The sequence below is a fragment of the Bos indicus x Bos taurus genome, chromosome 12 (genome assembly GCF_003369695.1).
Source record: "Bos indicus x Bos taurus breed Angus x Brahman F1 hybrid chromosome 12, Bos_hybrid_MaternalHap_v2.0, whole genome shotgun sequence".
Classification (NCBI taxonomy): domain Eukaryota; kingdom Metazoa; phylum Chordata; class Mammalia; order Artiodactyla; family Bovidae; genus Bos; species Bos indicus x Bos taurus.
In genome coordinates, this window is record NC_040087.1 from 56775315 (window position 1) to 57063672 (window position 288358).

The window sequence follows — 288358 nt, forward strand, 5'->3', positions numbered from 1 at the left end:
CCCAGCATCAGAGTCTTTTCCAATGAGTCAGCTTTTCCCATGAGGTGGTCAAAGTACTGTAGTTTCAGCTTCAGCATCATTCCTTCCAAAGAAATCCCAGGGCTGATCTCCTTCAGAATGGATTGGTTGGATCTCCTTGCAGTCCAAGGGACTCTCAAGAGTCTTCTCCAACACCACAGTTCAAAAGCATCAATTCTTGGGTGCTCAGCCTTCTTCACAGTCCAACTCTCACATCCATACATGACCACAGGAAAAACCATAGCCTTGACTAGACGGACCTTTGTTGGCAAAGTAATGTCTCTGCTTTTGAATATACTATCTAGGTTGGTCAGAACTTTCCTTCCAAGGAGTAAGTGTCTTTTAATTTCATGGCTGCAGTCACCATCTACAGTGATTTTGGAGCCCCAAAAAATAAAGTCTGACACTGTTTCCACTGTTTCCCCATCTATTTCCCATGAAGTGATGTGACCGGATGCCATGATCTTCGTTTTCTGAATGTTTAGCTTTAAGCCAACTTTTTCACTCTCCACTTTCACTTTCATCAAGAGGCTTTTTAGTTCCTCTTCACTCTCTGCCATAAGGGTGGTGTCATCTGTATATCTGAGGTTATTGATATTTCTCCCGGCAATTTGATTCCAGCTTGTGTTTCTTCCAGCCCAGCGTTTCTCATGATGTACTCTGCATATAAGTTAAATAAGCAGGGTGACAATATACAGCCTTGACGTACTCCTTTTTCAATTTGGAACCAGTCTGTTGTTCCATTTCCAGTTCTATTTGTTGCTTCCTGACCTGCATACAAATTTCTCAAGAGGCAGATCAGGTGGTCTGGTATTCCCATCTCTTTCAGAATTGTCCACAGTTTATTGTGATCCACACAGTCAAAGGCTTTGGCATAGTCAATAAAGCAGAAATAGATGTTTTTCTGGAACTCTCTTGCTTTTTCGATGATCCAGCGGATGTTGGCAATTTGATCTCTGTTTCCTCTGCCTTTTCTAAAACCAGCTTGAACATCAGGAAGTTCATGGTTCACATTTTGCTGAAGCCTGGCTTGGAGAATTTGAGCATTACTTTACTAGCATGTGAGATGACTGCAATTGTGCGGTAGTTTGAGCATTCTTTGGCATTGCCTTTCTTTGGGACTGGAAGGAAAACTGACCTTTTCCAGTCCTGTGGCCACTGCTGAGTTTTCCAAATTTGCTGGCATATTGAGTGCAGTACTTTCACAGCATCATCTTTCAGGATTTGAAATAGCTCAACTGGAATTCTATCACCTCCACTAGCTTTGTTTGTAGTGATGCTTTCTAAGGCCCCCTTTACTTCACATTCCAGGATGTCTGGCTCTAGGTCAGTGATAATACCATTGTGATTATCTGGGTCATGAAGATCTTTTTTGTACTGTTGTTCTGTGTATTCTTGCCACCTCTTCTTAATATCTTCTGCTTCTGTTAGGCCCATACCATTTCTGTCCTTTATTGAGCCCATCTTTGAATGTAGTGTTCCCTTGGTATCTCTAATTTTCTTGAAGGGATCTCTAGTCTTTCCCATTCTGTTGTTTTCCTCTATTTCTTTCCATTGATCGCTGAGGAAGGCTTTCTCATCTCTTCTTGCTATTCTTTGGAACTCTGCATTCAGATGCTTATATTTTTCTTTTTCTCCTTTGCTTTTCACTTCTCTTCTTTTCACAGCTATTTGTAAGACCTCTCCAGACAGCCATTTTGCTTTTTTGCATTTCTTTTCCATGGGGATGGTCTTGATCCCTGTCTCCTGTACAATGTGACAAATCTCATTCCATAGTTCATCAGGCACTCTATCTATCAGATCTAGGCCCTTAAATCTATTTCTCACTTCCAATGTATAATCATAAAGGATTTGATTTAGGTCATGCTTGAATGGTCTAGTGGTTGTCCCTACTTTCTTCAATTTAAATCTGAATTTGGCAATAAGGAGTTCATGATCTGAGCCACAGTCAGCTCCAGGTCTTGTTTTTGTTGACTGTATAGAACTTCTCCATCTTTGGCTGCAAAGAACATAATCATTCTGATTTTGGTGTTGACCATCTGGTGATGTCCACATGTAGAGTCTTCTCTTGTGTTGTTGAAAGAGGGTGTTTGGTATCACTAGTGCATTTTCTTGGCAAAACTCTATTAGTCTTTGCCCTCCTTCATTCCGTATTCCAAGGCCAAATTTGCCTGTTACTCCAGGTGTTTCTTGACTTCCTACTTTTTCATTCCAGTCCCCTATACTGAAGAGGACATCTTTTTTGGGTGTTAGTTCTAAAAGGTCTTGGAGGTCCTCATAGAACCGTTCAACTTCAACTTCTTCAGCATTACTGGTTGAGGCATAGACTTGGATTACTGTGATATTGAATGGTTTGCCTTGGAAACAAACAGATCATTCTGTCGTTTTTGCGATTGCATCCAAGTATTGCATTTCAGACTCTTTTGTTGACCATGGTGGCTACTCAATTTCTTCTGAGGGATTCCTGCCCACAGTAGTAGATACAATGGTCATCTGAGTTAAATTCACCCATTCCAGTCCATTTGAGTTCGCTGATTCCTAGAATGTCGACATTCACTCTTGTCGTCTCTTGTTTGACCACTTCCAATTTGCCTTGATTCATGGACCTGACATTCCAGGTTCCTATGCAATATTGCTCTTTACAGCATCGGATTTTGCTTCTATCACCAGTCACATCCACAGTTGGGTATTGTTTTTGCTTTGGCTCCATCCCTTCATTCTTTCTGAAGTTATTTCTCCACTGATCTCCAGTAGCATATTGGGCACCTACTGACCTGGAGAGTTCCTCTTTCAGTATCCTATCATTTTGCCTTTTCATACTGTTCATGGGGTTCTCAAGGCAATGATACTGAAGTGGTTTGCCATTCCCTTCTCCAGTGAACCACATTCTGTCAGATCTCTTCACCATGTCCTGCCCATCTTGGGTTGCTCCACGGGCATGGCTTAGTTTCATTGAGTTAGACAAGGCTGTGGTCCTAGTGTGATTAGATTGACCTGTTTTCTGTGAGTATGGTTTCAGTGTGTCTGCCCTCTGATGCCCTCTTGCAACACCTACCATCTTACTTGGGTTTCTCTTACCTTGGACGTGTGGTATTTCTTCACAGCTACTCCAGCAAAGTGCAGCCACTACTCCTTACCTCGGACGAGGGGTATCTCATCCAAGATAATGGTTACATGAACGTAACTGTTGACATATTTAAAATATTGACGTAAGAATATATTTTTATGCTAGAAGTTTTAATACTCTTTGCTGCTAAGTCGCTTCAGTCGTGTCCGACTCTGTGCGACCCCATAGTCGGCAGCCCAACAGGCTCCGCCGTCCCTTGGATTCTCCAGGCAAGAACACTGGAGTGGGTTTCCATTTCCTTCTCCAATGCATGAAAGTGAAAAGTGAAAGTGAAGTCAGTCAGTCATGTCTGACCCTTAGCGACCCCAGGAACTGCAGCCTACCTAGCTCCTCCATGCATGGAATTTTCCAGGCTAGAGTACTTCAGTGGGGTACCACTGCCTTCTCCATTTATTTTACACAGGTGGAGGGTAATTTCAAAAGAAAAATTGAAACAGATCTAGCGTGATGCCTCAATCTTAAGTGAATTTTAAGTACTTCATTTTTAAGAAAACTAGGGGATTCAGAATATATATTCCATCATATTATTCATGGGACCCCACTCCAGTACTCTTGCCTAAAAAATCCCATGGACGGAGGAGCCTGGTAGGCTGCAGTACATGGGGTCGCTAAGAGTCGGACATGACTGAGCGACTTCATTTTCACTTTTCACTTCATGCATTGGAGAAGGAAATGACAACCCATTCCAGTGTTCTTGCCTGGAGAATCCCAGGGATGGCAGAGCCAGGTGGGCTGCCGTCTATGGGGTCGCACAGAGTCGGACACGACTGAAGTGACTTAGCAGCAGCAGCAGCAGCATATAATTCATGCTGCACACGCTAGGTAAAATCTTGGTGTATATAGAGAGATAACCATATCCCAGTTTGAAGAAACACTTTTAGAATATGGAAAACTCCTAGAGTTTTATGGATGAATGATTTCTTGACTCAGACTATTCAGTAGGAGACAATACAAGGAGCAGAATGAAAGTAAAAGATAGTTTGAATCTTTGTCTTTGGGAAAATTTACCTGAGGTTGATTTAAGCAATTTTGGAGAAATGTCTATTCATTTCCTTAGCCCATTGTTTGAGTTTTTTTTTTTTTTTTTTTTTGCTATTGAATGAACTGTAAAAGGTCCCTATATAGTTTGTGTATTAATCCTTTACCACACTGAAATTCTTCACAAAACGTCAAAGGAGCTTTCTAATAAAACTTGTGCAAGAGATACCATGAAATGAATAGGAATAAATAGCATTGAGATGTTCAATAGCTAATAAAATATAGAAAACAGTAGTGATGCATCCGAATTCAGACAGAATTTTCAATGATAATCTGTTATAAAAAATCCAAACTATCATAATAGAAAATTAATTGGTAATTTCTAAAACTAATGAATCAAAAGAGAGGAGATTATGCATAGTGTTTGAAGGTGTGTGCTGACATCCAGGGTGTTTCTTCTTTTTATATTCTGTATTGAATCCACTGATCCGTAGATCCTAGATCTGTTTGCCTGAGTTTTACCTATGTTTTATCCTCAGATTTTTTCCAGAGATAACATGCATCAGAAATATTTAGTTTTCTGTGACTTTGCTTGTTTAAATATTTTTCCCCACACCATTTGAAAATTGTGATAACGTCGTGATAGGGCAAGTGACTTCTTTTTTTAAATATTTTTTTTAGCTCCATTTGACTAATTTAATTCTGGTTATATAACTGTTCAATAAAATTATAAATAGTTTAAAGTGTTTTCCAGTACTAGAAAAATAGATATACTAAGAGAAATAATTGGTAGATTTGACTGATATTAAGCTATGAGTGCACATAAATAGTTATAAAATATTGAGATAAGATGCATTGTTTTAAATATAATTGCATAACAAAAGTTTTCCTCTTATGTTTATTCAAGGATGGACTTAATAGTAAAAAAGGTGAGGGTAGATAAAATAACTGCTTTGAAAGAATTTTATAAAGGGAAATTGACCATAACAATGCAGGTTTTTATTGCAACAGTATCACAAGTAAGATATAATTGTAAGACTCAAATGTAAAGTCAGGACTACCAGCTTTATTTTTTCAGTAAATTCTTTGTAACTATCTAACATAAAGTTCACATGACACAATATCAGAAATTACATGAATCCATATACTGCTACAAGTATTCTGCATCATAGACAATTTAATTCTAGTTAAAAAACTATTCTGAACAGATTATCTGAAAATTTTTCTGGTAGCTTGTTTACCAAGTCTGTGTGTGTGTATTAGTGATTCCACTGCTTAAAATGGCCCTCAATAATACTGCCTGGTGTTCCTAAGTGTAACAAGACTGTAATGTGCCATATGAGAAAATAAATCTGATTAGTTCTGGTTATACCAGTTTCATTCAGGCATAAGTTATAGAGGTATTAGATGTGAATTTAGTGTTAATTAATCAACAATATATAGTGAGTAAATTATCTTTTAAAAGAAACACATGCAGAGCAAGGTTGTATACTGATTACTTGATGAAAATATTGAGACCAGAGGCTCCTAGGAAGATAAACCTGTATCTATTGTAAAGCAGTGTTTTGATATTCTTTAATTCAATGTTCTTGACAACTTTATAGAAAATAACTGCCATGAATAATGAGAACTGACTGTACATAAATATTCATGTAATGCACCCATATATTTGTACCTATAGGTATGTATACATATATGTGTAGTGTGTGCATGTGTGATTTTTTTAAGTCAAGGAGAGAAGCATGATTATAATATATATAAATTATAAAACATAGTGTTCAAAGATTTTCTCCAGAGATGACTCCAAGAATCTTTCATATTTTGTAAACTGGTTTCCTATGTGACTTTGTCACTTTTTCCATCAGCAAATGAAGTCTACCCCTCTTCATCTTGAATATTATTTTAAGACCTGTTTTTACCAAAATAATGTACCAGAAATAGCCTTGTCCACTTGGAAAACAACCGTTTAAGAGGCCTTATATTATAACTTCCATTTTTGCCCTCCTAAAATCTTAAGCCACTGTATAAATGTTTATACACACTACTGAAGAGACTCTGGAGTCTGAAATATCATGAAGGAAAAAGCACCCTTTAGTATTGAAAAAAAAAACAACAAAACGGTAATGAGAGCTCGGAGTTCCATCCATGTCTACTGTATCAATAGGTCACAGTAGATCTCAGAACCCCAGTTGAACTGCCCAAGCCAATTCTTTATAGAGCACACACAAGTTTTCTCTGCTGAGCCCCGCCCCAATTTTTTGCCCAAGGAATCATTATCTTTAAAGGAAAAAACATTTTTTTTTTTTGTTAAGGCATTTCATTTTTGGATGGTTTGTTACACATAATGAGTAACACACAGGAAGAGATTATCTGTTAAAATAGAATTCTACAAAAGGAATATATTCTTACCTAATAATCTATTATTTACACATATATATTCCAAAACACAATACTAAATTCCAAGTTAATAAAAAAACTCAGTTGCCTACTTACTATATTTTGATAAAGAAAATCTTGGGTTCAATTTTGTACTGTAGAACAATAATGGGAAAACAGTGCAGACATTTCATTATGAACATGGTGCTAACAGAAAGGTTTTATTAGTTACTCATTCTTTTAGAAAATTTGCTCAAGTATTAATTCAAACCACTATCTTCACTATAGATTATACAGAGTTAAATCTTTCAACTTCCTTGAATTTTTTGGAGTTACAGAAAACACATTCACTGCTAGGCTATATCATACTGAATACTAGCATAAGGAATACTTGCATGTTTCCTAATGAGTGCAGTGAACAAAGTGATTAGTCAAAATTGGACATTACATGTAGTTATAAAACCACTCTGTATTTACTGTTTAGGAAAGGATAGGACAGCAACCGCATACATGTGCTATGCTGTGTTTGGTCTCTCAGCCGTGTCCAACTCTTTTTGATCCCATGGACTGTAGCCTGCCAAGCTCTTCTGTCCATGTGATTCTCCAGGCAACAATACTGGAATGGGTTGCCATATCCCTCTCCAAAGGATCATCCCAACCCAGAGATCAAACCGAAGTCTCCCACATTGCAAGCAATAGCATGGAGTCCCAAACCCATCCTTTTATTTTTTTTTAATAAAGAGAGAAAAATTATGGCAAATCCCAAAAGCATAAAGTCATACATACATGTAAATGAGATTTATAATCTGAGTTACAGAAAAAAATAACACAGACACAACATTTAAATAAATAGTTGCTAATAATTTTCCAGTCTGAATGTTCATTGGAAAGACTGATGCTGAAGCTGAAACTCCAATACTTTGGCTACCTGATGCAAAGAATTGACTCAATGGAAAAGACCCTGATGCTGGGAAAGACTGAAGGCGGGAGAAGGGGAAGCCAGAGGATGAGATGGTTGGATGGCATCACTGACTCAATGGACATGAGTTGGAGTAAGCTCCAGGAGTTGGTAATGGACAGGGAAGCTTGGCTTGCTGCAGTCCATGGAGTCACAGAGTCGAACACAACTAAGTGACTGAACTGAACTGATTGAATAACTTTCCAAAATAGAAAATACCACGCCACAGATTCAAGAGGCACTATAAATCTAGGAAAAGTAAATAGAAAAGCAAAAAATACCAAGATATATCAGGGTAAAACTGTTAAACACCAAAAACAAATTATAGAGAGAAAAAGAGTTTTTTCAAATGAAGAAAAATAAGATTGGTTGCTTAATTCTCAAGAAAAATAGTGGAAGCCAGAAGATAAAGAAATTACATTATTAAAGAGCTGAAATAAAATGAGCTTTAAGATGAAATTGTTTACTCCTTTATATATCCTTCAAAGAAACGAAGTAAATCACACAGAGAAAGAGAAATATCATGTCACTCATATGTGGGATCAAATTTAAAATGATATAAATAAACTTATTTGGGCTTCTAAACTAGCTCAATGGTAAAGAATCCACCTGCCAATGCAGGAGACTCAGGAGACCTGGGTCTGACCCCTGGGCTGGGAAGATCCCCTGGAGGAGGAAATGGCAACACACTCCAGTATTCTTGCTGGGCTAAAGCCATGGACAGACGAGCCTGGCAGGCTATAGTCCATGGGGTTGCAAAGAGGTGGACAGGATCGAGCAACTGAGCATGCAAATGAACTTATTTACAAAATCGAAACAGATTCACAAATTTAGAAAACAAGCTTACAGTTACCAAAGGGTAAACGTGGAGTGGGAGGGATAAATTAGGAGTCTGGTATCAACATATACACACTGCTACTACTGCTGCTGCTAAGTCACTTCAGTCGTGTCTGACTCTGTGCGACCCCAGAGACGGCAGCCCAACAGGCTCCCCCATCCTTGGGATTCTCCAGGCAAGAACACTGGAGCGAGTTGCCATTTCCTTCTCCAATACACGAAAGTGAAAAGTGAAAGTGAAGTCGCTCAGTCGTGTCCGACTCTTCGCCACCGCATGGACTGCAGCCTACCAGGCTCCTCTGTCCATGGGATTTTCCAGGCGAGAGTACTGGAGTGGGGTGCCATCGTCTTCTCCAATATACACAGTACTATATATATAACAGGTAACCAACAAAGACCTACCATATAATATAGGGAACTCTACTCAATATTGTTTAATTACCTATATGTGGCATGAATCTGAAAAGGAATAAATATACATATAACTGAATCAATACTGTGCATATATACTGTGCACCTGAAACTAACACAGCATTGCAAATCAACTATATTCCAACAAAAATTAAAAAAAAAACAGACATTTCAAAGTAAAAATCACAAACATATTGTTTGAAGGCATACATTAAAAGTAATATTAGAAAACATTCTTTGCACAGAATAACTGACCCAGATGAAAACACAGAAACACAAGGTGAAAGAAATATTATGGGATAAAGTACATGTTTATGTACCATGAAAGAATATTAAAAACTATGAAAGAAGAACAGAAGTTAACATATTTTAATGTTGTTGTATTTTTCTGAAAAGCATAAGTGTATTACTTTTAATAAACCTTTAATAAAGCTATGATAAATTTTATAATCCATAGAATTTTTATTTAATGAATTGTAAAAAAAATGCATAATTAACAAAAAGGGAAATGGGGTAATAAAAATACCTTAGTAGAGGAAAATAATAATTAAGAGAACAAAAACAAAATACAGAGAAACAGATCAAAAGAAGTAAAAAAGGAAAACACTCTAGAAAGTACCATGGTAGATGTGAACCTCGTTTTTAATCACACTTGAAAAAGAATGGATCATACGCTGTCATTTTAAAAAATTGCCAAATTAGATGAAAACAAAATGCTACATGAAATAGATATTTTCAATGGAAACCCTGAAATAAGAAAAACAGAAAAATTATGTTATAGAAACACAGAGGCAAAGAGAGTTACTTCAAAATGATAAAATGGTCATTTAATAAAAGACATAACAATTTTAGAATTATATGACCTGGTAATATAATATCAACATATATAGAATATATAAAAAAATATAATAATATATAATGAAATACAGGTTTCCCCCACTATCCTAAAGTAGAGCAATCCTCTAAACACTTTCATAAACCAAAATGGTATAAAACAAAGAAGCAATTAATTTTTAATAAAAGCAAAAAAATCCTCTTCTTTTTTTTTTTTTTGCCACACCACAGATCATATAGATATACAGATTCTTAGTTCCCCAGCCAGGGATGGAACCCTCATCCTCCGTTTGGAAGCCTGAAGTCTTAACCACTAGACTGCCGGAGAAGTCCCCAGATTTCTTTTGGCTAGTGCAAAATTTTATTTTGGCTAGTGAAAACAGGGCTTCCCTGGTAGCTCAGATGGTAAAGCATCTGTCTACAATGTAGGAGACCTGGGTTTGATCCCTGGGTTGGGAAGATCTCCTGGAGAACAAAATGGCAACCCACTCTAGTATTATTGTCTAGAGAATCCCCTGAACAGTCCAACTCAAAGAGTTGGACACGACTAAGCAACTAAGCATGCAGTGAAAACAGGTACTAGTCAAGTTCTTGAAAAAGAGCTTCTGGTTGACAGGGAGAAGGATGGTGGTAATGAATAGATAGGGAGTTTCAGATGGATATGTACACATTGCTGTTTTTAAAATTGATAGTCAACAAAGTTCTACTGTATAGCATGTGGAACTCTGCTCAATGATATGTGGCAGCCAGGAGTGGAGGGGAGTTTGGGTGAGAATGGGTACTTGTATATGTATGACTGAGTCTCCTCTGTTCACCTGAAGCTATCAAAATGTTGTTTGCTAAATGGCTATAACTCGATACAAAATAAAAGGCTAAAAAAAAGTGAAAATATGCAAACCAAACTTTTTAAAAGTAGAGGATACCTGTAAATTGAGAACTAGACAAATTCAAATTGAGATAGGAAACTTTTATCAATATATCTTTTAATAAATCCAATAACAATTTGGCAAAGAGATTAAGCAATGAGAAACATCACTAATCCAAGTGGTAAAATTTTGCAAGTCTTAAAAACCAACCTGAAAAACTCCTTGCAAATCTGAAAAAAAAATTATGAAAGAAACCACAGATTACCATTATGAAGATAACAAAGGGAACATCACTATAAATATGTCACTAAAATGAACAAGAAAATTAAATGCATGATCCTACTTAGGAAATAACTCAAAAGTCTTCACTTTTGAATGAACACAAAATGTAAAGTTTATAAATTATTTCATGGAATATATAAAATAAAAATTGCAAATGTGTTTTAAGAGGCCATCATTCACTTTTTGCCAAAAACAAAAACTAGTGTGTGTGTGTATGTATGTACATATATCATGGCAACCAGTCCCATCACTTTATGGCAAATAGATGGGGAAACAATGGATACAGTAACAGACTATTTTCTTGGGCTCCAAAATCACTGCAGATGGTAACTGCAGCCATGAAATGAAAAGACACTTGCTCCTTGGAAGAAAAGCTATGACCAACCTGGAAAGCATATTAAAAAGCAGAGACATTATTTTACCAACAAAGGTCTTTCTAGTCAAAGCTATGGTTTTTTCAGTAGTCATGTATGGATGTGAGAGTTGGACTATAAAGAAAGCTGAGTGCCAAAGGATTGATGCTTTTGAACTGTGGTGTTGGAAAAGACTCTTGAGAGTCCTTTGGATTGCAAGGAGATCCAACCAGTCCATCCTAAAGGAAAGCAGTTTTGAATATTCATTGGAAGGACTGATGCTAAAGCTGAAACTCCAATACTTTGGCAACCTGATGCAAAGAACCGACTCATTTGAAAAGAGCCAGATGCTGTGAAAGATTGAAGGCGGGAGAAGGGGATGACAAGATGAGATGTTTGGACGGTATCACCGATGAGATGCATATGAGTTTGAGTAGGCTCCAGGAGTTGGTGATGGACAGGGAAGCCTGGCATGCTGCAGTCCATGGTATTGCAAAGAGGCGGATACAACTGAGCAACTGAACTGAGCTAACTGAAAAGTTAAAGTAAAACTGAAGTCGCTCAGTTGTGTCCGACTCTTTGCAACCCTATGAACTGTAGCCTACCAGGCTCCTCCCTCCATGGGATTCTCCAGGCAAGAGTACTGGAGTTGGTTGCCATTTCCTTCTCCAGAACTAATTGAACTGATTTTATATATACATATATATATACACACACATATATATATACATATATATAAGCCTTTATACATATATAGGCTTCCCAGGTGGCGCTAGTGGTAAAGAACCCACCTGCAAATCCAGGAGATGTAAGAGACCTGGGTTTGATCCCTGGGTCAGGAAGATCCCCTGGAGGAGGGCATGGCAGCTGTCTCTAGTATTCTTGCCTAGAGAATCCCATGGACAGAGGAGCCTGGTGGGCTACAGTCCACGGGGTTGCAAAAAGTCAGACGTGACTGAAGTGACTTAGCATGCACACATATCTCTATCTCTTTCTATATATACATATTTATATATATGGAGAAGCAAGGCTTCCCAGGGAGCTCAGCTGGTAACGAATCCTCCTGCAATGCAGGACACCCTAGTTTGATTCCTGGGTGGGGAAGATGCCCTGAAGAAAGGAACGGCTACCCACTCCAGTATTCTTGCCTGGAGAATCCCATGGAGGGAGGAGCCTGGCAGGCTACAGTCCATGGGGTTGCAAAAAGTCAGACACAACAGAAACAACTTAGCATATATGCATATATATATTTAAGTGACAGTGCATTGTGCTCAATTTTATGGTTGATTTTAGGAATGCAAGTTGGTTTATCATCCAAAAATAAAAAATATTATTTTAATTCTCTGCATTAATATGATGGGAAAGTGAAGTCACTCAGTCGTGTCCGACTCTTTGTAACCCATGGACTGTAGCCCACCACGCTCCTCCATCCATGGGATTTTCCAAGCAAGGATACTGGAATGGGTTGCTGTTTCCTTCTCCAGGGGATCTTCCTGACCCAGGGATCGAACCCAGGTCTTCTTCATTGCAGGCAGATACTTTAGCCTCTGAGGCATGGTATTTGATGCTGAAAGCATTTTACAAAACACTCTATTGTTGCACATTAAAGTTTTCACTTCCCAAAAAGAATGTAAAAACACACCTTTAATCTGGTTAAGGATGTCTACAAAAATTAAAACAAATATCATACTTTTTAGTGAAACAAAAAGAAATTCCCTTTTAGTTCAGAAACTTGGCATGATGCCCACTTCTATTTAACACTTTATTACAGATCCAAGGCAATGTGAGAAAATGAGCAAAAGTAATGGGACACATAAATATTGGAAAGGAAATAATAAAGCTGTAAGTCTGCATATATCTTGACTTTATATACAGACTATCTGAAAAGATTGCAGATGAACTATAGGACTGATATATTAATTTAGCACAATGATTAAATTATAGATTGGTATTCAAACATAATTTGCATTATTATGTAATGATCACAGTGATAGCATTAAAAGGTATATCAAAAACATGAAATGTTCAAAGATAAAGCAACTAACAAATCATATTACTCCAAATTGTCAGTTCTCCCTGAAGCAATTTATAGATTTCATCTTATCCTAATAAAAATCCCATTTTTTTGTGAAAGTGAAAGCCTGATTTTAACATATGTACAGAAATACAAAGAACCAATAATATCCAAACAACTTAAAAAAAAAGAACTAATATAAAATATTTGTACTCCTATTTATTGCACCAGGGAGACCCGAAGTGCTGTAGTTCATGTGGTCACAAAGAGTTTGATGCAAATTAGTGACTGAACAACAACAATGTATTGTTCCATGTATCGAATGCAACAATAAATGAAACAGGGTGGTATTGTAAACAGGAAACAGGTAATTCACCACTGGAACAAAGCAACCTCATTCACTTGGACTATTACTTACATGTATGATGATATGGTACATAGGAAAATGTATGATAGTTTTAATGAAGGGTGATGATGCAGTAACATATAGGAAGATTTTTTATAGGAAGATTTTTATGAGGTTGACCATCTTTTTATACACTTTAAAATTTTTGGCCTCTTGTATGTTTTCTTTGGAGAGATATATATTCAAGTCCTTTACTTGTTGTATAATTGTAGTTTGGGGTTGCTTTTTTTTTACTGATGAACTATAGGAGAGTTTTTATATATTTCAGATATTAGTTCCTTATCAGATATATGTTTTGTAAATATGTCTTCCTATTCCTTGGATTGCTTTTCACTTTTAAGATGTGGTAACATCTTATGGTTAATGCAAATTAACCATCTTTAAGATGTAACAATTAGATGTAGTTAGCTAGACTACACAAAAAGCCCCTATCAAAATGAAATTTGCATGAAGGCCTAGAACTTGTTATTGGCTTAAATGCATAAGATCCAATTATTTCCAGTTCAAAACACATCCAATCCTTAGGTACTATTAAAAAGATACAGATTTACAGGATTTGAATAGCTTCCAATTATTGTTCAATAAACAGTAGAAATAGACAGTGGACAATAAATCATAAATCTCCCTGACTCTCTTGTGAAATTTTCTCAACATGTTAACTAACCTAATGAATACTTTTGAATTATGGCTTAAGCTCTGTGACAATGTGGCCCGAAGTTGAGTAGTATTTCTGCTTCAAGAATATTCATGGTGATGAAAAAGTAATAGAAAATAGCTATGCTTGGGATATGGGGATTTTAGGAATCCAGATCACAATCGCAGAAACAATTTTTTAAAAATTAATTTTTAAGTCCTCTTTGATCCCACAAGGAGAGATATAACTTCAAAACTCATCTTATAGGTTAATTTTTATGTGGCCAAATTCTGAATTGTTTTAGATAAATAGTAATTAATAGGTAAAGAATTTTTAACAGAAATCACATTTGTAAGATAAAATGATTCATATAACAAACTGATATATACTGGCCTGCTTATCCTTTTGAATTTTCTAAACAACTACAGAGAATTGAAAGTCCTCGTTCAATCCTATTCGTTGCATGAGTCCTTCATTTTATAGTATACAAAATCTGTGAGATGGCCCTTCTTATGGATATTAAGTCTCACTTTGTCTTCATTTCTATTTCCCCACTGAATTCCAGGCATTTAGTTAAGGAGAAATTCTAATATTACTAAAATGGATAAGAATGAATGAATTATACTCTGTTTTAGCAGGTAAAGATAAAGCTATGTTTTGAAATATATGTGGCTTAAATTATAATTAAAGAACAATATTTTTAAAGAACACTTTTAATATAATTAAAGAACACTTTTCAAGAAAAACAAGTGAAAAGAAGAAAGAAAAACTTTAGAAGGGTGCCTAATGACAAGAATTTTCATGTTTTCACTTAAAGACAAGAGCAGATCGGAGTTAATGACCCCAAACCAAGATCAAACAAGCCTGGGATAAGACTGAATCTGATAGTAAAATAAATCGTTGAAAGAAGGTAATTAAGTAAGCGGAAAAAATTCTTAGACTTAGTCTGGAATAAATTGAGCTTAAAAATTTTTTTTGAACTTATTACTTTCAAATAATTAACTAAGCTAAAGCAGAACACTTCTGTAAGAATATAAATTGATCATTCTGAAAGATTGATAGTAATGGCATCTTTGATATGCATGTATTGATATAGTTAGTACATAAATATTTATTAAACTTATTATTAATGATGCCTTTAATATTTCCTAAACTGGTTATAAGTTAAAGAATTTAATAAAATATTGTAGCATGTTGAAGTGCAAAGAATAAAATTGATCAGTAGCACTCTACTTTTCAAATAAATAGCTTTTGAATCATATTTCTTTTTCTGATTACAAAGCAGAAAGAAACTTTTGTTTCTTTTTTTGTTTCATTTAATTTTTGTTTGTTTTTGGTGTTAGTATATCTAATGTCCTAGGGAAAATAAGAATTAGTCATTTGAAAAAATAAAAATAACATGGCTTTTACTCACAGAAGGTCCCCAAGTAATCATTCCTGCACAATACTATTTCTTCAAGGTAGCAAGAGTACTGTAATTGATGATTTGAATATGGAATTATTATGTACTAATAACAGTGTATGGCCTATTACCATGTGATATCTCCTGCTGCTTTATAATTAGCTCTGTGCGTTGTTTGGACAAGTGGCTGTGTACTTCATGGACTGTTCACCAGACAGAACATAACAGCTCCTTGGGAGCCAATTAGCTGGGCCTGTCAAAGCCAATTTCAGCACTTTTAGTTTGTGGATTATAAGCCAAAAAGCCGTAATTGTGACACACATATAGAGTAGTCAATGTGCTAAAAAGTAATATCCGCTTTGACAATACAGACTCTTTCCTGTTTATGTCTATTCTTTATTATAACAAAGAATCAGTGCTTAGAATTGTCTATGATTCTTAAATTGCTGGTGTGTTCAGCCAATAATGAGTAATAACTAACAATTTTTATTTTCAAGGTAGATTCTTAACTTTTAATGAAAACAAGAGTAAAAGGAAGTGAGGCTTGATAGGTCCTTTTATAAAGGTAATAATAGTTGTTAGAATAAATTAGAAGAGTCTCTATAAAGATTGAGTTGATCATAAAGCAACAAAAACAAGTCATGTTTCATAATGTATTTCTATTGTTTTGCTGTTTTTATTTCAGGAATAGGGTGTTACACAAGTTCAGGGGCATTTTATTTGAATGGCAAACCTACATTTTGCACAAGGTTGCATTAGTTAATTCTACTGCAATATTTTATATGAAACATGTATTTTACCAACACTTTTCTGATAGCAGAGAACTGATCTATGAAGGGTCCCTGTGTCCTTATATCACAAATGGAAAGACTATAAACCAGACTTCACTCTATTCTTAATCAGAATTTCTTAATGTGAATTGAGAGGTATGCAGGAAAGTAGCCAGCATCAAAATTCCTTTATTACAAAAATTACTTCATTGAAAATTTCTGTACTAGACAATTTTATGAAATAAAATATTGTCTTAGAATGTTGTAGATGAATGCATATATGCCAGCAAAGATAGTACAAAAGAAAGTTCTTAAAGATACATGTTATATATTTAAAAGAAAATGGGTTAGTCTAAACTGCTGACTAATATGTGAAGGCCAGTTTTATCCGTGAGGTTAGAGATGAAAGCTCTCTTTCCTTGTCAGAAATAAGCCAGGTGCAGACATGACCTGATGTGATGCATATTTACATATAGAATAGTAAAAATGTGGAGTTTGTTGCATCACTTAGTTGGCAAATTATTGAAATTGTGCAAATTAGTAACTTTAATATGTATAACCTTATCTTATAGTGGCATAGATGCAACTTCCTTTTAAGGCTTCCCAGGTAGCGCTAGTGGTATAGGACCCACTTGCCAATGCAGGTTTGATCCCTGGGTTGGAAGATCCCCTGCAGGAAATGGCAACCCGCTCCAGAATTCTTGCCTGGAATAGTCTATGGACGGAGGAGTCTGACAGATCCCAGTCCATGGGACTTCAAAGAGTCGGACACAACTGAGCACACACATAACTTTCTTTTGGATGGGAAAAATTGAAGGAAAAATTCCAATGAATTCATTCTTGCATTTCCTAAACAATATTTTTTTTTAACTCAGAATATAGTAGTATTATATATAGAATACATTTCTAATGCACTAAGTTTAGCTATAAAAAAAAAAGAAAAAAATACAAGTATGTGTCAGTCCTACAAATTTTATTATGTTGGTAAAATTGTTTGGAATTCAGTTCAGTTCAGTTGCTCAGTCGCATCGGACAATTTGCGACCCCATGAATCGCAGCACACCAGGCCTCCCTGTCCATCACCAACTCCTGGAGTTCACTCAGACTCGCATCCATCGAGTCGGTGATGCCATCCAGCCATCTCATCCTCTGTCGTCCCCTTCTCCTCCTGCCCCCAATCCCTCCCAGCATCAGAGTCTTTTCCAATGAGTCAACACTTCACATGAGGTGGCCAAAGTACTGGAGTTTCAGCTTTAACATCATTCCTTCCAGAGAAATCCCAGGACTGATCTCCTTCAGAATGGACTGGTTGGATCTTCTTGTAGTCCAAGGGACTCTCAAGAGTCTTCTCCAACACCGCAGTTTAAAAGCATCAGTTCTTTGGTGCTCAGCCTTCTTCACAGTCCAACTCTCACATCCATACATGACCACTGGAAAAACCTTAGCCTTGACTAGATGGACCTTTGTTGGCAAAGTAATGTCTCTGCTTTTGAATATGCTATCTAGGTTGGTCATAACTTTTCATCCAAGGAGTAAGCGTCTTTTAATTTCATTGCTGCAGTCACCATCTGTAGTGATTTTGGAGCCCCCAAAAATAAAGTCTGACACTGTTTCCCCATCTATTTCCCATGAAGTGATAGGAACAGATGACATGATCTTTGTTTTCCAAATGTTGAGCTCTAAGCCAACTTTTTCACTCTCTACTTTCACTTTCATCAAGAGGCTTTTTAGTTCCTCTTCACTTTTTGCCATAAGGTGGTGTCATCTGCAAATCTGAGGTTATTGATATTTCTTCCGGCAATCTTGATTCCAGCTTGTGCTTCTTGTGTGTGTGTGTGTGTGTGTGTGTGTACATGAGTCACATTATTTTAATCCATTCATCTGTGGATGGATGTTTAGTCTAATTTCATGTCTTGGATTTTGTGAATAAATGCTGCAATGAATATGGGAGTGCCCATACCTCTTTGTGATCTTGTTTTCAGTTCCTTTAGATATATAAAGGGAAATGGGATTGCTGGACAGTTTTATTTTTAAGTTTTTGATAAACCTCTATACTGTTTTCCATTGCATATTCAATACTTCACATTTCCACCAACAGGGTATATATTTGGTTCCAGTTTCTCCACATGCTTACAAATACTTATTATCATTTTATTTCCTAAGCATGTGGAGAAACTGGAACCAAGTATATACCCTGTTTATGGAAATGTGAAATTTTGAATATGCAATGGAAAACAGTATGGAGATTCATCAAAACCTTAAAAATATAACTTTCCAGCAATCCCATTTCCTTATATATATCCAAAGAAACTGAAAACAAGATCACAAAGAGGTATGTGCACTCCCATGTTCATTGCAGCATTTATTCACAAAATCTAAGACATGAAATTAGACTAAACATCCATCCACAGATGAATGGATTAAAATAATGTGACACATGTACACACACACACAAGAAACACAAGCTGGAATCAAGATTGCTGGAAAAAATATCAATAACTTCAGATTTGCAGATGACACCACCCTATGGTAAAAAATGAAGAGGAACTAAAAAGCCTCTTGATGAAAGTGAAAGTAGAGAGTGAAAAAGTTAGCTTAAAGCTCAACATTCAGATAACAAAGATCATGGCATCTGGCCCCATCACTTCATGGGAAATAGATGTGGAAACAGTGTCAGACTTTATTTTTTGGGGCTCCAAAATCACTGCAGATGGTGATTGCAGCCATGACATTAAAAGACGTTACTCCTTGGAAGGAAAGTTATAACCAACCTAGACAGCATATTAAAAAGCAGAGGCATTACTTTGCCAACAAAGGTCCATCTAGTCAAGGCTAAGGTTTTTCCAGTGGTCATGTATGGATGTGAAAGTTGGACTGTGAAGAAAGCTGAGTGCCAAAGAATCAATGGTTTTGAACTGTGGTGTTGGAGAAGACTCTTGAGAGTTCCTTGGACTGCAAGGAGATCCAACCAGTCCATTCTAAAGGAGTTCGGTCCTCAGTGTTCATTGGAAGGACTGATGCTGAAACTGAAACTCCAATACTTTGGCCACCTCATGCAGAGTTGACTCACTGGAAAAGACCCTGATGCTGGGAGGGATTGAGGGCAGGAGGAGAAGGAGACGACATAGGATGAGATGGCTGGATGGCACCACCGACTTGATGGACATGAGTTTGAGTGAACTCCGGGAGTTGGTGATGGACAGGGAGGCCTGGTGTGCTGCGATTCATGGGGTCTCAAAGAGTCAGACACAACTGAGCGGCTAAACTGAACTGAACTGATTTTTCATTGTGTGTCTTCTTTGGAGAAATGACAAAGTCTTTTGCCTATTTTTCATTGGGTTTATTATTATTAATATTATTATTATTGTTGTTGAGTTGTAAGAGTTTACGTATTTTTATATCTACTGTATATCTTTCCTATTGTTTATCTGTTATAAGATATACAATTTTATTGTATACCTGTAATGGATTCATTTTGATATTTGGCAAAACTAATACAATTATATAAAGTTGAAAAACAAAATAAAATTTAAAATTTGAAATTAAAATAAAAAAGATATATAATTTTAAAATATTTTCTTCCATTTCATAAATTACCTTTCAATCTATTGACTGTTTCTTTAATGCTAAGGGTTTGTAAGCTTGATGTTTTTCACTTGTCTGTTTTTGCTTCTGTTGCCTGTGTTTTTGATAAAATTATGGGAGACAACGGATACAAGATTCCATTTTTGTAAGGCTTTTCCATTTTGTGCAAAGAAGTATAATATTTCTTGAAGGTGTGTTGTAGAAAACTAAAACACACATTGAAAATTTAGTGTAATCTAGTGTAACCACAAGAAAAATAAGAATCAAACAATGAAGAAGAGCTGAAAAATCAATTGTAGACATATAGTAAAGTACAAAACTAGTGTTTTTAAAGTTAATAGAAAAGGAGACAGGAAAATAAAATATTTTTAAGAGAACATAGTAAAATAATGACACTGAGCTTATGTGCTCAGTTGCTCAGTCATGTCTGACTCTTTGCAACCACATGGACTACAAGGAGCTCACCAGTCTCCTATGTCCATATAATTTTCCAGGCAAGAATACTGGAGCATGTTGCCATTTCCTACTCTGGGGGATCTTCCCAACCCAGGGATCTAACCTGCTTCTCTCGCATCTCCTGCATTGGCAGGCAGATTGTTTACCACTGGGTCACCTGGGAAGCCATGCTTGAATGTAAATGCATCCAAAATTAAAGTTAATATAAATGATACAAATAGCCCAAATTAAAAAAAAAAAAAGCAGGCTGTCACACTGGATTCAAAGAGAAGGTAATCTACTATATGGTATCTATACCATTTAAATATACTGAAAATATATCCTGTGCAACACTAATAAAAAGGTTTTAAAATTAGATTAATATCAGACAAAGTAGAACTCAAAGAATACTACCAAAGATAAAGAAGAACAGTGCATTGTAATAAAAGATCAGTTTATCAAGAAGACACTGTGCTAAAATTATTAAGTACCCAATTTCATTCTCAAAACATAGAATAGAATCTGGTATATAAAATTCTATTCAACAGCATAGGAATGCCCAGCCCATTCAAATACACATAAGACATACCAAGACAAAACATATTCTAATCAATGAAACAAGTTTTCATGGATTTAAAATAATTTACCACCTAGAGAATATCTATCCCAACCACAGTAAAGTTAGAGACTAGATAAAAGTAAAATAGCTGAGTACATTTCAAGTGTGTGGAAATTTAATAATACAACTGTGTATAAAAAAACATAGATTAAAGGTTAAATGACAGTTGGCAGAGAGAATATTTATTATGCAGAACCTGTGGTAAAATTTCAACAGTTTTAATGTAAAGTTGTTATAATATCAGCTTTGATAACAAAATTCTGAAAGAAAAATTAGGGATGCTTTTTATTTATTTTTTTAAATTTTATTTTATTTTTAAACTTTACAAAATTGTATTAGTTTTGCCAAATATCAAAATGGATCCGCCACAGGTATACATAGGGATGCTTTTTAAAATTATATGCAATGATAGAATAAAGAATGCTAGACTGAAAAGTCAAGAAAGTTTGAAACATGAACAGAGACACCTCTTGGCTTAGAAATTTTAAGTCATGGAAGCAACCTAGATATCCATCAGCAGATGAATGGATAAGAAAGCTGTGGTACATATACACAATGGAGTATTACTCAGCCATTAAAAAGAATACATTTGAATCAGTTCTAATGAGGTGGATGAAACTGGAGCCTATTATACAGAGTGAAGTAAGCCAGAAAGAAAAACACCAATACAGTATATTAACACATATATATGGAATTTAGAAAGATGGTAACAATAACCCTGTGTACGAGACAGCAAAAGAGACACTGATGTATAGAACAATCTTATGGACTCTGTGGGAGAGGGAGAGGGTGGGAAGATTTGGGAGAATGGCACTGAAACATGTAAAATATCATGTATGAAACAAGTTGCCAGTCCAGGTTCATTGCACGATACTGGATGCTTGGGGCTAGTGCACTGGGACGACCCAGAGGGATGGTATGGGGAGGGAGGAGGGAGGAGGGTTCAGGATGGGGAACACATGTATACCTGTGGTGGATTCATTTTGATATTTGGCAAAACTAATAAATTTTGTAAAGTTTAAAAATAACATAAAATTGTAGTTGGAAAAAAAATTAAAAAATAAACTTTAAAAATAAAAAAAAAATAAACTCTTCTTTCACATTAAAAAAAAAAGAAATTCTAAGTCAGTTAGTATTTTTAAAGTATTTTTATTTTGAGTGACAAGTGAAGTGTTTTAATATTGTAAAAGCTAATGCAAAGTACCAGTGAATTATACAATTTTATTGCTTGTGGTCTTTAAAAGTTTGATTATATTGAGCTGTTGTTATACAGCCTTGCAATTTGCTAGTTACTTTATCTATTTAGAAGAATTGCAATATGTCAATTGGACTCTATATGAGCAAATATATTAGACCTTGAATCAGTGATATAGTCATTAGAATTTGATATTTATTCAGTTCTATTAAATATATCTTACTTATTTTACTGATCAGGCTTAATTAATTTCACTATTTTCTCTCTCTTTTTTTGTTTGTGAGTGCTTATGAAAAAATTTGGTGTTAGGGTCTGTTATATAACCAGGAAGATGTATCAGGAAAACACTAGGAGATTTATGTTTGCGGTACCAGGTCTTCTCTATTTAGGTTTACTTATTAAGTGCTATATTCCATTAGAGGGTAAAGTCACTAAGAACTATCACTGACAAAGACATCTGAGTAAAACAATAAAAATGAGATAATTAAAGGTTATTTGATATACAACTCATTGTAGAAAAATTTGGGTTTTTTTCCAGGTTTCCTTGAACACTTTTATAATATTTTTAAAATATCAGTGACTTGGTTGTCAGATATCTTAGATCTGTGGCTAATGGAAAATCTCAAAATATTGGGAAAGAGTGCACATAAAATGTTTCATCCAATGGAGACAAATGTTTTGATTATTCTCAATACAGAGATGTAATTAACTTTAAATTTTAAATAATTCTTGAGTTATTTATACTCCCCCTCCAATTTTGTTGTTTTGAAAATAGAGCTGGGCATATTTTTGATGGTCTTTCTTAAAGGAAATGAAATTATTTTATTGTCTTTACTAGGTTTGAAAGATATCTATCACAGTGACTCTATAACTGTCTCTGTCATACTCATAACTGCTACAAAAGTGTTCTGATAGAAATCTGAACAGTCAATCAACTAGTATGTGCACCTGACCCAAGTCACTTCTAGCAACGTGGCACCTGACCCATGATTCTTACAATTATGACAGAATGACTTCTCTTGGTGCCAGCCTCTTATAGAGCCCTAAAGCTTCCTCAGTGATCAATACAAAGAAAAAAAAAAAAAAAAGAAAACAATAGAATGGGAAGACTAGAGATCTCTTCCAAGAAAATTAGGGATACCAACGGAAATTTTCATGCAAAGATGGGCACAATAAAGGACAGAAATAGTATGGACCTAACAGAAGCAGAAGATATTAAGAAGAGGTGGCAAAAATACACAGAAGAAATATACCAAAAAAAATCGTCACAACCCAAATAATCATGATGATATGATCACTCACCTAGAGCCAGACATCCTGGAATGTGAAGTCAAGTGGACCTTAGCAACCATCACTACGAAAAAAGCTAGAAGAGGTGATGGAATTCAAGTTGAGCTATTTCAAATTCTAAAAGATGATGCTGTGAAACTGTTACACTCAATATGCCAGCAAATTTGGAAAAGTCAGCAGTGGCCACAGGACTGGAAAAGGTCAGTTTTCATTCCAATCCCAAATAAAGACAATGCCAAAGAATGTTCAAACTACCACACAACTGCACTCATTGCACACACTAGCAAAGTAATGCTCAGAATTCTCCAAGCCAGGCTTCAACAGTACGTGAACTGTGACCTTCCAGATGCTCAAGCTGGATTTAGAAAAAGCAGAAGAACCAGAGATCAAATTGCCAATGTCCGTTGGGTCACTGAAAAAGCAAGAGTGTTCCAGAAAAACATCAACTTCTGTTATATTGATTATGCCAAAGCGTTTGACTGTGTGGATCACAACAAACTGCTGAAAATTCTTCAAGAGATGGGAATACAAAACCACTTGACCTCCCTCCTGAGAAATATGTATGCAGGTCAAGAAATAGCAGTTAGAACTGGACATGTAACAACAGACTGGTTCCAAATTGGACAAGGAGTACGTCAAGGCTATGTATTGTCACCCTGCTTATTTAGCTTATAGGCAGAATGCATCATGAGAAGTGCTTGGCTGTATGATGCACGAGCTAGAATCAAGATTGCTAGGAGAAATATCAATAGCCTCAGATATGCAGATGACATCACATTTATGGTAGAAAGTGAAGAAGAACTAAACAGTCTCTTGAAGAAAGTGAAAGAGAAGAGTGAAAAAGTTGGCTTAAAACTCAACATTCTGAAAGTAAGATCATGACATCTGGTCCCATCACTTCATGGGAAACAGTGCGAACAGTGACTGACTATTTTGGGGGGCTCCAAAATCACTGCATATGGTGACTACAGCCATGAAATTAAAAGACTCTTCCTCCTTGGAAGAAAAGTTATGACTAACCTAGACAGAGTATTAAAAAGCAGAGACATTGCTTTGCCAACCAAGGTTCATCTAATCAAAGTTATGATTTTTCCAGTAGTCATGTATGCATGTGAGAGTTGGACTATAAAGAAAGCTGAGCACCAAAGAATAAATGCGTTTGAACTGTGGTATTGAAGAAGACACTTGGACTGCAAGGAGATCCAACTAGACCATCACAAAGGAAATCAGTCCTAAATATTCATTGGAACGACTGATATTGAAGCTGAAACTCCAATACTTTGGCCACCTGATGGGGAGAACTGACTCATTTGAAAAGACTCTGATGCTGGGAAAGATTGAATGCAAGATTGGAAGGGGATAACAGAGGATGAGATGGTTGAATGGCATCACTGACTCAATGGACATGAGTTTGAGTAAATTCCTGGAGTTGGTGATGGATAGGGAGGCTTGGCGTGCTGTCCATGGTGCCCATGGGTTCTCAAAGAGTTGGGACACAACTGAGTGACTGAACTGAACAAACCATGAGCTTTTCATCTATAACTTATTACCAACTGCTCACAGGAGAGAGCTACAAGAATGCAAGTTCATTGTTTCTCTCTTTAGGCTGCTTGGCATCAGCAGGCTTCCTAATATACCAGTAATCACTCAGACAGACACAGCTCAAGTTTAAAACCTTTCCAGTGGCCTCAGGTGACTAAAACAGGCATGAAAATATGAGGAATACACAAGCACATGCATACACACAGACATATACACCACAAGCCCATTAGAGATGGTACTAAAGAGATGGTATACAGAGAATGAGCTGAGATATTCAGATATAGACATTATTTCAAAGAGAAAGTGAAAGTTGCTCAGTCGTGTCCGACATGGACTATCTAGTCCATGGAATTCTCCAGGCCTGAATACTGGAGTGGGTAGCCTTTCCCTTCTCCAGGGAATCTTCCCAACCCAGGGATCGAACCCAGGTTTCTCACCTTGTAGTCGGATTCTTTACAAGCTGAGGCACCAAGGAGGCACAAGAGTACTGGAGTGAATACTCTATCCCTTCTCCAGCAGATCTTCCCAACCCAGGAATTGAACCGGGGTCTCCTGCATTGCAGGCAGATTCTTTACCAGCTGAGCTACCAGGGAAGCCCTTAAAGAGAAAACTAATAAAATAAAAATTATTTCCTATAAAATTTTGAACCGTATTCTAGGGATATCAGAGAAGAGATGGTCACCTCTTTAGTAGGCTGAGTGGATTTTCATGACAGAATCATGGCAATATTAACCTTGGAAGAGGAAGTAACCAATCTGAGATTGTAATTAGTCTGTTGGGGGAAGTCTTGTACTTGCCAAAAATGAAGTGGATTCACATTGTGAAGCTCATATGTTTTGTTTTATCATACATTACACAATTTTCTTGAATTGTATAAACATGTGCAACTTATAATTCTGTCTCCAACTAAAAATAAATTAAAAGATTCTCTAACCCTAAATTCTTGTCCTGAAGAACTTCTCCATATTTAGCTTATTTTCAAGTAATGTTATAAGGAAATCAAGAAAAACAATACACATGCACACAAAAGTATTTTAATCAATTTATAAAATGTCAGTATGCTGAACTCCTTCTGCAAAAATCCAGTGCTTTTCTGCTCTTTTTACAAAAGCACACCTCAATGAGTATCATATTTTCAAAGTTTTAAAAATAATCTTCAATTTTTTGTTTTAATATTCTAACATATTTTTCCTTAGTAGGAAAGTATGTCTGTGTATGTCTGGGTATGCACTTACACATGATATGCTTTCCCCAAGAGATGAGATAAATGAAAGTAAGAATGGTTAAGACTATATAAGATGAATCTTCTAAAGGTAAATTTTAAAATTATTTATTCATTAAATGTCATGTCATAAACCAAGCCTCACAAAAAGTTCTTGAGTTCATAAAGTGAACATGTTTCAGTATAAAATGTATAGTTTTATTATATTAGTCAGAAATACCATTGAGACATGTACCAAAATAAAATTGAGACATATACCAAAATGTTGACGCTCAATATTGAATGAAAATGTATCCCTGCCCCTATTCTGATGAAAAATAGGAACTTGCAAAGAGTTAAGATATTTGGAATTAAGACTGACTTCACCCATACATCCAGAAATAACACATGCAGTTTTAGCCTTTCATGATCCTAAATGCCTTTTCAAGCAATTCTTAGGTCTCCTGCATTGGCAGGCTGTCTCTTTACCACTAGCACCACCCGGGAAGCCATCTTTTAAAGGATACATGGAGATCACCATACTCTGGTATCTTGTCACAAAATAATAAGCCTAGAATATCATTAGGATAACTTTTTCAATAAGAACTTTGTATTTTTTGTAACCAGAGGTCACTTTACTAAAATTTCAAAATACCTGTTTTGTTTACTGGAATATTACTGCCATATTTTCCAGTGAAACTATGAATTCCTTGAGAGTAAGCTCAGTGCTACTTGCTGCTTATATCTTTCATCTTGCCAAGTGCTCATTAAATGAGTTAGAATAAAAAAAGACTCACTTCTAAGAAGTGATACATTAAAAAGTGTGAAAAAATGTCATATCTAGAAAAGTTGTTATTTACATCTCCCAGAACATATCATGCACTTGTACAATGTTTTGTTTGTATCCATGCTATTTCTCTTCTTGCAATGTCCTTTAATATCACCTTTTATTCCCCTCTTCAGAACATATCACCTCTAGGGACTAGCCAAACATGACCTTTCCTTTGAGGTTGTTTCAGACTTGTCCAGGAAAAATGAACTTTTTCTACCTCTTCAAGTACTTTGTACATATTCTGCCTATAATATTACCACTATAGAAAGTGAAAGTATTAGTTGCTCAGCCATGTCCTACTCTTTGCAACCCCATGGACTGTAGCCCACAAGGCTCTTCTGTCCATGGAATTCTCCAGTCAAGATACTGGAGTGGGTTGCTATTCCCTTCTCCAGGGTCTTCTCAACCCAGTGATCCTTAAATGTGACTGTGATTGCATGTGTGTGTCTGTGTGTGTGTGTGTCTGTGTGTGAGAGAAAGAGACATCCATTGAAGTAAAATAAAATATACCTGCTTTGACATAAATTATTTTGCATAACACTGATAAAACACAAATAAAAATGTAAAAGCTGACTTTGTGAATTGACTATTCCAAAGTCCTTCATAGTCTTTCTCTCTTGACTTCATCTAACATGGATATTGAACAAATGGACTTACTTCTCAGAATACCTTGTAGCTATGGCTTGTCTTTTAGCCTAACTCTAGCTAATAAACTTAAAAGTGAAGTCACTCTTAATTTCCAGGAAAGTTTATTAAACGGAGAAGCTTACTGTAAGGACTCCTTCAATCCTTCAATGTTACTGGTGCACCCCTTGCACTTCTACTTTTCAAATGTGGATATAAAACTGAATTGACAGCCATCGTGTCCTAGCCATGAGAACAGAAACATGTGTCAGGAGAGTTAACAAGGAAAACAGGAAGATGAGATATTAATAAAATCTTTGAGCAGTCAACAGCCCTAAAAAACTTATTTCTGGACTTAGAACTAACAAAAGCCTCTATGAGTTAGAAGAATTTGAATAAGGTATATTTTACTTGCAGCTGAAGGTACAACTTCCTGCTTAATAATATAGACTATGTCTCAGCAATCTCAACACTGACAAAGAAAGAAATAAGAAAGAAATAGTAACAGGATTTTGTGTGATTTTTTTTCACATTCTCCTAATTTTTTTGAAGATTTATGATCAATGTATACAGGGAAAAACTACAGCAGAGGGATGGTATGGGGAGGGAGGAGGGAGGAGGGTTCAGGATGGGGAACACATGTATACCTGTGGCAGATTCATTTCAATATTTGGCAAAAACAATACAATATTGTAAAGTTTAAAAATAAAATAAAATTTAAAAAAATTAAATAAAAAAAAACTACAGCAGCAACAACAACAACAATAAAAGAAACATTTAAAGTGGAGATTTTAAATGGGTTTAGAATTTGAGGATATCTAATATAGATTTTGAAGAGTCATTTGTCAAAAAATGGAAGATTGATTATATGGGAGGGCTTCCCTGGTGGCTCAGATGGTAAAGAATCCACCTGCAATGCGGGATACCAGGGTTTGATCCATGGGTTGGGAAAATCCCAAGAGAAGGGAATGGCAACCCACTCCAGTATTCTTGCTGGGCTAAACCCATGGACAGAAGAGCCTGGCAGGCTACAGTCCATGGGGTAGCAAAGAGTTGGACATGACTGAGTGACTTTCAATTCTCTTCACTTCACTTCAATTATATGGGAAATGTATGTAGATTAAGTTATTCATAAATCAGTTATCTAGTTATTATGCATTTATGACAAAATTTTAAAAAATTGCACCAGACAGTTTAAACAAGAAGAGAGGCTTTATTTAAGACTATTGCAGTAAGAAAGAGGGATAGAACTCAACTCCAATGAAACAAACATAAATATAATTTTTAAGTACTGGAGTCAACTAGTGTAAATATACCAGAGGATGTTAGGGGTGAGGTTAATCAGTGCAATTAGGTCTTGTGTGTTTGCTAATTATCATAGAAACCAAGAGATTAGAACACTATTTTTTCCCAGTTATTACATTGTAAAGGAATGGCTCCCAAGTCCTTAAAAAAGATATTCTAGGGTTGTAAAACACTGGCAGGAGTTTGAGAGAAGATTTACATGTCAAAGGGACAGAGAAAGAAATTACAATTGCCAGTTTTTTAGGGTAAATAAGAAAAGGTGGTCAGGCGTCTAGAGTACATAAAAAACTGTAGTGTAAATGTTCATGCTCAGAGGATTATTGAATTTCTTGACCAAATTTCATTTATAATTTGTAGACAACTCACAGTTTTGCCATCTGCAAATATGTTCCAGATGAAATGGGGAAGAATAAGGACTCTTCCTCATTGAATTATGGCCAGTGTATGCTTCATATCAGAAATACAGTATACAGGTTACTAAAATGAATTTAGGTCTTCCCACCTGCAGGAGAGCAAAACTGACCCACTGACACCAGTTTGTGATGAAGGAAAGTATAGCTTTTATTTTCAGTGTGTCAAGCAAGGAGAATGAACAGCTCAAGATCAAAAGACTCAAACTCCCTGATGGCTTTCAGGGAAGGGTTTTTAAAGGTAGCAATAGGGGTGGAGAGTTTGAGGCTGCACAACTTTCTTCTGATTGGTAGGTGGTAAGTTAACAGGGTGGTGTTTTAGTAATTTTAATCATTAACCTTATGGTTTCAGCCAGTCTAGGATCTTTGTGCTTGTGGTTAGCATGTAGTCAGCATCCTCCACCTGAGAAGGGATCTTAGTTTCTACATGCAGCTCAATATAGATATATATTGTTCTGTCTATCTCCTAAGGAGGAATTCAGTTCAGTTCAGTTCAGTTCAGTCACTCAGTCCTGTCTGACTCTTTGAGACGCCATGGACTGTCTGTCCATCATGAACTCCTGAAGCTTGCCCAAACTCTTGTCCATCAAGTCTGTGATGCCATCCAACCATGTCATACTTTATTCTCCCCTTCTCCTCCTGCCTTCAATTTTTTCCAGCATTAGGGTCTTTTCTAATGAGTCAGTTCCTTGCATCAGGTGGCCAAATTGTTGGAGCTTCAGCTTCAGCATCAGTCTTTCTCATGAATGTTCAGGACTGATTTCATTTAGGATTGACTGGTTTCACATCCTTGCAGTCCAAGGGACTCTCAAGAGTCTTCTCCAACACCACAGCTCAAAAGCATCAATTCTTTGGTGCTCAGTTTTCTTTATAGTCCAACTCTCACATCCATACATGACTACTGGAAAAACCACAGCATTGACTATACATAACTTTGCGAAGTAATGTCTCTTTTAATATCATTACCTTCCCTAGGTTGGTCATAGACAAATTCCCTTGAGCAAGCATCTTTTAATTTCATGGCTGCAGTCACCATCTGCAGTGATTTTTCAACCCAAGAAAATAAAGTTTACCCTATTTCCATTGTTTCCCCTTCTACTTGCCAAGAAGTGATGAGACCTGATGCCAGGATCTTTGTTCTTTTAAATATTAAGTTTTAAGCCATCTTTTTCACTCTTCTCTTTCACTTTCATCAAGATGATCTTTAGGTTCTCCTTGCTTTCTGCCAATAAGAGGTTAACCTCCGCATATCCGAGGTGATTGATATTTCTCTAGCCGTCTTGATTCTGCTTGTGCTTCATCCAGTCCAGCATTTCGCATGATGTACTCTGCATGTAAGCTAAATAAGCAGGGTGAGAATATGCATTCTTGACGTACTCCTTGCCCAATTTACAAACAGTCTGTTGTTTCATGTCCAGTTCTAACTGTTGCTTCTTGACCTGCATACCAGTTTCTCAGGAGGCAGGCAGGGTGGTTTGGTACTCCATCTCTTTAAGAATTTTCCACAGTTTGTTGGGATCCACACAGTCAAAGGCTTTAGCGTAGTCAATGAACCAGTAGTAGTGTAGTAGTGTTAGCTGCTCAGTCATGTCTGACTCTGTGTGACACCATGTAGTGCAACGAGAGCCTACCAGGCTCTTCTGTCCATGGAATTCTCCAGGCAAGTATACTGGAGTGGGTTGCCATTTCCTCCTCCAGGGGATCTTCATAACCCAGGGATTGAACCTGGGTCTCCTGCATTGCAGGGAGATTCTTTACAATCTGTGCCACCAGAGAAGCCCCCAGTGAAGCAGAAGTAGATGCTTTTTCTGGAATTTTATTGCCTTTTCTATGATCCAACAGATGCTGGCAATTTGATCTCTGGTTCCTCTGCCTTTTTAAAATCCAGCTTGAACATCTTGAAGTTCTCAGTTCATGTACTTTTGAAGCCTAGCTTGGAGAATTTTGAGCATTAATTTGCTAGTGTGTGAGATGAGTGCAATTGTGTGGTAGTTTGAACATTCTTTGGCATTGCCCTTCTTTGGGATTGGAATGAGACTCTTATCACTGAACTTTTTTATTTTTCAAGCTGTCTTACTTTATTGCTTTTCCTTTGTTTCTCCATTCCACCACTACTCTAATAACTGCTTGAGTCTGCTCTTTGAAACTCAGGGAAGGCCTAGGAGACTAAATCCTTTTCTCCTGCAAACAAGAAATGGGGGACAAACAAGGATCTTGTCCCCAGGAATGCTTCACAGGGCTCAGTTTCATATGCATTTCAGCCTCACCATTTGTTATTTTGAGCAGATCTGGGGAATAAATGTGTGTTTTTACAAAACGACATCTGAGTATCTTTCCTCTCACAATAGTTGGTACTTAAAGTTTCATTTTTAGGCTTTTGTTTTATATCATATACTTGATGCAAATACTCATATTGTTTAGGAAAATGTAGACCATGTAAGTATTGTATCTCTGAAAAAGGGAAAGAAGTACAAGTTTGTACAAGATGGAGGACCAAAGAAGAGAATTCAAACACTAAATGATGTTGATGCTGATTACAGTAAAATTAAACTTTATGTGCTTCCCCTCCTATCATAACTTTTTAAATTATTTCACCCTTGCATAGCCAAGCTTTGAAATAGTTCCATTCCATCTCAAGTCCTACAACATTAGGCTGAAATCATCTGAATTTCTGTCAGACTTGGCAGTTAGGCCTCTGGAACCAAATGACACAGAGATTCTCCAGATGTCGCATCTTCTGTGTGTTGAAGGTGTCTTGAAGGTGATAACAATTTTACACTAAATTGACCTCGCTGCGTTAATGCTTTTGACCCTGGTAGCCATGGTTTATTATTTTGCTCAATTTGTTTGAAGTCCGAGAGATAGTAGAAATCTTTCAGTTGCCAGGAATACAATCCAACTACTCATAGTAAAATATTTAGAATTTATTTAATGTTGGTGATAAATTATAAAGTTTATAAGCATGTACTCTTAAGTCAGGCTAACAGGATTTTAATATGTGCCCAGGCACTTCATAGTTGATTAAATGTGGATAATTACTTTAAACTGTCTGTGCATCTGTTTTCTCTTTTGCAAATAGAAAAAAATAAATAACACATGCCTTATTAAGATATCAAGATGTCATGAATATTCAGTGAACTCGAGACATAATATGTGCTCATATTGTCAGTATGATTTTTACAAATCCAGTATCCACTGACTGAATAACAACACCCAATGGACTAAGAATCCATCCTAGTGAGTAGGCAAGGGTATAATTCCCAAGGACAGTCTGTCCTATTTTTCTTTTTTCTCTTTCCCCAAGCAAAGGATGTATAACCCATTGAAGGCTGCTTCACAAGTTTCTTATCATAAAGGGTGGAATCATGCTGAAACAGCAGCTATTGGAGTCTGACCTGAAATAGAAGGCTCAGCAAAAAACATACAAGATATTCCCCTCTCCAGGAATCTCATTATTTTGAAGACTACATGAGTAGAGAAATGTTTTGTTTATATATATATATATATGATATACTGGAATGATGGGATAAAAACTAGTGTAAATAAAAAGTACATAACCTTTATCTACATCTGTCTTCTGAATTTTACAAGACACTCCCTCAGGGTCAAGAGGTATGATACGTTATTTGAATACCTTACAGAATCCCTAATATAGTTAATTTTAAAGGTTACTCCTTTTCTAAAAATTATCATGCAAAATGATTGGCTCATATCCTCTTCTCTGCATTTCCTCAGTGTCCAGCTCCTTATCCTCCTCTTCATAACAGCAATCTAGCTGTTATTCTCACTAATTTGTGTATACATTTTTACAGGTTATAGCACTGAAATTTTGCAAACAATGACAGCCTGTACCTTAAGAATTCACTTGAGAAACTTTCCCCTAGAAGGTTTTAAGTAAATAGTAAGGCAACTGCAGTGAAGAGGGAAAATCTTCTCCTCCATGGAACGCTACATCAGCAGCCTCTGTGTTCTAGATTTGCTTTATGTTAGTATTTATTTGGGCTTCCCTGGTGGCTCAGAGGGTAAAGAATCCACCCGTAATGCAGAAAACCTGGGTTCAATCCCTGGGTTGGGAAGATCCCCCTGGAGAAGAGCATAGAAACCCACTCCATATTCGTGCCTGGAAAATCCCCATGGATAGAGGAGCATGGAAGGCTATACAGTCCATGGGGTCACAAAGAGGTCTCAGACATGACTTAGAGACTAAGCACAGCACAGTATTTATTTACCATTAAATAAACTAAATTAATTTATTTAAATAAATAAATTCAGTTTAGTTCAGTTCAGTTCAGTTGCTCAGTGGTGTCCGAGTCTTTGCGACCCCATGAATCGCAACACGCCAGGCCTCCCTGTCCATCACCAACTCCCAGAGTTCACTCAAACTCAGATCCATCAAGTTGGTGATGCCATCCAGCCATCTCATTCTCTGTCATCCCCTTTTCCTCCTTCCCCCAATCCCTCCTAGCATCAGAGTCTTTTCCAATGAGTCAACTCTTCGCATGAGGTGGCCAAAGTACTGGAGTTTCAGCTTTAGCATCATTCCTTCCAGAGAACACCCAGGGCCGATCTCCTTTAGAATAGACTGGTTGGATCTCCTTGCAGTCCAAGGGACTCTCAAAAGTCTTCTCCAACACCACAGTTCGAAAGCATCAATTCTTCAGCGCTCAGCTTTCTTCACACTCCAACTCTCACATCCATACATGACCACTGGAAAAACCTTAGCCTTGACTAGACGAACCTTTGTTGGCAAAGTAATGTCTCTCCTTTTGAATATGCTATCTAGGTTGGTCATAACTTACCTTCCAAGGAGTAAGCATTTTTTAATTTCATGGCTGAGGTCACCATTTGCAGTGATTTTGGAGCCCAGAAAAATAAAGTCTGACACTGTTTCCACTGTTTCCCCATCTATTTCCCATGAAGTGATGGAACCAGATGCCATGATCTTAGTTTTCTGAATGTTGAGCTTTAAGCCAACTTTTTCACCCTCCTCTTTCACTTTCATCAAGAGGCTTTTTAGTTCCTGTTCACTTTCTGCCGTAAGGGTGGTGTCATCTGCATATCTGAGGTTATTGATATTTCTCCTGGCAATCTTGATTCCAGCTTGTGCTTCTTCCAGCCCAGGATTTCTCATGATGTACTCTGCATATAAGTTAAATAAACAGTGTGACAATATACAGCCTTGACATGCTCCTTTTCCTATTTGGAACTAGTCTGTTGTTCCATGTCCAGTTCTAACTGTTGCTTCCTGACCTGCATATAGGTTTCTCAAGAGGCAGGTCAGGTGGTCTCATAATCCCATCTCTTTCAGAATTTTCCACAGTAAATAAATTAAAAAGCATTAAACACCAAGTTTCCTCAAATGGTATATCTATTACAGATGACCTATAATTGGCAAAACAGTGAATGTATCATTACCTTCTAAACTTAATACTAGGACATAATTGAAAATATCAGTTTATTGATTTGTCCTGATTATGTGATCTCTTTCCTATTATTATGGTATTTCCACATGCAAAATTCAGGCAAACTTTTATGAGATACATAACAACACACATAAATCAAACCTGCTTCATTTTGTGTTTTAATTTTATTAATTTGATTTTTGATTGATTACAAGGTAGTATTTTAAAAACTGTGTAAACTGACCTTTTCAGAATGGTAAACCTGAAATTCCTGTAAGTCCTAACTATGTGCCTTCATTCAAATCCATGGTTATTTTTGTTTTTTCATATGTAATAAAGTTTTATTTTAAATTTGTTTTAGATTTATAAGCAAATTGAAAGAATATTATAGAGAGTTCTTAAATATATCCATGGTCAGATGTCCCTGTTGTTATTATGGTGCACTTATCACATTCAAGTAACACAATGAACCAATATTGACATGTTACTGTTATCTAACTTCAGACCTTATTTGGATTTCCTTTGCTGCTAAGTCGCTTCAGTCGTGTCCGACTCTGTGCAACCCCATAGACAGCAGCCCACCAGGCTCCCCCGTCCCTGGGATTCTCCAGGCAAGAACACTGGAGTGGGTTGCCATTTCCTTCTCCAATGCATGAAAGTGAAAAGTAAAAGTCAAGTCGCTCAGTCGTGTCCCACTCTTAGCAATCCCGTGGACTGCAGCCTACCAGGCTCCTCCATCCATGGGATTTTCCAGGCAAGAGTACTGGAGTGGGGTGCCATTGCTTTTAGGGTTTCCTTTATAGCTCAGTTGGTAAAGAATCTGCCTGCAATGCAGGAGACCCCAGCTTGATTCCTGGGTGAGGACAGATCTGCTAGTCCATGGGGTCACCAAGAGTTGAACTCGGCTGAGCGACTTTCACTTTCACTTCACTTTCACTTTTGTTTCTACCTATTGCTGCTGTTCCAAAACATTATTCAGGGTCCCACATTGCATTTAGTTTCCATGCTTCCTTAGGATTCTTTGAAGTGTAAGTTTTTGAGATTTCCCTTTCTTTTGATGACCTTGACTGTTTACAGAAGTAATTGTCAGGTATGAGTAGTTAGTTTGGATTGATGTGCTTTTTTTTTTTTTTTTTATCATTATACAGTGGCTGTGGGTTTGGCTATGAAGACCACAGAGGTTAAGTGTCATTCTCATCAGTTCATATCAAAGGTATATCCTATGCTATCAACATGATATCACTCCTGGTATTGACCTTTATTACCCAGCTGGTATGCTGTTTGTCAAGTTCAGTTCAGTCATTCAGTCATGTTGAAATTTTTGTGACCCCATGAACTGCAGCACTCCAGATTTCACTGTTCATCACCAACTCCCAGAGCTTGCCCAAACTCATGTCCATTGAGTCAGTGATGCCATCCAACCATTTCATCTTCTGTCATCCCCTTCTCTTCTTGCCTTCATTCTTTCCCAGCATCAGGGTATTTTCCAGTGAGTCAGTTCTTCGCATCAGGTGGACAAAGTTTTGTAGCTTCAGCTTCAACATCAGTCCTTCCAATCAGTATTCAGGACTGATTTCCTTTAGGATTGACTGGTTGGATCTCCTTGTAGTCCAAGGGACTCTCAAGAGTCTTCTCCAATACCACAGTTCAAAAGTATCTATTCTTTGGCACTCAGCTTTCTTTATAGTCCAGCTCTCACATCCATACATGACTGCTGGAAAAACCATAGCTTTGACTAGACAGACTTTTGTCAGCAAAGTAACATCTCTGCTTTTTAATACTCTGTCTAGGTTGGTCATAGCTTTTCTTCCAAGGAGCAAGCATCTTTTAATTTTATGGCTTCCGTCACCATATGCAGTGACTTTGGAGCCCAAGAAAATAAAGTCAGTCATTGTTTCAATTGTTTAGCCATCTATTTACCATGAAGTAATGGGACCAGATGCTATAATCTTAGTTTTTTGAAGGTTGAGTTTTAAGCCAACTTTTTCACTCTCCTCTTTCACTTTCATCAAGAGGCTCTTTAGTTCTTCTTCACTTTCTGCCATAAGGATGGTGTCATTTGCATATCTGAGGTTATTGATATTTCTCTCAGCAATCTTGATTCCAGCTTGTGCTTCATTCAGCCTGATATTTTGCATGATGTACTCTGTATATAAGTTAAATAAACAGGGTAACAATATACAGTCTTGATGTACCCCTTTTCAATTATAGAATGATTAATCTTTTAATAGAAAGTTACTTTGCTCATCTGACACTTAAGGGCTAGAGAGTTATACTCCACATCATGGAGGGATAGTAACTTCAAAAATTTTTTTGGAATTCTTTGCTGGAAATTTGTCATTTATTTATGTATGTATTCAGTTAGTCATTTATATAAGTACGGGCTAAAGGATACCTAAAATTTGGGGTTATAATTTAATATCATATAATTTTCTTGTTGCTCAACTTGTTCCAGAATTGTTCTAATTTTTTCCTAATTTAGACCTTCCATATCTTGAGTTTGTTGGACCCCAATATTGTGATATATTTTGCTTTTAATTGTTTTGTTACCATTTCTTTACTGCAAGATGCTCTGGCCCATTTTTTTTTTTTCATTCCTTACCTTAACCCTATTATCATCTATTTCTTTAAAGAATCTCCATATATATTCCTTTTATTGAAGAATGTCATTAGAAGCCAAGATCTGGGAAATGATGTGCTGTTATAAACTGAGTGTCTTTTATGCCCTTTAGTGGACAGAAGTAGGAAATATATTTGTATATACTAATCTATCTCTCCATATATTTGTACCTATACTGAGTTGAATATGAGATCAGTTGCTGAGGTTTCTGAAATTTATAAAGTAGGACATGCTTCCTCCTAACCATTGCCCCCTTGCATATCTATAACCACACTTTCAAATAGTGAGAAATTTGGATTCTACCATCTGTCATCCATTCACTTATTTGTTCAGTTTCAATGTTTAATGGTTTTAGAATTATTTACCCATATTCACATAGGAAAAAGCTTACCATCTAGAGTCCCGTGTTTACATATATTCCATCTTGTATTTAGAATCTACAGTTAGTGCGGCATCTTTATTGCCCATTAGTTTCAATGTTTATGAGAGAAATTTGTACAGATTAATTTGTTATAGTCTTTATTCTGTATCCAGGTCCCCTTCAGTTCAGTTCAGTTCAGTCGCTCAGTCATATCCGACTCTTTGCGACCCCATGAATCACAGCATGCCAGGCCTCCCTGTCCATCACCGACTCCCGTTCACCCAGACTCATGTCCATCGAGTCAGTGATGCCATCCAGCCATCTCATCCTCTGGCGTCCCCTTCTCCTCTTGCCCCCAATCCCTCCCAGCATCAGAATCTTTACCAATGAGTCAACTCTTCGCATGAGGTGGCCAAAGTACTGGAGTTTCAGCTTTAGCATCATTCCTTCCAAAGAAATCCAGGGCTGATCTTCTTCAGAATGGACTGGTTGGATCTCCTTGCAGTCCAAGGGACTCTCAAAAGTCTTCTCCAACACCACAGTTCAAAAGCATCAATTCTTCAGCACTCAGCCTTCTTCACACTCCAACTCTCACATCCATACATGACCACAGGAAAAACCATAGCCTTGACTAGACGGACCTTTGTTGGCAAAGTAATGTCTCTGCTTTTTAATATGCTATTTAGGTTGGTCATAACTTTTCTTCCAAGGAGTAAGCGTCTTTTAATTTCATGGCTGCAGTCACCATCTGCAGTGATTTTGGAGCCCAGAAAAATAAAGTCTGACACTGTTTCCCCATCTATTTCCCATGAAGTGGTGGAACCAGATGCCATGATCTTCATTTTCTGAATGTTGAGCTTTAAGCCAACTTTTTCACTCTCCACTTTCACTTTCATCAAGAGGGTTTTTAGTTCCTGTTCACTTTCTGCCATAAGGGTGGGTGTCATCTGCATATCTGAGGTTATTGATATTTCTCCTGGCAATCTTGATTCCAGCTTGTGTTTCTTCCAGTCCAGCGTTTCTCATGATGTACTCTGCATATAAGTTAAATAAACAGGGTGACAATATACAGCCTTGACATGCTCCTTTTCCTATTTGGAACCAGTCTCTTGTTCCATGTCCAGTTCTAACTGTTGCTTCCTGACATGTATACAAATTTCTCAAGAGGCAGATCAGGTGTCTGGTATTCCCATCTCTTTCAGAATTTTCCAGTTTATTGTGATCCACACAGTCAAAGGCTTTGGCCAAGATTTCATTAGATACATGAACTGCTTTCCAAGAAATTGCAAAAGAGTTTATTTAGTGTTTTTCTATCACCTAACTAGTTAACCATTCTTCTAACCTCCTGTATTTGTTTCTTCAATATCCATCAGTCAGAAGTAATATCTTACATAATGTAGTTTTTAAAAAATCCTAGGAAACAGTTCTAATGAGGTGGATTAAACTGGAGCCTATTATACAGAGTGAAGTAAGCCAGAAGGAAAAACACCAATACAGTATACTAACGCATATATATGGAATTTAGAAAGATGGTAACAATAACCTTGTGTACGAGACAGCAAAAGAGACACTGATGTATAGAACAGTCTTATGGACTCTGTGGGAGAGGGAGAGTGTGCGAAGATTTGGGAGAATGATATTGAAACATGTAAAATATCATGTATGAAATGAGATGCCAGTCCAGGTTCGATGCATGATACTGGATGCTTGGGGCTAGAGCACTGGGACGACCCAGAGGGATGGTATGGGGAGGGAGGAGGGAGGTGGGTTCAGGATGGGGAGCACAGGTATACCTGTGGCGGATTCATTTTGATATTTGGCAAAACTAATACAATTATGTAAAGTTTAAAAATAAAATAAAATTTAAAAAAAAAAAAGAAAAAAAATCCTAGGAAAGATTCCTATGACATAATATATTTTGTAATTTCATATCTCAGTTGTTATTTCTGTGATCTCTCACCAACTGCTATCATCTTAACAGTTGGATGATAGAAGTGGGAAATGAAAAAGTTAACTAACCTTCTTCCATGTAAGGCACCTGATTCACAGCAGAAAAATAAGAGGTTCATTTGGAGAATGCATCAGGAGGAATCAAATTCTCAGGAAGAATTAGGTTCTCCTCACAGCAAAAATTGGAAAGGAACACTAAGAGAAGAGGTTTTTTTTGTTGTTGTTGTTAAGAGTGGATGTTCCTATATAAAGTTCCTGTTCCTAAGGGAAAAGTGAGAATCTGTGAAAAGAGGGGAGTGTTGGGATATGGATTCTGGTAAGAGTCTATACAGAGAAGCAAGAAAATAAGTAAGCCCATAGTGCATAGTGATAAATAATCTGCCAGGCTTTGTTTCTATCAGTAACTCAGGTAAATGACTACATGATATATTTTGATCTAAACATCAAAGCAACACAACTTTTTGTAATATCTGCGCTGCCGGTGTGACCACCAAAGAAGGAAATGACTCTTCAGGACCCTCAGAACCTAAATAATCTAGAACACTTTTTTGCCCCTAAATAGAAATTTTGTGGCTTTCAGTGTTTGACACATGATTTTCTTAAAAAAAAAAAAATGTTACGTGAATAAATCTAGGACACAATTTAGGTAAGAACATCAATGACAATAACATTACATCAGATCAGATCAGATCAGATCAGTCACTCAGTCGTGTCTGACTCTTTGTGACCCCATGAATCGCAGCACGCCAGGCCTCCCTGTCCATCACCAACTCCCGGAGTTCACCCAGACTCATGTCCATCGAGTCAGTGATGCCATCCAGCCATCTCATCCTCTGTCATCCCCTTCTCCTCCTGCCCCCAATCCCTCCCAGCATCAGGGTCTTTTCCAATGAGTCAACTCTTCTCATCAGGTGGCCAAAGTATTGGAGTTTCAGCTTCAACATAAGTCCTTCCAGTGAACACCCAGTACTGATCTCCTTTAGAATGGACTGGTTGGATCTCCCTGCAGCCCAAGGGACTCTCAAGAGTCTTGTCCAACACCACAGTTCAGAAGCATCAATTCTTTGGCACTCAGCTTTCTTCACAGTCCAACTCTCACATCCATACATGACCACTGGAAAAACCATAGCCTTGACTAGATGGACCTTTGTTGGCAAAGTAATGTCTCTGCTTTTGAACATGCTATCTAGGTTGGTCATAACTTTCCTTCCAAGGAGTAAGCGTCTTTTAATTTCATTGCTGCAGTCACCATCTGCAGTGATTTTGGAGCTCAGAAAAATAAAGCCTGACACTATTTCCACTGTTTCCCCAACTATTTCCCATGAAGTGGTGGGACTGGATGCCATGATCTTCGTTTTCCGAATGTTGAGCTTTAAGCCAACTTTTTCACTCTCCACTTTCACTTTCGTCAAGAGGCTTTTGAGTTCCTCTTCACTCTCTGCCATAAGGATGGTATCATCTGTATATCTGAGGTTATTGATATTTCTCCCGGCAATCTTGATTCCAGCTTGTGTTTCTTCCAGTCCAGTGTTTTTCATGATGTACTCTGCACAAAGAAATATTGACCATGCTGTCAGCAAAGTTGGCTTCTGATCTCAGAGCTGTAGCTTTCATATTTTCTGATCTGCAATGTGATGTTATTTCCTACTGGAACTTTTCACATCTGAAAATGAGTGTAAAGAATTAGATTGTTTCTGAGATTCTTTTTATTAATAAAATTATGCAATTTTGATAATCCCCCCATTAGTTATTCACAACTGAGTGGTTTATCTTCCATTTTGATATATGTTACATTAGGAAATAAAAGTAAGGATGTCATGCAAAATTTGGCATCTTTTCCTACATTCAGTTTGCTGCTGTGCATTCTACAGTCTATCACAGTGTTTTATACCACCAGCAGCAATTACCTTTGCACTAGCAAACCCTACTGTTAGTCTAGCTGGGTCAACCCACCTAAAGTGTTTCTAATTATTGATGCATTTTTCCTTTTTCAAAATGCTAGACAGTGTTTATGTGTAATCATCTGGTTTACCACCTGTGGCTACTCTATCACTTAGTACAGATATGGACAGCCACAAATCTCCCTCATTGTTTTCTTTGAGCCTCTGAGTCCAATAAATTCTTGGAGTAAAAATACTGGATTTCTACAATATTTAAATTGTGTTTCCTAACTATCTCAATGAATCATGCATATGGCTGTGATTACTAAGCTTAGAAGGATGCTGCCTGATTGGTGATTATATAGCAATTTTATTTGTTTTCATTGATAATGTTAATTCCTTTTACATTATATTTGATTACTGTCCTGAGTGAAAAACTTGCTGGCAATTGCTTCTCATATCATGAAGGATACTTGGAAAATATTATTGACCCTAAATAGCTTATTTTGATTATAAGTTTTATATAAAACAAATAGTTTTAAACAATGCATTTTTTCCTGAACAAAATGGCTTTGGCATTGTCCATTGGCATTTTTCTTTTGTGTAATTTGGTGTATGTATAATTGTAGGTAATGATGCTGAGAGAAGAAGAAAATAATTTGGGTAGGGTAAATAAGCAGTTTAGAGCTATGTCACTATTTTAACTAAAAACAACTGTTACACTACTGTTTCCCTCTTTCTAAGTTACAAATTAATATCTTCCTTTTCTTCTGGCATCTTTTCATTGATAAGTAAAAATTATAACATTATTTAAAAATTAAATAGTACTTCTATTCATATTAAACAAGCTTTCATCATATTCATTTGTCTATTTTCTTTTTAAAAACCAATTTTCATGAAACTTTTTAAGCTTAATTCACTCCCTTTTAAAAAAATTGTTTTTATAACAGAAAAAAAACATACTTTCAAAATGGACTGCCCAGATAGAAATTCAGGTATTAATACTTAATAAGTATGTGACCTAGACCAAGGTGCTGAAACTCCTCTGCCTCTCTTTCCTCTGTCCAGTAAAGGTAGTAGTAATAGTAACCATCTAGTGGGATTAACACGAGAATTAAAGTATATGAGGTTAGCAGTTTTTAAAAGTCTCTGGCATATAACAGTCTCATGAATCACTTACCAAGAGCTGACTTTCTCCAACTCAATTCTGTGGAATAGTTGATAGGTAAATAGATATATAGAATTTTCCATTTTGTCTGCCATTCCTGATGCTAAGTTGAAGTTCCCCTTTTTGGAGCTGGATTCATAAAACAAATTCCCTTTCAAAAGTGACTATAAATATATAAATATATCAGTGGAAGGGTTGATCAGTATACCACCCATTATGCATGTTTTCTCTAAAAATTAAGGTATTAATTGTTTTTCAAGAGTATTATCAGAAGTACACTGAAATATGATAATCTCTTTAAAATATTCAGTGACAAAAATATAAAAGCTCAACTCTATGAGACTAACTGTTGTCATGTGTGTGTTTGTATCTTTCAGCAATACCAGGAACTGAGAATATTTGTAGGCAGTATTCCTTTCCTTTTTTGATTCCCTGTGGTTTCTATCACTGTCTTTTTTCCTTTTTAAGCCCAATTCTTCTGCTCAGCTTTGAGACTAAATAATTTATGGCTTAAGCATGCCTTAGCTTCTAAATAGGGAGAGGGTGATGGCACCCCACTCCAGTACTCTTGCTTCGAAAATCCCATGGATGGAGGAGCCTGGTAGGCTGCAGTCCATGGGGCCGCGAAGAGTCGGACACAACTGAGTGACTTCACTTTCACTTTTCACTTTCATGCATTGGAGAAGGAAATGGCAACCCACTCCAGTGTTCTTGCCTGGAGAATCCCAGGGACGGGGGAGCCTGGTGGGCTGCTGTCTATGGGGTCATACAGAGTCGAACACGACTGAAGCGACTTAGCAGCAGCAGCAGCAGCAGCTTCTAAATAATGGTTTGCAAAGGAAACTTCAGGGACAGCCTGCATGGAAAACCATTTAATGTTAATCTAGAATAAATTTCTGAGTCTACTCCAGACCTACTGAATTAGAATTTCTGTAGATGATGCCCAGAAATCTGCATCTTTATGAAGCATCACACATTCTTATTAGGCACAGTGAATTTTGAGAACCACTGTTCTGTGGTTAAAGAATTTATGAAGAGAAACTAAAGTTCTGAAGCCCATGTTTTTTAATTTTGCATCACTATCCTTGCTGCTCATCTCACCTTGATCTTATGATTGGTTTCTGATAAATACTCCTTAACTGTCTTAGATATAGTTTCTAAATTATATCCCATATCTGATAAGTGACTTCCCTGGTGGCTCAGACGGTAAAGCACCTGCCTACAATGTGGGAGACCTGGGTTTGATCCTTGGGTCTGGAAGATCTCTTGGAGAAGGAAATGGCACCCCACTCCAGTACTCTTGCCTGGAAAATCCCATGGACAGAGAAGCCTGATAGGTTACAGTCCATGTGGTTGCAAAGAGTCAGACGTGACTGAGCGACTTCACTTTCTTTCACTTTCTGATAAGTAGAATTTTTTGTGAAAGTTAATGTTTGAATCTGACCCTCTTTTTGGCTGTCTTTTTTTTTTTTTTCCCTACTTATCTGATTGGGAAGGCAGTTTGCTATGTCATTCTCTATCACTAGTGATGTTTTTGCTCCTATGCTCTTGATTTTATGCAAGATTTCTCTGACAGTATTTGTGTTGACTCCATATCATCCACCATATTCCTTTGTTGGGGCATATAATGACCTAATTTTTAAAATCTACATTTTTTTAAATTTATTTTAGGCTGTGCTGGGTCTTTGTTGCTGCACAAGGGCCTTCTGTAATTGCGGCAAGCGGAGGTTACTCTCCAGTTGCAGTGCACAGGTTTCTCATTGCAGTAGCTTCTCTCATTGCAACCACGAGGGCTCTAGGGCACAGGCTCAGTAGTTGTAGTGTGTGGGCTTAGTTTCCCTGTGGCATGCGGAATCTTCTCGGACCAGGAATTGAGCCAGTGTCCCCTGCGTTGTCAGGCAGTTTGTTAACCACCAGATGACCAGGGAAGTTCCTAGTTGTTTTCCTAACAACATTTCTATTTGTCACTATATTGCCTACTCCCCAACATATCCTATTTGGTTAGGGGAGCTGGATTCTCAGGCTTAGCATCTGGTTCTCTCTGTTGGACAAACACTAGATTGTCACATCCCAAAGTGTCATGTATATACAACACCTTGATAAGCATATATTCAAGTGACAAATAAATGTTTTTTTTTTCCATATGGAAACTTTATATCTCCAATTTGAAAACAATGATTTGCTCATGATTAATAGGGATATTGAGCAGCAAAAGAGGAACATCTGTAAGAATCATTTATGTCTGAACAGTGATCCTCTCTTTTGGTCAGGAGACAGGACAAAGAGGGGGCCTTAGCTTTTTATCTGCAAAAATGGACTGATATTATAAAGAGCCATAGCTACAGTTTTGAATGTAAGTCAAGCTATTACATGAATAAGATGTCATATATTAGAACTATATGAGATTCTGTATTGACAAGGTAATGGGAGAGCTATCACAATACCCTGTAGCCAATAACCAATCCTCCCTCTGTTCCCTTCTGCACACATGCACACGTACTCTAGTTCTGCAGCAGCTGTGCTCATTTATTTGCAATTTGTCAGAATCAGTGTGACCCTGAGATTTGTTTACTAACCATGAATACTTTCCACCTCTAGCCTTTAATTGTATACTTCTGTTTGTTTGGTTCTGCCTAAATTGATTGTATAAATTTGCTAAAGCAAGGATAAATTCACTGTTGGGGAAAATATAAATGGTTGAAGAAAATACTATTTCACATATGGAAATATGAATAATTATCTTAAATATCATTTATTAAGATTCTCTTCATCACCAGATAAAGTGGTTGGTGGTTTTCTTAGGCTATTCTTAATGGTCTCCATAACAACCTCATGAAAGAAATATTTTTCTGGTGTACCACAACTACTGAGCCTCTGCTCTTGAGCCCATGAGCCTCAACTACTAAAGCCCACACACCTGGAGCTCGTGCTCCACGGCAAGAGAAGCCACTGCAATGAGAAGCCCACACGCTGCAAAGATGAGAAACCCTGGTTGCCTTGAGTAGAGAAAACCTATGCACAACAAAGACCCAGCACAGCCATAAATAATGTATAAGTAAGTAAATCTTTTTAAAAGAAGAGAGTTGTTGTTATCCTTATGTTATACATATATTTTACTATGAGAATTGAGGTTCTAAAATTTCTTCCCATCTCCATGGGCTTTATTTCCAACATTCTCCCTACCCTCCTACATCAGCCTTGAGTGAATGACACTTCAGTTTATGACGCCTTAAATTTCTAAAATTATTTTTGCCTCTGGACCTTTGAATTTTTTGTTCCATGTACCTAGAATCTTCTTCTCAAGAAAATTCTATACATTGGGTCCCTTTTCCTCATTCAAGGGTCTTTTAAATATTTACTTATTTTTGCTGCACTGGATCTTCATTGCTCTGCATGGGCCATCTCTAGTTACAAAGTGCAGGGGTCACTCTCTAATTGTCATGTACTGGCTTCTCATTGCAGTGGTTTCTCTTGAGTAGCACAGGCTCTAAGATTTGTGGGCTTTAGTAATTGCTGCACATGGGCTCAGTAGTTGCAGTTCGCAGGCTCCAGGGGCCAGGCTCAGTAGTCGTGGTGCACAGCCCAGTTGCCTCTCCTTATGTGAGAGCCCGTGTTGCCCGTGTTGCCTCTCCTGCACTGAGATGGAACCAGTGTACCCACATTGCAAAGTGGACTTGTAAACCCTGGACCACCAGGGAAGCCCAAACATCTTTTTATATGACAGCATTCTTCTGGAATGCTTCCTTGACCCATTCTAGGCAAAATTAGTACCGTGTCTCTCAGATTCATCTGCATTTACCTTGGTATATTTTTTAAGTCCCTGATGCTGGGAAAGATTGAAGGCAAAAGGAGAAGGTGGAAGCAGAGGATGAGATGGTTAGCATCACTGATTCAATGGACATAAACTTGGGCACCCTCTGGGAGATGGTGAGGGAAAGGGAAGCCTGGAGTACTGCAGTCCATGGTGTCACAAAGAGCTGGACACTGTGTGGCGACTGAACAAAACCAAAAAATTTTAGATGAAACATCAATATCTGTAATTGCATTATACATTTATTACTTGTTTGGTATTTCTTTTCCCAATAAAAACTTGGCATCTTGGGGTCAAAAAATTAGAAATTTCAGAGCTTTAACAGAAGTACGTATAAACATGCATGCTACATAGGGAATAATTATGTGACAAGTGAGTAATGCAATATTTTTAATAATGTTAAAGTGTATTTATAATTAAAATATATTTTGTTTCTGTATTCATTCTTTTTGGGTTTATTTATATAGTAAATAAGTTATTCTAAGAAGGAAAAAGTTGCAGTACCTGAAGTGTATATGTATTTTATACTTGTTATTTTATGTTTAATATAAAGGGGATGACAGAGGAAGAGATGGTTGGATGGCATCACCAATTCGATGGACATGAGTTTGAGCAAGCTCCAGGAGTTGGTGATGGACAGGAAAGCTTGCTGTGCTGCAGTCCATGGGGTCTCAAAGAGTCAGACATGACTGAGCAACTGAACTGAACTGATTTTATATTTTATGTTCATTATTTAAAAATATAGTCTTAAGTAATGAAAGTTTACAACTCAAAGATATATTACATTTTAGTAATTATTTTTTGCCTTTTCCATTATAGTTTATTACAAGATATTGAATATAGTTCCATGTGATATATAGTAGGATCTTGTTGTTGAAGCTTTAAATACAAATCTATTTTAATATTTATACAATCTCTGATGGATTCTCTTTTTTCTTATGTATTAATCATATTTCAATTTATTAAAATCGATAGCAAGATAATTTGTATCACAGGAATCATTTGATAAATGTGCATAGCTAGTAGAAAGCTTTTTGACTATTGCCAAGATACAGTGAATTGAAAGATGCTGTATTATGGAATAAAGAAGAAAGATTCGTGGTATCTCAGTATATAGAATAAGATAAAAAAACATTTATTTGGTGCTGAAATTGTAATTTACTTTTACAGTTAAAAATTTAAGTTTAGAGAGCATCAACCTATGTGAGGCAAACACTAATAGAACTGCAAGGAGAAATAGTCAGATTCTTTACCATAGTTGAAGACTTCAAGATTTATTTATCAAAAATAAGAAGTTCCATCAGGTAGAAAATCAGTAAGGACATACAGTCGGTTCTCAATATCCATGTATTCATCTAAGGATTTCAAGCATGGATGAGAAATTCCAAAAAGTTCCAAAAAGCAGCAATAAATAAGTGGAATTAGCAATTAAAAACACAATACCATTTATATTAGCACCCATAAAAATAAAATGCTTATGTGCATATCTAATAAAACATATTCAAGCTTTATATAAGCCACACAATTCTGATGATTGAAATTAGAGAACACCTAAATATTGACATTCTAGAAAATGTCCCTACTAATTGAGAAGTACATTAGAAATTTGTTGATAAAAATAGACACATTGTAAACTTATGTGCAGTATAATACCAGGTTTTATCATTCAACAACAAGTTTCAACTCATATTAACTACCTGTTGTATGCCAGGAATCATGCTAAATAGTGAGAATAGAGCAGTAAATAAAATACAGAATTCCTCCTCTTTGTCCATAAATATTCCAGTGTTCATGCGAGAGACCAACTTAAGAAAATAATTGTATAAAGTCAAAATGTCTGCTAGTGTTGTTTTACAAAAAACAATACAAGTGATAAATTATGAAAAAATGTGAAAGAACAGTGCTGTTTTATATGGAGTGATGAAGTGCCAGAGATACTGGAAACTTGAATAGAGATCCATCCAAAAGGAGTGAGGAATGCCTTGTGAATATCTGGGGAGCATGAGTCGATGTGAATAAGAAACATCTAGACTCTGAGGCAGGAGTGTGCTAGGCTTGTCTAATAATGGGGTGGCAACTGAATTAGAACAGAATAAAGAAGATGGAGAGTGAAAAATGATGTAAAGACAGCTAGGAACTATATCGTAAGTGACAGTATACATCATGGTGTTTTCTTTGGGTTCTGCTGCATGAAATGGGGAGGAATGTTAAAATCTCCTTACTGGGAGTTGCAGTTTTGAAAACAAGTCTCTATTTATTATGTGAAGAAAGGAGTATAGGGAAGCAAGTATAATGCAGAGAGACCATGTATGAGATTTTTTATATTGTCTATGAAAGAAATCATAGGGTCAGAATATAGGTACAGGAAGTAAAAAGAATTTGCTTTCTTGATATATTCAAAAGAAAAATTGACAGATTTGTTAGTGGATTAGAATTAGTGTCTGACAGATGAATGTTAATTTCAATCTTTGTGAGTAGCTGAAACAACATTTGTTTTTAATTAGGTGAGGGAATAGGGAAATAAGCAAAAGGCATAAAAGTTGTCAGTGAGAAACAAGAGTTAGTACTTAGAAATATTAATTTTGTGATGCTTATTAGATATCCTGGTGGGAATGTTGAGTCAGCAGTATAAATATTCACATTTTTAACTTACAGATTTCTAAATTTATATTATACCACTGCTTTGGATAAAATTAATATTTTCACTCGATGTAAAATAGAAATGTCTTATTTAAACATGGTCTTGACTATCCAGAATGCTTATTTTCTTATCTTGAACATAGATCACAGTTTATTTTATGGTTACTTTCCAGGTTACCAGGATGATGCTTATGTCCTACTCGAGATTCACAATAAGAAAATACACTGAAGAAATGGACAATATGATGCTTTTATCTAATCAAGGTAAAAGAAAAAAATCTCATAATATTGTTGTTTCAGACACTCTGGTCAATATTAGCTGAAAAATGTATTTTATCTCAAAACTAAATACATATATATGTATGAGAGACAGAGAGAGAGAGAGAGAGAGAAAGGCAGAGAGGGAAGATTTCTGCTAAATAGAAAAACTTGAAAATAATTAAGAAGTTTCTTAGAAATATATCAGTGACTAGAATTGAGTTGGTTTTAGAAGTAGAAGGATGATTTCAATGTTCACCTTTTCACATATTCCCTTTCCTACTTGACTAGGAATTAGAGTAAATTATATCCTTACCATGATTATAGAAATTCTTCTACCTAGTTCTTAGTGGAAGTTTTTAGTAAGTTGTGGGCATGCAAGGTGAAATTTGTCATTTCAGAAAAAAAGGACTGTGCCGGGAAATAAGAAATGGTTGTTGATTATTTATGTAACATTACAGGGAGCATCTTAAGATAGTGATGATATATGCTCTGTAAATGAACCAAGTCCTGCTTTTATTACTTCTGGCCATAGCAACCTGAAATATAGATTAGCACTGACTTGAATGATCTCTCTGGAAAAAAAAAAAAAAAAGGTACTGATCAGAATTCTGTTTTTAAGAGCCCCTAAGTAAAAGATTGGAGAAGGCAATGGCACCCCACTCCAGTACTCTTGCCTGGAAAATCCCATGGATGGAGGTGCCTAGTAGGCTGCAGTCCATGGGGTCGCTAAGAGTCAGACACGACTGAGTGACTTCACTTTTCACTTTCATGCATTGGAGAAGGAAATGGCAACCCACTCCAGTGTTCTTGCCTGGAGAATCCCAGGGACAGAGGAGCCTGGTGGGCTGCCGTCTATGGGGTCGCACAGAGTCGGACACAACTGAAGTGACTTAGCAGCAGCAGCAAGAAAAAGATCTTAGAATGCTCCCAAGTCAAATGTATTAATAATTCCTTTATTTGGTTCTAATACACATATAAGGACAGGGATGTGGAGGAGCAGGCAGTGGCATAAACACTAAGTAGCCTTTGTGAAAAGTTATATTTTGGAGGTGGGTCCAGACAGTTATCATAGGAAAGGTCTTATAATTAATGCCATATGCTGCTTGAGAGTGCTTCCAAGTCCCTATCTATTAACTTTGTCTTTGTGGTTTAAGGTTGGTTGATGAATCACAAAGCAAGTTTTTAGAATGTTTCCATCTTACCATTTTCTCTTATAATTATCGGTATCATCATGACAGTATCTAATTTAATGGTTTAAATTGCAAATGTTCAGCATTTTAGAAAGGTGTATTAGTAGGTTTTCTGTATGCTCAACTGGGAAAATAGCCAAACTTTATTATACTGTTTTCAACTCTAAAGAGCATACTGATACACAGACAAACTTTTATATATCTATTTCTTCTTTGATTACTGGAGATAATGTTCCTTACCATTGTTTTTGGCATTAAAATAAGATGTGGAGAAAGAAAGCTTGCAAATACTTGATTTTTGTTTTGTTCAAATGATGAGATTTTATTTTTACAGTTAAAAGAGTAATAATTTGAATAGACTGTATATTACACATAATAAGCACCTACAAATGACCTTCTAGATTACTAACATATTAATATGATTTGAAACCTTAAATTATGAGGGCTGCTGCTTGCATGTGATACTAAGAAAGACTCTAGAGCATATCTAAATGTTGAGCTTCAGTTAGAACTATGTCATCACCCAGAGAACATCCCCTCTACTAAATGTCTTTTAAGCAGACCATTAACATAGGCAGTGATTAATATGACACTGTAAATGATTAAGCAGGTGGCAACTATTAGGTAGCTTAGCAGGATTTAACTCAAGTGTAGAAATTCAAAACCCCAAATAGAGTTCCTTAATGACTTCTTAGTAATTGTGCTGAATTACTAATATAGTATTAAGTGTCTTTCAATTGAACTCAGGTGTAAAAACATGTGAACATTTACTAGCTTTAAAAATCTTGTTCAGATTTAGTGTTTGTTCCATTCATTTTTTTATGCAAAGTGAATAATCACTATACCTCCTTGCATTTTCTTGCTTTCAAAATTATAGAAGCAAAACGTAACATATCAAACTGCAATGCTTCCTTCCCTCTTTACTTCCTTCTTATATTCATCCCTCTTTTCCTTCCTGCCATCTTTCTATTTCTCTCTTGTTCTTCCTTTAGTAAATTATAGCATTCTGATGAATATGAAAATGTATCCCACTGCCTTTTAATTTTTATTCCTTAGTCTGTAGAGAGTTAAACTGTCTTTTAACATTTTTTGTCCATTTTCCTTCCTTTGTAAATTGCTTGTTTATATATTTTGCCACTTATCATTTTGAGATGTTTTTAATATTTTAATTGGAAGATAATTGCTTTACAATATTGTGTTAGTTTCTGCTGTACAACAACATAAATCACCTATAAATATACACGTATATCCCAAACCTCTTGAGCCTCCTTCCCACCCCTATCTTACCTCTCTAGATCATCACAGAGCACTGAGCTGAGCTCCCTGTTCTACACAGCAGTTCCCACTGTTTTACAATGGTAGTGTATATATGCACATTGAGATTTTGCTTGATTTCATATGGATTTGGTAAAACGTCTTTCTCTATTTTGTATATTATTTTTGTGCATAAGCACTGAAAGTTGACTTATCATATTTTTTTTATAATGCCTTCTTCATAGAAAAGTTTTCAGTTTAATCAAGTAAGATTTATTATTTCTTTGTGTATATCTACCTGTCATCTTGTTTCAGATGATTAGTCTATCCTTGAGGCCTATAGGAAGTCCCTGTATTAGTAACAAGGGTTTAATGAATTTTGTACTTCTAGGGATTTTTAGTAGATTTCAGGGCTTCTAAGTTCATAGTATTTTTTGTAATAAAATGTCTTAGAATCTAAGAATCTAATAAAAAACTTCATTATAAATTACTCTTGACTATAAAGGAAAGTGTTGAGGCTTTTATTTTACGGAAAAGCCATAGAGATTTATAATCTGACACTATTATGTGTAATTTTCCTTTACATGTATAATTCATACTGTAGAAGAAATATGTGCAGTTAAGCATATTTTTCCCAGCAAAGCATAAGAACTTGGCTGAAACACTGCCTTTTATTAGCAAACTCTCATATTTAAAATAGAGGTTTTGTCTTACATTCTGGTTAACTATTATAGAGTTTCAAGTCAGCATTAGTCTCAAGACTTAAAGCAATTGCCAATTAATTAATTCCTACTTTTGAGTGTTTTTTTCTTTCTAGTTTAAACTAAGAACATGTAAAGTCAATTTAAAAATTCCCATGATCCTTTTCATTTGGAAAATACTAAAACAAATTGAATATTCTCTGAAAATAATTTAATGTATTTAAACAAAAAAATGCAGAAATACTCATCTGTGAAATATTAACTATATGTGAAATATAAAAAATCTACATACTTTAATATATCACACTTATTTGCAGATAATTTCTGAAACAGTATGTATGTTTATTTCTATAAACTAGAATTCTAAGACAGAAAATAAATAGCAAATTTAAAAATTCTCAATAAAATGTTCATAGAAATGTAAGCATAGAAATATATCTTCCTGTAAAATCAATTCATATATTTTTTAGACATGTGCCTAATGCACATTGACTCTGAAGCCCCATAATGATATTTATATGTGAATGTATGAATTTTCATTGAGTTACTTAGAATAAAAGTCTAAGAGCATTAGAAATGATTGCAAACTGAAAGGCTATTTTAGTAACTTAATACAAAAGTAATCTTTTTTTAGTGGTTCAATAATTTTCCCCCCTGGTTAAAAATTTAGTCCTGAAAATAGCCAATATGCAAAGGCCAGCAAAGGAAATATAAATGTTTAAAGCCTGAGTGAAATCATGATGTAATACAAAATGCATATGCTTAAAAAATTGTTTATTTTTAAGTATCCATAGTAAATTTAGTTGAAATTTAAGATATGAAATTAAATACTGATTATTCTTAATTTTTGTAATTAATGGTGTTACTATGTGTACACAGTAGCTTTTCATTTGCTTATAGTTTATACTTTAAATATTCATACACTTGTTTTCAAAATAATGGACATCTGCTAATTTCCTATTCAATACCAGCATACCTCATTTTACTGTGCTCTACTTTATTGAGCTTCACAGATACAGGGTTTTAATAAATTGCAGATTTGTAGCAACTCTTAGTTTAGTAACTCAATGGATGCCATTTTTCCGACAGCATTTGTTCAGTTCATGACTCCATGTCACATTTTAGTAATTTTCCCAAAATTTCAAACTTTGTAAATATTATTATATTTGTAATGGCAATAGGTAATCAGAGATTTTTGATGTTACTATTGTAATTGCTTAGGGGTGCCATGGCGTCACTCAGGTAGGATGATGCCCTTAATTGATAATTTTTGCATGTGTTTTGACTGACCCTTACTCACCTTTCTTCCTCTTCTCGACCTCCCTTTCCTCAGATACAACAGTATTGAAATTAGGCCAATAAATAATCCTACAGTTCCCTGTAAGTTGTTAAAGTGAAAAGTTGCAGATCTCTCTCTTTAAATCAAAAGCTAGAAATAAATAAGCTCAGGAGGGAAGTTCTGCCAAAAGCCTAAATAGGCTGGTATCTAGAAATCTTGTGCCAGTTAGTCAAGTTGGGAATGCACGGGAAAAGTACTTGAAGGAGATTAAGAATCAAAGTCAACCCACAAATAGGAAAGCAAGGCAGCATTATTGCAAATATGGGGAAAGTTTTAGTGATTTGGATAAAAAGTCAAACTAGCCATATCATTCCTTTAAGCAATGGTTTAACCCAGAGCAAGCCTCTAACTCTTAAATTTTTTGAAGACCAATAGAGGTGAGGAAGGTGCAGGAGAAAAGTGTGACACTAGCAGAGTATGGCTCCCAAGGTTTAAGGAAAGAAGCCCTCTCCATAACATAAATGTACAAGGTGAAGCAGGTGCTGATGTAGAAGCTTCAGCAAGTTACTCAGAAAATCTGACTCAGTTAACTAAAGAAGGTGGCCTCACTAAAACAGACTTTCAGTGTAAATAGAGCAGCTTTGAAAGTGAAAGTGAAAGTCACTCAGTCATATCCAACTCTTTGCAACCCCATGGACTATATGAGTTCAGTTCAGTTCAGTCCCTCAGTGTGTCCAACTCTTTGTGACTCCATGGACTGCAGCATGCCAGGCCTCCCTGTCACTCACCAACTCCCAGAGTTTACCCAAACTCATGTCCATTGAATCAGTCCAACCATCTCATTCTCTGACATCCCCTTCTCCTCCTACCTACAGTCTTTCCCAGCATCAGGGTCTTTTCCAATGAGTCATTTCTTCCCATCAGGTAGCCAAAGTATTGGAGTTTCAGCTTCAACATGAGTCCTTCCAATGAACACCCAGGGCTGATCTCCTTTAGGATGGACTGGTTGGATCTCCTTGAGAGTCCAAGGGACTCTCAAGAGTCTTCCCCAACACCACAGTTCAAAAGCATCGATTCTTCAGCGCTCAGCTTTCTTCACAGTCCATACATGACTACTGGTAAAACCGTAGCCTTGACTAGGTGTACCTTTGTTGGCAAAGTAATGTCTCTGCTGTTGAATATGATATCTAGGTTGGTCATAACTTTCCTTCCAAGGAGCAAATTATTTTAATTTCATAGCTGCAATCACCATCTGCAGTAATTTTGGAGCCCCCCCCAAAATAAAGTCAGCCACTGTTTCCATTGTTTCCCCATTTATTTGCCAAGAAGTGATGGGACCAGATGTCATGATCTTAGTTTTCTGAATGTTGAGCTTTAAGCCAATTTTTTGACCCTCCTCTTTTACTTTCATAAAGAGGCCCTTTAGTTCTTCTTCACTTTCTGCCATAAGGGTGGTGTCATCTGCATATCTGATGTTATGGATATTTATATCAGCAATCTGATTCCAGCTTGTGCTTCTTCCAGCCCAGCGTTTCTCATGATGTACTCTGCATATAAGTTAAATAAGCAGGGTGACAGTATGCAGCCTTGACATACTCCTTTTCCTATTTGGAACCAGTCTGCTGTTCCATGTCCAGTTCTAACTGTTGCTTCCTGATCTGCATACAGATTTTTCAAGAGGCAGGTCAGATGGTCTGGTATTCCCATCTCTTTCAGAATTTTCCACAGTTTATTGTGATTCACACAGTCAAAGGCTTTGGCATAGTCAATAAAGCAGAAAGAGATATTTTTCTGGAACTCTCTTGCTTTTTTAACGATCCAGCGGATGTTGACAATTTGATCTCTGGTCCTCTGCCTTTTCTAAAACCAGCTTGAACATCTGGAAGTTCATGGTTCATGTATTGCTGAAGCCTGGCTTGGAGAATTTTGAGCATTACTTTACTAGCTTGACAGATGAGTTCAATTGTGCAGTAGTTTGAGCATTCTTTGGCATTGCCTTACTTTGGGATTGGAATGAAAACTGACCTTTTCCAGTCCTGTGGCCACTGCTGAGCTTTCCAAATTTGCTGGCATATTGAGTGCAGCACTTTCACAGCATCATCTTTCAGAATTTGAAAGAGCTCAACTGGAGTTCCATCACCTCCACTAGCTTTGTTCGTGGTGATGCTTTCTAAGGCCCACTTGACTTCAGGTTCCAGGATGTCTGGCTCTATGTAAGTGATCACAGCATCGTGATTATCTGGGTCATGAAGATCTTTTTTTCTATAGTTCTTCTGTGTATTCTTGCCACCTCATCTTAATATCTTCTTCTTCTGTTAGGTCCATACCGTTTCTGTCCTTTATTGAGCCCAGCTTTGCATGAAATATTCCCTTGGTACCTCTAATTTTCTTAAGGAGATGTCTAGTCTTTCCCATTCTGTTATTTTCCTCTATTTCTTTGCATTGATCACTGAGGAAGGCTTTCTTTTCTCTCCTTGCTATTCTTTGGAACTCTGCATTCAGATGCTTATATCTTTCCTTTTCTCCTTTGCTTTTTGCTTCTCTTCTTTTCACAGCTATTTTAAGACCTCCCCAGACAGCCATTTTGCTTTTTTGCATTTTTTTTTCCATGAGGGTGGTCTTGATCCCTGTCTCCTGTACAGTGTCACGAACCTCAGTCCATAGTTCATCAGGCACTCCATCTATCAGATCTAGTCCCTTAAATCTATTTCTCACTTCCAATGTATAATCATAAGAGATTTGACTTAAGTCATACCTGAATGGTCTAGTGGTTTTCCCTACTTTCTTCAATTTAAGTCTGAATTTGGCAATAAAGAGTTCATGATCTGAGCCACAGTCAGCTCCTGGTCTTGTTTTTGCTGACTGTATAGAGCTTTTCCATCTTTGGCTGCAAAGAATATACTCAGTCTTATTTGGGTGTTGACCATCTGGTGATATCCAGGTGTAGAGTCTTCTATTGTGTTGTTGGAAGAGGGTGTTTGCTATGACCAGTGTGTCCTCTTGGCAAAACTCTATTAGCCTTTGCCCTACTTCTTTCCATACTCCAAGGCCAAATTTACCTGTTATTCCAGGTGTTTCTTAACTACCTACTTTTGCATTCCAGTCCCCTATAATAAAAAGGACATCTTTTTTGGGTGTTAGTTCTAAAAGGTCTTGTAGGTCTTCATAGTACAGTTCAACTTCAGCTTCTTCAGCATTACTGGTTGGGGCATAGACTTGGATTACTGTGATATTGAATGGTTTGCTTTGGAAACAAACAGAGATCATTCTGTCATTTTTGAAATTGCATCCAAATACTGTATTTCAAACTGTTTTTTTGACCATGATGGCTACTCTATTTCTCCTAAAGGAATCCTGCCCACAGTAGTAGATATAAAAAGCATCTAAGTTAAATTCACCCACTCCAGTCCATTTTAGTTCGCTGATTTCTAGAATGTCGACATTCATTCTTGCCATGTCCTGTTTGACCACTTCCAATTTGCCTTGATTCATGAACCTAACATTCAAGGTTCCTGTGCAATATTGCTCTTTATAGCATTGGACCTTGCTTCTATCATCAGTCACATCCACAACTAGGTATTGTTTTGCTTTGGCCTCATCCCTTCATTCTTTCTGGAGTTATTTCTCCACTGATCTCCAGTAGCATATTGGGCACTTACTGATCTGGGGAATTTCTCTTTTGTATCCTGTCATTTTGCCTTTTCATACTGTTCATGGGGTTCTCAAGGCAAGAATACTGAAGTGGTTTGCCATTCCCTTTTCCAGTGGACCACATGCTGTTAGACCTCTCCACCATGACCTATCCATCTTGGGTGGCCCCACACAGCATGGCTTAGTTTCATTGAGTTAGACAAGGCTGTGGTCCGTGTCATCAGATTGGCTAGTTTTCTGTGATTACGGTTTCAGTGTCTGCCTCTGATGCCCTCTCGCAGCACCTACCATCGTACTTGTGTTTCTCTTACCTTGGACATGGGGTATCTCTTCACGGCTGCTCCCGCAAAACACAACCAGTGCTCCTTACCTTGGACAAGGGGTATCTCCTCACAGCTGCCCCTCCTGACCTTGGACGTGGAGTAGCTCCTCTCAGCCCTCCCGCGCCCACTCAGCCACCACTCCTTGGACGCAGCTTTATATTGGAAGAATATGCCATCTAGGACTTTAATAGAACTTCCCTGTTGCTCAGATGGTAAAGAATCTGCCTGCAATGCAGGAGACCCAGGTTCAATCCCTGGGTTGGAAGAAACTCTGGAGATGGGAATGGCTACCCACTCCAGTATTCTTGCCTGGAGAACCTCATGGACAGAGGAGCCTTGTAGACTACAGTCCATGGGGTCACAAAGAGTCAGATACAACTAAGCGATAATACTACTACTACTAAGTCCAGAATGGGCTCCAGCTAAAATGTGAAAGAGTGGCAAAGGAGAAAACACATCTACCACTGAAGGAAATATCTACCTATGTCTACCTAAGGACTTTAATATCTAGAGAGAAGTCAATGCCTGACTTCAAAGCTTCAAAGCACAGGCTGACTCTCTTGTGAGGAGCTAACACAGCTGCTGTCTTTAAGTTGAAGACAATTTTTTTTACTGATTTGAAAGTTCTAGGGCACTTAAGAATTATGCTAAATCTCCTATTTGTATGTTCTGTAAATGAAATAACAAAGCCTGGATGACAGCAGATTTGTTTACAATATGGTTAACTGAATATTTTAAACCCACTGTTGAGACCTGCACTCAGAAAAAGAAAAAAGACTACTTTCAAATTATTACAGCTGATTGACAATGTACCTGTCACCCAAGAGCTTTGATGGAGATATACAATAAAATTAATTTTGTTATCATGTCTGCTAATACAACATCCACTCTGTAGCCCATGGATCAATGAGTAATTTCAAGTCTTATTATGTAAGCCTATTTCATAAGGATATAGCTGCCATATATAGTGATTCTTCTGGTGAATCTGGACACAGTAAATTGAAAACCTTTTGAAAAGGATTCACCACTCTAGATGCCATTAAGGACATTCATGATTCATAAGAAAAGGTCAAAATATCAACATTAATAGGAGTTTGTAAAGAGTTAGTTCCAACCCTCAAGGATGACTTTTAGGGGTTCAAGATTTCAGTGGAGGATATGTGATGGAATGTAGCAATAAAAATAGAATTGAAAGTGGAGCCTGAAAATGTGACTGAATTGATGCAATCTCATGATACAGTTTTCATGGATGAGAAGTTGTTTCTTATGGATAAGCAAATAAAGCAGTTTTTGAGATGGTGAAGATGCTGTGATGTTTGTAGAAATAACAACAAAGAATTGAGCATATTACCTAAATTTAGTTCATAAAACAGTGGCAGGTTTAAGAGGACTAACTCCAATTTTTAAAGAAGTTCTGTTGTGACTAAAATGCTATCAAACAACATTATGTGCTACAGATAAATTGTAAAAGTCAATCAAAACAGTAGTTTTTGTCATTTTATTTTAAGAAATTGCTACAGCCACCCCAGTCACCCCACCCTTTTCAATCTCAGCCATCAGCACTGAGGTAAGACCCACCACCAGCAATGAGACTTTGGTCCCCAGAAGGTTCACATGATGGTTAACATATTTTAGCAATAAAGTATTTTTATTAATATATGCACATTGTTATTTGGAAGGAAGGATGCTAAAGCTGAAACTCCAATACTTTGGCCACCTCATGCGAAGAGTTGACTCATTGGAAAAGACTCTGATGCTGGGAGGGATAGGGGGCAGGAGGAGAAGGGGACGACAGAGGATGAGATGGCTGGATGGCATCACTGACTAGATGGATATGAGTTTGAGTGAAGTCCTGGAGATGGTGATGGACAGGGAAGCCTGGCGTGCTGCAATTCATGGGGTTGCAAAGAGTCGGAATGACTGAGCGACTGAACTGAACAGAACTGAACATTGTTATTCTAGATAATGCTATTGCATACTTAATAGACTACAATATAGTGTAAACATAACATTTACCTGCACTGGGAAATGAAAAAAATTTTGTGATTTGCTTCTTTACAATTTTCTTCATTACTGAACTTGCAGTATTGCTGAGATATGCCTTGAAATAATTAGAATATTTGAAAAGGAGTATATGAATATTTAAATAACATAAATTGTAAACAAATGAAAAGCTCTTATGTGTACATGCATCAGCATTATTAATAACAAAAATTAATATTAATCAGTATTTTTGTTGCATATCTTAATTTTCAGTTAAATTTCCTATGGATACTTTAAAGTAGACAGTTATTTAAACAAATTCATTTAGTAGTACAATGAGATTTCCCTCAGGTTTTAAACATTGTGATGTTATGAAATTTCTCTCAATAGCTCTTTTTGTGATAAAGTCTACTTGCTTATTTGTTTCATTATTTTAAAACATTTTAAGATAATTATAGATTCACACACTATTATAAGAAATAATGAAGAGAGGTTCTGTGTACCCTTCACTTTGTTACTATTGTTTTATAGTCAATATTTGTTTAATTTTAGGTTTATATCAATGATAGTAGTCAATTTGAATTAAGAAATATAACTTCACTGCTGCTGCTAAGTAGCTTCAGTTGTGTCCCACTCTGTGCTACCACATAGACGGCAGCCCACCAGGCTCCTCTGTAACTGGGATTCTCCAGGCAAGAATACTGGAGTGGGTTGCCATTTCCTTTTACAATGCATGACAGTGAAAAGTGAAAGTGAAGTCGCTCAGTTGTGTCCTACTCTTAGCGACCCCATGGACTGCAGCCTACCAGGCTTCTCTGTCCCTGGAATTTTCCAGGCAAGAGTACTGGAGCGGGGTGCCATTGCCTTCTCCAGATAACTTCACTATAAGACAGTAAGAGAAAATCTTGAGGTAGGGAAATATTTTTTAAATTTAATACAAAAGCACTTTTCCAAAAATGGAAATCTCGATAAATAAGATTTCATTAAAATTAAGATCTATTTTTTAAAAAGTATTTAGATAAGCTTAAAAAAATGAACTATTGAGAAAATATTTGTGATACATGTATCCCACATAGGTTTTCTGTATAGAACATATAAATATCAATTAATTACATCAATTAAGTGAAAAAATGCATAAAAATTTTAAATGATAAAGTTACTTGGAAAAATAGCATGCATAAACTTGTCCAGATTACAAGTAATCACTCCAATCTGAATCTAACTCATAATGAAATACCACCAGTGCCCACCAGGATGGCTAAATTATTATTCTTTTACTACCAGGCATTTTCAAGAATGCAGAGCAATTTTAACTATATATTCTATTAGTTGACTACAAAAGGGGATATTCACTTCAGAAGTTTGAGCTGTGGATCAACATACAGGTGTCTTAGCAGAAAATCCTATTTTAATTATATATGTAAGAGTCACATGTAGAAATGTGCAAAATATGACGTGCCCCCAAAATACACAGGACATTATTTGTAATAGCTACTACAATCTAAATGTATATCAGTAGAAAATATGTATAAAATAAATATATTCATGCAATTATTTATTATACATTAATAAAAATAAATTAGAATTACTCCCCCAAATGGAGTGACTCTTAAAAACATAATGTGGAATGCAATAAAGCAAACATAAAAGTATTTGTGCTGTGATATCATTCTTGTAAAGATCAAAAAGAATCAAAATTAAAGGACTGTTAGTAATCAGGATAGGGTTGCCTTTGTGGAGGAAAGAATGAACAGTGATAGGAGAGGGTATGAAGGGTATTCTGGTTTGCTATTAGTTTTCTGTTTCTTGATAGTTGTAGTTACAAAGATGAGATTATGTTGTGATAATCCACTGAGGTGTACAGTTCTGAATCACACACTTTTCTCTTTATTTGTGATGCCTCAAAGGCACAAGTATTGGTAGCAATATTTTAGAAATTTCCTCATCACACATGCAAGACTTTTCTATAATTTATAATTTTAAATTTATAAATCTAGATCTGATAGATAGAGTGCCTGATGAACTATGGACTGAGGTTCGTGACACTGTACAGGAGACAGGGATCAAGACCATCCCCATGGAAAAGAAATGCAAAAAAGCAAAATGGCTGTCTGAGGAGGCCTTACAAATTGCTGTGAAAAAAAGAGACGCGAAAAGCAAAGGAGAAAAGGAAAGATATAAGCATCTGAATGCAGAGTTCCAAAGAATAGCAAGAAGAGATAAGAAAGCCTTCCTCAGGGATCAATGCAAAGAAATAGAGAAAAATAACAGAATGGGAAAGACTAGACATCTCCTCAAGAAAATTAGAGATACCAAGGGAATTTTTCATGCAAAGATGGGCTCAATAAAGGACAGAAACGGTATGGACCTAAGAGAAGCAGAAGATATTAAGTAGAGGTGGAAAGAATACACAGAAGAACTATGCCAAAAAGTTCTTCATGACCCAGATAATCACAATGGTGTGATCACTCACCTAGAGCCAGACATCCTGGAACCTGAAGTCAAGTGGGCCTTAGAAAGCATCACCACGAACAAAGCTAGTGGAGGTGATGGAATTCCAGTTGAGCTCTTTCAAATCCTGAAAGGTGATGCTGTGAAAGTGCTGCACTCAATATGCCAGCAAATTTGGAAAACTGAGCAGTGGCCACAGGACTGGAAAAGGTCAGTTTTCATTCCAATCCCAAAGAAAGGCAATGCCAAAGAATGCTCAAACTACCGCACAGTTGAATTCATCTGTCAAGCTAGTAAAGTAATGCTCAAAATTCTCCAAGGCAGGCTTCAGCAATATGTGAACTGTGAACTTCCAGATGTTCAAGCTGGTTTTAGAAAAGGCAGAGGAACCAGAGACCAAATTGCCAACATCCGCTGGATCATCAAAAAAGCAAGAGAGTTCCAGAAAAACATCTCTTTCTGCTTTATTGACTATGCCAAAGCCTTTGACTGTGTGAATCACAATAAACTGTGGAAAATTCTGAAAGCGATGGGAATACCAGACCACTTGACCTGCCTCTTGAGAAATTTGTATGCAGGTCAGGAAACAACAGTTAGAACTGGACATGGAACAGCAGACTGGTTCCAAATAGGAAAAGGAGTATGTCAAGGCTGTATATTGTCACCCTGCTTATTTATCTTATATGCAGAGTACATCATGAGAAACGCTGGGCTGGAAAAAGCACAAGCTGGAATCAAGATAGCTGGGAGAAATATCAGTAACCTCAGATATGCAGATGACACCACCCTTATGGCAGAAAGTGAACAGGAACTAAAAAGCCTCTTGATGAAAGTGATAGAGGAGAGTGAAAAAGTTGGCTTAAACCTCAACATTCAGAAAATGAAAATCATGGCATCTGGTCCCATCACTTCATGGGAAATAGATGGGGAAACAGTGGAAATAGTGTCACACTTTATTTTTGGGGGCTCCAAAATCACTGCAGATGGTGATTGCAGCCATGAAATTAAAAGACGCTTACTCCTTGGAAGAAAAGTTATGACCAACCTAGATAGCGTATTGAAAAGCAGAGTCATTACTTTGCCAACAAAGGTCCATCTAGTCAAGGCTAGGGTATTTCAGAATTTTCCACAGTTTATTGTGATTCACACAAGGCTAGGGTCATGTATGGATGTGAGAGTTGGACTGTGAAGAAAGCTGAGTGCTGGAGAATTGATGCTTTTGAACTGTGGTGTTGGAGAACTCTTGAGAGTCCCTTGGACTGCAAGGAGATTCAACCAGTCCATTCTGAAGGAGGTCAGCCCTGTGATTTCTTTGGAAGGAATGATGCTGAAGCTGAAACTCCAGTACTTTGGCCACCTCATGCGAAGAGTTGACTCTTGGAAAAGACTCTGATGCTGGGAGGGATTGGGGGCAGGAGGAGAAGGGGACGCCAGATGGCGCCAGATACCAGATGGCATCACTGACTCGATGGACGTGAGTCGCAGTGAACTCTGGGAGTTGGTGATGGACAGGGAGGCCTGGCGTGCTGCGATTCGTGGGGTCGCAAAGAGTCCGACACGACTGAGCGACTGAATTGAACTGAACTAAAATAAATAAGTTATAATACCTATTACCCTGATTTTTAACACGATATTATCAGGACATCAATTTTAAAAAATTGGTTTTATATTTTTATTTATTTATTTAATTTTATTGGAGTAAAATTGCTTTAAAATTTTGTGTTAGTTTCTGCTGTACAATGAAGTGAATTTACTATATATACATACAGATATCTCCTACCTCTTGAACCTCCCTCCTACTCTCCCCACTCTACCTCTTTAGGTGTACCTTATTTTAAACTTCTTTAAATTTATTTTTTCTATTATATGTGTCTATCTACCTATCTATTACTCTACCCATCTGTGTATTTATTCATCTATATCTGTAATGTGAAGTGAAGTCTGTAAAAGATAACTCATTTTATTTCATTTAATTTAACCTTTTAATTTTTTTGACTCTGTCATGTGGCATGCAGGATCCTAGTTCTCTGACAAGGGAGGGGACCCAGGCCCTTGTCAGTGGGAGTGCAGAGTCCTAAACATTGGACCACCAGGGAATTCCTTAGGATACCTTCTTTTATAATCTTAATGTGTGAATATTGACATTTTTTCTATGCTTCAAACAAGTATTACTACCAGAAATGCTACTTTACTGGGGTTTTCACATGATCATCTCAGGGTTATATACAAATTGTAATAAATATGTTCAGAAGATATTAGAAGATTCTAACATGGAGTAATAAAAAAGCTTTATGACTTAACCAAGTTTCATAAAATGAAGTATATGTCACTTACATAATAAATTATATAACATTGGGAGAAGTCAATCAAAATACTACTGTGTAATTGCAAACTAACTTCTGTTGCAGGACATGCTGAAAACACTTCAGAAGTTTACAAATATAGAGTTTGTGAAAGATAGCTATTTTAATAAAGAGAGAAATGGAAGATTTTCTTAGAAATCAACCCTTGGTGCCCGATAAAAAGGTTACTAAAATATTAGGTAAAAAGCCAAATATTTTGAGAAGACATGTCATCAAATCAGGAAAAAAGTTTGAAAAAAAGGGACCAAAGAAAACAGTAAGAGAACCATAAGGACTATAGATAATTACAAGGTGATGTTAATTATGGCATTAAAAATTAAGCAACATGGGGCCATTCAGCATCTGTCTAATGCAGCCATTAATGATTTATTTCTAGCAGCTTTGCTTCTTATGTTTTTAGAGAAGCAACATAAATATTATTTGAAGAAAACTGAGAAAAAGAATGTGTAAGTCCAGGACATATATTGGACAGATTTACAAAATCTGAGAACTTTCTGCCAAGATGCAGGACAGAATCTCAATGAATTTTGAGTTTATTATAATTAATTTAATTGGAGGATAATTATTTTACAATATTGTGATGGTGGTTTTTGCCATACATCAGTATGAGTTGGCCATAGGTGTAACCTGTTTCCCCCCCATCCTGAAGCCCACTTCCACTTGCCTCCCCACCCTATCCCTCTTAGTTGTCCCAGAGCACTGGCTTTGGGTCCCCTGCCTCATGCATTGAACTTGCACTGATCACCTATTTTACATATGGTTATGTACATGTTTCAATGCCTCTCTCAAATCATCCCATCCTAACCTTCTCCTGCTAAGTCCAAAAGTCTGTTCTTTACATCTGTGTTTCCTTTGCTGCCCTGTATGTAAGATTATTGGTACCATCTTTCTAAATTCCATATATATGCATTAATATACAGTATTTATCTTTCACTTTCTGACTTACTTCACTCAGTATAATAGACCCCAGGTTCATTCACATCATTAGAACTGACTCAAAAGAGTTCCTTTTAATAGCTGAGTAATGTTCCATTGTATATATGTACCACAACTTCCTTATCCATTAATCTGCCAATGAACATCTATGTTGCTTCCATGTCCTAGCTATTTTAAATAGTGCTATGATGAACACTGGGGTACATGTGTCTCTTTCACTGCTGGTTACCTTGGGGTCTATGTGTAGCGGTGGGATTGCTGGGTCGTATAGCAGTTCTATTCCAAGTTTTTTAAGGAATCTCCAGTTTTCCATGGTGGCTGTACCAGTTTTCATACCCACCAACAGTGTAAGGGGGTTCCCTTTTCTCCACACCTTCTGAAGCATTTATTCATTGTAGAGGTTTTGATGATGGTCATTCTGACAGGTGTGAGATGATACTTCATTGTGCTTTTGATTTGCATTTCTGTAATAATGAGTGATGCTGAGCAACTTTTCATGTGTTTATTAGCCATCTATATGTCTTCTTTGAAGAAATGTCTGTTTAGGTCTTTTGTCCATTTTTTTATTGGGTTGTTCATTTTCTGGTATTGAGCTGCATTGTGAAGTGAAAGTTGCTCAGTTGTGTCCAACTCTTTGCGACCCCATGGATTCTACAGTCCATTGAATTCTCCATGCCAGAATACTGGTGTGGGTACCTTTCCCTTCTCCAGCATTTCTTGCCAACACAGGTATTGAAACCAGGTCTCCCACACTGCAGACGGATTCTTTACCAGCTAAGACACAAGGGAAGCCCAAGATTAATGGAGTGGGTAGCCTGTCCCTTCTCCAGCACATCTTCCCGACCCAGGAATTGAACCAGGGTCTCCTGCATTGCAGGTGGATTTTTTCCCAACTAAGCTATCAGAGAAGCTCCATTGAGCTGCATTAGCTGCTTGTACAGTTTGGAGATTAATTCTTTGTCAATTGTTTCATTTTCTGTATTTTATCCTATTCTGAGGGCTGTCTTGTCACCTTGATTATAGTTTCCTTCATTGTGCAAAAGAATTTAAGCTTAACTAGGTCCCATTTGTGTATTTTAGTTTTTATTTCCATTACTCTAGGAATTTGAAAGATAAATAAAAAAGAATAAGGGTATATTTTTTTAAATGACACTAAGATCACTCTGTGTTTTAGCTTCATTTCAGTGTTTTCCAAAGTTGACCAGTAAAAATGTTAGAAATTTATATTCTAGGCACCTTTCTAATCCAAATATATTTTCAAACCATGAGATCATTTGGTAATAATTTCCCAGTGACAGTTAGTCCAATTTTTCATAACATAGTCTGAGAAATAGTCTTCTTTATTGATCATAGAAAACTTCTACTTCTGTTTCTGAGAGGATTTTTTTTTTAATAGTCAGTGACCAAAAGCAAATTATGAAATGGGTGTCAAAGCCTTTATCCACTTAGCAGGAGTCATTTCAGCTCTGCATTGCTAAAGTTTGAATAAACATCATTGCATGTTATGATTTGGTTGCAAATAAATTTCTAATGAATAAGAGCAGAAGGACTATCCCTAATATTTGAATTTTGTGAAAAACAAAATCTAAATGTGGAATGCATAGGTTTCTATATAATACTACTGTTTTACTTGTGTTGGCACTGAACTAGAAAATTAAGATATAATGGCTGATGTTAAAATATTTCTAATATGAACAATCTTTCTAAGGTATCATTCATTATGGAGTTATTAAACTCCAGATGCAAATAGGAAAACTGAAAATGTTTTTTAAAAAGGGGAAAAATGGAAAGACAGAAAGAAAAACAATGAGTAGCAGGGATATTCCACTTAATATCACTTCATAATAAAGCACATAAAAATTAGTGGCTTATTACAGTTGTCATTTTATTATCTTTCATGGTCTTGCCTGTCTGTATTTGAACAAGGATTTCTCTAGACTTCTGGCTAACATGGTAGATGGAGCTGAAGTAGGACGGGTTGTGTGAAATAGATGGGTATAGGTTGGGCATTTCACTGTCTTAATTTTGTTTTAGTCATTTTCCATGAATTCTCTCTTTTTTGCTGTTTTCTACTTCCTCAGAGCATAACCACTTCTTGTGATTAAGATCACTTAACATCAAAAGTCAGCAAACTATAGCACAAATAGAATTGCCAGGTAAGATAGGACAGTGAGTTAAATTTCAGATAAACATGAACAACTTTTTGTGTATAAATATGTTCTGGAAAAACAGACTGGTTCCAAATAGGAAAAGGAGTACGTCAATGCTGCCTATTGTCACCCTGCTTATTTATCTTATATGCAGAGTACATCATGAGAAATGCTGGGCTGGAAGAAGCACAAGCTGGAATCAAGATTGCCAGAAGAAATATCAGTAACCTCAGATATGCAGATGACACCACCCTTATGGCAGAAAGTGAACAGGAACTAAAGAGCCTCTTGATGAGAGTGAAAGAGGAGAGTGAAAAAGTTGGCTTAAAGCTCAACATTAAGAAAACGAAGATCATAGCATCTGGTCCCATCACTTCATGGGAAATAGATGGGAAAACAGTGGAAACAGTGTCAGACTACTTTGGGGGGATCCAAAATCACTGCAGATGGTGATTGCAACCATGAAATTAAAAGACGCTTACTCCTTGGAAGGAAAGTTATGACCAGCCTAGGTAGCATATTGAAAAGCAGAGACATTACTTTGCCAACAAAGGTCCATCTAGTCAAGGCTATGGTTTTTCCTGTAGTCATGTATGGATGTGAGAGTTGGACTGTGAAGAAAGGTGAGCGCTGAAGAATTGATGCTTTTGAACAGTGGTGTTGGAGAAGACTCCTGAGAGTCCCTTGGACTGCAAGGAGATCCAACCAGTCCATCCTAGAGATCAGTCCTGAGTGTTCATTAGAATGAGTGATACGGAAGTTGAAACTCCAGTACTTTGGCCACCTGATGCGAAGAGTTGACTCATTGGAAAAGACTCTGATGCTAGGGGGGATTGTGGGCAGGAGGAGAAGGGGACAACAGAAGATGAGATGGCTGGATGGCATCACTGACTCAATGGACATGAGTTTGAATGAACTCCGGGAGTTGGTGATGGACAGGGAGGCCTGGCGTGCTGCGATTCATGGGGTCACAAAGAGTCGGACACGACTGAGCGACTGAACTGAACTGAAGTGATGTTCTGGAAAATATTTGGAATATAATTACACTTTAAGGAAAAAGGTGTTTGTTTTTTATCTGAAATTCAAATTTAACTGGGCGTCCTGTTTAGTTAGGGAATGTGGCAACCATGACTCAAATTTGGGTGGCCTTCTGTTCATATACACTAAGTTTTAGTGTCTGGGACACAGCCAAACTGATGGTTCAACAGGGAAAGAAATTGCCTGCAGTGCAGAAGACACAGGAGACACAGGTTCAGTCTCTGAATGAAGAAGATCTCCTGGAGAAGGAAATGTCAACCCACTCCAGTATTCTTTCCTGGGAAATCCCATGGACAGAGGGATCTCTGTCCCTGGTGGGCTGCAGTTCATGGGGTCACAAAGAGTAGGACACGATGAAGCACAATGGCATGCATGGAAGCTTTGGCACTGCAATGAGAGAACTGGGTAGTTGTAGCAGAAGCCATGTCTGGCAGAGTCTGAAATATTTACTATCTGACCCTTTACAGAACAAGTTTGTGAGCCTCTGTCTTGTAAGGCAGTTTTCCAGTAAGAAAGGTCAAAGCTACATCCACTTTCATAAACAGACCTGGAAAGTTTCCCAGCTCATTTCTGGCACAGTCGTAGCTTCCAAGATTCTAAGAGCAAAGAATTAAACTCCTTTTTTAAAAAAACAAAGGTATCTTTTGCAGCCATCTCAGGAAATATAAACCTGTTAACTCAGTTCTGACTTGTTATCTAAAGACAGCACTCTGAAAGCAAATGAGGTAATTTAAAAACAAGAAAAGATTTTTTATTTTAAAGTTTTACACTATATAGATTTTAAGATGCATAGATTAGAGATGTTTTCCCCTAACAATATAATTCATTGAAAGGAGAAGGACACACAGTATTGCTTTTTAAAATAAAGCCTCAAGTTAAATTCACTTTTAAATTATTTCCACTGTATTAAAATTATTCTTAAAGTAAGCTTCTAAAACAGAAAATGTCAGAATGTATGTGGTAGAAAAAGGGAAGCAAGTGTAGTGAACTAGTAGTTATATGGACAGCAGGGCTTTGTGTGTCAATTTTGCATTCCCAGGCAGCGTTGCTTGAAGAGCAGAGATGGGATAGACATATAAACAATTTTAATAAAATGTCAACTTTTTGTTCATACATATTTTCTGATACTTTTAATTTGACTGATTAAGGAACATTGCAATGCACTCCAGTGTTCTTGCCTGAAAAATCCCATGGGCAGAGGAGCCTGGCGGGCTACAGTGCTAACAGTCAGACAAGACTTAATGACTCAACAATGACAAAAAATAACAGATGATTCATATTATAAGGTACCAAATAACTTAGTCTGGACTTAATTCAGAAAGTGTAAAATAAATTTTAAAAGATACTGTTTTTCTTCCCCTTTTATATTTTTCTATAATTATATGTTTATAAACTTACCTTCCTTAAATCAGGTTTAGGTCTTGCCTTGAGAACCATATGAACAATATGAAAAGGCAAAAAGATAGGACAATGAAAGATGAACTTACCAGGTTGATAAGTACCCAATACGCTACTGGAGATCAGTGGAGAATTAACTCCAGAAAGAATCAAGGGACAGAGCCAAAGCAAAAACAACACCCAGCTGTGGATGTGACTGTTGATGGAAGTAAATTCTGATGCTATAAAGAGCAATATTGCATAGGAGCCTGGAATGTTAGGTCCATGAATCTAGGCAAATTGGAAGTGGTCAAACAGGAGATGACAAGAGTGAACATAGACATTTCAGGAATCAGCAAACTAAAATGGACTGGAATGGGTGAATTTAATTGATATGACCATTATATCTACTATTTTGGGCAAGAATCCCTTAGAAGAAATGAGGTAGCCATCATGGTCAACAAAAGAGTCCGAAATGCAGTACTTGGATGCAATCTCAAAAATGACAAAATGATCTCTGTTTGTTTCCAAGGTAAACCATTCAATATCACAGTATTCCAAGTCTATGCCCCAACCAACAATAATTAAGAAGCTGAAGTTTAACAGTTCTAGGAAGACCTACAAGACCTTCTAGAACTATACCCAAAAAAGATGTCCTTTTCATTATAGAGGACTGGAATGCAAAAGTAGGAAGTCAAGAAACACCTGGAGTAACAGGGAAATTTGGCCTTGGAATACAGAATGAAGCAGGGCAAAGGCTAATAGAGTTCTGCCAAGAGAATGCACTGGTCATAGCAAACACCCTCTTCCAACAACACAAGAGAAGACTTTACACATGAACATCAGATGGTCAATACCAAAATCAGATTGATTAGATTATTTGCAGCCAAAGATGGAAAAGCTCTATACAGTCAGCAAAAACAAGACTGGAAGCTGACTATGGCTCAGATCATGAGCTCCTTATTGCCAAATTCAGACTTAAATTGAAGAAGGTAGGGAAACTACTAGACCATTAAGGTATGACCTAAATCAAATCCCTTACAATTATACAGTGGAAGTAACAAGTAGATTTAAGGGATTAGATCTGATACACAGAGCAAAGAACTATGGATGAAGGTTCATGACATTGTATAGGAGGCAGTGATCAAGACTATCCCCAAGAAAAGGAAAGGCAAAATGGTTGTCTGGGGAGGCTTTACAAACAGCTATGAAAATAAGAGAAGTGAAAGGAAAAGGAGAAAAGGAAAGATATACCCATTTAAATGCAGAGTTCCAAAGAATAGCAAGGAGAGATAAGAAAGCCTTCCTCATCAATCAATGCAAAGAAATAGAGGAAAACAATAGAATGGGAAAGACTAGAAATCTCTTCAAGAAAATTAGAGATACTAAGGGATATTTTCATGCAAAGATGGGCACACTAAAGGACAGAAATGGTATCGACCTAACAGAAGCAGAAGATATTAAGAAGAGGTGGCAAAAATACACAGAAAAACTAAACAAAAAAATCTTCATGACCCAGATAATCACATTGGTGTGATCACTCACCTAGAGCCAGACATTCTGGAATGCAAAGTCAAATGGGCCTTAGGAAGCTCCACTAGCTATGAACAAAGCTAGTGGAGGTGATGGAATCCCAGTTGAGCTATTTCAAATCTAAAAGATGATGTTGTGAAAGTGTTGCATTCAATATGCCAGCAAATTTGGAAAACTCAGCAGTGGCCGCTGGACTGACTGGAAAAGGTCAGTTTTCATTCCAATACTAAAGAAGGACAGTGCCAAAGAATGCTCAAACTACCATACAATTGCACTCATCTCACATGCTAGTAAAGTAATGCTCAAAATTCTCCAAGCCAGGCTTCACAGTACATGAGTGATGAACTTACAGATGTTCAACTGGATTTAGAAAAGGCAGAGGAACCAGAGATCAAATTGCCACATCCGATGTATCATTAAAAAAGCAAGAAGGTTCCAGACAACATTTACTTCTGCTTTATTGACTATGCCAAAGTCTTTGACTGTGTGGATCACAAAATGCTGTGGAAAATTCTTCAAGAGATGGGAATACCAGACCACCTGACCTACCTCCTGAGAAATCTGTATGCAGGTCAGGAAGCAACAGTTAGAAATGGACATGGAACAACAGACTGGTTCCAAATCAGGAAAGGAGTATGTCAAGGATTTATATTGTCACCCTGCTTATTTAGCTTATATGCAGAGTATATTATGAGAAATGCTGGACTGGATGAAGCACAAGCTGGAATCAAGACTGCTGGGAAAAGGAGAAACTGTCTTATCCAATGTGACACAGTTAACAAGCCCCAAATTTAGTATTTGAATTCTTGCTGTTTGGCTCCAAATCCTTGGCTCCTCATTACTGCAAAGCATTTATCAAATATTGATTTAGTATTAAGGACACAAACAGGAAGAACTAAGTCTTTGAACTCACAAACTTCATTCATAGTTTAATGTTAGAGGTAACATTAGTGCATACATGATATGATAAATAGAATAATGAACAAAATCTTCTGCAATTGCAAAGAGGAAAGGCATCATATATGTGACATCTGCACTAAGCTTTAATAATAGTATCATTCCAATAAGTAGTAACAAATGTTATGATAGAAGGAATGACATGTACATAGTCATGCTGCTGCTGCTGCTGCTAAGTCGCTTCAGTCATGTCCGACTCTGTGCAGCTCCATAGACGGCAGCCCACCAGGCTCCCTCAACCCTGGGATTCTCCAGGCAAGAACACTGGAGTGGGTTGCCATTTCCTTCTCCAATGCATGAAAGTGAAAAGTGAAAGTGAAGTCACTCAGTCGTGTCTGATTCTTAGCTACCCCATGGACTGCAGCCTACCAGGCTCCTCCATCCATGGGATTTTCCAGGCAAGAGTACTGGAGTGGGGTGCCATTGCCTTCTCTGGTACATTGTCATAGAAGTATTCAATTTTGATGGACCTTCTGCCTTCCCCCCATTTGCATCATAATTAGCTGAGTACGTATTCTCACATTGAGGTCATGCTTATTGTAGCATGTGTAAAGAGATGTTTTAATTATGTATTTGCCTGTAATTTTCAACTATTAAATTGTTAAATCCAATAAATGGGGTTTTATGTTTTAGTTTTCATTTAATCTCTAACTTATAATTCAGTACTTAGCTGTAGTAGAATTGCTCAAGGAATGCTTGTATTGTAAGTAGAAGAATTAACGACAGAGACTGACACATTTAAGATGCTCAGACAGTAAAGAGTCTGCCTGCAATGCAGGAGACCAAGTTCAATCCCTGGGTTGGGAAAGTCCCCTTGAGAAGAGAATGACAACCCACTCCAATATTATTGCCTGAAGAATTTCATGGACAGAGGAGCCTGGTGGGTGACAATCCATGGGGTCACAAAGAGTCAAATACAACTGAGTGACTAACACCATATTAAAATTCAATGCTGAATATCCAATTATTAAGGTAAAATATATTAGGAGAAAGAAATCTTTGCATAATCAACATTCAGTCATTTTAGTTAGATCCAAAGTACCTTGATAGCCCACAATATTATGAAGTACTTTCCAAAATTGACAAGAAGGAAATGAAGATAAATTGCCTTTCTATTGCATTCAATCTATATAGGATAGAGTTTCTTAACTTTCCTTGCTCCACAAATCCACTTTTCAAGCTGTTGGTTCATTCTCAGAATAATGTTTTAAAATGTATAAGATTATAAAGGAAACAGATTCTGTTGCAATGTAGCTAAAAATTTGTCAAACAAACTTGCTATATTTTATTATAAATTTATCTTTACTAATGTATTAAATAACAAGATTTTGAAGGTGGCTTAATAATTATTGTACTTTTAAAGTACTGATGAGTATAAATGATATTTTGAGATATCTACATATACTTTCCCCTTGATCATGGAAAAATAAAACACAAAAGAAACAAAAGAAACAACAAAAAGAAAAGAAAAACTGTTGCTTATATCATCTAGAAAACTTTTACTGAAAATCCATGACCTTGTCTATGCTGCTTATCAGCTAGCAGCCATGATTAAGTAATGTGGGACAAATGTGTTACAGAAGATTGCAAAAGTGACCCCAATTCTTCATCTGGCCCCTTGACATATGGCTTTGAAGTCCCCTCCCACTCTAATAATTGCTTTGAGCATGTGACTTGCTTTGCCAAAGGTTTTTTTAGCTCATGTACAATTGAAGGTGCTCTTTGCAGCTCTGCCTTTGTCACAGGAGCATTCCCAGGTTAGCCTGTTAGCAGGTGAGATATGTGGGCTAGTGGTAACTTGCTTCAATAGTTCCAGCTAAAACAATCCTAAGTCAGCCGACAGCTGGCCAAATCCCTTTGTGTTAACTTAACCAGCCAAGGTCAGCAAAGTTGTTTTGCTGACTTCTAGATGACCCTAGAAATGTGAGTTATAAACACCATTCCATATTCCAGCATCACTGTGGCAAGGAGAAACTAATTCCACTCTGCACACTTTCATTTAATGTTGTCTCTCAAACTGAAAGATAAAATAATTTCATTAAAATATATGCATGTGTGTGTGTGTGTGTGTATATATATATATATATGTATGTATACATATATATATATGTATGTATGTGTATATGTATGTATATATATATATGTATGTATACATATATATATATGTATGTATGTATATATGTTATGTGTACACAAGGGCTTCCCTGGTAGCTCAGCTGGTAAAAAATCCACCCACAATGCAGGAGACCTGGGTTTGATCCCTGGGTTCAGAAGATCCCCTGGAGATGGGAATAGCTACCCACTCCAGTATTCTGGGCTGGAGAATTTCATGGACTATTCCATGGGGTAAAAACAGTCAGACACGGTCAGTTCTGCACTACATAAGAATTTTTTAAAATACACATTTTCTAATAAATTATAAAATCACTTTCACAGTGAAATATTGTAGGTTTCAAATGAAATTAAGGATGAACAAGGACAATTTATTCATATGCAATAAAATTTATTAATTTCTATTTTGCCTTAAAAAAACACAACATTAAACCTGTAGGTGAAGTTTTGTCTGGGGCAACATGAGGATTATAGACTGGGAGACAGATCTCAGATAACACCGAGATAGATACTAAAGCAAGCCAGCTCTTTGGAAAATACCCTGATGCTGGGAAAAAGATAAAGGGCAGATGGAGAAGTGGATGTTCGAGGATGAGATGGTTGGATGGCATCATCAATACAATGGACATGAGTTTGAGCAAACTGGGAAAGAGTAAAGGACAAGGAAGCCTGAGATGCTGAAGTCCATGGGTTTACAAAGAGTTGGACATGACTTAGCAACTGAAAAACAACTGACTCTGCAGAGGTAGGGGGAAAGGTTAGTACAATATATGATTTTAGTGAAGAAGGGGATGTGTAGTCAATATTAGCAGAAACTTTCTGTGAGTCATGAGAAGCAGATGTTACCATGAATAATTTTAGTGCTTGTCTACAGTGGTCCCCAAGCTTTAGGGCAACAGGGACCAGTTTCATGGAAGACCATTTTTCCACAGTGGGGAGAGGATGGTTCAGGTGGTAATGTGAGTGATGGAGAGTTAAGGGAGTGACAGATGAAGTTTCTCTTGCTTGCCTGCCACTCACTTCCTGTTGTGTGGCATGTGGTTGGAAACCCCCATTTTTCTAGATATAAAAAGATACAAGAATTTTGCTCATAAAATCTTTTTTAAAAATATCTAACTAACTGAAAGCCTGTACTTCCAGTTTTCCTCAGAGCACAGAGTGCCTTATTCCTGATCTCTACCCTGAACATTTTTAGGGAGTGTTGAAGGTTAGCAGTTAAAGTGTCCTAGTGACTTCATCGTTGTACAGGTAAATCACTTCAGTTCAGTTCAGTCGCTGAGTTATGTCCAACTCTTTGTGACCATGGACTGCAGCATGCCAGGCTTTCCTGTCCATCACCAACTCCTAGAGCTTACTCAAATTCATGTCCATTAAGTTAGTGATGCCATCCAACCATCTCATCCTGTTATCCCCTTTTCCTCCTGACTTCATCTTTCCTAGCACCAGGGTCTTTTCCAATGAGTCAGTTTTTCACATCAGGTGGACAAAGTATTGGAGCATCAGCTTCATCATCAGTCCTTCCAATGAATATTCAGGACTGATTTGATCTCCTTGCAGTCCAAGGGACTCTCAAGAGTCTTCTCCAACACCACAGTGCAAAAGCATCAATTCTTCGGTGCTCAGGTTTCTTTGTGGTCCAACTCTCACATCCATACATGACTGCTGGAAAAACCATAGCTTTGACTAGACAAACCTTTGTTGGCAAAGTACTGTTTCTGCTTTTTAATATGTTGTCTAGGCTGATCATAGCTTTTCTTCCAAGGAGGAAGCATCTTTTAATTTCATGGCTGCAGTCACCATCTGCAGTGATTTTGGAGCCCCCCAAAATAAAGTTTTTCACTGTTTCCATTGTGTCTCCATCTATTTGCCATGAAGTGATGGGATTGGATGTCATGACCTTAGTTTTCTGAAAGTTGAATTTTAAGTCAGCGTTTTCACTCGCCTCTTTCCCTTCCATCAAGAGTCTCTTTTGTTCTTCTTTGCTTTCTCCATAAGGGTGGTATCATCTGTGCGTCTGAGGTTATTGATATTTCTCCTGAAAATCTTGATTCCAGCTTGTGCTTCATGTAGCCTGGCATTTTGCATGATGTACTCTGCATATAAGTTAAATAAGCAGGGTGACAATATAGAGCCTTGACGTACTCCTTTCCCGATTTGGAAACAGTCTGTTGTTCCTTTTCCATTTCTAACTGTTGCTTCTTGACCTGCACACAGATTTCTCAAGAGGCAGGTAAGTTGGTCTGATATTCCCAATTTTTTAAGGATTTTCCACAGTTTGTTGTGATCCACACAGTCAAATGCTTTTGCATAGTCAATAAAGCAGAAGTAGATGTTTTTCTGGAATTCTCTTGTTTTTTTTGATGGTCCAGCGGATGTTGTCCTGGTTCCTCTGGCTTTTGTAAATCCAGCTTGGACATCTGGAAGTTCACGATTCACGTACTGTTAAGCCTGGCTTGGAGAATTTTGAGCATTACTTTGCTAGCATGTGAGATGAATACAATTGTACGGTAGTTTAGCATTCTTTGGCATTGCCTTTCTTTGGGATAGGAATGAAAACTGACCTTTTCCAGTCCTGTGGCCACTGCTGAGTTTTCCAAATTTGCTGGCATATTGAGTGCAGCACTTTCACAGCATCATCTTTTAGGATTTGAAATAGCTCAATTGGAATTTTATTATCTCCATTAGCTTTGTTCATAGTGATGCTTCCTATGGTATAGAGGTAGATAGCAAGTGCTTATTTTTAGTTGGTATCTACTCTGAGGAAAGGCTTCCCTTGTGGGTCAGACTGTGAAGAATCTGTCTGCAATACAGGAGACCCAGGTTCAATCCCTCAAAAAGGGTATGGCTGTCCACACCAGTATTCTTGCATGGAAAACTCCATGGATTGAGTAGCCTGGTGGGCTACAGTCCACAGGGTGGCCTACAGTCCACAGGATGGCCAAGAGTTGGACACAACTGAGCAGCTAACATTTACTTACACTTACACACTTTACACTGAGTAAAGTGTTGGTATAAGAGTGCCCACTGAAAAATAATGTATAGCAAAAAAGAAAAAGTGAGTAGTAAAAAGTCTCTCATTTTCAGAAAAATATTTACAAAAGTTTCAAATAACATAAAAACCACGTGAGTCTAGCTTACATTAGCTCACCTATTACACTAATCACTAAGAAATAATTTCCATTAATGTCCAAAATTTACAATTATGCCTAATTGACATATCACTTAAATGTACTGCAAATGTCCTACTTGATATTTAATTACAACATCAAAAGCAGATTTCTGAAATACAAATAAAAATTCAAAAGAACAAATTGAAGAAAGGATAAAAAACAATGTTGGTATTATGTAAAACAAACCCATGAAAATAACAAATAGTTGGAATACTAAACTATTTCATCTACAAAAGAACTCTGGAGGAAAACAATGACTACATATTTTTCCTAGTCAGAAAGACCAAATAAATAGTATTAATATTATTCAACATAGTTAAATTACTGATATAGCATATTTTTCATCCCTTTAAGAAATGTACTCATCAAAACCTCAATACATATATCTGCTTTGAAGATAAATTGAAACAACAATGAGGCATTTGAATAAATCTACCTGGCTTTCTGCAATGATTAAAGATAAGACCCACAAAGAATAGCCTTTTCTCAAAAAGGGGTGATAAATTAAGTGATGTGATGAAAATTGGAATTTAGTAGAAATTGACTTGATAGTATAAACAGTAGAAATTGATAAGGACATGAAAGATCTTTGGGGATGATGAAATTTTTTAATATCTTGATTTAGGTGTTTATTTCATGGACAGAGAAGCCATGGGGTTGCAGAGAGTTAGATATGACTGAGTGACCTACACTTTACATGGAAAGTGCCTATCTGCTTGTACACTCAAAGTTTGTATACTTTCAGAAATTATGTAAATTAAAAATAATTTAAAAATAACTATAAAACCATTTCTATTTTGTAATCCTCCTCTGGCTTTCTGTTTCTGTTTGCAAATAGTGGGCCTCCAGTATTCTGAATTATTCATAAATAGGTTTAAGTCTTGATTAGCAGATGGTAGCTTCGTGTGAAGAAAGTGGCATTGCCTTTTCTTCTTCAACCCCAGATCAGGGTTACAAAGCTTGGAGAACAGAACATGAATTGGTTTCTGCTCCTGCTACCCACTAGGGAAAGACACAAAATGTCAGGGGATACAGCTGCCCTGATCAATTATCTAAAGATTGAAAGGAGGATAGTAATTTAAAAAATCTAGTATTGCGAATAATAGACAAAAAGCTGATACATACCACACCCAGTCTTCAGAACTCTTCTTTTTCAAATACATCAGTAATGTTAAGTAATGTTATATTATTTGGTATAAATAATTATTCATATGATAAAAGGAATTCTGAAGTCATATTGGAGACTGAAAAGGAAAAAATACTGATTGTATCCATGGTAAGTGGAGATGTCTCCTTTTGCCACATTGTTGCCACTATATACTATACTGTAGTAGCAGCAATATACTATACTATGTAAATTTCACTATATTTTTCTCTGTATTTAAAACTAGCACCTGTGTCCTAGACAGCTTCCTGTGTTTTCATTTAAAATTACATTTGAAAAGGAATATATTCATATAACTAAAAAATAACCTATGAATTTGAATGTCCTTTTCATTGATAATAAATTCTTTTGTATGTTTGCATTGTTACTCTTTGCTAAGGCAAATATACAAGTAAATTCTTATCTTCACTTGTTTTTAATATAAAAGTTAAGACACTTGCCTGTTTCACACATAGTTTTTTGACTAACAATTTACCTTGGAGAAAATTCAGATTGTTCCATGGTATTTTCTCATTCTTTTTCTTTTTTGGTGCACTTTATTACATTTGTGGATATATCCTGATTTATTTCACCAGTTCTCCATAGCTAGTTATTTGGGTTGCTGACAATATTTTGCTGTTTCAAACAAAGCTTAAGTTGATAAACTAGTACATATATCATTTCACATGTGTAAGAATACCCATAAGATAAATCCCCAGGCATATAATCACTGGGAAAAACTACATATACAAGTGTAATTTTGATATATATTGCCAATTTCCCCTCCAGGAAGTTTGTGCCAATGTACACACTCAGCAATAATATTTCAGACTTATTGGTTCTTTAGTCACACAAAAAGAATGTATTTTCTGCATTGCCTTTTGCAGGTGGATGGATGGGTGGAATATTATATGACAGAGTAGGTTGCTTTATTTTTTACTGAGGTAGAATTTATGTATTGTAAAATACATACATCTTAAGTGCACAACTTGTTGACTTTTTGCATATTTGTGTGTTAATTTTTACATCTGTATACCATGTGAATGACACCCTTGTCAAGATATAAAGTATTCTCAGCATCCTAGAAGGCTTCCTGATCCTACCATCCAAGCAGTATATCCCTAAGGATAACCACTATTCTGACTTCTACCATTGAAGATTAATTTTTCCCATTTTGTATTTATTATTCATATAAATAGAATATAATAGTATTAGTGTTATGGTATAACTGGATTTTCCCATCAATTTTATGTCTATGACATTTATTCATTATTTTGTGCATACACATCTTTCATTCATTTTTATTGCTGAGGTATCCCATGTATGACTGAAACAATTTACATAACTACTTTGTGAATAAAAATGGTTGAATTGGTTCCCAGTCTTTGCTGCTAAAAAAGAATCTCTAATCATGTTTTATCTATACATCACAATGTTTAATATGTTCATTTTCATAGCCATTCCACTGAAAATATATTCTCACTTCTGTAGGATTTCATCTTTGATCCATGGATTGTATGGAATTGTGTAGCTCAATTTCCTGACATTTAGGGATTTTCCACTTAGCTTTCTAAAGTTGCATTGTCTTTAGTTTGATTCCACTTATTAATAGAACATATATACATGATTTCAATCTTTTTATATCAGTTGCTACATAATTTATAATGGAATGTGTTAATTTGAACATGCACTTGGAAAGATTATGTTTTACAGATGTTGGATATGATGTTCTGCATATCTCAAATATACCAACACTTACCCATGTTACTTACGTTACTATGGTTTTAGTGATTTGTTTTGTTTGCTTGTATTATCAATTTTTGAGAGAGGTCTATTAAATTCTGATTGTGGATTTTTCTGTCTCAGGATTTAGTTCTGTCAAAACTTCAGCTTTTTTTGGAGGGAGATTCTTTTATTAAGTATATACAATTTAAGCTTGTTGCATCTTCTTGTAATAGTAATGTTTTAAATCACAGTCATATATCTCTTTACCATGTACTCATTTGTGTGGTAATTTGGAAGAGGGGAGGCTACAAGAGAAAGGTCAAAAGGAATTGTACCTATCAATTATACTTGATAAAGTTGTCTCCTACAAGAATTTGAATTAATTCTGGAACAACTATATGTGAAGTACTGAATTTAACAACTAAATAGATGAATAGTGCATAGTTTAGCCAAGGTTCTCACTACTGGATTGGGATGAGTTAAAGATAAGCAATGGGAGGAGGTTAAAATTATCTGTATGATAATGGATTAGCATTGGTGACATCACTATGAACTCATGTTTTGCTTAATATAGATACAGATTGCTACATATGAAAATATTTATGGATGTATATGCATATACAGGGCAGTATACACACAAATATTTATTTATCTCCAGTAAAAGAAATCAGAGGTTTTTGGAGAAATGGCTGATTCTTGGACTGGGGCAAGAAATGATAAGATGAGCCTGGCACATCTTATAGTGCCCCCCAAAATAAAAAAGCAATGCTCAAATAAACTTACAAGGATGAAGTCACAGGGACACAGGAGTCAAATGAAAGAAATTCCAATGGCCAAAGATGGAATAATTTAAGCAACAAAATAAATATTAGTACTACCTCAGCCAGGTGATTAAGAGTTAGCACCAACAATGATGGAATGTTGATAATGTGTTCCCTTGAAATGATGTAATGACAATGACACTTAACCTATATGCTGCTGCTAAGTCATTTCAGTTGTGTCCGACTCTGTGCGACCCCATGGACAGCAGCCCACCAGCTACCCATCCCTGGGATTCTCCAGGCAAGAACACTGGTGTGGGTTGCCATTTCCTTCTCCAATGCATGAAAGTGAAGAGTGAAAGTGAAGTTGCTCAGTCATATCTGACTCTTAGTGACCCCATGGACTGCAGCCTAGCAGGGTCCTCCATCCATGGGATTTTCCAGGCAAGAGTACTAGAGTAGGGTGCCATTGCCTTCTCTGTAACCTATATGAGTATTAGCTAAACCATCACTTCATGGGAAATAGATGGGGAAACAGCGGAAACTGTATCAGATTTTATTTTTTGGGCCTCCAAAATCACTGCAGATTGTGACTGCAGCCATGAAATTAAAAGACGCTTACTCCTTGGAAGGAAAGTTATGACCAACCTAGATAGCATATTCAAAAGCAGAGACATTACTTTGCCAACAAAGGTCCGTCTAGTCAAGGCTATGGTTTTTCCTGTGGTCATGTATGGATGTGAGAGTTGGACTGTGAAGAAAACTGAGCGCCAAAGAATTTATGCTTTTGAACAGTGGTGTTGGAGAAGACTCTTGAGAGTCCCCTGGACTGCAAGGAGATCCAACCAGTCCATTCTGAAGGAGATCAGCCCTGGGATTTCTTTGGAAAGAATGATGCTAAAGCCAAAACTCCAGTACTTTGGCCACCTCATGCGAAGAGTTGTCTCATTGGAAAAGACTCTGATGCTGGGAGGGATTGGGGGCAGGAGGAGAAGGGGACGGCAGAGCATGAGATGGCTGGATGGCATCACTGACTGGATGGACATGAGTCTGAGTGAACTCCAGGATTTGGTGATGGACAGGGAGGCCTGGTATGCTGCAATTCATGGGGTCGCAAAGAGTTGGACATGACTGAGCGACTGAACTGAACTGAACTGAATTAAGTAGCATGTCATAAAGTACTTTATCAGTACATTCCAAACTGACAAACTCATAGAAAACTCTGAGATACTGTTGTTAGGGGAAGCACACTGATTGAAACCATCCACCCTGGCCAGGCATCATAGTAACTATTTGCATAAGTCGTTTTACGACAGGAAGTCCCAGTAAAGAACAGGGAACTAATAAGCCTCCACCAACTGGAAGAGTTCAGGAAAGATCAAAAGGAGACACCACATGTCCGGCCACCTCTCAGAATCCTTCTCTCTGGGATCCATCTTGGCTGAACAAGGTGTGCACCACCAGGAAGGACTCTGAGTCAAAATGATTGGCTAAATGCAACCCAGAAACTAATCCCATCACCATAAAACCCTAGACTGGAAGCCACATGGCAGAGTTGTTCTCCTGGGTTCCCTTACCGGGTGCTACTGCTCTCCACCCAGGTGCCCTTTCTCAATAAAATCTCTTGCTTTGTCAGCACATGTGTCTCCTCGGACAATTCATTTCTGAGTGTTAGACAAGAGCCCAGTTTTGGGCCCTGGAAGGTGTCCCCCTTCCTGCAGCACTGTCACCACCAAGAAGAGCCTGAGGAGGCAAACATGCATGTGAAGTCGCTCAGTCGTGTCCGACTCTCTGCGACCTCGTGGACTGTAGCCTACCAGGCTCCTCTGTCCATGGGATTTTCCAGGCAATAGTACTGGGGTGGATTGCCATTTCCTTCTTCAAGGGATCTTGCCAACCCAGGGATCAAACCCGGGTCTCCCGCATCATAGACAGACGCTTTACCATCTGAGCCACCAGGGAAGTCAGGAGGCAAGACAAGCACTAAATACAGTGTGATGCAATGGTCGAGATCCTGGAGTTGAAAAAGGAAAATGAAAAACTTCAGATATTTGTATAAGTATGGAATTCATTAATACTACTCTTTCAATCTCAGTTCATAAAAGTTGGGAAATGTAACACAGCAATGTAGATTTTGGCAATAGGAGAAACAGTGCTGGAACACAGTAGGGACTCTGTATCATCTGCAACATTTCTGTTAACATAAAGCTAGTTTAAAGTGAAAGTTAATTTAAAAGGAAACAGAAAATATATCTTTTCTGTTGATTGCAAAAGTGTCAAATAATTTGTAGACATTTTAACCTATCATCACATAGTTTAAACCTAATGCTGTGTTTTGATCCTAGACTCTATGAAGTCAAATGGGGGGAAAAAAATTAACTGAAGTAAAGAGTAGACACTACATTCACAGGACATTTAGACTGTATTGATCATCCTGAAGCAGAATACCACTACACAACCCACCATCACTTTTTTTTTCATAAGTCACACACATTCCTCTTATTAGCAAATGAAAAAAACAATAATATCAACAATAAAAGCAAATCAATAAATTCTGATGAATAAAGCTCAAAGGTGTTTGATGAAAACACCAAAGTTTTTACTCAAGATTTAATCAATGTATTATCACTCACAATTTTCCACAAATACCTAAAAAGGATTCACCTTGTTTTCTTAACCGGCCTGATCTTCTCATATGGGCAAATGTGTAAATAAAGTTAATTGTGAATTTTTATTTCTTAATGTATTTCAGGCTTTTCAAACATTTTGATGTAAAATAGGTAGTCTCACTGAACAAGCACAGTGCCCATAGAGAAGTATGTCAGTTAATTCTGTAGCTGAAACTCCATTTTGCATATGCAAAGAGAGCACTGAAAGAATACTGGAATACAACAATAGTGAAATGTTTTGGCACAAGTGGAAAGTGCATTTGTTTGGGAATGTTATCCTTTCAAATTCTACCTTCCAGAATTGATGTATTGGAGAAAGAAATGGCAACCCACTCCAGTGTTCTTGCCTGGAGAATCCCAGGGATGAAGGAGCCTGGCAGGCTACAGTCCATGGGGTCGCTAAGAGTTAGACACGACTGAGTGACTTCACTTTCACTTTTCACTTTCATGCACTGGAGAAGGAAATAGCAACCCACTCCAGTGTTCTTGCCTGGAGAATCCCAGGGACGGGAGCCTCATGGGCTGCCATCTATGGGGTCGTACAGAGTCGGACAGGACTGAAGTGACTAAGCAGCAGCAGCAGAAGATACTACTAATAAACTTACTACACTGCTCTTAAATATGCAATGCCAGCAAAATCATACCAGAAAGGAGGACCTATTACAACTACCCACTTTTGTTTACAATAACCTGAAGAAGCAGGAGTTGTACTAGTGTTTAGCAATAGGTTCTTTAAAGTATCTTTAGAATTGGAAAAAAAAAATTTGATTAGTAAATAAATCCAGCAGGAGTCTTTAGATAATAAATACAATCATACCAGGTGGCTTTTATATTTTTGAAGAAGTTTATTACAGAATATAAAAAATATCAGACGCAGACAGTGAAAATTCTGGTTTTGAAGTCCATGAGAATTCTGATATCAATCTTAAAGATAAATTGGAGAAAGCACTTCAATTTACTTCAAAGACTATATAATAATTGCTTGTATTCCACTTCAGACACTTTGAGGTCCTTTTAAAGAAATAGAAAGCCAAATAGAAAATATCCACTAAAAATCAGATAGCCCTTTACTATCTTGCAGCACTCAAGAAGACTGTGTGTTTTAACCCACCAAATACCTTCTACCTGTAAGTCCGGATAAGTTTATTAAACCAGTATATTAAAGATTCAGGCTGCATAAAGCCATACCAATAAGCTCTTTAGAGTGAGTCCTCAACCTTTAATTCATAGACCTACCATGGACTCTAGGGGGAGGGGGGGAGGAGAAAAAAAAAAAGCAACAACTTTATATGTTATTGAATAACTACTAATATGTATCTTAAATCTTTTTCCTTCCTTCCCTTTTATTTCATCTATTAAGCACAGCATTTATGCATATGCAGACTAGCAGAACATAACCTCTTCAAACAGACAGTTTTTAAACAGTCTGAATAAACTGAGCAGGGTAAATTTCAGAGAATACATATCCATTGATAAATGGGCAATTCCCTTTTAATTGATGATCATTCTTTTTGAAAAAACATTCGGACCAAGGTACTTGTCGAGGGTCAGTCAGTCAGTTCAGTCGCTCAGTGGTGTCTGACTTTTTGCAACCCCATAGACTGCAGCACTCCAGGATTCCCTGTCCATCACCAACTCCCAGAGCTGGCTCAAAATCATGTTCACTGAGTTGGTGATGCCATCCAACCATCTCATCCTCTTTTGTCCCCTTCTCCTCCTGCCTTTATCTTTCCCAGCATCAGGATCTTTTCGAATGAGTCAGTTCTTTGATCAGGTGGCCCTAGTATTGGAGCTTCAGCTTCAGCATCATTCCTTCCAAGGACTATTCAGGACTGATTCCTTTAGGATTGATTGGTTTTATCTCTTTGAAGTGGAATAGACTCTTAAGGGTCCTCTCCAACACCACAATTGAAAAGCATCAATTCTTCAGTGTTCAACTTTCTTTATGGTCCAACTCTTGCATCCATACATGACTACTTACAGAAGCCATAGCTTTGACTGGATGGACCTTTGTCAGCAAAGTAATGTCTCTGCTTTTTAATATACTGTCTAGCTTTGCCTTACCTTTGCTTTCAAGGAGCAAGCAGGGATTAATACCACAATATTTCCAAGAAAATAATTCCTCCTGAAAATAGTTCAGCTTAATCTGAAAATTGTGTCTCAGGAAGTACGCCAACACTCATCTCACATGCTAGCAAAGTAATGCTTAAAATTCTCCAAGCCAGGTTTCAACAGTATGTGAATCATGAACTTCCAGATATTCAAGCTGGATTTAGAAAAGGCAGAGGAAACAGAGATCAAGTTGGCAACATCTGTTGGATCATCGAAAATGCAAGATAATTCCAGAAAAATGTCTACATCTGCTTGATTGACTACGTGAAATCATTTGACTGTGTGGATAACAACAAACTGTGGAAAATTCTTAAAGAAATGGGCCTATCAGACCAACTTAACTGCCCTCTGAGAAATCTGTATGAAGGTCAAGTAGCAACAGTTAGAACTGTACATGGAACAACAGACTGGTTCCAAACTGGGAAAGGAGTAGTCAAGGTTCTATATTGTCAACTTGGTTATTTAACTTATATGCAGAGTACATCATGCTGAATGCCAGGCTAGATGAAGCACAAGCTGGAATCAAGATTGCTGGGAGAAATATCAATAACCTCAGATACACAGATGATGCCACCCTTATGGCAGAGAAAGAGCCTCTTGAAAGTGAAAGAAGAGAATGACAAATTTTGGCTTAAAACTCAACATTCAAAAAACTAAGATCATGCCATTTGGTCTCATCATATCATGGCAAATAAATGGGGACACAATGGAAACAGTGACAGACTTTATTTTTGTGGGCTCCAAAATCATGCAGATGGTGACTACAATCATGAAATTGCTCCATGGAAGAAAAGTTATGACCAACCTAGACAGCATATTAAAAAGCAGAGACATTAATTTGTCACAAAGTTCTATCTAGTGAAAGCTATGGTTTTTCCAGTAATCATGTGAGAGATGGACCATGTATGGATGTGAGAGATGGACCATAAAGAAAGCTGAGTGCCAAAGAATTGATGCTTTTGCACTGTGGTGTTCAAGGAGACTCTTGAGAGTCCCTTGGACTGCAAGAGATCTAACCAGTCAATCCTAAAGGAAATCAGTCCTGGAAATTCATTGGAAGGACTGATGCTGAATCTGAAACTCCATTTTGTTGGTCACCTGATGTGAAGAACTGACTCTTTGGAAAAGACCCTGATGCTGGGAAAGATTGAAGGCAGGAGGAGAAGGGTACCACAGAGGATGAGATGGTTGAATGGCATCACCGACTAGATAGACATGAGTTTGAGCAAGCTCTGGGAGGTGGTGATGGACAGGGAATCCTGGCATGCTGCAGTCTATGGGTCACAAGGATTCAGACACTACTGAGAAATACTGAGAAGTGGACTGAGAAGTGGACTGAGAAGTGGAGAGTGTAGGTCTCTGTCATATGACTAATACTTTGGATTTTACTCTGCTGCAATGGTTTCTTTGGAGCTTTTTGAGCTGAAGAATTAATGATTGTTCAGTTGCTCAGTTGAGTCCAGATCTTTGCAATCTTTGCTCAAACTCATGTCCGTTGAGTCAGTGATGCCATCCAACCATCTCATCCTCTCTTGTCCCCTTCTCCTCCTGCCTTCAATCTTCCCTAGCATCAGGGTCTTTTCTAATGAGTCACCTCTTCGCATCATATGGCTAAAATACTGGGGCTCTAGCTTCAGCATCAGTACTTCCAGTATATATTCAGGATTGATTTCTTTTAGGATTAACTGGTTTGATCTCCTTGCTGTTCAAGTCACTCTTAAGAGTCTTCTACAATTTGCTATATATATATATATATATATAACTTATAAATGCACTGTGAGAAAATTTTCTCCTCTCTATTTCTGTCTCTGTCTTTCTCCTCTCTCTAACTCTTTAATTTGTCTCTCTCCACATATATATAGTTACATAGTATGCTAGTCACTCTGTCATGTCCAACTCTTTGCAACCCCACAGACTGTAGCCTGCTAAGCTCCTCTGTTCTTGGGATTCTCCAGGCAACAATATTGGAGTAGCCATTTCCTTTTCCAGGGGATCTTCCCAAGCCAGGAATTGGACCTGGGTCCCCTGCATTGCAGACAGATTCTTGACCATCTAAGCCACTTGGGAAGTTATATATATATAGGACATATAGTACTATGTAGTATGTATATATAGAGAGACATGTATAAAACCTATGTATGCATCATATATAAAACATATATAAAATGAAAAGTATATGATTTGGTTGCATATACATTTAACATAACATACTGAATGCTATGGCAATACAAGTGTTTAGGATAATCACTAGTTACATTAACTAATGAATTAATGAGTAAATAAATGAATGAATGAATTCACAAATGAATGAACAGATAAATTGAATGATTTGGAGAATACGCTTATATATCATAATATAAATATTTTGTGGTACAGATGAATACATGATGCATTATGGCATGGCTTAGTTAAGTATTGCTGGACAATTGGTTTGAAACAAAAATTTGTCTAGTTTACATGCATTTGCACTTCAAGTTTAGGAGAGTCTAAGCACTAACACAAAATAATCAGCATGCTGAATTTGCTTTTAGAGTCAATATTTACTGCAGAACACAAATTAAGTCACGTTTCAAACCAATAAATTCTATCATGCCCTTAAAAAGAAGTTATACCAAAAGGTATTGTTTATGAGTTTCTACTTTAATGCATCTAGATAAACTGATATACTATTTGAAAAACTTTATTAGGTCATGAGTATAAATTGTCCTCAGCTCACCTACTACTAAAATTGAGCAATATGGGCAAGTAAATATTTCTACTTATTTCTTTGAGAATTATTTATATGGAAATATCTGATACAGCTACTCAAATTTCACCTTCTAATTTTCTTCCCTGTACACCTAGGAAAAAAGGAAGATTAAATTCAGTTCAGTTTAGTTCAGTTGAGTCACTCAGTCGTGTATGACTCTTTGCAACCCCATGAATCACAGCACACCAGTCCTCCCTGTCCATCACCAACTCCCAGAGTTCACCCAAACTCATGTCCGTCGAGTCGGTGATGCCATCTAGCCATCTCATCCTCTGTCATCCTCTTCTTTTCCTGTCCCCAATCCCTCCCAGGATCAGGGTCTTTTCCAATGAGTCAGCTCTTGACAGCAGGTGGCCAAAGTATTGGAGTTTCAGCTTTAGCATCAGTCCTTCCAATGAAAACCCAGGACTGATCTTTAGGATGGACTAGTTGGATCTCCTTGCAGTCCAAGGGACTCTCAAGAGTCTTCTCCAACACCACAGTTCAAAAGTATAAATTCTTTGGTGCTCAGCTTTCTTCACAGTCCAACTCTCACATCCATACATGACCATTGGAAAAATCATAGCCTTGACTAGACAGACCTTTGTTGGCAAAGTAATGTCTCTGCTTTTGAATATGCTATCTAGGTTGGTCATAACTTTCCTTCCAAGGAGTAAGCATCTTTTAATTTCATGGCTGCAGTCACCATCTGCAGTGATTTTAGAGCCCCCCAAAACAAAGTCTGACACTGTTTCCACATCTATTTCCCATGAAGTGATGGGACTGGATGCCATAATCTTAGTTTTCTGAATGTTGAGCTTTAAGCCAACTTTTTCACTCTCCTCTTCCACCCTCATCAAGAAGCTTTTTAGTTCCTGTTCACTTTCTGCCATAAGGGTGGTGTTATTTACATATCTGAGGGTTAAATTAAATACATGCAATTAAAATATAAAAAATGCAAACATAATTCATACAAAATTTTCATCAAATACAAAACCAAACACCTTTTACTTTTTTACAAATTTGGTTCAATTCAGTTGCTCAATAGTGTCCAAATCTTTGCAACCCCATGGCAGCATGTCAGGCTTCCTTTTCCATCACCAACTCCCAAAGTTTGCTCAAATTCATGTCCATTGAGTCGATGATGCAATCCACCCATCTCATCCACTGTCATCCCCGTCTCCCTCTTCCTTCAATCTTTCCAGCATCAGGGTCTTTTCCAAGAGGTCGAGTCTTCATTTCAGGTGGCCAACATGTTGGAGTTTCTGTTTCAGCATCAGTACTTCCAATGAATATTCAGGACTGATTACCTTTAGGATGGACTGGTTGGATCTCTTTGCAGTCCAAGGGAATCTCAAGAGTCTTCTCCAACACCTCAGTTCAAAAGTATCAATACTTCAGTTCTCAGCCTTCTTTATGGTCCATCTCTCACATCCATACATGACTACTGGTAAAACCATAGTTTTGACTAGATGGAGATTTCAGTAATGTCTCTGCTTTTAATATGCTGTCTAGGTCTGTCATAACTATTCTTGCAAGGAGCCAGTGCCATTTAATTTCATGGCTGCAGTCATCATCTGCAGTGAATTTGGAGACCAAAGAAATAAAGTCTCTTGATGTTTCCATTGGGTCTCCATACCACGAAGTGATGGGACCAAATGTCATGAACTTAGTTTTCTGAATGTTCAGGATCTTTGTTTTTCTCCTTTTATTTATTTATTTTTTTGACAAATAATTGCTTTACAAATTTTTGTTGTTTTCTGTCAAACCTCAACATGAATCAACCATCATTCAGTCAGTCAGTTCAGTTGTTCAGTTATGTCCGACTCTTTGCGACCCCATGAATCACAGCACTCCAGGGCTCCCTGTCCATCACCAAATCCTGGTGTTCACTCAAACTCATGTCCATCGAGTCGGTGATGATATTCAGCCATCTCAGCCTCTGTCATCCCCTTCTCCTCCTGTCCCCAATCCCTCCCAGAATCAGGGTCTTTTCCAAAGAGTCAACTCTTCTCATGAGGTGGCCAAAGTATTGGAGTTTCAGCTTTAGCATCAGTCCTTCCAATGAACTCCCAGGACTGATCTCCTTTAGGATGGACTGGTTGGATCTCCTTGCAGTCCAAGGGACTCTCAAGAGTTTTCTCCAACACCACAGTTCAAAAGCACTAATTCTTCAGTGCTCAGCTTTCTTCATGGTCCAACTCTCACATCCATACATGACCACTGGAAAAACCGTAGCCTTGACTAGACGGACCTTTGTCGGCAAAGTAATATCTCTGCTTTTGAATACCCTATCTAGGTTGGTCATAAATTTCCTTCCCAGGAGTAAGCATCTTTTAATTTCATGGCTGCAATCACCATCCGCAGTGATTTTGGAGCCCAAAAAAATAAAGTCTGACACTGTTTCCAATGTTTCCTCATCTATTTCCCATTAAGTGATGGGACCAGATGCCATGATCTCGTTTTCTGAATGTTGAGCTCTAAGCCAACTTTTTCACTCTCCTCTTTCACTTTCATCATGAGGATTTTCAGTTCCTCTTCACTTTCTGCCATAAGGGTAGTGTCATCTGCATATCTGAGGTTATTGATATTTCTCCCAGCAATCTTGATTCCAGCTTGTGCTTCTTCCAGTCCAGCATTTCTCATGATGTACTCTGCATATAAGTTAAATAAGCAGGGTTACAATATACAGTCTTGATGAACTCCTTTTCCTATTTGAAACCAGTCTGTTGTTCTATGTCCAGTCCTAACTGTTGCTTCCTGACCTGAATATAGGTTTCTCAAGAGGCAAGTCAGGTGGTCTGGTATTCCCATCTCTTTCAGAATTTTCCACAGTTTATTGTGATCCACACAGTCAAAGGCTTTGGCATAGAAAATGAAGCAGAAATAGATGTTTTTCTGGAACTCTCTTGTTTTTTCCATGATCCAGCAGATGTTGGCAGTTTGATCTCTGGTTCCTCTGCCTTTTCTAAAACCAGCTTGAACATCTGGAAGTTCACAGTTCATGTATTACTGAAGCCTGGCTTGAAGAATTTTGAGCATTACTTTACTAGCATGTGTGATGAGTGCAATTGTGCAGTAGTTTGAGCATTCTTTGGCATTGCCTTACTTTGCGATTGGAATGAAAACTGACCTTTTCCAGTCCTGCGGCCACTACTGAGTTTTCCAAATTTGCCTGCATACTGAGTGCAGCCCTTTCACAGCATCATATTTCAGGATTTGAAATAGCTCAACTGGGATTCCATCACCTCCACTAGCTTTGTTCGTAGTGATGCTTTCTAAGGCCCACTTGACTTCACATTCCAGGATGTCTGGCTCTAGGTGAGTGATCACACCATCGTGATTATCTGGGTCGTGAAGCTCTTTTTTTGTACAGTACTTCTGTGTATTCTTGCCACCTCTTCTTAATGTCTTCTGTTTCTGTTAGGCCCATACCATTTCTGTCCTTTATTGAGCCCATCTTTGCATGAAATATTCCCTTGGTATCTCTAATTTTCTTGAAGAGATATCTAGTCTTTCCCATTCCATTGTTTTCCTCTATTTCTTTGCATTGATCACTGAGGAAGGCTTTCTTCTCTCTCCTTGCTATTCTTTGGAACTCTGCATTCAGATGCTTATATCTTTCCTTTTCTCCTTTGCTTTTCACAGCTATTTGTAAGGCCTCCCAAGACAGCTGTTTTGCTTTTTTGCATTTCTTTTCCATGGGGATGGTCTTGATCCCTGTCTCCTGTACAGTGTCTCAAACCTCCATCCACAATTCATCAGGCACTCTATCTATCAGGTCTAGTCCCTTAAAGCTATTTCTCACTTCCACTGCATATCATAAGGGATTTGATTTAGGTCATACCTGAATGGTCCAGTGGTTTTCCCCACTTTCTTCAATTTAAGTCTGAATTTGGCAATAAGGAGTTCATGATCTGAGCCACATAGGTATACATATATCCTCTCCCTTTTGAAATTTCCTCCCATCTCCCTCCCCACCCTACCCCTCTAGGTTGATACAGAGCCCCTGTTTCAGTTTCCTGAGCCATACACCTAATTCTTATTGACCATCTATTTTACATTTGGTAATGTAAGTTCCATGTTACCTTTTCATACATATCCCCCTCTCTTCATGTCCATAAATCTGTTCTCTATATCTGTTTCTGCTTTGCTGTCCTGTAAATAAACTCTTCAGTATCATTTTTCTAGATTTCATATATGTGTGTTAGAATATGATATTTATCTTTCTCTTTCAGACTCACTTCACTCTGTATAATAGGTTCTAGGTTCATCCACCTCATCAGAACTGATTCAAATACATTCCCCTTTATGGCTATGGCTGAGTAGTAATATTCCATTGTGTATATATACCACAGTTTCTTTATCAAGTCTTCTGTTGATGGACATCTAAATTGCTTCCATGTTCTAGCAACTGTAAATAGTGCTTCAATGAACCATGGGATGCATATGTATTTTTCAATTTTGGTTTCCTCAGGGAATATACCTATGAGTGGGAATGCTGTGTCTTATGGTGGCTTTATTCCTAGTTTTTAAAGGAATCTCCATTCCATCTTCCATAGTGGCTGTATCAATTTACATACCTACTAACAGGCAAGAACATTCCCTTTTCTCCACACCCTCTCTAGCATTTATTGTTTGTAGGCTTTTTGATGATGGCTGTTCTGACTGATGTGAGATGATATCTCACTGTGGTTTTGATTTGCATTTCTCTAATAATGAGCAATGTTGAACATCTTTTTGTGTGTTTGCTAGTCATCTGTATGTCTTCTTTGGAGAAATGTCTGTTTAGGTCTTTTCCCCACGTTTTGCTTGGGTTGTTTGCTTTTCTGGAATTGAGTTGTATGAGCTGCTTGTATATTTTGGAAATCAATCCTTTGTCAGTTTTTTCATTTGCTATTATTTTCTCTTATTCTGAGGGTTGTATTTTCACCTTGCTTATAGTTTCCTTTGCTGTGCAAAACTTTTTAAGTTTAGTCAGGTCCCACTTGTTTAATTTTGCTTTATTTCCATTACTCTGAGAGGTGGGCCATAGAGGATCTTGGTTTGATTCATGTCATTGAGTGTTCTGCCTATGTTTTCCTCTATGAGTTTTACAGTTTCTGGTCTTACATTTAGGTCTATAATCTATTTTGAGTTTATCTTTGTGTATGGTGTTGGGAAGTGTTCTAAGTTCATTATTTTATATGTAGCTGTCAAGTTTTCCCAGCACCATTTATTGAAGAGGCTGTATTTGCCCCATTGTATATTTTTGCATGCTTTGTCTAAAATAAGGTACCCATAGGTGCATGGATTTATTTTTGGGCTTTCTATCTTATTAGATTCATCTATATTTTTGTTTTTGTGCTAGTACCATACTGTCTTGATGACTTCAGCTTTGTAGTATAATCTGAAGTCAGGAAGGTTAATTCTTATAGCTCCATTCTTCTTTCTCAAGATTGCTTTGGCTATTTGGGGTCTTTTGTATTTCCATATGAATTTTGAAATTTTTGGTTCTAGTTCTGTGAAAAATGCCATTGGTTATTTGGTAGGGATCACACTGAATCTGTAGATTGCATTTGGTACTATAGTCATTTTCACAGTATTGATTCTTCTTACCCAGGAACATGGAATATCTCTCCATCTGTTTATGTCATCTTCGATTTCTTTCATCAGTGTTTTATACTTTTCTGTGTACAATTCTTTTGTCTCCTTACTTAAGGTTATTCCTATATATTTAATTATTTTTGTTGCAATCATGAATGGGATTGATTCCTTAATTTCTCCTCCTCGTATTTCATTGTTAGTATATAGAAATACAAGTGATTTCTGTGTATTGACTTTTAACCCTGCAACTTTGCTAAATTCATTGATTAACTCTAGTAATTTTCTGATACTATCTTTAGGGTTTTCTGTGTAAAATATCATGTCATCTGCAAACAGCGAGAGCTTTATTCTTCTTTTCCAATCTAGATTCTTTTTATTTCTTTTTCTTCTCTGATTGCTGTAGCTAGGACTTCCAGAACTATGTTGAATAATAGTGGTGAAAGTGGACATCCTTGCCTTGTTCCTGATCTTAGGGGGGATGCTTTAAGTTTTACACCATTGAGAATAATGTTTGCTGTAGGCTTATCATATATGGCCTTTACTATGTTGAGGTACGTTCCTTCTATGCCCATTTTTTGAAGAGTTTTAATCATAAATGTGTGCTGAATTTTGTCAAAGTCTTTTCCTGCCTCTATTGAGATGATCATATGGCTTTTATCTTTCAATTTGTTAATATGGTGTATCACATAGATTAATTTGGATATATTAAAAAATCCTTGCATTTCTGGAATAAACCCAAGTTGATCATGGTGTATGTGCTTTTTGATGTGTTGCTGAATTCTGTTTGCTAGAATTTTGTTGAGGATTTTTGCATCCATGTTCAACAGTGATATTGGCATGTAGTTTTCTTTTTTTTTTTTTTAGTTGTCTTTGTGTTGTTTTGGTATCAGGATGATGGTGGCCTCATAGAATGAGTTTAGAAGTGTTCCTTCCTCTGCAATTTTTTGAAAGAGTTTTAGAAGGATAGGCATTAACTCTTCTCTAAATGTTTAATAGAATTCTCCTGTGAAGCCATCTGGTCCTGGGATTTTGTTTTTTGGGAGATTTTTGATCACAGCTTCAATTTCAGTGCTTGTAACTGGGTTGTTCATAATTTCCATTTCTTTCTGGTTCAGTCTTGCAATATTGAACTTTTCTAAGAATCTGTTTATTTCTTCCATTTTATTGCCAGAGTTGTTTATAATAGTCTCTTATAATCCTTGGTATTTCTGCATTGTCTGTTGTAACCTCTCCTTTTTCATTTCTAATTTTGTTGATTTTATTCTTCTCTCTTTTCTTCTTGGTGAGTCTGGCTAAAGGTTTGTCAATTTTGTTTATTTTCTCAAAGAAAAAGCTTTTAGTTTTATTAATCTTTACTATTGTTTCCTTCATTTCTTTTTCGTTTATTTCTGCTCAGATATTTATGATTTCTTTCCTTCTACTAATTTTGGAGCTTTAATGTTCTTCTTTTTCCAGTTGTATTAGGTGTAAAGTTAGGTTGTCTATTCGATATTTTTCTTCTTTCTTGAGGTAGGATTGTATTGCTATAAACTTCCCTCTCAGAACTGCTTTTGCTGCATCCCAGAGGTTTTGAGTTGTAATGTTTTCACTGTCATTTGTTTATAGAAAATTTTTTATTTACCTTTTAATTTCCTCAATAACCTCTTGGTTATTTATAAATGTGTTGTTTAATCTCCTTGTGTTTGTATTTCTTACATTTTTTTTTCCTTGTAATTGATATCTAGTCTCATAGCATTGTGGTCGGAGAAGATGCTTGATACAACTTCAATTTTCTTAAGTTTATTGAGGCTTGATTTGTGACCCAAGGTCTATTCTGGAAAACGTTCCATGTGTACTTGAGAAGAAGGTGTATTCTTCTGCATTTAGATGGAATGTACTGAAGGTATCAATGAGATCCATCTCATCTAATGTATCACTTAAGAATTGTATTTACGTATTAATCTTGTTTTGATGATCTGTCCGTTGGTGTGAGTGGGGTGTTAAAGTCTCCTGCTATTATTGTGTTATTGTCAAATTTTTGTTTTATGTCTGTTAGTGTCTGTCTTATATATTGAGGTGCTCCTATGTTGGGTGCACAGATATTTACAATTGTTATGTCTTCCTCTTGTATTGATCCCTTAATCATTATGTAGTGTCATTCCTTATCTCTTATAATTTTCTTTATTTTAAGGTCTATTTTTGTCTAATGTGAGGATTGCTCCTGCAGCTTTCTTTTGCTTCCCATTTGCATGGAATATATTTTTCCATTCTCTCACTTTCAATCTATATGTGTCTTGAGGTCTGAAGTGGGTTTCTTGTAGATAGCATATATATATGGGTCTTGTTTTTGTATCCATTCAGCCAGTCTGTGTCTTTTGGTTGGATGACTTAATCCATTTACATTTAAAGTGGTTATTGATATATATGTTCCTGTTGCCATTTTCTTAATTGCTTGGGGTTGATTTTGTAGATCTTTTATCTTCTCTTGTATTTCTTGACTATATAAGCCCCTTTAAAATTTGTTGTAAAGCTGGTTTGGTGGTACAGAATTCTCTTAACTTTTGTTTGTCTGAAAAGCTTTTTATTTCTGCACTAATTTTGAATGAGATCCTTGCTGGGTAGAGTAATCTTGGTTGTAGATTTTTCCCTTTCATTACTTTAAATATATCCTGACATTTCCTTCTGACCCACAAAGTTTCTTCTGAGAGATCAGCTGTTAAGCTTATGGGGTTTCCCTTGTATGTTACTTGTTGTTTTTCCCTTGCTGTTTTAATATTCTTTCTTTGTGTTCAGTCTTTGTTAGTTTCTTTAATATGTGTCTTGGTGTATTTCTCCTTGGGTTTATCCTGTATAGGACTCTTTGTGCCTCTTAGACATGATTGACTATTTCCTTTACCATGTTGGGAAATTTTTCAACTGAATCTCTTCAAAATTTTTCTCATACCCTTTCCTCTTCTTCTTCTGGAACCCCTATAATTCGAATATTGGTGCATTTGATATTGTCCCAAAGGTCTCCAAGACTATCCTCAGTTCTTTTCATTCTCTTTACTTTCTTCTGATCTTCAGAAGTTATTTCCACCATTTTACATTCCAACTCATTGAATCATTCTGCTTCAGATATTCTGCTATTTATTCCTTCCAGAGTATTTCTAATTTCAGTAATTGTATTGTCTCTGCATATTTATTATTTAATTCTTCTAGGTCTTTGTTAATTGATTCTTGCATTTTCTCCATTTGGTTTTCAAGGGTTTTTTTTTTAATCATCATTACTATCATTATTCTGAATTCTTTTCCAGGTAATTTGCCTATTTCCTATTCATTTATTTGGACTTCTGTGTTTCTAGTTTGTTCCTTCATTTGTGTTGGTTTTCTCTGCTTTTCAATATTATTATTTTTTTTAAACTTATTTTGTTTGAAGTCTCCTTTTCCTAGGTTTCAATACTGAACTTCTTCCTTTTGGTTTCTGCCCTCCTAAGGTTGGTCCAGTGGTTTGTGTAAGCTTCCTATAAGGTGAAATTTGTGCTGAGTTTTTGTTTGTTTCTTTCTTTCTTTGCTTTTCCTCTGATGGGCAAGGTTGAGTGAGGTGGTTATCCTGTCTGCTGATGATTGGCTTTGTGCTTTTGTTTTGTTTGTTGTTTAGATAAGGCTTTCTGCACATCTACTACTGGTGCTAATGGTGGTTGGGTGATGCCACATCTTGTATTCAAGTGGTTTCCTTTGTGTGAGTTCTCACTATTTGGTACTCCCTAGGGTTAGTTCTCTGATAGTCTTGGAATCAGTGCTCCCACTCCAAAGGCCCAAGGCTTGATCTCTTCATCCAGACTATTCTCCTGTGGGCACAGGATGTTTTCTGTTTAGCCAACTGAGTGATCTGAACAAAAATCTTTCACCAGGAAAGCACATCAAACATGTTTCCCTTCTTTTGTAGCAAGCTCCATGGGAACTGTATTCATTTGAATCTTTTGGTTGCAACTAACAGAAACCAACTTGAATTGGTGATATGGTATGGCATTTAGAGGGCCGACTGTGTAGACCAAGTTATTATTTCCTAAACATGAAAATGTTACACTTATCAATTGGGTGGAAAGGTAACAGTCACAAGCAAAAATCTGGTATTTACTGTTAATACTACAGAAAGTGGAAGGAAGTGGCCAGGGTACAACTGAAGCCAGAGGACGCTGCTTCAAATGTTGAGTTTTAAGCCAGCTTTTTCATTCTCCTCTTTCAATTTCATCAAGAGCACTTTTAGTTCTTCTTTACTTTCTGCCATAATGGTGGTATCATCTGAATACCTGAGATTATTGATATTTCTCCTGGAAATCTTGATTCCAGATTGTGCTCAATCCAGTCCAGCATTTTGCATGATGTACTCTGCATATAAGTTAAATAAGCAAGGTGACAATGTACATCCTTGATGTATTCACTTCCCAGTTTGGAATCAGTCAGTTTTTCCATGTATGGTTCTAACTATTACTTCTTGACCTGCATACAGATTTCTCAGGAGGCAGGTAAAGTGGTCTGGTATTCCCATCTCTTTACGAATTTTGTTGTTTTACAAACTAATTGATTATAAATTTGCTTATTATCACAACCGAATATAGAACAATGGACTGGTTCCAAATTGGGAAAGAGTATGTCAAGACACTATGTTGTCACCCTGCTTATTTAACTTATCAGTATATGCAGAGAGTACTCCATGTACTCAGTCTCTATCATGTCCAACTCTTTTCAACCCTGTAAACTTCAGCCCACCAGGCTCCTATGCCCATGGAGTTTTGCAGACAAGAATACTTTAGTGGTATGCCATTTCCTACCCCATGAGATCTTCCCAACCCAGGAACTAATCTGCATATCTTGTATCTCCTGCATTAATAGGCAGATTCTTTATCACTAGTGCCACCTGGGAAGCCCCTATATGCAGAATACATCATGCAAAATGCCAGACTGAATAAAGCTAGAGCTAGAATCAAGATTGCCAAGAGAAATATCAACGACCTCAGATATACAGATGATACCACTCTAATGGCAGAAAATGTAGACTAACAATAGCTTCTTGAAGAGGGTATAAGGCAAGAGTGAAAACAGATATCTTAAAATTCAACATTCAGAAAACTAAGATCATGGCACCTGGTCCCATCATTTCATGGAAAATAGAAGTGGAAAAAGTGACAGATATTATTTTCTTGGCTTTCAAAATCACTGCAGATGGTGACTGCAACCATGAAATTAAAAGACACTTGCTCCTTGGGAAAAAAGCTATGACAAACATAGACAGTATATTAAAAAAGCAGAGACATCAGTTTGCCAACAAAAGTCTGTATAGTCAAAGCTAGGCTTTACCAAGAGTCATGCATGGATGTGAGAACTGGACCATAAAAAGGCTAAGCACCAACGAATTGATGCTTTCAAATTATGGTGCTGAGAAGACTCTTGAAATTCCCTTTACTGCAAGGGGATCAAACCAGTCTGTCCTAAAGGATATCAGGCCTAAATATTCATTGGAAGGACTGATACTGAAGCTCCAATATGTTGGCCATCTCATGTGAAGAGCTGACTCATTAGAAAAGACCTTGATTCTGGGAAAGATTGAGAGCAGAAGGAGAAGGGGACAACAGAGGATGAAATGGTTGGATGGCATCACTGACTCAATGGACATGAGTTTGAGCAAACAAAGGGAGATAGTGAAGGACAGGGAAGGCTGGCATGCTGCTATTTATGGGGTCCCAAAGAGTTGTTACATGTTACACAATTTAGTAACTGTAAAACAACAACAAAACCATGCTTAATGTATCACCTTTTCATACTGTTCATGGACCTGATGCTGGGACAGATTGAGAGCAGAAGGTTAAGGGGACAACAGAGGATGAGATGGTTGGACGGCATCACCAACTCAATGGACATGAGTTAGAGTAAGTTCCAGGAGTTTGTGATGGACAGGGAAGCCTGGAGGGATACAGTCCATGGGGTCACAAAGAGTTGGACACGACTGAGTGACTGAACTGAACTGAATTGAATGTATCACCTCAGCATTTAAATGTATTGTGTTGTGTATGTCTACCACTATACACTATATTTTAAACCCACAGAATAAATGTGAATATTTTTCTCGCCTTTGTATATTCTGTATCTACAAATTGGCTGATGTAAAGTTGTTTTTATTGTTGTTTAGTTACTAAGTTGTATCTGATTCCATGTGACCCTGTGGAATGTAGCCCACCAGGCTCCTTTGTCCATGGAATTTCCCATGCAAGAATATTGGAATAGGTTGCTGGGATCTTCCCAACCCTGGAATTGAACCCACATATCCTACCTTCACAGGTGGATTCTTTACCCCTGAAACCAGGGAAGAAACCAGGGAAGTCCAATGCAAAATAGCAACTCAGTCAGTTTTTAACATGTTTATATAGACATCATTCAAGTACCATGTCAAGAACATGGGAAGGATATCTTCTCTCACTATGTGACATTTTACTGGAGAGTCTATAGGGTAGTATACGGGATGGTGGGGGGGCGGTGAAGGAATCAAAGTATTCAAAACATAAAGAAAGAAATTATTCAGATGAGGTTTGTGTGTGTGTATGTGTGTGTGTTAAAAATCCTATAGAACATTCAAAAAAAGTAAGGTAACCAAAAAGTGAATCCAGCAACTTTACAGCACTTATAAATTCAATATACAAAAATCAATTTAATTTCTATAAACTGTCAGTGAAAAATCAGAATTGGAATTTTTTAAAGCATAATAAAACCACAAGTATGAAATATTCAAGGATAAATATGACAAAAGTTATGCAGAAATTTTACTGTAAAAATTATAAAACTTTGGTCTGAAAAATTAAAAGATACAAAGAAATGTACCATGCTCATGATCAAAAGAGTAAATATATTAACATATCAATTCTACCCAAATTAATCTATACTTTTAAGGACAATCCAGTAAAAATTCCAGTATTTTTTTTGTTAGGGGTTAACAAGCTTATTTTAAAATTCATATAAAATTGATAGACTATGGAGCAGCCAAAACAAATTTATAAAAGATCCCTGTTAGAGGACAGACTATGACATCAACACCAATTTTAAAGCTACAATAATCAAGATGATACAGTATTGGCATATAGAAAAAGTGGTCAATGGAGTAGCAAGGAGCACCTACTGATTGATGTATGCATATATGTTAAGTTGATATTTGAGACAGTGCAAAAGTAATTCAATGAAGAAAAAATAATCTTTTTCCAAATGTTACAATTTTTACAAAGATGAAAATGTGTAATAAAAAAAAAAAATGTCCATTCACTGCAACATACATAAACAATTCAAATATAGGAGAAGACTCACTACAAAAATATTAAACTATAAAACATATAATGGAAAGCATAAGAGACAACCTTTGTGACAGTGAGTTAAACAAGGATTGTTTAAGTTTTATTATGTATAAAACCAAAAAAGGATGAACCGTAAAAGGAAAACTGATACATTAGACTTTACCAAATTAAGAACTGCTGGTCTTTGAAAGTCATTTTTAAGACAGTATAAAATCACTGCAGATGGTGACTGCAGCCATGAAATTAAAAGACACTTACTCCTTGGAAGGAAGGTTATGACCAACCTAGATAGTATTTTCAAAAGCAGAGACATCATTTTGCCAACAAAGGTCCATCTAGTCAAGGCTATGGTTTTTCCAGTAGTCATGTATGGATGTGAGAGTTGGACTGTGAAGAAAGCTGAGTGCCGAAGAATTGATGCTTTTGAACTGTGGTGTTGGAGAAGACTCTTGAGAGTCCCTTGGACTGCAGAGAGATCCAACCAGTCCGTTCTGAAGGAGATAAGCCCTGGGATTTCTTTGGAAGGAATGATGCTAAAGCTGAAACTCCAATACTTTGGCCACCTCATGCGAAGAGTTGACTCAGTTGGAAAAGACTCATGCTGGGAGGGACTGGGGCAGGAGGAAAAGGGGATGACAGAGGATGAGATGGCTGGATGGCATCACTGACTCGATGGACGTGAGTTTGAGTGAACTCCGGGAATTGGTGATGGACAGGGAGGCCTGGCATACTGCAATTCATGGGGTCACAAAGAGTCGGACATGACTGAGCGACTGAACTGAATAGCAGTTCACTGCAGTGGGAGAAAATATTTTCAAATTACACATCTGATAAAGTATTTTTTACACAAGATATGAAAAAAAAATAGTCTCAAAAATCAGTAGTAAAATAGTTTTTAAAATCCAATTGAAAATTTACATGAAAATAGAACAAAAAATTAACAAATTTTACTAATGAAAAAAATGTGAATGGCAAATAAGCACAAGGAGTGTTAGGCCACATATAACATTGGAATTTTGTTTTAACAACCTGAAGGAAAGAAGATATATTCTTTTAAAATTGATTTAACTTGTAGATGTTTTAAAAATAATTTTGATCAGCTTTTATATTAACATTATTCTTAAGCATTATTATATTACTCTTATGCATTATTTCCTTCTTTATATGAATTTTGATCATTTATATTTTCTGAAATTCCATGATTTACACTTTTTTGTAAGTTTATGAGAACAGAGTTATATTAAATATTCTCCTTACTGTAAAACTGAAAAATCACCTAACAGCCCTCATTCATTTCAGGTATTTCAAGTCTTTTTACTTTCTGTTCTTTTTTCCTACAGTCACATATTAAAATAATTTTATCTGTTCACACTTTAGTAACTCTTCAAAACCAACATCATAAGATATATTTTAAGGTTATTGTTTGAAAATTTGAAAATGAAAGTTTATGAATTGTCGCATTCTAATACGTGATCTACATGTGATGGAAATACATATTTTCTCCTAAAGCACCTCAATACTTTTCTTATCTGAAAGTTAACAAAAATAAAACTTACCTTTTCTTCTAGCAAAACATTACCAGTGTTGTATCTTCCTAGAAGCAAAAGCAATGGTACTGATTCAGAGATGTCTAAATTCTCAATCTATCTATTTTTATTCTAAGTCAACAAGCTTTATTTATTTTTTGATAAATAGATTTTCAAGTGTGTAACTAATGAAAAATTTAGGTTGATGTTATCACATTAATCAAGACATTGTCACACTCACCAAAGTCTTGTATTAATATATTCCAGGTTTTGCGAACAAAAACACACTCTGAAATGAGTCTCAACAATTTTGTAAGGAAATCAACAGTAAAATCAAAGCCTTAGGAACTACTTTTGGATAATGTGCTATTTCAGACTTAATGAAACACTTTCTAGGCAGATCAAAATATAGCAATTACAACAATGGGAAAACACAGTTTGAGAATTACATTCATAATATCATTATTTACTATTGTTTTTTTGTCACTAGGCTAAACACTAAAAGAATATTCTCATTAACATGCATTGTCATATACTGTACTCATTGAAAGTCTGTAACATTTATTATATCCAGAATTTATCTTGAATGATATTTATTTTGCCTCTTTGCATTAGCAACTCAATCAATTGGTCATGAGGAGAAAATACTGTCTTAATATGCTTACATTTTTTTCTTAATATCAATTCATACTTTAATTTTAACCTCTATTTAAAAATACACTATTAGAAAACAAAAGGGTGTTTCAGACAGAAGAGCCTGGCAATCACAACTATATAAAATTGCATTGATGTTAAATTAACTTCTTCTGTCCATATTTCATTAGGAAACTAACATTAACTTTTGTGAGAATCTTGGTGATTTTTGTAAAATGTTCCTGTTTCAAGTTAATCAGCAAAAGATAAATCAGCCAACTATACTTACAGTTTATGAAGTAATGTTAACTGGAGATTTTGTTAAAAAATTGGATCAAATTGAGTTGGCTTTTTAACTCCTTTTTGCTTAATTGCTTTGCCAAGTAGGTCAGAGGAATACAAACTACTCAGGTTGTAGTTGACATTAGTATCAATATGTAATATGAATAAAGCCCAAACTTCCAACTGCTTTGTGAAAATGTGAAGCTGCATCTTTTTAACTAAATTAAATCGTCATATGTCATCTCATGAATATGTATCAAAATTACCCCACATTTTGCTATCAGGCTTAAGACCTACATTAAATGCAGCACACTTAGATACAGATACGCTTTTGTGATTTAAGGGTAGAAATTGACTCTGCTAACCTTATCCTATTTTAAAATCAAAGCATGTATTGCAACTTAAACCATCAACAACTAACATTTAAAGGCTTTAAAAACATTGTTTGAAGAGAGAATGAACTGCAATGAAAAAAAACTGAGTAACTGAATCTGAATTGACTGGTTCCATTGGTTAGGGGGAAAAAGTTTATTATGAAAATTCAATTTAAAATTGTCTAGTTAAATGTAATGTAAGAATCTCTATTAAAGACCCTATTTTCAGAGCTTATTGCAGATTTGAAAGAAATTCTTTAGGGTAAAACTTGATGGATTTTGATGAATTTGTAATTTAACATTTTTTATTTTTTATTTTTTTTTGAGACCCTTATGCTTCATTTTACAGCTCATCAGTGAATGAAGTTAGAAGAGCCTTGTCCGCATTCTCTTGGTACTAAAATGCTGCTGTAGTAGCTGAGCTGTAGTATCTTATTGAAAACGTGCCACCACCTTGTCCCACTGTCCTCAGATGAGCTCTTTAACAGACTTGGAGGTTTCTAGCAGGGGCCTCCTCGTGAGCCCTCAAACCCATTCAGCTGGGAGCTGGTGGAGCCGCAAGTTGGCCTTCAACACCTGGCTTCAAGAGATGTCTAAATTCTCTTGTCTAAAAAATAAAAAAAACATTTTTTAAATTTAACAAAACATTATATTAATATTAGTAATTTCAGTTTAAAAAATCAAATTTTAAATAACCGGTTTAAATAATTTCCATATGCCCTTTCTGTCCTTTGTTCTAATTTTTCTCCAACAAATGAAAGTCACTCAGTCCCGTATAACTCTTTTCAACCTCATGGACTGTACAGTGCATGGAATTCTCCAGACCAGAATACTGGAGTGGATAGCCTTTCCCTTATTTGGGGGATCTTCCCAGCCCAGGGATCAAACGCAGGTCTCCCATATTGCAGGCGGATTCTTTACCAGCTGAACCACAAGGGATGGTTCAGCTGGTTCTAGAATACTGGAATGGGTCACCTATCCCTTCTCCAGTGGATCTTCCCTACCCGACCCAGAAATCGAATCGGGGTCTCCCACATTGCAGGCAGATTCTTTACCAACTGAGCTATCAGGGAAGATAACAAATAACAAAGCCAAGCAATATTACAAGACTGAATTGCCAAGCAGTGTTGTGATAAAGAAAGAAACCTTTGGAATTGAAAGTAAAATATATTCAGTTTCTCCTGAAACAGGCGATACTTATGAGATATCATATATGAAAAGAAAAAGGCAATGAATTATGATGTAAAATTAACCTAATTCCATGTGAAATTTAAGATTATTTTTTCACTTTTCTGAGAAAATATTTTCTAAGAGTCAGTACTTTGAGGTTAATAATTTTAAAATTCCCAAGAATACCACAGAAATTGATTTTATTTTCCTCCTAAAATTCTCTTCTGAAAGAAAATGACTCATGTATAATGATACTTATACGCTGGACAGGCCCAGTTTAACTTTAAAAAACTGATTATTCAGTGGATATAGTAGGCTCTATGTAATATAGCAATTCTTCAATTATAAAAGGAAACTTAAGCTATGTCTTGTATCTTTTCTTCTCAACTGACTGGAGTTTGGAAATTTTTACTCATGGATATGTGATTCTTTTCTTACAGTCTCTATTATTTCCATTTATCAATAACTGGATTGAGTGGTGGTTTTGCTTCTAAAGTGTCGTGAAAATAAAATTTAGTTAACTGGAGAATATCAGGAGATACATTATATACAAAATCCACTGCATGTAATCATAATCATAATTGGTCCTTCATTTATTATTACATTCAGACCATAATAGAATGGCATGCTGTGGTCACTCAATATAGCACAGCTTTCACTATAATCAGCATGATGTTTTATTTCAAACTTCATTAAGGCACATAAAGAATACTTTAAGCTTCTAAAAGGTATAATTTATTTTATCATATGTTACCATCATTTTCCAGAACAAATTAGTGATAAACTAGTATCAAGAATAATAACTTGCAAACATATTTACTTATTCCATTAGATTTATTTAAGAATTTTGCAGTTAAGAAAAAGTTATGTATGGCTTCAAATTTTTACAGCAACAATGTAAACATATTTAAAATTCTGTGATGATAGCTAGCAGAATCCTTTATTTCTGCATTTAATGCCTTTCAGTTCAGTTCAGTTCAGTTACTCAGTTGTGTCCGACTCTTTGTGACCCCATGAATCGAAGAACGCCAGGCCTCTATGTCCATCACCAATTCCCGGAGTTCACTCAAACTCACATCTATGGAGTCGGTGATGCCATCCAGCCATCTCATCCTCTGTCATCCCCTTCTCCTCCTGCCCCAATCCCTCCCAGAATCAGAGTCTTTTCCAATGACTCAACTCTTCGCACGAGGTGGCCAAAGTACTGCAGTTTCAGTTTTAGCATCATTCCTTCCAAAGAACACCCAGGGCTGATCTCCTTTAGAATGGACTGGTTGGATCTCCTTGCAGTCCAAGGGACTCTCAAGAGTCTTCTCCAACACCACAATTCAAAAGCATCAATTCTTCGGCGCTCAGCTTTCTTCAAAGTCCAACTCTCACATCCATACATGACCACTGGAAAAACCATACCCTTGGCTAGACGGACCTTTGTTGGCAAAGTAATATCTCTGCTTTTCAATATGCAATGTAGGTTGGTAATAACTTTTCTTCCAAGGAGTAAGCGTCTTTTAATTTCATGGCTGCAGTCACCATCTGCAGTGATTTTGGAGCCCAGAAAAATAAAGTCTGACACTGTTTCCACTGTTTCCTCATCTATTTCCCATGAAGTGATGGGACCAGATGCCTTGATTTTCATTTTCTGAATGTTGAGGATTTTTTGTTTTTTGATGTTTGCAAAGCTTTTAATTTTATTTTATTTTTAAACTTTACATAATTGTATTAGTTTTGCCAAATATCAAAATGAATCCACCACAGGTATACATGTGTTCCCCATCCTGAACCGTCCTCCCTCCTCCCTCCCCATACCATCCCTCTGGGTCGTCCCAGTGCACTAGCCCCAAGCATCCAGTATCGTGCATTGACACTGGACTGAATGTTGAGTTTTAAGCCAACTTTTTCACTCTCCTCTTTGACCTTCATCAAGAGACTTTTTAGTTCCTCTTCACTTTCTGCCATAAGGGTGGTGTCATCTGCATACCTGAGGTTATTGATATTTCTCCCAGCAATCTTGATTCCAGCTTGTGCTTCTTCCAGCCCAGCATTTCTCATGATGTACTCTGCATATAAGTTCAATAAGCAGGGTGACAATATACAGCCTTGACGTACTCCTTTTCCTATTTGGAACATGTCTATTGTTCCAGGTCCAGTTCTAACTGTTGCTTCCTGACCTGAATATAAATTTCTCAAGAGGCAGGTCAGGTGGTCTGGTATTCCCATCTCTTTCAGAATTTGCTGCAGTTTATTGTGATCCACACAGTCAAAGGCTTTGGCCTAGTCAATAAAGCAGAAATAGATGTTTTTTCGGAACTCTCTTGCTTTTTCGATGATCCAGTGGATGTTGGCAATTTGGTCTCTGGTTCCTCTGCCTTATCTAAAACCAGCTTGAACAACTGGAGTTCAGGGTTCACGTATTGTTGAATCCTGGCTTGGAGAATTTCGAGCATTACTTTACTAGCATGTGACATGAGTGCAATTGTGCGGTAGTTTGAGCATTCTTTGCCATTGCCTTTCTTTGGGATTGGAATGAAAACTGGCCTTTTCCAGTCCTGTGGCCACTGCTGAGTTTTCCAAATTTGCTGGAATATTGACTGCAGCACTTTCCCAGCATCATCTTTCAGGATTTGGAATAGCTCAACTGGAATTCCATCACCTCCACTAGCTTTGTTCGTAGTGATGCTTTCTAAGGCCCACTTGACTTCACATTCTAGGATGTCTGGCTCTAGGTCAGTGATCATACCATCGTGATTATCTGGGTCATGAAGATCTTTTTTGTACAGTTCTTCTGTGTATTCTTGCCACCTCTTCTTAATATCTTCTGCTTCTGTTAGGTCCATACCATTTCTGTCCTTTATCAAGCCCATCTTTGCATGAAATGTTCCCTTGGTATCTCTAATTTTCTTGAAGAGATCTCTAGTCTTTCCCATTCTGGTGTTTTCCTCTATTTCTTTGCATTGATCGCTGAGGAAGGCTTTCTTATTTCTTCTTTGTATTCTTTGGAACTCTGCATTCAGATGCTTATATCTGTCCTTTTCTCCTTTGCTTTTTACCTCTCTTCTTTTCACAGCTCTTTGTAAGGCTTCCCCAGACAGCCATTTTGCTTTTTTGCATTTCTTTTCTATGGGAATGGTCTTGATCCCTGTCTCCTGTACAGTGTCATGAACCTCCGTCCATAGTTCATCAGGCACTCTATGTATCAGATCTAGTCCCTTAAATCTATTTCTATTATAAACTTTCACTGTATAATCATAAGGGATTTGACTTAGGTAATACCTCAATGGTGTAGTGATTTTCCCTACTTTCTTCAATTTCAGTCTGAATTTGGCAATCAGGAGTTCATGATTTGAGCCACAGTCAGCTCCGGGTCTTGTTTTTGTTGACTGTATAGAGCTTCTCCATCTTTGGCTGCAAAGAATGTACTCAGTCTTATTTTGGTGTTGACCATCTGGTTATGTCCATGTGTAGAGTCTTCTCTTGTGTTTTTGGAAGAAGGTATTTGCTATGACCAGTGCATTTTCTTGGCAAAATTCTATTAGTGTTCGCCCTGCTTCATTCCCTATTCCAAGACCAAATTTGCCTGTTACTCCAGGTGTTTCTTGGCTACCTACTTTTGCATTCCAGTCCCCTATAATGAAAAGGACATCTTTTTTGGGTGTTAGTCCTAAAAGGTCTTGTAGGTCTTCATAAACCATTCAACTTCAGCTTCTTCAGCATTACTGGTTGGCACATAGACTTGGATTACTGTGATATTGAATGGTTTGCCTTGGAAATGAACAGAAATCATTCTGTCATTTTTGAGATTGCATCCAAGTACTGCATTTCGAACTCTTTTGTTGATCATGATGGCTACTCCATTTCTTCTGAGGGATTCCTGCCCGCAGTAGTAGATATAATAGTCATCTGAGTTAAATTCACCCATTCCAGTCCATTTTAGTTCGCTGATTCCTAGAATTGTCGACATTCACTCTTACCATCTCTTGTTTGACCACTTCCAATTTGCCTTGATTCATGGACCTGACATTCCAGGTTCCTATGCAATATTGCTCTTTACAGCATCTGACCTTGCTTCTATCACCAGTCACATCCACAGCTGGGTATTGTTTTTGCTTTGGCCTTATCCATTCTTTCTGGAGTTATTTCTCCACTGATCTCCAGTAGCATATTGGGCACCTACTGATCTGGGGAGTTCCTCTTTCAGTATCCTATCTTTTTGCCTTTTCATGGGGTTCTCAAAGCAAGAATACTGAAGTGGTTTGCCATGCCCTTCTCCAGTGGACCACATTCTGTCAGACTTCTCCACCATGACCCGCCCGTCTTGGGTGGCCCCACACAGCATGGCTTAGTTTCATTGAGTTAGACAAGGCTGTGGTCTATTAATCAGATTGGCTAGTTTTCTGTGATTATGGTTTCAGTGTGTCTGTCCTCTCATGCCCTCTTGGAACACTTACTGTCTTACTTGAGTTTCTCTTACCTTGGATGTGGGTTATCTCTTCACAGCTGCTCCAGCAAAGCGAAGCCGCTGCTCCTTACCTTGGACAAGAGGTATCTCTTCGCCGCCACCCCTTCTGATCTTGAACATGGAATAGCTCCTCTAGGCCCTCCTGTGCCCACACAGCCACTGCTCCTTGGAGGTGGGGGTTGCTCCTCCTGGCCGCCGCCCCTAACCTCGGATGCGGGGTAGGTCCTCTAGGCTGCCGCCCCGACCTCGGATGTGCGGTAGCTCTTCTCAGCCGTTCCTGGGCCATTGCAGCCTGGCACTCTTGGCTGCTGCCCCTGACCTCAGACGTGGGGTAACTCGTCTTGGCCGCCTCCTCTCGGGCATGGGGTCCTCCCGTCTTCTGCCCCTGACCTCGGATGCGGGGTAGCCACCTGCACTAAAAAAAAAAAAAAAAAGACTAGACTTTAGAATTATCTAAAATTTAGCTTGATACATTTATTCAAATTTTACAGAGCTGACTCAATGACACCATTTTACTTTATTATCCTAGTTAACCTTCCTTTTAGAATCTAATGCTTCATTGTTGAAGGATGAATATTTGGGTACAATATTCACCACATTTTCCCAAATATGGGTGGTGTTTATCATATCTAACTATCTCTGCCTATCATCTCTTTATCATTCTAGCCATCTATGTTTCTTTCAATAAAAATCAGATTTCTTGTTGCTGTTTAGTCACTAAGTCATGTTCTACTCTTTTGCAACTCCATGGACTGTAGCCTGCCAGGCTCTTCTGTCCATGGGATTTCCCAGGCAAGAATACTGGAGTGGGTTGATATTTCCCTCTCTGGAGGATCTTCCTGACCCAGGGATCAAACCCACAACTCCTGCCTTGGCAGGTGGATTCTTTACCACTGAGTCACCAGGAAAGCCGATTAGGTCACAATAAATTGCTAATGAGGTATATGGTTATATTCAATAAAATATTCCATTTAATAAATCAGTTTGCTCCATATCATCTGTCATTTTCTAAAAATTTACAAAGATTTTGAAATGAACAAATAAATTCTGCTGAAAATTGGAAATATTAAAGAATCGTCATTATTACTATATCTTAGTATTGAGAATGTTCATGCCTATTTTTGTGTCCTACGCTTTGCTACACCATGGACTGTAGCCTGCCAGGTTCCTCTCTCCATGGGATTTCCCAGGCAACAATACTGGAGTGAGTTGCCATTTCCTCCTCCAGAGGGTCTTCCCAACCCAGGGACTGAAGTCACATCTCTTGTGGCTTCAGCATTGGCAAGCAGATTCTTTGGCACTGAGCTACCTGGGAAGTCCACTAGTGGGTAGAAATAAATATTTTTAGTGAATTCCACTTGACAGACTTAATTTTATAGGTTATTGCATTGATAGGGATTCCCTCATGGCTCAACTATTAAAGAATCCTCCTGCAATGTGGAAGACCTGGGTTTGATCCTGGGTTGGGAAGATCCCCTGTAGAAAGGAAAGGCTACCCAATCCAGTATTCTGGCCTGGAGCATTTCATGGACTGTATAGTCCATGGGGTCATAAAGAGTCCAACATAACTGGGCAACTTTCATTTTCACATTGATAAGATAAACACTTCTATAAAGATTGATGTATAGTACAATTAACAGTGCCTATAGAATATAACAGAGAAGGCAATGGCAACCCACTCTTGCCTGGAAAATCCCATGGATGGAGGAGCCTGGTAGGCTGCAGTCCATGGGGTCACAAAGAGTCAGACATGACTGAGTGACTTCACTTTCACTTTTCACTTTCATGCATTAGAGAAGGAAATGGCAACCCACTCCAGTGTTCTTGCCTGGAGAATCCCAGGGGTGGCGGAGCCTGGTGGGCTGCCGTCTATGGGATCACACAGAGTCGGACAGGACTGAAGCGACTTAGCAGCAGCAGCCTATAATGTAAAACTATGTTTCTTTAATAGAGCTAGCAAGACTAACAAATAAATGACATAATTTAACACTCCATTATGGACTAAATTTTATGTCCTCCAGAAATCAAATGATGAAGCCCTAATCCTTCCTAAAAGATAAACTGAGGCTTATTAATATTGAGTATATTTGAACAAAAATCAATTCATATTTTGTAGTATCCAATTTGGCTGATGGAAGGAGTTCCCAGGAGCTGACCAAAATGGAATATTTTTATAGCCAGAAAGGAACAGGAACAAGGAAGTTACACTAGGCCAAAAAATTGGGTTGGTTATTGCAAGGTTAATTTCCTTTAGGGAATGGCAGAGGTCATCAGGCAGCTTACCTAAGTAGTGCTGATTAGGTAATTCCTGATTGGCTGGTTTAACATTCAATTTCTGGGAGAAGCAATACTGTAATTAAGTCTCAATTTGGTGTTGTGGAGCTTAGCATTAGTGACTCCATTTGGGGCCTTTGGGAGATAATTAAGTCTAGATGAGATCATGAACATGGAGCCCCCAGAATGAAATTAGTGTCCTTATAAGAAAAGGAGGAGAAACCAGAGTTTTCTCTCTCTGTCTGCTGTCTGAGGACACAGAGAAACGGCAGCCATCTGCAAGCCAGGAGGAAAGCTGTCACCAGAACATGACCTTGCTAGTGCTCTGATCTCAGACTTCTATTTTCTGGAAGCATGAAATAGGTTTCTGTGGTTTAAAGTCACTCAGTCTGTCATTTCATTATAACTGCTCAAGCAGACAAAGGCAATCTCCAAGAATAAGTTTGTTTTTCCTTGAAGTTGATATAATATCTGCATCCCTGTCTGACTTCCAGGATTGTGTTGCAAATATCAAATTAATAAATGTTTGAAATTAAGCAGTTATATATACTTTCAAGTTGAGAACCTTAATGTCATTCAAACATTGATGAATGCACTGAGATAGAAAAGACATCTAAATAAAGTGAAAGTTGCTCAGTCGTGTCCAGCTCTTTGCAACCCCATGGACTATACAGTCCATGGAATTCTCCAGGCCAGAATACTGGAGTGAGCAGCCGTTCCCTTCTCCAGGGGATCTTCCCAACCCAGGGATCGAACCCAGGTCTCCTGCATTGCAGGCGGAGTCTTTACCAGTTGAGACACAAGGAAAGCCCATTTAAATAAAAGTTAAATATAAAGAGTTGACATATCTTTTTATAAACTAAATTTTGGTCATGGTATTTTGTCATTTATGTAATTTTGTATTGTTCTCTATCCTCGGCTTTACCAGTTATTTTTAACCTCTGCCACCTCCAAAGTATGCCAGTAACTTATTTCATTATTTTTTCTCTGGTAACTGTTGCCCTTATCATTTCAATTTCAACCAGACCAAACTAGTTATTTTTTTGTTAAATGTTTCTCAAAGGAATGGTATTGCTGGCTGTTTCACATAAACATTCGTGGTTTGAGACCCATGGAGGTGTATTAGATGAATGCTAATTGATCTAATTTTCATCATTGCTTCATTTACTGGAAGGGAAGTATGAGTAATTGATCATTAAAAATAAAATGTAGTATATTTTAAAAGCATTTAAAGGTAATTAGTATTCAAATATGAATGAAAATTAGAATAAATTACTGTGCAAGAAATGGGAAATGACCAACTAAAATTGACTAATGAAGAATGACCCAGGAAATAAATAGAATAAGAAAATGACCAAAAAACATAGCATATACAAATTAAAAATAAAGTCACACAAGTATTTGAATATCTTCAGTTTGCTCCTCTATATCCATTCTCTAATTTTCCTGGTCTTTACCATGTCTCTGAGGAAAAGAAACCTGACCTGTATCCCAAGCTCACTTGCAATCTGACTTCCAAAATGTGTAGGCTAGTGGGGACCACTGGAGGAGACACTTTTGTAGGAAGGAGGAGACACCTTTGTAGGAAGGAGGAGAAGGAGGACTGGGGTTGTTATAATTATTACCCTGGCTAAATCCTTGCAGTAGTGCCATCAGGAGCTTCTTTCTTCTCAGGTTCCCTCACCCTCTCAAATATTTCATTCAGCTGAGCATTCCACTACTATTGGTTCCAGGAAAATACAGTGTTACTTGCCTTTCCCTCATATCCTACCCGTGTTTTTGAAATTGGCATTATTACAGTTATCCAGCTTTCCTCAAGTATTCAATCTGTGGTTGCTGTCTCATTCATGGGGGAAATCCATTTAATACAGCAGATGAATAATCAGAGCCCTATTAAGGAAGCAAAGTCACAAGTCAAATGCAACCTTATTTGATAAGTGAAGAAATACAATGTATTAATTCTGTATCACTGGAAATAAAATAATAATGAAAAGTTGAATATAAATAGGTGAATAATATATGTCAGGAAAAAATTACCAGAAAATAAAATATTTTTAAAAAATTAAAATAATCAAAATGAATATCAGGGTCAAAAATTTTCTATATACCTGAGAAAATATAATAGATAACATTAGATAATTGGGTGTCATAATTAACTGCTTTATGATAAAATCTGTGTAGGGTTGCTAGATTTAACAAATACAAATGCATTCACTCAATTAAATTTGAATCACAGGTAAACAACTAATACATTTTAATAAAATATGTCCCATATAATTTTTGCTGTTTAAAATTTATACTTAGTTTATTCAGACTGCTATAGCAAAATACCATAGACTGAGTGAGGGTCCATGGTCAGACAGAGTAAAACAGGAAACTCCAGAAGGACCACACATTTTAGTTGATACCTGTCCTGAAAGCAGACAAAGAAAGATGAGGAATGGTGGGAACCTCCTACATCTGAAGGTAATGTGTTGCTCATTATACTCTCATTACAATAAAATTAGCCTTGCAGATAAGAAGTACCCATCATGCACCAATGCCATGACACTTCTGATCTAAGATAAATAAGAACAAAAATCCCTCCTCCCTTCCAGGAGATGGAGCTGGGAAGAGAATCAGGGAATATGACCTCAAAACTTCTCCTTGCCCTGTAAATATTCCACCCATTCATTTGTGTGCCCCTCACAACCAGTTTGCCAAAGAAGCCCAGGGCAGCAACTCCTCACCTGCTTGCCTGTTAAGTGGTTTATTCTCAGTTCTTATTATATATTTGCCTTTCCTAGAGGGATTTCTCCTTTCTTATAGAGTCTTCTTTTCCACTTAGAGAAGGTCCTTTAATATTTCTTTTTTGGGTAGGTTTAGTATTGATGGAAAACTTTTAGGTTTTTGCTTGTCTGACAATTTCTTTGTCTCTCTATTCTAAGTGATAATCATGCTGGGTAGAGTATCCTAGGTTGCAGGGTCTTCCCTTTTAGCACCTTGAATGTATCACACTACTCCCTTCTAGCCTGCGAAGTGCATTCAGCAAAATCGCCTGATAGCCTCTGGGGAAACCATTGTCCATGACTCTGTTTTTTTCTTGCTGCCTGTATAGTTCTCTCTTTACCTTTTCCAGTTTTACTTACATATGCCTTGGTTTAGGTCTGTTTGTGTTGAGGAGCTTATTGTAAGGCACCAGACAAGGAGCACAGACCATCTAATTCTCAAAAAAGCCTGAACTTCCTGATGGCATTCACAAACAAATTTTGAAAGGCATAGTGGGAGCAGAGGGAGGTGCAATCCCAGGATGTGTGATCAACTCATACACAGTCCTCTGATTGGATGATGGTGAAGTAACATGCCCATCCCTGGATCCAGAGGATCCCCTGGAGAAGGGCATGGTGACCCACTCCTGTATTCTTGCCTGGAGAATCCCCATGGACAGAGGAGCCTGGAGGGCTACAATCCATAGAATTACACAAAGTTGGACATGACTGAAGTAACTTAGCACAGATGCAGGACATGTCAAAAGAACCTTGTCAATTCTCAGGCTGCATTAGGTCTGGTGGTTAAGTAGTCATGGCCATCAATTAGTTAACCTTTTACATTTGGTGGGAGTTTTAGTGTCTGTAAAACAACTCAAGAAATGTTCATTGGATGCTGTTATCTAAGCTTAGTTCAGTTCAGTTCAGTCTCTCAGTCTTGTCTCTTTGCGACCCTGCAGACTGCACGCCAGGCTTCCCTGTCCATCACAAACTCCTGAAACTTGCTCAAGCTCAAGTCCATTGAGTCAGTGATGCCATGCAACTGTCAGGGGAGTTTGTAAGTTCCCTGGTTCTGTCTCGCTGCATCAAAACTTTGAAGGGACGGATGGACCAGTGTTACAGCTCAGTTTTATTTGGCAAGCAAAGGAAAATATATCCCTGAAGCATGAGGTCGGGCCAACCTAAAAAACACGAAGAGAAGAGAGGAACATGGCTCAGTTTGGCTCCTCTTTTTATTTTATTTATTTATTTTTTTCTTCTCCCCCTGAGCCCACCCTATGTAATTTGGGCTAGCCAGGAGGGCTGTTTGTTTTACCTGAGGTTCTCACTCCAGTCCTTGGACCTTCCTTTGTTTTATTTTTGTGGGCTTTTCCCTTCTTTGTCAAAAGAGAAAGCCACTGCCATTCTGGACTTCTTTTTCCTATTCTAACTACCTAACATTCCCCCCTAAAGAGATAGGAGGTCCAATTCTTTGGGAATAGGGGTGTTGAGGTCTCTGGCTACTTCCTTCTGTACTGGGATGGCAAGGGGCATTGGGCCTCTCCCTCGTACTAGTCTCAAGCCTGAGAATCCTTTTAGTGGTGTCCATCCAAAGGTGAGTGATGTTTTCTATGGTTGAGTGTAGTTTTACATACCCTTGTTGAACTAGCACTGTATGTTGTAGCTTGTTGACCTGAGCAGAGATGAAATGGGTTAGACAATTGAAAATACATGAAGCAATCATAAGCAACATCAATATGATGATAACAAGGACTAGTAGGGACATTATTCAACTCCAAATTCCCCATCACCAAGAGAAGGATTCCCCCAAAGAAAGACTGTAGTCACCCCTGAGAACTCTCCAGCTCTTTCTTTGAGATCCTCTAGGATCTGAATTGGAGAAGGCAATGGCACCCCACTCCAGTACTCTTGCCTGGAAAATCCCATGGACGGAGGAGCCTGGTAGGCTGCAGTCCATGGGGTCGCTAAGAGTTGGACACAACTGAGCAACTTCACTTTTACTTTTCACTTTCATGTATTGGCGAAGGAAATGGCAACCCACTCCAGTATTCTTGCCTAGAGAATCCCAGGGATGGGGGAGCCTGGTGGGCTGCCGTCTATGGGGTCGCACAGAGTTGGACATGACTGAAGAGACTTAGCAGCAGCGCCAGCAGCAGCAGGATCTGAATGTTTTTCTTGAAGACTGTGAGACTTTTTTTAACTCAGCTGGAAGTATTTACCCAGAAACAACATGTCTCATTCAAGATGGCTCAAGTCCCTCCTTGTTCAGGGATCAGGAGACCTATCTCCTATATATTTTGGAGTACAACCCCTGCCAAACTGTGTTGGCTCTTTTACAGCTATCCTGAGAAATCTTGTGGCCCTAAGGGGCCCACAGGTGTATCGAGTATCCTCTTCTGTTTTCTTCCATGGCTTGATTTGTGAGTAGTGAATCCAGGAGTCTTGTCCTGGTACCTTGACTGCTGTGGAAGTAGCAAGTATTACAGGGTAGGGGCCCTTCCATGTGGGCTGGAGTTGAGCCTTTGGGGACCCATTTTTCTGGACCTTAATTAAGACATTAGTCTCTGGAGCATATAGTGTTAGCTCCTTAGAATCTTTTGGGTCCTGGTTGACACCCCACAAGTATATATCCTGATGGAATTGCCCAATGGCCATGGTATAAGATAGGAGGGTCTGAGCCTCTGGGTCTAGGAAGAGGTCATTGACATAAACAAAAGATCTCCCATATAGCATCTTATAAGGACTAAGACCAACCTGTTCCTTAGGGGCAATACGGGTGTGGAGGAGAGCTATTGGTAAAGCCTCCTTCCATCCCAGAGAGGTTTCCTGGGTTATTTTTTTTTTTTTATCAGTGATTTTAAGAATTGGTTGGCTCTTCCTACTTTTCCTGAAGACTGAGGCCACCAGGCAAAATGGAGGTAATAAGTAATGCCCAATGCTTTAGAGACCCCCTTTGCCAACAAAGGTCTGTCTAGTCAAGGCTATGGTTTTTCTAGTAGTCATGTATGGATGTGAGAGTTGGACTGTAAAGAAAGCTGAGTTCTAAAGAATTGATACTTTTGAACTGTGGTGTTGAAGAAGACTCTTGAGAGTCTCTTGGACTGCAAGGAGATCCAACCAGTCCATCCTAAAGGAAATCAGTCCTAAATGTTCATTGGAAGGAATGATGTTGAAGCTGAAACTCAAATACTTTGAGCACCTGATGCGAAGAGCCGGCTCATTTGAAAAGACCCTGATGCTGGGAAAGATTGAAGGTGAGAGGAGAAGGGGATGGCAGAGGATGAGATGGTTGGATGGCATCACCGACTCAGTGGACATAAGTTTGAATAAACTCCAGGAGTTTGGTGATGGACAGGGAGGCCTGGCTTGCTGCTGTCCATGGGGTCTCAAAGAGTCGGACACAACTGACCAACTGAACTGAACTGAACTGGGTGACATGAGAAGTAAATGGTATCCCATTGTCACTTTTTAATGACCTGAGCAGACCAAAACTTGGAATAATTTCATGGAGCAATTTTTTTTACCACCTCCTCAGCCTTCTCAATCCCGGTGAGAAAGCTTTCAATCCATCCTGTAAATGTATCTATCATGACTAATAGTGGTATAAATACCACTATTTATACCTTTTATTTATAATATTATAAAGGGTATAAACAATATTTATACCCTTTAGAACTAGCATCTGGGTGAAGTCCATCTGCCACTCCTCTCCTGGAACAGTGCCATTAGATGGGATGGTCAGCTGGGATCTTTGAGCTCCTTGGGGATTGTTTAATTCGCAAGTGGGACAAGAGGAGACCACTTACCTTATAGTCATTTGGAGACCTGTTCCTCTGAAGGACCTTTCTAGTAATCTTTGGAGGGCCTTTTCCCCTAAATGAGTGGTGGCATGTAAGGAGTTAACCAACTTCCATTGGAGGTTCCCAGGCAGAAAAAGAATTTCCCTTTTTTTGGAACCACCCCATATGATCTTCTTGAAGTCCTTACTCTTAGCTTTAAGAGTCTCACCTTCAGTATATGAAGGAGTTTCTGGCAAATTAGTCTGTGTAACTAAGGTGGCAACCCCTATTAGGTCATTGTTCTGTAATGCTGCTCTCTTAGCTTCCTGATCAGCTGCTTTGTTATCTTGTGTCACTTCTGTGCTCCCTTTTTGGTGTCCTATACAAAGGAAGACTGAAACCTCGGTGGGCAGATGGACTGCCTCCAAGAGCCCAAGGATTTGATCATCATCTTTGATTGAGGACCCTCATGTGGTCAAATGGCCTTTTTCTTTCCAAATAGCAGCATATGCATGTAGCACCAGAAAGGTATACTTGAAGTCAGTGTAAATGTCTACTCTTTTTCCTTTTCTCAGCTATAAAGCTCGAGTCAGGGCTATGAGCTCAGCTAACGGACTGAAGTACCTGATGGCAAAGGTTTAGCCTCTATGGTCTCAAAATCAGAGAGCATATCCAGCTCTTTTTCCAAGAGCTGCTTTCCAAGACAAAGCTGCTTTCTTCAGTGTACCAGATTTCCTCAGGATTGGTCAGCGGATCTTCTGACAATCCCTCTCATAGTTTTGTCCAGTGGTCCAAAATTTCTAGGCAAGAGTAAAAGGGGAGAGATCCCTTGGGGGTAGGCAGGAGGAAAGATGGGTTAGGAATGTCACAAGGGAATATAGTCAGGCCTGGATTTACCATGAGCACTACTTGATATCTGAGTATGCTTTGATCATACATCCATAAATGGGCTCTCCCATTCAGGAGTTGTTTCACTTGGTGGCTGGCAAAAATAGTTAGTTTGCCCTCAAGAGAGTTTTAAAGCATCGTCTATCAGAACTCCAATAGCTGCAAGATATCAAAGGCAGGAAAGATCTCTTTCCAGAAAAGGGTGTAGAACCCTCAGGGACCACCAGAAACTGGTGGGAGAACATTTTTCTTTCCCATCGACAAAGAAGTGCTTGGGTGAATCTTTTAGTAATTGTTTTCCCTGTAGCACCCAAAAGGGTACAGGTTTGGGAGGAGAAGGCTCCAGAGTAGGAGGTCAGGACAGATAAGGTAGTCCCTGTGTCAACCAAGAAATTCTCAGACCTACCTGCCACATACTGTTGCACCCTTGGCCCCAGCCCCGTGATGGTTATCTGTGACAGGCGGGCTGGCTGGAGTGGGCCATTTAAGTACTGTTGAACCATCATAAGGGAAGACTTGGCATTTGATCTTGAGGCTCTTGGGTCCCCAGGGCACAGTGCTGGCCAGTGTCCCAGTTGGTGCCATTTGTAGAAAGCTATTTTAGGTGACTTGTCACGGTTTGGACACTCTTTGGGCCAATACCATGCCTTTCTACAGATTAAGCATTTGCCTGGTGCCTTGTCCTTCAAGTACTTGGGGTTTGCCACAGTGCTTCCCTGGAGGGCCGTCAGCATCTGGGCATGCCTTGTCTCTTTCCTTTTCTCCCTTCCCTGGACCTTGGCCTCCCTTTCCTGTTCTCTGTTATAAAAGGTTGTTAGTGGCTGGCTGGACCATCTCATCTAAAGAGGCAGCAGAGTCCTGCTGCTATAGCTGTTGTAACATTCTCCTGATGCCTGATGCACATTGGGACAGGAATTTGTCCTTTAAAATCATCTGTCCCTTGTAAGAGTCTAAATCCAGATTGGTAAACTTTTGGAGGGCCTCTTTGAGCCTTTCCAGACAGGCAATGGGATTCTTTTGGGCTCCTGAGTTATTGCTGAGACCCAGGCATAGCTGATTACTTTTTGCTGGGCTGCTTTTACTCCTGCCTTTACACAGATCAGAAAATGATCCCTTTCCCAGATGTGTTCAGGGTCCTTATAATTCCAATTAGGATCTGAGGAGGGGACTGTAGTTTTACCTACTGGATATTTATTGCTTGACATGTGAAGCCCTGTAGCATACCTTTGGGCTTCCTTTAAGACTCTAGCATGCTCAGCGTCAGATAAAGTTTGACTAAATATGACCATGATGTCCTTCCATGTCAAGTCAAAGGCCAAGGTAATGTGTTAGAATATATCTATATATTTGCCTGGGTCATCTGTATAGCTTCCCAGGTCATGTTTGATCTGACTAGTTCTAAGAGGGAGAAGAGCTTATGGACCCGGGTTGGTTTGAATTCTCCTCCAGTTTCAACTAAGGGACATACTTGAGTTGGTTTTTGTGGAGGGGTGCTCCCGAATATGGGGGCATGTTTGGATGCAAGGAAGGAGCACAAGGCAACTCGGGAGCTGTGGCAGGTGAGCCTTCATGGGGACCTTCCTTCTCTTGGTTGCCTGTGCCCTACACCATTTGCCTAGGAGGCTCACTTTTAGGGCATACCACAGAGTTCCTTCATACCTCTTAGAAGAAAATTTGGACATAGGGGATCTCTGTCCATTTCCCTTGTCTTCTGGAGAATAAGTCTATCCACAGGATGGTATGGTAATTTAAACTCCCATTCTCAGGCCAGTGTTCCTTATCCCCCCAGAGGATACCATGGCCATGCAGTGGCACAAAATAATTTTTGGCAACTTCTCCTTAGAGTTAGAGAGTCAAACAGCTTCCAGTTATCAAGATGCATCTCAAGGGTGTCTGTTGGGAAGTGAATTCGTTATTTCCCATCTGAAAGACAGTGATGTCAGGGAGGAAAAGAAAAAAGAAAAAAACTAATAAGCTTCCTTCAATTTCCATGGGTGGACTTTCTTAGGGGTGAGTCTTTCTGAAGATTATCCTACCCAGTACTGTTGCAACCTGAGAGCCAGGCTTCCCAGGGTCAAGGTGCAGATCCTTGTGCAGGCTGAGGCATAACAGCCTCCTGGAGATGGAATTCCTGGGCATATCGAGGCAGGTCGGCCTCCCAAGAATTGCGTCCCTGGACAATCAAGGCATGTTGAACTCCTGGGACCCCTGGATTGGCTGATCCCTGAGCAGATTGCAGCATGACAACCTCCAAGAAACCAGATCCCTAGGCAGGTCGAGGCAGGTTGAACTCCTGGAACCCCAGGCTGGAGTTGGGTGTCCCAAGGGTTTCCTGCATGACCAGTGATGGGTAGGATTAAGGGGTTGTGTGGATCACAATAAACTGTGGAAAATTCTGAAAGAGATGGGAATACCAAACCACCTGACCTGCCTCTTGAGAAATCTGTATGCAGGTCAGGAAGCAACAGTTAGAACTGGACATGGAACAACAGACTGGTTCCAAATAGGAAAAGGAGTACGTCAAGGCTGTATATTATCACCCTGCTTATTTAACTTCTATGCAGAGTACATCATGAGAAACGCTGGGCTGGAAGAAACACAAGTTGGAATCAAGATTGCCAGGAGAAATATCAATAACCTCAGATATGCAGATGATACCACCCTTATGGCAGAAAGTGAAAAGAAACTAAAAAGCCTCTTGATGAAAGTGAAAGAGGAGAGTGAAAAAGTTGGCTTAAAGCTCAACATTCAGAAAATGAATATCATGGAATCTGGTCCCATCACTTCATGGGAAATAGATGGAGAAACAGTGGAAACAGTGTCAGACTTCATTTTTGGGGGCTCCAAAATCACTGCAGATGGTGACTGCAGCCATGAAATTAAAAGACGCTTACTCCTTGGAAGGAAAGTTATGACCAACCTAGATAGCATATTCAAAAGCAGAGACATTACTTTGCCAACAAAGGTCCGTCTAGTCAAGGCTATGGTTTTTCCTGTGGTCAGGTATGGACGTGAGAGTTGGACTGTGAAGAAGACTGAGTGCCGAAGAATTGATGCTTTTGAACTGTGGTGTTGGAGAAGACTCTTGAGAGTCCCTTGGACTGCAAGGAGATCCAACTAGTCCATTCTGAAGGAGATCAGCCCTTTGATTTCTTTGGAAGGAATGATGCTAAAGCTGAAACTCCAGTACTTTGGCCACCTCATGCGAAGAGTTGACTCATTGGAAAAGACTCTGATGCTGGGAGGGATTGGGGGCAGGAGGAGAAGGGGACGACAGAGGATGAGATGGCTGGATGGCATCACTGACTCAATGGACTTGAGTCTGAGTGAACTCCAGAAGTTGGTGATGGACAGGGAGGCCTGGCATGCTGCGATTCATGGGGTCTCAAAGAGTCAGACAGGACTGAGCGACTGAACTGAGCTGAATCTTGTCTCATTGCTGATTTGTCCACCATAGCTGGGAATAGATACCATGATATAAAGCAATCCATGTTTGTGTCCTGAGATTGGGAACTTGGGAAAACACCCATATGCCTTATCCTCTTATTGCTCTGAATGAATGTAAGTCACTGATTTCCTCCCCTAGTCCTCCATAAGAGCAGTTTAGGGTGTTTCCAATAGTAAACATTTCATTGTCATAAACTCACTTTAGGTAATAGGAGAAGTAATGACAAAGGAGCGGGTCATCTGGTCCTCTTGGGGGCATTAAGAGTATTTTAATAATAGGTGGGTTGGAGCAATGTTGCCTACAAGGGGGCAGGGTCCTGGTTGTAGGAGTTAATAAATTGCTTAAGGACAAATTGATGAGGCAACAGACCAGATATTCCATAAAAATGGAATGGAGATTTGAATCAGGGGATATGTTTGTAACTTTAGGAGAAGGGTTGTAAGGGTTTCTGCCCAAACAGCCTGCAGGGCTACTCCCAAAGTGGCAAATATCTCTGGAACCTCAGTTGCCCTTGAAGGGATGCCACCAACAGATGGACTTCTAGCAGGCATTGTGTGCCTGTCACCTGCCCTAGTGGGTTCACTGAGATATGCTGTTGTTGCACATGTTGTAGGAAACATGGGAGATGAAGACCTGAACATCTAGAGGGATTGGATATTATGTAGTATTTCCCTCCCAAGGTCCAGCTATTTTCTGGTTGTCCCTCCAGAAGACTGTGAAGGCAAAACTGTGGGCCTGGAAGGGGCTCAGGAAAAGAGCATGAAACAGCAAGGAAGGGGGCAGAGCACAACTTTTGAAAGAATGACATAGCCCAAAGGCATAAAATAAACCAATTAAAATCAAATGGATCCAAGATTAAAATTCAACCAAACAAGTACAATTCAAGTAAACCTTGATCCTCAATCTGCAAGGTAAATGACACACCCAGAGGTGCCAGGATAGTTCCAAGTGAAAGTGAAAGTCACTCAGTCGTGTCTGATTCTTGCAATCCCATGGACAGTATAGTCCATGGGATTCTCCAGGCCAGAATATTGGAGTGGGTAGTCTTTCCCTTCTCCAGGGTATCTTCCCAGTCCAGGGATCAAACCCAGGTTTCCCACATTGCAGGCAGTTTTTTTACTAGCTGAACCAGAGGAGAAGCCCAAGGCACTGTCAAAAGATGAAGGAGCGGGTGGTTCCCCAATTGCTGGAATGGTCCTCCCACTCATTAGCATATTAAATTACCCATCTTAGAAAAACTAACCATAGCACATTCGATGGCTGAAGCACTTGCCCTCTGTGGTGGCCCACACCCTGTGGAGTGTGCTTCTCTCTAAATCTGAACAAATCCACCTCTTACCTATGGCTGTGTCTCTCACTCAATTTTTTTCAATGAGACATCAAGAGCCTAAGCTTCATTAGGTCCTGAAATCAGGCACTGTGAGTTTTGATCAGGCTCAAGTCCTGAAAGAGAGGCACTGAAGGATGGGAGGAAAAAGCAGTGGGGAAAATGTGCTGAGGAAACTGAGACTGAAATGTGTGAGCTTTCTGCCGAGTTGTTTTTACTGTCCTAGTTCCCAGCATGCTGGGCTTCTTGTCACTTCCCCAGTGCTGGGTTTTCTTCTCATTCAACATCCACTGTGGACCTTTCACCTAGTTGGGCTTCTACTGTGCTTGGCCTCTACCTCATGGGGGCCAAGCCAAGGTTGTTTCAGCCAGGTTAAATCCAAATCACAGCACCATAGATGTCAGGGGAGTGTGTAATTTCCCTGATTCTGTCTCACCACAGCAAAAATTTGAAGCAAAAAAAGACCAGTGTTACAGCTCAGTTTTATTTGGCAAGCAAAGGAAAATACACCCTTAAGGCGTGAGGGTGGGCCGACCCAAAATACATGAAGAGAGTCCTCCAGCTCGATTTTAGCTCCTCTTTTTTTTTTTTTTCTCCTTCCCCGGAGCCTGCCCTATGTAAATTGGGCTAGCCAGTAGGGCTGTTTGTTTTACCCGAGGTTCTCACTCTGGTCCTCAGACATCCTTTTGTTCTATTTTCATCGACTTTTCCCTTCTTTGTCTTTTAGCCACCGCCATTCAGGACTCCTTTTTCCTATCCTAACTACCTAACATGACCATTACACCCTCTGTCGTCCCCTTCTCCTCCTGCCATCTATCTTTTCCAGCATCAGGGTATTTTCCAGTGAGTCAGTCCTTTGCATCAGGTGGACAAATTATTGGAGTTTCAGCTTCAGCATCAGTCCTTCCAATGAATATTTAGGACTGATTTCTTTTAGGATTGACTGGTTGGATCTCCTTGCTGTCCAAGAGACTTTCAAGAGTCTCCTCCATTACCACAGTCCAAAAACATCAATTCTTCAGTGTTCAGTTTTCTTTATAGTCCAACTTTCATCAGTTCAGTTCAATCTCTCAGTCGTGTCTGACTCTTTGTGACCCCATGAATTGCAGCACACCAGGCCTCCCTGTCCATCACCAACTCCCGGAGTTCACTCAGACTCACGTCCATCGAGTCAGTGATGCCATCCAGCCATCTCATCCTCTGTCATCCCCTTCTCCTCCTGTCCCCAATCCCTCTCAGCATCAGAGTCTTTTCCAATGAGTCAACTCTTCGCATGAGGTGGCCAAAGTACTGGAGTTTCAGCTTTAACATCATTCCTTCCAAAGAAATCCCAGGGCTGATCTCCTTCAGAATGGACTGGTTGGATCTCCTTACAATCCAAGGGACTCTCAAGAGTCTTCTCCAACACCACAGTTCAAAAGCATCAATTCTTTTGCACTCAGCCTTCTTCATAGTCCAACTCTCACATCCATACCTGACCACAGGAAAAACCATAGCCTTGACTAGACGGACCTTTGTTGGCAAAGTAATATCTCTGCTTTTCAATATGCTATCTAGGTTGGACATAACTTTCCTTCCAAGGAGTAGGAGCTATCTCACGTTGAAGGTCAGGAAGGGTGGTGGTGAGGAGATACCCCTTGTCCAACTCTCTTATCTACACATAACTACTGGAAAAATCATAGCTTGATTAGACAGACCTTTGTTGGCAAAATAATGTCTCTGCTTTTTAATATGCTGTCTAGGTTTGTCATAGTTTTCTTCTAAGGAACAAGTGCTCTGAAGCAAGTACTTCAGAGAGGAGCTAAAGATTCTGTGAATAACATATGGTTGATTTACTGTTTGAGTTGTTACTAGTTGTCTTGTCCTAACCACTATTTTTGTCACTACATGTTCACATCCTTTCAGTCATTAATTCTTGAGCCAGGCTTTTGTGATTCAAGAGAGGCCTGGGAGACTACAATTTTCTACAAATAAAAACCAGGCAGAGGACATGGGTAAGGATGTTTTCCCAAAAAGGCCCCATAGGACCTTGCTAGGTTATAGTATGGCAATAAGCCTATTATTATTATTATTATTATTTTTGTATAAGTAAGTAAGTATGCTATATACTTTATATCATTGATTATTAGCAATTTAATAACAATATTTTTACTTAGAATATATATTTGAAGACTGAAATTATTATGTGCAGGAAAAATTCAATTAAATAAATATGTATAAATTCATTCATTTACTCTAAATATGCTTCAAATTCAAAGTAGATATTAATAAGGGAAGTTTCTCCATCTAAGTTTAGTTTTATTCTCATGAAAAAAACAAACAAATAAAACCTTCATTTAAATTGAAATGGCCCCAAATGCCATTATACTATTAATATTATGAAATATTAAATATTTCATCCTTCATATATTTTGGTTATTATCATAAAAAGGCATGTTTTCAAACACTTGAAATCCACTTTGTATTATTTAGATGTTTCTTTAGATTCTTTATACTTGCCATGAAAAATGAGCATCATAAAACATCTGTGTTCATAATAGAGTATGCTTTTTAAATAGCCACTTTAGATAAACTTCACTATCAGAATCATTTTCTGTGAATAATTTTAAAATGTGTGATAATCAACTGTACATGCTAAAAACAAAGGCTATGCTTAGACACAAAAATATTCAAGTGTCTAGATTTAAAGCAAAACCTAAACCTTTGACAGAAGACAATAAAATAATTAAACGCATGCCTCCCTCCTGCTTTTGCAATATTTTTTCATGCATCAATAAAAACTTTTCAGCAAAGTAATAGAATAAAACATAATTAGAAAATGGCAGTCAATTACTCTTGAAAGTATTTCTGTTTATCACCATTAAAATGCTGCTAAGCCTAGAGACAAATGGTATGTGAGTATGCATTTGTCAGATAAGAATTCTGAATAATTAGTGCTCTTAAGATTAGCATAAGTAGCCTAAGGGAGTATTCATACATAAAATAAAGTCAAGAAAGAGGTTAAAAAGAGAAAGGAAGTAAAATAACACCTACATAGTAGCTCAGAATACTTTTTATATTTTTATATTTATTTAGAATGAAAATGTAAAACTGATTCCCCCTTTCTATTTTTTTTTCCTGACACAATTTGTCCATATTCCACATAATAAACACATTTTAATGAGGTTTCATTCACTTATACCATACTTTCTGAACCAATAACTCTTGGTTATTTTTCAATGAAAAATAGTGTTGAGGAGCAAATTTCCAGACCCTAAAATATATCTCATTGACATATTAATGTCATTCATCTTGTCTTTTTTTTTTTTTCCCTGAGAAACAGTTCACATGGAAGGGCTAGGAAAACCAAATAGGAGTTGCCCTTTAGTAAGAACATTTATATTTATAAGGGAAATCGCCATTTGTAAGGGTGTCTTTCTGTAACTGGAAGAGGTGAATGACCAAATCTCTTGAAGATATGTATCCATGGAGAAAATAGAGACTTCAAGTGGCATCAGCATCACCCTTGTTTACTGTTCTTTTCCTGATAACCTCCCATAACTGATTCTTACCACGACTCAACATCCTCTTTTTGTCTCTAGCTGAGGAATGTATTTAAGGTGAGGACTTTGGCTGGTTTGGTGAGTTAGTATTTCTGAGTATCACCCATGCATACATGTTATTAAATTTTTGTTTTATTTTCTTTTGTTAATCTGGCTCATGACAATTTAATTTTTAGACCAACCAGAACCTAGAAGGGTAAAGGAAAATTTCTTCCTTTGTGCTAATGTTCACACCAATTTTAAACTTTTTTTTATTTATCTACATCATACTGATCTCAAGTTGGCTCAGTATGCAGCAGCTTAAAACAGAGCTTCGACTCCTGGCCAGAGATTAAGGTTGGGTTTTGGTGGTAAGAGCGCTGAATCTTAGGCACTACAACCAGTGGTCAGTAATGGGGCCTGGCTCTTCAGCTTTACAGAAAAAAATTCCTACAAAGACAGAAAATAGTGAACAGGTAAAGTGTCTAATAGAAAGGGGGAAATATATATATATATATATATATATATATATATATATACATATACACACATATATATACACACACACATACACATATATATACATATAGTACATGTGGATAGACATATGGGTAGACTCAGGGAGAGAGAAAGAGAGAGTTGAGCATTTGTGGTAGTTTGAATTACTTTTATTGTGCATTTCTTCCAGATTTCCTTTGACCAATCATCTTGCTTTGCCTGAGTCTGTATTTGGTATGTCTCAGGTTCCTCCCATGTGTGTGTGCACATCTCTTAGTGACATGGATTCTAGCAAATAGGCCTCTGGATAGTTGACATAACTTACTGTGAGGTGACAAAACTTACTGTTGCAATTCAGGGTTCCTAGCTGAAATTATCAGAATACACTTTTTCTTGGTTTTAACAGAAAATAAATGTATTAAAAGATATTAATTCACAAAATTTCTTGGAAAAATATCTCCAGACTTATATGCTCAGAATACTGAGTGACCAAAACAAAGGAAGGAATTTCTCCATCAAAAGTGTATCTGTTACCATTTACCCAGAGCAAGTACTGTGACATGAAGAATCTGTGAGCTCTGGTGACTCCTAGGACTCTATACCACTCAAAAATCCAAAGAGAAACAAAACTTCCTAAGAAAGAGCAACTACTTCTTAGTATCCTTTCCTTATGATATAGTTATCTTTTCTACTGATATGCTTGTGGGAGACTTTTCATATGCTTGTACCTTAGCACTAAGAGGTAAAATGAGGTCTAGGTTTTAATTTGTAGTGGGGCACATAATGGGGAAATTTTACAGTGGCAGAGTATTTTTAAATTGCCAAAAATATGATAGTTACTAAAAATCATTTCAGGTAAACTATAAATAACAATTTATACAGCATGTCAATTTTATTTCAATAAAGGCTATGTTTCAGTAAAATGATTATGAGAAGAGGGTGAATTTTTTTCAAACCCTTCTTATAGTGGTACTATCCCTTATTAATTATCTATACTAAAAAACAAAAGCAGTCTACAAATTGTGTCAAATAAAAACAAATCAGCCACCACTATTGCATCCTTTGTTTCTATGAGTTTGACTATTTTAGATATAGCATAGAAGCAGAATTATTATCTAGTCTAAGGCCACTCTGCTCGCTGCAGGAGAGGCCAGTGAATCTGAGGGGTTAGGTTTAATGAAAAGAATACAACTTTATTTGGAAAGGTGGCTGACCAAGATTATGGCAGACTGATGTCTCAAAATAACCATAATGTCTGGGTCTGGATGCCAGGTTCTTTTATGGATCAGAGATGGGGGAGGTAAAGGAAACAAAGTAAAATGGCCATTTAATCTTGCAATTATCTCCTAGAAAGGCAAGCCTAAAGAAGGGAGATGTGTCAATTTCTTCCTTCCTGCCATCTATATATGTAGACAGGATTCTGAACAAAGGCAATTTAGCTTAACAGTCTGGCAGAGGGGCAGGATTATCTGAGGTAGGCCATTATGTCTGATTATAATAACAAAAGCAGCCAAAGAAACAGATCTATCATGGAAGAGTCAAATATGACTCTTACTAGTTACAGAATCACATGTTTGTTCTTCTGTGTTGGGTTTGTTTCATTTATCATAATGACCTTCAAGTTCACACATGTTGTTGCATATGGCAACAATAATTTCTAGAGATCAGCTGTATGACATAGTGCCTACAGCTAACAATATGGTATTATACATTTCAAAATTTATCAAGAAGATAGATTTTTTTGTGTTCTTATCATGAAAAAAGAAGGATACAAAGGGACACAAAATTTGAGTGGTGTTGAATATATCTATTAGTAATTCATTAATGGCAGTAATGGCATCATGGGCATTTTATATGTCCAGATTCATCAAATTGTACATATTAAATGTATGTAATTCTTTGTGCAACAATTGTACCTCAGTAGAGCTGATAAACAGTTAAAAATACATTGGAATTTACATAATGAGAGATTTTAATTACAAAAATAACTGCAATAAGGAGAATGGTTCTATCTCAGAAATCTGCAAGAACCTCCACAAAGGGATAAAGCTTTTCTTTTATTAGATAGGGAGAAGTGAGCAAAAGTTTTAGCATAAACCATTAAGGGGAAGTTGGGGAGGCAAGGAGAAATGATCTCTAGGGTCTGACAGGAAAGATCCACCAGTTCTCCAGAGTAGCTGATGAGGGATATGTCCCAATTTTTAGTTCTTATTTGGACCTGGAGGCAATTAGAGTTATAGAAAGTAAAGAAGTTTGACTAAAGTTTGGTCAAAATAAAGCAGAGAAATAGGCAACTGTGAGCACTTGGTTAGTCCCCCTGTTTGTTTAAGATAGATAAAATTTTCCCTAAATATTATTAGAGATGGAAGAAGTCATTGCAAGATTGAGGTTGGTAAAGTATTTTTCAGGGATGGCACATTCACATGCTCAATGGCTCTGAAAGACTCCTGTATTATCTATTGAGCAAACAGACTGAGATCTGTTGGGAGGTTTTAGAGATCAGGATTTAAGAAGAGTAGTATCCAGGAATATAATAAAGAGAATATTCATTATTAAAGGTTGACTAAGGGAGATTTGGGAGCCAGTTCTCTGAAATTTAGCCATCAAGATAGAGAAATACCTCATCTCCTCATCTCTGTGGAAGGGTTGTTGTTCAGTCACTAAGTCATGCCCAACTCTGCAACACCATGAACTGCAACACACCAGGCTTCCCTGTCCTTTATTATCTCCCAGAGTTTGCTCAGACTCATGTCCATTGAACCAGTGATGCCATCCAACCATCTTATCCTGTCACCCTTTTCTCCTCTTGCCTTCAATCTTTCCCAGCATCAGCATTTTTTCCAGTGCGTCTGCTCTTCTCATTAGGTGGCCCAAAGTATTGGAATTCAGCCTCAGCATCAGTCCTTGCAATAAATATTCAGGGTTGATTTTAAGATTGACTGGTTTGATTTTCTTGATATTCAAAGGATTCTCAAGAGCCTTCTTCAGAACCACAGAGTCTAATTTAGGTAGAGACCTTGCTTCAAGTTGTAAAACTACCTCCTGTGATGAAGATACAAGGGTGTTTACATTTTCTTTGGTAAGGCCAATTAATATTTGGAGAAAGCAAAATGTCAGAAATTGTCAGGAGATTTGAACATTTAGATAAATAGGATTATGGATGGTTGAGAAATATCCATTTCACCAAAATGACTATATCTTTAAAAATAAATATTAGGAAGTAATATGAATATTAAAAAAAACATAACTCTTTTAAAAGTGAAACTCACTTCTCTTAATCAAGAATATTATAAATTCAATATAAAGTACACAGATTTATTCTAGGACACAGAATTTTTGCCTTCTGGGAGGATCACTCATAAGGTAAAGTAAAGCCTTTTACAACCTCATATTGCATGCTGCATGCTAAGTCACTTCAGTCGTGTCTGATTCTTTGCAACCCTACGGACTGTAGCCCGTCAGGCTCCTCTGTCTGTGGGATTCTCCAGGCAAGAACACTTTAGTGGGTTGCCATGCCTTCCTCCAGGGGATCTCCAAGACCCAGGGATTGAACCCATGTCTCTTGCATCTCCTGCATTGGGAGACAAGTTCTTTACCACTAGTACCATCTGGGAAGCCCACAATATCTTATTAAGAATAAACAATTCAAGAAATATTTGTCATTTTAAGAGAAATAAAGCCGTGTTATAGTTTTGTATAGGTATGCTACTGTTTCTAAAATAACTTTAGAACAGATTTTTTTAATCTTATAAATAAGATTAAATATCTATATTTAATCTTAATACCAGTTTTTATCAAAAGAAATAAAATCGTTTTCCATGAACATCTACAAACTTACCATATTCATTTAGACACTCTCCTCTGTTTTCTTTTTCCTCATTCTAGATAAGCTAGTCATTTCATTTTAAGACACAATTACTCTTCTACCTTAACAAAAACATTCTGAGAAAACCTTGTATATAAAGTTGCTTCCCTTTGCCATTGTACAATTCCTATGAAATGCATCTACTAGGTCTATGTATTGCTATCTTCAATTGCAGTTAACATGAAATGTCCAAAGTAGTGAATCTCTTAAACTAATTATATTTCATGTTATACAGCTGGTGAACTTGTGGGAAAATTTTGTACCAAATGCCTTTGGCAAATCAGTTTCATTATGAATCTTCATGTGTGGTGTTTTCACTTTTTTGTACCACATTGATAACTAATTTTTTAAAATTATGTCTTATTTTTTATTTAAGAAAAACAAAATTTTACTAAGTGTATTTAGTATGAGTGTGTAACTCAAAGGGACTTAAAATTAAATATCTTTCACTTATTTAAATTAAATCATTTATTGCAGTATATTTACCAATTTTTTTTTTTCTTTTACCCTGTTTCTTCTACCATCATTTTTGGCAGCACAGTCCCCTTCAGACATTGCTTAATTATTGATATCAAACTCCTCATGAAAGTTTGTAGAAAATTTCATCAAATTTTTGGTTGAAAGAGTATTTAGTAAGAATTTTTAAATCATTAATCAGTTCTGAAAAGATAATAGATTTGGTGTTACACATGGATTTAATGAAAATGGAAGGGCATTTCAGCCTATTAGATATGATAAGATATTTACTATGTGCATATAAACTATATAGTCTAACAAATAATAATGTCCCAAAACATATTTGATATTTAAACTATTCAATCCCTGGATTGGGAAGATCCCCTGGAGGAGGGCATGGAAACCTGCTCCGGTATTTTTGCCTGGAGAATACCATGGACAGAGAAGCCTGGCAGACTAGAGTCCACAGGGTCACAAAGAATCAGACACAACTAAAGCGACTTAGCAAGCATGCACTCTCTTAGGATAAAATAATTTCCTCTCTCTTTAACCATAGTTTCTCATCTCGGAGAAGGCATACAAATGTGTATATCTTTTATGGCATTCATTCTACTCTTATAACTCTTTTACCATTACCAGCTTCTTAAGGCAGAGAGAATATTTTCCCAAGTATGACAAAATATGATTTTTCTTTGGTTGATATATATAAATTTTTAGGTTATATGTTTCAAATTTTATAAATTAGAAGAGGGTTAAATAAACTACTGGATTAACAGTCATTTATTTTAACATGTTATTGTTGCTCTTGTTTAATCACTAAGTCTTGTTGGACTCTTTGCCACCTGAAGGACTGCAGCATGGTAGACTTCCATGTCCTATACCATCTACAGGAGCTTGCTCAAACTCATATCCATTGAGTCAGTGATGCTGTCTAACCATCTCATCCTCTACTGCCCCTTCTCCTCATGCCCTCAGTCTTTCCCAGCATCAGGGTCTTTTCAAATGAGTCAGCTCATCGCATCACATGGCTAAAGTAGTGGAGCTTCAGCTTCAGCATCAGTCCTTCCAATGAATAGTCAGAGTTGATTTCCTTTAGGATTGACTGGTTTGATCTCCTTGCAGTCAAAGGGACTCTCAAGAGTCTTCTTCAGCACCACAAATTGAAAGCATCAATTCTCTGGCACTCAGTTTTCTTTATGGTCCTACTCTCATATCCATACATGACTACTGAGAAAACCATAGCTTTAACTGTATGGAACTTTGTCAGCAAAGTGATGTCTCTGGTTTTTAATACATTAAGTTTGTCATAGCTTTCCTTCCAAGGAGCAAGCATCCTTTAACTTTACGGCTATGGGCACTGTCTGCAGTGATTTTGGAACCCAAGGAAATAAAATCTGTCACTCTTAACATAGGGTATGCTTATACTAGTCAGCATCATTTTGGTTAAATAAAAATGAGTATTCCATATATATTCTTTGTATTTCGATGTAGCAATCTGGAAATTATTTTCTCTATGTTAAGCTCTTTTATTATGATAAACTGTATTAAATTTTAAGCTTTCATTCTCTGTGAGTTGATTAAACCACATGCATATTCTGATAACCTCAGATTTGTTTGTTTATCTCTGTGAGTCAAGTGGTGCTTTGCTTGTTTTGGCTTATATCCTCATCCCAGACTAAATCCATTTGAAAGCCACAGATGAATGATTAAAAAATAAACACTGCACATATTTAGCAGATCGTTTCTGTACTACAAACTGAGGTAGATGAAAAAAAGAAATTTGAAAATTATTTAAATCATAAATAATATGTCAGAATGTAGTCCTTTATTTATTTCCTTGTTTTTAACTCTGCTATCTCTTTCACAAAATTTATTATGGTTAAACTATGCTTAAATATTAAAATTTGTTCAGCATTCATAGCTGTTATTGCTCTGCAAAAAAAAAAAAAAAAACAACCCACAAAATTCTTTCATTCATTATCTGGGGCTTTGTAGATGCCTTCTAGTAGAATTCTTCATAGAAACACTGGATAAAAACTGACATTATCCCCTTTAGCTCCCAGTTTTCAGAGTAAGAAGTCAGTGTAAAGACAATTTCAATATTGGACAATGACATTTTCAACTTTGCTTTTTCTTCTTCAGGTATTATTGCTGGATTATGGGTTTTTGGTATATTTAATGTATTTCAAATGCTTCTACCTCTTTTAAAATATAAAATTTCTCCTAATTAAACTGTGGGAGACATTTAAACTGGCTCCTTTTATTATGTTGACAAGCGTTCATTAGTTTTTCTTCTTGACACAAGATGTCCCAGGCTCACATGATACATTTTCTGTCCCAAATCAAGATTCAATCATTGCTCCAAAGAGCTTGATCACTTCTAATGTGTCCCAATTTTGGCATGAAGTAAAAAATTTGGTGTTATAAAACCATTCGAAATTATTTTTATGGAACCAAGTAATGTAGAGATAGTGCCATCTGTTTAAATTTATTTCAAATGTCATTGATCACTTATGTTTATTTACTATTTTTGATTATGAAAACAATTTAATAGCCAAGATTCAAATTCACATAAGAAGCTATAAGAAGACTTTTCCACTAGTCTTGAATCATAGCTCCTATTTCTTAAGTCTTCCCCAAAGGGATCCAATTTTGTTGGCTTCTCATTTATTCTTTATTTCTATTTACTCTTCAAGTGATTTTTTATACAATTTGTGTTTTTTTCAGATAGAGATAGTTTTGCCTCATTTTCTAATGCTTATACCTCCAACAATTGGTTTAATCTAATTGCATTGATTAATACTTCCAATGGGCTTCCCCAGTGGCTCAGCAGGTAAAGAATCCACCTGAAATTCAGGAGACACAGGAGATGGGGGTTCGATCCCTGGGTCAGGAAGATCCCCTGAAGAAGGAAATGGAAACCCACTCCAGTATTCTTGCCTGGAGAAACCCATGGACAGAGGAGTCTGGCAGCCTGAGGTCTATAGTGTTGCAGAGTCAGATACAAATGAAGCAACTTAGCACACATACTGGAGAAGGAAATGGCAACCCACCCCAGTATTCTTGCCTGGAGAATCCAAGGGACAGGGGAGCCTGGTGGGCTGCCATCTATGGGGTTGCACAGAGTTGGACATGACCGAAGCGACTTAGTAGTAGTAGTAGCATACATACACACATTCCAGTTCTCTACAATCTTTTTCAAGAGAATGGAAATTGAGGAAATACTTCACAATTCATATTCCTAAGGAAGCCAGTGTTATCTTAATGTCAATAAAAATGAAAAAAATATTAAAACAAAACTACAAACCAATATCATTCATGAAAATAGGTAGGGAAATTCTCATTAAATATCAAATTCAACAATATATAAAAAGAATATATAACTTGAGAAGTTGTATTAATTACAGATATGCAAGGCTGACTTAACATTTGAAAATCCATTAATGTACTACCTCACATCAACAGAGTAACCAAGAAAAATTGCATGATCATATGAATAGATGCACTAAAAGCATTTGTCAAAATCCAGCACCTATCAGTTATAAAATTCTCAGAAAACTAGGAATAAAGGGGAATTTCCTCAACTTTATAAAGAACATATACCAAAAATTACAGTTAACATCATATGTAATGGTGAAAACTCAACACTATCTGGCTAAGATCAGGAAAAAACAAGGAAGTCCTTTCTCACCACTATATTTCAACATCGTACTGGAAGTTCTTGGTAGTGCAGTAAGATTTAAAAAAAAAAAAAGGATTAAAAACTTATACAGATTTGGAAGAAAGGAATAAGACTGTCTTTGTTTGGGAAGGGCAATCGTTTATTAAATCATTTAAATTAAATTAATAAATTCAGTCATTTATTTGGATATATGAAAATACAAAAGATTCAACGATAATCTCCTCATATAACTAATAAATGGTTATAACAATGTTGCAAGGTACAAGGTTTATATGAAAAAAATGAATTATTTTTGTATATATTAGCAATGTTTTATCTTTGTTCAGTTGTTGAGTCATGTCTATTTGTGATCCCATGCACGTAAGCACACCAGGCTTCTCTGTCCTTCACTATATCCCAAAGTTTGCTCAAGCTCATGTCCATTGAATCAGTGATACCATTCAACCATCTCATCCTCTGTCACTCCCTTCTCCTCTTGCTCTCCATCTTTCCCAGCATCAGGATCTTGCCCAATAAGTCGGCATTTTCCATGATATACTCTGCATATAAGTTAAATAAGCAGGATACCAATATACAGCCTTGACATACTCCTTTCCCAATTTTGAACTAGCAATGAGCAAGTGGAATTTGAAACTAAAAACATATTATTATTTAGACCCTTAAATTAAATACTTAGGCATAGATATAATAAAATATGCACAGTTATAAGAAGAGCTACAAAACTGATTAAAGATATCAGAGAAAAACTAAGTAAATGAAGAGACATTCCATGTACATGGGAAAGAAAACTCATTACTGTCAAGACATTGGTTCTTCAGATCTTGATCCACAGATTCAACACAGTCCAAATCAAAAATCCAGTAAGTTATGCTGTGGAAAATCAACAAACTGAACCTTAAATTTAAGGCACAAGATACAGAATAGTCCACTCATTATAGAAGAAGAAAAACAAACATGAAGACTGACACTATCTGACTTCAGTACTTACCATATAGTTACAACAATCAAGACAGTTGTTCTGGCAATAAAAGGAAATTAAAACAGTTGAACTGAATAGAGAGTCCATAGTTAAGAGTCACATAAATATCGAAAACTGATAAGGAAAGCAATGTAGTGATAGTCTTTTGAACAATTTCATGCTGTTTATGGATACACAGTAAATTCCAATAGCTTTCAGTACTATGTATAACACTTTATACATACTGTGTCTAACATTATATATAAAAATATATATATATGTGTGTGTGTGTGTGTATATATATATATATATATATATATATATATATATATAAAACAGGGAAATTGTCAGTCACTCAGTCATTCCTGACTCTTTATGACACTATGGACTGTAGCCAACCAGGCTCCTTTGTCCATGGAATTATCTAGGCAAGAATTTTTGCCTGGATAATTCCCTTCTCCAGGGGATCTTCCTGACCCAGGAATCAAACCTGGGTCTCCTACATTGCAAGGCAGATTCTTTATCATCTCAGCAACTATATATATATATATATATATCTTTGTTACATATCAGCATTCTTAGAATCCTTCATATAATTAAATTTTTCAACAGTTTCAACAGCTTTAGTTTGGACTTGAATTTAATTCAAGGTCTATCAGTAAAAACTGAAAGATTTTTTTTTCTTCCTTCCACATGAATCTGTGCTTTTTAAATTATGAATAGGTAGTTTCACAAATTCAAATTTCTACCTTTCTTGATACTCAGTAGGTGATTTATTTTAACTTGTGTCACTTTAGAATTAAAAAGTGCATCTTCTCCTGGAATCTCCAGGCTGTGCTACAGTTTTCAGCTGTATCTAGGCTTCTTTGTGCTTTATAAAACTTTAAATACATATGGGTACCCACCAAAAGAATAATCCTATTGCTATATTTCTTACCATTATCATCTTTCTTTTCTTAGCCATTACTTTTTCATTTAGGAGTCTCATTTAGTCAGTCCTCAAAAATTCTTTTCACTATAGTTGGTCCTGATAAAAATAACTGCAATAAATATAAAATGAGACAAATGATATTGCACCTGTGTTAAACAGAGTATGTATAAAGTACTAAAAATAGCATGGAAAGTCACTTGCCATCACTGTGGACCCATTCACATGATAGCAGAAAATGTGGGGGTTTTTTTAGGATTTTTGCTCTTTTATGCATCTCATTTGAAGAAAGTTAAATTTTTTGAGTATATATGTATATGTGTGTTCATGTATATATTATTACATATTTTCATTGCATTATTAAATTACATATTTAACAATACATTATTATATTAATGTATATGCTGCTGCTCCTGCTAAGTTGCTTCAGTCGTGTCCGACTCTGTGCGACCCCATAGACGGCAGCCCACCAGGCTACCCCGTCCCTGGGATTCTCCAGGCAAGAACACTGGAGTGGGTTGCCATTTCCTTCTCCAATGCATGAAAGGGAAAAGTGAAAGTGAAGTCGCTCAGTCCTGTCTGACTCTTTGTGACCCCATGGTCTGCAGCCTACCAGGCTCCTCTGTCCATGGGATTTTCCAGGCAAGAGTACTGGAGTGGGGTGCCATTGCCTTCTCCAATTAATGTATATATGATTATATACACATATATAAAATATTTTGCCAGTATCATAATTTCTCTTTGATGCAGATAATTATATTATTACATTATGACAAAATAAAATGGGGCTATGAGAGATTAAATAACTTAAATAATATCCCACAGATACTCAATGATAAATCTACTGTAGTGATATGTTTGATTTAACATTATATGTAAAGTACATACAAATATGGTGTTGTATTAAATTAATAGTTGTAACTCTTTGGTATAAACTCATATCTTACAAAATAAAAATGCACAAATACTCTGATATAGCCCTTCAATTGATTGGTGGCATCCTAAAAATATGTGTAAATGTTCATTTTTGTAGGTTAAAGACAACAAACACTCTAGTTTTTAAGGAGGTCTGGGATAAATACATTGTGAGTCATATGTTAAGTGATGTTGAAAAAGATATGGGTAGATTTACATGTAGAATATGAGAATATGAAAAATCTCTGGTCTCAATTACTAAGCTACAACAACTTAGGTACAGATAGAGGTAGGAGTAACGTTTTCTAGAACATTGTAGTAGAAACTTTAAAAAAAATACTGTCTTTGAGGAGTAGGACAGGAGTGGTGAGGAAGGGACAATTACATCTTATTAATAACTTTGGCAGTATTGAGATTTTAATAACACGCAATAACTTCTTAAATACCTACATATATAAAAAACACTTTACCACCATCAACGTAGAAATAGTGCTTTCAAAAAGTCTAAAGAATAGTTTTTTCCTAAAATGCATATCTATCTAACCTATCATCAACCCATCTATCAGTCTATTTCTTCTCCCTACCTACTTACCCATTTGAATATAGAGATGCTAATTTTAAAAGTGGGAAATTTCAATTTGCATACTAAAAATATATATTACATTCTATTATTTATGGAAAATTTTAAGTTTCCATTTGTGTGAGATAGTTATTTAAAATTATATTTCAAAATACGTAATTATACAATAAGAAAAAGTAAAATATTTTTTTCTAAAATAGCTTGGGAAGAAATCATTAGGCTTATATGATTAGATTTCAACTTTAAGCATTTATTAATAATTTAGATATTTTTAGTCCTTAAATTTTCTTGGACGTGTTGTATCTTCTGGTTGGGCCAATTTAATAGAAGTGTTTGCACTCATCATGTGTCATTTTATTTATAACCAAGCTCTTAAAACTGTGGCAGCATACTAGGGAACATTAATAAAGCATATCTTGGAGCAATGTACTTGTTTTCACAGGCTGAAATCAATTCACCTTGAAAGCACTGCTCATATAGAATGAATAACTCTGGAGATAAGAAGATCTATCCTATTAGCAATGAAAAAATAGCCTCAGAGAGTTATAAATTCAAAAGCAAGTATGTCTGTGGGTATTCAGTGCCTCTATACATCTTAAACTGGTTTGGCTATTAGTATATTAGATGGAGAGTAAGATTCTTTAAGAGTGAAACAGGCAACCTAACACTGCTGGACACTGGTGCAAGAGAAAGAAATATAAATCACCCGGCCCATCGGTGCACTGAAAGAAGGAATATATGAAGTTACATTCATAGAATAAACTGCAAAAAAGCAGTTTGACATTCAGAAATAACTTAAATAATTCCCAAATCAGATTCAATAAAAAGACTTTTCCTTACAAGAAAGCCAGCCAGCAGGTTGTTATCAGGAATGTTTAAGAATATTTTTCACTTCTTTTAATGGTCTAAATAGAGCTATGAAGAAAATGCCAAGATATTAGGAAGCACTATTGTGATTATTTCACCTTGAATATTACCTTGTAGTGGGAGGAGCTTCCCTGGTGGCTCAGGTGATAAAGAATCTGCCCGCAATACAGGAGACATCGGTTCGATTCCTGGATCAGGAAGATTCCCCGGAGAAGGGTTAGACCATCCAATCCAGTATTCTCGAGCTTCCCTGGTAGCTCAGATGGTCAACAATCTGCCTGCAATACAGGAGACCTGGGTTTGATCCCTAGGCAGGGAAGATCTCCTGGAGGAGAGCATGGCAACCCACTCCAATATTCCTGCCTGGAGAATCCCCATGGACAGGGGAGCCTGGTAGGCTACAGTCCATGGGGCTGTGGACACTACTGAGCAACTAAGCACAGCACATTACTATGTAGTCACATCTAGATGGTCTTTCCTCCAAACTAATGTAATCATTTAATTCCTTTTTCACTCTTGATTATCTCCCAAAAGACAATATGATATTTTATTAAAATAAATTAAATATAAATTGAATAAAATTAATACTCAGAGTGGAGTTCCACACTCAGTTTCAATATTAATTAAATCAGTTTAGTAATAAAATCTTAGGGATAAATCAAATTTGAGATGAGTTTTCAACCTCACAGAAAATAAGTTCCATTGTGTGCCACAATGATCATTGATAGAGCCATCTCAACTATTATGCTTTTAACAAACTCAGAAGTACTTCCTATTCCTTGTTCCCTCACCCAAGGCAAGCATTACAACTTTAATCAGAATTATTGCTATGTTCTTATGAACTATTAAGAAGTAAAGTACAAATTAGAATAAATTCTATTTCATGTTAATACAAATGTATTTTAAATTATTTACCATGCTAAATATTCCAAGATTCGGAAGAAATTATCCAAAACCTATCTAAGTTTTACATACCTCAATTGCAGGAGTTGTGTGTGTGCTCAGTCATGTTGCACTCTTTGCAACTCCATGGACTTTAGCCTGCCAGGATCCTCTGTCCGTGGAATTTCCCAGGCAGGAATACTGGAGTGGGTTGCCATTTTCTCCTCCAGAAGATCTTCCCAACCCAGGTCTCCTCCATTGCAAGCAGATTCTTTATCGTGTGAACCACCAGGGAAGCCCTGTACCTCTGATAAACTTCACTGAATTTCTGTCCTAAAGTTTTATACAATTTTAGCAATGTATTAGAATAGACAATTCTCAGTTCTTCAATTTATTGTGAAAATTTTCAAATAGAGACCAACATGGAAAGAATTTTAAAGTGAATACCATTTTGTAATGACCTAGTTTCTATAATTATAATACTATACTTGTTTTGTGTTTCCCAGGGGGCTCAGATGTAAAAATCCTCCTGCCAGTGCAGAACACACAGGTTCAATCCCTGGGTCAGAAAGTTCCCCTGGAGGAGGAAAGAGCAACCCCTTCCAGCATTCTTGCCTAGGAAATCCCATGAACAGAGGAGCATGTGTACAGTCCATGGGGTCACAAAGAGTTGGACATGACTGAGTGGATACACACATAACTAAAACTTATCTTTGCATTCTTCCCTCCATCTCTCTTATCAGTAAATTACTCTTTGATACATTTAAATTAACTTGTATACATGAGCATATTTTCACTTAATACTTCATACTGCATGTAATTCTGACAAACTCAATTTTAATATTTGCATATTATTAAATGTATTGCATTTTGGCTAACGTATGCTCCTGTACGTCAAGAACAATCATGGGCCTCAGATTTATGGATACTAGTAGAAAATGTGAAACTCATTGTTCAGAGAGACAGAATGGTTTATCACTCACAGTTACAAAAGCCCAAGTACCACTATTTGTGCTGAGACCCTGATCCTAGTTTCTCAAAAAGGAGGACATTGAGAGCCAGGTGTCTCTTGCACACAAAATGAGTTGTGTTACAGGAAAGGAGCTCAGAGCTTAGGAAACCTCAGACTTAAAGGGTTTAGTAGCAAACTTTTGCTAACCTTTGCCACAGATGAAGATATTAACTTATGCTGGCCAACAAACAACTTCTTCCCTGGAGCAAGATAATATCTCAATTGTTCAAGGCTGTTTGCTATACAAACATCTTTTAAAGATATTAATGTTATAGAACAAAAACATTATCAATGCATTTTTGCTTAGAAGGTATGCTGAAATGGATGAGACCTAAGGAGAATTCTCTCTCATAATACATAGTAATTAACATATCTGTACTATCTTGACTTTTGTTATTTATATGTGTGTGTGTGTGAGGGAATGTTTAACAGTAGGATTCCTGTGTGCTGTTTCCTGTCTCTTTTGAGCCCTCTGTTCCTTATCAGTTCCTGTCAGGAACTAGCTGAGCGGCAAGCCGCTCCCAGGACTGAGATCAAAGAGATGGGATGCTTGCATAGGATTTCCTTCATTAGCTTTTCTATATGGTGAAAGGGATTACTTATGACCCTCTTTTGATGTGGATTGTCTTTTGGCTTTATGGCCTCTGTTACTTCTTGTTTCCTTGGTAACTTGTAAAGTCTGGTCTTTTGATCTTTATCTGAAGAAGCTACCTTGTAACATGGTATATATACTTACACAGAGTTCAGTAAAGCATCCTTGTTCCACTAGAGACTTGGGTCTTCCTGTCCTTTCTCTCTCTCTCTGTCTCTCTTTCTGGCTGATTTCCTGGAGCATGGAGGCTTGCCGAGCTCATTTTCCTGCTCTGGCTTTCAAGACCTCTCAAGACTTCTTGAGAGGGCACCCTGTGCCTACGTGAGCGGTACAAGCTCTGTCCAAGTGCTTTGTTGGTTTTCTGCGTAACCCAGGGAATATTTTTGCATAACCCGGGGGATATTAGCCTTCCCTTCTTTCACTTTCTTACCCTCAATTCTTGACCACCAGGTTCTAGTCCATTAAAGGACTGCAATATATATATATATATATATATATATATATATATACACACACACACACATGCTTAGTTTTTCAGTTGTGTCCGGCTATTTATAGCCCCATGGACTATAGCCCAGGTTTCTCTGTCAATGGAAATTTCCAGGCAAGAATACTGGAGCAGGTTGCCATTTCCTACTCCAGGGGACCTTCCTGACTCAGGGATCCAACTCATGTCTCTTGTGTCTCCTCTGTTGACAGGTGGATATTTTATCACTAGCGCCATCTGATAGGTATATATATATATATATATACCTATAGCTTTCTTTGGGCTTTCCTGGTGGCTCAGATGGTAAAACGTCTGCCTGCAATGTGGGAGACTCAGGTTCGATTCCTGGGTCGGGAAGGTCCCCTGGAGAAGGAAATGGCAGTCCACTCCAGCACTCTTGCCTGGAAAATCCCATGGACGGCAGAGCCTGGTAGGCTGCAGTCCATGGGGTTGCTAAGAGTCAGACACGACTGAGTGACTTCCCTTTCACATTTCACTTTCACGCATTGGAGAAGGAAATGGCAACCCACTCCAGTGCTCTTGCTTGGAGAATCCCAGGGACGGGGGATCCTGGTGGGCTTCCATCTATGGTGTCGCACAGAGTAGGACACGACTGAAGTGACTTAGCAGCAGCAGCAGCATCTATTGAGTTGAGGCTGACTTATATGTCTTCCAGGATGAGGTGGTTGTCAGTTTTCTTATGATCATACCAGAAGTAAAAATCACCTTAATTTGGGGACAGAATTAAGTTATATAATGTATTTCACCAAAGAAAGTGTGGCCCTAAAACTGTACATAATACCCTTAGGAGATGTTTGCAATTTTGGAGTCCTGTGTAGGATCAACATCAATCATGGGGTAAGGTTGACAGTGCTCTCAGCTGACAATACCAGCTCACTGGTAAGCCCTATGGTTCCAGTTCTCTTCAGATTCTTGAAGAAATTGATTGAGAGCAGTCAGCTCAACTTGTCTTGTTTGTCAACTAAGTCACATTCCTCTGGTCCAACTAAAGACTGAGAATAGGATTGGGAAAGACATCTAGAGGTGTTGACGGGTGTTTCACATGAAAGGTACAGTTGCTGGCAACCTCCTCTGCTCTTTCAGTTAGCCTTTTTGGTAATTTCATGAATACATCATAGAAATGAAAAACAAGTTTCTCCACAGTTGAATTTTCCCAATGTGCTCAGCTTATTCCTCAAGCTATCTGGGCTTAGAATATAGGAGAACATAAAGGCAATATATCAGGAAAGAAGGACCTGTGCTTTTCTTTTTTAATAATGCTGTTTTAACATTATAAATGATTTGTAAAAGAAACTACCTGTAAGTCATTTGTCATTTATGAGGTTCACACATATTTTATGCAGCTGTCTGGGGCTTAAACTTCTACAGATGTTTTTACAATGCATTTCAAAAAGCATATGGCTTTAACTTACTTGAAGCAAATTTTATCAATTCTTTAATAATTCATTCATTTTGAGTCCTAGTTAAGAAACATTTGGGCTTCCCAAGTGGCTAGGTGCAGGAGATGTTGATTTGATCCCTGGGTCAGGAAGATCCCCTGGAGAAGGAAACAACAACCCATTCCACTAGTCTTGACTGGGAAATCCCATGGACAGAGGAGCCTGGTAGGCTACAGTACATGAGGTTGCAAAAAAATCAGACACAACTTAACAACTAAACAGCAACATGGAATGTTTGCTGGGTCCAATGTTAGAAATATTTTTCCATACATCTCATTGTAAAAGTTAGAGATTTTAACTTGGTCCGTATTTAACTGAATGAGAAATTGCCTTTGTTTTTTTGTTTGTTTTTTACCAAAGGGACTTTATTATTTTTCAGTTTCAATGGCAATAAATGAAATTCCCTGTCATTCTGCAACTTCCCCAGCATTTGGCACTGTCAGTTTTTGAGTTGTAAGCCTCTAGTAGATGTACCAGAGAAGGCACTGGCAACCCACTCCAGTACTCTTGCCTGGAAAATCCCATGGACGGAGGAGCCTGGTAGGCTGCAGTCCATGGGGTCTCGAAGAATCAGACACGACTGAGCGACTTCACTTTCACTTTTCCCTTTCATGCATTGGAGAAGGAAATGGCAACCCACTCCAGTGTTCTTGCCTGGAGAATCCCAGGGATGGGAGCCTCGTGGGCTGCCATCTATGGGGTCGCACAGAGTCGGACACGACTGAAGCAACTTAGCAGCAACAGCAGTAGATGTACAATGTATCACATTTGATTTTACAATGATGAATAGTAATATTGGAATTACTTCATATGTTTATTTGCAATCCATATAATATACTTTTTTGTTGGGGAGTATATTCAGTTCCTTTATTTGTTTCTTAATTGGGTTGTGGGTTAAATGATTGTTGAGTATAAAATGCTATTTATACATTTGGAAACGAGTCTTTTATCAACTCTATAATTTGTAAGTTTTCTGTTCCAGTGTTGTTTATCTTTTCATTCTCTTAACAGTATCTTTCAAAAACAAAATGTTAACTTTGATGAAGTTAAATTCATATTTTTTTCTTTCTCAACTCATGTTTTTGATTTGCATCTAAAAGATTTTGCATCATTTTGCCATATGAAAGTCCACATTATTCTGTCATATATTTTATTTTAGAAAACTTATATTTTTGCATTTCAAATTCCAGTTTATGGTCTATCTTTAAAATTATCTTTTATAGAATTTTATATAAAATTATCTTGCATAATTTTAATTTTTATAGTATGTCAGGTATTTTTGGAGATTCGATTATTTTTATGCATGTGAATGTCCAAATTTTTCCAACACCACTTTTTGAAAAGACAATCCTTTCTGCATCAAATTGCCTTTGCACCTTTATCAAACATTGTTTGTCTATATATGTATGGATCTATATATTGGGGTCCTTTACTTTCTTAATTTACTGTGTATACTGATAGTTTCACAAATACCACACTGTCTAGGTTACTTTTGTTGTTGTTTAGTCACTAAGAGGCTCTTTAGCACTATGGTAATTCAGTTCAGTTCACTGAGTCCTCACTCAGTCGTGTCCGACTGTTTGCGACTCCATGGACTGTAGCATGCCAGGCCTCCCTGTCCATCACCAACTCTCAGAGTCTACTCAAACTCATGTCCAATGAGTCGGTGATGCCATCCAACTATCTCATTCTCCATCGTCCCCTTCTCCTCCTGCCTTCAATCTTTCCCAGGATCAGGGTCTTTTCAAATGAGTCAGGTCTTCCCATCAGGTATTGGGGTTTCAGTTTCAGCATCAGTCCTTCCAATGAATATTCAGGACTGATTTCCTTTAGGATGCACTGGTTGGATCTCCTTGCAGTCCAAAGGACTCTCAAGAGTCTTTTCCAACACCACAGTTCAAAAGCATCAGTCCTTTGGCACTCAGCTTCCTTCACAGTCCAATTCCAATGGCAACCCACTCCAATATTCTTGCCTAGAGAACTCCGTGGACAGAGGAGCCTGGTGGGCTGCCATCTATGGGATCATACAGAGTCAGACACTACTGAAGTGACTCAGCAGCAGCAACAGCTCACATCTATACATGACTACTGGACAAACCACAACTTTGATTAGGTGGACCTTTGTTGGCAAAGTAATATCTCTGCTTTTTAATATGCTGTCTAGTTTGGTAATAACTTTTCTTCCAAGGAGTTAGCGTCTTTTAATTTTGTGGCTGCAATCACCATCTGCAGTGATTTTGGAGCCCCCCCCCGCCCCCGCAAAAAAAAAAAAAATAAATAAAGTCTGTCACTGTTTCCACTGTTTCCCCATCTATTTGCCATGAAGTGATGGGACCAGATGCCATGATCTTCGTTTTCTGAATGTTGAGTTTTAAGCCAACCTTCTCACTCTCCTCTTTCACTTTCATCAAGAAGCTCTACGGTTCCTCTTCACTTTCTCCCATAAGGGTGGTGTCATCTGCATATCTGAGGTTATGAATATTTCTCCTGGCAATCTTGATTCCAGCTTGTGCTTCATCCAGCTCAGCCTTTCTCATGATATACTCTGCATATAAGTTAAATAAGCAGGGTGACAATATAGAGCCTTGAGGTACTCTTTCCCCGATTCAGAACCAGTCTGTTGTTCCATGTCCAGTTCTAACTGTTGCTTCCTGAGCTGTGAACAGATTTCTCAAGGAGAAGGTCTTGGGCGATTTTAAATTTTAATTCAATATAAAATTTTAACTTGAGTCCTCTAACTTTGTTGTTTTTCAAAACATTTTTAAAATTTTATTTTTTTCCTATTCATATAAATTTTATAATCAGGTAGTAGATATCTAAAAGAAAGCTTATGACAATTTTGATCAGTAAATCTATGAATGTAATTTATATCAACTGACAGCTTGTAATATCAGTCTTCTAATATAGATGAACATGATTTATATGCCCATAAATTTATATCTCCTTCTAGTTTCCACATCTATTTTATTAGAATTGTATATAAGAGTTTAAATATTCCAGGGATGGATTATAAATTTAATATTAATATTTAATTAAATATTATCTTTATATAGAAATACAATTGCCATTTAAAAATTGACCTTGTACACTGCAACACAGTAAGCTCTTATATTACTCTAGGTATTTTGTTTGTTTGTTCTTGATTTCGTAGATTGTCTATACTTTTCTCCATAGACAATGTTCCTCCCAATAAAAACAGTTTTATTTCTTTGTTTCCTCTGTATAGGCTTGTCTTTTTCTTGCCTTATGATATTGCCTCGTACTTCCAGTGTGATGTTAGTTAGATATGATATGATATGACATCCTTGTCTTATTCCTAGTCTTTGTCACTTCCATTTAAGTTTATTAGGTGCAGATTTTTCATAAATAAATGTTATTTTTAGAACTAATGAAGTTACCTTTTATAACTGGCTTCCTGAGGATTTTATAATCAATGGATAAAAGTTAATATTTGTCTATTTTCCCTCATACATTAATACAATCATATATTTTCTTCTTACTAATATGTTAAATGGTGAATTGTATTGACCAATTTTTGGAATGCTGAATTTGTCTAACATGCCTGAAATAATGTCTGCATGTTCAGGATGTATTATCTTTTTAAAATACTACTAATTTAGATATGATAATAAAGATCTGTATGTCCACACTTAAGAGGGATATTGGCCTTTCAGTTCAGTTCAGTCGCTCAGTCATGTCCGACTCTTTGCGACCCCATGAACCGCAGCACGCCAGGCCTCCCTGTCCATCACCAACTCCCAGAGTTCACCCAAACCCATATCCATTGAGTCAGTGATGCCATCCAACCATCTCATCCTCTGTCGTCCCCTTCTCCTCCTGGCCTCAATCTTTCCCAGCATCAGGGTCTTTTCCAATGAGTCAGTTCTTCACATCAAGTGGCCAAAGTATTGGAGTTTCAGCTTCAGCATCAGTCCTTCCAATGAATATTCAGGACTGATTTCCTTTAGGCTGGGCTGGTTGGATCTCCTTGCAGTCCAAGGGACTCTGAAGAGTCTTCTCCAACACCACAGTTCAAAGGCATCAATTCTCTGGTGCTCAGCTTTCTTTATAGAACAACTCTCACATCCATACATGACCACTGGAAAAACCATAGCCTTCACTAGACAGACCTTTTTCTGCTTTTCAATATGCTATCTAGGTTGGTCATAACTTTCCTTCCAAGTAGTAAGTGTCTTTTAATTTCATGGCTGAAATCACCATCCTCAGTGATTTTGGAGCCCATAAAAATAAAGTCAGCCACTGTTTCCATTGTTTCCCCATCTATTTTCCATGAAGTGATGGGACCAGATGCCATGATCTTAGTTTTCTGAATGTTGACCTTCTGAATGTTGAGCTTTAAGCCATCTTTTTCACTCTTCTCTTTCACCTTCATTAATAGGCTCTTTAATTTTTCTTCACTTTCTGCCATAATATTGGCCTTTAGTTTTTTATTATTATTTATGGTTTTATTAGGTAACCTCATAAAAACTTTTAGTAAGTGTTCCTTTCTATATTTGTGTTTGGAAGAAATTGTATAGAATTGGTATTACTTATTCCTTCAGTATTTGGTGAAATTATTAGTGAACATATAGGTTTTGAATTTGTTTAGTGGAAAAATTTGATCTGCAAATTCAATTTATATAATAGGTATAGAGCTATTCAGGTTACCTATTTCTCCCTAAATCAGTTCTTTTAGTTTGTGTCATTAAAAGAATTAGTTAATTTCTTCTAAGTTATCAAAATTATGGACATAGACCTTAGCTATATTTATTTATTATGCTTTTAACTTTATGAGATAGGTAATGATGTCTATTCTATTATTTTTTTGTAGTGGTACTTTTTTTCTTTTATTTATTCAGTTTTGTTGTTTAGACCAGGGACAGATTTATATATTAATTGAATTTTTCAAAGAACCAGCTTTTGATTTTTTTGTTTCCATCAATTGTGTGTTTGTATATATAGATATACACATTCACACACACAATATCTCTCTCAATATAGAGAGAGATACTTCCCAGGTGACATTACTGGTAAAAAATCCACCTGCATTGCAGGAGACTTGTGTTCAATCCCTGGGTCAGGAAGATCTCATGGAGAAGGACATGGCAACCCATTCCAGTATTCTTGCCTAGAGAACCCCATGGACAGAAGAGATGGGCTATAGTCTATAGGGTCACAAAGATTCAGACATGACTAAGTGACTTAGCACACATGCACACACACATTTTATATATATATATATATACACATACATATATATATACATACATATATACATATACATATGAACATGTGAAATATACATATTGAATATATGTGTAGATCTATATCTACATATATATGGAAATAGAGTTTTGAGTAGGCATATATGCATATGTGAATATAAATATATATTTAAACTCTTTTTCCTATTTTCAACTTAATTCATTTCTGTTCTAAATTATTCTTAGTTTTCATTTCAATCCCCAAAAAAAGGCAATGCCAAAGAATGTTCAAACTACTGTACAATTGCACTCATTTCACATGCTAGCAAAGTAACACTCAAGATTCTCCAAGCTAGGCTTCAACAGTACACAAACAGAGAACTTCCAGATGTTCAAGCTGGATTTAGAAAAGGCAGAGGAACCAGAAATCAAATTGCCAATATCCACTGGATCATAGAAAAGGCAAAAGAATTCCAAAAAAACATTTACTTCTGCTTCATTGATTATGCTAAAGCCTTTGACTGTGTGGATCACAGCAAACTGTGGGAGATTCTTCAAGAGATGGGAACACAAGGCCACCTTACCTCTCTCCTCAGAAACCTGTATGTAGTCAAGAAGCAACAGTTAGAACCAGACATGAAACAATGGACTGGTTCCAAACTGGGAAAGGAGTACATCAAGGGTGTATATTGTCACCCTGCTTATTTAACTTATATGCAGCATACATCATGTGAAATGCTGGGCTGGATGAAGCACAAGATGGAATCAAGATTATAGGAGAAATATCAATAATTTCAGATATGCAGAAGGCACCACCCTTATGGCAGAGAGTGAAGAGGAATTAAAGAGCCTCTTGATGAAAGAGGAGAGTGAAAATTTTGGCTTAAAACTCAACATTCAAAAAACAAAGATTATGGCATCTGGTCCCATCACTTCATGGCAAATAGATGGGGAAACAATGAAAATAGTGACAGACTTTATTTTCTTCAGCTCTAAAATCACTGCAGATGGTGACTGCATCCATCAAATTAAAAGATGATTGTTCCTTGGAAGAAAACCTATGCAAAACTAGACAGCATATTAAAAAGCAGAGACATTACTTTACCAACAAAGATCCGTCTATTGAAAGCTACGGTTTTTCCAGTAGTCATGTATGGATATGAGAGCTGGTCCCTAAAGAAGGCTGAGTGCTGAAGGATTGATGCTTTTGAACTGTGGTGCTGGAGAAGACTCTTAAGAGTCCTTGGGACTACAAAGAGATCAAACCAGTCAATTCTAAAGGAAAAAGTCCTGAATATTCATTGGAAAGACTGATTCTGAAGTTGAAGCTACAATATTTTGGTCACCTGATGCAAAGAGCTGACTCATTGGAAGGGACTTTGATGCTGGGAATGTTGAAGGCAGAAGGAGAAGGGAATGACAGAGGATGAGACAGTTGGAATGGTTCACCCACTCCAAGGACATGAGTTTGGCCAAGCTGTGGGAGATGATGAAGGACAGGGAAGTGTGGCATGCTGTAGTCCATCGGGTAGCAAGCATAGGACATGACTGAGTGACTGAACAACAGCAACAAATTCTTTGCTTTATTCTTTTTACTTCTTGTCTGTTTTTTCCTAATTATTCTAATTTGAAGATTGTGAAGCTTAAGCTATTAACTGTAAATCTTTCTTTTAATATATGTGCTTAATGCTTTATAGCATTTTTCAAATTTTGATGTTTTATTTTCTTCTTTTAATATAACATATTTTTCAAATATTCTTACAACTTGCTGTTTAGCACATGATTTAGTAGTTAAATGTTTAATCTCGAAATATTTGGGTATTTTCCAGATATCATATAGTAATTGATACCAAGTTTAATTCCATTATGGTCTGAGACATACTTTATATGATTTATATTCCCTTAAATTTATTTAGATGTTAAGGTTGGGCTTTTGGCCAGGAATTTGGTCTATCTTCATGAATACAGTATGTATACTTGGAAGGAATGTTTTCTACCCTCATTAGATAGAGTGTTTCATAGATGTTGATTAGATCAGGTTGGTTGATAGTGCTGTTTTGCATCAATGATTTTCTTCCAAAGAAATTATTGAGAGAGAGTACTAAAATTTCCAAATGTAATTGTGTTTTTTTTTTTTCCCTTAATTTTCCCTTTCAGGTATCAGTTTGCTTCCTGCATTTTGAGGTTCTATTACTAAATTTATATTCCTTTGGGATTACTGTGTTTCTTGGAGACTGCTTTCTCATAATGTAACACCCCTCTATAGTCCTGATGATCTTTCTTGTTCTGAGGCCCATCTTGTCTCTTATTATTAATTATAGCCAGACCAGCTTTCTTTTGGTTAGAGTTTGTATGGCATATATTTTTATTCATATCTTTACTGTAAACTCATCTTAGGTCTTACTGTTTAAGTGGGCTCTTTTAGGCAGGTTTTGCATTTTTATCCATTGGGACAATTATTGTCTTTTATATGGTATGTTTACGTTGCTCACTCTAAAAGTAACTATAGGTACAGTTGGATTATAATTTGCCATATTGAGCACTGTTTCCTATTTCTTTCGTTTCTTTCTTGTTATTGTTGTTGTTAATATTTTTCTTCTTATTCTAATTTTTCTCTTTTTTAATTTGAAACTTTTACAATTCCTCAGTTTTTTTTTCTATTTAATTATAATAACAACCTTTTAAAACTTTATAACTATATATATTTTACAATACTGAATATGAAATGAACAAGTATAAATTCAAATTGTCTTTTTGCTTTACATCCAAGGTCCTTATAATAGTATATTCTCCATTTCTCTCTAATCTCTAATTCATTTTTGCCTTCACATACACTGAAAACAGCCAATACACATTTGTTATTGTTGCTTTAAATATATGATTTACTTCTAGAGTAAAAAAGGTAATAAAAATTCACTTTTTTTCACTTTATTTCTTTAGATTATAGTTTCTGACCTCTTAACTTACTCCTTTGGCCTGAAAAACTTTTCAACAATTTTAGAGCAGGTATTCCAGCATTTTGTTCCCCAAATGTTTGTTCATCAGAGAAAGTCTTTATTTTTCCTTTACTTTGAAAGATGTTTTCACTGGAAATTGAATGCTAGGTTATTATAGTTTATTCCTTTAATACTTTAAAGATGTCACTTATGTTCTGATTTTTGTATAATTTTTGATGAAGAGTTGATGTGATTCCAAACTTTGTTTATCCATTGTTAAGGTTTTTATTTTTTCCCCCCTGTTGTTGTCAAGATTTTTCTCTTTACCTGTGATTTCAACAGTTTAGATATTATATGCCTGTGTGTGTGTGTGTAACTTTATACTTCCATGCATTTGTGAGCTTTCTTAGATTTCTAACTTGCTCTCTACCATGAATACTGGAAGTTATCAACTCATTTCTTCACACATATGTCCTCTGCACCCTTCTCCCCATTTTCCTTTTTTTGAATTCCAATTACACATATACTACAATGTTTTATATTTCCCCACAGTACTTGAATGTGTTGAATGTGATTTTATGCTTTGTGTTTTATTTTTTCACTCTTTTTTCTCTGTATGTTTTAGTATGGATAGCTTCTTTTGATGTGTCAACAAGTTCACTGATTTTTCCTTGGCTATATTCTACTTACGAACTCATAAAACATTTTTCATTTATGTTACTTTGGTTTGGATTTGCACCATGCTATTTGATTCTTTCTTAAAGTTTCACATAGTTGATGATATGTATCTGATCTTATATGTCATATTAGTTTTATGTTAGAGCCTTAGTACATTATTCATTACTATTTTAAATTTTTTCAATATTTCTAACATGAGTCATTTTTTATTATGGTTCTGATTATTATGTTTTGCCTTTAGGCTCAATTTTTTATTTTTTTCATAATGTGCCTTATATTTTACTTCATTACTATTTTATGAAATCTGGGAATATTTTATAAGACAGAAGATATGGAGGTCAATATATGCAATGCAAAGAGCAAAAACATGATTTTTCTCCTTCTTGACTTTTATTGTTGAGATTTTTATTAATCTATTCAGGAAGTTGTTGTTTAGTTGCTAGGTCATGTCCAATTCTCGTGACCCCATGGACTGTAGCCCTCCAGGTCCTCTGTCCCTGGGATTTCCCAAGCAAGAATACTGGAGTGGATTGCCACTTCCTTCTCCAGGCAATCTTCCCGACCCAGGGATTAATGTGGCATCTCCTCCAATGGCAGGCAGATTCTTTACTGGTGAGCCACCAGAGAACCCTGAATGTGTTTAAATTGTATTATTGTTATGTTTGCCAGAAGTGAAGTTTATTGTTGGAATGGATACCAAACAATTTAAATTCTTAGAGTGAAAACTGTTATCTCCCCCTTGGCTGTGTGTCTTCGCTTTGTGTTCCTTCCCAGTGGAAATTAGTCTCTTGAGCACTTCCTACTGTAGCCCCTGCTATTTTCACTCAAGTCTTAGTGAAAGTTAGTTTCATGAAAAAGGAGAAGTAGAAAGGAATGTTCTCGGATTTTATTCTTCAGTTTCTCATCAAGGAATGTATTGCAACCTTCATTTCAGCACTGTGAATTTCACAAGAATTCCTCTGCTCAAGTGATGGATTAAATTAGTAGTATTTGTTAAGATGGTAAGTCTTGAGATTTACCAGTCAATCCTAAAGGAACTCAACCTTGACTATACATTGAAAGGACTGTTGCTGAAGCTGAAGCTCTAATACTTTGACAACTTGATGCAAAGAACTGACTTGTTGGAAAAGACCCTTACACTGTGAAAGACTGAGGCAAAAGGAGAAGTGGGCAGCAGGGGATGAGATGGTTAGACAGCATCACCAACTCACTGGACATGATTTGAACAAGTTCCAGGAGACACTGGAAGACAGAGGAGCCTGGTGTGCTACAGTCCATGGGATCACAAAGTTGGACACAACTTAGCAATTAAACAACTATAGCAACAAAATCTAGAGAATTGCTTTAGGAATGCAGGACAAAATTAGTTATTTCACTAAATTTTGTGGGTCATTTGCTCCCACATGGAAGATAAAATTGTGTTTTTATAATTCTCTTATGGTTGATTGAAGCCAGCAGAGTCGTTACTTTCAGAACAGGTATTTAGTTGCTGACTAAAAATACTCTGGGGCTCTCTTTTATCACTGGAATAGGTATTAGTCAAGTTTAAGATTGTGGCTACTCTGTGAACTGAAGTTCTGAAGTGACTATGATTTACAGTACGTCTGCTGACCCTCAACATACAGGTAGCATGAGAAAAAATCAAAGTTTGTCATTTTAAGCTACTGAGATTTCATGACGTTTCCCTCTATAATAACATAACCTGTCTACACTAACTTGTCAAGGGAAAAAAGTCAATTGTTTAAGTTAGGATATTTTAAGTTTGAGATATGGATAGATTTCTTGTAGTTGGATGACTGAGTCCAAGTGTCAGAGTGAAGGTAAGATTTGGAAATAAATTAGAAAATCAACACTTAGAAGATATTTTAATACCATGAGAATAGAAGATATTGTATAATAAAACTTTAGAGAGAAAAGAAGAGGCAATAATTTTGAATATTTAAGAATCTGTACAGAGATAGTTATCCAGTCAGTTAACCAAAAAAATTGTTTGTATTTTAATGGCCTAGAAGTTGAGAACAGAGTGTTTTAAGGAATGCTGGAGTAGTCACCAAATACAAGTTTCGCTTAAAATGTCAAAAGGCATGAATTAAATATGCTACTTAGTTTAACAGCATGGAGGATAATAGTTATATTATGAAAAGTTGTTTCAAAAATAAAAGCATAAGGAAAATTAAAGCAAGGAAAAGATAGTGAGAAATTCAAATTATTTTCATAATTTTCTGACATCAGTTGTATAAGACACTAGTAATACACTATATATTTATATGTACTTCTGCATTTATATAACATATGTCTGTAAATTTTCATATGTATTTACATAGATGTATATAAACATACATGTACACATACAATTATGTATATATATGTGTGTATAATGCAGATAGTAGCACCACTGAACTTTATATTACTGTATAATAAACATTCCTCACAATCTCATTAACAATAAGATTTTCCTCACTTTTATGTAGGCTCTCAACTTTACTGTCCTAAAGTCCACAATTTCATTGACAAGTCTTCACAAGAGAGTATAGACTTTACTACTGCTTTCCCTCTTCAGTTTTTTTCTAACCCTTAATGCCTTGCGCCAGAGGCACTCCCATGTTTTAGGCAGCAACCTGTTTCAAGGTAATAAAATCGATATTTGCTACTTGTTGATGCTCAGTTCAGTTCAGTTCAGTCACTCAGTCGTATCCGAGTCTTTGCGACCCCATGAATTGCAGCACATCAGACCTCCCTGTCCATCACCAACGCCCAGAGTTTACTCAAACTCATGTCCATCGAGTCAGTGATGCCACCCAGCCATCTCATCCTCTGTCATCCCCTTCTCCTCCTGCCTGAATCCCTCCCAGCATCAGAGTCTTTTCCAAGAGTCAACTCTTCACATGAGGTGATCAAAGTATTGGAGTTTCAGCTTTAGCATCAGTCCTTCCAGTGAACACCCAGGACTGATCTCCTTTGTTTTATTTTTTTAATATAAATTGATTTATTTTAATTGGAGGCTAATTACTTTACAATATTGTATTGGTTTTGCCATACATCCACCATGGGTGTACACGTGTTCCCCATCCTGAACCCCGCTCCCACCTCCCTCCCCCATACCATCCCTCTGGGTCATCCCAGTGCACCAGCCTCGAGCATCTTGTTTCATGTATTGAACCTGGACTGGCGATTTGTTTCACATATGATATTATACAAGTTTCAATGTCATTCTCCCAAGTCATCCTACCCTTGTCCTCTCCCACAGAGTCCAAAAGACTGTTCTATACATCTGTGTCTCTTTTCCTGTCTCGCTTACGGGGTTATCATTGCCATCTTTCTAAATTCCATATATATGCGTTAGTATACTGAATTGGTGTTTTTCTTTCTGGCTTACTTCACTCTGTATAATAGGCTGCAGTTTCATCCACCCCATTACAACTGATTCAAATGTATTCTTTTTAATGACTAAGTAATACTCCATTGTGTATATGTACCACGGCTTTCTTATCCATTCGTCTGCTGACAGACATCTAGGTTGCTTCCATGTCCTGGCTATTATAAACAGTGCTGTGATGAACATCGGGGTACACGTGTCTCTTTCAATTATGGTTTCCTCGGTGTGTATGCCCAGTAGTGGGATTGCTGGGTCATGTGGCAGTTCTGTTTCCAGTTCTTTAAGGAATCTCCACACTGTTCTCCAAAGTGGCTGAACTAGTTTGCATTCCCACCAACAATGTAAGAGGGTTCCCTTTTGTCCACATCCTCTCCAGCATTTATTGCTTGTAGACTTTTGGATAGCAGCCATTTTGACTGGTGTGAAATGGTACCTCACTGTGGTTTTGATTTGCATTTCTCATCCACTAGATCATGGAAAAAGGAAGAGAGTTCCAGAAAAACATCTACTTCTGCTTTATTGACTATGCCAAAGCCTTTGACTGTGTGGATCACAATAAACTGTGGAAAATTCTTCAAGAGATTGGAATACCAGACCACCTGGCCTGCCTTTTGAGAAACCTATATGCAGGTCAAGAAGCAACAGTTAGAACTGGACATGGAACAATACACTGGTTCTAAATAGGACAAGGAGTATGTCAAAGCTGTATATTGTCACCCTGCTTATTTAACTTATATGCAGAGTACACCATGAGAAACCCTGGGCTATAAGAAGCACAAGCTGGAATCAAGATTGCCGGGAGAGATATCAATAACCACCTTATGGCAGAAAGTGAAGAGGAACTAAAAAGCCTCTTGATGAAAGTGAAAGAAGAGAGTGAAAAAGTTGGCTTAAAGCTCAACATTCAGAAAACAAAGATCATGGCATCTGGTCCCATCACTTCATGGGAAACAGATGGGGAAAGTGTCAGACTTTATCTTTTGGGGCTCCAAAATCACTGCATGGTGATTGCAGCCATGAAATTAAAAGACACTCCTTGGAAGAAAAGTTATGACCAACCTAGATAGCATATTAAAAAGCAGAGACATTACTTTGCCAACAAAGGTCCGTCTAGTCAAGGCTATGGCTTTTCCAGTGATCATGTACGGATGTGAGAGTTGGACTGTGAAGAAAGCTGAGCACTGAAGAATAGATGCTTTTGAACTGTGGTGCTGGAGAAGACTCTTGAGAGTCCCTTAGACTGCAAGGAGATCCAACCAGTCCATCCTAAAGGATAATCAATCTGATTTTGGGGTTGACTATCTGGTGATGTCCATATGTAGAGTATTCTCTTGTGTTGTTGGAAGAGGGTGTTTGCTGTGACCAGTGCATTCTCTTGGCAAAACTCTATTAGCCTTTGCCCTGCTTCATTCTGTATTCCAAGGCCAAATTTTCCTGTTACTCCAGGTGTTTCTTGACTTCCTACTTTTGCATTCCAGTCCCCTATAATGAAAAGGACATCTTTTTTGAGTGTTAGTGCTAAAAGGTCTTGTAGGTCTTCATAGAACCGTTCAACTTCAGCTTCTTCAGCATTACTGTTTGGGGCATAGGCTTGGATTACTGTGATATTGAATGGTTTGCCTCAGAAACGAACAGAGATCATTCTGCCGTTTTTTAGATTGCATCTAAGTACTGCATTTCGAACTCTTTTGTTGACCATGATGGCTACTCCACTAATCCAAAGGGATTCCTGCCCACAGTAGTAGATATAATTATCACCTGAGTTAAATTCACCCATTCTAATCCATTTTAGTTCGCTGATTCCTAGAATGTCGACGTTCACGCTTGCCATCTCCTGTTTGTCCACTTCCAATTTGCCTTGATTCATGGACCTGACATTCCAGGTTCCTATGCAGTATTGCTCTTTACAGCATCAGACCTTGCTTCTATCACCACTCACATCCACAGCTGGGTATTGTTTTGCTTTGGCTCCATCCCTTCATTCTTTCTGGAGTTATTTCTCCACTGATCTCCAGTAGCATATTGGGCACCTACCGACCTGGGGAGTTCCTCTTTCATTATCCAACTTTTTGTTATTTCAGAGTTTCTATGGGTGAGGGATACATAAATTACTTAATTGGGTATCTCTGATTCAAGGATTACCATGTAGCAGAAGTCAAGCTGTCAGCTGCAGCTGAAGGTTTTTCTGAAGGCTTGACTGGAGAGGGAGAAACATCCAAACTCATTCACAGTCTTTGGCAAGCCTGGGTCCTTTACCATGTGGTCCTCTCCATAGTGCTGCTTAACAACATAGCAGCTGGTACCTAACCATCAGAGTGAGTGATCCAAGAGACACTAAGAAAGAGGACACAAGACAAAACTGCAATCTGATATAATTTAATCTTGGTGTAACATCCATTACTTCATAGGTTATATCACATTTGTTGGAAGCAAGTCATTAAATCTAGCTTCTACTCAAGGGGACAGGATTAGATAGAGTTGTGAGTACCAGTAGATAGAAATAACTGGAGTTTATTTTAGAAGCTGTGTATATCTGCTCAGTTGCTCAGTGGTGTCCAACTCTGAAACCCTATGAGCTGTAGCCCTCCAGGCTCCTCTCTCCATGGGATTGTTCCAGGAACAATACAGTAGTGGATTGCCATTTTGTACTTCAGGGGATCTTCCTGACCTAAGGATTGAACCCAAATCTTCTGGATCTCTTGCACTGCAGGCAGAAACATTGCATGGCATAACAAAAATGGCCAATAACAAAAAGGAATTATACATATACTCTTTCTTTATATCAGGAGTCCAGCAAAAGAGAAACAATATTCTTATGGCTGTTGTTTATGTAAAACAAATTTATTATTTCTCAGTTTCCAATTAAAAGTAAACTACTAATTATTTCTCCACACCAATATATAGAAAACTTTGTTTTTCAATCACTAAGTCATGTCCAACTCTTTTTGACCTCGTGGATTGCAGCATACCAGATTTCACTGTCCTTCACTATCTCCCAGAGTTTGCTCAAACTTATGGCCTGAACTCGTGGTGCTATCCAACCATCTCATTCTCTTTCACCCCTTTTTCCTAGCGCCTTCAGTGTTTCCCAACATCAGGGTCTTTTCCAGTGAGTCAGCTCTTCGCATCAGGTGGCCAAATTATTGGAGCTTCAGCTTCAGCATCAGTCCTTCCAATGAATATTCAGGACTGATTTCCTTTAGGATGGACTGGTTGGATCTCCTTGCAGTCCAAGGGACTCTCAAGAGTCTTTTCCAGCACCACAATTCTAAAGCTTCAGTTCTTTGATGTGCAGCCTTCTTTATGGCCCAACTGTCACATCCGTACATGACTACAGGACAAACTATAACTTTGACTATACAGAACATAGGATATATGAAAACACAGTATATAGAAATTCATCAGAGATTTTCACACTGTCAAGTTTCAAGATTGCACATTTATTTAATTTCACACTGTTTATGTGCATCATTAGTATTTTGTAGGGAAATAAGCAGAGTTATTATCAGTGATGGCCAACAAATTCTGTTTTAGATAGGCCTATTATATGCTGGAAAAGAAAGTAAAGGGATATATAAATTAGTGGTGGTTTAGTTGCTAAGTCATGTCTGACTCTTGCGACCTCATGGACCATGGCCTGCCAGGCTCCTCTGTCCATGGGATTCTCCAGGCAAGAATACTGGAATGGATTGCCATTTCCTTCTCCAGGGGAGCTTCCCAACCCAGTAATTGAACCCAGGTCTCCTGCATTGCAGGCAGATTCTTTACCAACTGAGCTACGAGGGAAGCCTCATATAAATTGCCAGTTGTTTTTTTATTTGTTTGAAGTAATTAAACCAGATAACTTGTATTATGATTGGTTAATTTGATTGTACCATTTACTAAGTAGTAAAACATACATTCATAAGAGTATCATGGAATTTATTTAATTCATCTAATCATCAAAAATATGTTGTTGTTTTCTTATAATAGCAATTCCATTTAGCTTGACTTTATCTGCTACTTTACTGAACAGGCTGACTATTAACTTTTTGCCATGATACTTCTGGCAAGATATATAAATAACATCTCTCAGTCCAACTATTTTGATTATTTTAAATATACTGCTTGATGTTGACAGGGTCACTGATTACTGCTATTTGGATGTGAACCACCCCTATACACTTGCAACAATTTATCAAGCATGTTGATGAGAATACCATGTGAAATGGTGCCAAAAGGCCTCAGTAAAATACAGATTTGTTAGGTTTTTTTTCTCTCCCCTTATCTAAGATGCCTGTCATCCTGCCATCCTGCATGAGCAATGCTTTCAAGTTGAACAAATTTGAGATAGGAAGAGCAAATATGCTGCCACCAGCCACACTTTATAAAAGTTTGACTAATGCTTAATGCTGAATGTAGTGGACAGATTGCTGACATGAATGGTTTTCATCATGTGGAATTTAATTCTTCTGTTTTTTGTTTTTGTTTTTTTGTCCATAGTAGAAATAGAGAATGAAATCTTCACCCACAGTATACCCAATTTACAGCTCTCTGGACTGCAAGGAGATCCAACCAGTCCATCCTAAAGGAGATCATCCCTGGGTGTTCTTTGGAGGGAATGATGCTAAAGCTGAAGCTCCAGTACTTTGGCCACCTCATGCGAAGAGTTGACTCACAGGAAAAGACTCTGATGCTGGGAGGGATTGGAGGCAGGAGGAAAAGGGGACGACAGAAGATGAGATGGCTGGATGGCATCACCGACTCAATGGACATGAGTTTGAGTGAACTCCGGGAGTTGGTGATGGATAGGGAGGCCTGGCATGCTGCAATTCATGGGGTCGCAAAGAGTTGGACACAACTGAGTGACTGAACTGAACTAAACTGAAGCAAAAGATATTCACTATAATTTTTTTTTCCTCATTATATTTTCTGTTCCAATATCCTGGTCACTTACATCTATGAATGCATTATGCTTTTAGTATGATGCATGTGGGTGTTCTTATTTGACAATTATTGCTGACAGATGAGGGCATTCTGGAGACCATTCAAGGTCTGATGCCCTTGGGTAAGGCTGAGAGGTAGATGGTTTGCAGTGTGTGTGAATGGGTTTATATTTCCATTGGAGACCCAGAAATAAATCACTGACTTAACTTTGTAAATATCCCATTTTCAATCACTGTAATGAATAACCTATAGACTGATTCTCAAGCTGGAAATCTTACATACACACATACATACATACATATATACATATTTACTAAAAGTGTTCCAACTTTGTGTTTTTTCCATCTTGCACCCGAGTTAGATAACTTGCTAAATAAGACAAGGAAGAGCAATCTGCATTGCTAAATATTTGGCCAGAAAATTTATCTGAACCAACCGTCAACAGCACAGAGCCATAGTCTGAAATGCCACTGAAACAAATTTAGATAAATTCCTTTATTAAAATACTTTTTTCAAGATAATGTTCAGTTTTTAAAATAATGAATCATTTTTATCTCAGAAAAACATAAGTCTATTCATGGATGGCTTATTTTGTTAGTTTTTTTATAATAATTTTATCATATCTCAGTAATCCTTTTTTCTTTAAAACATATCAACTTAATACTTCTGTAGTATCAGTGCATGTATTTATATTTTTTCCTTGGCTTACAACACTGTTATATCTACTTTGAATACCCTTTTCTCCTTATGTTACCATTTTCCTCATTCACTTTGAGTTTATAATGTGATTTATGAAGGAATGACTTTCATAACTAAGAGGAACCACTGAATGACAGATAGATACTTTGCTTCAAAAACACAGATATTTTAACTAATTGTATTTTCAATGTGACAAGCGTGCATGCTCAGTCACATCTGTGTCTGACTCTGCAACCCCATGAACTGCACCCAGCCAAGCTCCTCTGTCCATGGAATTTTCCAAGTAAGAATACTGGAGTGGGATCTTCCTAACCCAGGGATCGATCTTGTGTCTCTTGCATCTCCTGGACTGGCAGGCAGATTCTTTGCCACTGTTCCACCTAGGAAGCCCATCAATGCAAAAAAGGGGGCTTTAAAAAAGAATAAAAGTTTAGTGATTTTCAACTGTGCTTGATCCAGTTAGTGGAACTGCTTGATAATTATGAAGAACTGATGAGTCACATACATCCCTAAAGAAAGTATTCTCACTAAGGAAAGTCAAATGGGATAGTGTTAACTGAAATGAGAACCAAAAATACTTACAGAACAGAGTTACAAAAAAGTCAATAAAATTAAATAAGATCAAAATTATATCTTAAAAAATAGATCATGGATGATTGCTTAAAAGATCTTTGTAGTATTCAAAATTAATCTATACTCAGTTTTCAATAATTAGACAATTTCTGATATTATACATTTTGTAATTGATAACATAAAACAGGCTAAAATAGCCATAACAAACACCCTTTTAGAACAAAACATCAAAGTATATATAATTGCATGTATTCTTACAGTTATTTATAAATAAATACTTAAAACAGATTGGAAAGTGAGACTATAAATAGAAGCTTGAGAAATGCACTTGTGCATATGTTATCATCAACATATTCTCTATAACTTATACAAAGTTTATAATAGTCATTAAAGAAAAAACTCTAGTGAAAAATGAACACCTTGCAGATACAAATTGCCAATATATGTGAAAAGCTGTTCTCATTAGTAGTCAAGCAACAAATTTTATATTAAAATATCATTCTATGCCATTAGATTAGCAAAATTATTATAAATATGTATCATCTATTTATCTACTTATGTATTCTACTTATGTATTTAGCTATCATCTATCTATCTACCCATCATATAGCTATCTATCTATTCTCATCTACTCATCCATTTTTCTGGCAGTTTCCAATGCTAAGGAATATGAAAATGAAGAGGGAAATGAATTCTCATAGACTCCTACTGGAAATAAGAATAGTAACAAGTTGTTTGGAAAGCCATCTGGCAATGACTATTAAAACATGATTTAGCATCCCAGCCACAGGTTTTATTTCATAGTTAGAAAAACATTTGTACACAAGGATACTTGGTATATAGTATAGATTATTATAGCCATTTAGCATAATCTCTTTCAGTTCAGTTCAGTTGAGTTAAATTACTCATTCATGTCTGACTCTTTGTGACCCCATGAATCACAGCACACCAGGCTTCCCTATCCATCACCAACTCCTGGAGTTTAACCCAACTCACGTCCATCGAGTCAGTGATCCCATCCAGCCATCTCATCCTCTGTCATCCCCTTCTCCTCCTGCCTCCAATCCCTCCCAGCATCAGGGTTTTTTCCAGTGAGTCAACCCTTCACATGAGGTAGCCAGAGTATTGGAGTTTCAGCTTCAGCATCAGTCCTTCCAATGAATATTCAGAACTGATTTCCTTTAGGCTGGACTGGTTGGATCTCCTTGCAGTCCAAGGGACTCTCAAGAGTCTTCTCCAACACCACAGTTCAAAAGCATCAATTCTTCTCTGCTTAGATTTCTTCTTTTTTTTAATTTAAATTTATTTATTTTAATTGGAAGCTAATTACTTTACAATATTGTATTGGTTTTGCCGTACATCATAGTCCAAGTCTCACATGCATACATGACTACTGGAAAAACCATAGTCTTGACTAGATGTACCTTTTTTGGCAAAGTAATGTCTCTGCTTTTAAATATGCTATCTAGGTTGGTCATAACTTTTCTTCCAAGGAGTAAGCGTCTTCTAATTTCATGGCTGCAGTCACCATCTGCAGTGATTTTGAAGCCCCAATAAATAAAGTCTGACACTGTTTCCACTGTTTCCCCATCTATTTCCCATGAAGTGATGGGACCAGATGCCATGATCTTAGTTTTCTGAATGTTGAGCTTTAAGCCAGCTTTTTCACTCTCCACTTTCACTTTCATCAAGAGGCTTTTTAGTTCCTCTTCACTTTCTGCCATAAGGGTGGTGTCATCTGCATATCTGAGGTTATTGATATTTCTCCCGGCAATCTTGATTCCAGCTTGTGCTTCTTCCAGCCCAGCGTTTCTCATGATGTACTCTGCATATAAGTTAAATAAGCAGGGTGACAATATACAGCCTTGACGTACTCCTTTTCTATTTGGAACCAGTCTGTTGTTAGGTATTAGTTATTGACTAGATGTAGCAGGAAATGACAACTCACTCCAGTACTTTTGCCTGGGAAATCCCATGGACAGAGGAGCCTGGTAGGCTACAGTCCATGGGGTCGGGCATGTTGAGAGACTTCACTTTCACTTTTCACTTTCATGCATTGGAGAAAGAACTGGCAACCCACTCCAGTGTTCTTGCCTGGAGAATCCCAGGGACGGAGGAGCCTGGTGGGCTGCCGTTTATGGGGTCACACAGAGTCAGACACGACTGAAGTGACTTAGCAGCAGCAGCAGCAGACATAGTACATGTGTGTTTAAAGAAGATAGAATATATTCAAATCCTTTATATTTTCTTGGGATGATTTAGAATGAATATGTTAAATTGTATATAAGATTTTCATGAAGAGAAAAATTTAAACAATATGTAACAACATATATGGTAAGGCAAATTTAACTTAGACATAATAATTTTAGAGCATGAAGAATCAAGAAAATAGTGGTGGGAAGTTAGTAATACAAAATACATGTTGTCCTTAAAAATAAAATCTAAAACCCAAACCAAAATAAAGAATTATTTAAGAAGATAGACCATTATATATTTTATTATGAATTTAAATACTTTGACTACTATAAACTGCCAAAATTTTAATAAGCTACAAAAGAAATATTTTATATAATTTGTCCAAGTAAAGGATACTGGGAATAAAAGACCTTTGTGGAAAACAATATTCTTCAAAATTTATGTGTATTATAGTGTATTGATTAGTGAGATTAATAAATTGCTACCTGTAAATAAAGTAATTCAGATATTCAGAAATCCAGAACATATAAGTTTTATATCACAGCAAAGAAAATGATATACTAAAGCATGATGCTTTACTCGTTATTGAATAATTTCAATCTCTCATACAGTGTAATGAATTTAACCAAATAAGTATCAATAGAATGTAAAAATTGATAAATAATAAACCATGCCATTTTATTTGACAATCTCATGGATGTGTGATTTAGGAATCCTAACATAGTATCTTACAATTACTCAAAAGGTTATAATGGTAGAACATCTAAATATTTAGAAAAATAAATAAATATTGAACATTTACTTTACCATGTATGGCAAATTATTTGATCAATAATCAAACTAAGCTTCTTGGTCACCTGAACAATTGAAAAAGTCTATTTCTCTGTTTATGTCCAAACTGTTCAAAATGAGAATAAGGGGAAAAAACTGAGAAAAATAAATAAATAAACTCACAAGAACAAAGAAGGAAATGATAACTAATCAATATGTCAAAAAATCATGGTTAATAGATACTTTGGGGACAAGGAAAAGTTGCCCTACAAACCAAACTTACTGAGTGCCTGCTTAGCCTGGAACCGACATAAAATAAACCAACTCATGTTGCAGAATGCTGGAAATTATCAGAAATTTAAGACAAAATGTAGGGTGCAATCAGGGGTTGAATATTAGTGGATAGTTGAAAGTTTCTGAAAATCTTAAACTGATATCACCAAATGAATCCCCTCATTTCTAGTTACTCGGATCACCATTTACTATTACCTTGTTTAGTGAGGTTCTTTCATACATTTCTCTTACACAGAGATAGTCTGTTACACTCTGCATTTCAACCCGGCATCCCCCTTTCCTAAATGACTCTTTAAAACTGTTCAAGCATTCAGTTTATTTCTATGTGTTGTAAAACTCTCTGGATTTTGATCGCCTAGCACTTTCACTAACCTAGGGATAAAAAAAGAAAGAAAGAAGCGTTTCCCCTATTCAACCTTTCTCCCCTTCCCAGGAATCCATGACTTTTACTGATCTTTTACCATTGTTACAGCTTTGCTTTCGAGAGCAACTGGTTGGAATGATAGCATGTATCTACTTCAGACTACCCTCTTCCACATAGCAATAGGAATTTAAGTTTCACTTTTGTCGTTTTACTGGTTCATAACTTATTTCCTTTTGTCACCAAATAATTTTTTATTGTATGGGTATGTCAAACTTGCTTATTTGTTTATTTTTAAATCCACTTATGTAAAGACATTTTGTTACTTCCAATTGGGGGCTATCATGTAGTAAGTTACTATAGAAATTCATATGCAGGCTGTTGTGTGGATGTAAGCTTTAAATTCACGTGAGGAAACACCTAAAGGTGTGATTGTTAGAGCGCATGACAAGACTAAGTTTAGCTTTTGTAAGAAACTACCAAACTGTATTCCAAAGTGTTTGAAACTCTTTGTAGTCCCCCCAGCAATAAAGAGAGTTCCTGTTGCTTCACAGTTTCTTGTAATTATATTTTCAGAGTGTATTTGTGCTTTGTTTTAAAATGACTTTATCCATTCTAATATGTGTATATGTGTGTACCTTCTTTTAACTGGCAATTTCCTAATCACAAATTATGCTGAGCACTTTTTCATATGCTTGTTCACCCAGTTTTATCTTTTTAGGTAATACGTTGTTTACAATGCTTGCACATTTTAAAGTTTAACTGTTTGTTATTTCATTGTTTCACAGAATTCCTGATATTTTAAGAATCCATTATCACATATGAGTCAAAATTCTTCCAAAAATAGTGAATGTCACCATCTATATAGGTATATAAATAGGGGGATATAATGCTTTCAGGGGCTTTCCAGGTGGCTCTACTGGTAAAGAACCTGCTTGCCAATGCAGGATATGTAAGAGACACAGGTTCAACCCCTGGTTTAGGAAGATCCCCTGGAGGAGGGCATGGCAACCCACTGCAGTATTCTTGCCTGGAGAATTCCATGGATAGAGAGCCTGCCGGGCTACAGTCCATGGGTTTGCAGAGTCGGACACGATTCAAGTGACTGAGGATGCACACGTGCAATGTTTTCAGAGAGGCATAGACAGCATTACATAGTAAGTAAATTTTGAGCTGACAAATGAGGAATAAAAAATGAAAATGAGGCTGAGATCTGGAGCTTACAGCATGGACAGAATCGTTCAGGTATCAGGGAGCAGTAGAAGTACTGAATAAAAGCTGATATGTCTAAAACACATAGAAAGATGACAGACAAGGTTTCAGTGTTTTGCAAGGGTCAGGTTTTGCTGTGGATTTTGTTTATCTGGGAGGGACAAATGAATGTGGGATCAACACGATCAAAGTTTTTCTGTAAAATGAGTGCACTGTCTTCAATTTTAACACTTTTTAGATTAAATAAAACATGGATGCAGGAAAAGTAGTTAGGAAATTATTACAGTTGCCCAGGTATGACATGCTGGTGGCTTGGAATAGGTTGTTGTAAGAGTTAAAATCAGCATGGCAGATTTATATGTTGTCTGTCTGAAAATGAAAAACTTTATCCATTTAGAGCTGTAGAAATTTGATGACTGATCTTAAACTCCACTGTTAAGTGGAAACACTGGAGAAGCACCAGAAAGTGTTGGTATGGACCAGTTAAATTATAGATCAGAAAGTTGGAGGCAGGGATAACTAAAATGTGGTGTGATGAACTCTAAGAAAAGAGTGGTTCAAGGAGAGCACAAGCAATCATGCCATGTGCTGCTTAGAGGGCATATGGAATAATTTTTATAAAGGCTAGATTCAGAAATGCTTTATATGTTGTCAATCTTGACAAGAGGAGACTGAGTGTTGAGAGTATTAAGCTGCAGTTGTGCAATAACCACACTGAAAACTTTATCTTGCTGGGAAGTAAACATTATAGTGTGTGTGTGTGTGTGTGTGTGTGTGTGTGTAGTTATTTCTTTACAATTTTATTTTGCATTATTGAGAAATTTTCCAAATATTGAATCCTGAATTTCTTGAGAAGCTGCAGATAAAAGAAGTTATAAACAGCAGAAAGCCTTGCCAACTAAGAAATGGTTGATTGGCATCACAAAACTTCATCCCAAAACTTTTCTCCAGGGTGCATGTGTGCTAAGTCGCTTCAGTCATGCCCCACTCTTCTCACCCCCCTGGACTGTAGCCTGTCAGGTTCCTCTGTCCATGGGATTCTCCAGGAAAGAATACTGTAATGGATTGCCATGCCCTCCTCCAGGGGACTGAATTTGTGTCTCTTACATTTCCTGCATTGGCAGGTGGGTTCTTTACCACCAGGGACACCTGGGAAGCCTCTTCTCCAGGATGCTTAGTCCTAATAGATATGCTCAGCTACAGATGAGGCTCAAGGTTTCCTTTAGCATCTCTGTTCTATTTTTTATAAGACAAGCTAGCTAGGCGACTTCTTTGGACTTTTTTTCTTCTGCAAACAAAATCTCTCCTCTGTAATTTAACATCAGAAAGAGAAAAGAACGAAAGATAGATTAAATGAATGAGACCTCAAAGAAAAGAGATTAGTTGTCCTCAGTACACCATCAGTGAGAAAACTTGGCTCCATTACTGTCTTCATCTTGGTCTCTGCTCTTTCTCATCAAAGAAGGATACAGGAAGTGAGAAAGAAAACCTTGCTCTCCTCCACAGAAAGTAACAATCATCTCAAAATATAATTATGCTACTTTAACCCTAAAAGAGTACTTGCTCTATCAATTAATATTTTCTGTGACTTTATAGCTGTCCAAGAGTTGATAATGAAAAAGCTTAAGAAAAATGCTTATTATTGAATATTGAGGAAAATAAAATTTTCTGCCTGGATCAGGAACATACAATAGAACCTAGAATATTTTAGTTTTCTAGATTCTTCACTTCCTGTGTAGCCTGTATTGCATTTTTACCTAATGGTAAAATTTCTGGAGTTTTTCATGACTTTTCTTATGGTTATTATTAGTTTTTTAAAAAGGGTTAAAAATGCTCAGCGAGGATCTACAAGGCAATTAGCAGTAATGGAAGCTTGTTAATACATTAAAGGTCTTATGAATGTGGCCATAAAATGTCATCACTTTATGTTACCATGCCTCATCTAAACTTAGGAGCCATTTATGTTACAAGTTCCAGAAGCAATTGGCTTAACACTGGTGACATATTGATATGACTCTGGACAAATCAGGCTTGAAATATACTAATACAAATTACATTCCCCACAGTGATGTCTTGCTTTTTTTGTCACTATTATTTCTCAAGCCTCTGCAGTACATGGAACACCATTATGATATATTGACTAATGAATGTCAGGATCAGTCAACATCCATGCAGCATTCAAAAGAAAACACTGCAAGAGAAAGACAACATGTGAATATCACAAATAAACCAAGTAGGATAGATGCTGTATCACCTTAAAATTTTTTGTTAAGCATTTTTCTTTTAGTATATGATTTTCTCTGTGTAAATTAGCAAAAGCAACACCTTCTAAATCTATGAAATAAAAAAAAAACAGCATATTCTTTGAGCATATTAATTAGAAGAAGAAAAAAAAAGCCTCCTACTTGGCATTTGAGCTTGGGTTAGCAAGCCTTGGTAGTGTTTAGTGGTTTTCAAAACTGCCCCTAAGTATTACAAACTTGGTAGAACTGTGGACTTCCCAAGTGGCACTAATACTAAAGAATCTGCATGCCAATGCAGAAGTCAAAAGAGACACAGGTTCGATCTCTGGGTGGGAAAGATGCCCTGGAGGAGGAGATGGCAACCCACTGTAGAATCCTTGCCTCGTAAATCCCATGGACAGAGGAACCTGGTGGGTTATAGCCCCTGGGATTACAAACATCAGACATGGCTGAACAACTGAGCACCTGCACATACAGAACTGTGGGAGAGTAAATGTGGCAAAAGTTTTGTACTTTTATCTCTGAATTTTTTTTGTTACTCATCCAGTGTTGAATCACCAAGAACAAAAGTTACAAATGGAAAGACAAGAGTTTTTATATTTACTATAATTCATGTTTATGAAATGTCAACTACTTAGCAAAATTCAACTGAATTAATAACCATGCTTGCCTTGTACTATGAGAACCTCAATTTATTTTCAAAATACAGAATGTGTTTTAATGAAATGAGGGGTTGTTTGAATTCAGGATTTCTACTGATAATTTTCTCATAAGAGACTATAAGCTGTCTATTTTATTACACAAACTTTTAAAACTAATTTTCAGTGAATACAGTTCTTACTCTTGTTGAACTAAAAGATTATCAGAGAAAATCCATCTTTCTTTTGTTGTACTTTACAAAATAATTTATCTAACACCTCCCTTTCAAGGATTATATTCAATATATTCTCTGATCACATAGATTACACTCAGGAGTTGCTAGTGGCTTGTGTTTTTCTGCTTCCTAAGGGAGAAGGACTGAATCCTTCCCTTACTGATGGCAACTTGGTTGAGAGCTATTTGTGTCATGGACTGAGTTGTTATTTTCAGGGTATGGGAAATCCTGGGCTTCTAGTCAGCAGAGAAGGATGAGAAAAGTAGATTAGGTGCTCAAAAATATATTTAGAAAGTGTGGTTAAGAAGCTATTCCATGAAGACATCATGCGAGCCAACTAAAGAATGTCACTCACCATCTGATATTACAAGAATGAAGTCACTAGTCACTGCAGACACTACTTTTCACTGCACTCCGAAAAGAATTCAGGGTGGAGAGCAGGAATGAGGTACTCTTTGCTCTGGGCTGGGGGGCGGGGGGCGGTGCTGCGGGGCGGGGCGAAGCGGGGGGTGGGGTGGCGGCGGGGGAAGAAAGCTGGCAAAACAGGTGTTCAGTTAGTTAAATATTTTCAGGACAAATTTTTATGAACCAAATTTCTTGTATCTTCTCTTACCTAGAAGAGCACTAAAATCATGAATGGAGATATCTGATCATTGTGACTCACAGCAACCTTCAGCCAAAACGTGTGCTGGATTGCATGAATCCTCCTTCACCAAAATCATGTGTATACTGACCTCCCACCCACCTTCTTGGAGCAATTCCTCAGAGATACCTGAGATGCTGCTTCTGGGCTAGAGTCTTCATTTAGTCCCAAGCAAAACTTAACTCACAGCCCTCATGCTGTGCAGTATTTTCAGTCGATGTGAGCAAAATGTCTGAATATTTTTGCTACAGTAATTTTACCATTTATTGTATGATTTTAAGTAATACCTTATATGACAGAAAGAGAGAGATTAATTTTCCCCATATCATATAATCCTGACTTACAAAGAGCTTAGATGATTCAGCTAAAAAATAAAACCTAGTAACATTTTAGGCTCTATAGTTTGAATTATAATTCCAAGAACAGAGAAGCTAGTCTCACAGTTCCCTGTATTATTCAATCTATACACATATTTTCTTTACTTTCCAGTGTAAAAATTTTAGGAAATACAGTGACACACTAAAGTATGTCTAAAAAATTTCAACAATAATTTTAATATATCCATAGACTACCAATCATGAAGGCTCTAGAGTAATTACATATTTCTCACTAAGATAATTTTAAATATAGCAAAAGACAGAATAGAAATTCCACTCATATAAGAAAAATTAGTCATGTAGATATAGAGGATAGACAAGTACAAATGAGAATGTGTAACAGAAAATATACTTGGTGAAGAGTTGTTGTTATTCAGTCACAAAGTCGTGTCTGACTCTGCAACCCCATGGACTGAAGCATGCAAGTCTTCCCTGTCCTTCACTGTCTCCTGCGGTTTGCTCAAAATCATGTACTTTGAGTCAGTGATGCTATTTAACCTGCCACCCCCTTCTCCTTTTGCCTTAAATCTTTCCCAGCATCAGGGTCTTTTCCAGTGAGTTGACTCTTCATATCAGGTGGCCAAACTATTGGAGCTTCAGCTTTAGCATCAGTCATTCCAATGACTATTCAGGGTTGATTTCCTTTAGGATAGACTGCTTTGATCTCCTAGCAGTGCAAGAAACTCTACTTATAATTAAATAAACTTGGTGAAGTATATTTATAATTTCTTGGCTGTAGTCCCAACAGGACTCCTGCCTTCAGAAGGTCAGTTTTGGTGTTGTGCTGACCCTTCATTTCAGTTGCAACCTCTTTGATTCAGATACAAGGCTGTGCAGAAAACCAGCCTTCTTGTATCAGACAAGCACATCCTGAGTCTGTCAAGTGCAGATGCCTGTGATTACACTCTCATAGCCAATATCATGTCCCATTGTTACTGTCAGCCTCTTTAGTAAAGAAACCATTAAGACTACAATTATACTTGAGTGGCACTTGATTTAAATAAGGAAGGAATCAGTGCTTTCTGACCCTTCCTTGAATATGTCAAGATCATTTTGTTTCAAGCCTTTCATTACTCTTCTCTCTGCCTGGAAACCTTGACATTTTCTAATTCACAAGTTTGGCTCTTTTCTCTGAAACCTCCCTAACCTCTACCCCTGCCCTTTGTATCATATTACTTTCCTATATTTTTTTCACAGATAGCCTCCTGAAATATTTTTTTATTTGTATATTATACATCTTCAAGACTGTGTGCAAGCTCTGTGAGAACTAGGACCTCATCTTTGCTTAGTCACTGCATCTAAGCTCAGAACAATACACTGCAAATGGAAAGTGTACAAAACCAGTGGTTAAATGAAGAAAACTCAAAATATATAAGAATCAGCATGTAACAAATTGTAAGAAGGTTAAAGAAAACAATTGAGATGTTGCATATAAACTTTATTCAACACTTAATGTTGTGGACAGTATTCTTTTGGAGCACTGCAAAAACAGGATAGAAGGCAAGAAGCCTTTACAGTATAAAGAGTAACGAACTTATATTTGGTTGACTGAGGCCACATGGTTAATCTTTAAGGAGATAAGACCCAGAGTTGACTTGGTCTTAGGGGATTGCCTGACTGGATACACTATATTTCTGGTCAGGCAAAACGTTTGCAGGGACATGAAACTTGTCTGTCTTTCAGTTTGCTGATGTGGCACCCTGGGCAGGAGCAGCTCCATATTGAGCCTGGAAAATTATTATTTCAACAGATGTATAATCTGTGTAGTAAAATTGCTTTGAAGAATAATTTTTATTATTGATACTCTCAGGTATCAGATATACTTCACAATAGGCTTTTGGTTTCCTCTTGGCACATCTGCTTCCCAAGTGGCACTAGTGGTAAAGAACCTGCCTGCCAATGCCGGAGACTTAAGAGACATGGGTTTGATCCTTGGGTTGGGAAGATCCCTGGAGTAGGAAATGGAAAGCTGCTCCGGTATAGGATTCCATGGAAATGGGAATCTGGTGAGCTACAGTCCATGGGGTTGCAAAGAGTCTGGTACAACTGAGCTCAGACACAACACATGGGGCATCTGCTAGGAACTTGACATAGAAAGCTTGCTGCTGTGTAGCTTCAGTCGTGTCCGACTCTGTGCGACCCCAGAGACGGCAGCCCAACAGGCTCCCCCGTCCCTGGGATTCTCCAGGCAAGAACACTGGAGTGGGTTGCCATTTCCTTCTCCAATGCATGAAAGTGAAAAGTGAAAGTGAAGTCTCTCAGTCGTGTCCAACTCTTCGTGACCCCATGAACTGCAACCTACCAGGCTCCTCCATCCATGGGATTTTCCAGGCAAGAGTACTGGAGTGGGGTGCCATTGCCTTCTCCACATAGAAAGCTTAATAATGAGTAAATAGGTAAGTACGTACCTACACAACTGATTAAATAAATATCTTAGGCCTACAAATATATTTTTACCTATAAAAGTTTACTCCATGTGAAAAACATTGTAACTTTTCTAATGTTCCAACTGGGACTTGCTACACAAAATACCCACCAAGGGGAACATATTTCAGTGAATGAGAGGTTTTGTTATACAGTCTTTCAAGAATGAGAATAAAGCAAGCTATTCATGTTAAATCAATATCAAATTATCAATTCCATGTCTCTTTGGCTAATATTTCTGTGTATCACTGAAAGAAATTATTCAAGATCTTTTCATAAAATTTCCTTTATCTGAAAATAGATGTGCATTTTAAAAGAGAAAGCTATTTCAAAGTCAACCAGAAAATTAACTAATTCATTTCTCATCTTCTTTATGTATTGAGAGCTTACTGAGATCAAGAAATTATGCAAATTGGATGATAGCAATCCTTTCCCTTAAAAATATTTCTGTAAGTTTTCATTTTCCTAGGGGTAAAGTTCAAACATATTAGCAAAGTGTAGATGAATGTTAATATCACCCTTGCTTACCGCTTACTGTTTCTTTTTATCGTTTGACATACTCACCCCCACCAAACCCTTCCCACTGTATTCCACTCATGCTAAAATATGTCAAGTTATATGCACATGGCAATAATTATTTTCACCCCACTTGGATTTCATTTTGGCTAGAATCACTTTTCTTCCTCAGCTATTCATCCTTCAAGCCTTAGATCACACTAACCCCATTTACAAAGGGCTCCCTGATCTCCTTAAGATTTTGCTTGTGGGATAAAGCTTTATGAAAACTTATGTGAGCTTAATTGTGATTGAGCTTAATTTATGATCCTTTAAAGGATAAACAATTTACTCTGATATTAATCGAATGCTGAGAAGTTAGTAATGTAAAATGAAAGTTCTTAAAAGATGAATTCCAATAGATGACTTGACACTAGATTTACAAAGATATGGGCTTCCTGGGTGGCTCAGTTGTGAAGAATCTGCCTGTGATGCAGAAAACACAGGAGATGCCATGGGTTTGATCCCTGGGTTGGGAAGATCCCATGGAGGAGGCCATGGCAACCCACTCCAGTATTATTAAGAGCCTTGGAGAATCCTATGGACAGAGGAGCCTGGCAGGCTACAGTCATAGGCTTGTGCAGAGTCAGGCATGACTGAAGTGACTGAGCATAAATGCTACAAAAATATTGATAGTCTTTCTACTCCTTAAGGATTTATAAGCCTTATATAAGAAGGGAGAGAGAAAGAGATGAAACTGTACAATACAAACTAAAAAATTTATTAGCTACTACAAATTATGGCATGTTTAGTAACACAAAAATTCAAAGGACTGTCAGAGAAGAAGCAGAAATTTATTTGTAGAAGAATTGTGAATTAAATGTAGTACAGAAAAAAAATTTTCTTTTCTTCTGTCTAGATTCTTAGCTGAGATACCCTTGTAATATAAGACAGATTAATGGGATAAAAATTAATTATGCCTATACATTGGTTTGTACACAAGATTAACATAGATATGAAATTCTAAAGGCTGCCAGATGGTTGAGGCTTAGGAAAGTAATAGGGGTCTGGGCCTTCAATGTAGGGGAAGACAACTTACAGGAAAGTGAAAAGACAAGATATTTAGTAAACAAAGTTGTCCTGCCCTACAGATAAGTCTCGTTGGTGAAAAAGTGATCTCTGGTACTAGCTCCAGAACACCAATTATTTGCCGTTTAATAAGAACTACATTTCCCCCAGTGTCCAAAATTATGTTCTTCTTTCCATCTGAAGCCTCACCAGATGTGCCTTGAACATCCATATTTCCATCAAGAGTCTCTTTAAGGAAATCTAGTTTGTTTGTTTTTCCCTAACATTCACCTCAAAATTCTTCTAGCCTCTATCCATTCCTCATTTCCAAAGCCACTTGCACTTCATACATTTATTGAGAAGGAGATCTGTTTTAAGGAATTGGCTCATGCAATGTGGTGACTTGCCAAGTCAAAAACCTACAGGGTTGGCCAGTAGACTGGAGAACCCAGGTAAGAACTTCAGTTTGAGTCCACAGGTGGTCCTTTGGTAGAATTTCCTCTTTGTCCAGAGAGGTATATATATATATATATATATATATTTTTTTTTTAAGCCTTCAACAGATTGGATGAGGTCCACCCACATTATGGAGGGCAATCTGCTTTACTCAGTCTACTGATTTAAGTTAACATCAATTAAAACTTCTTTCATAGAAATAACTAGAATAGGATTTGATCTAATATCTGGATATCATGGCCTAGCCAAGCTGACACATACAATTAACCATCACAATCACTGGTTTTTTTCTCTATGGACCTTGTTAATCAGACTACAGTTATTCAGATAATGATAGCGAGCATCAAAATCATAGTCACAAAGTGGACATAAATTATTGAATGTAAATTGTATGTATTTTCTAATTATAAAGGAAAACTATTGCAAAATCATACTTTTATGGAGAGACATTTTTGAGATAAATTTAGAACTTAAATGGAGAAGGCAGTGGCACCCCACTCCAGTACTCTTGCCTGGAAAATCCCATGGACGGAGGAGCCTGGTAGGCTGCAGTCCATGAGGCTGCTAAGAGTCGGACACGACTGAGCGACTTCACTTTCACTTTTCACTTGCATGCATTGGAGAAGGAAATGGCAATCCACTCCAGTGTTCTTGCCTGGAGAATCCCAGGGACAGAGGAGAGGAGCCTGGTAGGAGGCCGTCTATGGGGTCCCACAGAGTCAGATACGACTGAAGTGACTTAGCAGTAGCAGTAGAACTTAAATATTAGAAAAGACCCAACCTTAGTAACTTGATTTATTAATGTAATTATATTAAAGAGTGTTTTCAATGAAACCTAATATAGTTTTGGCAAAAAAAATAATAAGAATAATAAAATCTTTTTTTAAAACTCACCTAAAATCCATACTAATAAAAGAGATGGGAAGGGATTGATTTAAATATTATAAAACAATAATTAGAAACATATTTTTACTGAATTGGCTGAATAAACCAACTATCTGTGCTACATGTGAATTTTATTTTTATTTTCATATGTGTTTATCTACTGCTTGACTACCCTTATTTCTTTTCATTATGCTATCATTTTAAAACTCATTATTTTAGCTTTTAAAATAATTTTCTTTGACTTTTGTTATGTATTATAGAGTTAGGAATAGTTTTATTCTTTACCATTGATAAGGTGATGATAGTCGTCAGTGATGTTTAATGCACTTTTCAAATATGTCCCTCTTTATTCGTACAGTGTGTTCTGACACCTGATAAATTCAAAACAACTTCAAAAGCACTTAGCCATATGAATAACAGGCTAAAAGCACTATTAAAATTTTTGAAATCCAGAGCTGCATTTTGTCACAATTATAGACTAAAGTTATCAACCCTATCATCAATACTCAGCTGCTTGTAAATGATGACCTACCAAAGACTCATTTGACTCTGGAAGAGAATTTGCATGCAAAAGCAAGTTGTGTGTGTGTGTGTGTGTGTGTGTGTGTGTGTGTGTGTCTGTGTGTGTAGAGGAATAATCAAGATAAAGAATGACTGACATACAGAAACTAGTGTCAGTTTGGGGGTAAATTTCTATTAGAAACAGCTCCAATATCCACCAACAGTGCCTATGGGAAGCAGTAACTAAAGCAGTAACTAAAGTAACTACCCATATAGCATGATCCTAAGGAAGTATGATAAAAAGTACAATTATGTCCAACTAGGATTGGAATCTGGCATTAACTGAAAGTTTTTCTCCTTTCAATTTTAAACATAATCCATGACAGCATTTGCTAGATGAAAGGAAGTTCTTTTTTTAGAAGTGCTGTTAATATTATAAATTCCAATGACTTAAAAAAATAATATAAATGTATGCAGAATATAAATTCAATTTGGTATAATACTGGTATAATTGATAATATTAACTTGATTTTAGCAATGCCTTTGATAATACAGATACTGATGATAAAATGGTTTGAGAATTTTAATTAAAACAAACATGAAATTTTCATCCATAAAAACAAATTGCCCAAAGTTATTTAAACTAGAGTTACTTAACAATAAATAAATTATTATATTGGCTCAATCTGGTGAAACTTTGAATAAAGTTCAAATTTCAGTTTTGGAAGGTAGGAACCTGGAATGTTAGGTCCATGAATCAAGGCAAAGGAGAAGTAGCCAAACAGGAGATGGCAAGAGTGAACATCAACATTCTAGGAATCAGCGAAATAAAATGGACTGGAAGGGGTGAATTTAACTCAGATGCCCATTATATCTACTGCTGTGGGAAGGAATCCCTTAGAAGAAATGGAGTAGCCATCATGGTCAACAAAAGAGTCCAAAATGCAGTATTTGGATGCAATCTCAAAAACGACAGAATGATCTCTGTTCGTTTCCAAGGCAAACCATTCAATATCACAGTAATCCAAGTCTATACCCAAAAGAGTAAAGCTGAGAAGCTGAAGTTGAACGGTTCTATGAAGACCTACAAGATATTTTAGAACTAACACTCAAAAAAGATGTCCTTTTCATTATAGGGGACTGGAAGGCAAAAGTAGGAAGTCAAGAAACACCTGGGGTAACAGGCAAATTTGGCCTTGGAATACAGAATAAAGCAGGGCAAAGGCTAATAGAGTTTTGCCAAGAGAACGCACTGGTCATAGCAAACACCCTCTTCTTTTCACAGCTATCTGTAAGGCCGCCTCAGACAATCATTTAGTCTTTTTCCATTTATTTTTCTTGGGGATGGTCTTGATCACTGCCTACTGTACAATGTCACAAACCTCTGTCTATAGCTCTTCAGGCATTATGTCTATCAGATCTAATCTCTTGAATCTATTTGTCACATCCAATGTATAATCATAAGCGATCTGATTTAGGTCATATCTAAATGGTCTTCTGTGTATTCTTGCCACCTCTTCTTAATATCTTCTGCTTCTGTTAGGTCCATACCATTTCTGTCCTTTATCGAGCCCATCTTTGCATGAAATATTCCCTTGGTATCTCAGTTTTATTGAAGAGATCTCTAGTCTTTCCCATTCTGTTGTTTTCCTCCATTTCTTTGCATTGATCTCTGAGGAAGGTTTTCTTATCTCTCCTTGCTCTTTTTTGGAGTTTTGCATTCAGATGGTTATATCTTTCCTTTTCTCCTTTGCTTTTCACTTCTCTTCTTTTCACAGCTATTTGTAAGGCCTCCTCAGACAGCCATTTTCGTTTTTTGCATTTCTTTTCCATGGGGATGGTCTTGATCCCTGTCTCCTGTACAATGTCACAAACATCTGTACATAGTTCATCAGGCACTCTCTCTATCAGATCTAGTCCCTTAAATCTATTTCTCACTTCCACTGTATAATCATAAGGGATTTGATTAGGTCATACCTGAATGGTCTAGTGGTTTTCCCCACTTTCTTCAATTTCAGTCTGAATTTGGCAATAAGGCATTCATGATCTGAGCCACAGTCAGCTCCCAGTCTTGTTTTTGCTGACTGTATAGAGCTTCTCCATTTTCAGCTGCAAAGAATCTAATCAATCTAATTTCGGGGTTGACCATCTGGTGATGTCCATGTGTAGAGTCTTCTCTTGTGTTGTTGGAAGAGGGTGTTTGCTATGACCAGTGTGTTCTCTTGGCAAAACTCTATTAGCCTTTGCCCTGCTTCATTCCATACTCCAAGGCCAAATTTGCCTGTTACTCCAGGTGTTTCTTAACTTCCTGATTTTGCATTCCAGTCCCCTATAATGAAAAGGACATCTTTTTTGGGTGTTAGTTCTAGAACCATTCAACTTCAGCTTCTTCAGCGTTACTGGTTGGGGCATAGGTGTGGATTACCGTGATATTGAATGATTTGCTTCGGAAACAAACATAGATCATTCTGTCGTTTTTGAGATTGCATCCAAGTACTGCATTTCAGACTCTTTTGTTGACCATGATGGTACTCCATTTCTTCGAAGGGATTCTTGCCCACAGTTGTAGTTATAATGGTCATCTGAGTTAAATTCACCCTTTCCAGTCCATTTTAGTTTGCTGATTCCTAGAATGTCAACGTTCACTCCTGCCATCTCCTATTTGACCACTTCCAGTTTGCCTTGATTCATGGACGTAATATTCCAGGTTCCTATGCCATATTGCTCTTTACAGCATCAGACTTTACTTCCATCACCAGTCACATCCACAACCGGGTGTTGTTTTTTCTTTTTCTCCCTCTCTTTAGTCTTTCTGGAGTTATTTCTCCACTGGAGTTATGATCTCCAGTAGCATATTGGGCACCTACCGACCTGGGGAGATCATGTTTTAGTATCCTATATTTTTGGCTTTTCATACTGTTCATGGGGTTCTCAAGGCAAGAATACTGAAATGGATTGCCACTCCCTTTCCCAGTGGACCACGTTTTGTCATATGTCTCCACCATGACCTGTCCTTCTTAGAGTTTATTAATATTTTGGCTGTTATCTTTTTGCTTTTTCTGTTCTATAAATAGTGCAAAAAAAGGATTACAGATAATTTAGAATTTTAAAAAATGAGCCAAGATAGAGAATAAGCTATGCAGAATAAAATGGATTCACATCTTAGAATCTATTCTTTGAAATTTTGGCACTAGCGGTAAAGAATCCCCCTGCCAATTCAGGAGCCCTAGGAAACATGCGTTCAGTCCCTGGTTTGGGAAGATCCCCTGGAGAGAGAAATGGCAACCCACTCCAGAATTCTTGCTTGGAGAATCCCATGCACAGAGGAGACTGGAGAGTTACAGGCCTTAGGGTCAAAGAGTCAGAGACAGCTGAAGCAACTTAGCATAGCATTCACGCATGCATTGTCAAATAAGGCTATCTTTAAGCAAGTAAGGCATAACCAAGTTTATGACCCATTCCAAATGTGGGGAAAAAAATCAGTGTTTTCAGATGAAATCTTCAAGATTAAAAAAAAAATACAGTATAATTCTCTTTACATAGGAGAAACTCATGTAACAACAGATGATACACACACAGCTTTTATTGGGAACATTATGAATTATGTATTGTTATTTGGACATTATTCTTCATACCCAAATTTAAATAATACAGTAAAACATTTTGGGTTCTACAGATGTACTTATTCTGTTTGTATCTGTAGTTATTTATCTTTATATGGCCATTAGTTAGAGTGAAAATCACTCAGTCATGTCCAACTCTTTGTGACCCATGACTGTAGGCCTCCAGGATTCTCTGTGCATGGAAGTCCCAGGCAAGAATACTGGAGAAGGTTGCCATTTCCTTCTCCAGGGGATCTTGCTGACCCAGAGACTGGACCCAGGCTTCCCTCATTGCAGGCAGATTCTTTACCATCTGAACCACCAAGGATATTGTAAATAATCAGATCTGCGCTGTCCAAGACTGTACCCATTAGCTATACATGGCTGTGTAATTTTATAGTAATTTAAATATATAGTAAATAATATTTAATTCTACACTTCCAAAAGCCATGTGTCAAGTATTCAATAACCACATGTAACTAGCTGTTATGTGTAGTAGATAGAGTGATTTACAGATAGACTGAAAAAACTCTGTATTTTTCTCTGGGGATAGTTAGATGTCAGTTGACTCTTGGCCAAGATAAGGTCAGTAGGATTTATTATGTGTTGTTTAAAAACTTAAACTCCTCTGGCAACTCCCAGACAGAGCTTTTTAAACTAAGAGTTTTCAATGTGCCTAACCTATTTTGTCAACCTAGCTTGATTAAATGCCATAAAATCCTGCTTGGAGTATGAAATCCTGCTTAGAGCTTATGATTTGAACACACAGGAAACCACGTTTTCTTACACTGACCACACTGGTTGAATCCAGTGCAAGAGCATAGTCCGTGTACAAGAAAAAACCCAGGGAAACTGGAACATGAAATTCTTTCGGAATTCTGAGGCTTGCTTGCATTGTTTCTTTTACCATATGGACCATATACTGTTTGTCAAACATGAACTATACACAAAGAAATTTACAAAATTTCAAATGTTATGAATATACTTTCAAAAGGAACATGTGTAGTTCATTTTTGTCTCTGGCACATATGGTATAATTTTAAATCACTGAGTAAACATCTATATAAAAGTCAATGCTTAGATAATTAAAATGTGGTCTTTTGAAGTATACACACACATATGCAGACATACTTATAAGCTTATTTTATATTAGGCATATATACCACTTATTCCATTTTGGTATTAGTTTGCATTTCCCAGATAGAAAGATTTTTCTCATGTATTTACTTGCCATTTATAAATTGCCTTAGGAAAAAAGGCTACTCAGATACTTTGCTTTTTTTTTGAAATGGGCTGTTTCTTTTTCTTTCTTTTTTTGACTTCTAAGAGCCTTTTATACATTCTGGATATCAGTCTTTATCAGATACATGATTTGCAAATCGTTTCTCCCATTTGCTATGTTGTCTTCACATTTTTGATAATGTTCTTCAGAGTAAATTTTTGAATTTTGATTAAGTCTGCTTTATATAATTTTTCTTTTGTTGCCTGTGGTTTGGCACTATATCCGAGAAACCATTGTCTACTTCAGAGTCAGAGATTTACATCTTTTTTTTCCAGAGAAACTTTTCATTTAGGTAAAATTTTAATTTAGTTCTTACTCTCAGGCTTCTGTTTGTTTTTTGTTCATTTTTATATACAGTATGAAAGAGAAGGTCGAGTTTACCCATTAACATGTGGATGTTTATGTTAACATTTGATGAAAATACTATTTTTTACACTTTGAAATGTCTATACACTTGTTCAGTTCAATTTACCATAAATGTAAGGTGTATTTTGTGAGAATGGATTCTAGTCCCCTGACCCATAAGTTTATCTTTCTGGTGGCACCATACTCTCTTGAATGTGGTAGCTTTGCAAAAGTTTTTAAATAAAGAAATTTGAGTTCTTCAACCTTATTCTTTTTTTCTCAACAATGTTATGGCCTTCATCAATTTCTATAAAGAAATCAGATGGGATTTTAGAGGGATTGTGTTTAATCTGTAGATCAGTTTGGAAGTATTGCCATTCTAAAGTGGCATGTCTTCTTATGGAAACATGGGGTGAGTTTTCATTTGTATTGTGTGCATTCAGTCGTGTCTGACTCTTTGCGACCGCATTGACTATAACCCACCAGGCACCTCTATCCTTGGGGATTCTCCAGACAAAAATACTGGAGTGGGTTGCCATTCTCTTCTCCAGGGGATCTTCCCAACCCAGGGATGGAACCCAGGTTTCCCACATTGCAGGTGGATTCTGGACCATCAGAACCACCAGGAAAGTCCAGGAATACTGGAGTGGGTAGCCTATCCCTTCTCCAGAAGATCCTCCTGATGCAGGAATCTCTCCTACATTAAGACTTCTTAAATTGCTCAACAATTTTAGTTCATTGATTATAAATTTTATGTTTTTTCTTTAAAAATGTATCCCTAATTTAGTTATTTATTTTATACTATTAGGAGGCCTCTGACTTCAGAACTGTACTAACTCTATACCATTAAAAATATGACTGAGAATTCAATTGCCACAATAAAAACTGTTGTTACTCATGGCTTATAAAACAAAAACAAAGTATATCTGCTTGGTCCTCCATGAACAAAATAGATGTTTAACACCCTATTTGAACGTGAAAGTGAAGGTGTTAGTTGCTCCGTCGTGTGCTGACTCTTTGCGACCCCATGGACTGTAGCCTGCCAGGCTCCTCATTCCATGAGATTCTCTAGGCAAATACACTGCAGTGGGTAGCCCTGCCCTTTTCCAGGTGATCTTCCCGAACCAGGGATTGAACCCAGGTCTCCTGCATTGCAGGCAGATTCTTTACCGTCTGAGTCATCAGGGAAGCCCTAGTTGTTTCTAACTGCAAGCAGAAAAAGAAGCAGCAGCAGCACGTGTTAATGCATAGTCCCATGTATCTTCTAAATGTGATTCACCTGTGTAGATTATGCATATACAACCGCAACTGAAAAGGAATCAAAGGAAGGAGTATGTGCATGAGAATCTATATACAAATATCTTTTTCCTTTTTACTTTTCAGTTTCAACAATAGAATAAAGCACCCTAGAATTGTGTTAAATGGTAGCATTTAAATATACTGATCACAACGCACTCTCAAAATTAAACATGGAGAGCCAAATAGCATGGTATAGAATGAAAAAACATTTTTAATGTGTATTACATAGAGTAAGTGGGAGTTTCCTAACACATTGGTTTTCTCAGTCTGTGTATTTTTATTATTATTATTAAAGTATAGATTTCCAATGTTGTGTTAGTTTTAGATGTACAGCAAAGTGATTCAGTTATATATTTTATGTGTGTATTCTTTCACTGATTCTTTTCCATTATGGGGTATAAGATATTGAACATAGTTCCTTGTGCTATAATCCTGAGCTTCTAATGTATCCTTCTCCCTTCTTCCCATTTGGTAACTATAAGTTTGTTTCATATGTCTGTAAGTCTATTTCTGTTTTGTAGGTTAAGTTCATTTGTATACTCTTTTTTTAGATTCCACAGATAAATGATATCATATGCTATTTGTATGTGTGTCTTGAGTTGATATATAAAATATATCATCACTATGTGTCGTAATAGAAAGTTTTGAAGATAAATCCATAGCCAGTAGAAGAACAGAATAAACATTATACATTAATCATGTTCAATACAGGAAAAGTATTAAATAGCTTTATATTTAATAACCCCATAAGTGCTTTTATTATCAAAGTAAATGTTGCCATTTAATTTTTAAATTTAAAACTAAATAAATAGTCTAAAACATCGGGTAGGGCCAAACAGATAGATATAGATACATATATAGATATATGACTTATAGAGTTTCTGAGAGAGCATTTGCAAATAATAACAAACTGAAATAAATACTATAATGAAAGTGCTGACTTGGAGAAACTCATGTGATAATACTGGAAGCTTTTTAAAAGTTGCAGCAATTTGAATATATATCTATAGTTTGTGTAAGCTACTTTATATTTAGGGTTATATTTTAAAACAGATTTCCAAAATGGAATATTGTAAAAAATAGTAAAGTACTCTATTTCTGTTTCTTAGCTAAAATTATCACAATTTTAAATGAATTTGTTTTTAATCTCTGTTGTTGCCCAACACTGTTTTAATTGGATTAAAATACAAAGTTGTATTACACAATTCAATAATTGAGTTATTTTTAGGAATTGTTATAGACAAAACCCTCAGTGAAAGCGCATATAAACTTTAGAGGAAGTACTCTCAGTACAATAAATATTAATATATTTGTGTCAAGCCGACAAATGTTCAAAGAGATTATACAGCAAAATCACTAAGTAAGATAAAGGACCAAAAGCAAGTGGGCCTTTTAATGGGAGCATTATAGTTTCTTTCTTTTAAAGCAATTCATCTTGGTTAAATTTTACAAAATTTAAGTCAAGTGTAATGCACACACATACATACATTTTTGCTTCCCAACACAGCTTCTTTATATCATGCTTCCACTTATTATTAGAGCTCACAGAGCACAGTAGTCACCAGCTTAGAACAGGAAACAGTAACTTCTGCTTTCAAAACCAACTCAACCTCTCTTTACTTTTCAGGCTCACATAGGTGACATAACTTGCCTCTATCTCTTTTTTTTTTAATTAAAAATTTTGTAAAGTAGTTTTATTTATCTGACAAAGCTTAAAAAAAGTGAGTCCTGTTAGAATTTGTGAGGGTAGAACTGAGGATTTGATAGAAACCATAACTTGCAAAACAAACTATACCATTTTTCACAAAACAGAAAGCTTTTACTCAGCCAAATTAAGATTAGAGACTTAGTCCAAATTCCATTAATATCAGTTTTTATTGACCCATTTGTTCTAAAGTAAGACATGTACAGGGCTTGTAAAATCCCTGCATTCTGAAATAAGGTTACTGACTATTCTAGCAACTCAGTTGGTTCACATTTTTGAAAATGCTTGCCAGTATATTCGTCTGACTAAATCTAGCTCTTGAAATGACATGAGTACTTTTCTCTAATCCTCTCCTTTTGAGATTCTTCATAGTTCCTATGGTGTTTATTCTCTAATTGCTAATGTATAAATGTTAACTTTGTGTGACTACACATGTGTTCATACTGATCTTTAGATGGTTAACTCTCTTTTCCATACTTTCTTCATCTCTAAGTGGAGGGTTAAGTTTTTCCCATATAAATGGTTGCTATGAGAACTGGTTGAAATGATACATATATTCATAACTGATACATACATTCATAGGTAAAAACTTGTAAGTGTTTGCTTTTATTCTCTATTTTTTTCATTGTTTATGTTCTTCTCCATTTATATTTTCCCAAAGCATGCTCTGAATAATTTGATGACAAAAATACCCTAATAACTTAGACATGAGTAAGCTAAACCAATAAGAAAATATGCAAAAGTTCTTCCTTCATCTTAAATATCTTTTTAAAGTTTTAATTATTTTTTAATTGAAGGATAACTGCTTTATAGAATTTTGTTATTTTATGTCAAACATCAACAAGAATCAGCCATAGATATACATATGTCCTCTCCCTCCAGAACCCCTTCCTGTCTCCCTTCCCATTCCACTCTTCTAGATTGTTAGAGTCCCTGTTTGAGTTCCCTGACTCATAAATAAGTCCTTCATCTTAAATATCTTTTAAAAGACTTTCATTCCTTTAAAATTAAAATAAACTAAAAATATAAAAATATAGCTGAAAAATAATCTGACAAATTTCAGTTATGCCTCTGTTACATTTCTATTATTTGTACTGTAGAGAGAATATTGTTGTGTAATTATGGAAAATTAAACATTTTGTTAATTCTTGTTTTTCTCCCTATCTCTTGATCAAGATGTAGAATTTCCTAGCTGTTTCAACAAATTTATTTATTTTTTTATCATTTCCATGGACTTTCCCAAAATGTACTACTTTTCCTTTTCTCTATTGATGCTATTGTTTTTTGAGAAATTACTTAAGTGTCATATACAAAGCTAAGTAATTTCTGTACATTACCTTATAAAATTCTCACAACTATTTTATAAATTTGGAATTATTGTAGCTAGGAAAAATTAGTTATTTTCCAAATACCCATATCAAATCATGGAGCTAAGATGATTCAGTCATGATTCTCTATGGCTTGTTTTGTTGTCTGGGATAATGTGAATCAAATCCCAGCTTAACAACAACTCTGTGCCCACGAACAGCATAAGTGATGTTTTAATTTGGAGGCTTTTGTGTAAGTAGGGCTTGGGATTATTTATCTTCCTTCATGGAAGTGAAAGCTTTCTCATCATTTATCTCACTAGTGTAATGCACACATAGTATCAGAAAATTTGTAAATATAAAAAATTATGGAAAGTCATTGTAAAAATACATCATAAAATCCTTAAAAATTATCCCTTTATGTGTCAAAATTTCAAGTTTTGAGGCTTGAGTGTGACAGATGTTATCATGTCCCTATTTTTTAAAAAAATATTTTTAATTACAGATATTATTTCTCCTCTATACAAAAAATGCAGAACTAATATAGACTTATAACTGCAAAAATTACTTTAGAATAGAAACACATACACAAACAAACATGAAGAGAGATTTATTTATAAGACAAAGAAGCACATATAATAATCTTAAGTATTGTAAACCAATGCCTGTTACATGGACATAGAATTTGTTGAAGGTGTATATCTGTATATCTGTACAGATACCTGTATATCAGATACAGAAGTGTATATCTGTACATAGGCACAGATACACCGCAAGATCATGATTTTATAGCATCAGGCAGTGAGTTCACAAGAGAACATTTAAGTAGTCAATCAGAGTTTCAGAAATGTTCCTAAGTATGTCACACTTCTTTTGATACTCAGAGATGCATTCCTATATATGCTAATTACTCTAAATTTTTAGCTACTAAAGGTGAGTGAAGGATTTGAAGAGCTTTCTGAAGAGTTGACAACCCCCAAGTAAACTGGAAACAGACTACAGTCATAAAAAATCTTCTCTCACTAACAGACTTTATTTTTGTCAGAGAAACATGAGAAAACAGTAGAAGATGGAGACAGTCCCTCTACTACCATTGAAATTTAGCTGCTTTAAAAACCCACCTTCCCCCATTTCTATCTCCCTAAAAAGAGAGAATTTGTAGGCTTATACATACAAGAAAATATTAAAGGTTTATTCTGATGGAAATCATTAGATGACTCCTACAAGATAACTAAGAAGAAACCTAGATGACCTTGGGTTTGGCTACGGCTTTTTGGATAAAACGCCAAAGGCAGGATTCTTGAAAGAAAGAACTGATAAGTTAGATGTCCTAAAAATATAATTTCTCTTCTGTGAAAAACATTGTCAAGAGAATGAGAAGACAAGCTATAGACTTATCAGCTTGGAACAGCTTGGGAGAAAATATCTGCAAAAGATCCATCTGATAAGGAACAATTATTCAAAATAAATGAAGAACTCTCAAAACTCAAGAAAGGACACAGCTTGATTAAAACAAACAAACAAAAAAACAGATACCTTAACAGATACCTCACCAAAGAAGATACAGAGAGAGCAAATAAGCATGTAAAAAGATGTTCCATCTATGTCATCAAGGAGATCTAAATTAAAAGGAGACACCACTTCCCACTGTCACCAAAATCCACAACACTGACAACAGCAAATGCTGGCAAATACATGGAGCAGCAGGAACTTTCATTCAGTGCTTGTGGGAACACATAATGTTGCAGACATTTTGGAAGGTCGTTTGGTGTTTTACAAATCTAAAGGTACTCTTACCACGTGCATTCTTGCTAAGTTGCTTCATTCATATCCAACTTTTTGCGATCATAGGCTCCTCTGTGCATGTGTTCCTCCAGGCAAGAACACTGAACTGGGTTGCTATTACTTTTTTCAGGGGATCTTCCCGACCCAGGGATAGAATCTATGTCTTCTTTGTCCCCCACATCACAAGCAGATTCTTTAACACTGAGCCACTAGGGAAGCAGTATGATCCAGCAATCACTCTACTTGGCATTTACTCCAAAGAGTTGAAAATTTATGTCCATATAAAACCCTGCACATGGATTATCTTTTAGAAGCTTTCTTCTAAATTTCTGTAACTTGGAAGCAATAAGATGTATATAATTAAACTGTGGCACATTCCAATGCAATAGTGTTGTTGTTCAGTCACCCAGTCATTTCCAACTCTTTGAGACCCCATGGACTGCAGCATGCCGGGCTTCCCTGTCCATCACCAACTCTTGGAGCTTGCTCAAACTCATGTCCATTGAGTCCAACCATCTTGTTCTCTGTCATCCCCTTCTTCTCCTGCCTTCAATCTTCCCCAGCATTAGGGTTTTTTTCTAATGAATTTGCTCTATGCATCAGGTGGCCAAAGTATCAGAGCTTCACCTTCAGCATCAGTCCTTCTGATGACTATTCAGGATTGATTTCCTGTAGGATTGACTGGTTGTGTCTCCTCGCTGTCCAAGAGACTCTCAAGAGTCTTCCTCAACACCATAGTTCAAAAGCATCAACTTTTTGGTGCTCAGTCTTCTTTATGGGCCAAGCCTCACATACATACATGACTACTGGAAAAACCTTAGCTTTGATTAGATGGACCTTTGTCAGTGAAGTAATGTCTCTGCTTTTTAATTTGCTGTCTACGTTAGTCAGAACTTTTCTTCCAAGGAGCAAGTGTCTGTTAATTTCATGGCTACAGTCACCATCTGCAGTGATTTTGGAGCCCAAGGAAAGAAAGTCTGTCACTGTTTCCATTGTTTCCCTATTTTCTATGAAGTGATGGGACCGGATGCCATGATCTTCACTTTTTGAAGGTTGAGTTTTAAGCCAGCTTTTTCACTCTCCTCTTTCACCTTCATCAGGCTCTTTAGTTTTTCTTAGCTTTCTGCCAATGCAATAGTACTTAGTACTAAAATGAAATGAGATATCAAACCATCAAAAAACATGGAGGATCTTTAAACGCATATTGCTAAGTGAAAGAAGGCAATCTGAAGAGGCAACATATGGTATGATTCCAACTATAAGACATTCTGGAAAGGCAAAACTATGGAGACAGTTAAAAAGGTAGGAATGAAAAAGTGGAACATAGGGGATTCTTAGAATAGTGAAAACACTCCGTATGGCACTCTGATGTATGATACAGATCATTACACGTTTCTTCAAAGCCATAGAATGTGGAAAACCGAGAGTGCACTGTACCGTAAACTGTGGACTTTAGGCAATGTGATGATGTGTCAATGTAGGTTCATCAGTTGTAACAAAGGTATCACTCTGTGGGGGATGTTGATAATGGGGGACACTCTGCATGTTTCAGGAGCAGACTCTACATGGGAACACGGGAAGTCTGTACCTCCCTCTTAATTTTTCAGGGCACTTCACACTGCTCTTAAAATAGAAAGTCTTTTTATGAAAAAATCAATAGGTCAGTAGGTAAAGATCTTTACTTTTATACTGAAATGAAACTTTACTAACAGGAAAAAATCTTTGCTGTTTTGATTAGTCTCAGAGTCTAGATAACTGACATTAGTTTTAACTTCAGGTTTGTTCACTCTACTATTTTAAATATTTTTAGTTAGCTGAAAGAAAACCCAGAGCTAACACAACATAGAAAATCCCCAAACAATACCATCTCTTGGAAGTCTGCTGTTACAAAGCCTCAAAGGATTTACTAAATTGAAGTGAAAGTAGAAAGGGACAAAGACGCAAAGCTTGTCAAATTCCCAGTTGGGGTAAGGGATCAATGTTTGTACAAATTGCTAAGTTGTTCACAGGGGAGAAGCCAATACTTTGAACAAGTCCTCCCTTGCTAAGACAGGGAAAGAGTTACATTTAATTCTCCGGAGATTTTTCCGCCATGGTAAAGAAATGGAATGAATCTTAATTGATCTCTTCATCTGAAGTGTTAACTTTGGTCTCTATATTCATGAAGCCAGACAGCTTTTTCAAGCAGATTGTGGAGACAGTAGATCCGTCTTCACCAAATCACAAACTGCTGCCTTATATCTAGCTAAAGAAAGAAAGAAAGGGCTTCCTTCATGAATCAGATGGTAAAGAATCTGCCTCACAATGCAGGAGACCCAGGTTTGATCCATGGGTCAGGAAGATCTCCTGGAGAAGGGAGTGGTACCCACTTCAGTATTCTTGCCTGGATAATTCTTTGGACAGAGGAGCCTGGTGGGCCAGTGCCCATATGGTCGCAAAGAGTTGGACATGACTTAGCAACTACTACTACTACTACAATGAAGACAGTACTAACCTGAGAAATTATAAAAAGTTAATCTTAATAAAACAACAGCAACAAGAGTAATTGTCACTGTTATATAATTTTAAAGGAAAACGCCTAAATAAAATAATTATGTCCAAACTACATTTAAAAAAAAAAAAAAGTCCAATTTTTCTCATTGTTGTTATTTAGTCACGAAGTCTTGTGCGACTCTCTGTGACCCCAAAGACTGAAGCATGCCAGGCTTCCCTGCCCTTCACTATCACCTGGAGTTTGTTCAAATTCATGTTCCTTGAGATGCTTATAATGAGGGAGGCATCTTGCTTCAGTTTACAAAGGGATACTGTGACAGTGATCCTTAAACTGTTTGGTCTCATAGTACCTTTATAATTTTAAAAATTATTCAGAATACCAAAGGTTATTTCTTTCTTGGTAATATTATCAACATTTACCATAAAATAAAATGCTAAGAAATTTGTAAATATATTTATCTATTTAGACATTTAAAAATAATCATAATTGAGTCCAGGATGCTGTAGTCAGAGGTTGCACAAGGAAGATGAGAACTAGATAATGAATTTTCTGTCTTCTGACAACATCTGCTTCAAGAAAAATGATTATGGACAAGAAGCATATTTGAGCTTTTATTCCTTTTCAGTGGAGACACTTCTATCAGCAGACAGCTATACAGTAAAGTTTTTACCAAAGTGCAGCATACTCTATGGAGTGGCTTGCTTCATAGTTCATGTATACAGATCAATACTTCTAGGCAAAGAAATGGAGACCAGTTGGCCAGCCAAGCACAATACAGAACAAAAGAGGAAACTCTATATAAACATATAACTCCATATAAACCTCAGTTCAGTTCAGTTCAGTTCAGTCACTCACTCAAGTCCGACTCTTTGAGACCCCATGAATTGCAGCACACCAGGCTTCCCTGTCCATCACCAACTCTCGGAGTGTATTCAAACTCATGTCCATCGAGTCAGTGATGCCATCCAGCCATCTCATCCTCTGTTGTCCCCTTCTCCTCCTGCCCTCAATCCCTCCGAGCCTCAGGGTCTTTCTCAATGAGTCAGCTCTTCGCAGGAGGTGGCCAAAGTACTGGAGCTTCAGCCTCAGCATCAGTCCTTCCAATGAACACCCAGGACTGGTCCCCTTTAGAATGGACTGGTTGGATCTCCTTGCAGACCAAGGGACTCTCAAGAGTCTTCTCCAACACCACAGTTCAAAAGCATCAATATTTCGGCACTCAGCTTTCTTCACAGTCCAACTCTCCCGTCTATGTGACTAATGGAAAAACCATAGCCTTGAATAGACGGAACTTTGTTGGCAAGGTAATGTCTCTGCTTAACAACACACTATCTAGGTTGGTCATAACTTTCCTTCCAAGGAGTAAGCGTCTTTTAATTTCATGGCTGCAGTCACTATCTGCAGTGATTTTGGAGTCCCCCAAAATAAAGTCTGATACTGTTTCCACTGTTTTCCCGTCTATTTCCCATGAAGTGATGGGACCAGATGCCATAATCTTCTTTTTCTGAATGTTGAGCTTTAAGCCAACTTTTTCACTCTCCACTTTCCCTTTCATCAAGAGGCTTTTTAGTTCCTCTTCATTTTCTGCCATAAGGGTGGTGTCATCTGCATATCTGAGGTTATTGATATTTCTCCCGGCAATCTTGATTCCAGCTTGTGCTTCTTCCAGCCCAGCGTTTCTCATGATGTACTCTGCAAAGAAGTTAAATAAGCAGGGTGACAATATACAGCGTTGACGTACTCCTTTTGCTATTTGGAACCAGTCTGTTGTTCCATGTCCAGTTCTAACTGTTGCTTCCTGACCTGCATATAGGTTTCTAAGAGGCAGGTCAGGTGGTCTGGTATTCCCATCTCTTTCAGAATTTTCCACAGTTTATTATGATCCACACGGTCAAAGGCTTTGGCAGTCAATAATGCAGATGCAGATGTTTTTCTGGAACTCTCTTGCTTTTTCGATGATCCAGCAGATGTTGGAAATTTGATCTCTGGTTCCTCTGCTTTTTCTAAAACCAGCTTGAACATTTGGAAGTTCATGGTTCATGTATTGCTGAAGCCTGGCTTGGAGAATTTTGAGCATTACTTTACTAGCATGTGAGATGAGTGCAATTGTGCGGTAGTTTGAGCATTCTTTGGCATTGCCTTTCTTTGGGGTTGCAATGAATACTGAACTTTTCCAGTCGTGTGGCCACTGCTGCATTTTCCAAATTTGCTGACGTATTGAGTGCAGTACTTTCACAGCATCATGTTTCAAGATTTGAAAGAGCTCAACTGGAATTTCATCACCTCCACTAGCTTTGTTCATAGTGATGCTTTCTAAGGCCCACTTGACTTCACATTCCAGGATATCTGGCTCTAGGTGAGTGATCACACCATCATGATTATCTTGGTCATGAAGATCTTTTTTGTACAGTTCTTCTGTGTTCTTGCCATCTCTTCTTAACATCTTCTGCTTCTGATAGGTCCATACCATTTCTGTCCTTTATCAAGCACATCTTTGCATGAAATGTTCCCTTGGTATCTCTAATTTTCTTGAAGAGATCTCTAGTCTTTTCTATTCTGTTGTTTTCCTCTATTTCTTTGCAATGATTGCAGAGGAAAGCTTTCTTATCTCTCCTTGCTGTTCTTTGGAACTCTGTATTCAGATGCTTATATCTCTTCTTTTCTCCTTTGCTTTTCATTTATCTTCTTTTCACAGCTATTGTAAGGCCTCCTCAGACAGCCATTTTGCTTTTTTGCATTTCTTTTCCATGGGAATGGTCTTGATCCCTGTCTCCTGTACAGTGTCACGAACCTCTGTCCATAGTTTATCAGGTACTCTGTCTATCAGATCTAGTCCCTCAAATCTATTTCTCACTTCCAGTATATAAGCATAAGGGTTTTGATTTAGGTCATCCCTGAATAGTCTAGCAGATTTCCCTACTTTCATCAATTTAAGTCTGAATTTGGCAATAAGGAGTTCATGATCTGAGCCACAGTCAGCTCCCAGCCTTGTTTTTGCTGACTGTATAGAGTTTCTCCATCTTTGGCTGCAAAGAATCTAATTAGTCTGATTTCAGTGTTGACCATCTGGTGATGTCCATGTGTAGAGTTTTCTCTTGTGTTGCGGAAGAGGGTGTTTGCTATGACCAGTGTGCTCTCTTGGCAAACTCTATTAGCCTTTGCCCTGTTTCAAAGTATGGAGCCTTTGCCCTCCATACTCCAAGGCCAAATTTGCCTGTTACTCCAGGTGTTTGTTGACTTCCTACTTTTGCATTCCAGTCCCCTATAATGAAAAGGACATCTTTTTGTAAATCTAGTTAATACTAAAAAAAAAAAAAATGCTCATGTTTGCTGGTAAATATCAGATAGTTCTTCATGTGTGACTTCTTTCCTCATCTGCAGCAACTCTTCCAGACTTGTGGCCTGTAAATCCAGCACATCAGTCTACTCTTTCTCCCTCTTCCATCATTCATGAGATTTCAGGCCCTGTGAGCTTAACTTTTCGTTCTTACCACACACAGGCAAACAATACTGGTCGAAATACTCTTACCCAATCTTATACTAAAAACACTACCAACAATAGTAATAATAATAATGAACATAATTAAAGTTAAAAATGTAAAGTAAGGCAAAGCAAATCTCCAATATAGAAAATGAGCACATACAAAATCTACCATAAATCCCATTACTTACACCTTTGGGTCAAGCAAGAGATTTTTGGTGTAAAATTTTACTTTTCAAGCTGTGTTTTCTTCTGTGTAAATATCCTATCTAAATGCAAGTCCTGTTGCATTGTTCAGCCCCTCAGTTGTATCCTACTCCTTGAGACCCCATGGAGTGTAGCACACCTCCAAATTTGTTGGCATATTTAGTGCAGCACTTTCACAGCATCATCTTTTAGTATTTGAAATAGCTCAGCTGAAATTTTGCCACCTCCACTAGCTTTGTTTGTAGAACTGCTTCCTAAGGCCCACTTGACTTCACACTCCAGAGTGCATGTGTAAGCTGATTTAAATGTGTTCTAACCATTGCCTTTCAGAAATCTAATGAAATTTTTAAATAAGTAGTGGAATTCAATTTCTCTTTGTATCACAAATAATTTGAGATATTTATATTTGCCACTCATCTTTATGAGAGAAAAGATTAAAATTTTCAATGGTGTTGAATCTAAAAATAATATGTAAAGACAGTATTCCTTATTTGCAGTCAGTTTTATCATTACAGTGTAAAACTGAAAAAATACTGAACAAGAGAGACAGATATGATTGATAAGGTAAAATTACTTTCTGACCCAGTACAGTTTTATATGCTCAAAAAAGTAATTGATACTTAAATTGGCTTCAACCTGTGACCAGCGTAGTGGCCCAAAATTTCCTTAAACCAATCTGCTATCATACAGGCCAAGTAGTCATGGTATGATTAATTCAAATCAGTGTTGAAAGCTAAATTTTTGGCTTAAAAAAATGGTAGTGTTAACTAAAATAACTTTCAGAAAACAGCATTTTAGGAAATGTGTATGAAATATTGTTTACATACTAAAGCAATGTTTATTATGACATGTAGTACTTGAAAATTATAAATAAAATAGCTCATGATCGTATTTTAAGATCATTTACATAAATACAATTACATAATATTTTTAAAATGTAACAATTATTCTTTGTCAAAAAATTAAGAAGTTAAAAAATGCCAAATAGTTCTTAAACAAAATTAACTCATTTATAAAAATGGAGGGGTTGCCAGTGTATATCAAAATAGTGGCATTTCAGCGCTAATACTTTATTGGTAACAGTGAAAATCTTTTGTGAAAACAAATGTAATTTTTAATATTGGATAAGTCACGGGCTTCCCATGTGGCACTAGTGATAAAGAATCTGCCTGCCAATGCAGGAGATGTAAGAGACACAGGTTCAGTTCCTGGGCTGGGAAGATTCTCTGGAGGAGGGCATGGCAACCCACTCCAATATTCTTGCCTGGAGAATCCATGAACAAAGGAGCCTGGTGGGCTACGGTTCATAAGGTTGCAGAGTCGAACACAACTAAAGTGATTTAGCACATACAGTACATTGGCTAAATCTATGCCTGACAAGAGCTCGAGGACATTTTATGAAGACTTAGCCTACCTACATCAGACTTTTTAACTTGAATTTGTTGTTCCATAAGTAGAAACCAAGATGGATCTGGGTAGTATATTATGTCATCAAAAATTTCAGTCAGAGGACTTTCCTGGTGGTCCGGTGGTTCAGAATCCACCTTCTAATGTAGGGGACATGGATTTCATCCCTGATCCGGGAACCAAGATCCCATATGCCACAGGACAACTGAGCCGGCACACTGCAATCACAAACCTTCGCATGCTTTGGAGTCTGCGTACCTCAACAGAAAATCCTTCCTGCTGCCTGTAAGACTGGATAAAGCCAAATAAATAAATAAATATTTTTAAAAACTCAGAGAATTGTTCAAGAACCAGAATTGTTGCCCAATTTTAGTAGCATATGTTACTATCCTGAATATACATCAATATCCGGAAAAAGCAGACTTTGGGAGCTGTACCATTTACACAGGATTAGATTATCAAAAACATTCAGAAGTCTCCTATGTGTACTGACATAAGGCTTTTTGTACAGCAGCAGAAAGTATGATCAGGTAATCAATGAGGGTCTGAGAATTCCAGATGCAGGTGATCAAGCTTCTTTCTCAGACATAAAAGATGTTTCATTTTTATGAATCCAAAAGATACATGCAAGAAATTGTGCTTTCAAGTGGGCCTAGGCAAAAATTTACAGTGGCATCTTTTACCCCTTTTATAACCAAGCTAGTTTGTATAACCAGATAAACCAGGTATAAATTATAAAACAATACATTCCTAAGCAATGTAGACAAGGTAGCTTTGTCTCTCTCCAAACGGGTTCTGAACTTTAAACTGCATATTTTATCCTGTTCTTGGCCAAGGATGAGCTTCAGAGTTTCAGCCTTCCCTGGGGATAAAGCATAGTGCTAAACTAGTCCAATTATAAGGTAACCCTGTTTTACACAGGAGCTAAGAGAAGTATGGCTGAAATCAATGACACATGAACTTGATGCTATTTTATAAAAAGTATGACTTTAAAATACAGAAACAATAAGTATATTTTCCCTCTTTTCCTTGCCTTTTTAATTTACAAGTTCTCCCTAGACTTTAAAGGAGCACTTTTCTAAACCTAAGAGATGGTGCTGTAAGTTTAGAGGACAAGTAAAAGTAAATTGGCATGGCAGGTGTTCATTAAGTGGAAACTGCTATTCCACAATGATGTTTCATTAATATTGTCACTATTTTATGATGATTATTATGTAGAGGATGTGGTTATTATCTGTAAGGAGAATATCATTTAGAAGTAGAAAGTAAAGTCAGTGAATATGTATCAATGATTCTTGCAATACATGGTAAATAGATGCAAATAAAGGATGAAACAGGGCTCAGAGGGAGACTAATCATTCTTAAGATATCAATTGCCTCTTTTAAACAATTATAAGGTTTCAAAAACATTCTCTTCAACATCAGCAAATGTTTAGATTGCACATAAAGGACTAATAAATATTAGAAAAATAAAGTAAATAGATATATAGAAATCCCCCCTTAACATCAAACTTACTCCTCCGACCCTTGCCCCTGGTTCCCCATGTTGCCAAAACAATTTCTTGTTGGTGCAAGTTGTAAACAGGTTTTAAGTTCTATTTAGTTTTTGTTTTGGTTTGTGTCTTGTTTCCCTACTGTGAAAGCTATCACTGTTGACTTCTATCCCTGAAGTCTCAGTTACCCACTTACAAAAACTTTGCCATTTTATCTTGGAAGCAAATGCATTTACATTGCCATGCTCTAAAATGAACTTTCTCTTCATTTCTGCATTTTCTTTGTTAGCCCAAGGGAGTTTTAAACTCTTTGTTCTGCCCAAGGGAGTTTTAAACTCTTTCTCTCTTAAAGTTTCTGACCTCACTGCTTAACCTGTCCCTGTCAGCAAATAGCTTCACTTACAAGTTCAGCAAAGAAGTGGAAAACAGTTATCTGCATATTTTGCCACTTAAAACTTTTTCTGTTTCCTATTATCTTTGCTCAATTACCATCTCTTTGTTTCTAATGTCAGATATTATAAGGAGACTCAATTCAAAAACATAATGATCAAAATATGTGTTCTTGATGTAAGTTCTCAGTTCTTTACAAATTTAAGTTTATATGTAATTGAATTAAGCAATATGAGGTTTAAAATAATGTTGTTTTAGTATTGAATGGAGTACATGACCATTTAAACTAATATTCATTATTTATATTACTCTCTGAATTTTGGTTTCATTTTTAATTGAGATTCATTCATTTTGATTCTAAAAATAAAACATTTAAAGCATTTTCTCACAATATGAAGATTATAGAAAATACATATAGTTATGTATTGCTACACTTTCCTTGAAAATATGATTTAAAAAAGGTATATAGATCTTTCTTTAATCAGTCTATATAAAAAATTATATTATTTATCAATTTACAATAAATGTATTATTAATAATATAGTTTTAGAAATACAGAAATAGTTGTGTTTGTGGGAGGACAATGCCAAAGAATGTTCAAACTACTGCACAATTGCACTCATCTCACATGCTAGTAAACTAATGCTCAAAATTCCCCAAGCCAGGCTTCAGCAATATGTGAACCGTGAAATTCCTGATGTTCAAGCTCGTTTTAGAAAAGGCAGAGGAACCAGAGATCAAATTGCCAACATCTGCTTGATCATGGAAAAAGCAAGAGAGTTCCAGAAAAACATCTATTTTTGCTTTATTAACTATGCCAAAGCCTTTGACTGTGTGGGTAACAATAAACTGTGGAAAATTCTGAAAGAGATGGGAATACCAGACCACCTGACCTGCCTCTTGAGAAACCTGTATGCAGGTCAGGAAGCAACAGTTAGAACTGGACATGGAACAACAGACTGGTTCCAAATAGGAAAAGGAGTATGTCAAGGCTGTATATTGTCACCCTGCTTATTTAACTTTTATGCAGAGTACATCATGAGAAACGCTGGGCTGGAAGAAGCACAAGCTGGAATCAAGATTTCCGGGAGAAATATCAATAACCTCAGATATGCAGATGACACCACCCTTATGGCAGAAAGTCAAGAGGAACTCAAAAGCCTCTTGATGAAAGGGAAAGTGGAGAGTGAAAAAGTTGGCTTAAAGCTCAACATTCAGAAAACAAGGATCATGGCCCCTGGTCCCATCTCTTCATGGGAAATAGATGGGGAAACAGCGGAAACAGTGTCAGACTTTATTTATTGGGGCTTCAAAATCACTGCAGATAGTGACTGCAGCCATGAAATTAAAAGACGCTTACTCCTTGGAAGGAAAGTTATGACCAACCTAGATAGCATATTGAAAAGCAGAGACATTACTTTGCCAACAAAAGTGCATCTAATCAAGGCTATGGTTTTTCCAGTGGTCATGTATGGATGTGAGAGTTGGACTGTGAAGAAGGCTGAGCGCCGAAGAATGGATGCTTTTGAATTGTGGTGTTGGAGAAGACTGTTGAGAGTCCCTTGGATTGCAAGGAGATCCAACCAGTCCATTCTGAAGGAGATCAGCCCTGGGATTTCTTTGCAGGGAATGATGGTAAAGCTGAAACTCCAGCACTTTGGCCACCTCATGCGAAGAGTTGACTCATTGGAAAAGACTCTGACGCTGGGAGGGATTGGGGGCAGGAGGAGAAGGGGACAACAGAGGATGAGATGGCTGGATGGCATCACTGACTCGATGGACGTGAGTCTGGGTGAACTCCGAGAGTTGTTGATGGCCAGGGAAGCCTGGCGTGCTGCGATTCATGGGGTCATGAAGAGTTGGACACGACTGAGCAACTGAACTGAACTGAATTGAATATTTCTAGGAAATATAATGGACTTCCTTTGTGGCTCAGACTGTAAAGAATCTGCCTGCAGAGTAGGAGATTCAGGTTTGATCCGAGTTGAGAAAATCCCCTGGAGAAGGGAAACACAAGCCACTCCAGTATTCTTGCCTGCAGAATTTCATGGACAGAGGAGCCTGGTGAGCTATAGCCCTTGGGTTGCAAAGAGCTGGACATGACTGAGTGACTAACACACACAAACACACACACACACACACACACACAGGAAATATAAAAGCCTTAAAAACCAAGCTTTCAAAACCAACAGTACAGAAGCTTATTTTGTTTTACTATTTATTAGTTTTATGCATGGGAATAAAATATATCATAGCACAATCAGAAAGTGACATTGTGTGCATAAATTCATGTGCTATGGTTCAGCTATGAACTATGATTAAGCTTGAGTGTTTCAGAAAACCAATTTCTAATTACATATATTTATATTTTATTGCTATGAACTTCTGCACTAGCAAGAATATTACTTTGAACTCTTGAGACACTGTATAATATGCTAGGAAACATATATATATATATATTTTTTCATATATAAACACGTATGTGTATATGCATACTCAGTCCTTTCCTGATGATAAAAACACATTTATAACCAAATTAGGGGGAAAAGAGCAGAAAAATATACAAAATAGTATAAAATCATCCACAAATCTACCATAATTTAAAGTTTGTGTGTAGTTTTGTACAGTGAATAGGTGGCACATAAGCATGAAACTGCTGTTATTTTCTGTATTGCTATTTTTTCTTATATATTTAAGATTTTTCAATGACATGATTTGAAAGGCTTTTCCATATGGCATCCTATAGAGTTTTATGATGTGTTTGCTTCATCAGTATATTCCCATGATTTTAAACTGCCTATCACACAGAAATTGATTCAAAGCTAGCAGTTATTAAGACATAATAATAACACTAAAGAAATTTCAGAGGTTTGAAATCTTCTGCTGCTGCTAAGTCACTTCAGTTGTGTCCAACTCTGTGTGACCCCATAGACAGCAGCCCACCAGGCTCACCCGTCCCTGGGATTCTCCAGGCAAGAACACTGGAGTGGGTTGCCATTTCCTTCTCCAATGCATGAAAGTGAAAGTGAAGTAGCTCAGTCATGTCCAACTCTTCGTGACCCCATGGACTGCAGCCTACCAGGCTCCTCCATCCATGGGATTTTCCAGGCAAGAGTACTGGAGTGGGGTGCCATTGCCTTCTCTGGTTTGACATCTATGCATTTTAAATTCTCAGTGATATGTATTTCTTATGTATGGGAAGAGTATGCAATTCCAAAGGTAAATTAAAAGTAAATAAACAACAATAAAACAAAAAAACTGAGTTATATACCTTATCTTTTATTCATTATTTATCTCATGGATACTGAAACCACATTTACAATGTCAGTAAATTATATATTGTCAAATTTAAGAGCCCATCAATTTTTGTCCATATAACATTGTAATGTATGTATATGTACTTTTTTCTAGTATGATAATTTAGAAAATTAACTTATTGATTAGAAGTCTGTTTTTCCTAATACTAATTTTTAAATATATGCATTTTCCTCTTAGTCCATCTGTAGCTGTATTCCTCATATTTTGATGTCCTGTAGAATTTTGTTTTTCATCCCATTAAAAATACTTTCTAATTTTCATTGTAACTCCTTTGGCAAATTACTTAACATTTTTATTTTTTAAATTTATTAATTTTAATTGGAGGCTAATTGCAATATTGTCAATATATTTAAAGATTTCTCACTAGTAACTGTGTAGTAGTAACTGTGAATACTATTTTGGAGGTAAAATTGATATATCTTATGATGGGTTAGCTAAGAATATTTAGGTAGAACATTATACCATGAAGTGATGAGACCTGATGCCATGATCTTAGTTTTTTGAATGTTGAGCTTTAAGCCAACTTTTTCACTCTCCTTTTCACTTTCATCAAGGGGCTCTTTAGTTCCTCTTCGCTTCTGCCCATAAGGGTGGTGTCATCTGCATATCTGAGGTTATTGATATTTCTCCCAGCAATCTTCATTCCAGCTGGTGCTTCATTCAGCCCATATTTTGCATGATGTACTCTGCATATAAGTTAAATAAGCAGGGTGACAATATACAACCTGATGTACTCTTTTCCCAATTTAAAATCAGTTCGTTGTTCTGTGTCTGGACTTGACCTGCATGCTGATTTCTCAAGAGGCAGGTAAGGTGGTCTGGTATTCCTATCTCTTTCAGAATTTTCCTCAGTTTGTTGTGATCCACACAGTCAAAGGCTTTAGCATAGTTGTTGAAGCAGAAGTAGATTTTTTCCCTGGAATTCACTTGCTTTTCCTACAATCCAACAGATGTTGGCAATTTGACCTCTGGCTCCTCTATCTTTTCTAAATCCGGCTTAATTGGAAGCTTGGAGAATTTTGAGCATTACTTTGCTAGCATGTGAGATGAGTGCAATTGTGCTAATTTGAACATTCTTTTTGGCATTGCCTTTCTTTGGGATTGGAGTGAAACCTGAGGATTTCTCAGGATTTTTGGCCACTGCTGAGTTTTCCAAATTTGCTGGCATATTGTGTGCAGCACTTTCACAGCATCACCTTTTAGGATTTGAAACACTAAGCCAGAATTCCATGACCACCACTAAGTTTTCTTGTAGTAAAGGCCTACCTGACTTAGTACTCCAGGATGACTGGCTCTACTTGTCACCTCTTCTTAATATCTTCTGCTTCTGTTAGGTCCATACTGTTTCTGTATTTTATTGTGCCCATCTTTGTATGAAATGTTCCCTTGTTATCTCTGATTTTCTTGCAGAGATCTCTAGCCTTTCACATTCTATTGTTTTCCTCTATTTCTTTGCATTGATTACTTAGGAAGGTTTTCTTATCTCTCCTTGCTATTCTTTGGAACTCTGAATTCAGATGGGTATATCTTTTCTCCTTTGTCTTTCACTTCTCTTCTTTTCTCAGCTATTTTTAAGGTCTCCTCAACCATTTTGCCTTTTTGCATTTCTTTTTCTTGGGGATGGTTTTGATCACCACCTCCTGTACAACATTATGAACCTCTGTCCATAGCTTTTCATGCACCCTGTCTATCAGATCTAATTTCTTAAATCCATTTGTCACTTCCACTGTATAATTGTAAGGGAATTGATTTAGCTCACACATGAATAGCCTAGTGGTTTTACCTACTTTCTTAAATTTAAGTCTGAATTTTGCAACAAGGGGTTCATGAGCTGATCCACAAGTCAGCTTCTGGTCTTGTTTTTGCTGACTGTATAATGCTTCTCCATCTCAACTGTAAGGAATATAATCAATCTGATTACATCCTGAACACTTCTTTTGCTCCCTTAAAGGGTGTTATTTAACCTACCTTTAAGTCCATCCAAAATTTCTCTACTAAAATGCATGTAGATATTAATTGTTTTCTTGTAACAGACTCCTCTTGTTTAGACAGCTTCAGTATTTAGTTTTAATTTTCCTTCTTTTGGGAGGAGTATATTTTTGTCATCTATTTTTTCCCTTCTAAATCTAAAAATAATGTTATTTTAGTTTTAGGTAACTTTTTATTTGATCCTACAGTAACAATGATCTCATCAAAATGTCTGCTCTTGTCACTTATATGAATCATCTTCTTTCTTTTTTATTTTTATAAACCTAATGATTTCATATCTTTAGATGCATCATGTGATATATCTTCAATTTAGTTGATTTTATATTGTATTAAAACAGTTTAAAATTTATCATTGTGTAGATTGTGTTTGTATGTGTGTGTGTGTGTGTGTCTTGTTACATAGGCTTAATGTGAATAAAAGCACAGATAAAATGACTTTGAGAATGGTAACTGAAGGACTAACTTTGTTTTGTCCTATTTAATAGAACCTATGTTTATACAGCAAATGGAGGTCATATGTCTTATATGTCCATTTATTTAACACATACTTTAAGTTGACACTACCTGCCAACCTACAAATTACAACAGTGAACAAGACAAAATGGAAAATAACATTTTATAAAATATTCTGCAATTATGTACATTTAGTAATTGTAGGAGAATCCCATGGACGGGGGAGCCTGGTGGGCTGTAGTCCATGGAATCGCGAAGAGTCGGACACGACTGAGCGACTTCCCTTTCACTTTTCACTTTCATGCATTGGAGAAGGAAATGGAAACCCACTCCAGTGTTCTTGCCTGGAGAATCCCAGGGACAGGGGAGCCTGGTGGGCTGCCATCTATGGGGTCACACAGAGTCGGACATGACTGAAGTGATAGCATAGCATACATACAATCTAATTTTTAGAGAATGAACATGTGTGTTAGTGATAGTAAACAGGCAAACCTGGCAAGTGTTTTGGTAAATGGTATCTCTTACAAAGTGTCTAAGTCTCCTATAGAAAATCATTTGCCTGAATTGCATTTCTGTAAATAATGAAACAACTTCATATATAATTTAAAGTAAATCTCCAACATGAAACACTTTGAGTGAATCTCTATAAAGCATATACAAATAGAAATGCATCAGTAAACTACTGCAATGTGACAAAATGTATTTTAATACATTATTTTACAAAGTAAATTTTCACTTATCATCCTATTTTTGCTTTTTATTTTTTTTCCTATTGAGGCTTAGTGTAGGGAGAACAAGAATCACTTAATGAGTCAAATTATTGTTCAGCCTCTATCTATCTTCTTTCATCTGTGCCTCTGCCTCTGAAATAAGAATTAGCATTGGTTTAGCCAAAAAAAAAAAAAAAAGAAAAGAAAAGAAAAGTGGATTCTCCAATTATCCTCTTAAATGTAATTTATCAGAATAACACATAAACATCATCATATCTGTAATTTTCCTTTGATTTTGTACTGTCTACGGACAATAGTTTTTCAAATTTTGTAGTTTCATCAATATCTTATGTTTACCTTGTATTGCAGTAAGTTCTTGGTAGGGGATGTGCTATTTTAGTTGGTAGGCATCAATAGTGATATATTTTTCTGAACAATAATTATATCAATTTACCTTATATCTTAGCTTTGAACAAGAAATTGGGAGAACTTTCAAAGGGAAAAAATCAACTAAACTCTCTGTTGTTCATTTTTCTTCCCAAATATCTGTTTATGATTCAGCTGCTTAAAATTATCTGCTTAATTAAATCAATGTTCACATAGTACTGTATATATCCAAAGTGCATATGGAAATAAGAAATGGAAGCAATATGCTTCAAATGAAATATTTTAAATAAAGCCCCATGCTAAATTTGACGTATTAAGTATTTAAATATGCCTTTCTTGCTTGTGTAGATGTGTGCTAAGTTGCTTCAGTCCTGTCTGACTCTTTGCCACCCTATGAACTATAGCCTGCTCCTCTGTCCATGGGATTCTCCAGGCAAGAATACTGGAGTAGGTTGCCCATGCCCTCCTCCACAGGATCTTCCCAACCCAGGAATCAAACCCATATCTCACATACTCCTGAACTGCAGGCGGGTTTCTACCCACTGAGCCACCTGGGAAGTCCCTCCTGCATTGGTAGGTGGGGTCTTTACCACTGGCCCTACCTGGGAAGTCCATATGCCTTTCTTATTTTGCTTTAATTTTTTAAAAGCCTCACAACCCTTAGATTGTCATTTGATGGTGTATTATTATTTTGTAATTAATTTGAAATTCATTTATTCTACTTGAGATATTTACTATGACAGGAAGAACACATTCTTCCCCACCCCTTTTTTTCCCCTGAATCAAAGTTAAGTGATATGGATCCTAATTTTAAAAAGATATATGATTAGAGAAGTTGAACATGAAGCTATTATGACACTATTTAATTCTATCTGGGAAATTCAATTATCTAGTTGTCAGGCATGCCAAGTAACTCTTTCCTAAATTAGATGATCATGTTTCTTCACCTGTTATTAAAATAACAAAATACAAAGGTGACTTCAACATAAGTCCACATCAAGAAGATAGAATACAATATTTATCAAAAAATAAAAAAAAGATGACTAAATACCTACAAACTGAAATGATAAATCTATGGCTCTCAAAATTACTTAATTTAAATATTTTATTAAATATGAAATTTTATTATGATGTTAACTGCTGCTCTGTGAATATCTGACTTCTTTCTTAGAGTTTTAAAGTTCCAAATGTCAGAAATAAATTCAACTATTTGAAAATGGTGATTTTTAGCTCCTAGGACTTTTGAATATTTGGTGAGTGTTTGTTATACACTAAATCAAATCAAACTTATCCTGCTGAGATTGTACCTTTTGTATTATTTGATGATCCTACACATATTCAAAGTATTTGTATGCATTTGATTTTTAATGAAATGAAATTTATTTGGGAAATTAAAGAAGAGATGAATAGGATAAACACTGTAAATGCATGATGTCAGAAAGTAAAAAGAACTTATTTTAGAATAAATTTGCAAGTGTCAGGCAATGAAATATTGTAGATTAATAAGACAAATGCATTTTATGATAGTTTGTGCCTCAGATTCCACATTTCTTTACATTACAAAAAGGAAAGAAAATATGATTTGAGGGATATGTAGGTAAAATCAAGTTATTTTTTATTGAAAAATGAATATTGAAAACTTCTATTTGGTTTTTTCAATAGTGTTTGATTATGTAGACTTTGAAATCAGAAAAGTTAGATTTTTAAATACTGCCTCTGACATTCTCCAGCCCCTTGACATGGACAATTGCCTTAAGTCTCTAGTTCTTTATATTTTCACCCATAAAATGGGCCAGTAAAATAAACTTCAGAGATTCTTTTCATAGGCTCCAGACTCCATTATCCAAATGTACACTAGATATTTTCATTTGGTTGCTCTGTTACCAGAGCTAAACAGATCCACCAAGCACACCATCTTTCTTTGTATCCTCTATTAACCTTTTACAGAAGGTAATAAATTAACATATATGTGAAAATATGAAAATAATAGCATAGTTTAGACACATAAATGCATAAAAATAATTACAATTTTCTGTAACCTTAGAGTTAATTGTCTTAATAAATTTTAAGATAGATATTTGATAGTGTACTGTTTGTTTTGCTTTTAGTCACTTAGTTGTGTCCTACCCTTTTGCAACCCCATGGACTGTAGCCCACCAGGATCCTCTATTCCTTGGATTTCCCAGTCAGGAATACTGGAGTGGGTTGCCATTTCCTACTCCAGTTAGGATTAGATGAAGCCATTACAATGACATTCTCATAAAGGGATTAGTGCTCACAAAGGAGAAACATCAGAGGGCTCCCTTTCTCTCTCCTTCTGTTTCTCTCTCTCTCTCCCGCAACCACACACACACCAAAGAAGAACAATGTGAGGACACAGCAAGAAGACAGCCATCAGCATGCTAGAAAGACAGCCTTCATAGGAATCAAACCAGCTGGCACTTTAGTCTTCAATTTCCTAACCTCTAAACCTGTGAGAACATAGTTTGTCACTCAGACAATGGTATTTTGTTATAGCAGCTCAGGATGACTAAGACAATCAATTCGACACTGGTGTCTCCAAATCTAATGTGCCATTCTGAACATGCCATTTTTACCTAACGTCTTTTGCATTTTTAGCTTAGTAGATGGTATCACTATCCACCTCACTAGTCAGATCAGAAAACGAAAATTATTACTGACTGTTCCCTTACCTTATTAACATTCCATCATGCTCTACCTTCTAATTACCTGTTGGTCACAGATACTGAATTCCAATGACACCAGTAATAATCATTTATTTAAGGCTGACCTATAGTTTAGTATGTAGAACATCTCTCCCATGTCAGTTCATTTCCTCATGTGGTCTGTAATTTTTAATGCATATAAATACACTTTTAGCTAAAGCTCCTACAAGGAGCCCTTCAGACACTTGATTATGAAATGTTTTTTCTGTTTGTTTTAATTTTCCATTGAAGTATAAATAAAAGTTATGACAAATTCTTAAGGATTATTTACCTTTGGCCTCAGTTAGAAACAGTTTAACAAAAGATATGGTATTCTGTCAAGAGAGTATGTTTGCATGTGTGTTTATGACTGGTTAGATAGCATAATTTTTTTTTTCTTTTTAAAAATCTTGTGCTCATTTGGAGATAAATATTTCCACTTTTATGCTCAGTTCCATCTCCCAGACAATAAAGAGTTATCATCTATTCCTGTTTGACTAATAACTCCAGACCCTAAATCCTACATTCAATTCCTAGACACTGATGGGTCATCTAGCCATAGCTTGTCTCACCACACGAGCTTTAATTTCTGAAATGTTTCTTATCTCACTAAACAGACAGTAAGAATTTTATGTTGTTCTTTTTTTCTTGGCTAAAGTATGGCAGTTATTTTCTATATATTCTCTATTTAGAACTCCCACTTATTTAATCAAATAATATTTATGAAATAAAGTCAATCCACTCACATTTTCATCTAACAATTTCCCTACTGTAGTAAGCATTCTTCTTCAAAAATAGCGGAGTTAAAAACAAATGCAACAGCTAGGCATTCATGCTACATTACTCATTAATGAAGAGATTTGACCAATTTTTAAAATATATTTCATTCTGATAAGAAAACTTAACATTGTGTCTACCTTATTAACAAATTTTATGGGTACAAAATTACTGTTGACTATAGGCACACCTCACAGCTCTCGAGAATTAGTCTTGTTGAACTGAAACTCCATGTTCATTGATTCGTAACTCTCCATTTCTCACCCCCTCAGTTCAGTTCAGTTCAGTTGCTCAGTCGTGTCCAGCTCTTTGGGACCCCATGAATCACAGCACGCCAGGCCTCCCTGTCCATCACCAACTCCTGGAGTTCACTCGGACTCACGTCCATCGAGTCAGTGATGCCATCCAGCTATCTCATCCTCTGTCGTCCCCTTCTCCTCCTGCCCCCAACCGCTCCCAGCATCAGAGTCTTCTCCAATGAGTCAACTCTTCGCATGAGGTGGCCAAAGTACTGGAGTTTCAGCTTGAGCATCATTCCCTCCAAAGAAATCCCAGGGCTGATCTCCTTCAGAATGGACTGGTTGGATCCCCTTGCAGTCCAAGGGACTCTCAAGAGTCTTCTCCAACACCACAGTTCAAAAGCATCAATTCTTTGGTGCTCAGCCTTCTTCACAGTCCAACTCTCACATCCATACATGACCACAGGAAAAACCATAGCCTTGACTAGATGCACCTTTGTTGGCAAAGTAATGTCTCTGCTTTTCAATATGCTATCTAGGTTGGACATAATTTTCCTTCCAAGGAGTAAGTGTCTTTTACTTTCATGGCTGCAGTCACCATCTGCAGTGATTTTGGAGCCCCCCAAAAATAAAGTCTGACACTGTTTCCACTGTTTCCCCATCTATTTCCCATGAAGTGATGGGACCAGATGCCATGATCTTCGTTTTCTGAATGTTGAGCTTTAAGCCAACTTTTTCACTCTCCACTTTCCCTTTCATCAAGAGGCTTTTTAGTTCCTCTTGACTTTCTGCAATAAGGGTGGTGTCATCTGCATATCTGAGGTTATTGATATTTCTCCCGGAAATCTTGATTCCAGCTTGTGCTTCTTCCAGCCCAGCATTTCTCGTGATGTACTCTGCATATAAGTTAAATAAGCAGGGTGACAATATACAGCCTTGATGTACTCCTTTTCCTATTTGGAACCAGTCTGTTGTTCCATGTCCAGTTCTAACTGTTGCTTCCTGACCTGCATACAAATTTCTCAAGAGGCAGATCAGGTGGTTTGGTATTCCCATCTTTTGAAGAATTTTCCACAGTTTATTGTGATCCACACAGTCAAAGGTTTTGGCATAGTCAATAAAGCAGAAATAGGTGTTTTTCTGGAACTCTCTTGCTTTTTCCATGATTCAGCAGATTTGGCAATTTGATCTCTGGTTCCTCTGCCTTTTCTAAAACCAGCTTGAACATCAGGAAGTTCACGGTTCACATATTGCTGAAGCCTAGCTTGGAGAATTTCGAGCATTGCTTTACTAGCGTGTGAGATGAGTGTAATTGTGCAGTAGTTTGAGCATTCTTTGCCATTGCCTTTCTTTGGGATTGGAATGAAAACTGACCTTTTCCAGTCCTGTGGCCACTGCTGAGTTTTCCAAATTTGCTGGCATATTGAGTGCAGCTCTTTCACAGCATCATCTTTCAGGATTTGAAATAGCTCAACTGGAATTCCATCACCTCCACTTGCTTTGTTCATAGTGATGCTTGCTAAGGCCCACTTGACTTCACATTCCAGGATATCTGGCTCTAGGTCAGTGATCACACCATCGTAATTATATGGGTCGTGAAGATCTGTTTTGTACAGTTCTTCCATGTATTCTTGCCACCTCTTCTTAATATCTTCTGCTTCTGTTAGGTCCATACCATTTTTGTCCTTTATTGAGCCCATCTTTGCATGAAATGTTCCCTTGGTATCTCTAATTTTCTTGAAGAGATTTCTAGTCTTTCCCATTCTGTTGTTTTCCTCTATTTCTTTGCATTGATCGCTGAGGAAGGCTTTCTTATCTCTTCTTGCTATTCTTTGGAACTCTGCGTTCACATGCTTATATCTTTCCTTTTCTCCTTTGCTTTTCACTTCTCTTCTCTTCACAGCTATTTGTAAGGCCTCCCCAGGCAGCCATTTTGCATTTTTGCATTTCTTTTCCATGGGAATGGTCTTGATCCCTGTCTCCTGTACAATATCATGAACCTCATTCCAGAGTTCATCAGGCAATCTATATATCAGATCTAGGCCCTTAAATCTACCCCAGCCCTTATAACCACCACTCTACTCTTTGAATCTATCAGTTTGATCATTTTAGATGTATCATATCTGTGGAATCATGCAGTGTTTCAGTGACTGCCTTACTTCACTTACCTTAATGTCCTACAGGTTCATCCATGTTGTCAAACATGATGGAATTTTTTCTTCTTTGATTTCTTTCATCAATGTTTTGTAATTTGCAGTATAAAACTCTTTCAACACCTCAGTTAACTTTATTCATAAGTATTTTATTATTTTTGGTGATATTGTAAGTGAGACTGTTTTCTTAATTTCCTTTACAGGCAGTTTGTTGTCAGTGTATAGAAACACACATATGCTGATTTTGTATCTGGCAACTTTACTGAATTTGTTTATTAGTTCTAACAATTTTTAGGTTTTTCTATATATAATAGCTTGATCATTTTGTTTAATATTAATATCTTAGTTTCTTTACTGTTAAAATGGCAATAATTAAGGTTATTGGTAATCTCAAGGAATTTTTGTGAGCATTGAATGAGATAATGCATATTGTATGCTTCATTCAGTGCCTGATTTTTAGTAAGTAGTCAAAAATGTTGGCAAATGTAGCTTTTCTAAGTGTCATGTATTTTTAATAGACAAATCAGGCTCATGCCTGTATTCTCAAATTCATACTCCATCAATTCTTTCCCAGTGAAAACTGATAGAAGGCTATTTTGTAGAGAGTTGTTACTATTATACATACATTTTACTAAGATCTCTTTGGCTTTAACATTGGGAATGATGAAGTGGGGTCTAAAGTTTGAGTGCATGTGGAGATCAGTAAGAAGGCAATAGTAGCAGTCTTAATGGGAGAAGATGAAATGTTGAAATATGAGAATACATGAAATTTTAAGAAAAATGAGTATATTTAATAAGCATTTATGTGTTTCAATCTGTGTTTGGTGAATGATCAGATATAAAAAAATGAAAAAGTAGGAAGCATCAACAATGACATCTCTATAACAATAGATGACCAAGACTAAAGAATGCTTTGATAAGTCTTCCCTGGTGGCTCAGTGGTAAAGAATCTGCCTGGTAATGCAGGAGACATATGCCTGATCCCTGTTGCAAGAAGACCCCACATGCCTGGGAGCAACTAAGCCCGTGTGCCACAACTATTGAGCCTGTGCTCTAAAGCCTGGGAATCACAACTACTGAACCCATGTGCCACAACTACTGAAGCCCAGGTATCCTAGGGCACATGCTCCTCAACAAGAGAAGCTGCCATGAGAAGCCCACACCACCCCTGCTCTCCTCAACTCGAGAAAAGCCCAAAAGCAACGGAGACCCAGCACAGCCAAAAATAAATACTTTCAAAAAATAAATAAGAGGTTGGAGGAATAGATTAACAAAAAATTGCTAGTATAAATCAAGTTTATAGATGAATATTTTTTTTTCAAACCAATGTTGATCTGTATTAAAATGCCCATATAATAATATTACCTACTTATTTGGAAATACTGAAGTAGAGTTACAGGAATGATATATATTGAAATTCATATTCAGGTCCATCATAAATATAGAAAGATTGATTGTAGGAGTATGCATATGAGATTTCCAAGGGAAAGGATATACAGTGAGAAGCACTGAGAGCCAAACTTTGAGAAAATACCTTATCTAGTAACTGATAGAAAGACAGTCTTTATGCAAGAGGACTAACATATAATGGGAAGAGAGAAAGAAAAAAAATATAATTAGAGTTAACTTTCACTAATTAGTCAATGATAAGCATTTTATGGGTTTTATCTCATGAATGTGGTTTAATCTCATTAATCTATAACACAATTTTAAGCAGTAGCTCCTATTGTGTAATGAATCTTCTCTTAGATAACAATGGCATTGTGGTTTAAAGAGATTAAGAAAATACCTCAGGGCATTGTGTTCATAAATGCCAGACACAGAATTCACATGTAATAATTCTGAATCATCAAAAAATAGTATGATATAAATAGAGTTAAATAGTATATTTAAGTTACATATCACAGTTTAACTCTTATTTTTAAAGTAAATCACAGCCTGTCCAATCAAAATAAGAACATCTATATCACTTTATTATAACATTGTTTATATCCCAATACTTATAGGAATCAATTGAGATATAAGTAGGCCAGTAAAATGAATCAAATTCAACAAGACAAGTTATAGCTTAGAGTTTAACAGTCTCTTAATTGTTGACATAATTAAGTGAGCAGAACTATTAAAGTCACTGTGTTGTAAGTTGTGATATAAGAGATAAAAATAAAATACTCTTTTCCTAATTAAATGACTATAAAGTGCCAATTCATTCTTTATTGGAGCAATTTAAAACAAAGAAGCAGTAGCATTCTTTCTAAGCAAGTATGCCCCATTCTTTTTCCACTTTAGTTTTATCACTTCAGACTTGAGTAATTATAAGAACTAAAGAATTAAAGAATGCTATGGTAAAATTAATTTATAAAATTTAGTTGCAAAAGGAGAAATTTCTAAGGGACTCTTGATGAAGACATAGTCTTGATAGCATTATACTTAATTATCTTTGGGAAAAAAGCATGGGAAATTGTTGTGGAAAAAAAGTATAGTGGATTCTAAACAGCCTGACATATAATCTAGACAGATGACTATCATATTCTTATTTATATTACCCCAACCACTTTTTGTTTTCCTAAATCTTATTTATTATCATGGCTTCTGAGCAGACAGTGAGAATAAATCTGCACTTCTCCTTCCTCTATAAGAATTAATATACATGGTAGTAAACAGATAATTTAGCAATAAAGAATGTCTTAAATTAAAAAAACAAAACAAAACAAAACATGGCACTTTGGAGAATGAACAGTACAGAAATAGTTGCTTACATTTAGTAAAAATCAGATCTAGGGGAGAAAAAGATGGTGGGGGAGTAGATGTGGAGTACATGTCTCTCCTCGGTTACATTAGGAACACACCTTTAGACACAGAAGTGCATGCAGAACACCAGCTGAGAGCAGACAGGAGTCCATGACCAGTGGAAAAGAATATATAGAACCATGCAAAACTTGTTAAGACAAAGGAACTAGGGGCAAAAACAGGAGTGTTAGTAGGACCGGACCTGCCCTCGGCCGGTGGGGGAACTGAAACAGGGGTCTCATCCCCATATCAGGGCAATTGTCTGAGTCAGAGGAAAAACAGCTGATATGTGGCAGCCTAAATGGAAGAAAAATCAGATACTCCTTGCCACAGTCATACATACCTTGGACGGGGATGAAGGTCTTCTGGAAGGTGCAGTGGCTGGGAGCTGGAGTTTAGGGATTGTGGAGCAATCCCAGGGCAAAGGCTGCTGTTGACTGTGGAGAGATGGATTGAGGGGATGTGAAGGAGAGGATTGTGGTGGGAAATGCCTGTGGAGGAAAGCAGGCAGCTATGGAAGCAAGATGATACTGCTGAGTCATGCATATAGTGTGGACCCATCACCATAGCATCTCTCTTCCCACACGGACGCATGGACAGCTGAACAATAGAGAAGCTGGCCCATTAAACCATGATGCACTGAACTACAGAGCAGGACCCCACCCAGGATGCCCCTTTAAATGCCTGATGCCCCGATCTACAGAGTAGGACCCCAGCCAGGGGGGCCACTCTATGTGCCTGACATGCTGAACAACAGAGAAGACCCCAGGCAAGGGAGCCCTTTAATTGCCTGAATGGGCAAAGCTACAGAGAAATACTAGCCAAAGAGGCCTTCTGATTGCCAGCTACAAGAGGGTCAAAAAAAGACTCTGATAGGGCCATAATTCCTGTGGCAGAGGCATTCTGTGTCCCTGCACACTTGGAGCCACTAAGGTCCTTGCAAGCCAAGTAGCTGCACCACCTTCACGCTCAACTCTCACTGGGGCAGAGCTGCCACAGGCAAAAATGTCTTGCGTCCAAGCATGCAGGGTCACTTCGGTTGTGTCCAACTCTTTGAGATCCTGTAGACTATGGCTTGCCAGGCTTCTCTGTCAGGAAGAGGGGCTTTCCAGGCAAGAGTACTGGAGCATATTGGCCAATACTGATTGCCATAACCTTCTAAAGCGCTATATTTTCTGCTGCCCTAGCCGCCAACTTCCCTGAGTACCTGGTGCTGCCAGAACCCCTGCGACCCAAGCAGCTGCATCATTTCCAGGGCAGCCTCAAGAGCAAACCCCAGTGGACAACTCACATGCAGAGGTGGAAATAAAACCACAGTGGAAACCCAGGGGCAATGTGGCTATGGAAGAAGACCCAAAATCTTCCCACCAGCTGTACAAGCTGCAGATTAAACCCACATGATCAACTAAGCAGACTCCGTGTCTATGGAAAATATAAAAGGTCATTGAGAGCTCCCACCAAAGAAAATGCACTAGTTCTGACAGCTGTAGACGTTGGAGGAAGAACATACAGGAGTAGGACCAGATTAGAATCTGAGTTGCCCCCACAGCAGGTCCAGAGATCAGCACAGTGTTGGAGGGCATTCTAGGGAGGTGAAGTGGACTGTGACTGTTAGTGAGGGAAAGGACTCTGACAGCAATGACTCAAGAAAAACAGTTATTATTCCTATGTTTTGACTTGTATATGTAGACTCTTTTGGATTATTTCTTTCTTTCCCCTACTTCTGTTGTAGTTGTCGATTTTATTGGCACTAAGAAATCTAATTAAGCTTATGAGATTTTATTTTTTCTCAGTCACATTTTTCATTGTTGTTATAAACCTCTGCCTCTACGTTGGGTTTTTGCAGTTCTGTGGAGTTTTCTTTTTTTATTTTTTGTTTTCTTATTTTTTAATTTTAATTTTTAAATCTATTATTTTTTCTACATTATTCCTTTGTTTGCTTTTCCTACTGTTCTTTTCCCCTTGCAGTTAATCTTTAATGTATATAAATCTTCTTTATCTCCCTTTCTTTAATATGAGGCCACCATCACCCATATACCAAAACCAGACAAAGAGAACACAATAAAAGAAAACTACAGGCCAGTATCACTGATGAACATAGATGCAAAAATCCTAAACAAAAATTTTAGCAAACAGAATTCAGCAACACATCAAAAAGCTCATATACCATGATCAAGTTGCTGTTTATTCCAGGATTCTTCAATATATGCAAATCAATCAATGTGATAAACCATATTAATAAACTGAAAGATTAAAACCATATGATCATCTCAATAGATGCAGAAAAAGTCTTTGACAAAATTAATCACCCATTTATGATTAAAACTCTTCAAAAAATGGGCATAGAAGGAACCTACCTCAACATAGTAAAGGCCATATATGATAAGCCTACAGCAAACATTACTCTCGATGGTGAAAAACTGAAAGCATATCCCTTAAGATCAGGAACAAGACAAGGGCATCCACTTTCACCTCTATTATTCAACATAGTTTTGGAAGTCCTAACTTCAACTATCAGAGATAAGAAAGAAATAAAAGGAATCCAGATCTGAAAAGAAGAATAAAGCTTTCACTGTTTGCAGATGAGATGATACTATACACAGAAAACCCTAAAGATAGTATCAGAAAATTACTAGAGATAATCAGCAAAATTAGCAAAGTTGAATTTAGCAAAGTTGCAGGATACAAAATCCTTGCATTTCTATATACTAACAATAAAAAATCAGAAAGAGAAATTAAGGAATCAATCCCATTGCAACAAAAAGTATTAAAAATCCAAGAATAAACTTACCTAAAGAGACAAAAGAACTGTACACAGAAAATTATAAGACACTAATGAAAGAAATCAAAGATGACATAAACAGATGGAGAGATATTCCATGTTCTTGGGGAGAAAGAATCAATATTGTGAAAATGACTACACTACCAAACACAATCTACAGATTCAATGTGATCCCTATCAACTTACCAATGGTATTTTTCACAGAACTAGAACAAAAAAATTTCACAATTCATATGCAAACACAAAAGACTCTGAATAGTCAAAGCAGTCTTGAGAAAGAAGAATGGAGCTGGAGGAATCAAACTTCCTGACTTCAGATTATACTACAAAGCTACAGTCATCAAGACAGCAAGGTACTGGCAAAAAGCAGAAATATAGACCAATGGAACAACATAGAAACCTCAGAAATAAATCCACGCATTTATGGGTACCTTATTTTTGACAAAGGAGGCAAGAAAATACAATGGGCAAAGACAGCCTCTTCAATAAATGGTGATGATATAAATGGACAGCTTCATGTAAAAAAATGAAATTAGAACACTTCCTAACATCATCAGTTCAGTTCAGTCAGTTCAGTTGCACAGTCATGTCCAACTCTTTGCGACACCATGAATCACAGCACGCCAGACCTCCCTGTCCATCACCAACTCCCGGAGTTCACTCAGACTCATGTCTATCGAGTCAGTGATGCCATCCAGCTATCTCATCCTCTGTCATCCACTTCTCCTCCTGCCCCCAATCCCTCCCAGCATCAGAGTCCTTTCCAATGAGTCAACAATTCGCATGAGGTGGCCAAAGTATTGGATTTCAGTTTCAGCATCATTCCCTCCAAAGAAATCCCAGGGCTGATCTCCTTCAGAATGGACTGGTTGGATCTCCTTGCAGTCCAAGGGACTCTCAAGAGTCTTCTCCAACACCACAGTTCAAAAGCATCAATTTTTCAGCACTCAGCCTTCTTCACAGTCCAACTCTCACATCCATACATGACCACAGGAAAAACCATAGCTTTGACTAGACGGACCTTTGTTGGCAAAGTAATATCTCTGCTTTTGAATATGCTATCTAGGTTGGTCATAACTTTCCTTCCAAGGAGTAAGCGTCTTTTAATTTCATGGCTGCAGTCACCATCTGCAGTGATTTTGGAGCCCCCAAAATAAAGTCTGACACTGTTTCCACTGTTTCCCCATTTATTTCCCATGAAGTGATTGGACCGGATGCCATGATCTTTATTACACAAAGGTAAACTCAAAATGGATTAAAGACCTAAATGTAAGACCAGAAAAGGTAAAACTCTTGGAGGAAAACATAGGCAGAACACTCGATGACATAAATCAAAGCAAGATCCTCTATGACCCACCTCCTAGAGTAACAGAAATAAAAGCAAAAGTAAACAATGGGACCTGATTAAACTTAAAAAGTTTTGCAGTGTAAAGGACACTATAAGCAAGGTGAAAAGACAACCCTCAGAATGGGAAAAAAGAATAGCAAGTGAAAAAACTGACAAAGGATAATTTCTAAAATATAAAGGCAGCTCATACAACTCAATGCCAGAAAAACAAACAACCCAATCAAAAAGTGGGAAAAAGACCTAAACAGACGTTTCTCCAAAGAAGACCTACAGATGGCTAACAAACATGAAAAGATGTTCAACATTGCTCTTTACTAGAGAAATGCAAATCAAAATGATAGCTAATGGTAAAGGATGTCAGATTCGTGATCTCCATAGAAGATTTAGCTTCAGGACCAAGGACCAGTCTTGATTCCTCAAGAACTTTTGTGTAGCAGAGTTTTAATAAAGTGAAAAAACGACAGAGAAAGCTTCTGACATAGACATCAGAAGGGGGATGGAGAGTGTCCCCTTCACTAGTCTTTAGCAAAGGAATTATACATTTTAAAATTACTTATTACACTAAATCAAAAGAATGTCTCAAGGTTGTAAATGTTTTACCAGACTTACTCCCACATTTACATTTTAGGATAGCAGGATGAGAACTTAACAGTAAAAAGATACTACCAGACTCACTCCCAAATATACATTCTAAGATATCAGGATTAGTCAGGTTTTTGAAAAGGAGAAACTATTCTCAACCAGGATACATTGTTGTGTTATAATCCCTAGTACAGAGCTTAAACTGAGCTGTTGTGTAATCATCAGTTCTGGACTTAAAGAAAAAGATTTTTTATATGACTAAGACTAAGGACAACATACAGCCTTGACGTACTCCTTTTCCAATTTGGAACCAGTCTGTTGTTCCATGTCCAGTTCTAACTGTTGCTTCCTGATCTGTATACAGGTTTCTCAAGAGGCAGGTCAGGTGGTCTGGTATTCCCATCTCTTTCAGAATTTTCCACAGTTTCTTGTGATCCACACAGTCAAAGGCTTTAGCATAGTCAGTCAAACAGAAGTACATGGTTTTCTGGAACTCTTTTGCTTTTTGATGATCCAGCGGATGTTGGCAATTTGGTTTCTGGTTCCTCTGCCTTTTCTAAAACTAGCTTGAACATCTGGAAGTTCATGGTTCACGTATTGCTGAAACCTGGCTCGGAGAATTTTGAGCATTACTTTACTAGCATGTGAGATGAGTGCAATTGTGCAGTAGTTTGAGCATTCTTTGGCATTGCCTTTTTTGGGGATTGGAAGGAAAACTGACCTTTTCCAGTCCTGTGGCCACTGCTGAGTTTCCCAAATTTGCTGGCATATTGAGTGCAGCACTTTCACAGCATCATCTTTCAGGATTTGAAATAGCTCCTCTGGAATTCCATCACCTCCACTAGCTTTGTTCGTAGTGATGCTTTCTAAGGCCCACTTGACTTCCCATTCCAGGATGTCTGGCTCTAGGTGAGTGATACACCATCGTAATTATCTGGGTCGTGAAGATCTTTTTTGTGGAAGCACAAGCTGGAATCAAGATTGCCAGAAGAAATACCAATAACCTCAGATATGCAGATGACACCACCCTTATGGCAGAAAGTGAAGAGGAACTAAAAAGCCTCTTGATGTAGGTGAAAGAGGAGAGTGGAAAAGTTGGCTTAGAACTCAATATTCAGAAAACAAAGATCATGGCATCTGGTCCCATCACTTCATGGGAAATAGATGGGAAAACAGTGGAAACAGTGTCAGACTTTATTTTTGGGCTCCAAAATCACTGCAGCTGGTGACTGCAGCCATGAGATTAAAAGACGCTTATTCCTTGGAAGGAAAGTTATGACCAACCTAGATAGCATATTCAAAAGCAGAGACATTACTTTGCCAACAAAGGTGTGTCTAGTCAAGGCTATGGTTTTTCCAGTGGTCATGTATGAATGTGAGAGTTGGACTGTGAAGAAAGCTGAGCACCAAAGAATTGACGCTTTTGAACTGTGGTGTTGGAGAAGACTCTTGAGAGTCCCTTGGACTGCAGAGAGATCCAACCAGTCCATTCTGAAGGAGATCAGCCCTGGGATTTCTTTGGAAGGAATGATGCTAAAGGTGAAACTCCAGTACTTTGGCCACCTCATGCAAAGTGTTGACTCATTGGAAAATACTCTGATGCTGGGAGGGATTGGGGGCAGGAGGAGAAGTGGACGACAGAGGATGAGATGGCTGGATGGCATCACTGACTCGATGGACATGAGTCTGAGTGAAGTCCGGGAGTTGGTGATGGACAGGGAGGCCTGGCGTGTTGCAATTCATGGTGTTGCAAAGAGTTGGACACGACTGAGTGACTGAACTGAACTGAACTGAACTGAAAACTAAAGAATGTAGAGAAGGGGAAAAAAAAAAAAAATGTGTCTGTTCTTTCTTCCTCCTTGAGAATTCCAGACCCCTATCTCCTCCTCAAGAACCCCAGACCCCTGTCCCCTGGGGGATCCCTGGGATTCTTATCAACCTGCCTAGGAGTTGACTCTCTCAAAAACACAGTGATATATCACCCCACAATGGTCAGAATGGCCATCATCAAAAAGTCTACAAACAGTAAATGCTGGAGAGGATGTGGAGAAAGGGGAACACTCTTGTACTGCTGGTGGGAGTGGAAATTGATACAGCCACTATGGAAGACTGTATGGAGATTCCTTAAAAAACTAGAAATATAAACAGCATATGACCCAGCAATCCCCCTCCTAGACATATACCCTGTTCAGTTCAGTTGCTCAGCCGTGTCTGACTCTTTGCAACCCCATGGACTACAGCACATCAGGCTTCCCTCTTCTTCACCAACTCCCAGAGCTTACTCAAACTCATTTCCAACGAGTCAGTGATGCCATCCAACCATCTCATCTTCTGTCGTCCTGTCCCCTTTTCCTCCCACCTTCAATCTTTCCCAGCATCAGGGTCTTTACTAGTGAGTCAGTTCTTCGCAGTAGGTGGCCAAAGTATTGGAGTTTCAGCTTCATCATCAGTCTTTCCAATGAATATTCAGGACTGATTTTCTTTAGGATGGACTGGTTGGATATCCTTGCTGTCCAAGGGACTCTGAAGAGTCTTCTCCAACACCACAATTCAAAAGCATCAATTCTTCGGTGCTCAGCTTTCTTTATAGTCCAACTCTCACATCCATACATGACCACTGGAAAAACCATAGGTTTGACTAGACAGACCTTTGTTGGCAAAGTAATGTCTCTGCTTTTTAATATGCTGTCTAGATTGATCATAGCTTTTCTTCCAAGGAGCAAGCATCTTTTAATTTCTGCCAGGAGCCAGCGTGAGGAACTCTGCCCTTGGGAAAGGTCATGAGGAAGTAGGCTCGACATACACAAAGGCGGGATCGAGCCTCAGGAGTCCCCCTGGAAATTCTCGAGCATCTACCCCCAAAACCAGAGTCTGCCTCCTTTACTGCTTTGTGCTCTCACCTCTCACTTTATGGGGGGCTGTCCCCCACCACCATCTTTCTCTCTGAAAAAGAGTTAACTTACAGCTCCAGTTAATATAGTTCCTCGGTGTGACAAGAGTGTTTTAGATGCCCTCAGATGGCTCTCTAACTTGCCTGACAGGTTTACCCAGACTCCTACAGCTATGCATATGATTATTTACAATCTCCCAGCCGAGAGAGGCATGGGAAGCTTAAGATATTCAAATAGTATAGAGCCTCTCGGAGAGTTAGAAAATGTCACAATAAAACTAGTAGAAGATTTCATTGTTGAGCCAATGCTTGCTGCCAAGTTTCCACATCCCCTGTATTGTATCCTTGGAAGTTTATTAATATAGTTGGTATGTAGAAAAAAATAAGTAGTGGCCTTGGTGTTAACAACACTTTAGACCCTTAAGGTAATAAATTCTTTCCTTTGTTGTAAACCCAGTGCACCTCTGCCCTATAGGAATGCAACTTTATCTAACACCTTCGGAGGATGGCGCCAAACTTTAAAATAATTACTTTTAGAGAAAATAAGTCTTATGGTTGACAAACCTTTATCAGAGTCATAAAATGTTAACAGGCCTTCTGGCCAGAAGATGATGTAACTCACCTAAACCATTTGTATACGATAAATTTACAGAAAAGAAAGGCTGGTCTCAATAAGGATCAAAGACTGCTGACTTTGCATGATTTCACACCCCCTATTATCCTCTATGTGCAATTTAGGGTATAAAAGCCCCTGTTGAAAATAAAGCTCCGGTCCTTGCTCACTGAAGCTTGGTCTCCCCCTGTCGTTCTTTCTTGTTTCCTTTTCCTCCTTTTCTCTTATGTTCTTCCTTCATGCCAAAATAATTTGGAGCACGGGGGTCCTCTGCGACCACTTATTTGCCTGGGCTTCTAAGACCCACTCGAAAAGGTGCCTAAAGTAGGGCATCATCCGCTATTCGAGAGGGCACCTGCAGCCTCCGTGGTCAGAGCAAGTTTGGTCTCATGAACTTTATTGATTTCCCGCGTAAACCAGTTATTATTGAACATCTAATAAATCTTTGCTTTGCTATTCTAATCGCCAACGCCATCATCCTGAGGGAATCCCTGGATCCAACCAGGGCTGGACCCCGATAAATTTCATTGCTGCAGTCTCCATCTGCAGTGATTTTGGAGCCCCCCAAAATGAAGTCTTTCACTGTTTCTAATGTTTACCCACCTATTTGCCATGAAGTGATTGGACTGGATGCTGGGAAAACTGAGGCATACACTCTGTCTATCAGATATAATCCGTTGAATCTATTTGTCACTTTCACTGTATAATCGTAAGGGATTTGATTTAGATCATACCAGAATGTTCTAGTGGTTTTCCCTACTTTCAATTTAAGTCTGAATTTGGCAATGAGGAGTTCATGATCTGAGCCACAGTCAGCACCCAATCTTATTTTTACTAACTGTATAGAGCTTCTCTATCTTAGGCTGCAAAGAATATGTCAATCTGATTTTGGTATTGACCATCTGGTGCTGTCCATGGGTAGAGTCTTCTCTTGTGTTGTTGGAAGAGGGTGTTTGCTATGACCAGTGCATTCTCTTAGCAAATCTCTGTTAGCCTTTGCCCTGCTTTATTTTCTACTCCAAGGCCAAATTTGCCTAGTACTCCAGGTATCTCCTGACTTCCTACTTTCGCATTCCAGTCCCCTATAATGAAAAGGACATCTTTTTTGGGTGTTAGTCCTAAAAGGTCTTGTAGGTCTTTCAACTTCAGCTTCTTAGGCATTACTGGTAAGGACTTAGGCTTAGATTACCATGATATTGAATGGTTTGCCTTGGAAATGAACAGAGATCATTTTGTTGTTTTTGAGATTGCATCCAAGTACTGCAGTTCGGACTCTTTTGTTGACTATGATGGCTCTCTCATTTATTCTAAGGGATTCTTGCCCATAGTAGTAGATATGGTCATCTGAGTTAAATTCACCCATTCCAGTCCATTTTAGTTTACTGATTCCTAAAATGTCAATGTTCACTGTTGCCATCTCCTGTTGACCACTTCCAATTTGCCTTGATTCATGGAACTAACATTCCAGGTTCCTATGCAATATTTCTCTTTACAGCATTGGATTTTATTTCTGTCACCAGTCACATCTACAACTGGGTGTTTTTTTTTTTTTTTCTTTGGCTCTGTCTCTTCATTCTTTCTGGGGTTATTTCTCCACCAATCTCCAGTGGCATATTGAGCACCTACCGACCTGGGGAGTTCATGTTTCAGTGTCCTATCTTTTTGCCTTTTCATACTGATCATGGGGTTCTCAGGGCAAGAATACTGAAGTGGTTTGCCATTCCCTTCTCCAGTGGATCACGGTTTGTCAGAACTCTCTACCATGACCCGTCCATCCTAGGAGGCCCTACATAGAATGGCTCATAGTTTCATTGAGTTAGTTAGGCTGTGGTCCATGTGATCAGATTGGTTAGTTTTCTGTGATTGTGGTTTCATTCTGTCTGCCCTGTGATGGATAAGGGATTAAAGGATAACAGGCTTATGGAAGCTTCCTGATAAGAGAGACTGACTGAGGGGGAAGCTGCGTCTTGTTCTGGTGGGTGGGGCCATACTCAGTAAATCTTTACTCCAATTTCTGTTGATGGGTGGGGCTGTGTTCCCCCTCTGTTGTTTAACCTGAGGCCAAACTATGGTGGAGGTAATGAAGATAATGATGATCTCCTTCAAAAGGTCCCATGCATGCACTGCTGCACTCAGTTCCCCCAACCCTGCAGCAAGCCACTGCTGACACATGCCTCCACCAGAGACTTCTGGAGACTCATAGAAAAGTCTGTGTCAATCTCTTGTTGGGTCACTGCTCCTTTATCCTGGGTCCTGGTTCACACAAGGTTTTGTTTGTGCTCTCCAAAGTGTCTGTTTCCCCAGTCCTGTGTACGTTCTGAGCGCTCTATGATGGGTTAATGGCAACCTCCTCCAAGAGGGCTTATGCCATACACAGGTGTGCTGCACCCAGAGCCCCTGCCCCTGCAGCAGGCCATTGCTGACCCCCACCTCCTCCACAGTTCTGTCTCAGTTCAAACACAGTTCTGTCTCAGTCTCTGTGGGGTCTCTGGGTCCTAGTGTGCACAAGATTTGTTTGAGCCCTCTGAGCATCTCTGGCCAGTATGGGGTTTGATTCTAAATGTGGTTTTGCCCCTCCTACCATCTTGCTGGGGCTTCTCCTTTACTTTTGGATATAAGTATCTCTTTTTGGTAGGATACAACATTCTCCTGTCGGTGGTTGTTCAGCAGCGAGTCGTAATTTTGGAGTTCTTGCAGGAGAAGATGAGTGCAAGTCCTTCTACTCTGCCATATACCCTGAGGAAACCAAAATTGAAAAAGACACATGTATCCCACTGTTCATTGCAGCACATTTACAATAGCTATATCGTGGAAGCAACCTACATGTCCATCAACAGATGAATGGATAAAGAAGTAATGATATATATATACACAATGGAATATTACTCAGCCATAAAAAGGAACACATTTGAGTCAGTTCTGATGAGGCCGATGAACCTAGAACCTATTATACAGGGTGAAGTGAGTCAGAAAGAAAAAGAGAAATATTGTATTCTATCACATATATATGGAATCTAGAAAAATGGTCCTGAAGAATTTATCTACAGGGCAGCAATGGAGAAACAGACATAGAGAATAGACTTATGGACATGAGGAGAGGGGAGGAGAGGGGTAGACATATGGAAAGGTAACATGGAAACTTATATTACCATATGTAAAAGACATGGCCAAAGGAAATTTGCTATATGGCTCAGGAAACTCAATCAGAGGCTCTATATCAATCTAGAGGGGTGGGAGATAGGAGGGAACTTCAAAAGGGAGAGGATACATGTATACCTATGGCTAATTCATGTTGAAGTTTGACAGAAAACAACAAAATTCTGTAAAGCAATTATCCTTCAATTAAAAAATAAAGTAAAAAAAATCAGATATAATGTAACTCTTTTATCTAAAAGGTACCTCTTCATGGTAACCTCATTGTTATTTGTGTGGTTGTACTGATCTTTTCCAACCTTGGATTTTCATTACATAACCACTTCTTATCAGTAGAAATTATTTTGATTCTTAAATGAGGATCTGAAGTCTTAGCAAAAACACAATTTTATTAAGATTTACCTCCCAAATTGAGATTAGTAGTTACTAAGGCAGATAGTACAGTGGTAAAGAACCTGTGTGTAAATGCAGGAGACACAAGAGACCCAGGTTTGATCCCTGAGTCAGGAGGATCCCCTGGTGTATGAATGGAGACTTGCTTCAATATTTTTGCTTGGAACATTCCATGGACAGAGGAACTTGGTAGCCTACACACAGTCTATGGAGTAGCTAAGAGTCAGACATGGCTGAGTGACTGAGCATACACACACAAGGGAGACCTATTGTCTCCTATGGGCATAATAAGTTCTTAGAAATCAACATTTTTTTACCTTGTCATATGTCTTCCTTGAGTTTATGAACCAAGAATGAATTATATAAAAGACTCATATAAATTGATATGAAAAATTCAAACAACCTCCAAGAAAAATGGAAATAATATCCAAGGAAGTTTATTAGAGACAGAATTTTCAAGGTTTTTATTGAAGACTGACCATGTATACTAATTCTATTCCTAGCATATACCAAAATTCTAGTCTTCCATAAGAAAAGCTGTTGAGCATAAATCATATTATTTTTACACAAAGTTAAGCATACAGACTCATTCTTAGGGAATAATCATAAAATGAAATAATACACAGAATAGCTAATAGATTTTACCACACACCTGATGCCAAAGAAGCTGGAATTAACCAGTTCTTTGAAGACCTAAAACACCTTCTAGAACTAACATTAAAAAAAAAAAAAGTGTCCTTTTCATCACAGAGGATGAGAATGCAAAAGTAGGAAGTCAAGAGATATCCAAAATAACTTGCAAGTTTGGCCTTGGAGTACAAAATGAAGTAGGGTAAAGGATAACAGAGTTTTGTCAAGGAAAATGTTGGTCATTGCAAATATTCTTTTCCAAGAAAGACAAGAGATGATGCTACACATGGATATCACCAAATGGTCTGTACTGAAATCAGATTGGTTATATTCTTTGCAGCTGAAGATAGAAAAGATACAATTAACAAAACAAAACCTGGTGACTGCAGCTATGAAATTAAAAGACACTTGTTCCTTGGAAGGAAAGAACAGACAAACCTGGACAGAGTATTAAAAAGCAGAGACATGACTTTGCTGACAAAGGTCCATACAGTCAGAGCTATGTGAGAGTTGGACTATAAAGAAGGCTGAGCATGAAAGAATTAATACTTTTGAACAGTGGTATTGAAGAGAACTCTTTTGAGAGTCCCTTGGACTGCAAGGAGTTGAAACCAGTCAATCCTAAAGGAAATCAACCCTGAATATCCATTGTTAAGACTGATGCTGAATCTCAAGCTCCAATGCTTCAGCCACCTGATTGAAGATCTGACTGAATGGAAAAGACCTGGATGCTGGGAAAGAGTGAAGGCAAAAAGAGGTGGGGGCGGCAGATGATGAGATGGTTAGATAGCATCACTGACTCAATGGACATGAATTTGCACAAACCCTGGGAGATGGTGGAAGACAAAGGAGCCTGACATGCTGCAGTCCATGGGGTTGCAATAAGTTGCATATGACTTAGAGACTGAACAACCACACACCAATAAAAAACAAATAACTCTGACTGATGACAGCAAGATGGCAAAATAGGAAGCTCCAAAATCTTTCTCTCAGGGACACTGATGTAACAGTGGCATAAAGATATACTTTGGGATTATGTTGATGGTACATGCTTCCAGAGATGATTTACTTTCTTTCCTGCTTGTCACCTCAGCTGCTAACAGATCATGCCATTTAAAAATTTAATCCCTGTCTGAGATTATTTTGAATTTACCTATTTACTGTGAATTTGGACCATAACCTGGTTGAGGCCAGGCTAGTCAATTCAGCTTCTCAGGCATTATTTTTGTTTTTACTCCTCCTGCGCTTACTGTTAAATAATAGAATTTCTGTTGTAGGTTACTGGATCTGTGGAAATAGGGAATGTTTAGCTCTTAATCATCCTTAAACTTAGGATTTAGCCTCTTGGTTCCAGTTTTACTGGGGGAGGATTTCCTATTTAATTCTCTGCTGACAGTGGCCAAAGGCCGTGTCTGTTGTTTCCTGCATAATGCTCAAGTCAGCTTGGCAATATTTCCTTGTTCACAATCAGCTTTAAGGTTCAATCTATATTTTCATGTCTTCTTTACTTAAATTTCTGAAATATTGATTAATCTCATTAGCTTGCTAGCTATTTAACACAAGTGTTACCTTTTGTTGTTAAAAAAAATTTTTTTTTAATCTGTTATGTTTAGTTTCTCAGTGGGAACAAAAATTCATCTATATGTATTAGAAAAATGGCTCAACTCCTGTGACATTTATTCTTGTTCATTACCTGTGTCTGCATTTATACCTGACATAAAAATATAAACCTATGACTATTGAGAATTGTGGCTCCAGTCCTATAAAACTCATCTTTTGGCTCTTGAATGTTAAACCCTGCTTATACTTTTGATCTCTTTTTATCCCTCTCGCTTCTTTTAAAATCCACTTAACCATGTTCAAATGGTTGTCTCCCTCACACCCCATTATTAAATGCACACCTAAGTTTGTAGTTTTTGCTGTTGTTTAGTTGCTAAGCCACATCTGACTCTTTTGTGACCCCTTGGACTATAGCCTGCCAGGCTCCTCTGTCCATGGAATTCTCCAGGCAAAAATACTGGAGTAGGTTGCCATTTCCTTCTTTAAGGGATCTTCCCAATCCAGAGATCAAACCTGTGTCTCATGCATCTTCTGCATTGGTAGGCAGGTTCTTTACCACTGAGCCATCATGAAAGCAATTTTATGGTTACTAGATTTCAAACCACATTTTGAAGAACAATAACAAAAAGAAAAAATGAGTGTGCTGTTTAAATTTGTATCTCCAATGACAAACGAAGCATCTCGAATGAGATGAAAAAGTGCTAAGGTTTCAGTCTACTGACTAGCCAAATTACTTTCATTTCTGAGTGTTCAGGTTCTTTTCACTAAAATAAAGATGTCTCTTCCTTTCCCCAGCATTCTGATTACTGAGTATATGTCTTACTGCCTTCTCCATCATGTTCTTCTTCTTACTGGTCACCAACATACCAGGTAAACTGGAGAGCCTGATTCTTTGAAAAGGTTAGTTCAAGATATATAGGGGCTCCAGATATAGCTATGAGCTGAGGATGTTTTTCACTCAAATCAGAAGAACTTTTCCTGCTTATTCGACACTTCTGCCCTTGTTATAAACCATGGATAGTTCTCATTTTAGAGGCATTGCACTACAGTTACCTGGGCCACCCACATCTTTCATCTAAATATCAGTAGAACACTTCCTGTCAACTTCTTTTATTCCCCTAACTGCTATCATGACTACTGTGTTTAAAATCCCAACCATTTACCACAGAACTTCTGATCTTTTTACCCCCTTCCAATTTTATATTTAGAAACTATATTAATTTTATATCTGTTATTTTAATATTTGTTATTCATTATGCACACCTGATTCTCTTCCCCTGAAATAAAATATCCAAGACAAGGTTTTCCTTTCTGTCTTGTTTTCTTTTGTTTCAAATATCTAGAACTGTATCTTGTATTTGGTCAGTGCACTACCAATTTGAGCTGTTTCTGACTCGCCAGATGTTTGAAATATTAAATTAATTTGATGATATTTAAAATGTAAGCTTTTATCTGTCAAAGAGATTAAATGAAGTTATAAAGCAATAGTATAAAGCATTTTATTCAACTTATATAATGATAGAGAGATTTTTTAATTTATATATTTAAGCATTTTTCAAGAAAGGTGTTTGCTGTTTTCATTTGGATGTGAAAAGGATTATAATCAAAATTCTCACCCTCAACTCCTACTCCTATGATTATCTTAACATCAACTTAAAGTGAACTGAAATTTCACCTTCCAGTCTTGGTTATTACTTCAAATTTTTATTAACACATACCATTTAATAATTTCTCAAGCATTGAAATCACTTTCACTGTGAACCTTTCATTTCTACTTAAAAAATAATTGTAGATAAGCTTTATTATCTTTCTTTTACTGTTTAGGAGAAAAATTCAGAGACTTCAAGTAATATTCTATTGGGAATATAACTATTAAATGGAAAAGGCATGAATTGACAGTGTTTCTTCTAAGTACAAATATAATATTTTACATTTAGCTGAATAATTTGACATTTTCAACCATGTTAAATATTGGCATATAATTTTAAGAAAGTAAGAAATACAAATTTAGGAAAGAAAGCATAATTTTAAAATAATTTGTTTTCCCACATGCTCAAGAACATTTCTATCTGTCTCACCTATTATGATTGCTCCTTTACTCAAGCATTTTCTGCATAGCTATATTTAGTTTATATTTATGTATATGATTTTTATACACATTTACAAATCTTGTCTATAACATTAAAATTATTCTCTATTTATGTCTTACTTGGCTTAGCATATTAGAATAACAATAAATGATGTTTAGTGGACATATTGTGAAATTATGTGTGGAAGTAAGAATACGCCTATGCTACAGTTAGTCGCAATTCATGAGTGAGACTGCAGATATTTGGTGATTTTGCTTGTGGGAAAATACTACGCCATGTATGGCAACAGCGCCTCACTTTCCAATTAGAGGAAAGCTCTCACTTCCAGTTATTCTGTTTCTGATGGGACTCAATTTTACTTTAAGCCAGACTAATATTTCTTCTGGCAGTTGAATCTTTTATAAAACATTCTATGGGCAGAAAGAAGTTTATAATGAAGTGTTTTTGTTGTTTAGTGTGTATGTGTGCTTGTGTATTTTCTGGTGTCTGTTCAAAAATAACAAACCATGGGGTCCTACCTGACATCACAGGAGTTATCCTGTACATGCCCTTCTCTATTTCTCCATCAATTCTATAAACTACCCGATATCTACCTAATAATTTCATTTTATTTAACATTCCTAAGGTCATGTGTATTGTAACCAATGGAGTCTGATAAATGAATATCTATATCCATCTGTGTGTGTGCCTATCAGAGTGCACCCTGTGTTTAGTCTCTCAGTAATATCTGGCTATTTGTGACCCAGTGGATTGTAGCACACAAATTTCTCTGTTCATGGCATTTTCAGGTGAGAATACTAGAGTGGGTTTCCATTTCCTCCTTCAGTGAATCTTCCCAACACAAGGATTGAACCTGTGTCTCCTGCATTGCAGGTGGATTCTTTACCCGCTGAGTCATCAGGGAATTCCCATCCCTGTGCCTATTTTATTACAAAAGTAATATTTCTTATAATCTTTATGCAATTGAAAGTTCTAAAATCATATTATTATTAAAATAGCTTCAAATATAAAATACTTAACTGGCACATTTTAATTCTAGGTGCAGTAAGAAACATTATTGCAATTCTGACCTAGCTTTGAAAGTGTTTTAATTTCATTGTTGTTGTTATTGTTTCTTTCTCTTTTTTTTGTCCTTGCTATTTTTATATGGTGGCTGGATTGATTCCTGATTAATCTAAGTTCATGTATTTACAACCCTGTTGCAGGTTCAGATCTATTCTAGGCTATACTTCTAGATTTGTGAATAAGAGCGTCAAAGGCTTACAGAAACATCAGGAATGCCATGAACAGGGTAAGGACTCTTTTCCACTTCTGATCAAAGATGTCCTTAACTCTTAGAAATCTCTTAGAAACCTGAATGTATTGTTCCAGCCTTATCAATGATCAATACTGTAACTTCCCTACATACAAACCTTCAAGTTGTGAACTTTCAAAGAAGCAAATGTGTTTCATCAACATCAGGTGTGAGTGAAATTTCAGTTTGCCCTCCATTTCCTAAGGCTGATGATCTTTTATTACTACCATTTCCCAGTTCCTCTTCCTCCTTTGGTCAGTAACTCTTCTTTCCTGTTCATTGATGCCAGGCCCTGTACACCAGCTGTTATACTGTAATAATGTACTTTTCAAGGTACTGCACTGTAAGATTAAACATGATGATTTTTGAAATTTTTTGTATTTTTTATATATTATTTTTATGTAAAACGTATTACAAACCTATTACAGTACAGTACTATATGGCTGATTGTGTTAGTTGGGTACTTAGGTTAATTTTGTTGGATTTATGAACAAGCTGGACTTATGGATGCATTCTCAGAATGGAACCCATTTCTGTGCAGGGGACTTGCTATATTTCAAATCAGGCACTCCAGTCCAAAACATGTTATGGAAAAAAGAGAAGGAGAGACAAGAAGAAAAACGGAAAGGAAAGAAAGGGAGAAAGAAAGGTGGGAGGGAGGGAGAGAGGGAGGGAGAAAAGGAGGGGGAAAAGGAGAAAGAAAGAAAATAAGAACAGGAAATTTTTTAAAGGGAAAAAAGAGATTGAATATGTTCCTACTTGATAAAAGCCCCATGTCAATCTCTCACAAGCCTCTGTTACAAAAACATCACACAAATACAAAGATCTCACTTGACTTCTCAGGCTACAAATGAAGGGGATCTCCTAAGATGACAAACTGAATTTGCTTTGATAGGCTGATTTGTTTTAAAAGAAAAAGCAGAGCTAATAGACAAAGAGCAATCATTAGTTCACAGCAAATCTTAGTACATCACCCTGAGAGAGGGTTGTGTTAACCTCTCAGTCTCTCACATCATCAGCTACCAGCACATAGATAAAAGTTTCCTCCTCTTGAAGTCTGTCTCACAAAGAAATCTTCAGAAAAGCTTTTTGGCCAAGTTCCTTAAGAAACTGCAGTCTGTGAGTTCTTTTTAGACAAAAGTGGCTATGTACTGCATTGTTTTTTCCATAATGTGCTCCTGTATTTTATTCAAAAATTAAAATGTATGCAGTATTTGAATTATTTCTTCTGAAAAATGCCTTTGCATAGATAATGCCTATTCTATTAGATTATGTATCTTTCTCTTCTATATGTATAAAGATTATTTTATTTTCTACATGTTAAAATTTCATATGGCTTTATGTATCTCTGGGCAGGCATTGCTTTATGCAAAGAATTTTATTATTCAGAAAGTCTTAATTTTGCTATACTGATGTTAGTTTTTGAGTTATGCAAATTTTTGTTTGACTATGAATTTTGAGTGGTTTAATTTTATTGGGGTAAAATATTATCTTATATATTGACATTACAATGTTTTGTTTCTCGTATGTAGCTCTTTGATTTTTTTGTTGATTTATTTTCAATTTGGTTTTGCACATGGTTTGAAATAGAAAATAATTTATATTTTAACCATATGTGTTTCTATGTGTTCCAATAACATTATATAGCTCTGTATTTCTCCATTAGTATGAAATGCCAATTCTTTTAAACACAAACTTCCTATATGCGCATAGCTGTGTTCATAATCTATTCAATCTCCTTGTATATTGATTTATTCTAAGCAATATTTCTTTGTCTTAACTACTATTTATTTGTAATATATCCTGATATCCTCTATAACTAGGTAGAATTTATTGCTTAAGGTTACCTTCACAGCTGCTTTCCTTTATTTTTATACTATGAATCTTCATATGAAATTTTTACTTCTTTCATGAGTAATCCTTTTAGGTCTGTGATGGGAATTATACTCAATATAAAAATTAATTCAAAGAGTATTCATATTTTTCTAATTCATAGATAAGATATATCACAGTTTATTTAGGTCTTCTTTTAGCTTTTTTTTTCAAATAACATTTTAGCATTATAGAAAAATGTCTTCTACATTTTCTTAGCTATCTCTCAATATCAATATACCTAATGTGTTAATACATTTTTTACATCTGTATAATTTCTCAGCTAAAATTTCTAACATTGTTTCTTCAAAAAGAAAAAAAACCACCAACAAGAAAACAGAAAAAAAAAATCTTACGTAGTTTTTTAGATCATCTCCTCATTTTAGTACTGACATTAATTCAATCATTTATCTAGTAAAACTTGTTGAAATGATTTTTTTAAAATTGCCTGACCATTATTAATATTTTTCCCTGTAGACAAGTATGTCATCCACAAGGTTTCACAATTTTTATTCTTTGCATCTAAAGACTGTGTTTTGTGTAAGTTTTTGTAGGTTAATTCTCTTAGGTTAGCATAAATCATTAATAATTGATGTTTATTAAAACTTTTTACTCCTTTGATTAAAAATGACTGTTTGCTATTTTATTAAACTGTGACCCCATGGACTATAACTCACCAGGCTCCTCTGTCCATGGAATTCTCCAGGCAAGAATACTGGAGTGGGTAGTCATTCCCTTCTCCAGGGGATCTTCCCATCCCAGGTATCAAACCTGGGTCAACTGCACTGCAGGCAAATTCTTTACCATCTGAGCCACCCGGGAAGCCCAAAATTTAGGAAAATCTTAGGAATAAACACATCGACTTGCCACAGTTGACTGAGGCCAAATCTGATTTGTTCTCCTAAATTTGGAATATTAATGGTAATATAATTTGGAAAGTATCTGAAAGGAAAATGAAAACAGTCATTTTCAGCTGGACCTCCATCATTGTCTTCTGTAGATGATTCAAGATCCCTTTGCCCAATAATTCCTGAAAATACATGTCTTGATACATTTACATTAATAGCATTTGCTTGATGGTTTGTGTATTTCTGGTCTCCATATTGCTTTGAAGTACAGGAAAATTTTCAATCATATCACTAGACACTCTACCTTTTCCTAGACAGTAGCTCCTTCTCTACCAAAATCATCAGTAAACTGAAAGAAAATTCTCACGCAAATTCATGTGTGGGTCATGTAGTTTTTACTACTGCTGGCCAATGAACTATCTAATAATTGAGTGAATAAAGAAGTTTTCCTGTCCAGCATGGAAAATGAATGAAAAAACAGATGTAAATGTTATTGCAGTTGACAGGATTGTATTCTTGACTCTCAGAAACTGAGTGAGTTGTAGTAAGGGCACAGCATGATGGCTACTGATTAAAATGCTCTTTTGTTTCTATATTAACATATTCTTGATAAGATACTTTTTCTTCCTATTTTAACACTTTTTGGGTATGAGATGTCATCAGCTGTGATAATATTAACCAATGCTTCTGAATTCAATATGTAACTTTATGCCATTACTTGAGAGAAACAAGCATTTTGTCCAAAACAACAACAACAAATGATAAAAGCTATATTCAAGTGATTCTTTTTTAGAAACAGAATTATTTATACTGAGAACAAGTCATGAAAACTGAAATCTATTACTGGGGCAAAGAAGGAGTATATAAATGAACAAAGTTTTCAGTTATGTGTTTATGAGAACCCCATTATTTAATTTGAACTAAAAATGAATTAATTTAATGACAGTATGGTATTTTTTCATAATGCAAATGATACCCATATGTGTTAATTGTCCTTTTTATGTTATTCTTCAGTTATTTTAGCACTGCTATTTCATTACAGCAAAAATGCAATGAACAACAAAAAATAATAAGGTTGGTCAAAGATTTATATGAAAGCAAATACTGTTGTAACCCAGATTAAAAAATAGAACAGCATGGGCACTTCAAACATTTTTTTTCTTCCTCAGCTTCAAATTAGCCACAATTTTAACCCATTTAGAATAATGAATGTGTTCCTTTTCATTAAGACTTTGCTGGATGCAGTGCATTCCCAGGACCAAAATTTTACAGTTTTTAAACTTTGGACATAATTGTTGATTTATACTTTTTTCCTTTTGAAGAAATGTATGTTTATCAAATTGTTTTCAATTTTGCAGTTTTATTTTCATAATAATTACTCAATAATAGGTGGATACTGCAATTTGTGTACTTTTTCTAAATTAATGGCAACTTGGGTGATTTCCACTTTGAGGAAATAACAAATGCTCCTGAGATGCATAGCCACATATGTCTTAGTGCACATACCCATGTGTGCATTTCTGTAAGATATTCATGTATAAGCATCATTGATCTGATAGAATGTGTGGATTTTTTTCACTGTTAATAGACAATCCCAAACTATTAGGTTGTTGCAAATGTAATTACTGTTTCAGATTGTGAATTTAAGTCATTATAAATAGGCTCAAACACATCTTTATTAATCAAAATCAAAACCATTACAATCAACACAGTTTTGCCAATGAGAAATAAGTCTGCTTATTCCTGTAGCATAAAAATCCATGTTTTGGAGTTCAGTGAACTCTTGGAAAACATTTTCTCCCTCCTGCTGGTTGTGGAAACAGTATCCCTGCAAAACATAGTCCAGATGCATGAAGTGGTAGCTGGCCGGGAAAAGGCCAACTGAATACGGTGGACGAGGCAAAGCTTCATAGCCCAATTTGTTCAACTATTAAAGCACTGGCTATGTGATATGTAATCGGGTGTTCATATGAAGAATTGGGTCCTTTTTTTTGATCAATGCTTTCCAGTTTTGGGTTCATGTCATTCATTTGATGTGCATACTTCTCAGATGAAATGGTTTTGCCATGATTCAGAAAGCTATGGTGGATCAGACAGGCAGCAGACCACCAAACAAAGACCTTGACCTTTTTTGGTGCAATTTTGGCTTGGGGAAGTGCTTTAGAGGTTCTTCTCTGTCCAACCACTGAGCTGGTTATCAGCAGTTGTCATATAAAATTCACTTCCTGCTACACCAATTCAACTGAGAAATGGTCCAATGTTGTGTAGAATAAGAGAAGACGACACTTCAAAATGATGATTTTTTTGACTTGCAGTCATCTCATGAGGCAAAATGTGCCAGCAACTTTGGAAAACTCAACAGTGGCCACAGGACTAGAAAAGGTCAGTTTTCACTTCAATCTCAAAGAAAAGCAATGTCAAAGAATGTTCAAACTACCACACGATTGCACTCATTTCACATGCTAGTATAAGTATTGCTCAAAAATTTCCAAGAAAAACTTTAACAGCACATGAAAAGAGAACTTCCAAAAGTTCAAGCTGGATTAAGGAAAGGCAGAGGAACCAAAGAACAAATTGCCAGCATCCACTGGATCATAGAAAAAGCAAGAGAATTCCAGAAAAGCATCTGCTTCATTGACTACACTAAAGCCTTTGACCGTGTGGATCACAACAAACTGTGGAAAATTCTTAAAGAGATGGAATACCTGACCACCTTACCTACTTCCTGAGAAACCTGTATGCAGGTCAAGAAGCAACAGTTAGAACTGGACATGGAACAATGGACTTGTTCCAAAACAGGAAAGGAGTTGTCAAGGCTGTATATCATCACCCTGCTTTATACCTTTATAAAGGTATATTCACTGCATATACATTATACCTTTAAAGTATATGCAGAGCACATCATGTGAAATGCCAGGCTGTATGAAGCACAAGCTGGAATCAAGATTGATAGGAGAAATATCAATAACCTCAGATATGCAGATGACATCACCCTTATGGCAGAAAGTGAAGAGGAACTAGAGCCTCTTGATGAAAGTGAAAGAAGAGAATGAAAAAGCAAGCTTAAAACTTATGATTCAAAATATGAAGATCATGGCATCCAGTCCCATTTCTTCATCATGGCAATAGATAGGGAATCAGTGACAGACTTTATTTTCTTGGGCTCCAAAATCATTGCAATTGTGACTGCAACTATAAAATTAAAATACACTTGCCCCTTGGAAGAAAAACTATGATCAGCCTAGACTGTGTATTAAAAAGCAGACATTACTTTGCAATAAAGCTCCGTCTAGTCAAAGCTATGATTTTTCCAGTAGTCATATATGGACCTAACAGAAGCAGAAGATATTAAGAAGAAATGGCAAGAATACACAGAAGAACTGTACAAAAAAGATCTTCATGACCTAGATAATCACGATGGTGTGATCACTGACCTAGAGCCAGACATCCTGGAATGTGAAGTCAAGTGGGCCTTAGAAAGCATCACTACAAACAAAGCTAGTGGAGGTGATGGAATTCCAGTGGAGCTATTTCAAATCCTGAAAGATGATGCTGTGAAAGTGCTGCACTCATTACGCCAGCAAATTTGGAAAACTCAGCAGTGGCCACAGGACTGGAAAAGGTCAGTTTTCCTTCCAATCCCAAAGAAAGGCAATGCCCAAGAATGCTCAAACTACCTCACAATTGCACTCATCTCACACGCTAGTAAAGTAATGCTCGAAATTCTCCAAGCCAGGCTTCAGCAATATGTGAACTGTGAACTTCCTGATGTTCAAGCTGGTTTTAGAAGAGGCAGAGGAACCAGAGATCAAATTGCCAACATCCGCTGCATCATGGAAAAAGCAAGAGAGTTCCAGAAAAACATCTATTTCTGCTTTATTGACTATGCCAAAGCCTTTGACTGTGTGGATCACAATAAACTGTGGAAAATTCTGAAAGAGATGGAAATACCAGACCACCTGATCTGCCTCTTGAGAATTTATATGCAGGTCAGGAAGCAACAAATAGAACTGAATATGGAACAACAGATTGGTTCCAAATAGGAAAAGGAGTTCATCAAGGCTGTATATTGATACCCTGTTTATTTAACTTCTATGCAAAGTACATCATGAGAAACACTGGAGTGGAAGAAACACAAGCTGGAATCAAGGTTGCCAGGAGAAATATCAATCACCTCAGATATGCAGATGACACCACCCTTATGACAGAAAGTGAAGAGGAACTCAAAAGCCTCTTGATGAAAGTGAAAGTGGAGAGTGAAAAAGTGGGCTTAAAGCTCAACATTCAGAAAACGAAGATCATGGCATCTGGTCCCATCACTTCATGGGAAATAGATGGGGAAACAGTGGAAACAGTATCAGACTTTATTTTGGGGGGCTCCAAAATCACTACAGATGGTGACTGCAGCCATGAAATTAAAAGACGCTTACTCCTTGGAAGGAAAGTTATGTCCAACCTAGATAGCATTTTCAAAAGCAAAGACATTACTTCGACAACAAAGGTGCATCTAGTCAAGGCTATGGTTTTTCCTGTGGTCATGTATGGATGTGAGAGTTGGACTGTGAAGAAGGCTGAGTGCCAAAGAATTGATGCTTTTGAACTGTGTTGGAGAAGACTGTTGAGAGTCCCTTGGATTGCAAGGAGATCCAACCAGTCCATTCTGAAGGAGATCAGCCCTGGGATTTCTTTGGAAGGAATGATGCTAAAGCTGAAACTCCAGTACTTTGGCCACCTCATGCGAAGAGTTGACTCCTTGGAAAAGACTCTGATGCTGGGAGGGATTGGGGGCAGGAGGAGAAGGGGCTGGCAGAGGATGAGATGGCTGGATGGCATCACTGACTCAATGGATGTGAGTCTGAGTGAACTCTGGGAGTTGGTGATGGACAGGGAGGCCTGGCGTGCTGCGATTCATGGAGTCACAAAGAGTCAGACATGACTGAGCGACTGATCTGATCTGATCCGATGTTTGGATGTGAGAGCTATACCATAAAGAAAGCTGTGCACCGAAGGATTGATGCTTTTGAACTGTGGTGTTGGATAAAACTTGAGTCACTTGAACTGCAAGGATAATAAACCTGTCAATCCTAAAGAAAATCAACCCTGAATTTTCGTTGGAAGGACTGAGGCTGAAGCTGAAGCTCCTATAGTTTGGCCACCTGACGTGAAGGGCCGAATCATTAGAAAAGACCTTAATGCTGGGAAAGACTGAAGACAGGGGGAAAAGGGGACAACAGAGGAAGGGATGGTTCAATGGCATCACTGACTCAATGGACATGAGTTTGAGTAAGGGCTGGGAGTTGATGAAGGACAGGGAAGAGTGGTGCTTTTCAGTTCCTGGGGTCACAAAGATTCAGACTTGACTGAACAACAACAACATGAGGCACCCACTTATCAAACTTTTTCATCTTTCCAATTTCCTTCAAATGCTGAATGAGGATATAATGTTTGATGTAGAGTTCTTCTGCAACTTCTCATGTAGTTTTAAGAGAATCAACTTCAGTGGTCTTCTCAATTGATCATTGTCAACTTCTGATAACTGGCCACTACATGCTTCATCTTTAAGGCTCTTGTCTCCTTTGCAAAATATCTTGAACCACCACTGCACTGTATGTTCGTTTGCTGTTCCTGGGACAAATGCATTGTTGATGTTACTGTTGCTTTATGACAGATTCTGAACTCAAATAAGAAAATCACCTGATTTTGCTTTTTGTCTAACATCATTTCCATAGTGAATAAAATAAATAAATATAAAATAAGGAGCAAGTGATAAGTCATTAACAACAACAACAACAAAAACATAAAGCAAGAAATGCACGTTAAATTTGTTGTTGCTCAGTTGTGTCCTACTTTTTGTGACCCTATGAACTGCAGCATGCCAGGCTTCCCTATCCTTCAATATCTCCCAGAGTTTGCTCAAACTCATGTCCATTGAGTCAATGATACCATCCAACCATCTCATTGTCTGTAGCCCCCTTTTCTTCCTGCCCTAGTCTTCCCTAGCATCAGCATCTTTTCTAATGAGTCAGCTCTTTGAATCAGGTGGCCAAAGTATTGGAGCTTCAGCTTCAGCATCAGTCCTTCCAAGCAATATTCATGGTTGGTTTCTTTAAGCACTGACTGGTTTGATCTTCTTGCAGCCCAACAGACCCTCAAGAGTCTTCTCCAACACCACAGTTGAAAAGCATCAATTCTTAGGCACCAAGGCTTCTTTATAGTCCAGCTCTCACATCCATGCATAGCATTTATTTAGAATGTATTCTAACATCAAAGGACAAATTTCAACAATGCAAAAACCACAGTTACTTTTGTACCAACCTAATACTTCTTAAAATGTTCATTCCTACTGACTGACTTTTGACCTGAAAAGCACTGTTAGTTCCCATTGCTTCATAGCCTTGTCAACACATGCATCAATCTTTTTAATTTTAGCCACTGTGATGAATGTTTTGTAGTATCACATTGTGTTTTTAATTTTCATTTGTTGATTAATTGTGAAATTGACTACCCTCTTTTAGCCATTTTAATATATATGTTATGAAGGACCTGTTAACATTTCTTGCTCATATTTCTATTTTTTATGTTTTCTGTCTTGATTTGTAGACATCAATTATACTATGGTAATAAGTCTTTTGCTAGTTTTATATATGGTAAATATAATCTCTGACATTATGACTTGGCTTCCATTATCTTAATGGAATCTTAATTTTAATGTAATACAGCTTATTAATCTTTTCCTTTACAATTAATTTTTTTATGTTCTGGCTAATGTCTTTTCATACATAAAGTCATGAAAGTATATTTTTAATGTGTTGTACTCTATGAACTTTATTATTCACCTTTCACATTGTAGTTTTAAACTGAAAGTAGTTTTAAAATACCTTTAATTAAGATATCATGGTATTAGTGCAAAACTAGATAAATGGGCCAAATAAAGGACACTGGGAATTAAAAAAAAAAAAACAAAAACAACCACCCATAATGGCATAAGACATAGCATATACAGACACTCTTACAGAGCAAAGGAGTAAAGTATGTTATTTTCAAAATTGTTACTAAGTCAGTTTGATATTCATACCAGGAAAGAAAATAAATGTGGCCCACATATCACTAGAATACACAAAGTCAATCTCAGGAGAACTGCAGATCTAAATGTGAAAGACTAAATAATAAAGTTCCTAGACTTTTATTAGCTTCATGACCTTGGGTATGAAAAGACTTATTAGCCAGGACATTAAAAAAATGGCAAATGGTAAAATAATAGTATTTCATAGCTGATATAATGCCTCTTATTCTGTTTCTTTAGGATTGGTTTCAGATATCCTTAGAACTTTGTATGCCTATATGATTTTAGATATCAGCATGAAAGAAAGAAGCTATTGATAATGACACAGTTAGTGGTTATTTTCAAGGTGAATCGATGCCTAGAGAACATATGTATAGTTTGTGGAGAATTGACATTATTAAGATATTCATTCATTTGATCCATAAACATGATCTGACATTTTATTGATTGATGTCTTTTAAAAGTTAAATGTAAGTAATATTTATGCTATTTAATAATATTTATATTATAAAATGTCTCATATTTTATCCATATAAATTTTGTCCTGCATTTGTTACATTTATTCCTAAGGGATTGAAAATATCCTTTTTTAAAAAATGTTATTTACTAATAATTGTCCAACACCACAGTTCAAAAGCATCAAATCTTCGGCACTCAGCTTTCTTTATAGTCCAACTCTCATATCTATACATGACTACTAGAAAAACTACAGCTTTGACTAGACAGACCTTTGTTGGCAAAGTAATGTCTCTGCTTTTTAATATGCTGTCTAGGTTGGTCATAGCTTTTCTTCCAAGGAGCAAGCATCTTGTAATTTCATGGTTGCAGTCACTATTTGCATTGATTTTGAAACCCCTCAAAATAGTCTGTCACTGTTTCCATTGTTTCCCCATCTATTTGCCATGAAGTGATGGGACCAGATGCCATGATTTTAGTTTTCTGAATGCTGAGTTTTAAGCCAAATTTTTCACTCTCCTCTTTCACTTTCATCAAGAGGAGATGCTCGATGAAAGTGAACTGATGCTTTTGAACTGTGGTGTTGGAGAAGGCTCTTGAAAGTCCCTTGGACTGCAAGGACATCAAAACAGTCAATCATAAAGGAAATTAGTACTGAATATTCATTGGAAGGACTAATGCTGAAGCTGAAACTCCAGTACTTTGGCCACCTGATGCAAAGAAGTGACTCATTGTAAAAGACCCCAAATCTGGGAAAGATTGAAGGCAGGAGGAGAAGGGGATAACAGAGGATGAGATAGTTGGATGGCATCACCGGCTCAATGGACATGAATTTGAGTACGCTCTGCGAGTTGGTGACGGACAGGGAAGCCTGATGTGCTGCAGTCCACAAGGTCGCAGAGAGTCAGACACGACTGAGCAACTGAACTGACTGACTAATACTTGAGGATGGCATATAAAAAATGGAACTGATTATATATATGTGATTGTATTCAGAAACTGTGCTGAGGTCAGTTCTTTTTAGTTATTCATAGACTAACATAGTCTATATAATTTTTCATATTTTCTATGAATACAAACGTTTGTTGATGCTATTGTTGCTATTGTTGTTTGTTGATGCAATAGAAATGTATTATTGATGGATAATTTTTTTTTCTAGTCCTTACAGACATTACTTTATTGACTTGTCTATTTCAGGTCCTTGGATTTCTTATCACAACTTAGAATAGAACAATGACAGTAAAAAAAACTTGTGTCTCTCCTGATCTCACTGGCATATCATTTGTAGCAATATTCATTATGTTACTATACCTCAGAAAACATCAGAATGTTTTCTTCTGATGTTCAGCTGCGTAATTCTCTTCAGTTGTTTTTAATCTCCTGAACTGCTTATTTCATTATTATTATAAGTGGAAGGCCTATTGTATCTATTGCTTTGGTATTTGTTAAGTGATTTATAAATATGATTGTTGTATTTTTTGGCAGAGATTAATCAAGTATTTATTTAAAAAAAAAAAACTCACTAAAACACAGAGAATGTAAAATGGGTAGAAAAACAAAATCCAACTATTTACTACTCACAAGAGAAATACCTTTTTTTAATTAGAAAAAACATTGAAATCAAGAGCATGGAAAAAGATACTCCAAGCAAATACCAATCAGAAAAAAATGCTAGTATTGCAGAATTACAACACTAATATCAGACCAAAGTCCTGGACTTTTAAAAAGACCATAGAATGTTGACTTTCAGTATCACTAGCATGGCTGGCTACAAAAATAAATCCTGAAGTTTTCTGCCTGCTATCATTCATTTATTTTTTTCTTATCTTTTTTAAAATTAATTTATTTTTTATTGAAGGATAATTGCTTTACAGAATTTTGCTGTCTTCTGTCAACCCTCAACATGAATCAGCCATCAATTCAGTTCAGTTGCTCAGTCGTGTCCGACTCTTTGAGACCTCATGAATTGCAGCATGCCAGGCCTCCCTGTCCATCACCATCTCCTGGAGTTCACTCAGACTCACGTCCATTGAGTCAGTGATACCATCCAGCCATCTCATCCTCTGTTGTCCCCTTCTCCTCCTGCCCCCAATCCCTTCCAGCATCAGGGTCTTTTCCAATAAGTCAACTCTTCGCATGAGATGGACAAAGTACTGGAGTTTCAGCTTCAGCATCAGTCCTTCCAATGAACACCCAGGACTGAACTCTTTTAGGATGGACTGGTTGGATCTCCTTGCAGTACAAGGGACTCTCAAGAGTCTTCTCCAACACCACAGTTCAAAAGCACTAATTCTTCAGCACTCAGCCTTCTTCACAGTACAACTCTCACATCCATACATGACCACAGGAAAAACCATAGCCTTGACTAGACGAACCTTTGTTGGCAAAGTAATGTCTCTGCTTTTGAAAATGCTATCTAGGTTGGTCATAACTTTTGTTCCAAGGAGTAAGCATCTTTTAATTTCATGGCTGCAGTCACCATCTGCAGTGATTTTGGAGCCCCCCAAAATAAAGTCTGACACTGTTTCCACTGTTTCCCCATCTATTTCCCATGAAGTGATGGGACCAGATGCCATGATCTTCGTTTTCTGAATGCTGAGCTTTAAGCCAACTTTTTCACTCTCCACTTTCACTTTCATCAACAGGCTTTTGAGTTCCTCTTCACTTTCTGCCATAAGGGTGTTGTCATCTGCATATCTGAGGTTATTGATATTTCTCCTGGAAATCTTGACTCCAGCTTGTGTTTCTTCCAGTCCAGCGCTTCTCATGATGTACTCTGCATATAAGTTAAATATATCCCCTCCCTTTTAAACCTCCCCTCCATCTCCCTCCCCATATCACCTCTCTAGGTTGATACAGAGACCCTGTTTGAGTTTCCTGAGCCATCAGCAAATTCCTGTTGGCTATCTGTTCTACATATGGTAATGTAAGTTTCCATGTTAGTCTTTGTTGTGATTTTTAAAAATAAAAATTATTTTCCGTTTCTCCTCTACTACTGTTCTAAACATATATATATATATAAAATAGCAATACAATGAAATTCATCTCTTTGATTAATGATGCCTATTAAATTAAATATTAATCTTATATAAGATCATATGCATATTTAATTTCATTTTCATTAACATTCTTTATAATTATATTTGATTGTAGGTTCTACAATCAAATAAACTTTTAACTTCAGAGCTTCTGATCTGTATTATCCCTAGAATTACTTTCTATATTAGCTAAAACAACTGAAAACATCCTTTATATAATTTTTCTCACCTGTAGTATTATTAATAGAAGATACCATTTCCAACCTGCAGGGTTATTGTGCATATTTCTTGAAATAATGTGTAGTTCAAGAGTATTGATGAATGTTTTATGAAGTCCATAAATCCAAGTTTGTTATCTTAAATTATTTTACTATAAATATCTGGCATCAAAATATAATGCAAAATCACATTTATAAATATTTTACTTATTATATTTCTTATAGAACAGACTAATGTGTGCACCCATAAAGTGCTATGCCCAGACTTTTATCCTCACACATATAACCAAGAATCCCAGGTAGAAACTGTGGCTTGATCTTTAATTCAAGGTCTAAATAAAATTCCAGCAATCCTCAGCATTTCAACATCCTGTCACAAACTAAAGTTGTTCCATATAGTTCTCTAAACATAAACTGTATTTATCTATTTAGTGTCAAGTGGGTAAAGAAACTGCCTGCAAGACCTGAGACCCTGGTTCTATCCCTAGGTCGGGAAGATCCCCTGGAGAAGGAAATAGCAACCCACTCCAGTATTCTTGCCTGGAGAATCCTTGGACAGAGGAGCCACGGGCTAGTTCATGGGGTTGCAAAGAGTCAGACATGACTGAGCAAATAACTCTATTTAGTGTCATCTCTGCCTCTGACTCTTGTGTCATTTGTGCTATATTATTTGGCTGCTTTTACATACATGTTAGCATAAGCCATAAACATATGAATATAAATACACATACATCTGTACTACTAATTTCTTAGTAATTACCCAACTGTGTAAGTTACAAATGTCCCTCTATATGTTTGTGCAAGGATATAAACTCTACCCTTGCAAACCTTAATCTCTCAGGCAAAACACTCAGAGTAGGAAGAAAACATGCTGATTGTGTTTTATCTGAGAGATTAAATATTATCTCAGAGAATAATAATTTTAAGTAGTCTTCCTTTGCCTATCTGCAGTTTTTTAATTGTTCTGAGTTATATTTTCATATAAATAACACACAGCAACAATATAATCTTTACCAAAAAACAAAACAAAACACATAGCAATTGCAACAAAGGAGTAAAATATTTTAAACTAATGTTTTATTCATGGTAAATCCTGCTAATGTCTGTTCAGTTCAGTCACTCAGTCATGTTCGACTCTTTGTGACCCCATGAACTGCAGCACACCAGGCCTCCCTGTCCATCGCCAACTTCCAGAGTTTACTCAAACTCATGTCCATTGAGTTGGTGATGCCATCCAGTCATTTCATCCTCTGTTGTCCCCTTCTCCTCCTGCCCTCAATCTTTCCCAGCATCAGGGTCTTTTCAAATGAGTCAGTCCTTCACATCAGGTGGCCAAAGTATTGGAATTTCAGCTTTAGCATCAGTCCTTCCAATAAATGTTCAGTACTGATCTCCTTTAGAGATTAGAACTGGTTAGATCTCCTTGCAGTCCAAAGGACTCTCAAGAGTCTTCTCCAACACCATAGTTCAAAAGCATCAATTATTCTGCCCTCAGCTTTCTTTATAGTCCAACTCTCACATCCATACATGACCACTGGAAAAACTATAGCTTTGACCAGATGGACCTTTGTTGGCAAAGTAATGTCTCTGCCTTTTAATATGCTATCTAGGTTGGTCATAACTTTCCTTCCAAGGAGCAAGCGTCTTTTCATTTCATGGCTGCATTCACCATCTGCAGTGATTTTGGAGCCCAGAAAAATAAAGTCTGACACTGTTTCCACTGTTTCCCCATCTATTTCCCATGAAGTGATGGGACCGGATGCCATGATCTTCATTTTCTGAATGTTGAGCTTTAAGCCAACTTTTTCACTCTCCACTTTCACTTTCATCAAGAGGTTCCTTAGTTCTTCACTTTCTGCCATAAAGGTGGCGTCATCTGCATTTCTGAGGTTATTGATATTTCTCCCGGAAATCTTGATTCCAGCTTGTGTTTCATCCAGCCCAGCATTTCTCATGATGTACTCTGCATAGAAGTTAAATAAGCAGGGTGACAATATACAACCTTGATGTACTCCTTTTCCTATTTGGAACCATGTCCATGTCCAGTTCTAACTGCTGCTTCCTGATCTGCATACAGGTTTCTCAAGAGGCAGGTCAGGTGGTCTGGTATTCCCATCTCTTTCAGAATGTTTATTGTCAGCAAATATTAGACAGCCTACTGTGTAGATTCATTTTTATAAATACTATTATTTCAATACATTGAAGTCCTCAAATTTACCTTTACATTTTCAAAGGGAACGTGACATCCTAAAATTAAGAACTTTTCATATACTTTCATCTGTCACAGTTTCCTAAATCTCTTTAGCATTCTCCTTGGAACATATGTCTCTTGAATAGCTCGTTTCTTTTTTTAATGCAATTCAAAAATTAAGTTCCTGTAAAAATTTCTCATTATAATTTACCTGTTTTTGAATGACTTAGCCTATCCCAAATGTACTCTAATTTATGTTATCTATCAATGTTATTGGGATAACATATTTTCTTCCTCAGTTTAATATGCACTTACACTGAAAGAATTAGATATATTTGCTCATCACATTGAAGTATGACTAATATATGTCATGCACAGTGTGAAATAAAAGGCAAACTCATAGGAAACAAAATAAGGGAAGAAGACAGGCAGTTAAAAAGTTATTTCAGTAGACCGTGTAAAAAAAAGAAAATAGCAAGCCAGACTTAAGGGCTAGAAACAGGAATTTTAAAAAATTACCCAAATAAAAACCATTTTTTTCTTCAGGATCTTAAAAATAGGTATAATTTGGGTATGTTGAAAATAGTGTAGTTATATGTTTTTATTTGTATGCATGTATTGGTATATGTATTTTTTATGAACATGAGTTTGCTTAGAATTTGGAATTAGGGCAGCAATATAAATATGGTACTTCATATAACATATTTCCCATAAGTGTGTGCTAAATTGCTTCAGTTGTGTCCAACTCTTTGCGACCCTATGGACTGTAGCCTGCCAGGCTCCTCTGTCCATGGGATTCTCCAGTCAAGAATGCTGGAGTATGTTGCAATGCCCTCTTCCAAGGGATCTTCCCAACACAGGGATCAAACTCATGTCTCTTATGTCTCCTACATTGGCAGGTGGGTACTTTACCTCTAGTGCCACCTGGATTAGGAGATACTAAATATTTAATAGTTGAATATATGGGAAATTAGCTTATCCTGGAAAATATATATATTTCAGATCATATATTAAAATAAAGCTAGCAATAAAGAAAATAATTCATAAATTTATAAAAGTCTTACTTAATAAGTGAAGATAAGACATGATCATTTCTCTGAGCACTGAAGCTCCATGTAAGATTGTAGCATTTGATTAACAGTTTTATTTTTCTTGCTATTTGAGTCATTTCTCCCTTACAGGGTAACCTCTGTTTTCAGACTTGTTTGGTGTTATAGTTTCATTAGAAAGGAGTTGTTCCCAATTTGTTCTTTCCTGCCCAGGTATGACCCTTGCTGATGTAGTTTGGAAACCTAATTCCCGTACAGCAATGGATGAGTCAGGGGTCAAACATGGAAAGCATGCCAATAGTCTTTAAGCTGCAGTTACAATTCACTTCAAGGAGAAAGAGCAAAGGTCAGGGCAGAATGGGTACCTAGGAATTTTAATAGAAAAGCTATATTTAGCTACTTGAATTGGTGGTGTTATAAGGTATAGGTTATATATTTTAGAACAAAAGTAAAATTGATATATATGATACCTGGAATATCAAATTATGCATATTGTTATGAAACATGCATATTGGAATGCATTAAGTATTTTTGGGGTGACTTTCTGGTAACCTTTAATGTATTTAACATCATACTAAGATAATGGGCCATTTAGTGTTTAAAAGTAAGTTTAGAAAAATTTGTTCTGTTAAGTGAAATATTGATCAGAAATGACAAATGTGAACTTCTTAGTCTACTTAAATTTTCTTTGTTATAAAAAAATTAGCTTATATTAAAAAGTCAGGTATACCCATAAAGTAAATAATAATGACTATATAAAATAAAAACCTTATAATTTTATATTATTTGTTTATAACTTTATCCTTTGAATGTAAATGTCATTTGCCATTTCTAGTAATCAGTTCAGTTCAGTTCAGTCGCTCAGCACACCAGTCTTTCCTGTCCATCACCAACTCCCGGAGCCTACTCAAACTCATGTTCATCAAGTCAGTGATGCAATCCAACCATCTAATCCTCTGTCATCCCTTTCTTCTCTGACCTTCAATTTTTCCCAGCATCAGGGTCTTTTCAAAAGTCAGTTCTTTGCATCAGGTGGCCAAAGTATTGGAGTTTCAGCTTCAACATCAGTCCTTCCAATGGATATTCAGGACTGATTTCCTTTAGGATTGACTGTTTTGATCTCCTTACAGTCCAAGGACTCTCAAGAGTCTTCTCCAACACCACAGTTCAAAAGCATCAATTCTTTGGTGCTCAGGTTTCTTTATAGTCCAACTCTCACATCCATACATAACTACTGGAAAAACCTTAGCTTTGACTAGATGGACCTTTGTTGGCAAAGTAATGTCTCTGGTTTTTAATATGCTTTCTTTGTTGGTCACAACTTTTCTCCCAAGGAGCAAATGTCTTTTCATTTCATGGCTGCAGTCACCATCTGCAGTGAGTTCGGAGCCCCCAAAAATAAAGTCTTTTATAATATAAAGTGATTATAGCAATCACTTCCCTGCTAATATGCCAGTGAGGAACAGGAAAGCCTGGCATGCTGCAATCCATGGGGTTGCAAAGAGTCAGACATGACTTGGTGACTGAACAACAATTCCTGCTAATGGGCCAATTAACAAACCCAATAGAGTTTGAAAGTTGAAGGTAAGGTTGTTATTGTTCAGTCACTAAATAGTGTCCAACTCTTTGCAGCCTCATGGACTGTATGATCTTCACTATCTCCTGAAGTTTGCTCAAACTCATGTCCATTGAGTCTGTTATGTTATCCAACTGTCTCATCCTCTGTTGCCCTCTTCTCCTGCTCTCAATCTTTCCCAACATCAGGGTCTTTTCCAATGAGTCATCTCTTTGCATCAGGTAGCCAAAGTAGGGAGGGTAGATCAATTGCAATTTTCACTTAAGAAAAAAAAAAAAAAAAACCTTGCATATGTGCATAACATCATCTAAATATAGTTTTTAAGTATATATCTCTTAATATTCGATCTTATTAAATCTAACATTTGAAAAAATATAATTCTCAAATCATGACATTGGTGAAATAATCTCTTAAATATTAGCTCAGATTAGCTTACAAAACTGACTTGAATATGGTATATCCTTTGTAGATGTTTCTTGATTTTTTAAAACAATGGTTTGATTATTTATAATATTCCTTCAGTTTTCAATGATTATTGAAAGCTATATTTTTATAGAACTGTTTCGATATATTTGTTCAGAAGTATTAAGATATTAATACAATGCTTTGTCATGTCCTCTATATTTTATTGTCTGCAGTTTTTCTTTGATAATATATAATGTGTTAATGTTTACATTTGTATGTTTTTTTTTTAACCTGGCAATTTACCATCCTCCTCAACAGTGGGTAATAACCCCCAAGTTTAGACACTTAAAAACATAGTATTATAGAAAATATTTAGATTTTTCCATACAAACTGAAAAAAAAAATTCTGCACTGAATGCAATTGCCTTTGACATGATTCATCTTTCTATGTGCTAATGAGACATTTATATTTTCCTTTCTGTGTATTCTAGTGTGTTACTAATACTTTTGTAACTGGCACATTATAGATTTTATATATAATGAAAACAGTAATCTTTTGATTACATGTACTGTAAATATAAGTAAACAATTTTTTATTACACTTATATTTTTGTAGTGATTGTCCAAGGAATATTACCTACTGCTATGAAGGAAAAAAATAATTATTTTCCTTTACTATCTCTAGATTTTATATATTTTTGTGAATTATATATATAGTTATATATTTCTTTGAAAAGGGCCCTTTATCTTCAATATACTCAATTCAGCTTTTTAAACTCGACAAAATTCTACTTATCCATCTATTTACGTATCTACCTTGGAGAAGGAAATAGCAACCCACGCCAGTATTCTTGCCCAAGAAATACCGTGGATAGAGGATCCTGGCAGGGCTATAGTCCATGGGATCACAAAAGAGTTAGACATGACTTAGTAAGTAAACAACAACAACACCTATCTACCTATCATTTACTTATCTGTTTTCTAAGTTGGGTGTATATATACTAATCCATATCATTTACTTTTTCATCTTAGGAATTTTGCTTTGTCTTCTCAACAAAATGAATTTAATTCAGCTCTTTTGTTTTTATTTTCCTTGCAATAACTTCTCGTTTTTCCATTCCCTTTATATTTTATATTGTGTAAGATTTATCATATACTTTTTTGTGCCTTCCTGTACTTAATGGAAACAATATAATCTTCTTTACTGAATGAGTAACATAATGTATTTAATTCATCCAGTATTCCTTAATCATTCATTTATTCAACAAAAATGGATTAAATATCTTATTTGTTTTGGGCTATTATCTGTTCTGAAAATATAACAATGAACAGAAGAAATATGTGCCTTTCTCAGTTATATGACAAATAAATAGAAATGTAGGTCAGGTAGAGAAAATTTCTATAAGGAAAATTAGTAAAAATGTAAAGCACAATTTTTGAAAATGCTTAAAATATTAGCTTTTTATGGATACCTCTTTAATGAAGTGACAACAGAGGAGAAACCTAAAAGAAGTAAGGAATTAACCCAAATGGGTATCTGGAAAAACGTTATTCTTTGTAGAAGGAACTGAATATACAGATGCTCTAAAGTAAGAATACTAGTGTGAAGAACAGCAAGGAATCCAGTCTTCTATAATATTTCCAAGATGAATGTATTATCCTGTTTCTGTCCTCTTATCCATTATTGGGCATTTCAGCTGTTTCTCATATTTTCAACATTGTGAATACATCTGCTATAAATATTTTTCACATACTTTATGTTTTAAATGTAAGAGTTTCTTTCGAGCATATTCTTAGGAGTAAAAGTCTTAGACCAAAGGATAGCTGTATATTTAAATTTATATAACACAAATTCCCAAAGCAGTTTCATTATTTTACACTCTAACCAGAAATGTATATAAACTGTGATAGATCCACATGTGCCACAACACTTGAAATTGTCAGAATTTTAGGTCAGAAGTCTCAATATGAGTAAATTAATTTCTCATTTCCATCTTGATTTGGCATTAACCTCAACTCATGAGAGTTTTTAGACATATACTCAGTAAATTATAAGCAATAATTAGACATCATAACTAAGTCATTTTGATATTTATCATAATCCCTGTCCAGTGTGATATAGGTGAAAAAATTAAGAGTATGTGTTTGGTATCATTCCAATGCTTCCCGATTTCTGCCCTTCTTATAAATTTAACTGCAATTGCCTATCACTATATTATCATGGTATACTAATGTTAAGTTTAAGTATTTCTCTTTAAAATGTCTTATATTTTCTTGTTTATGTGCATAGCTTTCTGCCATTTAATATCTTTCTATATTATATATATTATATATACTTTATTTAAAAATTCATTAATAAATGCTTTATATTTTAGCTGAAGGTATGTTTTTCACACTTCCCTGCTTTTAGTCACACATACCAAGCATGTTAGAAGACATTATTATACTTTAATTCAGAAATCTTTTCCTCTTTAGTTCTACAAATGGATCTGGAAAGACATTAAGGTATTCCTTTTGAGAAAGTAGAAAGTTCCCTGAATTGTAAAAAAGAAAAATGTCCTGCCATTCATCAGATCAGAATAAAAGGCAGAGGAAACACTGGTTGCAAAGTTGACAAGGAACAATATTTCCCTGCAGGATGCACCATAACCGTAAAATGTCACAACGATCTCTTTCTCTGAGACAGACTACTGCTTTCTTTCCTACTGGGGAACACTGTCCTGTAAAATCCTAGACAACCAAAAACTTTGCTATTTGAAATTCTGTAGGGGAGAATGAACTACCTCCATGCCTAGAGGATCTGAGTCCCTTTGGCACAGTCAAGCAGTTTTGATTTACAGCGGAGGTAAACCTCTGCTTTCTGGCCACAGGGCTACCCATCAATCTCAGTTTTAACATCTTGAAGGAAACAGAACCCTCAGCCAACTTGCAGACCAGATATAATGCTGACCTCTTTCTCTGGATCAGGCTTTGCTTGAGTCCGTCCAAACACTGTTTCCTTTAAGTGACAACTATCCCCAGCCTCCCTGCAAATCCTACACGATCTCTAAATTTCCTTTCTTTGGGGCAAATGGTCAGAGGTATAACCTCACTCACTGCAATGACTTAATAAACAAGAAGTGCATTCCTGATGGTTTAGGACAATGAGGAGGCTCCAAGAGAGGTGACTGTAACCCTGAGTGTCATCAACTGCGTACCTCAACTTAATGATAATGATTTAGGAACTATCACTATGAACTAACATTTACTTTGCCAACAAAGGTCCTTCTAGTCAAGGCTATGGTTTTTCTAGTGGTCATGTATGGATGTGAGAGTTGGACTGTGAAGAAAGCTGAGCACCGAAGAATTGATGCTCTTGAACTGGGGTGTTGGAGAAGACTCTTGAGAGTCCCTTGGACTGCAAGGAGATCCAACCAATCCATCCTAAAGGAGACCAGTCCTGGGTGTTCATTGGAAGGACTGATGCTGAAGCTGAAACTTCAATACCTTGGCCATCTCACATGAAGAATTGACCCATTGGAAAAGACCCTGATGCTGGGAGGGGTTGGGGGCAGAAGAAGGGGAGGACAGAATTTGAGATGGCTGCATGGCATCACCGACTCAATGCACGTGAGTTTGGGTGAACTCTGGGAGTTGGAGATGGACAGGGAGCCTGGCATGCTGCGATTCATGGGGTTGCAAAGAGTTGGATATGACTGAGAGACTGAACTGAACTGAACTATGAACAAAATTAGTGGACGTGATGGGCTACCAGCTGAGCTATTTCAAATTCTAAGAGATGATGCCATCAAAGTACTGCACTCAGTATGCCAGCAAATTTGGAAAACTTGGCAGTGGCCACAGGACTGGGAAAGATCAGTTTTAATTCCAATCCCAAAGAAAGGCAATACCACAGAATTTTGAAACTACCGCACAATTGCACTCATCTCACACATTAGCAAAGTAATGCTCAAAATTCTCCAAACCAGGCTTCAGCAATATATGAACTGTGAACTTCCAGATATTCAAGCTGGATTTAGAAAAGGCAGAGGAATCAGAGATCAAATTGCCAACATCTGCTGGATCATAGAAAAAGCAATCGTTAACTAGATTTTAATCTAATGATAGATAAAAATTTTGATTCCACTTTCTGTGATTCCACACAATACTCTTAATCAAAGCTATGATGTTTTAATAAAAACCAAGCTGGGTAATGATGAAAGGATAAAAAAAAATCTTATCAAGTAATCAGTCAGGCAAATTCAAAACTTCTATTAAGAAAGTCAACCAATCTGACAGAAAGCAACACAATATTGTAGTTATCCTTCAATTAAAAATAAATAAAAAATGTTTTAAAAGTCAAAAAAAAAAGAAAAAGCAACAGAGTTCCAGAAAAACACATCTACTTTTGTTTTACTGACTATGCCAAAGCCTTTGCCTGAGTGGACCACAAAAAACTGTGGAAAATTCTTAAAAAGTTGAGAATACCAGACCACCTGACCTGCCTCCTGAGAAATCTGTATGCAGGTCAACAAGCAACAGTTAGAACCGGACATGGAACAACAGACTGGTTCCAAAATGTGAAAGGAGTAGGTCAAGGCTGCATGTTGTCAACCTGCTTATTTAACTTATATAGAGAGTATATCATGTGAAATGCTAGACTGGATGAAGCACAAGCTGGAATCAAGATTGCTGGTAGAAATATAAACAACCTCAATTATGCAGATGACACCACCCTTATGGCAGAAAGTGAAGAAGAACGAAAGAGCCTTTTGATGAAAGTGAAAGAGGAGAGTTAAAAAGTTGGCTTAAAGCTCAACATTCAGAAAACTAAGATCATGGCATCTGGTCCCATCACTTCATGGCAAATAGATGGGGAAACAATAGAAACAGTGAGAAACTCTACTTTTTTGGGCTCCAAAATCACTGCAGGTGGTGACTGCAGATGAAAAGATGCTTGCTCCTTGGAAGAAAAGCTATGGCCAACCTAGAAAACATATTAAAAACAGAGACATTACTTTGCCAACAAAGGTCAGTCTAGTCAAAGCTATGGTTTTTCCAGTAGTCATGTATGGATGAGAGAGTTGGACTATAAAGAAAGCTGAGCACCGCAGAATTGATGCTTTTGAACTATGATGTTGGAGAAGATTCTTGAGAGTCCCTTGGACTGCATGGAGATCCAACCAGTCCATTCTAAAGGAAATCAGTCCTGAATATTCATTGGAAGGACTGATGCTGAAGCTGAAACTCCAACACTTTGGCCTCCTGAGGTGAAAAACTGATTCACTAGCAAAGACCTTGATACTGGGAAAGGTTGAAGGCAGGAGAAAGGGACGACATAGGATTAGATGGTTGGATGGCATCACTTACTCGGTGGACATGAGTTTGAGCAAGCTCTGGGAGTTGGTGATGGACAGGGAAGCCTGGTGTGCTGCTGTTCATGGGATCACAAAGTTTCGGATATGACTGATCAACTGAACTGAACTGACTGAATTTTTAAAATAATGTTTCTATTTAATCATTAAAATTAATGATTGTTGTGTTTTCAGATTCTTCCTATTTTCTCATTTTATATTTTGTAAGAATTCAGTTTTGAATTAAAAAAAAAATCCAGGTATCCCAAAAGAAATATTTTATTACATCTGCATGCTTAAGTGTTTTCCATTTCTTAAAAAGTTGAATATATTGATTTTTAGAGATGTCTGCTTTTATTATTTAAATTCAAGTTTTCTTTGGTAACTAAATTTCTTCCTACTCTTCAATGTGCAAATCAGAGATCAAGTTTGTCAAATTAGTCTCTGGCAAAGGTATTCAACTTAGCAAACTTAACAATGTCAACTAAAAAGCTCCAAGAGTCATTGATATATGTGTTACAGTCCATCAAATCTTCAATTTTTACATAATTCATTTTCTAAAAAGAGATTTAAAAGAGTCTCTAAAAAGAGACTGAAATTTCATCACAAGATTACACTATCTTTAATGACATGATTTGTTATAGTCATTTTCTTCATCTCAAAAACCAGGGGAATTCCCTTGACAGTTCAGGGGTTAGGACTCCATGCTTCAGTGCAGGAGGCACAAGTTTGATCAATGGTCAGAGAAGTAAGGTACTTACTGCATGCTATGCAGTGTGACCAAAAGCAAAGAAACAAAAAACAAACAACAACAAACAAAACAAAAACTCAGTGGCAGAAAAAGAATGTATACTCAATTAATTAAATAAAAGTATTATTTTAAAGCAAATCTGAGTAAAGTATGCATCAGAATATTATTTCATGGGAGATTTTGTGTCTCTCTACGTCTATATTTATATGTGGCATGATGTGGTGATATGGTACCTAATTATGACATTGACATTAAGCATTTACTAACTATATGCAGCACATAACAAAAGAATTTTTTGAATAATATTTCTAGAAAGCAAAAATCCATTTCATTTCTATTATTTTGCCATATTTTTCTAACATTTTTTTTTGTAGTTTATTTATTTATTTTTTTTATTTTTAAAAGAAAATCCATCCTGAACCCTCCTCCCTCCTCCCTCCCCATACCATCCCTCTGGGTCGTCCCAGTGCACCAGTCCCAAGCATCCAGCATCGTGCATTGAACCTGGACTGGCATCTCGTTTCATACATGACATTTCACATGTTTCAATGCCATTCTCCCAAATCTTGCCACCCTTTCTAACATTTTAATAGGTATTTTTTAAAGCCACTTTACTATGATATGTATCATCTTGAATATGTTCCACATACTCTCTATTTTTGTCATCGGTCTTTTCCAGGCACCAGAAATATTTAGAATTTTCAAAAGACATTTCAGAACTCTACTCTTACGAAGGAAGTACATTATATATAATCAACTATATATATTTATAATATGCAACATCATTTAACCTGATTATATGCATACTAATGTCATATAAATGCTTATGAATAAGCTGTTTTTATTAATATAAACTTATAAATAAAAATATGAAGGGGGGCATTTTAATTGTTGCTTTAATAATATCTTTAGTTATATGTTCTTTCCTTCTTTGTAATAAACTGTGAGTGTGTGTCTGTGTACTTTTTCTCCAAAACAAAACAAGTGAACACAGACAGTTGATAATGTCGTTTCAGCAGTACACTAATCGAGGAAATGAGCTGTGTAGTTCTCTTAGTCTTTATCCCTTGAAAACATGATTGTACCTGATTCTTCAGATATGGGGATGGCAGTTTGCCTTCAAACATCAGTTTTTGGTGGACATAAGAAAGTTTATTGATTTTTAGTTATTTTCTGTTGTTGCTATTTTAAGGATTTATGGCTTTATGGCTTCTAAGCTCTTAAATGTCAGAGCTGAAATGAAGAGTTTCACTTAATTTTCCTAAGATGTTTGTATAACTTTATGACATTTTATCACATCGATTCATATAATTGAACTACAGTTCAATTTAAGAACTCTTCTGTCAGCAAGGGAACTTGTGACCCCGTGGACTGTAGCCCACCAGGCTCCTCTGTACATGAGGATTTTCCAGGCAAGATTACTGGAGTGGATTGCCATGTCCTCCTCCAGGGGATCTTCCTAACCCAGGTATTGAACCCAGGCCTCCCACATTACAGGTGGATTCTTTACCATCTGAGCCATCAGGAAAGACCCCTATCACATAGATTCATATAACTGAATTACAGTTCAAATTAAGAACTCTACTGGAAGCAAAGGAACTTAGTTTGAAAGAATATTAAAGACATGCCAATTAGTAGATAAGTTTCATGAAACACATTTAGTAATTTCTTTTGTAAAGTGTTAGTTACTCAGTCGTGTCCAGCTGTTTGTGACACTATGGACTATATCCCACCAGGCTCCTCTGTACATGGGATTCTCCAGGCAAGAATACTGGAGTGGGTTGCCATTGCCTTCTCCAAGGGATCTTTCTGATCTAGGGATTGAACCTGGGTCTCGCATATTGCAGGCAAACTCTTTACTGACTGAGCCACCATATGATTTTTGTAAAGGTTGAGTTTTTTACAATTTCACTTTGAAATTCTTTTGTAAAAGTTGAAAGGAAAATGCTTACCTTGGAAATCCTGTGGTTGTCCTGCTCTAGTATTATAATTGGGGAAGAGAAGACAAGTACAATTTTTCAAAAGCATTGTATCAGTTAATTGAAACAACTGCATTTTATGTACTACATTCAAATATTTAAATACAGAAGCATAATGTTAACAACCATTGCAAAAACTAACGGTAAAATGTTGACATGTCATTATAATTAGTTTGCTTCCTGCGCTTTTCTCTATTTTGATCATGCCTGTGAAATTTCATCAGATTAAGAGGAACTGCCTATGACATTTTCTTGTGATGAATTAGTATAAATCCAAAGATTTTATTTGTGATAATGTAAATCAACTGAACAGAAACTTAAACATTGAGTCCAGATGCATTTCATATAGTATTCTATGTGAGTTGTGACCATTTTCAAGTCCCTAAAATTGTAATTACCATTTCTTTCTTTCCTTATATTGTCCACCAATATCTCTGTCTGTACATCTGTTTTTGACTCTTTTCTGTGAATTCAAAAAGAATAAGCACATTCAGGAATGAGATCGATAACTGTACTGAGAATTATCTCATTACATCTGACATTATGTATCTGGCAGATGGTTGGAAAAGATAGTTTCTTATATTCTGCTATTTTTGTTTTCTTAGCATTAGAGATATTCAGAAATATAAAGGAAAAACATCATTTTTCTTTTAAAGGGCATGCTTTATGTTAATCTCTAACTCTCCTTGTGGAAGAGGCAATCTGAGAAGTAATTTTGTTAGAGAGGAGGAAGAAAGGATAGAAACAGGTCAAAGGTATTATGCAACCATCAACATCATAAATTATTTTGTATTATGCAATGATGCACTGATTTTATATACAATTAAGACAAATGATTTTGTCAAATAGTTTTACTATGAAAAGGATTATCAAAGATTTTTATATTTACTTTTTGGGGAATCTAGGACATAAAATACATTTTCTATAGAGTGCTTTGGAATTTACATTTCTTGATGACTTGCCAATGATGTAACATGGTAAGTAGGTCATGGACTTCCATTAACTAACATTTAATTTTTTAATGCCATACTAATCTGGGGTCGCAAAGAGACAGACATGACTGAAGCAACTTAGCATGTACATACGCAATCTACTAGTGATCTACATTTTGGTGGCTAAAAAGGATGAGCTTTAACAGGAAAAATCTCAATTAGGAAAGAAAGTATTGCATTAAATAACTTTTCTTTCTATCTTGGACAGTCTTCTTTTTTTCAAAGCATTTGGGACTATGTTTATTTGCTGATTGAAAATATTGTTTAAAGTGAGGATCATAAAATTTAACTTAAATCTTCTCAACATTTCATTTAAAATATAACTTTAACATATTACACATTACATTTAAGTATTAAAAACTTAAAATATACACATGGACACACATACACACATTAACTTTGCTTTTTCAAAAGTATTTTATGTATGGTTTTTATCATGTCTTTCCAAAATGTATTTTTTTCCTGGTAATATACTTTGAAATTCATATGAATATTTTGTAATTAAATATCAAGTACTACTAGCACAAACAAGTTTGATATAAAACAAGTGATTTTTCACAAGTATACATATCATTTTACAGGTACATAAATATTTGTTAGATATTTATCTGCTAATCAGAAACATTTAGCATTAGCAGTCTGTTTTTAAAGGAGTTTAAAGGAGTTTAATGATTAATCTACTGATTCTGTTCAAATTTTATTGGAATTTAAAGAGCACTTTTACTTTAATAAGTAACCTATTGAATAACTATCAGTTTATAGAACTTACTGGAAACATAAAAACCCCATATTACAAAACATGCAGAAAAGACATGTATATGTTATACATATAAAGTATGCAGCAAACTGTTTCTATGCAGAGATAAGACAGTCTCTGAAACAAGAAAATCAGAAGAGCCCTGAGACAAGAGAGAAAGTTACCAATATGTATCAAACTAAGGCAATGACAAAGAATGTTCAAACTACTGAACTATTGCACTCATTTCATACGCTAGCAAAGTCATGTTCAAAATTCCCCAAGCCAGGCTTCAACAGTATGTGAACCGTGAACTTCCAGATGTTCAAGCTGGATTAGAAAAGGCAGAAGAACCAGAGGTCAAATTGCCAACATCTGTTGATCACTGAAAAATCAACAGAGTTCCAGAAAAATATCTACTTCTGATTTATTGACTATGCCTAAGCCTTGACTGTGTTGATCACAATAAACTGTGGAAAATTCTAAAAGAGATGGGAATACCAGACCACCTGACCTGTCTCCTGAGAAATCTGTATGCAGGTCAAGAAGCAACAGTCAGAACCGGATAAGGAACAACAGACTGGTTCCAAATTGGGAAAGGAGGACATCAAGGCTGTATGTTGTCACCCTGCTTATTTAACTTATATGCAGAACACATCACGCCAAATGCCAGGCTGGATGAAGCATAAGCTGGAATCAAGATTGCTGGGAGAAATATCAGTAACCTCAGATATGCAGATGACACCACCTTTATGGCAGAAAGTGAAGAACTAAAGAGCCACTTGATGAAAGTGAAAGAGGAGAGTGAAAAAGCTGGCTTAAAACTCAACATTCAAAAAACTAAGATCATGGCATGCAGTCCCATCACTTCACGGCAAATAGATTGGGAAACAATAGAAACAGTGAGAGAGGTTATTTTCCTGGGCTCAAAAATCACTGCAGATGATGAGTGCAGTGGCCATGAAATGAAAAGACACCTGCTCCTTGGAAGAAAAGCTATGACCAACCTAGACAGCATATTAAAAGCAGAGACATTACTTTGCCAGCAAAAGTCCATTTAATCAAAGCTATGGTTTTTCCAGTAGTCATTTATGGATGTGAGAGTTGGACTATAAAAGCTGAGTGCTGAAGAATTGATGCTTTTGAACTGTGGTGTTGGAGAAGACTCTTGAGAGTCCCTTGGACAGCAAGGAGATTAAGTCAGTCAAGCCTGAAGGAAATAAGTCTGAATATTCATTGAAAGGACATATACTAAAGCTAAAACTCCAATACTCTGGCTACCTGATATGAAGAACTGACTCATTGGCAAAGACTCTGATTCTGGAAAAGATTGAAGGTGGGAGAAGAAGGGGATGACAGAGGATGAGATGGTTGGATGGCATCACTGACTCAAAGGACATGAGTTTGAGCATGCTCTTGGAGTTGGTGATGGACAGGGAAGCCTGGCATGCTGCATTCCATGGTGTTGTAAAGAGTCAGACATGACTGAGTGACTGGTCTGAACTTGGGAGAAGAAAATATTGCCAAGTATTTTTAGAAGGAGTGATTTCCTCCTTGTCTCAAAATCTCCAAGATATATTAAGTTAAAAAATTAAGAGGTATGACAAAAAACTGCTTTCAATATATGAAAGGAGAGAGTATGTGTGTTCATATATTTGCATAAAAACACTTGTGAAAAACATAAATAAACGTGTTAACTTACAGAGAGGTAGCGTGAGTAAGCAGCAGTGGAAGCAATATTCTTTCCTGTATGTGTTTTCATGGTTTTATTTGTCAACCTTGTGATTTTATGAACTATTTAAGCTATAGTTTGTTCTTGTTGTTGTTTATCTAAATTGAGTCTGACTCTTCGCAATCCCATGAACTGCAGCATGCCAGGCTTTCCTGTCCTTCACTATCTCCCTGAGTTTGCTCAACTCGTATCAATTGAGTCATTGATGCCATCCAACCATCTCATCCTCTGTTGCCTCCTTCTCCTCTTGCTCACAATCTTTCCCAGCATCAGGGTCTTTTCCAATAAGTGAGCTCTTTGCATCAAGTGGCCAAAGTACTGGAGCTTCAGCTTTAGCATCAGTCCTTCCAGTGAATACTCAGGGTTGATTTCCTTTAGGATTGACTGATTCGATCTCCTTGCTGTCCACGAGGCTCTCAAGAGTTTTCTCTAGCACCACAGTTCAAAAGCATCAATTCTTTAGTGCTCATCCTTCTTTTTTTTTTAATTTATTTATTTATTTTTAATTTCTCCAGTATTTCTCTTTTTTTTTAATTTTATTTTATTTTTAAACTTTACATAATTGTATTAGTTGTGCAAAATATCAAAATGAATCCACCACAGGTATACATGTGTTCCCCATCCTGAACCCTCCTCCCTCCTCCCTCCCCATACCATCCCTCTGGGTCATCCCAGTGCACTAGCCCCAAGCATCCAGTATCGTGCATTGAACCTGGACTGGCATCTCGTTTCTTACATGATATTTTACATGTTTCAATGTCATTCTCCCAAATCTTCCCACCCTCTCCCTCTCCCACAGAGTTCATAAGACTGTTCTATACATCAGTGTCTCTTTTGCTGTCTCGTACACCGGGTTATTGTTACCATCTTTCTAGGTCCAACTCCCACAGCTATACATGACTCCTGGAAAAGCATAGCTTTGACTATATGAAACTTTGTCAGCAAAATGATATCTCTGCTTTTTAGTACTCTCTACATCTGCCATAGCTTTTCTTGGTTCCCTTTTTATTCGAGCTATTCACATGATATCTTCAGTGAAATGTTTTATTTTATTCATAATTTTATGTACACATTATATTTCAATAGTCTTTTTAAGAAATACCATAAACCAACATTAAAGTGTTAATCATTCAGTTGTGTCTGACTCTTGGTGACCCCATGGACAGGATGAAATATATCACATAAAATCCTATGACTCTATTCTTTATTTTTTTAATATTAAAATATCTATGTTCTTCGAAGTTTTAAAAGCAATTCTTCTGTTCTCATAAAAGATGAAGAATTTGTATTACTTTGACCAGTATGGTACCCCTAATGAACTACATGGGCATGGCCACTCCAGAGCCTTATGATAAAAAAAATTGGTTAACATGTTATTGACACTGCTTGATTTATGCTGTGCAATTAAGAAATATAATAATTCAGATAATTAAAACATACCAGTGTGTAGCAACTTTAGACCCATTTCCTTGCAGGGGGATATTTTATAATATGCATATAAAAATGTTTGTAAATATTCACTAACTTTGCCAACTTTTTAGTCATAATTAAACCTAATATGTTTTGCATTAATGAAAATGCACTAATTCAGAAAATACATAATAAAACAATTGAAGTATTTATGGAAGAATTGAATTTTCAGTGAGGAAAATTTCAGTGTTACGAGTTTTCAATTTTCCTTTTCCATGAGGTACTTTATAAATGTCAATGATATAAACCCTTAAAGAAAGGCAATCAAAATGCCACTGAATACTCCTTGTTCCCATTCCATCTGAATGCAAACTAGATCTACCCAGACTATTTTATAGAGATTTATTGTAATAAAGTTGCCAGGCTAAGCAAATAAAAATACAAGGCACTCAGTTAAATTTGAATTTCAGATATTCAACAACTATTTTTTGTTTTAGTAGAAACATAGTCATGCAATATTTGGGACATACTCATATAAAATATATTTGCTATATTGAAGCTCAAATCTAATTAGGCTTTTTGTATTTTATCTGGCAACCCTAAGTGAAAGCCTCCAGATCAAATTTGTTCAGATAATGTCATAGATTTAGGAGAATAATAATGAATTTTACTTACTTTAAAGATGGATGCCATTTTATGAAAGTGATCCTCAAATGATACCAGTTATTTTAGTAAGACCAACAGTATTATACTTTCATTCTCAAAAGTGCCCTGCATTGAAAGTGTTATAAACTGTATGTGCTTTGAAAAGGGATAAGCTTATCTTGAGTTTCCACTATTCTTTGAAACATTCTTGTGTTTCAATCACAAACTTTAATCACTAGAAACCCAGACATGAATAATAACATATAAGAAGCTCACCATGCTTTCCGGGTTATATTTATGCAAAATAAAAAGTCTATAATATAAAACTAGCAACTTTATTTTCAGTAAAAGCTGTCTCTGTTACCTGAGAAAAGAAAGACCAGAATTCAGGTGCTGTGACAGCAAGATAATCATTGTAGCGTTATTCACAGAATCAGTTCAAAAGTCCCATGTACTTCCCAGCCAATAATAAGGAAGCCACATTTGTTTTTCCGAAAGCCGTACTCATGAAGATGAGATACTAGTAAAAGGGACAAATAAAACTACTAATTGCTCCAGCAAAATGGAATGATTGCCTGGGCTTTTATATTTGAACTTCAAGGACTTTTTTAGGTCTTTATTTCGTTTTTCCTACTCTGAGCAAGCACCTCATTATCCTGTATGCACTGTGTTCATGCAAATATACTTGATTCTATATCTGATTCGACTGCCTCAATTATCAGGTCTTAGCTCTCCAACCTGACTTACTATCTTCTTTCCTTATTATTGGATTAAATTTGCTAGATCAGATAGAAAATAGCTGATGGCCAAAGAGAGAAAGAAAGGAGAAGAGTGGGGAAGACAGGGCAGGGAGCGAGAGAGAAAGGGAGAGACAGAGACAGGGAGAACAAATTCCTTAAATTGATCCTTGTTACACATACTCTCACCCTGGAGAAGGGAATGGCAATTCAGTCCAGTATCCTTGCCTGGAGAATCCCACGGAAAGATAATCCCATGGATAGAGGAGCCTGGCAGGCTTTACAGCCCATGGGATTGTAAAGAGTCAGACATGACTGAGCTACTAACGTGCACTTGCACACACACACACTCACGCACACATGCCCATACTTTCAAGGGACTCTCAAGAGTCTTCTCCAGCACCACAATTAGAAAGTATCAATTCTATCACATTTGTATGTGGCTACTGGAAAAACCATAGCTTTGACTATCTGGATCTTTGCTGGCAAAGTGATGTTTTTGTTTTTCAATATGCTATCTGGGTTTGTCATAGCTTTCCTTCCAGGGAGCAGTGAAAGTGAAAGTCGTGTCCGACTCTTTGCGACCCCATGAACTATACAGTCCATGGAAGCAAGCATCTTTCAATTTCAGGGCTGCAGTTACTGTCCACAGTGATTTTGGAGCCCAAGAAAATAAAGCTTCTCACTGTTTCCACTCTTCCCCCTTCCATTTGCCATGAACTGATGGGACCAGATACCATGATCTTAGTTTTTTGAACCCTGAGTTTTATCCAGCTTTTCACATTTCTCTTTCACCCTCATCAAGGAGCTCTTTTGTTCCTCTTCACTTCCTGCCTTTAAAGTGGTGTTATCTGCATATCTGAGGTTGTTGATATTTCTCCTGGCAATCTTGATTCCAGCCTGTGATTCATCCAGCTCGTCACTTTGCAGGATGTACTCTGAGTATAAATTAATAAGCAGAGTGACAATATACAACCTTGTACTCCTTTCCCAATTTTGAAAGGAATACAAATTTCCCAGTCTGTTGTTCTATGTCCGGTTCTAACTGTTGTTTCTTGATCTGCATACAGATTTCTTAGGAGACAGGTAAAGTGGCCTAGTAATCCCATCTTTTTAAGAATTTTTCAAAATTTGTTGTGACCAACACAGTCAAAGGTTTTTGCATAGTCAATGAGGCAGAAATAGACATTTTCCTGGAACTCCCTTGCTTTCTCCGTGATCCAGTGAACACTGGCAATTTTACCTGTTTCCTCTGCCTCTTTGAAACCCAGCTTGTAAATCTGAAAGCTTTTGGTTCACATACTGCTGAACAAATGCCCTAAATTGATCCCTGTTACAGGTACTCCCTTCCCACCTACAACATTCTCTGTGATAGTGACTATAGATAAACAATATATAGTTACCCCTGTCTCATTCTTTTTTTTCTTCCTGCCTGAACTTTTTTATTCTGAACATTTCCATCAAAAAAAACTCAAACTAATATCTTTAGTCCTAAAACAAATTCCTGTCTTCCACATTATTTCCAGGCTTTGCCCTACTTATTTATTGCTAAACTTTTCCCTCTATACAATATTCATTCTTAGCTCTAGATCTCTCAGTTCAGTTCAGTTCAGTCACTAAGTCATGTCCGACTCTTTGCGACCCCATGAATCACAGCACGCCAGGCCTCCCTGTCCATCACCAACTCCCAGACTTCACTCAGACTCACGTCCATTGAGTCAGTGATGCCATCCAGCCATCTCATCCTCTATCGTCCCCTTCTCCTCCTGCCCCAATCCCTCCCAGCATCAGAGTCTTTTCCAATGAGTCAACTCTTCGCATGAGGTGGCCAAAGTACTGGAGTTTCAGCTTTAGCATCATTCCTTCCAAAGAACACCCAGGGCTGATCTCCTTCAGAATGGACTGGTTGGATCTCCTTGCAGTCCAAGGAACTCTCAAGATTCTTCTCCATCACCACAATTCAAAAGCATCAATTCTTCGGCACTCAGCCTTCTTCACAGTCCAACTCTCACATCCATACATGACCACTGGAAAAATCACAGCCTTGACTAGACGGACCTTTGTTGGCAAACTAATGTCTCTACTTTTGAATATGCTATCTTAGCTGGTCATAACTTTTCTTCTAAGGAGTAAGCGTCTTTTAATTTCATGGCTGCAGTCACCATCTGTAGTGATTTTGGAGCCCAGAAAAACAAAGTCTGACACTGTTTCCACTGTTCCCCCATCTATTCCCCATGAAGTGATGGGACTGGATGCCATGGTCTTCGTTTTCTGAATGTTGAGCTTTAAGCCAACTTTTTCATTTTCCACTTTCACTTTCATCAAGAGGCTTTTCAGTTCTTCTTCACTTTCTGCCATAAGGGTGGTGTCATCTGCATATCTGAGGTTATTAATATTTCTCCCGGCAATCTTCATTCCAGCTTGTGTTTCTTCCAGTCCAGCGTTTCTCATGATGTACTCTGCATATAAGTTAAATAAGCAGGGTGACAATATACAGCCTTGACGTATTCCTTTTCCTATTTGGAACCAGTCTGTGGTTCCATGTCCAGTTATAACTGTTGCTTCCTGACCTGCATACAGATTTCTCAAGAGGCAGGTCAGGTGGTCTGGTATTCCCATTTCTTGAAGAATTTTCCACAGTTTATTGTGATCCACACAGTCAAAGGCTTTGGCATAGTCAGTAAAGCAGAAATAGATGTTTTTCTGGAACTCTCTTGCTTTTTCCATGATCCAGTGGATGTTGGCAATTTGATCTCTGGTTCCTCTGCCTTTTCTAAAACCAGCTTGAACATCAGGAGGTTCACGGTTCACGTATTGCTGAAGCCTGGCTTGGAGAAATTTAAGCATTACTTTACTAGCATGTGAGATGCGTGCAATTGTGCGGTAGTTTGAGCATTCTTTGGCATTGCCTTTCTTTGGGATTGGAATGAAAACTGGCCTTTCCCAGTCCTGTGGCCACTGCTGAGTTTTCCGAATTTGCTGGCATATTGAGTGGAACACTTTCACAGCATCATCTCTCAGTAACAGTAACATCTCTCAGTGATCATAAGTGGCTATTAAAAGGAGGGGAAAATATGATTATTCATTGTTATAATAACCTAAGGATTCATAATGTTTTCTCTGCTTTTAAATATTAACCTCTTATTCACATAATCTCCCCCCTTCAATCTTGAAAATAATCACTTTCACTTATCTTAACCATGGGAGAAAGATTTAGAATATCCTTGACAAAAGATAAGGAATCCTCATGCAAAATCACACTATTTTAATGTGGGAAAATATGAATTAGAATAAGTTTAAAATCATTCAGACATTGCACTGGAGTTTTTTATGTTATAATATTGCCTGGAAATATTAACAAATTAAATACTTTACAAATGTAAAAAAGCATGATACTTAAAGCCATAGGAATTATCAAGATCACTGGATTAATTGGAAGGAAATGAAGATAAATATAGTATTAGGTATACAGTCAATTATTTAGGGAAATACATCACTGCTGAAGTCAATCCAAGGGATTTACTTAACATGCCTGTTAAAAAAAAAATCACTGAAAGCAATACTCCAAATGAGCTCTAAAAAGAGAAAGTTCTGTTCATAACTTATTTTACCGGAATAATACATCTATATTAAAATGCTAAAAATTGCTAAATATAACTTGATGAGTAAGTATAAATGATCATGTAGGCTTCAGTTCAAATCAACTGAAGTGTATTTCATCTTATCTTATAGGAACAGTTTCCATTGACAAAATTTCATATATAAACATGAAAACAATGAGTTATCTGGAGGTTAAATTAAACCCATGTTATTTGGTCTGTGAATGACCAATTACTAATAGTGGGAATTCAGCTGTTTTTTACTTCTACATTATTAAATGCATTCCACCTAAACAAAGCATTTTACTGCCTAAGTTACCTTTCTTATAAGTTTAAATAATCTCTTGTCACTTACCTTTAACAAAATGGCAAAAGTTTGAGCTGCCAGTGTTGCAATGAATATTAACATTTCAGTAAACACAAGATAAGTGTTTTCAGATTTAATAAAAACATCCCCTTCCCTGGTGGCATAAGATCCTTCCCTGGTAAAGAATCTGCCTGAAATACAGGAGACCCGGGCTCAATCCCTGGGTTGGGAAGAGCCCTTGGAGAAGGAAATGGCAACCCACTCCAGTATTCTTGCCTGGAGAATCCCATGGACAGAGGAGCATGGTGAACTACAGTCCATGGAGTTGAAAAGAGTCGGACACAATTGAGTGACTAACACAAAAAAACATCCCCTGGGTGCTGCAAAACCTCTTTTAGATAGCCAAGAAAACTATGTATTGACTAAACTATGCAAAATAATAGAGTAATTTAATTGAACATGTAAGATCCTAAATATTGTATCAATCATTTTTGAATCTTCAATTTTCTCAAATAAGTTATTTTTCTATTTTCTAGACATGAAATGTGTGTCATTCAGGCAGTGATGATAATTGAAAAAAATCAAATAACCTATAAATCCATATGATGCATATATTTCATATAAAATGATGAATTTTTTAAACTTGCATTATGTTATTCATAAGGGTATATAAAATGAAATTAATTATATTGAATATCAGTTTGATAATATATTTTCAGGTTTATCGACTATTTCTTTCATATAGAAAATTGATACATATTTTTACTGAATGTTTTACTTCTGAATATATTGTTATTACCCTTCTTTTTTATTTTCAAAAGACTTCAGGAGCTTTATAACCATGGTTGAAAAACAGAGAGAAAAAGAAAAATAATAATGTTTTACCTTCTCCTTATCTTTCCTCCTTTTCTTATATGTGATGCCTTATATATCCTTTCAGAAACAAAATGAAATTTTTATTTAAAACATTTAATAAAATAAGGCAAAAACACTATATAAATAAATAGTAGTATAATATTTTTACATATAATGTTAACAATTAATAAGAATTAATGAAAGATTTCCTTTTCAAAATCTTTTTACTAATGTAGGCAATTTTTTGATTTTGTATTTTTTATCTTGCACAGAGAAACATATTGATATTTGATTCATAGCATTTATAAATTAATAATGAATTAATTCTCAGGTGAAAATAGAGCTATTTTTGTTATTGTGTACTGAGATACAGCTGTCTCAAGTTTTGACTCTTTTTCTCTTGCCCCAAAGTTCATTTAATTCTTATTGTCCTCTTGCACTCTCCCTCTCTCTCTGTCTCTGGTGCACACACACATACACACAGATGTATTTAACATATGAATGAACAGTAAATGTTGAAAAAACATGGTGAATGAATAAGAAAGATAATGAAACATAAATATGATGAGTATGAGAAAGAATAAAGTTATGGGTGGGGACCATGTCATATTCTAAAATCAGAAGGAGATTCCAGATTATCTGAGAAATTAATTTCTACATTGATGGCATTAAAAATCAGTGAATCTGAATGGCCAGAGGTAAGAGAAAATAGTTTTTTAAAAAGAAGACAAACAAAATGAGAAAAAGACTTCTAATAATGGCTGAAAGTGAAAGTGTTAGTTGTTCTGTCTTGGGAGACTCTTTGAGATCCCAGGACCCATGGACTGTAGCCCACCAGGCTCCTCTGTCCATGGAATTCTCCAGATAAGAATAATGGAGTTGTTTGCCATTCCCTTCTCCAGGAAATCTTCCCGATCCAGGAATCAAACCTGGGTCTCCTGCATTGCAGGCAGATTCTTTACTGTCTGAGTACCAAGAAAGCCCCAAAATGGTTGTTGATGATAAAAATGCTGGTGTGGTTGCTGTATGGAGAGAGGCTAAGAGAGGATACTGAGAAATCAATAGTAAGCAGATTATTCTGGGGTTGTGTATCATGTAAGGATTTCCATTTCTACTTTGAGAATACTTGAAATATATTTTCAGGTTATAAACATGGGAAGACATACATATTTAGTGCAGTGTGGAAAATGGCTGACAAGAAATATCAGGGGCAACAGGGGCTGGATGGGCAACCCTAGTAAATGATTGCTAGAATTGTACCTTCATTCATTCTGTTATGTAGCAACTATTTATCACACACAAGCTGAACTTAAGACTGTTTAGACCTCATAATGGGTTTGCAAATTTTTGCTTTCTCATATCAGTTGTACTTTGACAACTGAGTTGTCAAATGAGTTGTCCTTGAGGCCGAAATGGTACATTTGATAGTTATCTATATTGAATAGTATGAAATTCATAAGACTTTTTTCTCCTACTGACAAAGTATAAACATTACTGAAAAAGGGTCCATATTAAATGTTTGACAGAAAATTACAAAAGGAACTGGAAAATAGATGGCATTTGTCATTTGTGGTGCACTGAAATTTGACCAGTGCCAAGTAGCAAATAACTGTATGACAACTCTACTAAGTGTATAATACTCATTTATTATATGCATGCATGCTAAGTCGCTTCAGTCATGTCCGACTCTGTGCGACCCTGTGGACAGCAGCCCACCAGGCTCTTCTGTCCACAGGATTCTCCAGGCAAGAATACTGGTGGCAGTAATATATCTCCACCCTTTACAATGGAAACCAAAAATATATTCCACAAGAACCTTATCTTATGTTACATTGGCAAAGAGGTATAGCTATTTTCTTCTTTATCACAAAATTTAAAGCAGAATACATCTCATATCTAAAAAAAATTACAGAACACTATTCTGAGAACAGATGTTGATGTGACAGTGAAGAGGAAAGTATTTGAAGGACCCTAGGGGGAATAAAAAGTGGAGTTGAAAAAGTAAAAGGTACAAGAGGGGCTGGTATTATTATATTTAAAAAATGAAAATAAAAATGGTACAAAAATATATTTCTCCACCTGAAGATGTGAAGCATCATTATATAGAGATTGCTTCATTATTAGTGTGGGAGTGTGTGTGCTCAGTCATGTCTGACTCTTTGCAACCCCAAGGACTGTAGCCTGCCAGGCTTCTTCCATGGGATTCTCCAGACAGGAATACTGGAGTGGGTTGTCTTTTCCTTCTCGTGGGGATCTTTCTGATACAGAGATAGAACCCATGTCTCTTGCATCTCCTGCATTGGCAGGTGGATTCTTTGCCAACTGTGTCACATTATTAGTACAGGAATGCAATTTGGGTTTCCTTCGAATGGTCTAAATTTTGTTAGCCATATTTCTTAGGTATTTGAATAGTTTAGTTTCTCTTTACTATGTTTATTTTAAAGTGAAGAGGAAATGTGTCATTGTATAAGTTTCTCACTAATATCACAGTGAAAGTAGGTGGGTCGGATCTTTCAGGCAGTTTCTCAGGGAGTCAAGGACCTCCTGTTATGTGGCTCTGTCACAGGAGTCCTTTGCTTCCAGTTCAAAGACTTCAAGGGACACAGCACAGGGTAAGCAGGATCCATAAGTGACCCAGGTACCTCTGTTCCCATTCTTTTGCCCAATCTCATTATATAGATCCTCTAAACTACAGGAGAGACTGGAGAATAAGTATTTCTGTGAGTTTAAGAGATAAATGACCATTTAACACTTAGCAGCACCTCTTTCACTCAGTATTTAAACAATATTCTATACATAAGCCTTTACCCAGATAATACTGTAAATTTGCTTATTGAAATATCAGTAGAGTTCACATTGTGAAGGACCCCAGTTAAAACAATCTGATACCTCATCTTCACAACATGTCCTGAGATATCTTCTACTATATTCCCTGTCTGGGCCTTCAGTGTGTGACGATGTTCAGAACCTACGTAACACTCCATAGTTCTAAATTCACTATATCTCTTGAATCTTTTCATTTCGTCTCTCATGGAAAGTGTTGAAGATACTTCTTGGGAAAGTAGTAGATCCTGTGTATCAGTTAGAAAAGGAAGAGAAAAAAGCACATGCACACATTCAAATGCAGCAAAATTGGAGGCTATTTTTTGGTCACTAAGTGCAAAAACACAGAAAAACAAAACAAGATGGCTGGGATTGCCACGTATGAAGAATATGCTTAGCTCTGGAGCAGCTTTACTTTAGACTTTATAGCTGTTTAAGGTATCTAACACATCTTTCAACATGATAGATCACTAGAACATTAGAAGTATGTTTTGGCCCCCCCTTTTTAAGAGTTTCTTATAGTACCTCTGCCTGGATTTGTACATGCAGGCTTTCTCTTTTCTTTTGATTATTATCTCTCTCAAGGCAGCATTCTGTCTGAACTGTTATTAAATTTCAAGAGGATAAGGGCACTCAATCTGAAATGTGTAACTGAGAACAGAATCTATGAGGACTGCACTTTATGTTTTGTGAAATATTAGGCAATGAGATTAGTCCCACCTTCTGGTTCAGGTCAAAGCTTAGAAGACTAAGTCTCCTCAAGGTTAAACATATTATTGAAGGTCATGAAAATAAATATCCAGCATATTCCCTGGTGGCTCCGATAGTAAAGAATCTGCCTGCAGTGTGGGAGATCTGTGTTCAATCCTTGGCTTGGGAAGACACTCTGGAGAAGGGAGTGGCAACCCACCACAGTATTCTTGCATGGAGAATTCCAAGAACAGAGGAGCCTGGCAGGCTAACATGGGGTTGCAAATAGTCGGACATGACTGAGCGACTAACACTTTTCATGTCACATAATCCTAGAATGTATATCTTCACAATCCAAGTCCGGTGATTTCCTTTCCATATCTTGTTCTACAGACATATTTTGTGTAAAAGCTTTTTTTTTTTTTTTTAACTACATTTTATTTTACATTTATATGTGATGCATTCAATGTAACTATTAACTTCTAAAAAGATTCAAGCCTTAATGTTTATAAAATAAATAAGCTCATGACAACTGAAAAAGTGTCATTTCTAGAGTAAATTCTATCATTTATTACTACTCTTAGTATAATTGAGACTTCTTCTCTTAAGTATTTTGCAAGCAAACATAAATGTAAGTGATCTGGAAATTAATGATAATATCTGTACCCCATTGTTCATTGTAGCACTATTTACACTAGCTAGATCATGGAGGCAACCTAGATGTCCACTGGCAGATGAATGGATAAAGAAGTTGTGGTACCTATATACAATGGAATATTACTCAGCTGTACAAAGGGACATATTTGAGTCAGTTCTAATGAGGTGGATGAACTTAGAGCCTATTATATAGAGTGAAATAAGTCAGAAAAATAAAAATAAATATTGTATACTAATGCATATATATATGAAATCTAGAAAGATGGTACTGATGAAATTATTTGTAGGGCAACAATGGAGACACAGACATAGAAAACAGACTTATGGACATGGGGTCGGAGAGGAAGGAGAGTGTGGGATGTATGAAGAGAGTAACATGGAAACTTACATTACCATATTAAAATAGACAGACAATGGGAATTTGCTGTATGACTCAGGGAACTCAAACCAGGGCTCTGTAACAACCTAGAAGGGTGGAAGGGAGGTTTAAGAGGGAGAGGATATATGTATATCTATGGCTGATTCATGCTGATGTTTGGGAGAAACCAACAAATTTTGTAAAGCAATTATCCTTTAATTAAAAAATAAATACATTTTAAAAACATGTTTGGTATGAACAAAGGTGAACTTACTAGTCAGCCTTAATTAATATACTTAAATATTTACAGCAAACCTATGAGATGAATATGTAAGAGAGGAAAAGCAAAATGAGAGGAAGAATAAGAATATTTAATTGAAAATATTGTTAAAATAAATGAATAAAAAACATATATATATATATAGCTTTCACTGTGATTTCTTCAAGTTTATTATTTGACTCCTATTTCATTTAAATATTTTGTTTACTAGTTATTTCTGAAGGGTTTTCATTTTTATATTTAGAATTTACATGGAACTTCTCATATGTGAATTTAAATAACTTCTGAATATTTCTAAACACAAGGGGTTTGTTCTAATTTCTGAATTTTCCTGAAACCTGTGTTTGGATGTATTCTGAAGAAGAAAAACAGCAGTGGGGTCATATTTTCCTTCATATATTCAAGTAAGACCTAAAATTATATCTGTGTTTTTTTTTTTCAATATGAATCAACATTCTTTCTTTGGATAGCTCCTTTTCACATCAGAATGAAATCCCTTAAAAAGAAAACTTAGTGATTCCATCACCTAATCTGATACAATCTGTATACCAACATTCCAAATTAAAGCCATTCATCTTTTTTCAGATTTTTAAATGTTTCCCTGATCAAGCATAATTTGGGGGCAAAAAATGGATTAAAAATATGCATGTATCCCTAATTCCTCTCCCTTCTATGCTTTATGTAAATTGCTTTATATGTTCTTTTTAGGTTAGCTCTCATTTCATCTTTTATTTCTTCCCTGGTTTCCCCTGTGTTCTTGATTATATAAAAGGTGTAGTATTATGGAATTATCAAATGTTGTAGGAAGAATTTTATCAGTAGATTTTGTTTAATTTAACACAGAATTTATAATCTGACTTGACATTTAATGATTTGATGGCCTTTTCAAATTAGTTAGATAATCAAGGTAGAATACTTTCACTTGAATATTGTCAACGTGGAATGTAATACAGTATTTATTATTCAGTTGACACTGATTGACAGTGGTATACAAACAGCCAGGGCCATCCATGTGATTAGAGTCTAACATTAAGTATATAACCTTAGTAAGGGCTTCCCTGGTGGCTCAGCAGTAAAGAATTTGCCTGCAATGCAGGAGCCACGGGTTTGATCTCTGGGTTGGGAAGATACCCTGGAGGAGGGCATGACAACCCACTCCAGTATTCTTGCCTAGAGAATCCCATGGACAGAGGAGCCTGGCAGGCTACAGTCCATAGGGTCGCAAAGAGTCAGACACTACTGAAGTGACTTAGCATGAAGGCAACCTTAGTAAACATAATCATCGTAAGCATAGGTTGTTTTGATTGATCTGAAGGAGATTTGTAGAATTGTAAAAAATGAAATGAATAAAATTAACTGAATAGTGACCCAATTATAGAAATAAAACTATGAGATCTAGATGTTCTGAAAACCAAAAGAGAAGTTTTCATGAGGAAAGATAAATATTGTTACAAATAGAGGTGAACTGTCAAACTTCATGAGATTTAAATGAATACCCTTTGGCGTGAAAAATTGGAGGTCACTGGTAACAAGAGAGAGTGGATATTTTATTGGAACATTAGATGTAGACTAAAGAGAGACAGGAAGAGAATTGCAGTTTCCCATATGGGTGGATTTAAAGCAATGAAAATAACAGATAAAATACAAATCAACTACAAAAGCAAATCATCATCTAATAAACACTGAGGGACAGAAATGAGGATTAAAAAAAAGATACTTTTTTAATTTGGGGGAGTCATGCCCAGTGGCACGTTTGATCTTAGTTCCCAGACCAGGTATTAAACATTCAGCCCCTGCAGTGAAAATGTAGTCTTACCACTAGACTGCCGGGGATGTTCCAAGATGATTTTATTTATTTTTAATAGAAACTTATTTATTTTAATTGGATGCTAATTACTTTACAATATTGTATCAGTTTTGCCATACATCAACATGAATCTGCCATGGGTGTACACGTGTTCCCCATCCTGAACCTCCCTCCCACCTCCCTCCCCATACTATCCCTCTGGGTCATCCCAGTGCACCAGCCCCAAGCATCCTGTATCTTGCATCAAACCTAGACTGGTGATTCATTTCATATATGATATTACACATGTTTCAATGCCATTCTCCCAAATCATCCCACCCTCTCCCTCTCCCACAGAGTCTAAAAGACTGTTCTATACATCTGTGTCTCTTTTGCTGTCTTGCATACAGGGTTATCGTTACCACCAAATGATTTTAAGTGAGATGCTGTAAATAGAAAGGTACTGAGAATACCATATTGAACCACTAATATAAGTATAGATAGCTGAAAAGAAAGATGGAAAAAAAAATAAAATGAAACTAACCAAAAGCAAGCTGATTTGGCTCTAGTAAAGTAATATGACTACTGAGCAGGTTTGCTTGTCTGACATACAGCAAGCCAAACACTGAGGTCCTGAGGTTTGCAGCAGTGAAAAGTTCATCATTCATAAAGCAGCCAAGAAAGGAAACCAGAAAACAGATCTGTTGATCTTTAAGATGAGGTGTTTGGGATATTTATGGGTGAAAAGTACAGGGTGGTAAGAGAGGCAAGGAAAGGTGACTGGAGGCAGAAGAAAGGTGAGGTAATTGCTTCCCTGCGTGGGTGCTTCTTCATGGGACATACGCTCAGAATATAGTTCTATTAGGTTTCGATCCGGAGAAGGCAATGGCAACCCACTCCAGTATTCTTGCCTGGAAAATCCCATGGACAGAGAGGCCTGGTGGGCTGCAGTCCATGGGGTCACTAGGAGTCCGACACGACTGAGCGACTTCACTTTCACTTTTCACTTTCATGCATTGGAGAAGGAAATGGCAACCCACTCCAGTGTTCTTGCCTGGAGAATCCTAGGGACGGGGGAGCCTGTTGGGCTGCCGTCTATGGGGTCGCACAAAGTTGGACACGACTGAAGCGACTTAGCAGCAGCAGCAGCAGCAGCAGGTTTCGATCAGTTTTGTTGTGTTACAAACTGAGGGATTTTTAACAAGCTGTTTCCTTCTCTGTTCTGTAAGGCAAGCTCAAGAATTTCTCTTAGTCACAAATTTCTGTTAATCCTATGGGCTGTGTTTTCGGGATGAGTTTTTTTTAACTCTATGGGACACAGTTTCAATATCTAAAAATATATATTTGTTGTTGTTTAGTTGCTCAGTCATGTCTGACTCTTTAGTAACACCATGGACTGTAGTCCGCCAGGCTCCTCTGTCCATGGAATTATCCAGGCAAGAATCTTCTTGATTATCCAGGAAATCTTCTTGACCCAGAGATGGAACCCAAGTCTTCTGCATCTCTTGTATTGACAAGCTGATTCTTTACCGCTGAGTCACCTGAGATAACATATCTAATTATGCAAGGAAAATTAAGAGAACTAGGAGAAATACAAACTCACACAAACTACCGTGAGATGTTAATAAATCACATTCAGTAAGTTGTAGTGTATATAAACGGACAATCAAAAACATGTACATTTGGTAAACGTGATTCACACGATTGATTTAAAGGATGCATGTTAAACATTACATCGGAAAGCTTGATACATATTCACTGAAGTGTGTATGGAACAATTCACAAAGTGACCATTCTTTAGCCCATAATATAAGCCTTAACAAATAAATACCAAAAGTTAGGCTGAAATAATGAAAATGTGTTCTCTCAGCAGACTGGGTTTAAGTGAGAAATCAAGACTAAACAGAGAATTATTATCCCCATTCCAACCCCTGATGAGTATTTCCTGAATGACTTTATGAAATAAGATCCTGTAACAGTATTTCATGTACAGTGTTATGATGATACGTTTGAAATTTTAGATAAAGTTGAAGTCAGTGAAAAAACTAATAAAATAGAAAACAGATATAGCCTCTATTTATTGAAGAAATTAAATTTTTAATTGAAACTATTTCCACAAAGGAAACTTTGGGCCCTGTTGAATATACTATCACATGCATTTAAGAAAGAGCAACATGATAACACAAAATTTACAAGCACACAAAAAATTAACAGAAACTTTGTTTTACAAAGCCAGCATGATTATAGTAGTAATATTTAATAAGGTCATTACAAAAAAAAAAGTGATTTTAGGTCAAATTACATCATTTTTGGGTCCTTGCTATTTATTTTCAGAAATATCATGCTATCAGTATTTTTTTTGTTAGGCATAGCTTTTTAATTTATTCATAATGCCAGCCTATGCACTGTAATTGATGGCCTAATTACAATGACTTTTGCCATCATAGACCTTTCAATGAAATATGGAAACACAAGAAACTATCTGGACATAGTATGATTTTTTTCTGTTACCTGAAAAATGTGAATCATTTTTGATGATTGTGAATCATGTGGTTAACATGGGCTTACAAAAAATATTTTGGTAACTTATCAGTGTTGAATTTTATGAAATTCAATTATCCTTGAATTTTAGATGCAATTATATTATAAATGAAGAAATTTTTTTTTTTCCTGAAACGATTCTTAAGTACAAATTAGTTACAGCAAGGATACTGTTTTACAGCTCATTACAATCTACTCAGCTCACTTCCTGGAGAAGTGCATAAGCTGTTGCTCTAGAGATACACACCTGGAAATTCTTGTTTGCTATAATAGATACACAAAAGTGTCATAAACCAACCGTGCTAAAAATCATTACAGTGTAGGATCCTGTGCTTTTGTCACCTATCATTAAATTGATGCCTGTCATTTGTTTCATTACTGCATTTAAAACATTTGTAGTGGGTTTGGATCTTCATATCATTCTATCCTTTTACTTTTCTGATTTCACATAATAATAATACTACTAGTAATAAGCTGGTCTATTCAGTGTTGGTATATTTAGAAAGAAAAATTGAAATACAGGTAAATTAATTTACTCACTAGAGTGGATCTTAAAGCAATAACTAAACATAAAAAGGTCTGACATATAGATTTTAAATAAATGTATATAATATCTATTTATGTTTATTCCAAGAATATGTCAAACTCTTTATTTGTCCACACATTTACCAATTAAACAAATAAATAAAATAGCAAACAAAATAACACGAATTTGGAAGACTAGGCAGGATACAGGATGCTTGGGGCTGGTGCACTGGGATGACCCAGCGGGATGGGACAGGGAGGGAGGTAGGAGAGAGGTTCAGGATGGGGAACACGTGTACACCCATGGCGAGTTCTTGTTGATGTATGGCAAAATCAATACAATATTGTAAAGTAATCAGCCTCCAATTAAAATAAATAAAATAAGCAAAATGAATTAACCTGTTTGATGTTATGAATCCATTTTTTTATTACTCTCATACTTACAACTGAATTTGGAAGTCAATGTCTAAACAGCAAGCAGTAATAGTAGTAGCATATAATGTTATGCAGCTGTATATTTTCTAAGAATATAATTTTATATATCCCCTCATTTTATTATCATTAGAAAAATACAAGGAGTAAACATAATATATAGAGCAAAAGTTCTCTAATATTTCTTTGAGTATCCCACCATGGAACACTAGAGCAATGTAAATCATACCTTATATAATATTTATTATTTATATAAAGTGATAAATATGGATTTTTAATTATGCAATACTTATCATTCATAAAAGGGAGACGCCAAACCTGAAGCTCATATACAGCACATGTTTAAAAATTCAAGTCTGAGATAAAAGTAAAAGAAAAATATGTGACCTTATATACACACCCACACAAATACACATACACAGGGTACAGTATTTAATTTCAGTTTTGTTGTGAGAATCCTTCACAGATCAGAAGCTATGGAGAGGACTTACTCTATATCAATCATTGGACAGGGTATGTGAGAAATAGGGCTGAAATTTGAAGTTTAACAAACTTTGTTTAGAAAATTAGGGTGTAGTAAGAGAGTGGGGGAAATGAATTGGGGATAAGATCTGGAAAAATCACCATGTAGGATATTTAGTACTTAATGATATTTTATAAGAGTATGTCCTGACATCTCTATGTGTGCTGAGATTGTGCTTAAATTTTAACTAGATAATGCTTAATCTTTTCTCTCTTCCTCTACTTAAATTTTATTATATAAAAGTATATCATCATGGGCTTCCTTCATGGCTCAGACAGTAAAGAATCTGCAATGCAGGAGACTGGGTTTGATTCCTGGCTTGGCAAGGTCCCCTGGAGAAGGGAATCACTACCCACTCCAGAATTCTTGACTGGAGAATTCCATGGACAAAGGAGCCTGGTGATTTACACTCCATGGGGTCGCAGAGTCGAACACGATTGAGTGACTAACACTTTCCTTTCATATCATCATATTTATATCATATATGTATGCAGGTAATATATCTATATTCCAATAAATTTCCTACTCTGTTAAAGTGAATGAATAAAATTTCTTTACCCAGTAGTTCCTAGTGTGTGTGTTAGTCATTCAGCCATACCCAACTCTTTGCAAACCTATGGACTATAACTGGCCAGGCTCCTCTGCCCATGGAATTCTCCAGGCAAGAATGCTGGAGCAGGTAGCCATTCCATTCTCCAGGGGATCTTCCCAACCAAGGCAATGAAATTGGGTCTCCTGAACTGCAGGCAGATTCTTTACCATCTGAGGCACCAAGAAAGCCCACAAATCTAGATGAATCTAGACAGCATATTGAAAAGCAGAGACATCACTTTGCCAACAAAGGTCTATACAGTCAAAGTTATGGGTTTTCCAGTACACAAATATGGATGTGAGAGTTGGACCATAAAGGTGAGCACCAAAGAATTGATACTATCCAACTGTGGTGTTGGAGAAGACTCTCGAGAAACCCTTGGCCAACAAGGAGATCAAACCAGTATATCCTAAAGGAAATTAACCCTGAATATTTAATGGAAGGTCTGATACAGAAGCTGCAGCTGAAGCTCCAGTTCTTTGGACACCTGATGCAAAGAGCCAATTCATTGGAAAAGACCCTGATGCTTGGGAAGATTAAGGGCAGAAAGAAAAGGGGGTGACAGAACAGAGACAGTTGGATGGCATGATCAACTCAATGAGCATGAGTTTGAGCAAACTCCAGGAGATGGTGAAGGACAGGGAAGCCTGGCATACTGCAGTCCATGGGGTCACAGAGAATTAGCCACTGAACAACAACAAATAGTCCCTAGTCAGTGACCAAGATTTTGAAGCCCTTGGTAAAGTGCTATCTCTATTTGTTTTATTTTTTTAACTTAAAAAATAGAATATGGTTGATTTACAACACTGTATTAATTTCAGGTGTACAGTAAAATGAATCAGCTATATGCATATATTGTTGCACACATTTTTAGATTTTTTTCATGTATAGGTCATTATGGAGTATTAAGTAGAGTTTCCTGTGCTATACCATAAGCTCATACTGTGTGTGCTCAGTCACTCAGTCATTCCCACTCTTTGTGAGCCCATGGACTCTAGCCTGCAAGAATACTGGAGTGGGTTGCCAATTTCCTTCTCCAGGAGACCTTCCCAACCCAGGTATCAGACCTGTGTCTCCTGCATCTCCTGCAATGGCAGGTGGATATTTTAGCATAAAGCCAGCTGGGAAGCCCAAGCTCTTATTTAGTTAACTATTTTGTATATATTAATGTTTCTTAAAGGAAGTCTCCCACCCAGATTTTTTTGGGAAAATATCCATGGAAGAAAGGTATCTTGGCTTCTGTGTCTCCCCACTTTGACTTCAACACGTAGATTACATTAGATTTATTCAATCAGTTTGGTTGGATTGAATAAAGCCAATTTTCTTTCTAAAATAATAAAATAAACTTCAGGTATGAAAACATTGAAAATGTTCCTAAAAAAGGACACCTATAATTAATTTTTTACTTACTGACTGATCTTGTTTGCCAAAATTAACCAAATTTGCAATTGGTTATGATTTTAATATTCTACTGGATTTCATTTTCTAATATTTGATATAAGATTTTAGGATCTGTTCTTTTTTTAACTGAGACTTTTAAATTCTGTGATATTCTTGCCTAAATATAGTTTTAGGTTATACTAGTGTTGTATAATATTATCTTTTTGAATAGCATTCTTTGAAATATAATACTGTGTATAATATAATTAATTAGCTGTAACTTGTTGGTTTATTAGAATTCACCCATAGAACCCTTGTGGCCTAATTGTAGCTTGGGTGTAGACATTTTTTTTTCAACTACATATAATGTTTGTCTTTAACTCTAGATTGATTCATTTTTCCTCAAAATCTGGTAGAAATATTTACTAATTTCTATTATAGTAGACTTATAATTATACAGTGGAAGTGAGAAATAGATTTAAGGGACTAGATCTGATAGAGTGCCTGATGAACTATGGACTGAGGTTCGTCACATGGTACAGGAGACAGGGAACAAGACCATCCCCATGGAAAAGAAATGCAAAAAAGCAAAATGGCTGTCTGGGGAGGCCTTACAAATAGCTGTGAAAAGAAGAGAAGTGAAAAGCAAAGGAGAAAAGGAAAGATATAAGCATCTGAATGCAGTGTTCCAAAGAAGAGCAAGGAGAGATAAGAAAGCCTCCTCAGAGATCAATGCAAAGAAATAGAGGAAAACACCAGAATGGGAGATCTCTTCAAGAAAATTAGAGATACCGAGGGAATATTTCATGCAAAGATGGGCTTGATAAAGGACAGAAATGGTATGGACCTAACAGAAGCAGAAGATATTAAGAAGAGGTGGCAAGAATACACAGAAGAACTATACAAAAAAGATCTTCATGACCAAGATAATCACGATGGTATGATCATTCACTTAGAGCCAGACATCCTGGAATGTGAAGTCAAGTGGGCCTTAGAAAGCATTACTACGAACAAAGCTAGTGGAGATGATGGAATTCCAGTTGAGCTATTTCAAATCCTGAAAGATGATGCTGTGAAAGTGCTGCACTCAATATGCCAGCACATTTGGAAAACTCAGCAGTGGCCACAGGACTGGAAAAGGTCAGTTTTCATTCCAATCCCAAGGAAAGGCAATGGCAAGGAATGCTCAAACTACCACACAATTGTACTCATCTCACATGCTAGCAAAGTAATGCTCAAAATTCTCCAAGGCAGGCTTCAGCAATATGTGAACCATGACATTCCTGATGTTCAAGCTGGTTTTAGAAAAGGCAGAGGAACCAGAGATCAAATTGCCAACATCTGCTGGATCATGGAAAAATCAAGACAGTTCCAGAAAAACATCTATTTCTGCTTTATTGACTATGCCAAAGCCTTTGACCATGTGGATCACAAGAAACTGTGGAAAATTCTGAAAGAGATGGGAATACCAGACCACCTGACTTGCCTCTTGAGAAACCTATATGCAGGTCAGGAAGCAACAGTTAGAACTGGACATGGAACAACCGACTGGTTCCAAATAAGAAGAGGAGAACATCAAGACTGTATACTGTCACCCTGCTTATTTAACTTATATGCAGAGTACATCATGAGAAGTGCTGGGCTGGAAGAAGCACAAGCTGGAATCAGGATTTCCAGGAGAAATATCAGTAACCTCAGATATGCAGATGACACCACCCTTATGGCAGAAAGTGAAGAGGAACTAAAGAGCCTCTTGATGAAAGTGAAATAGAAGAGTGAAAAAGTTGGCTTAAAGCTCAACATTCAGAAAACAAAGATCATGGCATCTGGTCCCATCATTTCATGGCAAATAGAAGGGGAAACAGTGGAAACAGTGTTAGACTTTAGTTCTTTGAGCTCCAAAATCACTGCAGATGGTGATTGCAGCCATGAAAGTAAAAGACTCTCACTCCTTGGAAGGAAAGTTATAAGCAACCTAGATAGCATATTGAAAAGCAGAGACATTACTTTGTCAACAAAGGTTCATGTAGTCAAGGCTATGGTTTTTCCAGTGGTCATGTATGGATGTGAGAGTTGGACTGTGAAGAAAGCTGAGCACCGAAGAATTGATGCTTTTGAACTGTGGTGTTGGAGAAGACTCTTGAGAGTCCCTTGGACTGCAAGGAGATCCAACCAGTCCATTCTGAAGGAGATCAGCCCTGGGATTTCTTTGGGAGGAATGATGCTAAAGCTGACTTTGGCCACCTCATGCGAAGCATTGACTCATTGGAAAAGACTCTTATGCTAGGAGGGATTGAGGGCAGGAGGAAAAGGGGATGTCAGAGGATGAGATGGCTGGATGGCATCACGGACTCGATGGGCATGAGTTTGAGTGAACTCCGGGAGTTCTTGATGGACAGGGAGGCCTGGTGTGCTGTAATTCATGGGGTTGCAAAGAGTCTGACAGGACTGAGTGACTGAACTGAACTGAACTGATTTTAGTAGACCAGAGGTCAGCAATTGTTTTCTATAAAGTTTCAGACAATAAATAATTTCAGGCTTTCTGGGATATACTATCTCTGTTGTAACTACTCAAATCTACTCTTATAACACAAAAGTAGCTGTAGATGAATAATAACAGGTGTGAAGCAAAATTACTTATTTGGCAAAACATGCAAGTAAAACAGATTTTGACTGTGGGTCATAATACACCTACCTCTATACTAGATATGTTATGCATTCATAATGTTTTTCATATGTGCTGCTCTGATGTTCAAATTAATTCAGTTTTAAACATCCTTCATTTTTTCTATCATTGCTATTTTTTTACATTTCAGACTGTACCCATGAAAAAAATACGTAGTAGAAATTTGACTCTCTATATATACTACAGTCAAAAGCTATGTTTTTTCCAGTGGTCATGCATGGGCATGAGAATTGAACCATAAAGAACTGAGCACTTATGAATTGACACTTTTGAATTGAAGATAAAACTAGTCAATCTTAAAGGACATCAACCCTAAATACTGATTGGAAAAACTGATGCTGAGGCTGAAGCTCCAATACTTTGTCTACCTGATGTGAAGAGCCAGCTCACTGGAAAAGATCCTGGTGCTGGGAAAGATTCAAGGGAAAGAGAACAGGGGGAAGCAGAAAATAAAGATAAATGGTTAGATGGCACCACTGATTCAGTGGACATGAATTTGAGCAAAGTACGAGACAAAGTGAAGGACAGAGCAGCCCATGGTGTCACAGAGTTGAACAGTACTTAGTGACTGAACAACAACGGCAAAGAAATTTGTCTGCATTATACACATGTGTATCTGGAAACCACAGATCCCATGAAATCTCTTGGGTCGATGCCAAATTAGTGTTGCTGAAGGAGGAATTCATGTCAGGGATGTCTTATTTGGCCATTTTGCTGAGGTCATTCTCAAAAGGTTTTTTTTTTTTTTTTTTCATAGAGAAAAGAATAAAAGATTAGAGAGTAGAAGTAAGAATATAAGATTAGAGAAGTATATGAGATTATAAGTGTGAAAGGGTGGGATGAAAGAGTGGTGTGAACAGATAGTAAATCTGAGATATTTTAACCTGAGGCTCCCCTTTTTTCAGGCAGGCTCCTTAAGGAAAGACTGAAGTGACCAAAGCGTTAGTCACTCAGTCATGTCTGGTTCTTTGTGACCCAATGGACTGCAGCTCACCAGGCTCCTCTGTCCATGGAATTCTCCAGGCAAGAATACTAGAGTGGGTAGCCATTCCCTTCTGCAGGGGATCTTCTTAGATTAGGCTAAGAGTATGCAGAAGCCAAATGATCAACAGTAACAAGCAGTTTAGCTAATTAATTATGAGATAAAGAATGAGGATAGGAAAAGTCTGTGTTTGATATTGTAAAAAACTAACAGATCATTGTTTGCTGTTCAGTAGCTAACTTGTGACTCTGCGACCCCTTTGACTAAAGCATGCCAGGCTTCCCTGTCCTTCACTGTTATCCCAGAGTTTGCTTAAATTCATTTCCATTGACTCGATGATGTTATCTAACCATCTCATCCTCTGCAAACCTCTTCTCTTTTTGCTTGAATCTTTCCCAGAATCAGGGTCTTTTCCAGTGAGTCCACTCTGCCCATCATGTGGGCAAACATTGGAGTTTCAGCTTCAGCATCAGTCACTCCAATGAATATTCAGTTTGATTTCCTTTAGGATTGACTCGTTTGATCTCCTTGCTGTCCAGGACACTCAAGAGTCTTCTATAGCACCACACTTTGAAAGCATCAATTCTTAGGCACTCAGCCTTCTGTAAGGTCCAACTCTCACATCCATACATGACTACTGGAAAAACCACAGCTTTGACTATATGAACCTTTGCTGACAAAGTGATGTCTTTGCATTTTAATATACTATCTAGATTGGTCACAGCTTTCCTCCCAAGGAGCAAGTGTCTTTTAATTTCATGGTTGCAGTCACTGTCCACAGTGATGTTGCTGCTGCTGCTGCTAAGTCACTTCAGTCATGTCCAACTCTGTGTGACCCCACAAATGGCAGCCCACCAGGCTCCCCCGTCCCTGGGATTCTCCAGGCAAGAACACTGGAGTGGGTTGCCATTTCCTTCTCCAATGCATGAAAGTGAAAAGTGAAAGTGAGGTCGCTCAGTCGTGTCCGACCCTCAGAGACCCCATGGATTGCAGCCTGCCAGGCTCCTCCATCATGGGATTTTCCAGGCAGGAGTACTGGAGTAGGGTGCCATTGCCTTCTCCGATAGTGATGTTGGAACCCAAGAAAATAAAATCTGACTGCTTCTACTTTTTTCCCTTTTATTTGTCATGAAGTGATGGGACTGGATGCCATGATCTTAGATTTTGGAATGTTGGGTTTTAAGCCAGCTTTTTCATTCTCCCCTTTTACCCTCATCAAGAGGCTCTTTAATTCCTCTTTGCTTTCTGTCATAACGGTGGTATCATCTGCATATCTGAGGTTATTGATATTTCTTCCGTCAATCTTGATTCCAGCTTGTGATTCATCCAGCCTGGCATTTCAGATGATATACTCTGCGTATAAGTTAAATGAGCAGGTGATAATATCCAGGCTTGTTGTTCTCCTTTCCCAGTTTGGAACCAGTCCATAGTTCCATGTCTGGTTCTAACAGTTGCTTCTTGACCTGCAAACAGGTATCTCAGGAGACAGGTAAGGTGGTCTGGTATTCCCATCTCTTTTAGAATTTTCCAGTTTGTTGTCACCCACACAAAGGGTTCAGTATAGTCAGTGAAACAGAAGTATACACTTTTTCTTGAATTCCCTTGCTTTCCCATGATCCAACAAATTTTGGCAATTGTATCTCTGGTTCCTCCACCTTTTTTAAATCCAGTTTTAACATCTAGTAGTTCTCGGTTCACATAGTGCTGCAGCCAAGCCTGAAGGATTTTGACCATAACCTTACTAGCATGCAAGATTAGCACAACTGCCTGGTGTTTGAACATTCTTTGGCACTACCCTTCTTTGGGATTAGAATGAAAACTGACTTTTTCCAGTCCTCTGGCCACTGCTGAATTTTCCAAAATTTGCTGACATATTGAACACAGCACTTTCACAGCATCATCTTTTATTTATTTATTTTTTTGTAATTTTTGGCATGCCCATTTATTCAACATATTGGGTAACTGTATCACAT